This window comes from Neofelis nebulosa, chromosome 17, assembly GCF_028018385.1.
Source record: "Neofelis nebulosa isolate mNeoNeb1 chromosome 17, mNeoNeb1.pri, whole genome shotgun sequence".
Taxonomy (NCBI): Eukaryota; Metazoa; Chordata; class Mammalia; order Carnivora; family Felidae; genus Neofelis; species Neofelis nebulosa.
Window position 1 is genome coordinate 3,211,006 of NC_080798.1, and position 228,417 is coordinate 3,439,422.

The 228,417-nt window shown below is 57.7% G+C and overlaps 19 protein-coding genes, 2 long non-coding RNA genes, 1 other non-coding gene and 1 pseudogene across 59 annotated transcripts in view; 16 read left to right on the forward strand and 7 right to left on the reverse strand.

Moving 5' to 3' along the window:
* Positions 1-2,190: 2,190 nt before the first annotated feature.
* Positions 2,191-4,859, reverse strand: RPL28 (ribosomal protein L28). The gene is made up of 5 exons (XM_058706781.1): positions 4,714-4,859; positions 4,262-4,350; positions 4,043-4,166; positions 2,416-2,534; positions 2,191-2,324 (listed from the first exon to the last, which is right to left on the reverse strand). The coding sequence occupies exons 1-5, from the start codon at positions 4,787-4,789 to the stop codon at positions 2,235-2,237; spliced, it is 498 nt and encodes a 165-aa protein (XP_058562764.1). The 5' UTR covers positions 4,790-4,859; the 3' UTR covers positions 2,191-2,234.
* A 1,501-nt stretch (positions 4,860-6,360) lies between these two features.
* TMEM238 (transmembrane protein 238) lies at positions 6,361-10,312 on the forward strand. The gene is made up of 2 exons (XM_058706780.1): positions 6,361-7,438; positions 10,184-10,312. The coding sequence occupies exon 1, from the start codon at positions 6,898-6,900 to the stop codon at positions 7,429-7,431; it is 534 nt and encodes a 177-aa protein (XP_058562763.1). The 5' UTR covers positions 6,361-6,897; the 3' UTR covers positions 7,432-7,438; positions 10,184-10,312.
* A 772-nt stretch (positions 10,313-11,084) lies between these two features.
* On the reverse strand, positions 11,085-13,252 carry TMEM190 (transmembrane protein 190). The gene is made up of 5 exons (XM_058706782.1): positions 13,126-13,252; positions 12,998-13,033; positions 11,628-11,753; positions 11,456-11,540; positions 11,085-11,369 (listed from the first exon to the last, which is right to left on the reverse strand). Exons 1-5 carry the CDS (start codon positions 13,181-13,183, stop codon positions 11,129-11,131), a joined length of 546 nt encoding a protein of 181 aa, XP_058562765.1. The 5' UTR covers positions 13,184-13,252; the 3' UTR covers positions 11,085-11,128.
* Positions 13,253-13,397: 145 nt separating this feature from the next.
* IL11 (interleukin 11) lies at positions 13,398-21,973 on the forward strand. 2 transcript variants are annotated; one of them, XM_058706779.1, is made up of 6 exons: positions 13,398-13,514; positions 14,762-14,772; positions 19,282-19,454; positions 19,620-19,706; positions 19,837-19,998; positions 20,770-21,973. In XM_058706779.1, exons 1-6 carry the CDS (start codon positions 13,432-13,434, stop codon positions 20,938-20,940), a joined length of 687 nt encoding a protein of 228 aa, XP_058562762.1. In that variant the 5' UTR covers positions 13,398-13,431; the 3' UTR covers positions 20,941-21,973. The 2 variants fall into 2 exon arrangements, with proteins under 2 accessions (XP_058562762.1, XP_058562761.1); XM_058706778.1 differs by lacking the exons at positions 13,398-13,514; positions 14,762-14,772 and adding an exon at positions 17,984-18,132.
* A 1,037-nt stretch (positions 21,974-23,010) lies between these two features.
* GARIN5B (golgi associated RAB2 interactor family member 5B) lies at positions 23,011-29,915 on the forward strand (the record flags this gene model as incomplete). The annotated part of the gene is made up of 11 exons (XM_058708838.1): positions 23,011-23,181; positions 23,402-23,556; positions 23,712-23,970; positions 24,330-24,354; positions 24,516-24,580; positions 24,671-24,774; positions 24,870-24,922; positions 25,007-25,083; positions 25,384-27,281; positions 29,616-29,704; positions 29,797-29,915. Coding segments are annotated over 10 exons (2,835 nt in total), but the record flags the coding sequence as incomplete, so codon positions are not given.
* A 174-nt stretch (positions 29,916-30,089) lies between these two features.
* LOC131500299 (cytochrome c oxidase subunit 6B2) lies at positions 30,090-31,648 on the forward strand. Of its 2 annotated transcripts, none has more exons than XM_058709310.1 (4): positions 30,090-30,270; positions 30,358-30,514; positions 31,274-31,374; positions 31,482-31,648. In XM_058709310.1, exons 2-4 carry the CDS (start codon positions 30,403-30,405, stop codon positions 31,533-31,535), a joined length of 267 nt encoding a protein of 88 aa, XP_058565293.1. In that variant the 5' UTR covers positions 30,090-30,270; positions 30,358-30,402; the 3' UTR covers positions 31,536-31,648. The 2 variants fall into 2 exon arrangements, with proteins under 2 accessions (XP_058565293.1, XP_058565292.1); XM_058709309.1 differs by having other exon boundaries at positions 30,098-30,270; positions 30,385-30,514.
* Positions 31,649-32,271: 623 nt separating this feature from the next.
* LOC131500300 (uncharacterized) lies at positions 32,272-35,833 on the forward strand. Of its 2 annotated transcripts, none has more exons than XR_009256227.1 (3): positions 32,272-32,557; positions 33,364-33,530; positions 33,621-35,833. It is a non-coding gene; the product is annotated as an uncharacterized LOC131500300 (long non-coding RNA). The 2 variants fall into 2 exon arrangements; XR_009256228.1 differs by having other exon boundaries at positions 33,860-35,833.
* KMT5C (lysine methyltransferase 5C) lies at positions 35,786-43,445 on the reverse strand. 2 transcript variants are annotated; one of them, XM_058709298.1, is made up of 9 exons: positions 43,312-43,445; positions 41,500-41,738; positions 41,180-41,345; positions 40,681-40,790; positions 39,687-39,850; positions 39,542-39,561; positions 37,583-37,719; positions 37,158-37,333; positions 35,786-36,987 (listed from the first exon to the last, which is right to left on the reverse strand). In XM_058709298.1, exons 2-9 carry the CDS (start codon positions 41,736-41,738, stop codon positions 36,488-36,490), a joined length of 1,512 nt encoding a protein of 503 aa, XP_058565281.1. In that variant the 5' UTR covers positions 43,312-43,445; the 3' UTR covers positions 35,786-36,487. The 2 variants fall into 2 exon arrangements, with proteins under 2 accessions (XP_058565281.1, XP_058565282.1); XM_058709299.1 differs by lacking the exon at positions 43,312-43,445 and adding an exon at positions 42,829-43,226.
* A 16,778-nt stretch (positions 43,446-60,223) lies between these two features.
* TMEM150B (transmembrane protein 150B) lies at positions 60,224-69,358 on the forward strand. Of its 11 annotated transcripts, XR_009256226.1 has the most exons (9): positions 60,534-61,132; positions 61,385-61,528; positions 61,842-61,901; positions 62,027-62,069; positions 62,250-62,420; positions 64,649-64,832; positions 67,295-67,552; positions 67,658-67,723; positions 68,281-69,358. XR_009256226.1 is itself a non-coding variant. In XM_058709302.1 (8 exons), the coding sequence occupies exons 3-8, from the start codon at positions 61,461-61,463 to the stop codon at positions 67,489-67,491; spliced, it is 723 nt and encodes a 240-aa protein (XP_058565285.1). In that variant the 5' UTR covers positions 60,224-60,448; positions 60,910-61,132; positions 61,385-61,460; the 3' UTR covers positions 67,492-67,897. The 11 variants fall into 11 exon arrangements, 8 of the variants coding, with proteins under 8 accessions (XP_058565285.1, XP_058565284.1, XP_058565283.1 ...); XM_058709302.1 differs by lacking the exon at positions 68,281-69,358 and adding an exon at positions 60,224-60,448 and having other exon boundaries at positions 60,910-61,132; positions 67,295-67,897; XM_058709301.1 differs by lacking the exon at positions 68,281-69,358 and adding an exon at positions 60,224-60,448 and having other exon boundaries at positions 61,001-61,132; positions 67,295-67,897.
* Positions 67,963-86,763, reverse strand: BRSK1 (BR serine/threonine kinase 1). Of its 2 annotated transcripts, XM_058709296.1 has the most exons (19): positions 86,268-86,763; positions 83,883-83,977; positions 83,715-83,800; positions 81,720-81,860; positions 78,310-78,426; positions 78,196-78,229; positions 78,047-78,115; positions 74,542-74,688; positions 74,126-74,157; positions 73,757-73,927; positions 73,140-73,237; positions 72,770-72,929; positions 72,477-72,537; positions 71,655-72,024; positions 71,161-71,209; positions 70,946-71,069; positions 70,186-70,384; positions 68,976-69,065; positions 67,963-68,272 (listed from the first exon to the last, which is right to left on the reverse strand). In XM_058709296.1, the coding sequence occupies exons 1-19, from the start codon at positions 86,401-86,403 to the stop codon at positions 68,115-68,117; spliced, it is 2,337 nt and encodes a 778-aa protein (XP_058565279.1). In that variant the 5' UTR covers positions 86,404-86,763; the 3' UTR covers positions 67,963-68,114. The 2 variants fall into 2 exon arrangements, with proteins under 2 accessions (XP_058565279.1, XP_058565280.1); XM_058709297.1 differs by lacking the exon at positions 86,268-86,763 and having other exon boundaries at positions 83,711-83,800.
* A 3,956-nt stretch (positions 86,764-90,719) lies between these two features.
* On the forward strand, positions 90,720-102,500 carry HSPBP1 (HSPA (Hsp70) binding protein 1). Of its 3 annotated transcripts, none has more exons than XM_058708772.1 (8): positions 90,720-90,928; positions 91,272-91,569; positions 93,289-93,493; positions 95,882-96,106; positions 98,091-98,246; positions 98,356-98,452; positions 98,996-99,107; positions 102,196-102,500. In XM_058708772.1, the coding sequence occupies exons 2-8, from the start codon at positions 91,366-91,368 to the stop codon at positions 102,268-102,270; spliced, it is 1,074 nt and encodes a 357-aa protein (XP_058564755.1). In that variant the 5' UTR covers positions 90,720-90,928; positions 91,272-91,365; the 3' UTR covers positions 102,271-102,500. The 3 variants fall into 3 exon arrangements, with proteins under 3 accessions (XP_058564755.1, XP_058564754.1, XP_058564753.1); XM_058708771.1 differs by having other exon boundaries at positions 90,721-90,928; positions 91,275-91,569; XM_058708770.1 differs by lacking the exon at positions 90,720-90,928 and having other exon boundaries at positions 91,216-91,569.
* On the reverse strand, positions 91,880-92,567 carry LOC131500048 (uncharacterized). Of its 2 annotated transcripts, none has more exons than XR_009256152.1 (2): positions 92,468-92,567; positions 91,880-92,372 (listed from the first exon to the last, which is right to left on the reverse strand). It is a non-coding gene; the product is annotated as an uncharacterized LOC131500048 (long non-coding RNA). The 2 variants fall into 2 exon arrangements; XR_009256151.1 differs by having other exon boundaries at positions 91,880-92,375.
* Positions 94,711-95,354, reverse strand: LOC131500047 (large ribosomal subunit protein uL22-like; annotated as a pseudogene).
* An 11,706-nt stretch (positions 102,501-114,206) lies between the features above and the next one.
* On the forward strand, positions 114,207-126,795 carry PPP6R1 (protein phosphatase 6 regulatory subunit 1). Of its 3 annotated transcripts, none has more exons than XM_058708766.1 (24): positions 114,207-114,364; positions 114,607-114,839; positions 115,112-115,298; positions 115,406-115,543; positions 115,638-115,703; positions 116,999-117,111; positions 117,197-117,310; positions 117,683-117,845; positions 117,930-118,082; positions 118,204-118,338; positions 118,668-118,732; positions 118,824-118,939; positions 119,026-119,111; positions 119,269-119,358; positions 119,443-119,540; positions 121,537-121,594; positions 121,689-121,864; positions 124,475-124,599; positions 124,696-124,843; positions 124,942-125,012; positions 125,115-125,196; positions 125,572-125,682; positions 125,764-125,842; positions 125,946-126,795. In XM_058708766.1, exons 1-23 carry the CDS (start codon positions 114,239-114,241, stop codon positions 125,837-125,839), a joined length of 2,730 nt encoding a protein of 909 aa, XP_058564749.1. In that variant the 5' UTR covers positions 114,207-114,238; the 3' UTR covers positions 125,840-125,842; positions 125,946-126,795. The 3 variants fall into 3 exon arrangements, with proteins under 3 accessions (XP_058564749.1, XP_058564750.1, XP_058564751.1); XM_058708767.1 differs by having other exon boundaries at positions 125,764-125,835; XM_058708768.1 differs by lacking the exon at positions 125,764-125,842.
* Positions 126,796-127,694: 899 nt separating this feature from the next.
* Positions 127,695-129,905, forward strand: TMEM86B (transmembrane protein 86B). 2 transcript variants are annotated; one of them, XM_058708773.1, is made up of 3 exons: positions 127,695-127,990; positions 128,239-128,485; positions 129,031-129,905. In XM_058708773.1, exons 1-3 carry the CDS (start codon positions 127,940-127,942, stop codon positions 129,411-129,413), a joined length of 681 nt encoding a protein of 226 aa, XP_058564756.1. In that variant the 5' UTR covers positions 127,695-127,939; the 3' UTR covers positions 129,414-129,905. The 2 variants fall into 2 exon arrangements, with proteins under 2 accessions (XP_058564756.1, XP_058564757.1); XM_058708774.1 differs by having other exon boundaries at positions 128,242-128,485.
* A 2,546-nt stretch (positions 129,906-132,451) lies between these two features.
* On the forward strand, positions 132,452-132,524 carry TRNAQ-CUG (transfer RNA glutamine (anticodon CUG)). The gene has a single exon. It is a non-coding gene; the product is annotated as a tRNA-Gln (tRNA).
* A 6,182-nt stretch (positions 132,525-138,706) lies between these two features.
* On the forward strand, positions 138,707-157,035 carry PTPRH (protein tyrosine phosphatase receptor type H). 2 transcript variants are annotated; one of them, XM_058706447.1, is made up of 17 exons: positions 138,786-138,936; positions 141,130-141,163; positions 141,381-141,647; positions 144,499-144,753; positions 145,912-146,181; positions 147,116-147,415; positions 147,751-148,017; positions 149,823-149,901; positions 150,031-150,078; positions 152,962-153,052; positions 153,429-153,519; positions 153,803-153,879; positions 153,973-154,107; positions 154,358-154,480; positions 154,697-154,857; positions 156,217-156,352; positions 156,460-157,035. In XM_058706447.1, the coding sequence occupies exons 1-17, from the start codon at positions 138,886-138,888 to the stop codon at positions 156,568-156,570; spliced, it is 2,496 nt and encodes an 831-aa protein (XP_058562430.1). In that variant the 5' UTR covers positions 138,786-138,885; the 3' UTR covers positions 156,571-157,035. The 2 variants fall into 2 exon arrangements, with proteins under 2 accessions (XP_058562429.1, XP_058562430.1); XM_058706446.1 differs by lacking the exon at positions 141,130-141,163 and having other exon boundaries at positions 138,707-138,936.
* A 571-nt stretch (positions 157,036-157,606) lies between these two features.
* SYT5 (synaptotagmin 5) lies at positions 157,607-164,280 on the forward strand. Of its 2 annotated transcripts, none has more exons than XM_058706449.1 (9): positions 157,607-157,770; positions 158,800-158,923; positions 159,480-159,652; positions 161,241-161,360; positions 161,474-161,641; positions 162,011-162,178; positions 162,455-162,569; positions 162,839-162,972; positions 163,678-164,280. In XM_058706449.1, exons 2-9 carry the CDS (start codon positions 158,845-158,847, stop codon positions 163,876-163,878), a joined length of 1,158 nt encoding a protein of 385 aa, XP_058562432.1. In that variant the 5' UTR covers positions 157,607-157,770; positions 158,800-158,844; the 3' UTR covers positions 163,879-164,280. The 2 variants fall into 2 exon arrangements, with proteins under 2 accessions (XP_058562432.1, XP_058562431.1); XM_058706448.1 differs by having other exon boundaries at positions 157,608-157,770; positions 162,452-162,569.
* Positions 164,281-168,710: 4,430 nt separating this feature from the next.
* Positions 168,711-175,314, forward strand: DNAAF3 (dynein axonemal assembly factor 3). Of its 3 annotated transcripts, none has more exons than XM_058708584.1 (12): positions 168,711-168,809; positions 168,922-169,010; positions 169,313-169,497; positions 169,631-169,724; positions 171,471-171,628; positions 171,904-172,086; positions 172,369-172,494; positions 172,601-172,723; positions 172,927-173,056; positions 173,850-173,961; positions 174,125-174,199; positions 174,284-175,314. In XM_058708584.1, the coding sequence occupies exons 2-12, from the start codon at positions 168,926-168,928 to the stop codon at positions 174,804-174,806; spliced, it is 1,794 nt and encodes a 597-aa protein (XP_058564567.1). In that variant the 5' UTR covers positions 168,711-168,809; positions 168,922-168,925; the 3' UTR covers positions 174,807-175,314. The 3 variants fall into 3 exon arrangements, with proteins under 3 accessions (XP_058564567.1, XP_058564568.1, XP_058564569.1); XM_058708585.1 differs by having other exon boundaries at positions 169,313-169,455; XM_058708586.1 differs by lacking the exons at positions 168,711-168,809; positions 169,313-169,497.
* A 364-nt stretch (positions 175,315-175,678) lies between these two features.
* On the forward strand, positions 175,679-179,027 carry TNNI3 (troponin I3, cardiac type). 2 transcript variants are annotated; one of them, XM_058708592.1, is made up of 8 exons: positions 175,679-175,828; positions 176,091-176,103; positions 176,249-176,335; positions 176,741-176,782; positions 177,058-177,189; positions 177,595-177,684; positions 178,236-178,412; positions 178,872-179,027. In XM_058708592.1, the coding sequence occupies exons 1-8, from the start codon at positions 175,818-175,820 to the stop codon at positions 178,953-178,955; spliced, it is 636 nt and encodes a 211-aa protein (XP_058564575.1). In that variant the 5' UTR covers positions 175,679-175,817; the 3' UTR covers positions 178,956-179,027. The 2 variants fall into 2 exon arrangements, with proteins under 2 accessions (XP_058564575.1, XP_058564576.1); XM_058708593.1 differs by having other exon boundaries at positions 175,693-175,828; positions 176,094-176,103.
* A 3,295-nt stretch (positions 179,028-182,322) lies between these two features.
* TNNT1 (troponin T1, slow skeletal type) lies at positions 182,323-193,783 on the forward strand. 3 transcript variants are annotated; one of them, XM_058708587.1, is made up of 13 exons: positions 182,323-182,369; positions 182,477-182,490; positions 182,660-182,684; positions 182,930-182,964; positions 183,695-183,716; positions 185,832-185,892; positions 186,172-186,288; positions 186,495-186,572; positions 188,355-188,468; positions 189,010-189,119; positions 192,153-192,243; positions 192,874-192,914; positions 193,659-193,783. In XM_058708587.1, exons 1-13 carry the CDS (start codon positions 182,338-182,340, stop codon positions 193,702-193,704), a joined length of 786 nt encoding a protein of 261 aa, XP_058564570.1. In that variant the 5' UTR covers positions 182,323-182,337; the 3' UTR covers positions 193,705-193,783. The 3 variants fall into 3 exon arrangements, with proteins under 3 accessions (XP_058564570.1, XP_058564571.1, XP_058564572.1); XM_058708588.1 differs by lacking the exon at positions 182,930-182,964 and having other exon boundaries at positions 182,660-182,689; XM_058708589.1 differs by lacking the exon at positions 182,930-182,964 and having other exon boundaries at positions 182,660-182,689; positions 183,698-183,716.
* Positions 193,784-201,270: 7,487 nt separating this feature from the next.
* On the forward strand, positions 201,271-221,063 carry PPP1R12C (protein phosphatase 1 regulatory subunit 12C). 6 transcript variants are annotated; one of them, XM_058708583.1, is made up of 22 exons: positions 201,271-201,690; positions 205,536-205,666; positions 205,760-205,878; positions 211,115-211,274; positions 214,311-214,455; positions 214,551-214,625; positions 215,873-215,946; positions 216,022-216,149; positions 216,462-216,535; positions 216,792-216,950; positions 217,033-217,100; positions 217,708-217,842; positions 218,088-218,178; positions 218,871-218,945; positions 219,024-219,084; positions 219,245-219,330; positions 219,432-219,472; positions 219,556-219,643; positions 219,804-219,908; positions 220,077-220,127; positions 220,248-220,330; positions 220,420-221,063. In XM_058708583.1, exons 1-21 carry the CDS (start codon positions 201,370-201,372, stop codon positions 220,326-220,328), a joined length of 2,268 nt encoding a protein of 755 aa, XP_058564566.1. In that variant the 5' UTR covers positions 201,271-201,369; the 3' UTR covers positions 220,329-220,330; positions 220,420-221,063. The 6 variants fall into 6 exon arrangements, 3 of the variants coding, with proteins under 3 accessions (XP_058564566.1, XP_058564563.1, XP_058564564.1); XM_058708580.1 differs by having other exon boundaries at positions 201,273-201,690; positions 220,280-220,330; XM_058708581.1 differs by having other exon boundaries at positions 201,273-201,690; positions 219,248-219,330; positions 220,280-220,330.
* Positions 221,064-223,215: 2,152 nt separating this feature from the next.
* Positions 223,216-228,417, reverse strand: part of EPS8L1 (EPS8 like 1) — a 12,266-nt gene continuing 7,064 nt past the window's right edge. For all 5 annotated transcript variants that reach the window (XM_058708576.1, XM_058708575.1, XM_058708579.1 and 2 more), the window contains exons 10-20: positions 228,163-228,251; positions 227,993-228,067; positions 227,741-227,889; positions 227,031-227,172; positions 226,896-226,924; positions 224,944-225,070; positions 224,726-224,839; positions 224,451-224,550; positions 224,097-224,271; positions 223,611-223,743; positions 223,216-223,529 (exon numbers count right to left, since the gene is read on the reverse strand). In XM_058708576.1, the coding sequence (XP_058564559.1) occupies positions 223,443-223,529; positions 223,611-223,743; positions 224,097-224,271; positions 224,451-224,550; positions 224,726-224,839; positions 224,944-225,070; positions 226,896-226,924; positions 227,031-227,172; positions 227,741-227,889; positions 227,993-228,067; positions 228,163-228,251 (1,220 nt within the window). In that variant the 3' untranslated portion in view covers positions 223,216-223,442. The remainder of the gene's footprint in view (positions 223,530-223,610; positions 223,744-224,096; positions 224,272-224,450; positions 224,551-224,725; positions 224,840-224,943; positions 225,071-226,895; positions 226,925-227,030; positions 227,173-227,740; positions 227,890-227,992; positions 228,068-228,162; positions 228,252-228,417) is intronic.

The window sequence follows — 228,417 nt, forward strand, 5'->3', positions numbered from 1 at the left end:
CATGGTTTCCCGTGCAGAGTTATAAACATGGGAAGGCATCTCCGATTATCTGAGTCCATCCAGTCAAAATAATTTATAATAAACATTCATTCATGCAATTATGATTTGTGGGCATGACATGGCAGGTCTCTTCCTAAGCTTTTTGCACACTGTATCTTCTCAACAGCTTTAGGAAGTAGGATCTGTTGATGTAGACATCACAGATGAGGGAACAAGGTCATAGGGAAGTTTAGTTACTTGCCCAAAGTTGCAGGACCAGGGAGTGCAATGCAAGTATCTGTGTGTGTACGTATGTAATGGATGGATATATACATACATATGCATATATATGCATACGTGTACACACACATATCTCAACGTATCTGATATGCCAGTGCTAATGGAAATATAGTATAATTAAGGCCAGCCTCTCAGCTGAGCCCCCGTGTTGAGTGACCCTGTGACAGCAGCCAAGGGTGTGTCCTACCCTCAACTCAATTCTGCAGACGTTTTGAGCTAGTGCTGGAGACGCAGCAGCAAACAAAACCACAATCTCTGCTTTGTGGACCCCTGAAGAATCAGGCACTTGAAATGCTTCTCTCTCAGAGATGGGGAAACTGAGGCATTGAGCCACCAGGTGACCCACCCACAAAGGCACCCCTCGAGGCAGGTGTCCTGCCCTGATGCAGACAGGGGGGGCTCTGCAGGATGCCTTTGGCCGCAGGGCTCTGGAGCAGAGACAGGGAGCAGGGGTGTTCCAGGACATGGTCTCCAGAACAGTAGAGACCAGGGGTCTCCTGTGTGGGATCCTTGACCTGTGGCATACTGGCTGGCACAGGGTGTGTATGCAGGAAACAGGTCAGGGCAACGACAATGTGACCCCTTCCCAACCTGAGCCTAGGACACCTGCTTTGTCGAATGACCACAGCTGTTGGGAGAAACAGCCACTCCCCATGTGTCTGCATATACACACACAGATTTGCACACAAACACATCCCGCTTCTTGCTGTACTTGCTTCTGGAAGACCAAAAACCCACTGCTACTGAGCACTGGTCTTGTGCAGGCCCTCTTCTCGCCAGCCCACTCAGTTCTGACAGGAGGCACAGAGAGGTCCAGTTACTTGCCCAGAGCCACACAGCTAGTGGTTGACATGTTGGTGGGACCCAGGCAACCAGGTACCATGCCTAGCAGCCATCACCAGCTGTTAAACACCAGGAGGCAAGGGGTGGAAGCCACCAGAAACTACTCTAGCTCCTCGGGATGGGAGAGAAGGAGTGGCCCAGTGAAGGGGTTGAGTGTGGTTCCCAGCCCGAACAGGATGCCTAAGGTCACCCGTAGCTGGTGGCTCCTGCCCACTATGGGGGCTGAGCACTCAGGAGCCACCACTGAGCCCAAGACCAGCAACTCTGGCTTCAGACGGGCGAGGCAGAGATGGACACACTCCTGGCCCCCACGGCCAGGGCTCTGCCCATCCCTCCTGGGACCTTTCACTCCCGTGGGCCTGATGCTTAATCCCCACGAGGGCTGGGAGCTGTCCCAGGACCCGCTTCCGTCAGGAACCATCTGGACACCCTCTAGGAAGGGTCCGCTGTCCAGTCTGAGACCACAAAGCCCTAAAGCGTACGTGCTCTCGTGTTCACAGGCCACACATGCACGAGGCACGAACCAGGACATGAACAGGACATGACAGTGGGCTGACCCTTGGCCCCAATCCCCATCCATGAGATTGAGGCTCCACCAGTCTTTCTTGAAGCTGTGTCCTGTGTCAACAGAGTCTGAGACTGTGAGGACTGTAGTCAACTTTACGTGTTCAGCATCCACTTTCTAATCTGCTGCACTGGACAGTCACCTCTGATGTTCAGAGTAAGAATTTGTACCAGGGGCACCGGGGCGGCTCAGGTCAGGATCCCACAGTTCCGGAGTTCGAGCCCCCCCGTCGGGCTGCTTGGGATGCTCTCACCTCTCTCTACCCCTCCCCTGCTTGCTGTCTCACAAATACACATTAAAAAAAAGAAAAAGGAAGACCCTGTACCAACCCCCAGCCTGAGGAGCAGGAATGCTGGCCTGGACATCGCCAGCAAGACCTGGGCCTGGGCTCCACCAGCCCCCTCCCTGGGCCCTCCGGTCCCCGGACGCTGTGACCTGTATGTTATGGTGAAGAACACCCTGCACAAGCAGGCACACATACACACAGGCGCGGAGCCCCAGGCGAGGTGGCTGACATCTTTATTGCTTGGGAGGGGGAAATAGGTGCTCAGGAGCTCTTGGTGGGGCGGGCGCGCCTCCTCTTCACCATCACCGGCTTCTGGCTGCGCAGGATGGCGCTGGCTCTGCGAATGGCGGCCTAGAGCGACAAGGACCGGGCTCAGCCCACCAGCCCTCCCCCAAGGAGGGGTCGGCAGAGGCCCCGCCTCAGTTCTGGCAGCCCCACTCACCATGCGCAGGTCTGGACGGTACTTGTTCTTGCGGATCATGTGCCGGATGCTGCTGAGGGTGGCCCGGGCGTTCTTGTTGATGGTGGTCCGCACGTAGGAGGTGGCAGGTTTTCGCTGGCCTAGAGGGTGGCAGGGGTCAGCCTGAAAGTCATCTGGATCTTTAGTGGACCTCCCAGGCAATGGTGGTGTGGTCTCACGCCGGACACACAGGTGCCAACGCCATCCACCCATGTACTGCCACAGGCCAGGCCCAGCCAAGCACCCTGACGGGTCTTCTCCCGTATCCCTAACAGTCATCAACTCACTTGACAAAGGAATGCAGAAGCACTGGAAGGAGAACTCTCATCCAAGGTCACAGGCACACAGCAGTTAGGTGAACACAGGCTATCTGCCCATGCCCTGCGGGCACAACCCCCATGCTGGCCAGGCAGCCAGTGCTCTGGACACCAAAGCTCTGGTCTCTTCCTGCCCTACCCCAGGGCCCAGGCTACCCCGTCTGGAACAAGGGTGTGAGACAAGCAGTGAGGCTTGGCTGAGTTGCTGGCAAGCCATGAAGGGGCCAGAGAAGGCCAAGGTGAGGAAGAGCCCTGGGCCAAGCACCTGCCCTCCCGCATGCCTGCACAGGCAGAGCCAGGACTCCCGCTACCCACGATCAAAAGAAAGCACCCCCTTTCTTGTGCCACAAAGCTGCAGGCCTAGGTTTAGGCTCTCAAGTAGAACAGTGGGGTCCTGGGTAGACTCCGGGCTCCAAAAAAAAGATTGTAATAAAAGGGGTCACCCAAGAAACCAAGGACGCTGCACCACACCAGTGATTTTAAACACTGACCTTGACCAAGTTGCTGACCTCAGAGCAGAAACATTACCTCCTCATGTCAGTCCAGTTTGACAGCCCGGGGGAGGCCACCCAACGTGAAAAGAAAGTACAGTTTTCAGGGCCCAGAGCACCAGAACAGGGTTCTCGGGAGTACCGGAACCCTACAAGCTCGTTCCAAGCTCTCTCTTGCTCCGGGTGCTGTGCTCCTCAGAAGGGACAGTAATCCCCCTCTAGTGTGGGCGGGAGTCCCATCAAGAGCCAACAGGCCATGGCCACTGCTGTCACCGAACAGCATGCTGGACCGCAAACCCAAAGAGAAAGCAGCCGTACTCAAGAGCCCAGGGAAATCCTCATTCCGATCGCTTAAACCAACCCCCCTCCCACCTCCCCAAGAACAAACAAAGATAGTTGAGCTGGGATACAGACTCAACCTTTACCAGCCTCTGAAGCTTTGTCCCGTGACCTGCTAAAGACACCTGTCCAGGCCCCAGAGCAGTTTATGGGGGTCACATCACTGCTGCTTCCCATGCAGAACTAGCCTGTCACCTCTTACCTGTTGGCCTGTTTTCCCACCTGTGAAATGGGGACATCTACCTCCCCGACATGCTTCAAGGACTTAACCTGAAAACATCACACGACCATGCGATCCTGCAACTTAGCCCTTAGAACCACCTGGTGTGGATGAGATCCTGCTAGCTTAACAGATGCTCACACAGCTTCCCTCCCGATCTGGGGAATCCTCGATTCCACAGCATTACAGCTGTGGCCCGAGAGGGGTCTGCAGCCCGGAGCCAAGCCAGGGCGAATGCTCACCGGATCTCCGCTTCATCACCACCACCACCCCTTTGCCGTCGGCCGCCGGCTCCACGCCCACAGTCTTGCGGTGAATCAGCCCGTTGTAGCGGAAGGAGTTGCGAGCCTTCAGGTTATTGGGCTCCTGGGAAGGAGAACGCATCGGGGTCGCGAGGAGGGAAGGGGCCCCGCGACCGCGAGGGTGCCCCCCTCAGACCCCGGCGTCCCAGCCCCACTCACGGTGCTGTACGTCTGCTTGTTCCTCTTAATCAGGAAGCTGGAGCAGTTCCGCACGACCATCCATTGCAGGTGGGCGGACATGGCGGCAGCTGCGGGAAAAGGGGCAGGGACAGGTATCAAAGGGAGTCCCGGACCGGCGCCTCAGGGGCAGTGTGAGACTGGGAACCAGGGCGAAGAGGGGTCCCCAGGGGCACACAGCGAACTAGCACTTTGCCAGACGGGGCTGGATGACCGGAGGCGGCGGCCCGAACTCGGGAGGCCGAGACTAACTGCGGGGGACGCAGGGGTGAGAACTCGAGAATTCACAGCGATTTCCAGCGGTGGAGTCGGGGGGCGGGGGCGGACAGCCAAGGACACAAGGGGCGCAGCGATTGAGGCCACGCAAAGGCAGAGACCCAGGGCCGCGGAAAAGTGCTGCGACCACGCGGGCCGACGGAGAGCCCAAACCTCACCTCCGCTCCCTACAGCAGCCGGAGACGGAAAGAGGCAAGCAGGGGGCGGGGCGACGCCTTTAATACCAACACGCATTTCCGCTTCCTCCGTGAGCGCGCACCGCTCCCGCCTGTCCCCGCCTCCTTCCGTCCGCCTCCGAGGCGGCTCGGAAATGTTCGGCCTCTTCCGCCAGCTGGTCTCCTGCCGCTCGAAGACCTTCGGAACTCTTCGGGCAGGGACCCGAGGGCGTGTTCTCGGAGGCGGAGCGCCACCGTTCCGGGGGCCCTTCGTGTGTTTTCGGAATTCCACGGCTGGATTTCCCAGTGGGTCCAGTTCAGAGGCCCCAAGTCCCTTTCCTCAGCGGTTTCTCTCCGGGGTTGCTCACCAGCGCTTGGCACAGTATAGGCGCTCAACAAGCATTTGTTTTATGAATGAACGTGCCAATGCGTGAATCACCTAAGGCCAGCTCCAGCGTCTTCGGATCCTTCCGCTCATCGTAACCTCTCGGCTATTCCCGACGAAGGCACGGAGGCCCGCTCGGCCATTTTCGGAAATCTCAGGAAACGCTCTTCCCCCTGGGTGGTGGCCTTCTCTTATTGGCGCTTGCCCTTTCGGGTCTGTTCGGAAACACTCGATTTCCATTCGGCCACATTCGGAATTCAGTAGCTAATCCCGACAGACCTCTCAGTTTGCCCGCCTCAGGTCCTTTTAAAATAAACTCTTAGGGGCGCCTGGGTGGCTCAGTCAGTTGAGCGTCCGACTTCGGCTCAGGTCATGATCTCACACTCCGTGAGTTGGAGCCCCGCGTCGGGCTCTGTGCTGACAGCTCAGAGCCTGGAGCCTGCTTCAGATTCTGTGTCTCCCTCTCTCTGCCCCTCCCTCGTTCATGCTCTTTCTCTGTCTCAACAATAAGTAAACATAAAAAAAATAAACTCTTAAACCGTTTAGAGTCTAGAGTTTAGAATCTCGAGTTTAGAGTCTAGAGATAAGCTAGACGGAATCTCCTCGCAGACTGCCACCCCAGGAGGGCATAGATTCCCTCTAAAGATCGAGTTCCTTGGAGGAAAAGAGATTTGCGTGGGAAAGCTCTTGGTTCCTTTAGGGGGTCCATACCTGTTGGCCCAGCCTCTTCTCCGTGCCTTGTTGCCTTCCGCCCCCGTTCTCCCGTTCTCCCCTCTCCAGTGTGCCCACTGTCACACCCGTTAAACTTTCTGGAGGTTTATTTTTTGCCTGATGTAGATCTGTGGCTTCAGCCTCACCAGCACGGGGCTTGGCGCTTGCTGGTGGTGATGAGGATCTCAGGGGACCCCAGCTCACTAAAAGGAATGGCAATGGCTTAGGTCGACCCCATTATTAATGGCACCCTGATGTGTGATCATTTCTGGGAATTCCTTGAGGGCAGGAGCCTCGTCTGGTCCCTCTCTATGCTTTTGGGCTTCACCCCGAATGAGTCCTGGCAGTCCAGAGGCACTAGGTAAAACCTCCTGAGCAGACGGGAACCAGGGGATCGGCCTGCTGCCCCCATCAGAGCGCCCAGAGTCTGGAAGGCAGCTGTGCTCACCGCTATAACCACCAGCGTTGCACCAGAGCGCCCAGGATCTAATGGTTGGTGTGCACAGGGCTGCAAGAACCATCCACCTCTAGGTTCATTCCCAGGCGCGGGAGAGGCCCCAGGAGACAGGCAATGAGCGAGAGAAAGCTCCGTAGGGCCCATGTTTCTTCCATTAGGGCACCCTGACTGCTGATTCTTTGCCTCCCGGAACTCGTTGGGGTCCAGGGGCCTTGTCTGATTCTTGTATTTGACGCCTCCTCTCCCCCCACCACCTCCACGCCTGGCCCAGCCGTGGGGCGCTGGTGCGCAGGGGGCCCTGGTGACAGGCACTGAGCAGAAACAACCTCGGGGCTCCCATAGCACCCCACGCTGCCTCTTTAGACAACCCTGATCCTTCATGCTCCTTGGGGGTGAATAAGGCCCCTCCCACCTTTATCTGTGAGCCAGGCTGTCCCCCAGCACAGGCCTCTGAGGGCCGGGACGTGCTCAGAAACCGCGGCCAGGGTTCCCCCAAGCCGGGCCGGTCTGCACCCAGCCAGCTCAGGTGACCAGGAGGGCGCCGGGCACACCTGGCGCCGTCCCCTGACCCCGCCCCGGGCCCGGCCGCACCCCGGAACGCTCTCCGGGGGAGCCAGCTTGGCGGAGCAAGGCCATGGCCGCGGCGCCAGCGGTGGGCGCCCCGCAGGGGCCCCCGCCGGGTGTACCGTCCCCGCCGGCCGCCGCGCCAGGGCCTGCGTCCGGCCTGGGCCGCTGCCGGATGGCGCTGCTGCTGGCCGTGGCGCTGGACGTGGCGGGCATGGCGGCGCTGCTGACCGGCGTGTTCGCGCAGCTGCAGGTGCGCGGCCGCGACTTCGGCGACCTGCTCATCTACTCGGGAGCGCTGCTCGTCTTCCTGAGCCTGCTCGGCTGGATCCTCTGGTACACCGGCAACATTGAGATCTCGCGCCAGGAGCTCGAGCGCGACTACGGCCTGCGGCCCTCGGCGCTCGCCCGCCTCGCGCGCAAGCTCTCCCGCCGTTGGTCCGCCCCGGCCTCTTCCTCCGGCCCGCGCGCCGCGCCCGGCTCCCGGGGAGCGCGCCGTGCCGCCCGCGCGCCCCCGCCGCCCGCCGCCAGCTCCCGCCGCGTGCGCCTGCAGCTCGCCACGCTCGAGGCCGGGCCCGGGGCGGCGGGCGCCGGCACCGAGTGAGCCCGAGGTGAGGGGCGGGGCGGCGAGTGGGGCGGCAGGGAGAGTTGGAGAGAGCTGGAGAGACAGGGGAGAGACAGCAAGAGTGACGGGGGAGGCGGGGAGGGGGAGGTGGAGAGACAGGGGGAGAGCTGGAGAGATAGCAAGGGGGGGGGGAGGTGGAGAGACAGGGGGAGAGCTGGAGAGACGGGAGGTGGCGGGGGGGGGGGGGGGGAGTGCTGGAGAGAGATGGTGGGGATAGAAGTGGAAAGAATGGGAAAGATGGGGGGATGGAGATGGAGGGAGACAATAGGGAGGAAACACAGGGGTCAAGGTTGGAAAGGAGAGTAGCAAGGCCTTGAGGGTGGAGGCTCAGACAGCAAGGCATGACAGTGGACTTGGAAGACACAAGGAGACCCTGCCCCCCAGACGAGGCCCAGGGATGTCTGTTACCTCACCCCCACACTTGGAGACCCTGCTCTGCACCCCAGCCCCCAGCGGCACCAGGTCCCATTTAATCCTCTCTGTGCCATCACTCCTAGTATCATCCCCATCCCAGTAGGGGACGTTGAGGCCCAGAAAGGTGCCGCCTCTTGCCCGAGGGCACACAGCTGGGATTCTTCTGAAAAAGAGGGAAAGAGTAAGAACACCGGGAGGAGTGTGAGATGCAGGGAAGGCTCTACTGCTCTTTCCTTCCCTTTTCTCTCTCCTCTACCTTTTATCTCCTTTCCTAAACACACACTCTCCAGCTTTGCTCAAACACCTGCTATGGCTCCCTGTTGCCCTCTGAGAAAATCCTAGCCACTCACTGCATGTGGGCCCCACAAGTTTCAGCCCCGCATCCCCTGCCTTCTTTGCAGTTATGATGGCACCCCTCTGTGCATGGACACCAGGCTCCCTCATGTCAATTGACCTCTGTTCGTGCTTTCCCTTATAGCAGGAGTGCCCTTGCTGTCTGTACTCCACACAGAAAACTTCCCATGTGTTCATTATGGCCCAACTCAATTTTGCTGCCATTCTTTGGGTCTTCATATTGTCTGAGTTACCCCTGTTATCTCTTATATCTGTCTTGTTGTATCTGTGTGCTGGTACTATCTCTCCCGCTGGACAGGCAACATCTTGACTGTAAGGCTTGGGTCTCTAGTGTCTTCATTCTTAGCATGGCCTAGCAAAAAGTAAACTCGGGAAATCAGAGGTTGATAAGTGGGTAGGTGGATGGTTGGATGGGTTGTTGGATGGGTGGATGGATGGATGGGTGGATGGGTGGGTGGATGGATGGGTTGTTGGGTGGATGTGTGCATAGATGAAGGGGTGGATGGATGGATATGGTTAGATTGATGAACTGGTAGATGGGTGAATGGGTGGTTGGATGGATAGTTTGGGCAGATAGGTAGGTAGATAGATGAGAGAATGAATGGTTGGATCGATGAGTGGACGGCTAGGTAGAACAATGAATGCATGAGTGACTGAATCACTTTCTCAAATGGGTTTCCATAAAAGAGTGAAATCCTGATGTCCTAAGACCTTCTTTGTATGTGAGGAATTAACTTTTCTCCTATGTTTTCAGAATGATACTAGTTATATACCCTTCTTTGTGAGAATTCAGAAAATAGTCACTCCAATCATCTGCTGTGTTCTGTAGTTCAGATGAGGAGACTGGTTTAAGAAAAGATGTATGCGAGGCGCCTGGGTGGCTCAGTTGTTTAAGCGTCTGACTCTTGATCTCTGCTCAGGTCTTGATCTCAGGGTTATGAGTTCAAGCCCTGCTCTGGGCTCCATGTTGGGCTTGGAGCCTACTGAAAGAAAGAAAGAAAGAAAGAAAGAAAGAAAGAAAGAAAGAAAGAAAGAAAGAAAGAAAGAAAGAAAGAAAGAAAGAAAGAAAGAAAGAAAGGAGGGAGGGAGGGAGGGAGGGAGGGAGGGAGGGAGGGAGGGAGGGAGGGAGGGAGGGAGGGAGGAAGGAAGGAAGGAAAGAAAGAAAGAAAGAAAAATAGAAGATGTTTGCATAGCTGAAGCATCGGCTAACACAAAATTTGGCATATAATGCAGAAATACTCACCAGTGGTTAAAATGACCCCTGAAAATCCTTTACCTTGCCCCAAAGTCTAATACATCTGGATGGATCTCCGGCTGGAGCCACCTGCCTGCCAGAAACATGGGCCAAGCTGACTGGAGCGAAGGCCCCTGTTAGAAGGAAGACAGGCCTGTTCAAACACAGGACTCCTTAGTGGGCAGGGTGAAGTGTTTCCAGTGCATGAAGGACAGAGAACTTGAACTGTAACACAGGGACCTGAAGATTCTGGCTCTGGGTCACTCCCTTCTCCCTCTGGAGCCAAAATCCGTTGAGTGGACAGACAGAGCCACTACCGTTCTTTGTTATTTATCCCCTCTTGTTGTTTTCTTTCTCTGTCAATCTCCCTTTTTCTCTGTCCCTGTGTCTCTGTCTCTGTCCCTGTCTCCTGTGCCTCTTTGTCTTGGTCTCTGTGCCCATCTTTCCCTCTACACGTCTCTGTCTCTCCTCTCTCACTTTCCTGTCACTCATTCTCTACCTGGCACCACTGGGCTCCGGTGAGTTAAAGGCCCACAGATGCTGCCTTGAAGGGGGGCCTGGAGGGAGATGAAGGAACAAAGGAGAAGGTGTGTGAGCTCCCTGGGGCTAAAGCAGCAAGAAGGGGCTCCCTTCCCCTGCACCCTCAGGCCGCTGGGTGGGGGGCCCAGCAGATGCATGGATACTGAGAGGGGTCCCGAATAGCCACTAACCCTTCCCTTCCTCCTGCAGACGAACCCATGGCCCCACCTGTTGGCACTGGACCAGGATGTGCAGCTGTGCCCAAAATCATTTGGCCACCAGGATGCCTATCAGTCCTCCCCCAATCTCCCCCCCCCCCATAAATGGCTCTGCCTCCTAGCACTGTGTGTCTGTCTGGGAGAGGGACAGCCCTGGGGCCGGGCCACACCCCCAGAGGAGCTGCCCATGCCCTTGGGGACCTTGTAGCCCGCTTCACACCGACCCCCCACAGAGGGCGGTGGGAGAGTGGGGCCAGGATCTTGAGCACAGATGCCCCCTCCCTCAGTCCACACCTCCCTCAGCGCAGGCCCCTCTGGTGGTTTGGGAGGTCCTCCGAGAAGCACACAGAGGGACAAATTAGACTTGCAAAATATTTATTGGGAGGAAGCATGTATGGAGGGTAGTTGGTGACACCTGAGATTGGGGGGAGGGCTGGTCAGGATGAGTCTTCAACTGTCTGCACTTCCTCGAAAATGTCTGTCTGGCCTGTAGAGAGTCTGAGAGTAAAGTTGTCCACTGGAGACAGCCCGGGTCCAGCAGGGGCCCCTCCCATGCTCAGGCATTGATGGGAAGCCAGGCACATGCTTGGGGACAGGATCCCAAGGGTAGGCAGCAGGCAGAGGCCGACAGTCCGTGATGCTCCCGCAGGAGAGCTGAGGACCACATTTTCATGGCGGCAGGATGCCACCCCAGCCTAGTTCGGGCACCCCTCAGCCCTGCGGCCTCAGCCCAGGCCACCCCCTGCTTACCCGCTGCCCCCCCCCAGCCCAGACCTCCCACGATCACGCACACACACGATCACACACACACTCGAACACACACACACGCTCACTCCCTGCCCCAGAGCTCGACCATCTCCTGCTCCCATGATACTTAGAAAAGGCACCACAGGTCCATATGCTAGATCTGTATTGAGGGGTCCCGCCAGGAGTGCCCCTAATCATCATCCTCTCCCCCTTCCGTCTCTTCACCCCCTTCTGTCGTCCCTTCCCCTTCGGTGGCCCCTGATGTGTCCAGGTTCCCCTCCAGGGGAAGGGAGGCCGGCATGCTGCCCGAGGACCCCTTCTTGTAGCTCAGATTCCCCCGGTCCTTGGACAACAGAGACTCGGTCCTCGACGGGTCACATTTGCCCTTTAAGAAGCCTGGAAGGTTCAGCATATCCCGGCGCTTGGCCCACCTGGCGGGGAGGACGGACACTCAGCCTCGACCTTCCACCTGCCCCTCTGGGGATGGGGTGCCACCCGGAGTCCCAGCCCCACTTGCCAGAACAGGCAGACGCTGCAGATCAGGAAGAGGAGGCCCCCACACGTCCAGCCCAGCGCCCACATGTGCTTCCTCCGCATCATTGCTGAACAGAGGAGGCAGCTTTGAGACCGGGGTGGGCGGGGAGGGGTCTCGGCCACAGCCCCAGGGGACCCTGCTGCCAGGTACTCACCGTCTGGGCGCTGGTGGTAGCAGACCCCGTCCCGGTAGCAGCATCGGAGACGCAGACAGAGATTGGGGTTTTCGATGGCCGCCTGGCCCCCACAGCTCTCCCGGTCCCACACATCTCCCTCACAGCCTTGGGACCAACCACACGTGTCAGCTATGCCACAGAGTCCGCCAGGAGCCTCAGAACACCGCAGTCCCAAAGGCAGGCTCCGGGATTGTCTGCCCGGTGCTTACTCTGCGGGACACGGGAGTCCTGCCCCCAGCGCTGCCTCCCTCAGACCCAGGAGTCCTGACCACCAACCCCCCCCAGGCCCTCCTCCCTCAGACCCAGGAGTCCAGACCCTCAGCCCTCCTCCCTCAGAGCCAGGAGTCCAGACCCCGGCCCTCCTCCCCCAGAGCCAGGAGTCCAGACCCCAGCCCTTCCTCCCCCAGAGCCAGGAGTCCAGACCCTCAGCCCTCCTCCCTCAGACCCAGGAGTCCAGACCCTCAGCCCTCCTCCCTCAGAGCCAGGAGTCCAGACCCCGGCCCTCCTCCCCCAGAGCCAGGAGTCCAGACCCCAGCCCTTCCTCCCCCAGAGCCAGGAGTCCAGACCCTCAGCCCTCCTCCCTCAGACCCAGGAGTCCAGACCCTCAGCCCTCCTCCTCAGAGCCAGGAGTCCAGACCCTCAGCCCTCCTCCCTCAGACCCAGGAGTCCAGACCCTCAGCCCTCCTCCCTCAGAGCCAGGAGTCCAGACCCCCAGTCCCTCCTCCCTCAGACCCACCCAGCTCCTCCTCCCTCAGACCCAGGAGTCCTGCCCCCAGTCCCTCCTCCCTCAAACCCACCCAGCTCCTCTTCCCTCAGACCCAGGAGTCCTGCCCCCAGTCCCTCCTCCCTCAAACCCTCCCAGCTCCTCTTCCCTCAGACCCAGGAGTCCTGCCCCCAGTCCCTCCTCCCTCAGACCCACCCAGCTCCTCTTCCCTCAGACCCAGGAGTCCTGCCCCCAGTCCCTCCTCCCTCAGACCCACCCAGCTCCTCTTCCCTCAGACACAGGAGTCCAGACCCCAGCCCCTCCTCCCCCAGAGCCAGGAGTCCAGACCCCAGCCCCTCCTCCCCCAGACCAGGAGTCCAGGCACCCAGCCCTTCCTACCTCAGACCTAGGATCAGGCCCCTGACCCCTCCTCCTTCAGACCCAGGAGTCCTGACCCCCAGCCCCCTCCTCCCTCAGACCCTGGAGTCCAGACCCTAGCCCCCTCCTCCCTCAGACCCAGGAGTCCTGCTCCCAGCCCCTCCTCCCTCAGACTGGGGATCAGTCCCCCAGTCCCTACTCCCTTTAGACCCAGGAGTCTAGTCTGGCTCCCTGTCCTTGGAGGGCCCGGGTTTCATCCACTGCTCACTCCATGGGTAGAAGAATCCCTGGATTCCATTCCCATCTGTGAAGGAAAATGGTTGGTGTTGGGGCTGCGGTATGAAGGCTGAGGAGGCTCCCTGCTCAGCACTCTGACCCTGTCTTTGGCCCCCTCACCTACTGAGCCCTGCATCAGCAGGAAGAGGCTCAAAGCTGGGATCCCAGAGCCCACCATGTCGCCTCCCTAGACCCCTGGGGCCTCTGTGGGGACAGACCTCGAAGGCCATCACCCCAGCAACCAGCTGGGCCCCGCCCACTGCCCACCCAGCTTTCAAGGTTCTAAGTTCCGTTGCCAAGGAGCCCCCTTGACATGGGGAAGAAGGGAGAGGGGGTCACACTGGCCTGGTCACGCCTGCTTGTTAAGAAGCTGCTTCCTTAGCAACCAGGTGGGAAGGGCCGTGGGGTGGGGGTGGGGGCCTGGGCATGAAAATGAGCCTCCGTGGCAGAAAGAGGAGGCGGTGGTGGTGTAAGGCGTCTGCTCCCTGTGAACCAGGGGACTCCACGGGGTAGGGCCTGGGGGACCTTCCTGCCAGGGAATCCCTCCACTTAGTAACCCGATACCTGCCGGGCAGCTCATAGCCTGGGGTCTTCCCCCTAGCAACCAGGGGCAGGGGCCTGAGGCTCCCTGAGCCCCATTGTTAGGGAGGCCCCCCCCACCAACAACGAGATGGGCTAGGAGGACAAGGGGAAAATGGGGGTTGGTCCGGGGGAGGGGGGCAGAGCACTTGCTCAGGAGTCCCCTTGTCCCAAAGGCACTCCGGGCCTCCCCGTGGAGAAAGTATGGGGCATGTGTAGGGGGCCTTAGGGATGTGAGGGCCCTGAGGGTGGCTTCTCCCTAGGCCTCAGTCCACCTACAAATGGGGAAAGGAGTCCATGTGGAGGTCGTCAAGCTTCCCATTTGGTTCCCCTCAGTAAGGAGGAGGAGCCCAACTGGGGAGCTGGGTTGGGACTGCGATCCTTAGTTCTCTCAGGTGAACTTCCAGTCAGATTTGCAGGGCAGTGAGGAGGGGCCTCCTGAGGCCATATAGCTTTGGGGCCTGGATTTCTGAGTCTGAGAGAGGAGGGGCTGGGGGGCAGGACTCCTGGGTCTGAGGGAGGAGGGGCTGGGGAGCAGGACTCCTGAGTCTGAGGGAGGAAGGGCTGGGGGCCTGGGTCTGAAGGAGGAGGGGCTGGGGGCCTGATTCCTGGGTCTGAGGGAGGAGGGGGCTGGGGGCCAGGACTCCTGGGTCTGATGGAGGAGGGGCTGGGAGTCTAGTCTCTGAGGGAGGAGGGGCTGGGGGTCTGGACTCTTGGGTCTGAGGGAGGAGGTGTTGAGGGCCTGATCCTAGGTCTTAGGGAGGAGAGAGGCTGGGGGCCTGGACTCCTGGGTCTGAAAGAGGAGGGGGCTGGGGGTCTGGACTCCAGGGTCTGAGGGAGGAGGGGGCTGGGGGTCTGGACTCCAGGGTCTGAGGGAGGAGGGGGCTGGGGGGCTGGACTCCTGGGTCTGAGGGAGGAGGGGGCTGGGGGCCTGGGCTCCTGGGTCTGAGGGAGGAGGGAGCTGGGAGTCTGGACTCCTGGGTCTGAGGGAGGAGGAGCTGGGAGTCTGGACTCCTGGGTCTGAGTGGGGAGGAGGAGGCCAGGACTCCTCTGAGGGCAACTGTCCAGAAGCCCAGATCCCATTTCTCTGGAAGCCCTGTGAGGCTGACCCCCTGCCCTGGGCATCTCCTGTAAACATCCTGGTGGGAGCTGAGTGGCCCTGGGCTGCCTCCGTCAGAGATGACACAGGTTAGAGGGGGCTCAGCAGGGGGCCGGGGGTGGGGGGTCATAGGGGTTGTGGAGCTGAGGCCAGCAGCTGATGACCATTTCCTGTGTCAACATCATCTGGACCCACTTCGCAATTCCCGGGATTCCTCAGGGATCAAGGAGGGGGTGGGGGGCGGGGCTGCCAGGGCCCTGGACCGCGACTTGGGACTGGGGGGGCCCCCGCCGTCACGGCCCTCACCGCTAATGACAGGTTTGGGCTGCTTCTGCGGCCCGCCTGCCCCGTCACCCCCCAGAGGCCAGACAGGACCCCCCAGGGACAGACAGACGGACACACACAGCCTCGGACCTGCTGACCTCACACCAGCCAGCCCCACCTCCCCCAGGGGGTCGGCACACTCAAGGACCCCCGGCTCCCCGCTAGTATCCCAGTGGTACCTTCCCCCAAGATTGTGACCCCCCACCAGAGCCTCACACACTGGGTCTCCCCTGATCTCCGAGTTTGTTTCTTCCTGTGTCCCTAGATCCCATTGTTTTACATCATTGTCTGTCACTCTGGGGGTTTGTGCTACAGTTTCTGTTCCTGCTTGTCCTGTCATCTTGTCACCTCCCCAAGGCCTGCCTCTCAGTGTCTGCACCCCACCCCTTCCTTCTTACTGTCCTTGTAGTGGAAATAGCTGGAGCACCCCTCACCCTGGGGAAGACCCAGGAGTCTGGAGAGTTCCCCCTGCCCTCGCCCTCCTGTCCTGCGCCCACCACATCTCCCTCAGCCTCCTGCAGCCCGGAAGGATGAAAGATGGGCAAACATGACCCCAGAGCCCTGGGTGATGGCCAAGGCGACACTGGGGGTGGGGCGGGGGGACTGGCCCCAGCCACGCACCACTGACCTGGCCCCAGACTCCTGACCTTTTCCGTAGCGTATTCTCCAAATTATAAAAGGCAACACTTCTTTCTCTACCTGGAAGCCAGGGTTTGGGGCCTGGATACTGGGCATGGGGTCTGAGGGAGGAGGGGCTGGGGACCAGGACTCCTGGGTCTGAGGGAGGAGGAGATGGAGGTCTAGACTCCTGGGTCTGAAGGAGGAGGGGCTGAGGGCCTGGACTCCTGGGTCTGAGGGAGGAGGGGCTGGGGGTCTGGGCTCCTGGGTCTGAGGGAGGAGGGGCTGGGGACCAGGACTCCTGGGTCTGAGGGAGGAGGAGATGGAGGTCTAGACTCCTGGGTCTGAAGGAGGAGGGGCTGGGGACCAGGACTCCTGGGTCTGAGGGAGGAGGGGCTGGGGGAAGGACTCCTGGGTCTGAGGGAGGAGGGGCTGGGGGTCCAGACCCCTGGGCTGAAGAAGGGGGTCTGGTTCCCTGTAGGTGGAAGGGGCTGCCATTTCGAGATCCCTTTTGTTGCTCCCAGACTGGCCCCGGGCCCAGTCCCTATCCCCTCAGGCCAGTCCATCCCCCAGGCTGGTGGCCTGAGTCACCTTGGCTGGCCCCGCCGGTCTGGGGGGGGGGCTACGTCAGTTCTCCCCTCACTGACGCAGCCTTGGGCCCCCCACGCTGACTCAGCCGGAAACAGGCCCCCTGAGGGGCGGAGACCCAGTGGTCAGAGGCCTGGGTCCCTGCGGGAACGGGGGCTGGGAAGGGCCCCTGGGGGGCCCTGGAAGGGGTGGCCATGACAGACCAAGGGAGAGAGAGCTCTTACCTGAGCAATGAGGTCATGTCCCACCATGGGGGGGCTGTGACCTCACCTCCCTGGGGAGGAGAGCCGTCGTCCCCCCCCCTCCCATGGTGGGGGATGGGAGGGGGAGAACTCTAGCCTCCATTCATCCCCAGAGTCCCCCCTGCCAGCTCAGCACAGAGCCTAGAGGGAGTCTGCTGGGGAACCTTTGGAAAGTCTCGTCACTTTGTCTTCCACTGTCGCTTCTGTCCTGGGTGGTGGTGGGGGGCGGGGGGGAATGCTCCTGGGAATGGAGCTCTGGACCTGTTCCCTCAGGGGCTCTGCCCAAGTGCCTGGCCCTCCTCGGGGTACCATGTCCACGCTGCTGTTCCCCCGTCTGTGTGCGTCTCCCCCTCTGGCGCCAATGCCTCTCTGCACCGCGATCTCTATGCAGATGTCCCCCGTGCCCTGTCCCCAGCTCCTCTCCCTGGCTGAGCCACTCTCTCTGCAGTTCTGTCACCCTCCCTGCCTCCTCTGCTCACGCAACATCTCCACCCTTCTTTCTCTGGGTCTCCCCGCATGTGTTAATAAAAATCAAGAAAGAGAATAACAATGGTTCATATTTCCTGAGAGCTGACTGCGTGCTTTGCATGGGTGAAGTCATTCTTACCCCGGCGTTTGGGGGGTAGGATGGGTACTCGGTCACCCCCATTTCACAGGTGAGGAAACTGAGGCACAGAGGGGTACCGCACCTCCTTTCCATCTCTGCTTCTCTCCCCACCTTCACATCCCTACCTGTCTCCTGGGGAAAGGCTCTGCCCCTCTCTGTCCTCAATGTTCAGCACCTCTGTCTCTGAGCGCGTCTGTCCCCCTGCCTCTGTCTCTTGGGGCCTTTCTGCTCTGTCACCTGCTCCTCTGTTTTCTCTGTATCTCTTCTGCAGCCTGCCTCCCCTCTATGACTGCAACTTTGTCCCTCTTCCTCCTGGGGTCTCTCTGCGACTGCAGTTTATCTCCTTAGTGTCTCCGTCTCTCTATCTCTGCCTTTCAGAGGATCTATCTCTGCCCCAATGTCCCCATCTCTCCAAGTGTCTCTGTCTCCTTGCTTGGGTCTCCAAGCTCCGTCCCCTTCTCTTTCTCCGTTCCTCGTCCCACGGGGTCGCTCTGCCTCCCCATCCTGCGTCTTGTGGCCCCATCCCCACCTCTCTGTGTCCCTCGGTGCCAGTCCTGGTCCTGTGGACCCCCGCCCGCTGCCCGCAGCCGGGCCCCAGCCCTCTGCGCCGTGTGTGTCTGCCCCTGCGGCGGCCGGCCGAGGAGGTGGAGGGAGGGGACGCCAATGACCTCACCAGCCCCTCTCCGACCACCCCCCCCCTTTCTCTTTTCAACTTTTCCAACTTTTCCTTCCGTGCCCTCCTCTGAGCAAGGCAGCGTGAGCCCTGCGAGGCAGCCGGCTCCGTCTGAATGGAAAAGGCAGGCAGGGAGGGTGAGTCAGGATGTGTCAGGCCGCCCTCCCCTGCCGCCTGCCCCCCGCCCGCCCGCCCTGGCCCCCTATATAACCCCCCAGGCATCCACACTCCCTCACTGCCACGGCCCTCGCTGCTCACACGCACATGCCTCCCCTCCCCAGGCCGAGGCCCAGCTGACCCCCAGGGCTCCCCCCCGGCAGCGGACAGGGAAGGGTTAAAGGCCCCCAGCTCCCTGCCCCCTGCCCTGGGGAATCCCTGCCCTGTGGGGACATGAACAGTAAGTTGGTTCAAGTTCATGGGGGGGGGGGGGACAGGAAGGGAGGAGGGAGGGACCGCGGGGAGGAGGGTGGGGAGCAGACAGACACAGCGGAATCGGACAGAGAGAGACAGAGGAGAGCGAGGGAGCCGTGGGGAGGCAGAGACGGAGGACAGGAAAGGAGATTCAGAGAAAGCAGCAGGAGGCCGGGAGCAGAGACGGGCAGAGACAGGAGGACGGATTTGAGACGCGGAGACAGGGCAGCGCGAGAGACATGAAGACATACAGACAGAGACAGACAAATGCCGGGAGGTGACCCCCAAGAGCGCGGGACGCTCTGGGAGTCGGCAGACACCCGGGCATCCCGACAGAAAGGCTCCGGGAGGGAAACTGAGGCAGGGAGCCCGAGGAGGTGAGCGCAAGTCCCGAACGCCGACCCCCCCAGGCAGGGGGAGGAGAGAAAGAGAGACAGTGGTGCAGACAGGAACGGGAGAGCCAGACAGATGCGGACCGACGGACAGACAGCGGCCGGGGAGGGCCCGGGGGGCGGGCTGGGGGTGTGATGCGGGAGCGGGGCGGCCCGGGGGGCGCTGATTGGCTGGCGGGCGCGGGGGTGGGCGGGGCGGCTGGGGGATGGGCTGCCGGGGAACCAGCGGGCCGGAGCCCCCGGGGAGCGCGCCGCCGCCGGGTCCCTGTCCGCCTCCCGCGTCCCCGCTGCGCCCGCGTCTCTGCGTCCCTCCGCCCAGGTGTGCCCCGGGGGCATCCCCGGCACCACGGCCCGGCCTTCCGCGGTCCCCCTGGGCAGGGGTCTGGGCCTCCGGGTTCCTGTCCCGGTCTCCTTGCCCCGCTCTCAGTCCGGCTCGGGCTCCCGAGGCCCGGGGAGGGGGCAGGTTCTGGCCTGTGCCTCCCCCCTCACGCCCCGCCCCGGGGCCCAGATTCCGGCGTCCGGGGGCGGACGGGAGACGCCCGGCCCGTCTACCCGCCCCGGGCCGCGTCTGCTCCGACGGGCGGGGCAGCCAGAGCGGGAGAGGGAGAGGGCAGCCCGCCCCGGGCCTGCGACCTGCCCTGGGCGCGCCACCCCGGGACTCGGGACCCCCAGTCCCTCCTCCCCCCCCCCCCCCCGGACCCACCAGTCCGGTCTGAGCTCTCTCTGCCTCCTCCCGCCCCCAGGTGTTTGCTGCCTGGTCCTGGTCGCTCTGAGCCTGTGGCCGGATAGAGCTGCTGCCCCGGGGCCACCGCCGGGCCCCCCACGGGCCTCCCCAGACCCTCGGGCCGAGCTGGACAGCGCCGTCCTCCTGACCCGCTCTCTCCTGGCGGACACTCGACAGCTTGCTGCGCAGCTGGTGGGAGACCCTGCCGGGGGCTGGGCTGGGACAGGGACCCGGAGTGTGGAGGGCTTCTGGGCTCGCACGGAAACAGCGGGAGGGGGGAGTCTGGGGCCTGTCTGCAGGATGGGGGGATCCTTGGAGCTGGGCAGGGTCCCCCTCAAGGCTTCTTTTTCCCCACAGAGAGACAAATTTCCAGCCGACGGAGACCACAACTTGGACTCTCTTCCCACCTTGGCCATGAGTGCAGGGGCGCTGGGAGCCCTACAGGTAAGGGGAGGGCAAGGGGAAGAGGGGGCAAAGGTGAGAGCTGGGCGGTGGCCAGGGTGCAAGGAGCGCTGGGGGCCAGAGCAGGCGTGTGGCAGGTGTTCCGTGATGCCCCCCATGCCCTGCCTCCTAGCTCCCAGGTGTGCTGACGCGGCTGCGGGCGGACCTGTTCTCCTACCTGCGGCACGTCCAGTGGCTGCGGCGGGCGGGCGGCCCTTCCTTGCGGACCCTGGAGCCGGAGCTGGGCGCCCTGCAGGCTCGGCTGGACAGACTGCTGCGCCGGCTGCAGCTCCTGGTACGACCTCGACCTCGCAGCTCCCAGGCCCCATACCTAGACCTGAAACCTGAGACCCTGGGACCCCAGACTCCAGGCCTGCTCGGAGACCCCCAGCCCCCCTCGAGGCCCCAGACCCTGACCCAAAGCCAGCCTGGGGACCCTGACTCTGCAAACTCCAGACCTCAAGAGCCTAGATCCTGAGATCTCGGGTGAGACGACCCCAGATCCTGAGCTCTGAGTCTCTAAGACCTCAGATGCTGGTTGTGAGCCCTTAAGACCCCCAAACCCTGACCGCCAAAACCTGAGACCCAAGAACCTGAGATCAGAAAACTTTAGTTGCCCGTTCCTGGGCCTGACCACAAAGACCCTGGACCTCAAATTCCAGCTCCCAGTTCTGAGACCCCAGCCCTCACCCACGAGTCCCTGAGCTTGGATCCTAGAGACCCCACATGTAAGACACCAGCCCCAAGATCTTGGACCTGACCCCAGACTTGAGCCTACAGCCCCCAGCGTTCACCTAGCATCAGGATCCCAGCCCTGACTCTATAGACTTCACCCCTCAATCCCCTGAGCTTGGCCCTGGAGTTCCAGCTTTGAGACCTCCACCTTTTGGCCCCAGCCTCCACTTTCTGAACCCAACATGTTGAGAACTCCCCACCCAGAAACCCTACCCTGCAGGTTAAAGACCCTCTGGAAACATGCAGCCTGGACTCCCAGGTTCCAAACGCCCCTTCCCGGGACCCCCACTGCACCCCCACCCATTGCTAACCTTCTGTCTTCTCCCAACAGATGTCCCGCCTGGCCTTACCCCAAGCACCCCCAGACCCACCAGCTCCCCCACTGGCCCCCCCAGCCTCCGCCTGGGGAGGCATCAGGGCAGCCCACGCCATTCTTGGGGGGTTGCACCTGACCCTTGACTGGGCCGTGCGGGGCTTGCTGCTGCTGAAGACTCGGTTGTGACCAGCTACACAGAACCGCCAACGTCCTTCGATGCCACATCTTATTTATTTATTTATTTGGGGACTAGGGGCATGGAGGTCAGGAGATACCCCCCTCTTCTTCTCCCCCTAATTAGAGACGGTCCCTCCAGGAGACCTGGGCAGAAGAGGGGGGGGCATCTGTGCCTTATTTATACTTATTTATTTAAGGGCGTGGGTGGGAGGTGGGTGGGCTTGGGGACCAAAGGGTGAGGGAACTGGAGTCCTGGATTCTTGAATCTCTAAGACGTCTGGCCACAGTGTTTCCCTGTTCCCCACGCCTCTGGGCCTAGGCAGGAGCATATATTATTTATTAAACAATTACTTTTTGTGTTGGGGTGGGGAGGGAAGGGAAAGAGGCCTGGGTTTTTGTACAAAATGCGAGAAACTTTTGTACGATACAGAAGGGGAAATTAAATTTGTCATACACATCCACTTAGAGGTGATTTCTCTGAGGGCTGGGGGCTGGGGTCCCTGGAGTAGAGGGAGGCAGGGACCCTTAGTGGGCAGGACAGCAGAGGGGAGATGGTTGGTCCTCCAGGGCAGGGTCTGAGCCTCATCTGGTGCACAGCACTTCATAGACTCTCAATAAATATTTAATAGAAGGTTCCAGAAGGTCATCCAGTGCCCTAAAGTGCTTGTACATGACAAGGCTGCAAGTTCGTGGTCATTCATTATGGCAGTTCACAACAGCAAATTGGAAGCAACCTAGATGTTCAACAGTGAGGGATGGTTTAATAAATGACACCCATCTGTGTGATGGAAAACTATTAGCCATAAAGGGGGGATGATACAGAGGCGGCTTTAAGACATAGAGAAAGCAGGCTACTAACCACTGCATGATTCCCACTTTGCTTCTCTGGATGGATGGATGGATGGATGGATATATAGATTTTTTTAAGAAGTCCTAGAACACAGGGCACCTGGCTGGCTCAGTCAGTAGAGCATGCGACTCTTGATCTCTGGGCCGTGAGTTCAAGTGCCACGTTGGGCATAGAGCTTACTTTACAATAATAATTTAAAAAAAAAATACTCCTAGAAGAAAATACACCAAAATGTTGACCATGGTCCCCTCAGGGTGGAAGGCAGGGTGGGATTATGGGTGCTTTCATTATTTGTGCTTGTCCGAATTACTCAGAGTTTCTACAGTGACCATGTGTTTTGCATGACCCATTAAAAAAAAAAAATACACACTTTTTAGAAGGACGGAATGCCAGCCAACCCCTTCCCCCAAAACAAGACCTCAGAAGGAGTCAGGAATGACTGCTCACTGAGTGTGTGCTCTGGGCCGTGTCTTAAGTGTGGGGTTTTACTTACATGATCCCCTGAATGCTCCATCATGCCCCACTTTCCAGGTGAGAGAAAGTGAGGCTGGCGGGGGAGGGGACATGGTGTTCAAGGTCACACCTTGAAAGGGACCACTGTGTTTCTGCCAGAGGTCCAGCTCCTTCCAAAGCCCATGCCCCTTTGTTTATAACCAATGTTCAGCAATCACTGCCACAGACACAAATCGGTTATATATGGGGAAACTGAGGCTCAGTGGGGGGTATGAGTCTTCCTCAAGGTCCCTGAAAGGGGACAGTGGTGAGTTGGGGCCATGCTCGGGCCTCCCTTCTTAAGTGGGAAACTCTTTGGTTAATTATCCATTTATAATGTCCAAGACAGATCCTGCCGGGGGCCCTGAGTTTTCAGTAGCTTTGGGTCTGCAGTCGTGGCTTCTGATTCACAGACTCTAGCCCTCGAGACTCTAGGCCACATCCCAGGAGGAGAAGGGAGTCCACGCCCACCCCACCCCCCCCCAAGAGAGTTCCCAGAAAGAGTCCTACAAGTGTCTGATGAGGTCACAAAGGCCCCCCCCCCAAGGCTCCTCCCCCAAGCCAGGGCTGACCACCCTCCACCACAGGGCCATGGCCAAGCCCTGGGGAAGCCCCACCCTCTGGGACCCCTGAGCTGTGGCACCTGCCAAGCCTAAAGGGCCAGGGCGGGTGGGCTGGGGGACACTGGGCAGGCCAAGCACCCAGGTGCCGGGTCCCTGACTCTGTGTCTGGGGTGACCCACCTTTTCTGCAGCCGCTGTGAACCGGCTTCAGAACATCAGGCGCATGGAGCCATTCCAGGGACCCTCAAAATGGGTCCCCACGCTAGGCGAGCTGCAGAAGACCCTCCAGAGGGGCGAGTACCTGCCCCTCCGCCCGCTGCCCATGTTCGAGAGTAACTTTGTTCAGGTCCCCAGCTTCCTGCACCCTGGGGGCGGAGAGGGGCAGGAAGGGATTGAGACACCACCCCCCCCCACCCCCGCCCCGGACTGGGGGGTTCGAACCCAGGCAGGCACTGACTAGGCAGCCGCGGGGGTGGGGAGGCTCAGGTGGTAGGGGGCTTGGGCTGGGGGTGCCAGAAGAGCATTGGAGAAAGGAGTGGTCCCAGCCCCTCTCCCTGGCCCCCCAGGTGACCAATCGAGGGGCCCCTGTGTACGTGCACCACAGAACCAACCGTGTGACCATGGGTGTGGCTGCCTCCCAGCCTGGCCTGGTGTTGCCAGACATCCTGCTGATCGCTCAGCCCCCGGAGGCCAGGGAGTGCTCCAGCCTCGTCCTCACCAGGTGCCTCCATTCCGCGCCCCCCCACCCCGCTCCCCAGGCCTGCCCTATCCCCCCTCGACCACATATGTCCCTCTCCCACCTCTCCCCCTCGTCCCCCACCCCCCCTGCCCTGCCCCATCCTCTGCTCCACCACGTCTGTCTCCTGCCTCCCGCAGGATGCTCCCGCTGGACCTGACCCGCCTCTACGTGCATGACCTGTCCTCCTGGCGCCTGAAACTGCGCCTGGTCACGGGCCGCTGCTACCACCTGGAGCTGGATGCGCCCCGCAACGAGGCCGGCTTCCTGTTTGACCGCTGGATCCGGCTCATCAATCTGCTCCAGGAGCCCGCCACTACCTGGCTCCCCAGGACCCCGCATGGGCCCGCCAGGGACCCGGCCAGCGTCAAACCTCCTGCCTCCACCTGGCGCCTCCAGGTGGGCAGTGCCCCCCCACAGACCCTGGGAGCAGCTGTGGTTTTGGATTTCAGAGCCGGGACCAACAGCTGAAATCCAGAATCCCAAGATTTAGGCTGGGGGTCAGGACTCCTGGGTCTGAGGGAGGAGGGGCTGGGGGCCTGGACTCCTGGGTCTGAGGGAGGAGGCCCGCATTCCAGGATCTGAGGGAGGAGATGGCTGGTGGCCTAGACTCCAGGGTTTGCAGGAGCAGAGGGCAGGACCCCTGGGTCCTGGCGTGGGGACGGGTTGGGGTCCTGGAGTCCTGAGCTGGGTAGGTAATGGGGACGTGGAAACCAGGAGGAGGAACCCGTCCTGACCGACCCCCTCCCCGTCCACAGGACCGGCCCCAGTCCGGACGTTCGGGTGAGCAGCCTCCGTGTCCTCAGACCCTTCCCTACTTGTCAGCCTCTCCTGCCCCAGGCGTGGCCACACCTACCAGCCCTTGAGCTCTCCCCCCTCCCCTGCCCGAGCCTCACGTCCTCCCTGTCAGGGACCCTGACTGGAGGTCCTCCCCTCCTCTGCAGTCATGACTGTGGAGCCCAACTTTCCTTACAAGATACTGACACTTCAGAAACAGAGGAAGGCCAGGGTGAGCAGGTTGGGCAGGCCGGGCTGGGGAGGGGCCGGGCTGGGGGCCCCACGCCTCCTGACTGCCCGCCGTCCCTCCTCCCACCGCCAGACCCTCAAGCGCAAATTCAAGTCTCAGGCCGTGGGCGACTCTGTGCCTCTCATCTGGTCACAGCAGGAGCACGCTGAGCCTAGAAGGAAATCTGCAGAAAAGAAGTAGGCTTGGTTGGGGTCTTGCTGCCCGTGGGAGGCCGAAGGGCGAGGACCCCGGTGTGGAGGCCACCAGAGTCACCCCACATTGCCCCCTACAGGTCCCAACGAAACCCCCACCCTGACACATCTCAGACCCACATCCAGGTTACCGGTGAGCACACCTCGCCCTCCCCGTGTGGACCCCCAACGTTCTGGCCCTTCCCCCGAGAGCTCACTCTGCCTTCTTCCCGCCCAGAGAAGCCCAGCATCACCATCCGTACCGTCTTCAGCATCGTCTCCAACACCATCAACCACACACAGTCCTCTTCCAAGGCAGCTATGTCCCGGGGACCCACTCCTGGTCTGAGGGAGGAGGGGCTGGGGGCCTGGGCTCCTGGGTCTGAGGGAGGAGGGGCTGGGGGCCTGGGCCCCTGGGTCTGAGGGAGGAGGGGCTGGGGGCCTGGGCCCCTGGGTCTGAGGGAGGAGGGGCTGGGGGCCTGGGCCCCTGGGTCTGAGGGAGGAGGGGATGGGGGTCAGGACTCCCGGGTCTGAGGGAGGAGGGCCCTGTGTCCTGGGCTCTGGGAGCCTCCCCTGGCCGTGACCATTCTTCCCCTCTTCTCTCTCCACCTACAGTGTTTCTCTTCTGACTCAGACACGGCCACAGTCCTGGGCGGTTTAATTGAGACCCCCATCCGCTGTGCCTCCGCAGACACCCCTAATATTTCCTTGCTGGAATCCTATGATCCCTTCAACACGTACCTGTGGCAGCAGGACATTGAAAACCTGATGGACCCCGATACCAGCACCTTGTCCTCGTCCTCCTTCTCCCCAGCCACCTACCCTCCCTGCTTCTCCCTCCCAGCCGCTTACTCCTCCTCCCACAGGCGCAAGGAAAAGGCCCAGGCTCTGGGATCCGGGCAGAGGCAGCGGCCTCCACCCTCTCAGAAGACCGCAGCTGCCCGCGTCGCCGCTTGGAAGGTTCCATTCCTCCGTGACCAGTCCAAGAGGGTCTCAGCAATGCATGATCCATCCCAGAAGATGTCGACTGCACCCGGCCCACCCCGGGGGGCCCCAGTGGTACCCGCTGTTACCCAGAAGACCCCAACAGTACATGGCCCCCCTTGGAAGGCCCCACCTGTATCCGTTACTTCCCGGAAGGCCGCAGCCAGTCCTGGCCCGGCCCGGAAGGCCCCACCTGTATCGCCTACTTCCCGGAAGGCTGTATCTTCCTCTGTCCCAGGAAGGAAATCCGTGTTCCTACCTGCCCCATCCCAGAAAGCTCTGACCTCACCTACTCAACAGCAGATGACACTGGACACTGCCACTTTGGGCACGTTGCCCACAGGAGGTCCTAGACGGCGTGTGCTCGAGAGAAGCCAGAGTGAGGGGACGCCAGGACCAATGATGTTTGTGGGCACCCAGGAGATGGACCTGATAGAGACAAGGACCCAGAAAACATCCCAGGACCTGCCTTTTACCACCACCAAGAAGGAGTCGGAGGAGGTCGTGCTCACTAAAGCCCTGAAGATCACCCTGGATGGCTTGAAGGGCAGGGGCAAGTTGGAGGACAAGGTCCACAGAAAGAAGGAGGAGATATCCCTGGACAAGCCTGGCTTAACCTCCCAGACGGTGGGGCAACAGCAGAAGTGGCTCAAGACCCAGGAGGTGGTCATCCAGGGACCCCCAGAGGAGCAAAGCAGGCCGTTCTCGGTGGAGGGGCTCACCCTTGCCAAGCTGATGATCATGGCCAACTCCAAGGAACCGCCCCTGAGGCCCGCAACAGTCAATCCGTCCTCCTGGCTCTCGAACCCCCCGATGCCTGACATGTCAACAGTCAGCCCCAGTGAGGTGCCCTTGCTGCAGGGGACACCAGAGGTGGTTGGAGAGCAGTCCCTGTTTGGCACCTGGGTGAAGGAGAGAATGCATCCGTGGGCTGAAGGGAGCATGTATCGCTGGGTAGAGGCACAGCCCCAGGTTCCAAAAGAGGCTTCCGAAGTGCCTGGCCTCCCCAGGCATGAGGCCAGCAGCCTGATGATGGACAATGTCTCCCCAGAGCCCATCAGTCTGCCTGCATCAAAGTGGGAGGAGGTACCCCCGTGGCCCATCTCACTGACCCCCATCTCAGAGATGAAGGCCAGTGTGTTCCAGCAGCCAAAGAGAGCATCTCTTGAGCCTGAGGGGCAGTCAGACCAGCTGGAGGGGAGGTCAGACCAGCTCAAGAAGACTCCAGACCAGCTGGAGGGGATGCCAGACCAGCTCAAGAGGACTCCAGACCAGCTTGAGGGGATATCGGACCAGCTCCAGAGGATGCCAGACCAGTTTGAGGGGATGCCAGACCAGCTTGAGAGGATAGACCAGCTCAAGAGGATGTCAGACCAGCTCCAGGGGATGTCAGACCAGAGTCCCCTGGCCATAACAAAGTTGTCCTCTGATGTTATCTTACCAACGCTCGTAGAAAATGAGAATATGATGGGCATGGCCCCCGAGGTGGAGGACATAGAGGAACCGGGTGCTTACAGTCCTTCAGCCAGGTATTTGGGGTGACAGCTGACAGGTTCTGTCAACTCCATTAGCTGCAAGATAAAAAGAGGATCATTCCCTTTTTTCACTTTTATTCACGGACTCAGTGTATAGAGAGTGTTGACTTGTGCTAGGCATTGTTCTAAGCACTAGAGATATGGCATTGAGCAATTTGGGGAGGATATGCTCCTGTCATCTTGTGTGTAGAGCCCAGGGATGCTGTTCAATGTCCTACAATGCACAGGATGGCCCACCACAGCAGAGAATGATGCAGAGAAAATATCAGTAGTGCTGAAGTTAGGAGTCCTGACAATTAAAAGCTAAGTTAATTATATTGCACGCTATAAGGTGATAGCTCCATGGGAAAAGAGCAGGGGGGTGGAGGGAATTGGGATGAAGATAGGCAGCATCCTGTATTGGACTTGTTGGTCCAGGAGGGCTTCAGTGAGTTGATGTTATTTGTGTAAAGGCCCGAAGGAGGGGAAGAAGGAAGCCATGCACACATCTGGTGAAAGTATGTTCCCTGCAGAAGAAACAGCCACCGCAAAGGCCCTGAGGCATGAGTGTGTGTGTGATACGTTGGACCAAGAGTGAGTTCCAAGGGACCCCAAGAGTAGGAAATGAAGTCAGAAAAAGTCATGCAAGTGGTGGGAATCACGTGGGACCTTGCAGGCCATTTTAAGGCCTTTGGCTTTGATGCTGAGTGAGCTGGGGGATTTGGGGCAGAATGGCTGGGACTGGTGTATATTTGAAAAGGCTCTCTCTGGCCAAAGCATAGAGAAGGTAAGGGGGGCAAGGATGGGATCTGGGAGAATAGGGAGGAGGCAGTTGCAACGACGCAGGCATGAGACAAGAAGGGAGGTGTTGGAAGTGTGAGAAAGAGGCAGGATGGTTGACCCGACAGATTGGCTCATGGATTGGACACGGCCATGTGGTGTCAAGGGCAAACATACGGTCTGGGGTCTGAGACACTGGGGAGGCGGAGAGGCTGTGAATGCAGCAGGTGGCAGGGAGGGGATCAGGATCGCCTAAGATCCCTGGTGAGGAAGTGGGGCAGGTAGCTGGATATATGAATTGGGAGTGACGGGAAATCATCGGCACATGGATAGTTACCACAAGCCAAGAGACTGGAGGAGGTCACCAGCCAGTGAGCGTCAACAAAGAGGGTGCAAAGTGTTTAGAAAAGGGGAAACCAGGGGCGCCTGGGTGGCTCAGTCAGTTAAGCGTCTGACTTTGGCGCAGGTCGTGATCTCATGGTTCGTGAGTTCGAGCCCCGCGTCGGGCTCTGTGCTGATGGCTCAGAGCCTGGGGCCTGCTTCGGATTCTGTGTCTCCCTCTCTCTCTATCCCTCCCCGACTAGAGCTCTGTTTCTCCCTGTCTGTCAAAAATAAATAAATGTAATTTAAAAAAAAAAAAAAAAGAAAAGGGGAAACCATAGTGAGAGTTGGCAGAATGGTGACAGCCTGGGTGTCAGGGGCAGCTGCGTGTAATGCTGCAGTTAGGTAAAGGAATACGGGACTGAGGCAGGAGCCCTGGGCTTACCAGCAAGGATTTTATTATTTGTTGCATGGTGGGAACAAAGACCCGAATGGGGCAGGCCGACGGGAGCACAGAAAGCAGGGGATCACTTGCCGCAACCCTTGAAAACATGATGCTCAGTGAAAGGAACCAGATGCAGAAGGCCTCATCGTGTGTGATTCCATTTGTGGGAAACTTGCAGACCAGGCAAATAAATCCAAGCGGAATGGTGGTTGCTAGGAGCTGAGAGGAATGGGAGGAATGGGGAGGGATGACTTATTGGGAACAGGGGTCTCCTTTTGGGGTGATGAAATGTTCTGGAGCTAAGTGGAGGTGGTGGTTGCACAGCACTGTGGATGTAATTAGTGTCGTCGAACTGTGCACTTTCAAACGGTTGCAACGGTAAATTTTATGTGATGTGTATTTACCCGCTATATACCCACCCATCCACGTACACGTACTTTCCTATGAACGTGCGTATACAAAGAGGGGACGCAGAGAGGAGGGGTCCAGCAGCTTTTTTCCAAGTAGTTTGCTGGAAGGGGAGGAGGGACATGGCAAGAAGTAGCTGGTGTAGGAAGTGAGCACGAGAGTGCTGAAGAGGAGAGAGAGATTAACATTTGCGTGTTGGTGTGAAGGATCCACAGGCGGGCTCCCCCGCAACTAGGCAGGAGGGAGAGAAACTCGGGAGGGACAGCTGGGACAGGAAGACACTGGTGGGGACCCTTATTCCAGCTCACGCTTCATTTTAGCAGGGATTTACTGAGCCCTCACTATGCTCTTCCTGTGACCTCCAAGACCCCCTCTGGCTTTCTCTCTCTCCGCAGCATACAGAGTTCCCAGAGCCTTCAATAGCGGGATTCGGGGGGAGTCAATCTCAATCGCCAAAGTGTCCAAAGGAGCCCAGCGTGACCAGGTAGCCAGAGACCCTGCGGACCCGCCTTAGTCCTGGTACTGAAGTCCGGGGGCTCGGACACCACCCTTACTCTTTCCTCCTCTTCCCCACAGGCCCCCAGGGTGCTGTGCACCTGTACCGTAAGAAGCAGGGTGCTGAAAAGCCCGGGGGGGGGGGGGGACGCTCCCTCTAGGGTAGAGACCAGAGCTATCTATACGTTTATATACTGGGGGGCGGGGGGCGGGGGAGAGCCCGCGGAGCGGCCCAGCTTCGCAGAGATTAAAAGCCTGAGTCTGAGACTCGGCAAAAATCGTGACTGGGTGCCAGTGTGTGCGCGCGGGGTGGCGTCGGGCTGGAGGTGGGAGGCGGCGGGGGTGGGGGAGGTGGTCCACGCAGACCCTGCCTGGCGGCCCAGAGCGTCCCCTGCAGCGCAGCGGCTCCCATTGGCTGGGGTTCCAGGGGCCCCAGCCAATCCTGCCAGGAGTCGTGGTTTTCCTGGGCTGGGACCCCCGACACTCAGAAGCGAGGGGCACCGCCGGATGGAGCCACAAGCACAGCTGACCCAGTGACACGTTGACATCAGTCTGGTGAGGGCAGGGCGGGTGGGATCAGGGACTGGGCTTTGGGGCGGGGGCCAGGAACTGGGTGCGGGTCTGAGCGAGAGGCGCCTTCAGGCCCCACGGAGCCCCCTGCCCCTGCAGTAGCTGCCGCCTCCCTGGATGTTGGATATTGAGTTCCAGAAGTCCCCCAAGGGGAAATGGACAACACCACCCTTCGACCCGCGCTTCCCCAACCAGAACCAGACCCGCAACTGCTACCAGAACTTCCTGGGTGAGACCTTGCGGGCCAGGTTAGGGGGAGGGAGACAGAAGAGGCGGGAAGGGGTCCGCCCCACCTGAAGACAGGGAGAGGGTCCCGGAACGGCCTTGGTGGCGGTGACTGTTGGGGTGGGAGGGGAGGGGGGGGGGGGGAAAACCATGGTCGGAAGGGGCGGGGCCTCGCCGGGGAGTGGGCGGGGCCTATCTGGAGGGGCCTGGGCCGAGGGTGCGATGGGCGGGGCCTGGCCAGGAGAGGGTGGAACCTGCTCTGGAGGGGCGGGTACCAAATCCTGCAGGGGCGGGGCGAGGGAGGAATAGGCGGGGCCTATCCAGCGTGGGCGGGGCTTTGTCTGGAGGGGAGGAGACCCTGTCCTGGAGGGTGGGATTGAGTCTTGGAGGGGAGGGGCGAGAGGGAGATAGGCGGGGCCTATCCGGTGGGGGGCGGGACCGAGTCTTGGAGGGCCGAGGGAAGGGAGGGATAGGAGGGGCCTACCCAGCAGGGGCGGGGCCTGTCCGGGACGGGGCATGACCTGGTCTAGGGGCCAGGACTGGGCCTGGAGGGGGCGGGGCCTGACCTGGAGGGGCGGGACCGAGTCCTGGAGGGGCTGGGCATGGCCTGGAGGGGGTGGGCCGACCGTGGAGAGGCGGGGTCTGACTGGGAGTGGGCGGGCCTGCTCTGGAGGCCTGGGGACCAAGCCCTGGAGGGGCGGGGCCCGGTCTGCTGGGACTGGGACCGAGGCAACCCCGCGGCCCGCTCCGCCCCACCCCTCAGACTACCACCGCTGCGTCAAGAGAATGAACCGCCGTGGGAAAAGCACGCAGCCCTGCGAGTATTACTTCCGCGTGTTCCACTCGCTGTGCCCCAAGAGCTGGGTGAGCAGGGGGCCGAGGGGGCGTCGGCAGCCGGCCGGGCGAGGGTGGAGGGTCCCGCGGAGCTGAACAAGCGCCCGCCGCCTCCCCTCCCGCCCGCCTCTCCCCAGGTGCAGCGCTGGACCGAGCAGATCCAGGGAGGGACCTTCGCAGGCAAAATCTGACGGCCTGAGTGCGGACGCCCCGAAGGATCAGCGCGCTGACACCCTCCACCCCCCACCGTCCTCGAGTCTCCCCGAGACTCTCTAAGCCACACATAAAGCTATGTTGCTGCTGACGTTTCTTGTTATCTGGCGTGGGGGCTGGAGAAGACCTTTGTCTGTGGCCTGCAGCTAACACTACTGGTTCTGATGGAGGAGGGGGCAGGGGAGGATTCTGCTCCGTCGGGCTGCCATGGAGGGAGGGTAGGCAGGTGTCCAGGGCGGCAGCAACCAAGCCCCGTCCGCCCCTGCCCCACTGCCTCCAGCAGCAGCCGCCACCAGCCCGGGGTCCTCTCTGGGTCTCTGGATGACCACGCGCGCCCACCAGAGTGCCCCTGACTGTCCATCCCCACACTTAGTTGCCCTCCGTCTCCTCCCTCAGGAGCCTCTTCCTCTCTGGCCTGAACGCCTCCCCCACCTCCTTTGGGACTTCCATTCCCAAGTTCTGGGGGGGGGGGGAGTCTACTGTGCACACCCTCCCCCCCGCCAGAGCAGCCTCTTCCTTGTTTCCCCAAAGAACAGGGGCGGCTGCCCCCCCCCCCCAGACTTCTCCATTTCCCCAGGATACTCCAAGCTCCTGTCTGAATAGTTTGCTCCTGCCACATCCGGGCACCGGGCCTGCCCAGGCTCAGAGGCGGCAACGCCAAAATCCATCCTCATTCCAAATGCCCCCGAAAGGTCACCTCTCCAACCACCTGCCCCCCCCCCCCTCCCGGAGGCTGAGGCGTGACCCTTAACAGAGCGCAGAGCCCTGGGCTTCTAGCCCGGACCGAGTCCTGGGCACAGGGAGGACTGGATTCCACTGTGTCTCCCTGAAGCTGTAGGACTCCCGCGACAGCCTGGAGCCAGGCTCTCTCAAGTCATGTCAAGAGGCCAGTTTAATCCGGGGCTCGAAGGTCGCTGTTACTGATCAGAACAACTTGTCGGTGACCCTGAACAAGCTTCTTGACCTGCGTGCACCTCAACTTCCCCAGGAAACAGAGATGGTACAGTTCCGTTACCAGGACAGGTGGGATGATGGGAGGGGCTGAGCGGACTCTGGAGGACTGGCTCCACCCAGCCTCCTGGATGACTGTCCCCAGGCACACCCTCCACGCTGGCCTCATCAAGCCACCCAGGGCGCACCCCAGCCGTCTCATCTCCTGGGATGGCTTCTCCCAGATACCCTGCCCTCCCCCCTCCAATCACAGCCTGAGAGGCAGGGGGGCAGGTGAGTGTGCAGGGCGTGCAGGGAGCGCTGCCCCTGTGGCAGGGAAGCCGACGGTGACACACAGGCAAGGCACCTCTCCGAGTCACCAAATAGGGCTGCCGGCTGTCTGACACTCGGTGAGGTCACCTAGGTAGCATCTGAGCACAGAGCCTGCCACCTGTACAGCCCCAGCCAGCCTCTGGACCTCAGCAGGCCACCCCTGCCTGGAGGGCACTTTCTCTCCCTTGCCCGGCAGCCACTCTCAACTCTCCATTTTCTGTCCCCACCATCAGCCCTCCACCACTTTTTTTAAAGTTTATTTTGGTGGGGGCGGGGAGGGAGAGGGAGAGGGAGAGAGGGAGGGAGGGAGGGGGAGAGAGAGAGAGAGAGAGAGTGAGAGAGAGAGAGAGAGAGAACAAGCAGGGGAGGGGCAGAGAGAATCCCAAGCAGGCTCCACGCTGTCAGTGCAGAGCCCGATGCGGGGCTCAAACTCATGAATGGTGACATCATGACCTGAGCTGAAATCAAGTCAGATGCTCAACCAACTGGGCCACCAAGGCACCCCATCCCTCAACCACTTCTGGAGCATTGTTTATACTCCAGGCCACCAACCCTAAGGATGCCGGAGCTGGAGGCGGGGTCCGGCCTCGTGCACTATGGCTGTCTGGGTCAACAGCACAGCACACCCCCAGGCCTTGAACTCTGAACAGCGCCTCCACTGCTCCCTGAAGCCCCAGTGCCAGCAGCAGGGACCTGCGGCAGCTTCCCAGGTCAGAGGAGGTCCCGTTCCCGCCCCTCTCCCCAGCTCGCATCCCTGCTCTCCTCACCACCTCCTTCCCCCTCCCCCTTTCTTCCCCCAGCGCCATCCCCTCCGTCTCAGGCCACCTCTTGCCCTCTTCCCCTGCCTCTGAGCCCCTTGGCCGGCCGGTTCCTTCCTCCCCATCCGTGGACAGGCTCAGGCTTCCAGGCACTTCCCCATCAGAAACGCTCAGCTGCCCTTCACCCTTTGCTCCGGGAACCCAAACTCTCAAGGAACCCGCTCTCCCTCTCCTCCCCATGGAAGCCACCACAACCCAGCTCACTGTCCCTTGGTCCCCAGTGGGCACGGCTCCAGCCTCCTGTCTCTGGAGCCAGCCTCCTTCTCATCCTGAAGATCCTGCAGCCTGATGAACTCTGAAACGCCTCAAGTCCCAGTTGCACAGATTACCAGCCACGTGGCCCCCAATTCCCCAAGCCGTCTGCACCGTGGTCTTTTCATCCAAAGTCTGCTGATAACCACACCTACACTTCGTGGGGCTGCTGGCGAGAACCATGCTGTGAACCACAGGCTAGTTGTTGGGCCCAGGTCTCTCCGGGTGTGTGTGTGGGGTCTCTGCCTGTGTAAGCAATCCGAGGAAGCGTGTTGGTTCATACTGGTGGCTGACACATCGCACGGTGGGAGTGACTAATCGCACTCCAGGATGGCCAACCCATCACAGGGTCCCGGGGCTCCTGGAGACAACCGGCCAAAGCCGTGTGCATGTAAAAGGGTCAGGAAAGGAGTGGGTCCAGGATTGGGGTGCCCAGCCTGGATGGCACTCTCGGCTCTGCTTCCGGCCCAGCCACCAGAGGCGAAGGAGAAGGCAGAGCATGGACCTTGAGCACGTCAGCTGTGATTATTTCCTGCTTCTTTCAGTTCCTTCTTCCCTTCATCTCCCGGCCAACTTCCCTACGCCCTCGTTCAGGCTGCGCGATGGGGTTCGAGCCCCTGCCTTGACCTGCCAACTCTCATTCTTCCCTCCCCGGGGCCTGTGCTGTCCTGTCGTGGTAGGAGCCATCGACTCAGCGGGGTGGGGGTGGGGGGGGGGGGAGTTCGGGGCAGAACCTGGCAGCAAGGTGGTCACTGTCCTCCGCAGGCTGTTTGTGAAGGGGGTGGGGTGGTCTTGGGAGCGCAGCCGTGAAGACGGACGCCAGGCCACACAAGCCGCGCGACTCCCTCCTCATCACCCTGCCGCCCCAGCCCAGCGCTTCTCCGTGGGGGTGGCGCTGGCCCCCAGGGGGACGTCTGGCAGCCTCTGGAGACATTTCTGTCACAACCGAGGGGGTTGCTACTGGCATCGGGTGGGCAGAGGCTGGCGGGGCAACGCCTCATCCTACAACCCAGAATGAGCAGGCTCCGCGTGGGCCTCCGACCACTTGGGTTCCAGATACTCTGAGGAAGCGGACCAAGGCTCCAAGCCCTCTCCCGAGAAGAGTGCACATGCGCACGTGCAGTTACTACACTTTACAACAGGATCTCTGGAAGTGCTCGTAACCCCCCGCCCCGTGGTTGTCTGTCCATCCATCCCGGAGGAGATTCCGGCTCTGCTGTGCTGCTGGTCTAGACGCCACAGTGGGGCACCTGCACTGGAGTCTGCCCTCCGCGCCCTCCTCGCCTTCCTCCTTTCAAACCAACGGGCTCAGTGGGAGTCAGACAGACAGGCGCTCTGTGAAAGAGAGGGATTCGAGGTAAACACGTCCCGCTCTGCCCTGCCCACCCCCCACCCCCGGCGGCCTCTCCCTGCCCCTCTCGCCCTCCCTTCAGCCCCTGGCCGCTTCTGCCCCTCGTGTGAGGCCTCAGCTCTAGAACAGCGCCAGCCCTCGGAAGCAGGACGCGCTCACCGGTGGGTAGCTGTCCCCACGTCTCAGGCACAGTGGCAGGGAGGAGGTGACCACGAAGGCGATGTGGTGTTCCCTAAGGCCCCAGATCTGGAGCATCATCGCCCTGGTCCCACAGAGCCGGGCCTACCGAGAAGACACGGACGAGGCTATGGGGGCAGCTGGGCCCCACCTGACCGTGGCCAAGTCACCCTACTTGCAGGACCTGTTACCTCATCTGAAGGAGAGGGGAGTCCGCGCACTCTTCACCAGCACCCTTCCAGCGGGGATGGGGTTCTCGCCTCTGTCTTCCGCCATCCTCGGGGCCATCCTATCGACCCTTCGCCCCTCCAAAGCTCCACAAACATCCCCTCGACACATAAACCAAAATGAAAAGCTACAAAGGACGCTGCTTATAACAAGGTTTTAATAAAATAAAAAGTTCAAGTGCTTTCAATCCCCCAACATACCCCGTTCTGGTGTGGGGGAGGGGAGGGACCCCCACACCCCAGTAGCACCAGGGACAGCACCATGAGAAAGATGAGGTCGCGTCCGGCCTCCCTGAGACCCACGGGGTGGTGAGGACGTGTCCCAGACATCCCCCCACCTTGCCCCCCCACCTCAGACAGTCGCAGAGCTGAGCCCAAACCCACTCCCCTCCGCAGGGCAGTCTCTAGGGGGGGGCCGCCCCCAGGTCAGTTCCACTGCCTCCTGAGGCCTGGGCTTCCGGGGAGACACCAAGGGGCGGCCCCCACCCCTTATGGCTTTGCTCCCTGGGCAGGAGGGGGGTAGGGAAGGGAACGGCTCCTGTAGTCCTGAGGTTGGAGTTGGGGATGGGGGTGGGGCAGCAGCGGCCAGGGCACCCAATGGGGCGGGGGCGGCTCAGGGGTCAGCAGTCACAAAGGGTCAGGGGTCAGATCCCTGGGTGTCTCCAAACCGACCCAGCCCCCAGCCCGGTAAGAACTGTGCTGGGGTCCAGGGCCAGCTCCCTCCCAGAGGTCCAAGAGCTCCTTCTAGAGGTCAGTGAGTCCCGGAGAACATGGGGCCGCGGGGGAGGGGGGACTAGGCAGGATCCCTTCCTCTCCTGGCCCGGGGCCTCCCCTCTGGCCCATCATGGCCCGTCACCGTTGACATCCAGGTCAATGGAGCCATGGCTGACCACCAGCCGCAGGCGCTTGGGTGGGGAGAAGGGGGCAAAGGCGAGGGCCTGCTTGGGGATGGGGGTGGGGCCTGGGGTCCCGGCAGGGGCAGGGGTGGGGGCAGCAGGTGGGGGCCGGGCCACCCGGCTCAGGTCCACGCGCACCACGTAAGGCAGCCCATAGCGCCGGGCCCAGTGCCAGTCCTGCTGAGGGGCCCAGTGGGCGCGGGGGGCCGGGCCCAGGGCCACCAGGGCCTCCGCCTGCAGGCAGCATCGGGGGCCACAGCCTCCCCACTGGTGCAAGGAGACTCGGGCAGCACGGAGAAGGGGGGGAGCTGGGGCCCTCCGGGGCTGGGGGCGTCGGCGTCTCCGGGGGCGCACCCGGGGCTGGGGCTGAGGCAGCCACTGGAGCCAGAGGGGCGAGGCGTCAGGGCGGGCGCCGCAGGGCAGGGGGCGTAGGGGCTGGCAGGCAGCTGTGGAGGGGGGAGGGGAGAGAAAGGGGTGGATGTGAGCAGGGTGACTGGCACGGGGCGGGGGGGGGGGGGGATATGGGGTGAGGGGAGGGAGGGCGATGGAGGGACACGGTGGTTGGTGGTCGGGATGGACACAGACTGGCAGGGCAGGGTCCCCACCCCGAGCTTACCACAGAACGGGTCCCGGAGCAGTGGGGACAGGTGGGCACAGGCCCTGGGGCCCAGCCGGCCACCACCCTCCAGGCCCTGCTGCAGCCTCCGCTTGGTCTCCCGGAGCTCGTACTTGTCCAGCAGCCGCGGGGGCGCAGGTTCCCTGGGCCGCAGTCGGAAGGCCCCTTCGCCTCTCCTGTGAGCAGGCGGAAGGAGAGGACAGAAGCGGGTCCTGAGGAGGCTCTTCAGGGGCACTGCAGTGTGCTCCTGCGGGGCCTCCCCACCTCCCTCTGTGTCCTGCCACCTCACCCCTCCTGGTCCCTTCCCACCTCACCCCTCCTGGGTCCCTCCCCCCTCCCCCTTGGTGGGGGCCCTCCCACCTCACCTCTCTCGGGTGCCCTCCCCACCTCACCCCTCCTGGGTCCCTCCCCACCTCACCCCTCACCTCTCACAGGTATAGCATTCACAGTGCTCATTCTTTTCACCAAAGAAGCCTTCGCCATAGAAGCAGGTTACCTCGTCCCCCGGCTCAATGTCCCGGAGTACCTTCACACAGGCTGCGTTCCCATCTGCGGGCACAAACTGGGGGCTGGGCTGCTCAGTGACAGGTCCTGGGGCTGCCTGGCTCCACCCCACCCAGGACGAATGTGATCCCAGGACGGGCAGGGGCCAGGAGCCAGGAGCCCCCAGGAGCTTCCAGGGCCTGCCCTCTGAACACGCTCCCCAACTTCCTGCCCGCATGCTGGCCTCCGCCCTCCCCGCAGGATGATGATCTAACCTGACCCTGGCAGTGTTGGCAGACAGCACCGCCTGCTCCCTCCTGCACCCTTCCTCCACCCCTCCCACAGGCCTCCACCCACTCCCCACTCCCTGGCAGCCTGCACCTTGGCAGCGAGGTCCCAGCTCTGCCGGTCTCGCTGTCTCCCCCCACCCCAGGTGCCTGTCTGCCCTGCGGCCCCAGCCCGGGATCACTGCCCCCTGAGGCCACTCTTGCCTGTGCCTGTTCCTGCCTCGTGCTCCCCCTCTGGGAGGAGTGGACTCCCATCTCTCCCCCCACTCTAGCCTGACACACACCTGGGGGTGGCTCCGGCCACCTGCCCACTTCATCCCAGGCCAACTGGCCGGAGCCTCCATGCACAGGGCCTCACGTCCTTGCCCTCTGTATCCCCCCGACTCCATCTGGAGCCAACCTCTCACTCACTGACACACCGGGTCACACGCCAGCCTCTGGCCCCTCCCTGTCCTGACAAGCCTCCAGCTCTTGAGCTGCCAGGGCCATCTAAAAACCAAACCCCATTATTCACCCAGTGGGAGCACCCGTGGGGCAGACCTGAGCTCCTTTGTGGCACGCGAGGCCAGAGTCACCATGGCGACCATGCCTCCTGGCCCTCCACTAAGATGTGCCTGTCTGGGATGGCCTAGCACGCCTCAGTTTCTCCTCAACACCTTGGAAAGTCCTATTCCTCCTCAAGCGCCTGGCTCTGAACATCTGTGCGGCCTCCTGGTTCTGCACCGCTAGGTAAAAGACCGGTGCCTGGTGCCCGGGCCCTGAGGTGGCTGGCACCCACCTCACCACAGAGCCTCTGTCATGAAGCCTTGCCCCGTTTTCTGTCCTACCCAGCACATTTTCCACCGTCAAATCCATGTAATGGGTCTACAGAGTCACAGAACACAAGAACCACAGGACCCTCGCCACCATCCCCGGAGACACATTCTCACCGTCTGCCACCCGAGAAGAGTAACTCAGGCTGGGGGCTGGGGGAGCCAGGACTCAAACCCAGTTCTAACTCCAGAGCCCTGGTCGCACCTTGGGGCTCCGACAGACAGCGCAATGAGGCCCACACCCAGCAGGATGCACACCCAAGGCCTTACGAGACTCCTCTGCTTTCGGGCAGTCTGTGCTCCACCACAGAGAACACGCAGTGGCTCTCCCTGCAAAGCTGCTTCTCCATCCCGCTCCCTCTGCCTGGAAGTCCTGCCTCCCAGAGTCTCATCCTCTGGGGCTCGCTCTGGCCTTACCCCAGGCTTCTAGGGCTCAGCTCCCCTGTGTCCTGCTATGACAGGTGCACAGCTGTGGGCGGTGGGCTCCAGGCGCGGGGGCACCTTCTGTCTCCCTGTCCACCACACTCCCCCCTCCAAGTGAACTCAGGTTAGAGAGGGAAGAAGGCTGCCAGCAGGTGGCAACCTGAGATCCAGGGAGACTCGCCAGGGCCCCTTCCTCCCTGATCCCTGATTCCTGATCCCCGCAGATGCACACAAGGTTCCGGCCAGGGGCAGGAGGCAGCTGTACCAGGTGGGGAGACTCCGGGCAGTTTCTGGCTAGTCACTGACCCAAATGCCCCTCCCCGGGGCCCCCTTATTTCCCCCCAAGCCCACTCCTCAGTGGGGGTTCCCCAAGTCTCACCTTGCAGTTGGGTTTGCAGTCTGGAACATTGAGGGGAGGGCGGGGGAGAGAAGAAGAGACTCAAGTGAGCAGGGAGGTGAGTGGGCACCACCAGCCCTGGCCCCGCCCTGTCCCGGGCCGGCCCTGGCCCCGGCCGCGGCCCCACCGTGGTTTATGAAGGCGGCGGGGCCCAGCCACAGCTGTGCGCTGCGCTTGCGGGTGGAGTACATGATGCTGAAGTCGTTCTCGCCGGCCCTCAGCAGCCCCTCGTCAGCCTCCCGCAGCTCCGCGATGCAGCCCACCAGCAGTTCCAGCTTCTCGTTCTTCTTCCTGCAGAAAGGCCAGGCCAGGCCAGGCCGCTGTCTGAGCAGCGCCTCCCCAAGCCCCAGCTGGGCCACCAGGGGGCCTCCTGCCTGTGCCACCGTGGTCCGCCTCCCAGATTTCTCAAGTCCACCCTCCCCCCGCACCGCCTCCACACCTGCCTGGAGGGTCTCCTGGCTCCGGGTCCTTGGAATGGGATGGCCCCGTCCCACGTGGACCCAGGCGTCACTCAGGCTCTCCTCTCGTGACCAACTCCCCTTGGGCCCTGCACAGTAGTCCTTCTGCCTGGACTCCCGTGAACTCACCACAAGCTGCCACCCCCCACCCCCACACTTCACCAGACCCTCCAGTGGGTCTGTGCTTAGGCCTGCTTCCCAAGAACACTCAAAGTTCCCTGGTGGCTCCCAAAGCACCAAGCAACTGTGATCAGCACCTGCGGGTTTACTCGGCTACCGCCTGCCTTCTCTCTGCACTGAGATCAGTGGGCAGGGTCCATCTTGCTCACTGGCCTGTCCCTTACCCGGCGGCGCTGGCTACGCAGCAGGGACCCCATCGGCACGAGGGCTGCCACAGTCCTGCGCACAAGGGCAGTGATTTCCTAGCAGCCCCCGGAAGCCTGGGGTCGCATGGGGGTTCTTACCCCCATCGGCTCTGCTGTGGGGGAAGAATGTCTCTGGGACTAGGCCTGGCCTCCTTCGTCTCAGCAGGAAACTGTCTCTTCCCACCCCTGAACAAAGACATCTTCCTGGCCTCAACGCCAGAGGTATCCCCCCTGATCTCCAGGGGTCTCCTCTCCCAGCAGCCTCTGGAGCCCGTAGCTGTGAGTTTGGCCCTCTTACCAAGCTCTGGTAGACACAATCTTGGCTCCATTTGTCTCCATAGAATAGCGTGTACAGGGCAGGATGGTAAAGCCGCTTTCAGGCAGGAAGGCTCGGAGGTAGCGATAGATCTGGGGGAGGTGACGGGGTGGGCGGGGTGAGGAGGTGGGGCAGCCTCGTCCTCAGCCCTCTCTCTCCTGGGTTCTAGTCCTGCTCTGCCACTGACCCGCTGTGTGGCCTTGGGGAACTCACTTCCCCTCTCGGGACCTCAGTTTCTTCATCTGTCAAATGAAGAGGTTGTACTCCATCTCAGAGGGCCCCCCAACTCTCCTAGGATTCTCTGAGCCTCGTCTCAGATGGCCCCAACAGCTAGGAAGTTAGGGAGTCTGGTGAGGGGGTGGGCTTTGCAGAGGGACTGGGGTTCCAGAGGTCTGCCTGCCACAGCGAAGGATCCAGGACAGGCCGAGGTGACAGGGAGGACGTGTGGGCTGAGGGTGGGGGAAGGGAGGGGTGCCCTCACGTGGGTCTTGAGGGCAGCCTCCTGCCGCGGGCCCCGGCTCTGGAAGTAGTGGGCCATCCAGCCTCCCAGCGTCAGGGCCCGGTACGCAGCCTCCAGGTCCCGCTGCTTCAGGAAGGCCTCCAGCGCTGAGCGCAGGTGGTGCTGTCGCCGCAGGGGGGGCACGGGGCTGGGGGAGAGGGCATGCCTGGGTCCCAGGGCCTTGGCCTAATCCATCCGGGCCTTCCCGGGCCCTGCCCCCACCCCCACTTGGGGCTGCAGGGGCCGTGGAGGCAGGGGAGGGGTCCCGGAGCCCTGGGGCCACCCTGTCCCAGGCCGCTCACCTGACGTTCATCTTATGGGTGCGGAAGCCGAGGTAGGGGTCCAGGACAAGGCTGGTGGCAAGGTCGTCATTCTCACACAGCTCTCTGGCTGTCACTCTGTCAGGTCCCATGGTGCCCCGCGGACCATGCTGCCTCTGGCCAAGAGTCGGGGACACAATGCAGGGGCAGGGGCGGCGCCCCGGGAAAGGCCGTTTGTGAGCTGCGCAGGATTTGGCAAGCGTTTCGGTCTCCAGTCTCATCTACAAATCGGGGAGGAAAGCAGTGCTGACTTCACAGGGCTCTGGGTGCAGACAGAATGCAACAAGTACGTGTGACAGTGGAGAAGCCCCCAAAGAAATATCAGTCACTGTCAGTCGGTATCACGCTCTGGAGCAGACACAAATCCCCCAGCCACACACGACCACCCTCTGTGCACACCCACACACTCACGCGCAGATCTCCTCATGCCCCCATACACCACACACACACACACACACACACACACACGCACACACGCACATGCACGCATGTCCCTACTGGCCCGGGGAAGGCTGATTAATTGGCAGTCAGGGATAACCCTAAAGGCTTAGCCCTGAGGAGGCGGGAGTCAGGGGGAACCCATCCCCACCTCCAGCCCTCACCAAGGAAAAATCCAAGACTTCCCACCCCACTGGGACAGACAGTTCCTCCACCCACCCTCACTCTTCCTGGCTTCAGCCTCCACCTCCCTCCCACCCCCCACCCCCATCCCCACTCCCCCAGCAGCCTTTGGGAATCATCAGGAAGCTCTCGGTGAAGCCCCAGGCAGCCTGGAGGGGGGTGAGGGGAGGGAGAGCGGAGGAAGGATCCCAGCACCTGCTCCCTCTCCAAGGATTCCGGGGGAGGGGGGGCTCCAAGGACAAAGCAGGGAAGGGGGGAGAGGAAAGGAATGACACGGAGAGGCAGAACAGGTCCATAAAAAGGGGAGAAAGAAGGGAATCAGCAAAAGGAAAGAAAACAAGACCCCTAACCCGGCCTACGGATGGCCTGCTGGGCATCCGCACCACAGTGTGTCAGGGAGAGTCCATGGGGGACCGCAAGGAAGGGGGAGCTGAAGGGAGATCAGCAGCTAGAGCTGCGGGAAAGGGGGTCTAGAAAAGACAGGAAGGCTGGGGATACATAAAGAGGGGGCGCTGCGAGAGGGCGCTGGGACAGGGCGGAAGCTGCAGGGAGGTATGTGGGTAAAGACAAAACGCAGATTGCACGGAGGGGAGCTGGGGCAAAGAAGGGCCGGGGGTGCCTGCTGGAGACACGGGGCGGCGGGAAGGCCTGGGGATCCAGGGATGACCCCAGGAAAGCCAGGGTGGAGACCTAGAGTCGAGGGCAGGTCCCGAGAAGGTGAAGGGGGGCCGCAGGGTCCAGAACGGGGCTTGGAGAAGCAGAGAAGGGGCAGGTAGGCATTCAGGGAGCAGCGAGCCTGGGTCCAGGGAGGGACCTGGGTAGGCAGTGAGGGGTCCAGAAGCAGGGGCTGAGGTCCGCGGTGGTGGTCCTGGGACAGGGGCCTGGGCACGCAGTGAGATCCAGGGAGGGGAGTGCAGAGCCCGCGGGCTACCCCAGGGGTCCGGTTAGGCCCGGGAGTGCAGGGAGGGGCCTGGGTGAGCAAGCACAGGGAAGGGGCTGGGCGCCGAGAGCAGCCGGGGGCCCGCCAAAGGGCCAGGAGACGTGGGCGCCTGGACATGAGGAGGGGCCGGGCAGGGCGGGGGACGGTCGGGGCTGGGGGCGACCGGGAGCCAAGGCGGCGCGGGGTGGGGGCCGAGAGGGGGCTCAGAGGTCGGGCCCCGCGCCACCCCTCACCCGCTTCTCCTCCTCCTCCTCCTCCTGAGGCACCCGCGCCGCCGCCGCCACCACCTCCCACTGCCTGCTCCGGCTCTCGTCAGACACGGTCGCCGCGCCTCCCGTCTGCCCCGCTGGGTCCGCCCCGCCACGGCCAGGGGGAGCTCCCATTGGCCGAAGCCACCGCCACTCCTGAGGGGCTGTGGCGCTCGCGCCGCTCCCATTGGCGGAGCCCAACTCGGCCCCTCCCCGCCTGCCCCCACCCTCGGCGCCCCCACGAAACCCTGCTCCGCCCGCGCCGCTGCCAAGCGCCGCCAACTGCAGCTAATGGCTCCCGTAGCTGTCCTTCCGCCGCTGCCATGGAGACCGGCCCCGCCCACGGCCCGGAGTCGGCGTCCCCATTGGCCGAAAGCGTCGTGGCTCCCGGCAAAACTCGGGTTTAGGTCAGGTTATTCAGGTCCAAGTGGGGAGGGGGCGGGCTCTGCCCGTGCATAGCCCGCGTGTGACTGGCTGGCCTTGGAATAACTCGTCCTTCAATAGGCGAAGGCGCCCGCCCATCACGGTAGAGTCGAGCCTGGCCTATTCTTTCTCCCGCGAACCCTTCGGGAACAGCGGGAAGAAAGCTGGGGCGGGCGCGCGGGTTCTTCCGTCGACCCCGCCCGGCCTGCGGTTGCCGAGGCAACAAAACTTTATTGACAGCCCGGCCGGGCTACAAAGGGCGCCTCTCTGTCCCTCCCTGCGGGACAACCTTCCTGGCCCCGAATACCCCGTCTAGTTCCGTGAGCACCCACGACGGCTCTGTGGGGGTGAACGGGTCGGAAAGGAGGAGCCTGACAAGTAGGGGCTTTGGAGAAGTCTCCCATGAGGCAACCCCCTCCCCCAGTTGGGATCACCCCCCTGGCTCCAATCCTGGAGGCATACATAATTAGCAATTTATCGTAATTACGCCCAGAATAACAAGCTCCGCACTTGGAGCAGGCGGGCTTTGTTCTTTTTGCTCACTGCTGTGTATCTTGTGCGCTTAGAACAATGCCTGGCACGGAGTAGGTGCTTCAGTAGGTACTGAACGAATGAATGCAGGCATGACCGGCCAGTGAGGATGACGCTGACGGTTTCCGCGTCGCTATGTGATGTCGGGGAGGTGGCCTGCCCTCTCTGTTTATGCCCCAGCCCTGAGGCACCCCCCCCCCCAACACAGGCACACCCCTACCCCTAAGGATGGCCCAAGTTTCAGAGGAGAGAAACAGCAGGCACGCAGAAAGGACTCTAAAAACTCAGCTCTCCGGAAAAGACCTATCAGTATGTTTGAATCTTAGAAGTACAGCTCTTCTTTTCGCGGGTGTCCACCCCAGAGAAACGCTGGCAAATGTGAACGAAAAGATAAGCTCCCAACAGTTGCGCTGGGGGGAGGGGGTACTGGAAACGGCTTACATGTCCATCCCATGAAGAATGGATAACTGGATCGTGGCATTTTCATTCAGGAGAACGCCATGCAGCAGTGGAAGGGAATGAGCGCTCTGTAGCTCAGCCTGACAACCCCAACCCCTTCTGCTAGTTGCAGAAGTCTGTAGAGTCGAATGCAGGAGGTTTAAAAACCCATAAAACAGGGACTGTGTGTGGAGACGTGTTTTAAATGTATATAAATGTGCACGGGCATGAGAAAAGGAGGGGAAAGCCCTATTGGTGACCCCTGCAGGTGGGGCCGATGGACTGCAATCAGGAAAGCTACAGGGGACATTGATATTTGCACTTTTTTTCTTTTTTAAAGCCCAGAGGTGAAACCATGAGTGCACTCTATCACTATCTGTTCTTCTTCTGTGTGTGAAAAACATTTCATAATACAAATAAAAATTTGACTCGCCAATTCCATTCCAGGGTTTTAGTCTAAGGAAATAACTGACAAGCATTACGATATTTATATACAAATATGTTTGTTTCGCCTCGGTGTTGTTTAAAACGCAGAAAGAGGGGCGCCTGGGTGGCTCAGTCGGTTAAGCGTCCGACTTTGGCTCAGGTCACGATCTCAAGGTGCGTGAGTTCGAGCCCCGCATCGGGCTCTGTGCTGACAGCTCAGAGCCTGGAGCCTGCTTCCCAGTCTGTGTCTCCCCTCTCTCTCTCTCTGCTCCTCCCCTTCTCCTGCTCTGTCTCTCTCTGTCTCAAAAATAAATAAAAAACATTAAAAAAAATTTTTTTAATTAAAAAAAATTAAACGCAGAAAGATACGAAAAGCCTTACTGTTTAACAATAGAAGATTGGACCACTTACAGGATATCTGCCAGTGGAATAAGCAACAGTTACTGGGCTGTTGGCACATGCTGGTAACTTTGTAAATAGCCCTGCCAGGGAGGGGCTGTTACTACCCCCATTTTACAGATGAGCAAACTGAGGCTTATAGAGGGGATTTAACTGGCCATCAGACACCAGGGCTTTATTTCTCAACCTCTGGGCTACATTGCCCAGATAGGATCCAGCCGGTTCTCAATGTTTACAATGAATGAATGAAGCACAGATACATGCTACTACATAGACGGACCCTGAAAACAGGCTAGGGGGCGCCTGGGTGGCTTAGTTGGTTAAGCGTCTGAGTTCGAGCCCCACATCTGGCTCTGCGCTGTCTGCTTGGGATTCTCTCCCTCTCTCTGTGCCCCTCCCCTGCTCGTGCTCTCTCTCTCTCTCTCAAAGTAAATAAATAAACTTAAAAAAAAGAAAAAGAAAAAAGAAAACTCACTAGGTAAAAGGAGCCAGACACAAAAATTCACATATGGAAGAATTCCATTTCTAGGAAATATCCAGAAGAGGTAAATCCATAGACACAGAAAGCAGATTCATAATGACTTCCAGGGGCTGGGGGGGGGGGGAATGGGGGAGGGACTAATAATAGCGGTGGGTCTTCCTTTTTGAATGAAGAGGTTCTGGATCCAGAGAATGGTGCTCGTTGCAGAACACCGTGCGTGTACAGAAAGCCATTGACTTGCACACTTCAAAATGGTGGAAATGGTAAATTGGATGTTAAGTGTATTTTACTACCGAAAGAGAGACAGAAACAGAGAAAGAGACAGAGAGAGACAGAGAGAGGGAGAGAAATAATCATCTAGGGAATATTGTAAAAACGTACATTCGAAGTCTCAGCCTCCGGAAGGCCCGGTTGAGTATTTAGTCAAGGTGCCCAAATGCCCGCTGCCCAAAATGTGGCCTATGTACCAGCGTCATCAAGCAAGACCACGTGGGTGCTTGGTGGGAATGAAGAATCTCAGGCCATGGGTGGCTCAGTCGGTTGAGCGTCCGACTTCGGCTCAGGTCACGATCTCGCGGTATGTGAGTTCGAGCCCCGCGTCCGGCTTTGTGCTGACTGCTCAGAGCCTGGAGCCTGTTTCAGATTCTGTGTCTCCCTCTCTCTCTGACCCTCCCCCGTTCGTGCTCTGTCTCTCTCTGTCTCAAAAATAAATAAACGTTAAAAAAAATTAAAAAAAAAAAAGAATCTCAGGCCACATCCCAGAACTCCTAAAGCAGAACCACCCAGACCAGTGACTGGAATGCTCTGGAATGTTTGAGAAGCATGCTTTAGAACACACCTTTGCAGGGGCACCTGGGTGGCTCAGTTGGTTAAACATCTGACTCTTGATTTTGGCTCAGGTCATGATCTCAGAGTGGTGAGTTCGAGCCCCGCATTGGGCTCCGTGCTGACAGTGCAGAGCCTGCTTGGGATTCTGTCTCTCCCTCCCTCTCTCTCTCTCTCCCTCTGCCCTCTCCCATGCTAGCATGCTATCTCTCTCTCTAAAAAACAAAAACAAAAACAGGAAAAAGCAGTAAATTCAGGAAGATCATATTTTGAGGGGCTAGGGATATCTATTTATATGTATATATAAAATAAGTGATTGGGGTGAGAATGTGGAGAAAAGGCAACCCTTGTGCCCGTTGATGGGAATGTAAGTTGGTGCAGCCACTATTGAAAAGAATATGGTGGTTCCTTAAGAAATTAAAAATAGAAGGGCGCCTGGGTGGCTCAGTCGGTTGAATGTCCGACTTCAGCTCAGGTCATGATCTCGAAGTTCGTGGTTTGGGAGGCCTGCATCCGTCCGGCTCTGTGCTGACAGCTCAGAGCCTGGAGCCTGCTTCACATTCTGTGTCTCCCCTCTCTCTGCCTCTCTCCTGCTTGCGCTCTGTCTCTCTGTTCCTCAAAAAAATGAATAAACATTAAAAAATTAAAAACAAATTAGAAATAGAATTACCACGTTGTCCCTCAATCCCACTTCTGGATACATATCCAAAGACAATGGTCACTGTTGCAAAGAGATATCTGCACTCCCATGTTTACTGCAGCATTATTCACCACGGCCAAGACGTGGAAACCACCTAAGTGTCCGTCAAGGGATCAACGACAAAAGAAAACGTAGGGCATATATATATAATGGAATATTATTCAGCTGTGAGGAAGGAGGAAATCCTAACACGGATGACACTGGAAGGCATTATCCTGAATAAGATAACATAGGCACGGAAAAACAAATACTGCACGATCTCATATGTATGTGGAATCTAAAAAAAGTCGGACTCCTAGAAGCAGAGAGTGGAAGGGTGGTCACCGGAGGCAGTGGTGGGGGGAGAGGGTGGAGAAAAGGGGAGAGGTTGGACAAAGTGTACATGAGCTAAATAGGTGACTCAAGTTCACAATACCATAGTGTGTAATTGAAGCTTGCGAAGACAGTAGGTCATAGATCATTAGCCTTCTCACCACACGCACAAAGGGTAACTGTGAGGTGACAGACGTGTTAATTAGCTTGATTGTAGGGATCACTTCACAGTGTGTTCATATGTCAAATAATCATATCGTACACCTTGACTGTATACACTTTTTGTTTGTTAATCATACTTCAATAAAGCTGGAGAAACATAAATGATGGGGGGGGAAGCTGTCTCTCAGTTTTCAAGTATTACTTGTGTAAGAACAAAATGTATAAAATGATAGAATAAATATGAGTATTATATACTGTATGTTACTTCATGAATACCTCTATCAACATATATACATATGTATATGTATATGCACACACACATCTATATCTATCTAATATCATCATCATCCTCCTCCTCAAAATTCTGCAATGAATTCACACCTTGGCAGTCAGCCTCCAAGGTGACCCCCGGGGACCCAATCTCCCCCACTGGAATTCACAGCCTTGAGCTCCTGCTTCCACAGTGAACAGGTCTGAGCTGGTGTAATGGAAAGGGTATTGTGTAAAAATGATGATGTGTCCAAGGCTAGGTCGTCACAGACATTCTGGCTTCCATCCCCGCTATCTCTGAGATTGCTCCTTGGGGAGAACCCAGAGAGGTTATCAAGGCCACCTTGTGGAGAAGACAATGTGGCAAGGAACTGAAGCCTTGTGTCAATAGCCAGGGAAGAACTGAGGCTTCCTGCCAACAGTTTGACAGTCATGTGAGTGAGCCGGCCTGGAAACAATCCTCCTATCTCCAGACGGTGCCCTGTCTACGTCTTGATTACAACCTGAAGAGCCAACCAGCTGAGCTGCTCCTGGATTCTGGACCCACAGAAACTGTGAGATGACAAATCCTTATCGATGTTTTATGCCACTATAGTATATTGATACACACCTAGATTTAAATCCAACATTTAAAAAAAAATTTTTTTTTTACATTTATTTATTTTTGAGAGACAGAGGGAGACAGAGCATGAGCAGGGGAGGGGCAGAGAGAGAGGGAAAGAGGGAGACACAGAATCCGAAGCAGGCTGCAGGCTCTGAGCTGTCAGCACAGAGCCCGATGCGGGGCTGGAACCCACAAACCATGAGATCGTGACCGGAGCTGAAGTTGGATGCTCAACTGACTGAGCCACCCAGGCGCTGCTAAAATCCAACAGTCTCACAATGGCCCCCCATTATTCCTCTCATCTTCATTATCAACTATTCTCTGAATCGCTCACTCTGTTATAATCCCATTGGCCTCCTTGATGGAAGCAAGGCCTTTCCTTGCTGTCCTGTCTGCTAGGAGATCCACCCCCGACAACTGTCTGCAGGGCTCACTCTCTCGCCTGCTTCAGGTGTTTGCTCAAATGTCACCTCCTCAAGGTCACCGTCCCTAATGGTTCTGGCTGGAAGAGCCCAACTACCCCAGTCATTCCCTGACTCTGCTCTATTGCTTTATAGCCCCAGGACCAGCTATATAATAATTTTTGGGTCCCAGAGCAAAATGAAAACGCAGACCCCTTGTTCAAAAATTGCTAAGCGTTTCAGGACAGTCACAATGAAGCACTCAACCCACGTGAGGCCCTGAGCCACTATACAACTCACACGCCTACAAAACGAGCATTGCCTAGCACGTAGTCCTGCCTGACATTATACATCTCTTTGTTTATTTGTTCGTTGTCTTTCTTCCCAACTAGAACATGAGCTCTAGGAGGGCAGGGAACCTTGTTTTGTTCACAGCTGAGTTTTCAATGTCAAGGGCATTGCCTGGCACATCACTGGCATTCGATACAGATTTAATGATTAAGCAAATAAAAACAATGAAAGAAGCCTGTCCCTGAAGGAGAGAGAGTACCTCAGAAGAGGACCCATGGAATGGGAGAACGTTTTTCCAAATCATATATCTGATAAAAGGTTTGTAACCTAGAATATATATAGAATATTTGGCACGCCTGTCTGGCTCAGTTGGTGCAGCATATGACTCTTAATCTCCGGGTCGCGAGTTCAAGCTCCACGTTGGGCGTGGAGCCTACTGAAAAAAAAAAAAAAAAAAAGAAAGAAAGAAAAAGAAAAAAATAATACTTAGAACTCAGGGTGCCTGGCTGGCTCAGTCAGTGAAGCATGCAACTCTTGATCTTGGGGTTGTGAGTTCGAGCCCCGTGTGGGTGTAGCGATTACTTACAAGCAAAAACTTAAAAAAAAAAAAGAAGGAAACAAGAAAAACTTGTACATGGCTGTTTATTACAGCATTATCCATAATAGCCAAAAGGTGGAACTAACTAGATAATATCTAGAACCAACTTGATAATATCTATCAACTCATAAATGAAGAAACAAAATGTGAAAGGAAATTCTGACACACTTTACAACATGGATGAACCTTGAAAACAGTTTCCTAAATGAAATAAGCCAGACACACACACACAAACAAATATTGTATCATTCCACTAATATGAGGTATCTGAAATAGTCAAAGCTGTAGAAACAGGAAATAGAATTTTGGCTGCCAGGGGCTAAGGGAGGGGAAGTGGGGAGTTACTGGTTAATGGGTATAAAGTTTCTGTTTGAGACGACGAAAAAGTCCTGAAGACAGATGGTTGTGATGGTTGCACAACACTGTGAATGTACTTAATACCCCTGAATTGCACACTTAAAATTGTAAAAGGGCAAAATTCATGTTATGTATATTTAACCACAATAAAAAATCTAGAAAAAATCCATGTTTAATGGTGAAACATCGAAAGCTCTTTATTTGAAGTCGAGAACAAGACAGGGATGTCCCCTTATCACTGCATTCTGTGCTGTTCTGAGTAAGGCAAGTAAAAGAAAAAAAAAAGTGTAAGAATTGAAGAGAAAGAAATAAAACTGCCATTAATCACAGATATGATTATGTATCTAGAAGATCCAAAGCTTCCAAAAGAAGCTCCTGATAAAATGTCAGAATTAATGATGGAATCTAGAAAGGTTGCTGGATACAAAACCAATATACAAATATCAACTGTACATTTTTTTACCTGTGGGTTGGAGGTGCCCAAGACCACCCAAAGTTTGGAAATTCACTAGGACTCATGGAGCTCAGCACAGAGTTGTATTCATGGCTAAACTTTATTACAACAATGTAGGATCATGAGGGGGAAAAGTCACAGGCTGAGACTGGAGGAAATCACATGCAGGTTTCCTCATTCTCTCTTCCTCTCATGAGGATCGTACAGAACTCACTCTTTCCCCAAACAAAAGCGCAGCACAATGTGCATGCTGTTTTTGCCCAAGGAAGCCCATCAGAGACTCAGCACCCAAGGTTTTATTAACGACTGATCATGTAGGCACCTTCTGCCTAGCACATACCAAAATTCCAGACTCCCAGAAAGAAAGCGGGAATTCAGCATTAACCACATGGTTTGCACAATCCAGGCACAGTGAGCCACTCAGAATATTTCAGCAACCAAGTCCCCAGACACCAGCCCAAGGCAAACTTGCAAGCAGGATAACTGATTTGGATGGATCTGCTTTGTTAACCATTTTCTGTACAACTAACAAAGTTTTAAAATAAAAATTTAAGTAAATATGACTCACAATATTTATAAATATCCAGCAAGGGGAAATAAATCTAACAAAATATGTGCAAAACCTCTTCCAGAAAACCTGTAAAACCTTATTTAGAGACCTGAAAGAAAATCTAAAACAGGGAGATATATACCATGTTCATGGACTGGGAATGAGTAGGATGGAAGATTTAAGGAGAATGAAGAATGTTTGGGTGGGGCACCTGGGTGGCTCAGTCAGTTGAGTGTCTAACTCTTGATTCCAACTCAGGTCATGGTCTCACGGATCATGAGATCAAGCCTCACGTTGGGCTCTGCACTGACAGCAAGGAGCCTGGCTGGGATTCTCCTCTCCCTCTCTTTCTACTTCTGTCCACCCTTAAAATAAATAAATAGGGGCACCTGGGTGGCTCAGGCAGTTGAGCGTCCAACTTCGGCTCAGGTCATGATCACACGGTCTCTGGGTTTGAGCCCCGTATTGGGTTCTGCGCTGACAGCTCAGAGCCTGGAGCCTGCTTTGGATTCTGTGTCTCCCACTCTCTCTGCCCCTCCCCCACTTATGCTCTGTCTCTGTTCTCCGTCTCTCTCTCTCTCAAAAATAAGTAAACATTGGGGCGCCTGGGTGGCTCAGTTGGTTAAGCGATCGACTTTGGCTCAGGTCATGATCTTGCAGTTTGTGAGTTCCAGCCCCGTGTTGGGCTCTGTGCTGACAGCTCAGAGCCTGGAGCCTAATTCAGATTCTACGTCTCCCCATCTCTCTACCCCTCCCCTGCTCACACTCTGTGTCTCTCTGTCTCTCAATAATAAATAAACATTAAAAAAATTTTTTTAAATAAGGAAACATTTAAAACATTAAATAAATAAGTAAACTAAAGAAAAATGTTTGGGTGTTTTGGTCATTCTTTTTCCACCTTCCTTTCCTCTCCCGATGTGGAGGTGGTGGCGGTGGGAACAAAGAGGTGGGCAGAAGTGACAGTCAACTCAACAGATCTGCATATTTGCTCAATAGCACCGATCTCAACCATGTCAGTGATTGTAACTATCTCCTTATAGCTTTGTTTCCTACAGAGATAAAAACCTCTGGATGAATGGATGCATGGGTGGGTGGATGGATGGGGAGAGAGAGAGAGAGGGAGAGAGACCGAGAGAGAGAGGTGTGTGTGCACGCAGGGGGTTGAATCGATGATGTGGTAAAACAGTGACGCCCCCAAAGACATCTGCAGTTCCCAGAACGCGGGTATTACTTCTTATGGTAAGAGATAGGGCTAAGGTAAGGGTTTTGAAAGGAGGACCTCATCCTGGATTATCCTAGGTTTGTGGGAATATTTTACAGCAGCCACAGAAAGCTACTATAGACAGCTGATTAAGTGGATTGGATCAGTGGGAAAGTGGGTGGTTAAACTGATGGATGGATTGTAGAATAAATGGGAAGAGGGAATTGAGAGAATGGCTCAAAGAATGAAAGAACATATAGTTGGGGGGTTATGCCTGGGTGGCTCAGTCGGTTAAGCGTCTGACTGTTGGTTGCGGCTCAGGTCATGATCTCACAGTTCATGGGTTTGAAGCTTGGGCTCACAGAACCTCGGGCTCTGTGGTGATGGTGTGGAGCCTGCTTGGGGTTCTCTCTCCCTCTCTCTCTGCCCCTCCCCCTCCCCCCTCAACATAAATAAATACACTTTGAAAAGAAAAAAAAAAGAACACAGAGCCGGATGAATGGAGAGCTGAATGGATGGATGGAGCTTGGAGAGCTGGAAGAATATCTAAACAGATGTATTTGGACAGATAGGCAGGTGGGTGGGTGGGAGGGTGAATACCTAGTTGGATAAATGCATAAAGGCAAGAACGTATGCACAGATGAACAGACGGGGCAGGTGGAAGTTTGGATGGGTATCTGAGGAGGGAGCCTGGCATGTGGGAAAGAACAACATTTTAGAGTCAGACAGACCTATGGTCTGGCCCCAGCTCCTTCAGTCTGTTGCTCAGCGACATCGGGTAAGTGTGGTAGCCGAGGTGGCTCTCCCTAGAAGAAAGATCTTGGTCAACTGTGAAGAGTGCCTTGGGAGGACAGCCCCCAGCTGCCCTAAGTCACTATTTTGTTTGGATCCAGGTCGTGTTCTCTTCTGGCAGCCCCCACCCACGACTAATCATCAGGGGTGGGGTTGGGATGGGGGGAAGGAGGGTACTAGGGCCTGGCCACTCCCACCCAATGCAGGCTCCTCTAGTGTGATCTTTTTCTTTTTTAATTGAGCTAAAATTCACACACCACGACATTCACCGCTTCAACCATCGTTGTAAAGAGTATAATTCAGTGGCATTTAGTACACACTGTTTTGCAACCGTGTCTTCTCTATGCGGTTTCACATGTTTATCGCCCCAAAAAGAAGTGATTAAGCAATCACTCCCCATTTGCCCCTCCCTCCAGCCCCTGGTAACCACCAACCTACTTTCTGTTTCTAGGGATCTGGGAGGAGAAATCCTTGCCCCTCCCCTCCCCTGTTGGCTGGCTGAGATTTCTCAGAGCTGAACGGCCTGAAGCTCTTTCTACCCTCACCTTCCTTCCCCCTCATCTTCCACAGGGGGCCTACCAACTTCCCAGCTCTGTTCCCTGCCCCCTTTATCTTTTGCTGGCATTGTCCCCAATAAATCCCTTGTATTGCCAGCACCATCACAACACTTGCTTCTCGAAGGACCCATCATTCAGCAAGATGTTCTGAGCTCCAGGCATCTATGAATGTGAAGCAGTGAACTGTGAAGCAGTCCAGCTTCTCAGAAATCCTGAACGTGGGGCGCCTGGGTGGCTCAGTTGGTTGAGCGTCCGACCTCGGCTCAGGTCATGATCTCATCGTTTGTGAGTTCGAGCCCCATGTCGGGCTCTGTGCTGACAGCTCGGAGCCTGGAGCCTGCTTCAGATTCTGTGTCTCCCTCTCTCTCTGCCCCTCCCCTGCTCACGCTCTGTCTCTGTCTCTCTCAAAAATAAATAAACATTAAAAAAAATTAAAAAATAAAAAAGAAATACTGAACGCAACTCGGAGGACCCGACAACATTAACGCCTAATTGTAGACAGCACTGTGGCAGAAGGGGACTCTCACAGACTCACTCCTGAACCCTCACAAGCATGTGACCAGGGCACCATTATGATCCTTGCTTTGACAGATGAGGTCTCTTGCTCTGGCAGCTTCCCCAGTCTAGGAAAAAACAATCCTCAGCACCAACTAGAAGCAGTTTCCTAAACTCGAAAGTGCAATGTCATTCTCACCCAGAGGAAGGCCACGTGCAGCCTTTTCCCCTCAGCCAAGCCTGGTTAGCACTCATTTCCGGAAGGATCCAGAATAGTCCAGGACCCCCAGCCTGCAAGTGGACAGTGGGAGGGGCCTATTTGCAAGTTGAACGTAGCCCACCGGACTTGAGGTGCCCCACTCCTGTCCACTCAGCAGATGTCCTGAAGATGTCACACAGCCACCATGGGGACACCAGTAAGCCCGGCTTCTGTGCCAGTCCAGAGAGGTGCAGAGAGGTGGGTACTGGGGCCCAGAGTGGGGAAAAGTGTTGACTTGGGTCACCTGGAGGTTAGCATCTTGGAGAGACGAGTGGGAATCAGGCACAGGCAGGGCTGGGGCATGGAGTGGGGACAGAGAGTTACCAGCAGAGTGGACACCAGGTAGCATTTGGTCCTCCCTCCCCTGTGCTCCTTCAGCAAAGCGTCCACTAGGGCGCACGTCACCTGCACACAGGGAGCCCCTTGAGGGCAGGGGCTGGATCGGATTCATTCCTGAGAGCCCAGGGACTTCAGGGGAATGTTCACTGAGTAAATGAGAGAGTGAACAAAGGATTCAGGAGGAAGATACTGAGTCAGTGGTTGGAACAGCCACCACTCCCCCCAGAGGAGGGGACCAGCAGGAGAGGCACTTGGGGCCTGGGGCAGGGTGGGACCTTGTTAGTTTCATGCCTCCAGTTTTTCTCTGCTTGTGCACTGCGGTCTCTCTAGTGTCCGGAACAGCGGCTGGCACACAGTGGGTCCTCGATCAATATTTGCTCAATGGCAAACACACACACACACACACACACACACACACACACACAAAACCAGCAACCACCAACCGCCCCCCCCCCCAGGAACTCTGATCCCCCTCCTGCCATGGGCAGCTATGCTACACCCCCAGGAGAAGCAGCCCCGCACCCAGCAGTAACCAGAGCAAAGGCTGACCACGCCTCTTTTTTCCTCTCTGATCCGCACACAAACTCTCAGATAAAGGCAATGCTGACCTCAGCTGCCTCTTAGAAACACAAACCTGTCAGATGCTGTTCTGAGCACCTTAAGCGGCCTGACACGCAGATCCAGCCCCCCAGGACTCTGAAGTCAGCACTCTCATGATCCCCATTTCACAGATGAGGAGGCCAAGGTGCGGAGAGACAGGCCATTTGCCCAGGTCAAGTCGACAGCAAGAAGCAGAGGCAGGGATACAAACTCAGTGGTAAACAAACATTTAACCTAATACGTTTTAAAAAAAATTTTTTTTCAACGTTTTTTATTTATTTTTGGGACAGAGAGAGACAGAGCATGAACGGGGAAGGGGCAGAGAGAGAGGGAGACACAGAATCGGAAACAGGCTCCAGGCTCCGAGCCATCAGCCCAGAGCCTGACGCGGGGCTCGAACTCACGGACTGCGAGATCGTGACCTGGTTGAAGTCGGACGCTCAACCGACTGCGCCACCCAGGCGCCCCTAACCTAATACGTTTTAAAGACCTGGTTGGCTTTATCAGGTGGCTGATGAATGGAGCAGCGTCCCATCTAGCAAGTAGAGGGGAGCTCCGGCTCCGGGAAAGGAAAGGTTTTTTGTTTTGTTTTTGTTTTTTTTTTAATTTTTTTTTTTAACGTTTATTTATTCTTGAGACAGAGAGAGACAGAGCATGAATGGGGGAGGGTCAGAGAGAGGGAGACACAGAATCTGAAACAGGCTCCAGGCTCCGAGCTGTCAGCACAGAGCCCGACGCGGGGCTCGAACTCACGGACCGCGAGATCGTGACCCGAGCCGAAGTCAGCTGCTTAACCGACTGAGCCACCCAGGCGCCCCACGGAAAGGTTTTTAAAGGTAGCTAGAGAGTGGAAACAAAAATTATTGGGGCGCCTGGGTGGCGCAGTCGGTTAAGCGTCCGACTTCAGCCAGGTCACGATCTCGCGGTCCGTGAGTTCGAGCCCCGCGTCGGGCTCTGGGCTGACGGCTCGGAGCCTGGAGCCTGTTTCCGATTCTGTGTCTCCCTCTCTCTCTGCCCCTCCCCCGTTCATGCTCTGTCTCTCTCTGTCCCAAAAATAAATAAAAAACGTTGAAAAAAGATTAAAAAAAAATTATTAACAAAGAATGCATCATTTTAGGCAAGGTTGTCCTCCTAAGGGGGATCAAAGAGTCTATCAGTAAATTTCCTAGGGCTAACCAGGAAATTCCAGGTTGACTAGTTAAATGTTACCGCCTGGGGTGGGGGGGGGTGGGCAGGGAGGCTAAGCCTGCACCTGGGTTGGGTATTGAGCCTTGGTTTGTTGACTTCGGCCCTTTACATAAGTGACTCCATTTTGGGCCTGCGTTTTTGTTTGTTTGTTTGTTTGTTTGATGTTTTAATGTTTATTTATTTTTAAGAGAGAGAGAGAGCGAGCATGAGCGGGGAAGGGGCAGAGAGGGAGACACAGAATCGGAACCAGGCTCTGCGCTGTCAGCCCACGGCCCGACGCAGGGCTCGAACCCAAGAACCACGAGATCATGACCTGAGCCGAAGTCGGACGCTCAACCGACTGAGCCACCCAGGCGCCCTTAACATGTCTACATCTTAATCTCCAGGACACGTGACTACGGTACCTTACACGCAAAAAGGACTTTGCGCACGTGATTCAGTTAAGGGCTTTGAGGTGAGATTATCCTGGATTATGTGGATGAGCCCAATGCAGTCATGGGGTCGTCAGAGTCGGAGAAGGGGACGTGATGACAGAGCAGATGTTGGAACGAGGCGCTCTGCAGATGGAGAAAGGGGCCACAAGCCAAGGGGTGTAGCTGCCTATGGAGGCTGGAAAAGGCAGGAAAATGGACTCTCCCCTGGAGCCTCCAGAGGAACCAGCTGCACTGATGTCTTCTGACCTCCAGACCTGTGAGCTACCAAATTTGTGTTGTCCTGAGCCCCTAAATTTGTGGCGCTTTGTGACAGCAGACATTGGAAGCTCATACAGGCAGTCAGCTCTTAAGGGGGCAGAGATGGGATTCGAACTCAAGTCTGGCCGAGTTGAACGCTCCGGGCTGTCTCTTGGAAGTGCGAAGCTTGGAATTATTCCAGATTTTTCCCCCCTGAGGGTCACGGGGCAGTGCCTGGCACTCAGGTGTGTCAATGGTTTTTATTATTACACCTCCTTCCTGTCTGCACGGTGTCCGTTCCTTCATTTGCTCTGCTCAAGAACCTTCCATGGCTCCCCATTACCCTCAGGATAATGTCCAGGCCCTTTATGGCAATGGAGAACTTTGGGGCCTGGCTCATGTCTCCTAGTGGGTCTACACTGTACAACCCAGCAGACAAAGGCACTCGACCCTCATGGGCTAGGTCTCAGGGGCCACCTGGACTCTACTGAGAAAGCCTTCCTGAAGCTTGAAAACTTGCACACAGCCTCCTTCTACGTATAGCTTGTGAGAATCTCCTGACCTTCCTTCACAGCCAGAACACTCTGGACACCATTTCTAGTCAGCACCCCCTCCTCCAGGGGCCACCGTACCCTGTGTTACCTTCATTATCGTACCTGTATCCTCCTTTTCGGGTCCCAGTGTGCCTGCCCTCCAGCCGGAAAAGCCACTGTGGCCAGGGGCGCACTCTCCATGGGTTGATGGCTTCTGGCCTCAAGGAATGTTCTGTCTGTCTCATCTGTGCTCTGGAGGAAGCCGACAGCCTGAAGTTCCAGCGGCTGGGGTCCTGGAAACACAACAGTACCAGCAAGAAAAGGTGGGTCTCAGACTCTTAAGTCCACAAAGACGCAGGGTCAGTGGAATACTATTTGGCCACAGAAAGGGATGCGGCGTTGACGTGTGCTACAACGTGGACAAAACTCAAAAAACACAGGAAATGTCCAGAATTGACAAATCCATAGGGACAGAAAGCCATTTGGTTGTGGCCAGGGGCTGAGGACAGGAGGTGATGGCGAGGGCCTACGCTTGATGCGTGGAGAGTTTTCTTCCGGGATGGTGAAAAAGTTCTGGAACTAGATAGAAGGGGGGGTTGCACAACCTTGGGAATGTACCAAACGTGACTGAATGGTTCACTGTAAGATGGTTAATTTTATGTTTTGTGAATTTTGCCTCAAATTGAACAAAAAGAGGTGGGGTGCTGAGGGAGAAGAGAGCTGGAACTTCTGGGTCTGAGGGAGGAGGGGTCGGGGATCTGGAGTCCTGGGTCTGAGGGAGGAGGGGCTGGGGCCTGGGCTCCTGGGTCTGAGGGAGGAGGGGGCTGGAGGCCTGGACTCCTGGGTCTGAGGGAGGAGGGGCTGGGGGCAGGACTCCTAGGTCTGAGGGAGGAGGGCCTGGGGGCCTGATCCTAGGTCTGAGGGAGGAGGGGCTGGGGGCCTGATCCTAGGTCTGAGGGAGGAGGGGCTGGGGGCAGGACTCCTGGGTCTGAGGGATAAAGGGCTGGGGGCCTAGATTCCTGGGTCTGAGGGAGGAGGGGCTGGGGGCCTGGACTCCTGGGTCTGAGGGAGGAGGGGCTGGGGGCCTGGACTCCTGGGTCTGAGGGAGGAAGGGCCGGCTTTCTGGATTCCTGGGTCTGAGGGAGGAGGGGCTGGGGGGCCTGGACTCCTGGTCTGAGGAAGGAGGAGGCTGAGAGTCTAGACTCCTGGTCTGAGGGAGGAGGGGCACGGGGTCTGGACTCCTGGGTCTGAGGGAGGAGTGGCCGGGGGTCTGGATTTCTGGGTCTGAGGGAGGAGGGGCCGGGGGTCTGGACTCCTGGGTCTGAGGGAGGAGGGGCTGGGCGCCTGGACTCCTGGGTCTGAGGGAGGAAGGGTATGGGGGCCAGGACTCCAGGGTCTGAGGGAGGAGGGGCTGGGGTTCAGGATTCTGGGTCTGAGGGAGGAGGGGCCGGGGGTCTGGACTCCTGGGTCTGAGGGAGGAGGGGCTGGGGGCCTGGACTCCTGGGTCTGAGGGAGGAGGGGCTGGGGCATGCACTCCTGGGTCTGAGGGAGGAGGTCTTAGAGGACCATGACTTCTGGGTCTGAGGAAGGAGGGGGCTAAGGGCCTGGACCCCTGGGTCTGGGGCAGGGGCTGGGGGCCAGGACTCCTGGGTCTGAGGGAGGAGGGGCTGGGGGCAGGACTCCTGGGTCTGAGGGAGGAGGGGCTGGGGTTCTGGATTCCTGGGTCTGAGGGAGGAGGGGCTGAGAGTCTAGACTCCTGGTCTGAGGGAGGAGGGGCTGAGGGGTCTGGACTCCTGGGTCTGAGGGAAGAGGGGCTGAGGGGTCTGGACTCCTGGGTCTGAGGGAGGAGGAGGGTGGGGGTCTGGACTCCTGGGTCTAAGGGAGGAGGGCCTGGAGACCTAGATTCCTGGGTCCACAGGAAGCAGGAGGAGGCCGGGCCCAAAGGTCTGATCACCAAGAAGGAAGGAAACCAGAAATCTGAGGGTTGCCATGTGGGAGACACAACAGAATGGTCTGGGCAGAGGAAGCAATTGCTTTCGGGGAAGGCTCATCGGATGAGATGTCAACACCAAGGTCTCCCTTCCCACCCACCCTGAGCCTGCCCACCGGGGAATTCCAGCAGCTGTCCAGAGGAAGGGAGAGGGGAAGGCAAGTGAGGGCGAGGAGGCCAGGTCAGCAAGGCCCTACATCCAGCAGCATAAGGACAGAAACTACTCCCAGCACAGAGTCTGACCCGTGGGCCTGGATTCTGAAGTCCTAGAGGAGGTAAGACCTAAAGGTGGGACCCCAGAGGCTAGAAACAAGTGCATGTGTTCTGAATCTTTTTTTTTTTTTTAATGTTTATTTTTTGAAAGAGAACACGGGCAGGGGAGGGGCAGAGGGAGAGAGAGAGAAAGAGACAGACAGAGGACCTGAAGTGGCCTCTGAGCTGTGGGCACAGAGCCCGATGTGGGGCTCGAACTCACAAACTGTGAGCTCATGACCTGAGCTGAAGTCCGACTCTTAACCGACTGAGCCGCCCAAGTGCCCCTACAAGTGCATGTATTCTAGAAGGGACTGGGGGCCTGCACGACTGGGTCTTTGAGGGAGGAAGGGTGGGGAGCGCTGCAGGCTCAGATTGTGGGTCCTGGGAAGGACAAGGGCTGGGCTCTTGGACGGTGAACTGCTGAAAGCTGGAGGAAGGAAGTTGGGGGCCTCTCGAAGCTAACTAAGGTGGTGCCTGCTAGGTTCTGCGTGGGGAAGTGGCAGTTTGGGGGTGAGGTCCCGGAGAAAGTGGTGGTGAGACCGTCAGACTCCTGACCTGACACTGTCCTGCAGCCTCCCAGGCTGGACTTTGGCTCTGCCACAGCACCACCCAGCTCCACGCCCATCCCCTGCTCCCTTTTCAACCTCTCCCACAGCCCCCAGGCCCAGGACTCGGGAGTGCCAGAGGGAGGAGGTTCAGGACAGGTGAGCGTTCGGGGGAAGCCATGAGGCCAGGCCGGTGGAGGGCTGGCTGGGAGAGGTTGGGAAGCTGGGCTGGGGGAGGCCAGCCTGGAAAAACTGGGAGGTCCGGATGGAAAGACAGTTGTTAAAAGAGGGAAAACGCCTCAGGCTGAGAGCTGGCCTCAGCAGCCCGGACCCTCACCGACTGTTTCTGCCTGGGAGCCAATGGGGGCCTCAGAGCCAGGAGGCCACCTTCTGATGCATCTGGACCCTTAGGGCAGGTTCCTCACCGGAGAAAGAGAAAGAGAAAGAGAGAGGTTCGTGGCTCTCTACTTGCCCTGCAGAGCCCGGCATGTGGGGCTACCTGTCCCTGCTGCCTGCTTTCCTGGCCGTCTGGGCTATCACTGGAGTCTGGACTGTGTGAGTGTTAGAGGCAGGATGACCCCTGGGTCTGTGGGAGGAGGGGGCTGAGGGGTCTGGACTCCTGGGTCTGAGGGAGGAGGGGGCTGGACTCCTGGTCTGAAGGAGGAGGGGCGGGGGGCGGGGGGGGGCATCTGGACTCCTGGGTCTGAGGGAGGAGGGGCTGGGAGCAGGATCCCAGGGGTGTGAGGGAGGAGGGCGCTGGGGTCTGGACTCCTGGGTGCGAGGGGAGGGAGCTAGAAGTCCCTGTTTCTGTGGGTAACAGAAAGAAAAGGTGTCGTTAAAACCACCTTGATGTGTCCCTGTACTTCAGTTTTGCCCTTGCAGTGGCCAACAGGGCTGTGAACCTCACCGAGGGTTTCCCCTATATCAGGTACTTATGGCGCTGGCGGGGTGGGGGTGGGGGGCTCCGCGGGAGAAGAGGAGGGGGCCCGCGTCCCAGGAGCCCCAGGATGATCCTTCATTTTCCCCAGCCTCTGTGGATCTTACCCCCCTCAGAGCTGCATCTTCAGCCAGCTGCTCAACATGGGAGCTGCTATGGGTAAATATTCTAGCCCTTTCTGTTCGGGCGAGCTCCTCCCAGCCAAGGGGGGGGCGGCAGGCCCCAGCCCCAGCTTCAACCCAGTAGTCCAAGCCCACACGCGCTCCCCCAGATATGGGGGTTAGCCCCCCCCCCCCCCCCCCCCCTAGATAGCCGGTCTCTCCGCACCCCCTGCCCTAGGAGTCCGGGTCCGGGGCTCCCGCCCACTTCCCTCTCCTCCCAGCTGCCTGGATCTGCATTATCCGTTACCACCAGCTCCGGGACTTGGGGGTCGGAAAGTGGCTTAACCTGCTGATCCTGTGGACTGGACTCCTGTGTGCCCTGGGCACCTCCGTGGTGGGCAATTTCCAGGTGAGCCCGGCAGGAGGTTCTGACAGTCCAAGTCTGGGACTACAGCTCCCAGCATCCCCCGGGGCCGCTGGCTTCTCGTTGCGGGGGCTCGTCCGCGCATGGCCTTCTGGGACTTGTATTTCTCTTGTGGCCATCGGGTCGGGGTGGAGGGAGGGGTGAGCTCCTCGGCTCTCAGAATAGAGCTCCGCGTGGGAGGCTCTTGGCTTCGTTATTTCACTGAACTCTAGAAGGCTGGGGTAATTGATTGCCATCCCCTGCCCCTGTCCCCTTTTAATGATATAATTACTCGGAGCCACTCATTCTTAGGGTTGCCACAGAGTTGGAGTGTTGGCTCGATGCGGGGCGCTAGGCTTTTATGGTGTGTGTCTTCATCCATCTCCACAAGAGCCCTACGTACACCTTTTTTTGGTCAAATCCAACAGAGTTGGTTTTTGTTGTTGTTGTTGTTTTAATCAGCTGGTCCCTGGAGGTCGGAAATGAACCAGGGGCGCCTGGGTGGCTCCGTTGGTTAAGCCTCTGACTTCAGCTCAGGTCATGATCTCCGGGTTCACAAGTTGGAGCTCCTGCCCTGGGGCTCTGTGCTGACAGCTCAGAGTCTGGAGCCTGCTTCTGTTTCTGTGTCTCTCTCTTTCTCTGCCCCTCCCCCACTCGTTCTCTCTCTCTCTCTCTCTCTCTCTCTCAAAAATAAAAACATTAAAGAAAAGAAAAGAAATGAACCCAGATTCAGACTCTAGAACCCGCATTCTTCACTGTGAAGTTCAGCAGATAATTGTAGAACAAATAAATGGACAATGGGTTGGAGAAAGCCTATTGATTTGTTTTACATTGTTATTTAATTTTACTGGTTTTTAAAAAAAATTTTTTTTAATGTTTATTTATTTTTGAGACAGAGAGAGACAGAGCATGAACGGGGGAGGGGCAGAGAGAGAGGTAGACACAGAATCGGAAGCAGGCTCCAGGCTCTGAGCCATCAGCCCAGAGCCCGACGCGGGGCTCGAACTCACGGACCATGAGATCGTGACCTGAGCTGAAGTCGGACGCTTAACCGACTGAGCCACCCAGGTGCCCCTAATTTAACTGTTTTGTCTTGGATTCCAAACCTCTCCAACCTAAAGAAACCACACGGTGTTCAGATAAGAGGTTGCCTCCTTGGGCTTCTTAATAAAAATTCCCAATCACCTCTGCATAGCATTCATTCACTCATTCATTTATTCCTGGGTTCCTCAACTTTAACTTTTTAAAAATACTATATTGCTCTCCTAAGAAGTCTTTTTTAAAGCTTATTTATTTTGAGGGAGGGTGACAGCAAGTGGGGAGGGGCAGAGAGAGGGAGAGAGAGACAGAATCCCAGGCAGGCTTCCTCACTGTCAGTGCAGAGCCTGACCTGGGGCTTGAACTCACAAACCATGAGATCATGGCCGGAGCCTGAAGTCAGACGTGGGGCTTGAACTCACGAACCATGAGATCGTGGCCGGAGCCTGAAGTCATATGTGGGGCTTGAACTCATGAACCAGGAGCACATGACCTGAGCTGAAGTCAGACATTTAACTGACTGAGCCACCCAGGCGCACCTCGCCTAAGGGACCTTTTAAAGACATTTCCCCTTGGCTAATGCTTTCTCTTATTAAGTCTTTAGTATTTAGAATATATTAAATAACATACCATATATCTGCAAGCCACAAACCACTGTAATAGTTGAGAATTTTTCATTCTCCAGAAGCAAATTGTTACCCCCCCGAGTGGCCATATTAGGCTCCCTGACCCTGGTTAAAAATGAAAGATATGCTTCACTAATATTTACTGAGTGTCTGCGATGTGTCAGGCACTGTTTTAGGGACCAAGGCCACAGCAGTGGGCAACAAATTTAAGTGCCTGTCCTCCTCTAGCTGACAATGGCCAACACTCTTTCTTTTATCCTTTTCTTTCATGTTTATTTATATTTGAGAGACAGAGAGAGAGAGAGAGAGAGAGAGCAGGGGAGGAGCAGAGAGAGGGAGACACAGAATCCCAAGCAGGCTCCAGGCTCTGAGCTGTCAGCACAGAGCCCGACGTGGGGCTCGAACTCGTGAACTGTGAGATCATGACCTGAGCGGAAGTCGGATGCTTGGCTGACGGAGCCGCCCAGGTGCCTGGGTGTGGCAGTTTTCCCTCACAGCCTACTGGGTGGATCGAGGACCCCTCCCCTCACGTATGTAGCTTCCTCTCCCCTCTTGTCCCTTTTCTCCCAGCAAAAGAACCAGCTGCCCACGCACCTGACAGGGGCCTTCTTTGCCTTCTTCGTGGGCAACCTGTACTTCTGGATGCAGCATTTACTCTTCTGGTGGATGAAGAGCCTGCCCCAGCCTGGGCCTCCCTGGATCGGGCCACTCCGCCTGGGCCTCTGCAGCCTTTGCACCATCCTCATGGTGACCAGTATCCTTACTGGGGTCGGTGGCAGGGCTGGGGGTTTGTCCGTTGGGCTGGGTGTGCAACGTGTGGTGCACAGTGCCCTGTCCTGTCTGGGCCTCCGTCTCCTCGGGATTTTTTTTTGTTTTGTTTTTGTTTTTTTAATGTTTGTTTATTTTTGAGAGAGAGAAAGGGAGACAGAGCACAAGCAGGGGAGGGGCAGGGAGGAGGGGGTTAACAGGGTCCGAAGCAGGCTCCGTGCTAACAGCACGGAGTGAGCAGGGATCTGTTTGGGGAGCCTGCCCTGTGCCGTGCATCATGTTGGCTAAGACTGGAAACTGAGGTTCAGAGAGGGGGAGTGTCTTGGCCAAGACCGGTCATGAAGTTCAGTGGCAGAGCTCCAGCAGGCTCTCAAGAGCAGCCCGGGTCTCTTCCCAGCTCCACATCCGGTGATGTCATATTAGCAGCTCCAACTGGCCTTGGTGGGAGTATTTGCCACACAGAAATTGGCCAATGCTGTAAATCGTGGCCGGTTGTTAACCATTTACCAACATACCTGGCACCCGGTGAAGACTCTACCCAGCCCCGTGCTGAGTCACCTGAGCCCAGATGCCTTCCGCCAGCACGGCTGCCTCTGGGTGACTCAGGTGACTCTGGGCACTTCAGTCCCCATATATTAAGATGGACTTGTTTTGATCATAGTAACGGTGGTTATTGATAGGCAAACTGCTCTGAGAGAGGGGAGGCTGCAAATTCACCCTTAGGGACTGATCTCCTTGGGGAGGGTGGAATGGAGGCCAGAAGACTGCTGACGTTCGTTCGTTCCTTCGTTGGAAGAGGCTGGAGGGAAACCAGCTGACATCCTGTGTGGTCTGACTTAGGGACAATTGGGCTGCTAATCAGTTTGGCTGCAGGGTCCTTTTTCTTTTTTTTTTTTTTTTTTTAATTTTTTTTTTTCAACGTTTTTTATTTATTTTTGGGACAGAGAGAGACAGAGCATGAATGGGGGAGGGGCAGAGAGAGAGGGAGACACAGAATCGGAAACAGGCTCCAGGCTCCGAGCCATCGGCCCAGAGCCTGACGCGGGGCTCGAACTCACGGACCGCGAGATCGTGACCTGGCTGAAGTCGGACGCTTAACCGACTGCGCCACCCAGGCGCCCCTGCAGGGTCCTTTTTCTGTGGGGCTGGGAGATGGACCATAAAGATGGCCAGCGAGGTGTGATAAGGGCTGGGTGTCTGCAAGGATAGGTCCGAGAACTGACAGATTCTGAACTGGTCTTGCAGAAGGAGCTACTTTGGGCAACACTGCAGGTGCATGTAGAGGGTGGAGAGAGACCAGCTCACGGATGAGGCTGCTGGCGGGGGGAGATGAGGATCTCCAGTGCTACTGTGAGGCTTGAAAGGCTTGGGTTTCTGCCCAGGGGCAATAGGGAGCCATGGGGAGCTGATGAGCAGGGGAGAAACAAGGCCAGTTCTGGGGGTAACCACCCTGTGTTCTGGTGCTCCCACCTCTCCTTTGCTCTAAGATTCATGGGGTCAGGGGTGATGTCAGCCTTGTTCAGGGTCTAAAAATCCTTCAGTGAACGGAATAATGTCTAAACCGATCTAGGGGCAGTGAGAGAGTGCTAGCTTATGTGAGAAGCAAGAAAGTTGTTGCAGGGAGTTGGGTGAGGGGGTGTCCCAGAAAGCGAGACGCCTCTCTGCTAGGCTGAGCTCGGAGTGTGCTTGGGCTGGCAGAAGAAGGTTTTCAGGGGGCGCCTGGCTGGCTCAGTCAGTGGAGCATGTGCCTCTTGCTCTTAGGGTTGTGAGTTCGAGCCCCACACTGGGTATAGAGTTTACTTGGGAGGAAAGAAGGGAAGAAGGGAGGGAGGGAGGGAGGGAAGAAGAAAAAAAGGTTTTTAGGAGCAGGGGACTAAGAAGCTGGAGACAGGACAGGACAGCCCAGGACAGAGGTGGGCAAGACCAACAGCACAAGCCTTGGGGTGACCAGCTGGCCATGAGGAGGGGGAGGGGAGGGGCAGGGGCGAGGGTGATTCCCCAGGGTCCGCTAGGCATGTGAGTGGGTGGCAGGGCTGTCACCAGGTGGGGACACCAGGAAGAGGAAGAAGATATTTCAGGGGGTGACTGGGAGGGGCCCTAGGGCTGTGGGTGGTTGGGGAAGAAAGTCGCCAACGTAGCCTGATGCTGGCACCCGGGGTTGGGGGGATCTTTAGCAAACGCTGCCTATTTGAAGGGAGAAGCAACTGGGAGCTGCTTGTCTGGCTGGGCAGGTGGGGAGATGGTGAGGGTGGAGCCTTAATGGCGTCAGCAAAGGCCAAGGATAAGAGAAACTTTGTTCTGCAATGTCGGAAATGCGACAGGAGCGGGAGGAATCTACGGGCCACAGCCCGAGATAGACACAGAGGTCGGCGGGCATTCACTGCGAGTCTGTCGCGGGAGGGTGCGGGGTCCTCTCTGCTCGGCGTGGCCCTTGACCCCAGCGTGAAGTGGTCATCCTCCACTCCTGGCTGCTGCGCTCGGCCTCCGCCGCCTGCGAGTGGGCCGTGGCCATGCTGCTGTTCACGCTCTTTGGCCTGTTTGCTGTGGACTTCTCCGGCCTGGACGGCTGCACCCTGACTCTCCGGCCGGGCTCCAGCCTCAGCTCCCCACCCGCCTCCCCACTCTCCCTGCAGATCCCCCTGTGAACGGCAGTCCGCTCGGTGTGGTCTGACCCCGGTGCTGCGATCGATCGCGGCCACCCGGGAAGTGAGAGGCCAAGGCCAGCCAGCCATCCCTGCTCAAGGCTATTTATTATTATTATTATTAATTTTTTTTTTTTTTTTTTTTTTTTTTTGCCGCCGGCGGAATCAGAGACACGGACGCAGGCAGGGTCACGCGAAACCAGAATTCCTTCCGGAGAGCAAATCCGTACAGAAGGTTGTTGAGGGAAGGGGAGAACCGGGGAAGGGGGGGCCCGGGAAGGAGGAGTTGGGGAACACAGGGACAGATGGCCCTCTCCGTCCGGATCTGCTAAGCCACCCCAACCAGCCCCCGTCCCTCCCCCACCCCGCCCCGCAGAGAGATTGATCAATAAATAAAATAATAAATTAATCAATAAATAAAATAGAAACAGCTCCCCCCCCTCAGTCCCCCCTAGAACCACCCCCCATTGGGCACGGCCCCCTGAGCCCCATCCCTGCGGGGCAAGGCCGGGTTTGTTGTATCTCTCCCCTCCCTACATACTCCTTGGGCCCTATTTACAGATTCACAGTTGGGGGGCAGGGAAGGGGGGTGGAGGGGGCTCCCCTCCTTCCCCGGCCCCCTGGGGTCAGGGCAGAGGAGTCCCGTTGGTGGCCAGGAGCTTCTTGTCCTTAGCGGGGCCTCGGCGGGGAGAGCCGCTCAGCTCTGGGTCTGGGCGGCCAGGTGGGGGCTGCAGGCTTCTGGGTGAGGTACCAGCAGGCCGAGTCTGGGCCCCGTTCTTCTCGTCTGTGAAGGAGGAAGCAGTCTGGCCTCAGTACCCTCACGGCTGCCAACCCCCAAGGAACATGCTCCGGCAGCCGCACGGGGCTGGAAGCCTGGGGAGACGGTTGCCGGGAGGACACATCTGCAGCCGGACCTGGCGATCTCAGGAAGGCAGGTCACACATCCTGGGCCCCTCCAAGCTGTGTGACTGTGGGAACTGGGCCAAATGAGTCCCGGTGAGAGCCGGCGGCCCACCCTCAGGAGGCGTCCTCACAGACTCTGGCTAGGACGCTATTCGCTAAGGGACAGCCTGTCGCAGCAGCAGCAGCAGCTCAGATTTGGGGATGACAGCCAGAGGTCCCCTTTCCTTCCTCCCAACCCTGGTTGTTAGGGAGGACGCTCCTTGGCAATAGGGCCCGGGGGAGCCTACATGGGCCATTTGGGGGTCTGAACAAACCCGGATGGTAGATTCCCCTTCTCCAGAACACACTTCCAGAACTTCTGTCAGCAGAAAGTTCCACTACGCCCGACAATGAGACTACTCATCCTCTTGGGGACCCCTGGAGGTGCCCTCCCTAGCAACGAGGCCTTCTCGGTCAGGATGGCCAGGTTCCCTGGATGGAGCTCGCACAAACCGGAGCCCTGGGGGGCACTCGTTCAGCAGGGGGTCTCCCCTCCAGCCCACAGGATCAAAGAGGGAGACATTGCAGCCCCCACCCCCCCACACCTGCCAGGGCCTGCACGGAGGGCTGGTCGTGAGTACTCAGCAGCTGTGCCTGGATGGTCTCCACAACTCGCTTGAACCGACGGCTGGGACCTGGAAGGGGTATGGAGACAGACTGACTTGGGGACCGACCGGGACAAGGAAGGCCCTCCCACCCTGTGAAACCCAGCAAAGGACTCCTCTCGGTCTCAACTTCCCCGCCCTGTGTTGGGCATAAAACTAAACTTCGGTCTGCAAAGGGGACTAAGAAAGGTCTGAGTTGAAATAATGATGGGTGCCGTTTTCCACTTAAATAGGTCCTGTTCCTTGTTAGTTTCAAGGTGAGGTCATGTAGAGCCAGAAATGCAAGAAAAGAAACGGGAAGTAAAATAAAATCTTAAAATCGAGGAAGTCCTGCGTATTAGTCTTTAAGGGAAAGGAAAAACAACGCGCCGTCATTCATTTCGGTGATGACACCGCAGTGCTCTGGGGAAGCCTGGTTTAGAAACCCCGAGAGCAAGCTCATCTCCCAGCTGTGACACACTAAGACAGCTCACAAGGCTGGGAAACAGGAGCAGCCCTGGTCATTCAAACTCTTGGTTAGCAGGACTCAGGAACCAAGCTGAACCGGAAGCAAGGCACCTCTGTGGTTTTCGTCTCCTGCGCCAACTCCTGATTAGTGATGGTGGCCTGAAGTTTCTCAGGCTGCACCTGAGCTCAGCGGGAAGAAGTGCAGTGGTCGATTGCTGAGGTCTGCTCTAGGTGCAGCAGTGACATTTGACAACGGGCGGGCCATGTCTTTGCCCTTCTGCTGTACTGTCTTAAGGAAGTAGGAAGGGGGCTCTGAACTTCAAGGTCAAGGGCTCGGTTGAGCCCAGCTCTGTCATAGTCTGTAGTGTGACTCTGTCAAGTCTGTTTACCTCTAGAGGACTCAGTTTTCTCCTCTGTAAGATGGGTGATTACTAACACCACAAAGGCTGCTGGGAAGCTTCAATGAAATAGTGCAAGGAAAGTATTTGGAACATCATAAATATCCACTAAATGTCAACGAGGAAAGGGGGAAGGAGAGGAGGTAGGGGTCGGAACGAGCAGGGGGCTCACACAGTCAGTCAGCACTAGCTGAGCCCCACCTCCTCCTCCTCGCTCTTGCTGCCCTTGTGGGCCACTATCCTATCTCAGCTGTCTTGAGGATCCCAACACCAGGCTGGAGGCAGTGTAGCTGAGGGAAACTTACCGGAGATGAGAGTAAAGGTGACAGAGTAGATGCCACCACCACCGCTGCCATCCCTTCGTGGGGAAGGCTCCGGGCCCTCTGAGGAGCTGATGTCTACCTGGAATCGGACGGGCTTCTGGAAGACGGATGGGCCGCCACTGGCCTTGTACTCGGCCCTGAAGCTGGTCTGTGACAGCACACTGTGACTCAGGCTGGGGATCTGAGGCAGGAGGGGGACAAAAAGAGGGGGTGATTCCAGTGACCTGATTCCAGGGAATGGAGAGCCAACCCTACAACTACTTCTGCCCAAGGAACTACAAGTTCCATCAGCCACTGGGGCAAAGAATAACAGAAAAGCCATTGGGAGCCCCCACTGCCTGCTGGGACTTGTAGTTTTCTTGTCCAACTATAGGCAGGGCATAAGGGGAATAGCTGAGCAACTGGATCCCCACATAACAGGACCCTCATATCTAGGTGTCAGCCCCAGGCTCCAGAACCACATGACACAAACATTTCCTCCACAAGCACTGCCACATCTATCTCAAAACCTTTAAGTCCCACTAGCTCCTAGAGCAAAGCACCCCGGGAACACAGTAAACCCCTCCCACCTCCCTGCCCCTACAGTGACCAAACCCAACTCTGAATGCAAAGCTACAGAGCCCATGAGCCTTAGGAGGAAGCCAGGCTAGAGCTGGGGTGGGGCGGGGGGGGGATCTCCCAAGGGCTTCTGGGATTTGGAGTCCTATGCTGCCCAGGACACACGAAGACCCAGGGCCCTCACCGACAGGAAGGCGTGAACAATGTCCGCTTTGATGCTGCTGAGAGGTTTGTCCTTTAGCACAAGGAATATTTGTTCTTCTTTGTCCAAGGAGATGAAATTCCCAAACCAGGAGCGTTTTGCCAACCTGAGTGAAAGGGGATGGTTGGAGGCGGGTCAGGAGGGGGCTAAGGGATTAAATCCCTCCCTCCTTCCTCTCCCTTCCCCGTCAGACTCACTCTGGAGAAGACTCTGGAGTCAAACTGGACATCTCCTCAGCAGTGGGGACTGGGGGATAGGGAGGGGAGAGTATGGTCAGCACTTGTCCGTCATCCTGGTGTCCAGCACGCAGGCTAGCAATCACCTCCAACCAGAGGTTCCAGACCCCAGCGCCCGCGCACTCACCTCCCAGTAGGTAAACCCCAAATGGCATGCTGACTGATGGTCCTTCCAGGGATGCTGTCCCACCCGTTAGACCACGCCCCCCGAGGGTGGAACTTGCTTGCCATGAGCCAATGGGAAGATGAGCCAGAGCAAGGAAGGGGCGTGTCCTTCAGGGAGGCCCCTCCTCCAGAGATGGATGCCACACCCCCTCTTCCCAACACCTGAATCTTTCCTCCCAAACCCATCTTCTCTTCTCCTAGGACGTGAGAATCCAGGCCCCTACCTCTCTCCTCATATTAGGACTCAGGAATCCGTGCCCCCAGCCCCTGCACCCCCAGGGACCCCGTACCCTGCATCTTGCGCCGGTGAAAGCGAGGGGAGCCCAGGAAGCTGTTGCGGATGGAGTTGAGACGACTCCTCCAGGCGGCTCCCCCGACACCACCACCGGGGCTTGGGGGTGGCGTTGTTCCCGGCGTCCCGGTGGGGCTGGCCCGGGGTGTGTGCAGGGGCGAATGCAAGGGGGTTCCCCCAGAGGAGCGCGGGGAGCCTGGGGGGCCAGGCAGGGGTGTGGAGCGGGCACTCGGGGGCGGGGGCTGCTCCCCGGCGCCCCCACCCCTGGGGCCTCGAGAAGGCAGCGTCTGCGTTTTGGAAGTCGGGGAGCCCCCACCCCGAGCCTCATCTCCAGCCCCGGGCTCAGGCGAGAAGGAAAAGACAGGACTCTGCGAAAGAGTGGAGATGGGTGAGATGGCAGACTACAACTCCCAGGAGGCTCTTGGAGCCTCAGTCTCACATGCTCACAGAGGTGGACACCGATGCACGCTGGAACTTGTAGTCCATTATTTCCGTCTCCCAAACCACATTGTTAAGGGGACAGGGACTTTTTCTATCATGCTCACTGCTCTAAGACCCAGCACAGTGACTGGTCACGGTAGGGACTCACTTAGCTTTTGTTAAATGAATAAATGAACCTCTGACACACTAAAAACCCAATCCTATTGGAGGTGAAATGCCCAATGTACTAAAATAAAATACTTAATGCAGCCTTAGGTTTTGGTCCTTTTAGGGACAAAAAGGCAATGCCCCAAGACTTCATGGGAATTGTAGTTCTGCCAATCTTTGCTCCAGTGTTTTCGCCCCCTTATCCCTTGAGTAATCGGGGACCTGGCCTTACCCTTGGGCTGCTCAGAGGGCTGGAGGACAGACCGGTGGAGGCTCCACTGACACTACGAGACCTGTTTCCAGGAGACATTTTTTTTTTTTTTAAATCAGTTGTGTGGGTTTCATAAGGCTCAGATGTCCTCTCCCTTCCACACTCCTTTCAGATGAGGACATGAGGCCCAGAGAGGGGAGATGATTTGTCCCAACGACACAGCACGGTCGAGGGGCAGCTGGGCTAGAACCCTGAACTCCCACCACCCCTCACCCGCCACGACTGTGATCCGCTGGAGGGGCGGGGGCTCCCACCTCTGACTGTGCTGGGCCATCTCCAGGGCCCGCCGGGTAGGCACTGGGGAGCCACCGCCCCCAGCATCCGTGATGCTCAGTACTTCCATGGACTTCCGCTCTGGCCGCCGCTTCCCGTGACGGCTCAACATAGGGGAATCCACACGTTTCCGAGGTGGGTCTGAGGGCGGAGAGAGTTTCAACCTGATCAAAAGACATGTTCGCCCAGCTGCACAAGGCACTCATGCAGATGGGGAAACGGAGGCCCAGAGTGGAGAGTTGTGACAAGGTCACAGGGCAAGTCAGGGGGTCTAAACCCAGAAGCTAAGGGCTTGCAGCCCCTTCCTCCCACCGGAATCCGGGGTCTGGATTCCCAGCCCTGCCTGCTCACCAACATCATTCCTGGGAGGCAGGTCCTGATCTTCACAGCTGGGATAGCGCTCCTTCCGATCCAAAAGCAGATAATAGATCATCTTTTCTTGGTTCTCCCTGGCACGCAAGGGGCGTGAGGGGGTAGGAGGAGAATTGGGATCAGAGGTCGGGTCTCCAAGGTCTCACCCCCTCCCCACAGCTGGGGCTCGGTACACCCAACATCTCTGCCCATGCTTCCATCTTCCTAGGTAGCAGCACGGTTAGTTCCTCTGTGTCGGTGTACATCCTACCCTCACCTTAGTCAGCAATGATAACCGTAGTAGTAACAATAATAATATCGAAGCACTTACTATTTGCAAGCACTACCCACGTGAGGCACTAAGTCTGCGTCAGCACCTGTTGATACTTTTCAGCATCTTTTTTTCCGCTGGCCCTACCGCCCCCTCCTGGTTCCTCGGGGAATAGCTCCACGTGGGACCTTTAAGCCCTGCCCTGTCTAGCGGCCCTGACGCCCGCCCCAGGGAGTCTGCGCGGGTGCGAGGCACAGCTGCGCTCCCTGCTGGCCGTCCGGGGCGCTGCAGCAGCTCGCCGGAGGTGGGCAGGTGGCGCGGGTGTTCGAGGGCGAGGGGGCCTTACTCCTCGCTGCGCAGTTCGCGGTGCAGCCGCTCGCGGTCCCTGAAGCAGCCCAGCGAAGCCATGCTCTCCAGGACGTCGGGGTCCAGCTCTCCGTTTGATGGCAGGCTCCGCATGGCCACCCGGCGGCCTGGGGCTGGCTCCAGACAGGGGTCCGGCTCGTGTTTCCCGCCCCTGGGAGACGGAGAAACGTTACAGGGGGCCGGGCATCCGTGATCGAGCCCACTCCACCCTCTCCTGGGAACCCAGAAATCCGAGTCTCCGGCCCCTCCTCCTTGAGGAACCTTGGCATCCCACCCCCTAGCTGGTGCTTGACATTTGCCCTCCTCCCCACGTCCTCCCGGAACCAGGCACCCAGTTCCCCATACTCACAGGTACCAGGGATGTTTCTGAATTTGCTCCAGCTGTGAAGAGGGTGGGTCGTAGAAAAGCACCAGTGAGGTCGAAAGTTGATGACGTGGCATTGGGGGTCCCTGACGATGCCCCCTCCTCTCCACCGGGGTCAGGATGACTTTGGTCTCCCCTAGTGGCAACTGAGTGCCTTGACCCACAACTACTGCCTGGGGCATGCATCCTTCCCGCGGTGGGGGACCTTCCCAGCTTGGAGCGGCAGGTTGGGCAGACCCTGGCTCATTCCACGACCCAACCCAACCCAACCCCCCCCCCCCCCCCCCCCCCCCCCCCCCCCGGGCCAAGCTGACAGGCAGGTCCTGGAAAGCCATCTTTATGGGCCCCCTAGGGATTCTGTCCTCATGACCCACCATCCCCCCCCTGCCCCCTCAACTCACACTCAGCCTTTTCTCAGGCTCCACTTCGATCATCCCTCTCAGGAGGCTCTGGCAGTCTGGAGGAATGAAGTGGGGCATGTGGAAGACGCCCCTTTTCACCTTCTCCAGCAGCTGGCGGAGATTGTCGTCATCAAAGGGCAGAGCCCCCTGAGTGAGAAATGACAGGACCCCTTACGGAGCTTACCATGTACCAGGTAAGAGCCTAAGTGCTCCACACACGGACATATTTAGTCCTTACCACAGGCCTCGGGAAGTAGGAAACTGTTAGTACCCCACTTTACAGGTGGGGAGGCTGAGGCACGGAGTGGTCCAGCAACTCGCCTGGGGCCTCTGAGCTGGTAATGGACAGTCAGGCTCCAGTGCTTAAGAGGCTGGGGTTGCATCTTAAGAACAGGTTTCTCCCCAGACCAGTTTCAGATGCGGTCACACTCATTCATTCACTCAACAAAAGGTGAGCATCCATTATGGGTCAGGGATCTAGTAACTGACAAAATGAGCCCTCGCTCTCTGGGACCGTGAGATGCCGGCGAGTGGACGCGCATTAGCTGCGATGTCATTCGTGATGGATTCAGCACCTGATGGTGCCCCTGCTGCCGCCTGGGTTCCGATCTGGCCACTAGGGCTGGAGCAGGACAAAACCAGATTCCTGTCCTCACGGAGCTTTGTGTAGACGGTAATTAACAGGCAACGGTTGTTGAATGCGTGGTGGGCGAGGCAAACAACACATGGACGGGAACGTGGGTGATGAGGACACAGAACAAGCAGGCAGCACGGGACGTGAGCTGGGTGTAGCCAGGGAGTCGAGGAAGGAGTCGTGGGGGAGGTGACGCTGGACCGAGACTCACAGGGGGTGACAGTGCTGTCCCTGGTGTCAGAGGCCTCTGGACAGAGAATGCCGGGTGTTGGGGTTGGGGAGACTGGGAGAGGGTGCCCCTGAATGCTGGTCTAGGGCCAGGAAGCCTGGATGTGACTCTGCTTGTCGGTCTTGTTCGATGTGTTTCTTGTTTGCCTGGTACCTGGACCCTCAACTTCCCAGCATCCAGAACAGTGAGAAGTGCATGTTTGTTGTTTAAGCTGCACGGTCTACTTTTGTTAGAGCAGCCCAAGCGAAGACAGACCTCTTGTTATATATATATATACACACACACACACACACACACACACATATATATGTATATATATATATGTCTATATTAATATATATTTATATAAAATATATATATATAAATACATGTGTATAATATATAAATATATAAGGGTGCCTGGGCGGCTCAGTCAGCTGCATATCCAACTTCGGCTCAGGTCATGATCTCACGGGTTTGTGGGTCCAAGCCCCACATCAGGCTTTGTGTGTGTGTGTGTGTGTATATATATATATATATATATATATATATATATATATGGCGTATAGATAGAACTCATGGGCAACAGCATTATAACTCACACTTGAATGAAGCGTATCTAACGCATACATTTTCCTTGATGAGGGACAAAACAGCCTTCTTGCCTTTAGGAACGCAAGATAGCACTTCAACACTACCCTGAGGACCATTTAAAATCCCCAAGAAAAGGGCACCTGGCTGGCTCAGTCAGAGGAGTATGTGGCCCTTGATCTTGGGTTGTGGGTTCGAGTCCCACACTGGGTGTGGAGATTATTTAAAAAAAAAAAATAACATAGGGGCGCCTGAGTGGCTTGGTCATCTCACTCTTGATTTTGGCTCAGGTCGTGATCTCACGGTTCGTGAGTTCAAGCCCTGAGTTGGGCTCTGCGCTGACAGCACAGAGCCTGCTTGGGATTCTCTCTGTCTCTCTCTCAAAATAAACAAACTTAAAAAAATAATAATATAAAATAAAATCACCAATAAAAAGCACAAAAAAGCAAATATATTGCACTCAATAAACCACAAAAAGCACAGTTGCTTACGAGATGAGCTGAAATAAGGAAATAAATAAATACATAAAAAGCAGAGGGTGGGTTGCCTCGCGTGTGGTGGGGACTCCAATTTTTCTCTGCTCTGTGCACATCTGAGAATGACCTCAAAAGCACCCAGAGTGTTGATTTTGAGGTCATGGGTAAACTGCGGTGAGTGGGCAACTTTGCAATACAGAATCCGTAAGTCATGAATCATCTGTAATAATAATAGTAATGAAGTATGAGTATCAGTAACTATCGAACACCGCCTAGAACGCTGAGCATACGACACGCTATCGAAACCCTTGCAATTCCAGGTACCCTAACCGTCGCCACTGGGCGGGTGAGGAAAGGGGCCTGGAGAGGGACGGTGATTTGCTTGCTCAAGGTGACGGAGCGGGGGTTTGAACTCAGCTGGATGGGCTCCCGCACTGCCAGCTGCAGAGGGGCTGGGGCCTGTAGTGTTGGAGCCTGCCTCTCGGGCGCCTCTCCAGCTTCCCCGGGGGGCCCTGGGCCCCGGAGCGCCCACTCGGCCTCGTTCCCCTCAGTGTCACGGAGCCTCCCTGGTCACATAGGCTAGTGCTTATGACACCAAACGCTGATCCCAGACCTGCCACTTCTCAGCAGTGTGGGCCGGTCACTTCTCTCCGGGGCTGTTGGGAGAGGTCCGGAGGATAATGTGCCTGTAACAGCGCCTCGCATGGAGTGCACCACTAATTCGTCCACACCACACGTGTTCCTGAGGGCCGACCGTGTGCCAACTCAGGTCCCACTCGCGAGCCCACGAAATAAGACACACAAAGACAAAAGCCCTGACTTCTGGGAGCTGATGATCTAGAAGGGAAGGGAGACGCCCCCTCAAGGAACCGAACGACTAAATGCACGATGGCAACCGAGAGTCGCCGGGAAGCCCAGAGCCTACCCTGAGGGATCCGACCTCGTGGGGCGTGGGGGACAGGGGAGGCTTCCTGGAGAAGTGGCAGTTGAATTGAAGCAAAAAGAAAGTCTAAGGGGGCGCCTGGGTGGCTCGGTCGGTTAAGCAGCCAACTTCGGCTCAGGTCATGATCAAGAGGTTCGTGAGTTCGAGTCCCGTGTTGAACACCGGATTGGAGGTGTGGAGCCTACTTGGGATTCTCTCTCTCCCTCTCTCTCCTCTCTCTCTCTCAAAATAAATAAACAGCACCACCACAAAAGTCTAGGTGTAACCTAGCTGAGCAACAGGACTGGTAGGGATGGGAGAGTGTTCTGGGCAGAGAAGCGCAGGTGTGGAGGCGAGGCGGGAAGAGCCAGGCTGACTGTACGAGTTACTGTCATATTGCAGTGCCCTAGCACAGCCACCGTCCCGAGCCGTCCAAGGGCTCCCGGCTGCCCTGTCCTTTTCTGGGACACCTGGATTAGCTCACCATTGTGTGACTGAATGGTTAGCTCTGGGCACAGAGGGGGGTGCTCCAGGATCTTGGTCTGTTGGCTAATACCTCCCACCTTCCTGATCTCAGTGAAATAGTTGGTACCCCTGAGGGGAGGACGGAACTTGAATGTTCTGGGCTCTAGGTTGTCCTAGAAATGGGGCAGGAGAGGTGAGGGGCACCTTACCACAAGCAGGGCAAAGAGAATGACTCCACAGCTCCACATGTCCGCTCGGCGGCCGTCATACTTCTCCCCCTGCAAAGGAGGACCAGCTGTGACATCGTCTCTCCACCACGTTCCTTCCACTCCTCCCGCCTCTCCACCCGCTCACTCACCTTAATCACCTCCGGACACGCATAGTGGGGGGACCTGAGGGAGAGAGGCAGTGTGAGCCTCTGGCCGGCTTCTCACCCCCTCCCTGGGACTACAGGGGCCAGGCCCCCACTCACCCACAGCTGGTCTCCAGGAGGCTGTCCCCCACCTGCAGGGACGCCATGCCAAAGTCCGCAATGCGGATGTTGTTTTTCTCATCCAAAAGCAGGTTCTCGGGCTTCAGGTCTCTGTGGCTGAGACAGGCAGGCAGGTGGCGCTCAGATCTCTGCCCTCCTCCTGGGGGCCGAGGCCCAGTTCGCTATCTCTCAGAGGGGGAGACTTCTGCAAAGTCTTATGGACAATTTCAAACACGCTCCAAAGTAGTGAGAAGATACAAGGAAGCCCCATGCACCTGCCCGCTGCCCTCCCCCCCCATTATCAGGGCAAATCTTCTCTCGCCTATACCCCTACGTACTGTTTCCTTCCTCCGCTGGATTTTTTTTTTAAGTTTATTTTGTTTATTTTTGAGGGGGGGGAGGGGGAGGGGCAGAGAGAGAGGGAGAGAGAGAGAATCCCAAGCTGTCAGTGCACAGCCCGATGCAGGGCTCAGTCCCACGAACTGTGAGATCATGACCTGAGCCGACATTAAGAGTCGGACGCTCGTCCAGCTGAGCCACCCAGGCGCCCCTTCACTGGAGACGCCAGACAGCATATCATTTTATCCGCAAATGCTTGACTATGTATGAAGTGAGATATTTTGAGGTAAGAAGAGTTAACGTTGAGCTATTGAAATACTTCCGTGCTGAATAATAAAAACATTGCCACCCCAAGCCAGTCACTGGTCCCTCGTGAGACACCTGCCCTCTCCCCTGGAGCAAAATCCTTCAAGTTTTAAGAGCTAATGTCTGGGAGGAGATGGGGCCCGAGGACTCTAGAGTTTCGGTCAGAAGCGGTCAGCTCAGTAACTGGGTCATACTTGTTCAGTATGTTGACTATTGCCCCCTAGAGGCCAGTGTTTTTAATGTCAGGGTTTCGACAGGGTCCGGTCGATAGGGAGGTGTTGACAATTTAAACAGGCTGCCTTTTCATTTCCAAGCTCTACCCCCAACTCTGAGCCCCTCCACCCTGATACCCACCCCAACGCCAATCCCCACCCCAGAGAGGGAGGTGTGCAAACAAAAGAGGCTGAAAGACAACGGAAGGCATCCATTTGCACCTCAATGAATCATTAAAATGTTGCATATTTAATATCCTGTTTTGAAAGCAGAAGAGAGGACAGGACGATCTTTTCACATGGACATTCACAAGCCAAAGCACGAACCTCAACCCTTACTTCAAGTCATAGACAAAAATTAATTTGACATGGATCCCAGGACTAAATGCAAGAGCTATAACTATATAACTTCTCGAAGAAAATGTAGGAGGAAGCCTTAGGGACCTTGAGCTGGGCAAAGATTTATAGATAGGACAGAACAAGCATAAACTGTAAAAAAAAAAAAAATGACAAAATTGGATTTACCAGAATTTAAAGCTTTTGCTTTTCACAAGACATTGCTATAAAAACGCAAAAGAGGGGAACCTGGCTGACTCAGTCGGAAGAGCGAGCACGTGGCTCTTGATCTCAGGGTCATGAGTTCGAGCCCCAAGCTGGGTGCAGAGATTACTTCGTTAAATAAAAAAAAAAACCTTAAAAATATATTAATAATGCAAAATCATGTCACAGACTGAGAAAATAATACTCAAAAAATATACAGTTGATAACAGATTTGTCCTTAGGGGTGTCTCAGCTCAGGTCACGATCTCATGGTTGGTAAGATCAAGGCTCGAGTCGGGCTCTGTGCTGACAGTGTGGAGCCTACTTGGGATATTCTCTTTCTCTCTTTCTCTTTCTCTCTCTCTCTCTCTCTCTCTCTCCCCTCTCTGCCCCTCCCCCTCTCATACTCACGCACCTTCTCTCTCAAAATAAATGCATAAATAAACGTTTACAAAAAAAGATCTGTCCTTAGAATAAATAATTCTTAAGAGTTATTCCTAGAGCTACCTCTCGTTCCTAGAATAACGGAGTCTTACAACTCAATAATCAAAAGATAACTCAAAAGAAATGGGCAAAGGGTCTGAACAGACATTTTTCCCAAGGAACATAAACAAATGGCCAATAAGCACATGAACAGATGTGCTACATCATTAGTCATGAGGGAACTGCAAATCAAAACCACAATGAGATACCACTCCATATCCACTAGCATACGGCTATAACCAAAAAGTCAAACAGTAATGGGCCGCCTGGGTGACTCAGTCGGTTAAGCATCCAGCTCTGGGTTTCAGCTCAGGTCACAGTCTCATGGTTCGGTCTCACGGTTTGTGGGATCGAGCCCTGGGTCGGGGTCTGCACTGACAGTGTGGAGCCTGCTTGCGATTCTCTCCTCTCTTCCTCTCTCTCTCTCTCCCCCTCTCTGCCCCTCCGCTGCTTGTGCTCTCTCTCTCTCTCTCAAAATAAATAAGCTTAAAAAAAAAAGTCAAATAGTAGCAAATGTTGGCAAGGAGGTACAGAGACTGGAACCATCATGGACTGCTGGTGGGGCGGAGGGTGTGTTAAAGGGCGCAGCCGCTTTGGAAAATCATCTGGTACTTCCTCAAAAGGCCAAGCAGAGTTCCCATATGACCAGACAGTTCAACCCCCGGGTATGGACCTGAGAACCGAAAACACGGGTACACACAAAACTAGCACGTGAATATTCACATGTCCCTATTACTTATAATGGCCAAAAAGGAGAAACAGGGGCGCCTGGGTGGCTCAGTCGGTTTAGTGTCCGACTTCGGCTCAGATCATGATCTCATGGTTTGTGGGTTCGAGTCCTGCGTCGGGCTCTGTGCTGACAGCTCAGAGCCTGGCGCCTACTTCCTTTTCTGTGTCTCCCCCTCTCTCTCTGCCCCTCCCCTGCTCATGCCCTGTCTCTCTCTCTCTCGAAAATAATCAACATTTAAAAATGGAGAAACAACTAAAGTGTCCATCAACTGTCAAATGGATAAACAAGATAAGGCATATCCACGTGATGGAATATTTATCAGCCACAAAAAGGAACGAAGTACTGACATGCTACAACATGGACGAACCCCGAAAACATTTTGCTCCGTGAAAGAAACCAGACACAGAGGGCCACATGCAGTATGAGTCCGTCTGTACGATATGTCCAGAATGCGCCAATCCGTGGAGACACAAAGCAGACTGGTGGTTGTCAGAGGCTGCGGGCAGGGGCGGTGGATGGGTGACGGCTTAATGGGTACGAGGTGATGATGTTGGGGGTGATGAAAATGTTCCAAAATTACATAGCAGCAACGCACAGCACTGACTATACTACAAACCACCGAATGTGTACTTTAAAGGGGCGAATTTTATGATACGTGAGTTATAGCTCAGTTTTTTTTAAAGGGATAAAGATTTATGTCGGGGCCGCACCACACTGGCTTCCCCTCAGCTGCCATGTGCTTCCAGGGCCTGCCTCGTGGGCAGTGCTCCTCCCGGCCTCCCCTCACGCTGCCCCCTCACCAGATGGAGTAGCTATGGCAGAAGTCCAGCGCCGATACTATCTGGCGGAAGAACTTCCGGGCCTCCTTGGGTGTCAGTCTCCCCTTCTTTACCAGGTAGTCAAACAGCTCACCTCCAGAGACGTGCTCTAGAACCAGGTACCTGGGGGACGTGGAGGGGGCAGAGGGCTGGAAGGGGCATGTGGAGGGCCAAAGAGCCTGGTCTTCCTCTTTCAAAAGCCCTTGGACCCCAGCACAAGACCTCAATCCCACTGGCCCCTGACAGCAGAGAACCCCAATTCCCATGAGTCCCTGGGAGGGGAGAGACTCCAATTCCCATGAGTCTCCGGGAGGGGGTGGGACTCCAATTCCCATAAGTCCCCGGGAGGGGGGGGAGAGATTCCAATTCCCATGAGTTCTTGGGAGGGGGAGAGACTCCAATTCCCATGAGTCCCTGGGAGGAGGAGACTCCAATTCCCATGAGTCCCCGGGGGGAGGAGGAGACTCCAGTTTCAATGAGCCCCTGGGCAAAAGAGACTCCAATACCCCTCAGCCTTTGGGAATCCAAAACTCAATTCCAGAATCCTATGCCAACTTTAGAAGTATAGTACTTTGACTCCTAGTTATTTCAGGAGATAAGGCAACCCTGTTAGCACCTGGAGGACAGAAACACCCCAATTCTCCCAAGACCCTGGGAAATAGACACCTCCCTCCCTCACTCCCATTAGCTTCTGGAAAGCCAAGTCTCTCATTCTTATAAGCCTCTGGGATGAAGAAACTCGAATTCTCAATAATGCCTGGCAATAAATGATTGTAGTGTGCACCAATCTAAGTCAAAGTCTGTGAGGTAAAAGACTACAACTCCCATAAGCTCTAAAGGGGTTTAAAACTCCCAACTCCCATAAGCCTCTGAGACATAGACTCCTAATTCCCATCAGCAACTGGATCCTTAAGACTCCAAATCCCATCAGGCTCCAGGAGGTTAAAACTCTGATTCCCATCAACCACTGGAAACAAAGGCTCAATTTCTTGGAAGGCTGATAATCCTCTGTGAAGCCCAAACTCCCATGGGCCCCCCCCCTCCCTACCTAGGTGGTGGGGTGGGAGTGACATCTCCACCAGCTGGTGACAAAGCACCTCCCTGCTGCCACACCTGGGGAAGCCTGAAGATTACAATTCCCATGAGCACGTGGGGCCCAGCAGCATACTGCCTGGGGAAACCAGCCCCAGCATCTGATGGGTATTGGAGACAGTTCACCCTGAGGACTGCATGGTGGGGGCGGGGGTCTGTCCCCTCTCCCGCTGCCCAGCCCAGCTGTCCCTTGGGTCACCAGAGTCCAGACAAAGGCCTATTGTCTGTACCCTGGACAGCTGGACTCCACTCCCATGTTCCTGGGGGGTAATCAACTTTGAGATACAGACTAGGAAATCGTAAGACAGCCGTTGTTGGGGTGTCCATCGTAGCACCCAGAGTTATGTGCGGGGAAGGGGGGGTTCCAATGCTCCAGAGTGGGGGTTTAGGAAGAGGCAGGATTCACTGAGCCTTAGGCTTTGTTAAGCCCTGTTGCCTCAGCAGATGGAACTGGGGTGGGGAGCTGCTCTTAACAAGGTGGATCTCCTTGAGGACATCCAGGTTATCTAGTAGAGAGTGTTCCCTGTAGTGCAGGGTGGGGGGGTACAGGGGCTGGGGAAGAAGGGGCAGGATGGGCCTCTGTCCCCCCACTCAGGATGGCTCACGCTTAACTGTCCTGTTGCTGAGGCACATTTGGTCCTTAGCGTCAGGCCAGGTCAGGCCAGTCAGCCTGGGAACAGGAGGATTATGTGCGAGCATGCGTGTGTGTGTGTGTGTGTGTGTGTGTTCTGTGCAGTAGGGAAGGGACTGACTGGGCCTTCAGAGGCCCAGCCAGGAGAGCTTAAGTTTCCACAGGCCTCTTCAGGCCTTCTTTCCAGAAAGGTCCCACCCTAGGAACTTGGAGTGGGGGGTGCATAGGGGGGCTGGGTGTCTATAAATACCTACAAATATTTCTTGTTCTCGTAGACATCATGCAGCTTGAGGACGTGTGGGTGTTCAATGAGCTTCAGGATGGCGATCTCCCTCTCCACCTGGGGGACGGCAGGGTGGTCAGCATGGCCTCCCTCCCTCCCCTCAGCCCCAAAGGGACGCCCTCCCTCAGCACACACACACCTTCATCAGCACCGACTCGGACAGCTTCTCTCGGTTCACGATCTTGATGGCAACCTTCTGGCCCGTGATGCAGTGGACCCCGAGTTTAACCAGCCCTGGGGAAGTAGGATTGAAAATGTGGAGTGTGTTCAGAGAGCACTCTCACCGCTTCTGGCTCCTCAGTCCTCCTTGCCACCCCCTTTCCTCCTCCTTTTCCTGCTGGCTGCAGTGGCCTGAATCACCCTGACCTGAGTCCCTGAGGGCTCTGACAGCTGTCATTCCCACAAAACGCACTCTTCTTCATGCTGCCCATAGACATTGACATTCTGTTCTGTCCATTCTTCTTCTTGTTTTTTTTCCCCCTTAAGTCATCTCTACACCCAACGTGGGGCTCGAACTCACAACCCCGAGACCAAGAGTCGCATGCCCCACTGACTGAGCCAGCCAGGTGCCCCTGTTTTGTCCCCTTTGGTTGTCCACCACCTCCACAGCTGACCCCGGTTCTCACCCCATTCTCTGTCCTTCTGATGTGCCCCCTGAAGTCTGTCTCTCCACAGAATCTCTCCTCACTGTGTCTCCATAGCTTTGTCTCCCCTGCTGCCTCCTTCAACCTCTCTCTCCCTCTAAACCCATCTTTTCCTTGAATTCTCTGCCCTTCAATCATCTGGAGACTCCAGGTCTCCCAGGGAATATATTTTCACGTTTGCCCCCTTCCCAGACCATTCTCCTCCACCTCCTTCCAAACCTGACCTTTTCTTAATCCTCTTTTTGGGTCTGCTTCTAATAGCAGCTGTAGCTGGGAGCATACAAGAGTATGCCCACTCCCCAGGGGTAAGCCCCAAAGCCACAGACCCTGGAGTCTGGGTCCCCAGCCCCTCCTCCCTCAGACCCACCCAGCCCCTCCTCCCTCAGACCCAGGAGTCCAGACCCCCAGCCTCTCCTCCCTCAGACCCACCCAGCTCCTCCTCCCTCAGACCCAGGAGTCCTGCCCCAGCCCCCTCCTACCTCAGATCCAGGAGTCCAGACCCCTAGCCCCTCCTCCCTCAGACCCAGGAGTCCAGAGCCCCAGTCCCTCCTCCCTCAGACCCAGGAGTCCTGGCCGCCAGCCCCCTCCTCCCTCAGACCCAGCAGTCCAGACCCCCAGCTCCCTCCTCCCTCAGACCAGGAGTCCTGGCCCCCAGCCCCCTCCTCCCTCAGACCCAGCAGTCCAGACCCCCAGTCCCTCCTCCCTCAGACCCAGGAGTCCAGGCCCCCAGCCTCTCCTCCCTCAGACCCACCCAGCTCCTCCTCCCTCAGACCCAGGAGTCCTGCCTCAGCCCCCTCCTCCCTCAGACCCAGGAGTCCAGACCCCCAGCCCTCCTCCCTCAGACCCAGGAGTCCTGCCCCCAGCCCCTCCTCCCTCAAACCCTCCCAGCTCCTCTTCCCTCGGACCCAGGAGTCCTGCCCCCAGCCCCTCCTCCCTCAAACCCACCCAGCTCCTCTTCCCTCGGACCCAGGAGTCCTGCCCCTAGCCCCTCCTCCCTCAGACCCAGGAGTCCAGGCCCCCAGCCCCTCCTCCCTCAGACCCAGCAGTCTAAGACCATGTCCCCTTCCTCTCCCATAACTCAGGAATTCAGGTCAGTGACACCTTCACACTCTTACCACTAGGCTCTTGGGGTCTGAGCCTCTACTTCCCTCATGCCCCGGCCCTCAGCTTCACAGAGACCCTGGGCCCACCAATGCCTGGGACACAGGTGTGCAGCTCCTGCCTCACAACCCCCTACCCTCCACCTGGCAAGAAAGAGGCTACAGCTGGGGCCAGTGTTTAGCAACAGCAAAGGATGCCCTCCCCCCCCCCCCCCGCCCCCCCATTCCACAACCACTCCTGGGAGCCATGCTCTTGGATCCACCTTTCTACCTCTCCATCCTGTTGCCCACACTGAGCCGGCATGCCAGAGAAGGGGGAGAAGGCTGCAGGCCCCATCACCCTAGCCTCACTGCTGGTCACCCAGACAGCCTGCCAGGAGAGCGTGAGGCCCTCCGGATCCAGAGCGGTGCAGAGGGAAGCGGCTGTCCAGGGCGCACCCCCATCCCGCGGCCGGACTGCAGCAAGGACCTCGGCTCCCGTTGCTGGCTGGTCCGCTGCTGCAGGCCGGCCTCCCTTCCCCACCTGGAGCCCCTCCAACCTCTGCCCACCATGAGGTGGGAGCCTTAGGGCCCCGCACCTCACCGCCCCCCCCCCCCCCCCGAGTCCAAGCCCCCAGCCCCCTCCATCCTGGGGACCCAGCAGACTGGAGCCCAAGTGCCCTCTCTGTGAGGGACCCTCACAGAGGGCGATCAGCCCCTGCCCTTTGAATACCCAGGAGTCCCGCCCTCTGCCCCCCAGCTGTTCTGCCCCCGCCCTAGGTGTCCCCTCCCCTGGCTCACCTGTCTGTCCTTTGCCCAGCGTCTTCTCCAGCCGATAGGGGCCCACATATTGGGCGTGCTGGGGTGGGTGTGGGTGTGGGTGCGGGAGGTGGTAGGCGGGGGAGCCCCCGCCCCCCTCCTTGGCCCCGGACGACATGGTGCCCTTGGTCCCGGCCCGACCGGCCCCCCGGCCGCCCCCCCGGCGGCAGGTCGCCCCGTCCCTCCGGTGGGGGCCGGCGACAGCTCCGTCCCGGCCCCCCCGGCTGCTCCCCACCTCTCCGGGGGTCCCCAGGGGGCTGGGCTGGGCCCCCCCAATCGGCGGGCCGCGGAGCTGGGGGAGGGGGGGCTGGCCCGGGGGGGTCAGGCCCCGGGAGTCAGCATGGCCCGGGGGGGGCTGAGCGGCCCCCCCCTCCCCAGCCCGTCCCTGGCCGGCCCCCCCCTTCCTGCGCCTCCCCCCGCCGGGGGGGTCTGAGGTGCGGGCCGGCGGATGCTGCAGGCCGAGGTCCCCCCCGCCCCCCCACGCGCCCTCTCTCCTCCGCCTCCTCCTCCTCTCCGCCTCCCCCCGCCACCTCGTCCTTTCTCTCCGGCACGCTGACATCACCATCCGGGGACTCCGGGCCCTTCCCCAAAGTTAACCCTTTCGGAGGGGGGAGGGGGAGCGGGGGCAGGGGGCGGGCCTGGGAGCCGGAGGGACGGAGAGGAGGGATGCAGGGATGCAGGAGGGGAGAGGGTGGAGGCCAGGCGAGGGAGAGACGTGCGGAGCAAAGAGACCGGGGCCGAGACGGGGCTACACAAAAGGAGATGAAGTCGGGCACAGAGGCAGACGGCGAGAGAGATGCGGACCAGCAGACCGGCTGGCGCGAGGCAGGGACAGGGGCAGAGCCGGGGGAGTCCGACGCGGAGAGGCAGAGACTGGGGGAAAAGAGGGAGAGAGTCGGCCGGGGAGACGGAGACAGATGTGCAGAAACGCAGATGTGATGGAGAAGGGGAGAGGGGATGAGGGGGAGAGACAGCGACACAGAACCAGGGAGAGGCACAGGTGAGGGGAAGAGACAGGGAGGTGAGGGGGAGAAATAGGGAGGAACAGAGAGACAGAGACAGAGGGAGGGGAGGATGTAGAGGCAAGGCCCAGGGAGAAGAAGGGCAGCCAGAAAGATGAAGGGTCAGAGCGCAGGAGGGAAGTGGGAGAGACAGGTGGACGGGGATGAGGCGGCAGGTAAAAGAACAGACAGGTGGAGGGACAGAGACCGAGACGAAGAAAGACTGGGCTATGGAGAGGGACAAAGAAGGAGAGAGCTGGAAACCGGAAAAGAACCGTGGGGTCCCTACAGGGGGGAGGGCTACGTGCTGGGGAAGACGGGGGGCACAGAAAGAGGGAGACAAGCAGAGAGAGGGAAAGAATTTGGGGGTTGCCGAACCAGGCCCCCAAGCCTGCCCACCCAGGCCTCCTTCTCCCTCTAGTATCAGGGCCCCATATCCACCCACAGCCCAGGTGCACCTTCTCAGATTTTCTTGGTTCCATTCCCCCTTTTAGGATCCTCAGTACTCCACAAAGAAACTTCCAGAACCCCCTCAGGTCCCTGTGTATGTTTTGAGACCCCTGAATATTCTTTGTGCCCACCATAGGGTCCCCTCAGTCTTCATGTGGGCCTCCATACAATTCTACATGCCCACTATAGGACATCCACGGATCTGTGCTCAGGTAGATCTCCACATAATCCAGGACTCCTGTATCAGGTACCCAAAGGTGTTAGACACCCGTTTAGTCCCCAAGTCCCCTATAAAGTGGACCCAAAAGCTTCTAGTCTCCTAGACAACTGCCTTCATTCTGTAAACCTTTAACACCAAATCTGAATGCTGGCCCTGTCCACATGGTGAGGGGACACCAGGGAACCACACCAACAAAGATCTTTGCCCCGTGGAGCTTCCACGGCAGTGGACACAGCAGGTGATAAACAAGATAAGCGAAGTGTATGTTTTGACAGTCAAGTCTCTGGAGACAAGTGCCGAGGAGCAGATGAGGGATGCAGGAAGTGTTTGTTGGGTGGAGTAGGATTTTTTAAGCGGTGCCAAGAAAGACTTCTCCAGTGAGGGAACACTGAAGGAAAATGAAGGTCAGAGCTGTGTGGACAAAGTAACTTCCACGCAGGGGACAGCAAGTGCAAAGGCCCTACGGTGCATGGTGGGAACCTCGAAGGGTCAGTGTGGCTGGAGGAGCAAGAGAGGGGGAGAGACAGAAAATGAGGTGAGGAGGCAGATCATATAGGACCCTATTAGAAGCAGGGTGACCATATGCCTGGTATTCTGTAATTATCGTCATCACCATCATTATTTGGTATTCTGTAATTATTTTTTTTTTAAGATTTTTTTTTTCAACGTTTTTTATTTATTTTTGGGACAGAGAGAGACAGAGCATGAACGGGGGAGGGGCAGAGAGAGAGGGAGACACAGAATCGAAACAGGCTCCAGGCTCCGAGCCGTCAGCCCAGAGCCTGACGCGGGGCTCGAACTCACAGACCGCGAGATCGCGACCTGGCTGAAGTCGGACGCTTAACCGACTGCGCCACCCAGGCGCCCCGGTATTCTGTAATTATTAATGAGGTCTGTTTGCACTCTGAAGTCTCGCTATGCATTGAAAATTGTATGATCACCCTACTCATAAGGTCATCATAAGGACTATGGCTTTTGTAGGGTACCTGGGGAGTTTTCCTGTAGGCCAGCATTATATTATACGTATATTAACATACACAGCGTTATGTATAATTACACGTTGTATTTACATAGGTTGTATGGTACCATGCATAATAACGTATTGTAAATAATATAAATCAACTTGTACATGGGTATATCTAAGGATGGTAGGCTGAATAACAGCCCCCAGAGGTGCCCACATCCTAATTTCCCAGAACCTGGGCCTATGTCACCTTATGTAGCAAAAGAGACTTTGCAGATGTGACTGAGTTGAAGATCTGGAGATGGGCAGATGATCCTGGTTATCTGGGTGGGCCCTGTAGGTGATCGCAAGGATCCTTATGAAAGGGTGGCAGGGGACGGTCAGAGTCGGAGGAGATGGGACCAAGACAGCAGAAGCCAATGTGATGTAGCCACAATCCAAGGAATGTGGGTGGTCTCTGGAAGACAGAAAAGGCAGGCAGCAGATTTTCTCCTAGACCTTCGAGAAGGAACACAGTCCTGCTGCTACCTTGATTCTAACTGAGTAAGAACCATTTTGGACTTCAGACCACCAGAACTGTAAGATAATAAATCTGTGTTGTGTTAAGCCACCAAATTTTTCGTAATTTATTTTTTAAATGTTTATTTGTTTATTTTTTTGAGAGAGAGAAAGAGCGTGAGTGGGGGAGGGGCAGAAAGAAAGGGAGAGAGAGAATCCCAAGCAGACTCCATCACTGTCGGCGCAGAGCCCTATGCAGGGCTTGACGCAGGGACCCCCGAAGGGCTCCATCACACGAATTGAAGAGTCCATGCTTAACCGACTGAGGCACCCAGGCGCTTCTTTCATAATTTGTTAAAGGCAGCAATAGAAAGACATACAATAGCGTACAGGGCGTGAGGGTAGGGGTAGGAGCCCAGACCCCGATAGCTATTTTGCTCAGTGCTACAGACACCGCCCGCGGGTGTCCAGGGCTTTTACGTTGTCTCTCCAATTCTGTCCCAAATACAACCTCGCACACTCCTGGCGCAGCAGGATGTGCAATCCGTGTGCGACTGTGGCCGCCACCTGAGCTGAGTACAACCTTCTCCTAGCGGGCAGGGCGGGGCCCCTAATGGAAGACTAGAACCAGGGGTTAAGCCCAGCTCGAGGCAAATAGCTCTACAGACCAGGCGTATCCCCAGACCCGGGCCCCACACATGGCGCACAGAACTGGCAAGCCTCCCGAACCACCTAGTCCGAGCATTTTGCTTTGGCTGCGGCCTTCAGGAATCCCCCGGTCCTGTGCACCCGGCAGGACCCAGGGAAGATTCCAAGAGGCAGAGGCTGGGTGATAATAGGTGTCCGCAGGCGCTGCAGCGGGAACGAGGGAGCCCCCTTTGACGACTGGGGAAACTGAGGCCAGGAGCGGGGTGGAATGGGCCAAAGGCTGCTTACATCAAATATTAGGGGTGAGAACCTAGGGCTCCAGTAAAAGATGCAGCAGGTGTCCAGGTGCAGGGGAAAAGGCCCTAGGCTGAGGGACCTGCCCAACCTGCAAGTAGGGGGTGGGGCCTAACGGGGAGAGGCCAGCTCACCGGCACGCGGCGGGGCTCAGGGGAGGGGTGGAGTCAAGCTGGGAGAGGCCGAAAGCCCCAGAACAGGGGCGGAGCGTGAGGTGGCAGGGCGGGGCGAGAACCTTGGTGTGGGCGGAGCTACACTGTGGGCGGGGCGAAGCCACGGCAGGGGTGGAGCTTGCAAGGAGGACTAGGGGACGCGGATCCTAAGGGGCGAGATCTGGGTCGGGGCGGAGCTTAGGCTGAGAATGAAGCGGGGGGCGGGGCCGGCCGCCTTATCCGGCCAGGTGGGCAGGGCTTAAGAGCCGGGAAAGCCTCCTGGATCAAGGTTGGGAGGGTGCGCCGGGAACTTCCGGGCGAGTTTGGCGCATTTCCGGTCAAGATGGCGGCGCCCAGCAGAGTCAGGTGCGGGCGACTCTGTCTTTAGTAGCGGCGGCGACTCACAGCCCGGGGAGGTGAGTCTTGGGTTAGGGAGGTCCGTCTCGCTCTGGCTCCTCTCTTTGGAGAGGAAGGAGAGGGGATTTGTTGCTAAGGCGTCCAAAGGGGGGGCTTGTTGCCAAGGAGGCAGGGCAGTGGGGTTGCTAAGAGACGGGAACGCACTTAGGGGCGATGGGGGAGGGGGTTGCTAGTTGGAGTGGGTGGGGCCTGTTGTGAGGGAGGAAGGAGGGGCGTGTGACTTTGGGGAAGGGTCCTGTGGGTCTGCCGGAAGGAAATAGGGCTGTGGCTATGGTGGGTGCGGGCAGAGTGGTTTGGGGTCATGAGCGGGCGCCCAGCTCCCCTAAAACGCCGCCTTCTCAGCAGATCCCCAGGAGTCGACCCGACGGGACGCCAGAGCTACCTCAGCGGTGACCACCCGCTCTCCCAGACACATTCTTCCCTTCACAAACAGCTCATGGCGGACCAAGGCTCTGGGGGCAGCCGCCTCCCCCTGGCGCTGCCCCCGGCCTCCCAGGGTTGCTCCTCGGGGGGCGGTGGCTCCTCGGCGGGGAACTCGAGCCATCCTCCGCCCCCGCGAAACCTCCAAGGCCTTCTGCAGATGGCTATCACGGCGGGCTCTCAGGAACCAGAGCCCCCTCCAGAGCCCATGAGTGAAGAGGTAAAGGGTGGGGATCCCGGAAGTGGGGAGAGGGGGTAGGTGTGACAGAAATCTCTCGGGAAGTGCGTCCTGGACAGGGGCGGGAGTCCAGGTGTGAGGGCATAGCGGGCTGTGTGTGTGCCAGGTGGGGTTACAGTAGACTGAAGGTCAGATCTCAGAAGTGCCTGCGAGGGCAGATCCCTGGATCCCAGCATCCCGTCGAGGTGCAGAGTTGCACAGTAGCTTTGTGGTGAGAAGGGAAAGGGAGCCGGGCAGACCTGGTTTCGGCAGTATCCAGCTGTGTGACCTTGGGTATGGCACTTCACCTCTCTGAGCAGCAGGTTCTTTATTTGCAAGTTGATGATGACGCTAAGAATAACAGCACTTCATAGGGTATTTCTGAGGTTCCCGTTTAAGTAGGGGTCCACACAGCGCTGGGCAGTGTTCCTGAAGACAGCAGGCTGTTCTCATCAAGAGTGCAGGCTCTGGGGACAGGCACTTAGGTTTGGCGTTAGGCTTTGTGGGTGGCCGACACTGTGACCTTGGGCAAGACACAGCCTTTCTGGGCCTCGGTTTTCTCATCTGTGAAGTGGGGATAGCGATACTCACCTGGGAGGGTTGTCTTGGAGATTAGTTAGCAATGCTGGTTATATGTGATGTTTAGTGGCCGATGGTGATTATAGTATACAAAATATTGTGCTAATCCAGTGATGTCATTGAACGTTTAGGACAATGAGGTAGGAATAGGCACAGAAGGATTAACATCTTGCCCAAATTCATCCAGGACTTGTGACTACAGAGCCCGCATATGAGCACTAACAGACCTGCTGGGGGAAAAAAAAAAAAAAAAAACAAGAAATCAGTGGCCAGCTCTCAGCTGTCATCTTACTTGACCTAACAGGCAACATTTGATTCCTACCCATCTCCTTGATCTCTTTCTCCATTTGTTTTCTAGAACAACACTGTCCTGGTTTTATCCTTACTCACTGGCTCTCCTTCCCTCTCCTCTGCTGGTTCTTCCTCATTCTCCAGCCTCTGAATGAATGCGTACCCCAGGGCTCTCCTCTTACCTACCTGTGCTCACTTCCTTTGTGAGCTCATGTTGTGTTGAGACTTCCCCCTGACCACTCTCAAATTTATATCTCTAGACCGGTGGTTCTGATATTATCTCTCTGCGGACGTTTGACAACCAGCAGAGACATGTTTAGTTGTTCAACTCGGGGCAGGGGGTGGGCTGCTGGCATCTAGTAGGTAGAGACCAGGGCAGCTGCTTGCCGCTCAACATCGTCCAGTGTACCCACCCCCAACAGAACCATCCCGCTCAGAGTGTCAGTAGAGCCAGGTTGAGAAAGCCAGGTCTAGGCTGGACCTCCTCTCTGAGCTCCAGCATTTCGCCTTGGGTGTGTAATGGATCTCTCAAGCTGAACACGTCGAAAAATGAGCTCTGATCTCCACTCCTCATGTTCCATACCCGCTTCCCCTCCCGTTTTCCCCATCTCCTTCTAGTTGCTCAGGACAGAGACCTAGGAGTGCCTTCTTTCCCACCCCGTTGCCACTCTCTCCGTAAATCTCGTGTCTAGAAAGTTGTGAATAGAAAAGACGCTCAACGGAAACCTGTTGATTGAAGGAGCAGTCAGCTCCCGCATGTTGGCCGTTATTAGCAACAACTGTTGGGCGTGAACGAATTACTGACAGAGGGTTGCTTCTTTCCCCACCCTCCTGCCCGGTCTCGCGCCCCAGAGGCGTCAGTGGCTGCAGGAGGCCATGTCCGCCGCCTTCCGGGGCCAGCGGGAGGAGGTGGAACAGATGAAGAACTGCCTCCGAGTGCTGTCCCAGCCTACACCCTCCTTGGCTGGGGAGGCCGAACTGGCCGCTGACCAGCAGGAGCGTGAGGGGGCCCTGGAGCTGCTGGCTGACCTGTGTGAGAACATGGACAATGCTGCAGGTACGCCCCGGGCTGCCCCCCCCCCCCCCCCAGGGTCCTGCCCCTTCTCCCTGGTCTCCCCTCTGTCTCTTCCCTCCTCTGCAGCCCCAGGTCCCTCTGTGTCTCAGCCCCTGTCCTTCCTTTCGGGGATCACACTGTCAGCCTCTCCCCCAGCCTCCCGGCCTCCAGCCTCTCCCTCTCTAGTCTGGTCCCAGATGTGACTGCCCTGCCTCTTCCTGCCTGGTCCCCTTGTCATCAGGAGGGGACCTTCTCTCACCCCACCAGCCCGGCGGCACGTCTGCCTCCCCGATATCCTCCCAAACTGGTCATTTCTCCCTGGTCTCTTGCGTGTGCACTGTCACTCCCCAGAACATGAGTGAGGAGGTGGTTCGGGGCAGGACGGTCAGAGAGGGTCTCCCCGAGGGGTGCCGTTTGGCCAGAGACCTGAAGCGGTGGAGTGAGTTATGAGATTAGCTCTGGAAAAAGCTAATGGGGTATGGCCAGTGCAAAGGCCCTGAGGTGGGAACGTACCTGGGACGTGCAGGAACAGCAGTAGGGCCAACAGGCCAGAATGGAGTGAGGGAAGGGCGGGAGGTGGGAGGGGGCGCTGGGTGTGGAGGGCCTTGCAGGCCAGAGTCGGTGCTGGGGTTTTGTTCTAAATGCCGAGGAGCTGGTAGAAGGAGGACATTCTACTTTCAGTCGCAGGGGCATAATATAGTCATTGAGGGTGTGGATTTGTCTTTTCTGGCCGTTTCACGTCAATGGAATCATAGAATATGTGGCCTCCGAGTGGACGTTTTCAAGGGTTTTCCATGTGGGAGCCTGTAACTGGAACTTTATTCCTCTCTGGAACAACCTGTTGTGTGGATAGGTCACGGGTTTGCTTTTCCATTCATCAGTTAATGGACATTGGGGTCATTTCCCCCATTGCTTATTGAGAATACTGCCCTCGTGAACATTGGTGCAAGTGTCTGTTTGAGTCTGTGCTTTCCGTGGTTTTGGGTCTTTATGTAGGAGTGGTCATATGACAACGCTGCGTTTAACTTCTCGAGGAACCACCAAGCTCGCCGATACCACTTTATTTACAAGAACAGGTGCTGGGCCGTAGTTTGCCAAGCTCTGGTCTAGTATGAGGTTCTCCCACAGGGAGATTGGGGGTCAGTACCGGAATTGGGTGGGCTGCAGCCTGGGACCCTAAGCCCCCAAATGCTGACATTTTTTTTTTTTTCTGTTTTTACTTTTATTTGCATATATTTCATGCAGAATTTACTCCCGGGCCATAAGTTTTTGTTTCTTCACTTTCTTCTGGGATATCTTTTTCTTCTGTGCAACCTCCTCTTCTGGTTTAGGAACAATCTGCTCTTTTTCAGTAAGGATCATCTCAATGTGGCAGGGAGAGCTCATGCATGGGCTAATCCGACCATGAGCCCTGTAAGTTCTACGCCGCATTTTGGGGGCTTTGTTCACCTGGATGTGCTCAACAACCAGAGAATCTACATCTAAACCCTTACGTTCAGCATTGCTCTCTGCATTTGTAAGCACGTGCAGTAAAAATTCGGCACTCTTTTTGGGCCACCGACCCTGTGTCCAGCCCCACTGTTTGGCCTGGGCACACCTACCAACTCCACCATTGTAGCGTTGGAATGGCACACATTGCTTCTGCAAAGTGACATCTTTCAGATACTTGGTGGCCTTTCGGATATGCATACCGATACTTGGTGGCCTTTCGGATATGCATTCTTGATGGCCTGGGCAGTTTCCCGTGTGTTCTTAGAGTGAACACGAAGATTTGAACCTCTTGATTTGCATGATTTTGTCGGGTTTTCCGGGTCAAGTGAATAGCGAACCATTTTCAGAGATCACCTCAGGCCGCTTACGGGAAGAGAAACGCTGACATTTTTGAGACCTCAGAGGGATGCCTGGTTGGGTGCCTGGAGAAAGCCCGCACTTGAGGCAGGCTCCCCTGGGAGGCAGCCTCACCCTCCAGCCTCACCTGGCGTATTAACTTGTGAGGGTGGCAGTAACAAAGCACCACAGAATGGGAGGCTTGAACAGACTTGTGTCGCCTCACACCTCTGGAGACTGGAAGTCTGAGATCCAGGTGTGGGCAGGGTCAGTTTCTCCTGGGCTCGGGTCTCCTTGGTTTGCAGGTGGCTGCCTTCTCCCCGTGTCCACACGTGATCTTCCCTGCGTGCATGTCTGTGTCCTGATCTCTTATAAGGACACCGATCGTACCAGATTAGCACCCACCCTGATGACCTCACTCTACCTGGGTGATTTCTTAAAAGGCCCTGTTTCCCCATACGTTACATCCTTAGACACTCGGGGCTTCAGCATACGAATGTTGGGGGGGAGGGCACAGCTCGGCCCCTAGCACCCGAACTCTCGTCTCCCCTCTCTCTGGCACAGACTTCTGCCAGCTGTCAGGCATGCACCTGCTGGTGGGCCGGTACCTGGAGGCAGGGCCCGCGGGGCTGCGGTGGCGGGCGGCACAGCTCATCGGCACCTGCAGCCAGAACGTGGCGGCCATCCAGGAGCAGGTGCTAGGCCTGGGCGCCCTGCGCAAATTGCTGCGGCTTCTCGACCGGGACTCCTCTGACTTGGTGCGCGTGAAAGCCCTGTTCGCCATCTCCTGTGAGTGTCGGGGGTGCTGCGGGGAGGCACACAGATCCTGCTGGGATCTGCCTGGGGGCAGGTGGAGGGGGACCTGAATGTTCAGTTATGCCCATTACCCGTTGAGACTCCGTGCTGGGTGCCAGGACTGGGTGGTGAGCTTGCCAACCCCCTGTCACTCAGAGAGCCAGACCCTAGTGCCACGGGAATGCTGCTCAACACGTCAGAGTCGTCAGTCTCTGTTGCCCTTCTTTGTCGTGAGGAGGGGGCCGTCCTTGCCTGAGAGGGTGGCCTCCACCCATTAGAGATACCAGTGGCTCTCACTCACGCTCTCTCCTGGGGAACAGGTGCCTGGATGGGGCTGATGCCGACACCTGTGGGGCACTCTCTGTGCCAGGCCCCATGCCAAGCCTGGGCGAGCATTAGCTTGCTTAGCCCGCACACACACCGTCGGAGGTAGGGAGACTGAATCCGCGTCAAGGACAGACCAGGTCAGGTAGCCTAAGTGACAACCCGGGCGCCCTGCAAGGACGTGCAGGTGCGTGGTGGGAGCCCAGGCAGTGCTCTCCACCATGCGCTGGGCCCCTGTCTATGTGTGCGCCATGCTGGGGGCCCCCATTTGACGGTTTCTTTCTGTCTTTTTTTTTTTTTTTTTTGAATAAGCTTCGTTGGGATGAAATTCACAGGCTATACAATTCATCCTTTTGTTTATTTTTAAAACAGTTTTAATGTTTATTTATTTTTGAGAGACAGAAAGAGCGAGGGAGGCAGAGGATGAGAAGCAGGCTCTGAGCTGTCAAGCGCAGAGGCTGACTTGGGGCTCGAACCTGTGAACTGTGAGATCATGACCTGAGCCGAAGTCAGATGCTTAACTGACCGAGCCACCCAGAAACCCCATCATCCCTTTGAAGTGTACAGTTTAGTGTATTCTCAAGGCTGTGCAACCGTCACCGCTGTCGAACTCCAGAACATTTCCATCGCTCCCAAGAGAAGCCCCACGCCTGTTAGCGGCCCCTCCATGCCCCCTTTCCTCCGGCCCCTGGCAGCCACCCACAGCCTGCTTACTGCACACATAGATTTGCCTGCCCCGGACATGTGGCTCTCCGAACCCCACAGTTTAGGGATTTTTTTAAGTTGTAGAAACCCCCGCACAAACTTAAAAAGCACAAGCAGGGGGAGGGGCAGAAAGAGAGAGAGAATCCCAAGCAGCCTCCACACTGTCAGCGCAGAGCCCAACTTGGGGCTAAAACTGATGAATTGTGAGATCATGACCTGAGCCGTAATCAGGAGTCAGACACTTAACCGACTGAGCCACCCAGGCGCCTCGAGGGATTTTCATGGAGGCTTTCTCATGTAGGCGTGATGGATCATTGATTTCACTTCCAGTCCCTTTCTCCTTTCTGGAGGATGGGAGGTGGGGCTGGAAGTTCCAACTTTCTAATCATGGGTTGGTCTTTCTGGTAAGTAAACCCCATCCAGTAGTCCACCCAGAGTCACCTCATTAGAACAAAAGATGCTCCTATCACCCAGAAACTTCCAAGGGTTTTGAGACGTTGGTGTCAGGAAAGGGGGCAGAGACCAAGTATGTATTTAGTATGTCACAGTGGTCCCGGGAGAAGAACAGGGAGGCTAGGAAGGAAGGGATTGCGGCAAGGGTGCGGGAAAGAGTCCTGGAGGAGGTGGCATCTGGAAAGTCACCTGCAAAACTGGGGAGACAGATGGACAGGCAGACCTTGGGTGGCTTGGCCACAGAGGGTGGACAGAGAGACTCAGTTCCCCAGAGGTCCCGAGAGCCAGAGCGGGATGGGGAAGAGGTAGGTCAGTGCTGTCTTCTAATAGCTTGCGTTAATCATGTCTCAGTAAAAAAAAATGCCTAAAAAAAGTATAATGCTTATGAAGCGTGGGTCCCTAGAAGTTGATGTTGATGGTGGTGACGGTGGTGAGGATTCTGGTGATGGTGGTGACCGTGACCTCGAGGTTCCTCCCCCCGCTTGTCTCCCCCCAGGCCTGGTCCGGGAGCAGGAGGCTGGGCTTCTGCAGTTCCTGCGCCTGGACGGCTTCTCCGTGTTGATGCGGGCCATGCAGCAGCAGGTGCAGAAGCTCAAGGTCAAGTCGGCGTTCCTGCTGCAGAACCTGCTGGTGGGCCACCCCGAACACAAAGGTGGGGCAGCAGGGCGGGGGCCCCAGGGACGGTCCCAAAGGGAGGGCGGGCGGTGTGTGGGGGGGAAGGGTGTGGACTGCCCCTCTGACCCCCAAGACCCTTCCCCCAGGGACCCTGTGCTCCATGGGGATGGTCCAGCAGCTGGTGGCCCTGATCCGGACAGAACACAGCCCCTTCCATGAGCATGTGCTTGGAGCCCTGTGCAGGTATGCTGGGGCCTCCGAGAGGGCGAGGCCTGTGCCAGGCACCACCCCTCCCCCCCACACCTCCCAGGCTGGCACCACTGGGCTCCCGCCCACCAGCCTCTTCCCTGATGGGATTCGGGAGCTTGGGCCTTTCCCACAGAGGGGGCAGGCATCATTGTGCTGGCCCTCCCTGAGCAGTAGTTTCCTCACTTGTAGGGCTGACACGGCAGCCTGGGAGGAGGGGCAGAGGCTTACCCTGCTCCCCCCACACACGGTACTGGCAGATTAGTGTCTGCACGAGAGGACACGGGGAGCAGCCCGTCATGCAGGTGGCGGCTCCCGTGTGCCGAGCGGGCTCCAGGCCAGGCTCTGTGCCAGGTGCCTTATTTTGTACCGGTCTCATCGTAGTCCCTGGGGTGGCGTGGGGACGGCGTGAGATCTGCATCCAGATGGGGAAACTGAGGCCCAGCGTGGGGAACTGTCTTGCCCGGGCTCCTGTGGGAGCAGCGTGGGGGCGGGCCTGTGTAGAGCGGGGTCCCAAGGATTGCTCTCCTGTCCCCGCAGCCTGGTGACAGACTTCCCCCAGGGCGTGCGGGAATGCCGGGAGCCCGAGCTGGGCCTGGAGGAGCTGCTCCGCCACCGCATCCAGCTGCTACAGCAGCACGAGGAGTACCAGGTACGGCCCGCGGGCGTGGCTGTGGCACCTGCTGCGTCCTTCCTGTGTCTCTCGCCGCGTGCCTCGTGCTCTGAGCTAGCGCTGCTGCACGGGCGAATGGGAGCCCGGGGTGCCGTAAGGGGTTAGTTAGCAGTCACTTGTTTATAGCCAAGTCGTATAGTTATTTACATCCTGTCAGAGTTTTAACAATTAATATTTATTAGATTGCTAAATAACAAGTCTGATAAGTAGCAGCCAATGAGATAATTGAATAAGAAACGAGATAAGTAACTCGTGTATTTAATTAGGTAATAAGTAACAAGTGATAACTCAGATAATTAATCAGGAACAAATAAGTGATAAAGAGCAACTAATTAAATATTCGTACAGTTGTTTAATTATTTAAGTGATTTAGCTGATAATTAAACGTGTCACACTCCAGGGACAACTGTTCGACTGAGTCCGTTCCTCTGTGACACTGTCGAGAGTTCACAGAGGTGCTGGGAGTGAGGAGCAGGGATGACCAGGAGAGGCACAGTGTCCACTCCTAGGGGCTTGCCCCGACCTCATCACAGGGATGCGTGGAAACATGTGCCCACAGATCGTGGGGTCCACGGAGCCCCAACCCGGCCTGGGCTCATTTCCAGCTGGGGAGTGCTTTAGTTGTTGCATTCGATCCCTGAGCCGCCTGCGTGGCAGGTGATACCACGGCCTACTGGTGAGGACCCTCCTGGTGAGACAGGTCACCTGTGAACTGACCAGCACTCCTTTTGCCTTTTTTTGTTGTTGTTCCAAAAAAAAAAAAGTCTGTTAGCTCTATTTGGTTTTAATTTTTCTTTTAACATTTATTTTTGAGAGGAGACAGAGCACAAGCAGGGGAGGGGCAGAGGGAGAGAGGGAGACACAGACTCAGAAGCCGGCTCCAGGCTCTGACCTGTCAGCACAGAGTCCGATGAGGGTCTCGAACTCACGAGCCGTGAGGTCATGACCTGAGCTGAAGTCGGATGCTCAACCGACTGACCCACCCAAGCGCCCCGCTTAACAGTTCTATTGAGGTATAAGTGTCATGTAATAAACTCCACTTATTTGAAGTGTGCAACGTGAGAAGCTTAGACATATGGATACACCTGTGGAAACCTTCATTCTTCCTTGCCTCCCTTTGTCGGGGGCAGCTCAGCCATGTGCCAGGCCCTGATCTGGGCGCTGGGGGTTTGGGGAGGAGCAAAAGGGTACAGCCTTCGCTCTCACGGGGGCTCAGGGGTGATAAACATGCAGACACGCAGAAATAAATACTTAGAAGTACATGTATACCTTGTGTGTGCGTGTATATGTGCATGCATAATACATGCAGTGTTTGTATAGTGTAATTTAACACGGATAGTATGACATCAGGAGGTTACAAGTACATTGACGGAAAAAACGTGAGGGGGCAGAGAAGACGGGGCAGTGATGCGTTAGATCTGGTGCCATATCAGTTTCCTACGGCTGCTCTAACAGTACCACAGACTGGGTGGCTTAACGCAGGGAGGTATGCTCTCGCAGTTCTGGGGACTAGAAGTCTGAAGGCAAGGTGTCGGCAGGGCCGTGCTCCCTCTGAAGGTTCTAGGGGAATAATCCTTCCGCTTCCAGCTGCTAGTAGTTGCTGGCAATCTTTGGCTTGTGGATGTGCCGGTCCGGTTTCTGCCTCCATTTTCACATGGGCCTTCTCCTGTGTCTGTGTGTCTGTCTTGGAAATCTTTCCAGATACTCAGAGGTCTGCTTTAATTTCAGCATAATTGAGTGACACAGTTGGCATGATATCCCGTAAGGTGATTCTGTCATGACTTAGTCCTCTTTTGTAGGTAAATTTAAGAGTTAAATTTCATGAATGCTTTCTTGCAAAAAGGTCCTGTAGTCATGTGGTTCAAAAGTGAAGCTGCATAGGAGGGTGAGCAGTGAAAAGTCTCCCCGCTGCCCTTGTCTTTAACCACCCAGTGCCTCCCCCAGTTCTGTGTGTGCCCTTCCTCAGATGGTCTATGCACACAAGCCAATGTGCGTGTAAATTCTCCTCTTCCTGTGCCCCTTTTGTGCACAACCAACCTGTCCTGACCACTCTTCTGTTCCCTGCCTCATTCCCTTTCATAACGTCTCAGGGAGGGGTGCAGGAGGAGTGTGTCATGTGTTGGCGGCCCTGGCTTTTTCCTGTTTCCTTTGAGAGCTGCAAGGTAGGTCGCTTCTTCCGCACCATGACCCCTGTTAACGGACATGCTGGTTGTTGCTACCACTCTGCTAAAGGAATAACCTTTTTACCTGTTACTTAATATGCATGAATATGGCTATAGGACAATTTCCAGAGAGGGAATAGCGGCCAGGTTAAGGTAGGTTAAAGTGAAGGTACAGAGTTAGGGGCCGTTTTGTTAGCTATTGCCAAATTGCTCTCTATAAGGATGGAACCAGTTGATGAGGACGCCCAAGGGTCCCTTAAGCCATTTGGTCTTTTTCTAAGCCGATTGGGGAAAAGTAGTATTCCAGACTGGTTTACATTTGCGTTTCTGCAGTGAGTAACGTCAGACAGCTTTCCTTTCTCGTGAACTGCTCATTCGTATCCTGTGCCCATTCGTCTACAGGGTGGTGGTTTTTATGATCGATTTATTTTAAAGCTCTTGAAGTATTAAATATGTTAGCCTTTTCAGACGAGTTGCAAATATTTTTCACCCCAAACTGTTGTTTTTCTTTCATTTTTGTTTCTGGCATCTTTTTGCCAAGCAGAACCCTTTCAGGTTCATACAGTCCAGTCTTTCAGTGGTGTTTATACCTGTGGAAGGGGTTTTAGTTTTAAGTGGTGATTAGTAGGGGTCGGTCGTACCTGGGAGTTAGGGCACAAGGAGCTGAGGGGAGGACTCACCAGTGGGGTTTGATGGAGGCTGCGCGGCCCCTGGTTCTAGGTCAGTAGTCCGGGCACAGGGGAGAATGATGGATCCCGCTGGCATGGATCTCCGCTGAGATCTGAGGACCCTGGGAGGCTTCTGGGTCAGGCAGTGCGGAGGGCAGAGACCCCGAAGCAGGAGTGGGCCTCTGCACTCAGGACTCCGCCTCTTGTCCCCCCACCCCCACCCCCACCCCCATCCAGGAGGAGCTGGAGTTCTGTGAAAAGCTGCTACAGACCTGTTTCTCCAGCCCGACGGATGACAGCATGGATCGGTGAAACCTGGTGGCTTATCGCCTGTCTCCGTGGAGCCCCAGGCCTCCTGCCTCCCAAGAGAGAGCAGGGCCTTACTGGTGCATGGCCAGGGTGTGCCAGCCGGTCTCTGCTCAGCCCCCTGCAGGGGCACCGCGGAAGGCTCTGGCTCCCTGGATCTCACCTCTTGTGCTCTCACGCCCTTCCTCCTTGTGTCCATACTGTTCTAATAAAGGTGTTTCTCTTCCTCCAGCTCATTCACTGCAGCCTTTGTCACCTCCCCTAGAGGATAGTTGGGGGGTGGGGCACGATCTTACGGGACCGAGGGAGCCACGGAGGAGGAGAGGGAAGCGGGAGGAACCTGGAAAGAAAAGTGCTGCTCCCTAAAATCCAGAGCCATCGTCTCTCATCTTCTCAGGCCCTCTTGAGAGGGAGTGTGGTGGACACCCGCCCTCCCTTTTGACCATCCAGCGTCGCCAATTTCTCCATCAGAAGAATCCCCCACGTTTGATGTCCAAAGGGCCTGCCCGGAGGCGGGAACCATGTTACTTCCCAGCATCCCGTGCAAAGGCATGTCACGTGACGTCAGCCCCACCAATTAGAGCCCACCGCGCGGCCTCTGGGCGCGGGAGATGGGGGGAAAGCGGGAGCAGGTGCACCGCGGCCAGCCCGAAGCTCTCTACTTGCCCAGGGCTTGGGCATGGGCCTTGCTCCCGGCTGCAAAGCACTGAGAGATCCCCAGTCTTATCAAATATTGGGGCCGGAGACAGGTCTCACCCCCTTTCATAAATTCCTTGTCAGCTCAACCAAGTCTGGTCGTGTGTAACCAAGGCTCGTGACCAGTGCCATTTTTCAGAAGAGGAATGTGAGCCCAGGGTGTTGATGCGTGGGCAAATTCACACAGCTAGGTTTCAGACCCGGGCTGGCTTCAAAGCTGTGCTCCTCCTGTACTCTGGTCTCCTAGCTCCATTTCGTACACGCTAATTCCTCTCGTGTGGCATTTACTCGTACTCTTGGGATTTGGGATGGGCCAATTAATTCACCCTTCTTCCCAAGTTCAGGATAAATTGAAAGGTAGCTACAGAATCCAAGAATTGGAGCTCAAGTATCACGTTTATTACCATTATGGCCAATCAGAGAAAGTAGCTTTAGTCTTGCTGCTACTCCCCCCAGCGTGAGACATGCTTGCCTGTCTGGTCACAGGCAGCACTGGACGAGCAGAGGCCTCCCCTTGGGTGCCGCAGGCCGCACTGGGCAAGCTGGCTCTAAGAGAGGGAGGGCTGGCGTGAGCCACGATGCCCATCCAATCTGGCAAATTGTTCCTCAGCCCCTAAAGGGGTTGGAGAGGCCAGAGGAGACACACTAAGCAATAGAAGTACCTCCGTGTGGAAATGTGAACAATGGGGAATGAGCGTTGTCACCAGACACTTTAAGCGCCTTCCAATTTTTTACGCATAACAGCATCGCCAACCTGTGAGTCCTGATAGGGGGGAGACGCAGATTTTGGTCTTTAAAGCTGCTGCAGCTTCCCAGGTTCTTCCAGACTGACCATGTCAACTTCTCAGGTTTCTTTTGCTGGTTGAAAAGGACTACCCCTCGTCTCTCAGTTCCTGAGCTTATGTGTTAAAATAACATGGCAACTGTGCAAACATGGAACAAAGCAAGCAAAATGCTGAGTAAAAGACAAAAGAATGTGACTGAAGAAAAGATGACTGAGGAACAGAAGGAAATGCATCACAACTGCTTCAAGCTGAGTTACAATAGGAACCTGGGTCCATTTTAAAACACCCCCCCCCCCCAAAACAAAAACAAATCCCCAGGCACCTGGGTGGCTCAGACTTTGGCTCAGATCGTGATCTCACAGCTGGTTCATTCAAGCCCCATGTCAGGCTCTGTGCTGACAGCTCAGAACCTGGAGCCCGGATCAGATTCTGTCTCCCCCACCTCTCTGCCCATCCTCCATTCTTTCGCTCTCTCAAAAATAAATGTTTCAAAAAATTGAAGAAACAACAAAAAACAAATCCCCAATGATGAAAAGGTTAAGATTGGCAAAACTAAGGAAACAAATAGAGGACTATGGTGGATTGTTCAGGAAATATTTACTCCCTCCCATTCCACCTCCATAAGAGAAGTACACTTCCCCACTCTGTTGGTGTGTGGAATTTATGTGCCTGCTCCCCATAACTTTGGGCTTGATTGTGTGACTTGCTTTGACTAATGGATGGTGGCAGATATGAGGCAACCTGAGACTTGAAATGTGCTAACAGATGGGCTTGACCTGGGCTGCTTCTCCCTTTCCTTGTGAGATGGTGCCCTGGGTAGCCCATGGTGCCAGAATACGAGAGACATGGGAAACAGAACCAACTTTGCCAAGCTTCACATTGGCCAGCTCCAAGCTGTGAAAATGATAGATGCATGCTGCTGAGGTTGTGATTGTTACACAGCAGCAGATAACTGATACAAGGGCCAAAAATTAGCTCATGCAGCAAATCCACTGGAAATAGCAAGGACCAGAAGAAGAGACATATGATAATAAGCAAATACAGGTGGAAATGAGAAAGATTAAAGCAAGTACAGAGGAGCTAACAAATGTGAAAGGCAAATGCATAACTGGCATCCTTGAAATGGGGAACAAACAACAAGAACAGGAAAATGTACTAAACATACGATTCAATGTGTCTGAAATAAAAAAAAGTAAATCTGCAGGTTAAAAAAATGAAAGGAATCCGTACACGCACGCACTCGTCTGATCCTTACAGTGGGCCTGTAACATGAGCAAGGGCCTGTAACAAATTGGGGAAACAGAGGCAACAGTAAAGACAAGGCCTGGGCAAAAACCTAAGGCGAGACCTAAGTCAGCTTTACGCACAGAAAAGGCGTCGAGAACCGCGCGAGGCAGACGCGCGCGGGGCCCTGGTTGGAGAGAAAACCGGGTGCGGATTACCCAGGACTTGGACCCTGGAGCGAAAGCAGGAAATAATTGGAGGAGACGGAATGGATTTCCACAAGGAGCGAGTGGGAAGAGAAATCCTGGAGCAGGATTTGCTCTGGACTTTGGAACGGAGTCGTAGACAAACGCTATCCGCGTGCGGTGGCGCCTGCGCGTTGGGTTGTCTGGGTTTATTCAGGGAGAGACCGTTGGCCCAAACCAACGCAAGCGCATCCGCAGCCATGTTCTGGCAGGGCCGGAGGGGCGTGGTTGTGCCCCGCGCGCAAACGCACTGCCCGGGCCCGGGCGCGCGGCCTTCGCGCACCCGGACGGCGGCGGGTGGGCGGGGCTTCCTGCGTGCCCCTGCGCTAGGGGATTGTGGGATAGTGGCGGACGGAGCCGGGCGTCGGAGGCCCCGAGCCGACTGCAGAGTCCGAAGACGCGGTCTGTTTGAGGAAGGGGGCGCCGAAGGAAGTGGGCCTCGGCTTCCGTCGGCCGCTGCTCAGCCCTGCGGCCTGTTCGGACTGTGGAGGACAACGTCTTCCCTGACCGGCCTTTGCTTTCCCGCGCGCCGCCGGGCCGGGCCAGCCGGGACCACTTCCCCGCTGAGGGCCTTTGCCGGCCTCGCGGCCGCACCGACCTCTCCGCGGCCCCGGTCGCCGGCGAGCCCCGGACGCCCGCCTCCGTCCGCTGCCGGCCGGCGCTGACCCCCGGACTCTGGAGCTCGGCGCGCGGGGAGCCCCCTAGGCCCGAAGGCGCTAGCGCGAGCCCCCGCCGCCCCCCGCCCCCTCATACCGGGCCCCTGAGGCGGGGCCGGAGCCGCCGGCGGCGGGGCGGGGGGGGCGCCCCGATGAGCCCCGAGTGCGAGGAACCGCCGCCCCCCCGCGCAGGTGAGCGGGCCCCCGGGTTCCCGGAGGGTCTCTCAGCCCCCCAGGTCTCGGACACCCCCCCCCCCCCCCGGCCAAGTTCCCTAGTCTCTCCTCTCGGCCTCCCGCCGGCCAGCTCACCTCCTCGATCTCCCTCCGATTCCCCACTCGCTTCCAACTTCCCCTCCTCGGACTCAGCCCCACTCTCCTGGGACATCTCCATCTTTTCCTCCTCAGCCCCTTTCCCTGGAACACCCCCTTCCTGTCCTTAGACTCCCCGCCTCTGACCCTGCCCCGGGCTCAGGCCCACTAGACCAGCAAGGCTCTCCCTGCTCCCTGCCCGGCTTAGCGTGTGAGGAGGGCTCTGGAAGCAGCCTGCGGAGCCAGCCAGGCCTGCTGAAGGCAGGCGGCAGAGGCAGGGACCAGCCCCAGGCCCTGCCCTGGGGAGACAAAGGCCCTGCCGGACAGTCACAATTAGGGGTGTTGTGATGGAGGTGGCTCAGGGCCTGCAGGCCGCAGAGGAGGGGCTCGGGAGCCAGGCTCGGTGGCTGTGGCGTTCTCTGTCTGGGAGGAACGAGTAGGGGGTTGACAGATGGAGAGTGGGAAGAAGGGCCTTCCGGGTGGAGGGAGCAGCACGTGCAAGCCTGTGAAGGTGGGAACCGGGGAGTGGTCTGCAGAAGTGTCGGGAGCGGGCGGGTGGAGGGCCTTGGTGCCGCTCCCTGTCCAGCCCCTCGAATGTGATCTCCTGGTTAGGGTCTTTCTTGCTCGCTCTTTTACACACCTGAGCCTGGGCTGAGGCCACAGACGTTACCGTTCACTCCGGCCCCAGAGGCAAGATGTTTCTGGAAAGGAAGATGTGTTAGGTGTGGTACGGGGTTCGGAGTGGTAAAGAAACTTCAGTGGTGTGTAAAATGGTGCTGATGTCAGTGTTCTTCTCACTCGGCGGCTCTGGAGATTCAGTGGGGATTCAGTGGGCCATTTCGGGAAGCCTGGACCCTCACGCAAGGCACAGGAAGTGCTCCAGGATCAGTAGCTTTTAGGAGTATTATTACTAGGTTTGGGATTACGTGTTGCAGTGGCTCTCAACTTGGGGCGCTTGTGTCCTCCAGGGGACATTTGGCAATGGCAGGAGGTGCCGATTGTTATGAGGAAGGTACTACTGGTGGGTGGAGGCCAGGGATGCTGCTGGACGTTGTACAGTGCACGGGACAGCCCCTGCGACAGAGTATTTTCCAGCCCCAGATATCAGCAGTGCTGCGGTGCAGAAACCCTGCTCTCTAGCTTGGGTGTTGTGTACAGTTTTGCCTTATCTGCCCTGTTGGTACTCGTGGGTGGCTGTGTGTTCTGAGTTGTGTATTTTGATTTATTTTAGTATTTTCAGTGATTTTTGTTGGTTCATCTACAGTTTCTCTGCATCAGAGGAGAGCCCTCTGGTTCCCGCCTACCCCGATCACCAGCACTTTTTCAGGGTCTACGGGAAGTGACTTCAACAGGTCACGCTCCCCCTCTGGACTTGAGGTGTTTTTTTAATAAGTATTTCTAGCTGTGGGCCTGGCCTTATGCTAAGTCCCAGTAAGTTGGCGTCTTGCAGAGGGAGGCAGGTGACTGAACAGGCAGATCCTGTCACAGAGCGCTCGGATGCTGTCACAGGGTGACCACGGAAGCTGTGGAAGTGTGGAGCAGGCCCCTAACGAAGTCAGGGGAGGCTTCTTGGAGGAAGTGGTGTCTGTGCTGAAGCCTGAAGGACCCAGGAGGAGCTAGTCAGGCCCAAAGAGCTAGAGGGAAGGCAGAGGGAGCAGCCAGCCAGGGCAGAGGCAAGGGTGCCCACGAGCAGCCAGGTGTGGCGGGAGTGTTGAGCACCATGCGGGTTGCAGCAAGAGATGAGGTGAGAGAGGCCAGGGAGCTTTGGTGAAAACGAGAGGCCTTCCGGGCGCCCCTGGCTCACCAGCTCTCTAGGGCAGGCTCAGCACGTGGGGGGTGGGGACACGCCCTCCTTTCCAGGCCAAGCATGGTTTTCTCTTTGAACACCCGCTTTATAGATCTTCCCGTGGGAGGTGTGATCTTATGGTAACCGTGAGGTGTCTCCCGAGGGAGGAGATGGAGTCCAAGGCCACAGGGATTATATTTGGAGAGGCAGGATTGGAACCCAGGCTGTTCTGACTTTGGATCTCCCTGGAACACTGACTCTGCTCCTCTTCGTGTTCCAAGGGCTATTTCAAAATCTGATAGCCGTTTTCCTTGTTTCCTTTGAACCCATAACTGATCCAAGTGACAGTCCTGAATGTGAGCTTTCAGGTCCCTCCTTAGTCGTTGGCCAGGGGTCTGCAATCTTCTAATTCCTAATTATTCCATCTCCCGGGGTTGGACCCAAGTGGCCACCTCCCCTGGGAGAATGTGATCTGGGGTGTCCCCCTAACTGGGGACCCCTCCCAGGCTTTCCCAAGCCATGGACAAGTCCCAGCTTATTGTCCTCTGTGGCTGTGGCCAGGTCCCTCCTTCCCTGGCTTCAGTGGCCCCTTGTCCCAAATGGGCATCCTGCTGCCTACCTTGCTAGGTCTGTGCTGGGTTCTGCATCCTACTCAGAGGTCGTGGTGTCGCCGTTACTGTTGTCCTATCCTCGGAATCGAAGTCCCCTACCCCCTTTCCAGACTTGGCAGAGAGCTGACAGTTGGGGAGACTTGAGGGAGGTGGTCTCATAGCCCTTGGACCTGCTGAGCGCTCAAGGGGCTGAGGCCGGCCTTTCAGTCATGGGTTCTCTCCCCTGCTAGAGCTCGTGTCTCATCTCAGCAGCCTGTGGCCCTGTGATGGCTGAGGGCGGCGGTGCCTGCAGGCCAGAGACGGCCTCTGCCAGCGCTAGACCCTCCCCTGAGCCCCTGGGCCACTCAGGTGGCCACCCCAGATGCGCTTGCTTGCAGGGGCTTCATGGCCAGGGCAGGCGAGGAAGGGGTGGAAGGTAGAGGATCGGGCCCCGGGCTCCCTGGCACCGACAGAGATGGTGGAGGCAGATCGGCGGTGCAGTGGGGCCGTCGCTCTGGGCCCTGCAGTCAGGCCCTGTCTGAGGAGCCTGGGCAGGGCAGGGGCGGGCGGGGTGGGCAGGCTCCTGGGAGGGCAGCTGCTGTCACAGGCCTAAGAACAACACAGCAGAGCAAGAGACCCGCGGCGATGGTGCCAAGCTGGCAGAGAGAGAGAGGTGGTTTTCTTTTTTAATGGCTTCCTTTCTCATTTACAGTTTCCCCTTCTTCCGTTTGCAGCCAGTCATGGTTTTCAAACGGTTGCTAAAAACCAGTGGTAGTCACTTCCGTTTTCTTGAAGTTTGCTAAGAGTTGCATAGGGTGGGGGTGGTGGGGTGCGAGGCGCCTGCCAGAGTATTTGAATGACCTGGGTCGCTCAGGCAGGTGTGCGGAGAGTCTATCTCTGGGTTTTCTGGTTTTGAAGCTATCACCCCTGGGTTACTGTCCAGCTCCTTCCGTCCCGCTGGGAGTGTCTGGGCTTCGGCGGGGTCAGGGATCTACAGGAAGGGGCCACCAGCTGCCAAGCACTGCCATGTCAGGACCACCTGCCTGAGCTGGCCGTTCTCACAGGACTCTTCCTGAGGGCTGTGAATGCATTTCACAGATGAGGAGATGAGGCTCCAGGATACCAGGTGCCTGGCCCAGGCTTACCCCATTAGAGTGAGAATGGAACCCCTCCCCCCCCTCCGGCCCATCCGATTCCCAGGGCTTCCAGCAAGTTCTGTTAAGTGGGAAGATGGGGTTGGCCATCAGGACTTGAGGTTGGAGTGAATTGAGAGTGTGTGTGTGTGTGTGTGTGTGTGTGTGTGTGTCCGTCCGTCCCTGTTGTCCTGTTCTCCTGTATCTCCATCTCTGTTCTGTGTGGAGCTTGAGACGTGATGCTTGTAGGCACCAGCCGCCATTCACTTGCGTGTGATCCTTGCAGCCTCTCTGATTTTTGGAGGAACGACCTTAGGTTCTGAGAGTTTAAGGGGCCACCTGGGTTCTGAGGCCCCTGGAGTTCATTCCCCATACTACCCGGCACCTTCCTGTCTTACGGTGGGCAGGCCCTCCCCTGCCCACCCCTCCCCACCTCTCCCCCCTCCCCCCGCCCGCCCCTCCCCACCTTACACCAGCTCTCTGGAAAGCAGCTTGGGGAAGGAAACCCTAGCTGCTGTCCACAATCAACCCGTGGGAGAGGTTGGGGATGATGCCCTGATCCTGTGCCCTCTAACTAGGTGCTTTGGAAGTGGGTGGGCCTCAGCTTTGACAATTTCCGCCAGTAGACAGGATAGGGGGGCTGTCTGAGTCTTGGTGGCCACGGCCCTGTCCCTGTGGGCCCCTGTTCCCATGTCTGTCAAATGGGAATATTCACTCTCTTGTCTTGATGTGGAGCCCAGGTGCCCATGCTGGTGTGTAGGTTTTCAGGGGATGTTGTCTGGGCCCCATCCCTGCCCTGCCCCTCAGCTGTGGGGGGTCCCACTTAGCTCAGGGATGTTGGGGTTGTGGAAGGGGGAACCTGTGCTTGCTTTCTGTGCTTCAGCTTCTCTGGCTGCTGGCGTCTGGTTAGCTCTGGGTGACTTGGACACAGAGTGAGGCCTGGCCCCGGCCCTGTCACCACAGGCTTGAGCAACTTTGGTTTTGTTTTTGGTAGTGGTTTTCGTTGAGATACAATTTATACGTCATGTGGTTCATTTATTTAAAGTGCACAAGTCAGTGGTTTCTAGTATATTCAGAGTTGTGCAGACATCACCGTAGTAGGTTTTTTTCATTGAGGTGTAACGGACAAAATTGTGTACATTCAATTTCAGAACTTTTGGGGTTTTTTTTTAGATATGCTTTTCCCAAAAGGAAATCTCATATCCATTAGTAGGCTCTCCCACCCCCACGCCCAGTCTCCCCCAGCTCCTGAAAGCCACTAATCTGCTTTCTGTCTATGGGTTTGCTTCTTGTGGACGTTTCACGTTAAGTGGCGTCCTACAACACGCAGTCCTTGGTGACTGGCTTCATTCCCTGGGCTTAGGGGGTCTTTTGAACTCTCTGGTCTCCCCCTCACGTGAGTCTCCAGTGGAGAAGGAGGTGGTGTGCTTGCCACATTGAGCTCCTTGCCTCTCACAGCCTGGTTGGTGGCTGCCCTTCAAGGGGGTCCTGGCCCCAGGTTTGCCCAGGTCAGTGCCTTGGGGCTGGTGAGTCACCTGTGCCAGCCCTTAGTTTTCTGGCCTGTAGCACAAGGCCTGTCACAGACTTGTTACCCAAAGAGAGAGGACGTCCATGAAGCGTAGAAGGGTTTCTTGAGAAGGTCTAGGATCTCAGCAAATGGAGGGAATTGCCTGCATGCAAAGGAGAGTCGCTGAGTACTTTAGAGTGTGGGGGGTGATGTTCAATGTTTTCCCCGTCACACAGCCCGGGGGTGCACACTCAGCACCAGCTCAGCCCCCCTCCCCTCCCCACCCCCACCTGTGACTGTGGTTTAACGGGGGGGGGGGGGGGGCGGGGGGAGGACATGGGAGGAGCGATGCCCTGGCAGATATGTCACCTGCTGCCTCAGAGGGGGCAGGGGCCTTATGCACGTGGGGGGTTGCAGACGGGGGTATCTTTCTGCTGCTATTTTGAACATAATCGAATCGCATACCAGGTGCTGTGCAGGGTGCTGCCCCTGGGCGCTCACAGCAGCCTAACGAGGAAGGCTCTGCCTGTGCTGCCCGTCATCTGGTCAGGGCACAGGGCACGTGCACCGTGTGACAGCACACTGTCGTGCAGACCGGGGTGCACATTCCAGAGCTGGTGGATGGAGGGGGTGCCAAAGCACTGCTTCCACCCTCTCGGGGCGTAGACGCTTGGCAGGAGACCCCAAGGATGAGAAGGAGCCGGTTACTGGGACATCCCAGGCCGGCGAGGCAGCAAGAGCAGAGTTGCTAAGAAGATCCCAGGCCAAGTGTGCTCTGCACACAGAAAAGCCGGTGTGTCCAGTGCAGGTGAGGAACGCGGTGTGAGGGCGGCTGGAGGAGCCAGCTCACACAAGCCTGCAGCCGGGGCAAAATTTGGACGTATCTGAGAGCGGAGGGAAGCTCTCAGGCTCCTGAGCAGACAGGACGTGGTCAGGTTCCATCTTAGCAAGACGGTCCTGGATGCCTGTGGAACAGAATGGAGAGAGGTGACGGGGCCTGGTCGGGGGGAGGGTTCTGCAGGTTAGAGAAGCGCCCCCAGTGGCTGAGTGATGGGCAGGTGTGCAGGCTGTGCCTCCCTGAATTCAGAGGTATCTCCTGAGTAAGCGCTCGACTTGGAGCTGAGTGTCCCGCCCAGCCCCCGAGGACCGGGAAGGGGCTGGCCGGCAGAGTCTGGGTGAGCTGGCCCTGCCCAAACCTGGGCCTGAGCCTGCCCGTTCCTCTGCAAGTGAACAGGACAAGGCCCCCCGCCCGGAGACTTTACCTTCCGGGAGCTTGGGTGGACAGTCACCTTTGTGCACCTCAGCATCCTCGCCTGTAAAATGGGGCCATCCATACCTTCTTGGGGGGCAGTCATGAGAGTAGGGGGAGATAAAGGCCAGACGGTCCTGAAAGCTGTCAGTACACAGCTGATGTGGGACATCAGTCTGGCATGTTAGGGAAGGCCCCCCCCCCCCCCCCCCCCCCCCGCCCATTCCTGTGATGCCGGGAGGCCTAGATGTCCAGCATGGTGCTGGGGCAGTGATGTCCTGCAGGGACCTCTTCAGGAGGGCCAGCCGCAGGCTGGGGGAGGCACACCCCTAAATGGCAGCTGCAGGATGCCCTGTGAGGAGCCAGGCTGTAGCTTCCTTGGGGAGGCGCCGTGTAGGTGTGAGAGAGCCGGTGTGTGCCAGTGCTGTGGGAGTGGAGGTCCAAGGGGAGGCTGGGCTTGGCCCGAGCGGGCTGGGAGGCTGGCAGGGGCCCCTGGGGTCTCAAATGGCGAGACCCAGGGAGCCCTTTCGGGCTTCTGGCCGCGAGCGAACACCAGGCACTCAAGTTTGTGTTTTAGAAAAGTGGCCAGCGTGGAGTGGAGGGTGGAGGGCTAACGGGAGAGTCCCTGTGTGCTGTGGGACGGGACCTCTGGGCCTGTGGGAGGGCCCCCCGCCACCCTGGCAGGGACCTGGTGCCTGCTGCCGTCTCGTATGGTGGTGTCTACTCCACTCCACCTGCCGCCGTCCTGAGCCAGGGCCGAGGAATCGCCAGGGCCCCAGATCTGGGATCATTGCAAATTTAGAGCCACTTGTTCCTGGGCATGGCGGGAGGGCACGGCGGGTGGGGAGGATGCTTGGAGGTGAGTAGTCTCCCGCAGAGGCTGGGAGGGAGGGCTGGGTGCGGGGGGGGGGGGGGGGGGCGGTGTCTCGAAGGGACCAAAGCCATGCGTGTGCCACTCTGCCCTGGCTTTGAGTCCTGGCTGCTTCCCGAGGGAGTCAGAGCCACTTTGTGCTCTGGGCCTGGGCTCCATTCCATGGTGGGTGGTGTGGGGCAGAGAAGGTGAGGGAGGGCCTCACAGTCCATCCTCGGTGGCCTCTGCTTTAGGTGGTCTTCACAGGCAGGTGACAAATGTGAGCTCTGGTCAGCACCTGTGTGGTGCTGGGGAGCCCCCAACTTTCCTGGGCATGAGTTGCCTGTCTTGCAGTGGGGTGGCGACGTGTCCTCAGAGGGGGGCCACGGGTGCTCTGCGTGGGGGACTAGTGGCCTGGGAGCTTGGTGGCAAGTGCAGGGCAGGCCTAGCAGGAGGTCTGGACTGGGAGCCATAGGCCTTTGTAGAGGCCTGGTTGAGTCCACGTGCATAGTGGGCTCAGACCCCCAGGCACCCAGGGAGTGCTCCCAGTGAAGTGCTCCTGGTGGTGCCTAACTACCTGTGCTGGGGTGGGTCGGGGGTGGGACGCAGCCTTGTCCTCCTCCCCACTGAGTCAGTTACCCTGTCCTGGTTCCTTTGGGCCCCAGTCAGCGGCTCTTCTGGGAGGGCCCCCTCCCCCGCTTTTCCTCTTCCTTGTCCTAGGCCCTGGGGGGGGGGGGGGTTGGGTGTGTTTGTGTGTGTGTATGTAGAATCCAGGCAACAGCCACAGCCTGGAGACATCTCAGACTTCCCTCTGCCGCCGCCCCACGCCCTGCACGTGGCCTGGTGATTTGCTGGGCTGGCCAGCAGCCCCATGCTGGCGACCATGGGGCATTTGAATTTGTTCAAATACAGATTGAAGCGAGTCTGATGCCAGAGGCTCCAGGATGAGCACTGCTCCCACCCGTACTCTCAGGGTCCCTGCCCAGATTTGGGACCGTGGACACAGGCCCTGGACGGGGACAGGATCGCAGGGGCTCTGCACAGCCTCAGGGCTCTTCTTTGCAGGCCACGTGTGTGCACCCCCAGCCCCTCTCCTCCCCCCCCCCCCCCACCTCCGCCCCCAGACTTCACCCGCGACTGGGGGCGGAGGGCTGGTCAGGGCTATTGGCCTCAGGTGTGCACTACCCTCTGGACTAGAGGGTGCCCCTGTCAGGCTGCCATGGTCATCCAGCAATAGGTGGCTGAGGTGGAGGGAGTGGGGCGTGGCGGGGCAGAGCGGCAGAGGCGGGTGTGTGACAGGCCCCGCCCCCAGGGCGCCATGTTTTGGAAGTTTGACCTGCACACGAGCTCACACCTCGACGCGCTGCTGGAGCGGGAGGACCTAAGCCTGCCCGAGCTCCTGGATGAAGAGGACGTGCTGCAGGAGTGCAAGGTCGTCAACCGCAAGCTGCTGGACTTCTTGCTGCAGCCGCCGCACCTGCAGGCCATGGTGGCCTGGGTCACCCAGGAGCCACCCGCCAGCGGGGAGGAGCGGCTACGCTACAAGTGAGCCCCACCCCGTCCGTCCCGGCCACTGCCCTACTTGGGCCCCGTGCAGGCGGGGGTCCGGGAAGCAGGGGTGAAGGCGGATGTCAGAGGTCACCTGGGGGTGGGCCTGGGAGAAGGGCGGTGGGGGTCGGGTCCAAGCTCAGGTTGACTGTAGCCTTGGGGGCAGTGGGGAGCCACGAGTGGGTTCTGACAGGAGGGCATGGGAAGGCAAGGATAGCCCCGCCAGCTTCCCTGACATTTGCCACCCTTTTTGGACGTGAACCCCCCAGGTACCCGAGCGTGGCCTGCGAGATCCTGACCTCAGACGTGCCCCAGATCAACGACGCGCTGGGTGCCGACGAGTCCCTCCTGAACCGGCTCTACGGCTTCCTGCAGAGCAGCGGCAGCCTCAACCCACTGCTCGCCAGCTTCTTCAGCAAGGTCATGGGCATCCTTATCAACCGCAAGACAGACCAGGTACCGCCGCACCAGGGCCAGGGCGGCGGGCAGGCGGGCAGGTGCGCGGGCCCTGCTGGGTCGGGCCGAGTGACGAGCCTGACGAGCGCTGCCCCTCTGGCCCCCAGCTCGTGTCCTTCCTGCGGAAGAAGGACGACTTCGTGGACCTGCTGCTGCAGCACATCGGCACCTCGGCCATCATGGACCTCCTGCTGCGTCTCCTCACCTGTGTGGAGCGGCCGCAGCTGAGGCAGGACGTGGTCAACGTGAGTGTGGGGGCGGGGCCTGCTGGGAGGGGGTGGGGCCTGCCGGAGGTGGGCGGGGCCGGTGAGCCGAGCGCCCCTCCTTCTCACCCCCCAGTGGCTCAATGAGGAGAAGATCGTGCAGCGGCTCATTGATCAGATCCACCCGTCAAAGGATGACAATGTGAGTGTCCCCTACTCGCCTGCTGTTCGTACCTGTGGCCCGGCCTCTTCCCTCAGATCTGCTCTTCACACCGGCTTTGCCCCCTCCCCTCCCTTCCTAAGAGGTGAACTGGTGAAGAAGGGAAGCTTTAGAACCTGGTGTGTGCATGCCCTTGAGGCTCTCGCTGAGAGTAAGAGAGGGGCCAGACCCACACGGACGGGGTCTGGTGAACCAGGACCTTGCCCAGCATTTGATGGGTCGCAGCCTGGCGAGGGGCCTCGGGCTCTAGGCCCCCTCACTGCCAGCCTCGCCCCCCACCCCCAGCCCCTCCCCTGCTGACTGTGACCTGGCAGATAGACCCTACTTGTGCTTCAGAGAATCTGTACAGAGGTTCCGCATCCTCACTGCAGCTCACGGGGCCTCGCCATATCTTCCGGAGCTGCTGGCTTACAGAGCCGAGGCCCACGGGCTTGGGGAGTTAGCCCTGGACATCTAGCCAGTATCCGTCCCTGTAGGGTGAGGGCTGTGCAGGCCTTGTGGCACAGGGGCTCTGAAGAGTGAGCGGCCCGTGGCCCGGGTGGGTCTGGGGTCTGCACAGGTGGGCCCTGGCAGCTGCTCAGTAGGTTATGCTCAAGAGTTGTGTTCATGTTTCTCTCTTGGCTTTTCTTTGTAACAGCTTTGTTGAGATATAGGTTACGTGCCATGTGGATCACCTATTTAGAACACAATTCAGTGGTCTCTAGTGTGTTTACAAAATTGTGTGATTGTTGCCACGTTGTTTTAGAATACTTTTTCATTACCCCAGAAAGGAAATGCTGTGCCCATTAGCTGTCACTCCATTGCCTTGCGGTCCTCCAGCCCCTAGCAGCCACCAGTCTGCTTTCTGTCTCTGGGTTTGCTTTTCCTGGACTCACTGTACGAATGGAATCACGAAATACATGGTTTTCATGACTGGCCTCTTTGCTCACCTGTGTTGTGGCATGTCAGTGCTCCGTCCCTTCCTGAGGCTGAGGAATGTTCTGGCATGCAGACACCTCACCGGTATTTATCCACTCACCAACGCTGGACATCTATCTGGTCGTTCCCTCCTTTGGCTATAGCAGATGGGGTGTCACCTTCTCCAGGAAGCTTTCCTGGGTTTCCCGCTTCTTCGTCGTCTGTCCTGTCCCAGCATTTGGTGTCTTCATTTTTTTCCCTCGGCATTTGTTTCCCCATGTCTGTGTTTCCCCATGTCTGTGTTCCTACAGGCCAGCTGGTCAGCTCACGAGGGCCCAGCAGCTGGGCTGGTGTCCTCAGCTCTCTGTTTGCCTCCCCAGCAACATTCCAATGCGTCCCAGTCCCTGTGCGACATCATCCGCCTGAGCCGGGAGCAGATGATCCAGGTCCAGGACAGCCCAGAGCCTGATCAGCTGTTGGCCACCCTGGAGAAGTGGGTTTGCGGGGCAGTTCCCAGGCCCAGGGAGGGAAACTGTCCAGAGCCCTGCACCCTGACCCCGCCCTGTCCCCTGCCCCAGGCAGGAGACGATCGAGCAGCTCCTAAGCAACATGCTGGAGGGAGAGCAGAGCCAGTCTGTCATCGTGAGCGGGATCCAGGTGCTGCTGACCCTGCTGGAGCCCAGAAGGCCAAGGTGAGGGGGGCCAGCCCCCCAGGTGGCTGAGCCATCCCTCAGAGCCCTGCCTTCGCATCTAGAGGCGAAAGTCATGGGGACATGGCCTCTACAAGGGCTGGCCCCTTCTTGGTGGTCACTTAGGGTCCCGGGAAGAGAGTCCTCTGCTCATATCTGAGGCCAAATAAACCGCCTGTTGCTTGGAGGTAGCTGTCTGAATCCAGGGCCCTTCAGGTGGTTGCCTGAGACAGTGGGGCCTGTCCTGCACAGTCCCTGAGCACCCGCCCCTGGTCCTTGCCCTACCCTTCCCAGGGAAGCAGTTTTTCACTCCCAGAAGTGCCACACCTGTGCATATCCATGCACACAGGTCCTCTGTCCTGTCCCCTACCACAGGTCTGAGTCTGTGACCGTGAACAACTTCTTTAGCAGTGTGGACGGGCAGCTGGAGCTCCTGGCCCAGGCGACCCTGGACAGCACCACGTCCAGTGTAGGTGCCCTGCACGCCCTGCGCCCACGCCTTGGCCGTTTCCACCAGCTCCTGCTTGAGCCCCCCGAGGTGGGCTGGGATGCCGGGGAGGGAGGGTGGCAGGGAGGGTGGCCCCACATCCCGGGCAGCGCTAAGCCACCCCTCTGCCTGTAGCTGGAGCCGCTGCGTACTACGTGGGGCAGCCTGGCCCCACCGCTGGGCAACACCCGGCTGCACGTGGTCAAGCTGCTGGCCAGTGCCCTGAGCGCCAACGATGCAGCCCTGACCCAGGAGCTCCTGGCACTGGATGTGCCCAACACCATGCTGGTGCGGAGGGTAGGGGGGTGGGGGGCTGAGGGGGTCAGGACTGGGCGGGGGCCCCTGGGCAGGGCTAGGGGCACAGGGCAGGTGGGGGGCCTCGGCGCCAGCCTGTGCTTCCCCCACCCAGGACCTCTTCTTCCACTACGTGTTCAACAACTTCCTGCATGCCCAAGTGGAGTCGTGTGTGAGTGCCATGCTCAGTGCTGGGCCTCCTTCCGACAGTGGCCTCGAGACACCTGCTCCAAACCCTGTCGTGAAACATGTGAGCTGGGCTCCCAGGTCCCCTTCTGTCCCCTCAGGTGGGCTCTGCCCCAGGTCTGCCTGCTGGGCGCCTGTGCATGCTGGGGGTGGGGCTCGGCCTTGTCTTAGGTCTGTCTTCGAGAAATGGGGGGTGATGTGCAGGTAGGTGCAGGGTGTGGCGCCCTCAGGGCAGCGGGTGTCCTGGGAGACAGAGGGATGGCCTCCCTGGATCTAGCCCAGGGCCTCAGGGAGGAGCTGTCCAGCAGCACCTCCGTGGGGGTGGGGCTGGAGGGACACAGGGGAGGAGGGGCGGAGTCTGGCCCCGCCCCCACACCCACCCTGCCGTCCCAGCTGCTGCAGCAGTGCCGCCTGGTAGAGCGCATCCTGACCTCCTGGGAGGAGAACGACCTCGTGCAGTGAGCATCCCCCGGGCCCCCTGCCCCCAGGGGAGGGCGGGGCAGGGGCAGGTGTGGCCAGTGTCCAGCTTCGGCCTCTGATCTTGTCCAGGTCTGCAGGGGGCCCTCGCAAGGGCTACATGGGCCACTTGACGAGACTGGCCAACGCCCTGGTGCAGAACGCGGAGAAGGGGCCCAACGCTGAGCAGCTGGGGCAGCTGCTGAAGGGTGAGGGCCTGGGCACACCCCAGCTCTGGAGGGCAGGGGAGGACGCCGTGGGGCCCCTCACGACCTGTCCCCTTCCCTCGGAGCAGACCTGCCCAGTGAGCAGCAGGAGCAGTGGGAGGCCTTCGTGTCCGGACCCCTGGCAGAAACTAACAGGAAGAACACAGTGGACCTGGTGAGGCTGATTCTCCTCTCCATCGGGGTTCTCCCCTGCGCACACCCCTCCGGTCCTCGCCCCTACTCGCCCATACCTCCCCCGCCCTGGTCCTCACCCCTATCCGCCCACACCCTGCCCACCTTGGTCCTCACTCCTGCCTGCTCACCCGTCCCAGGTGAGCACCCACCACCTGCACTCCTCCAGCGACGATGAGGACGACCGGCTCAAGGAATTCAGCTTCCCGGAGGAGGCGGTGCTGCAGCAGGTGGGCTGCGGGGCGGGGAAGGGGGCTACCCTGCTCCTCCGGGCCGCACCCAGCCCCTGACCACCGCCCGCCCCTCCTCCGCAGGCCTTCATGGACTTCCAGATGCAGCGCATGACCTCTGCCTTCATCGACCACTTTGGCTTCAACGACGAGGAGTTTGGGGAGCAGGAAGAGAGTGTGAAGTAAGTGTGCCCTCCCTGACAGGGTGGGGGCACGGGGCCGTGGGTCGGAAAGTGAGCACTCACCTGCCCTGTGGCTCCTCCTGCCATCTTTCCCATCTTCCCTGGTGTGGGTGGGGACAGGCCTTGTGCCGAGCTGGGCCTGAGCTGGGCCGTGTGGAGCTCCTGGGATGGGTCCTCGAAGCCGGAGTGGCCCCCACATCCCCTCGCCTGCACAGGCCCCAGGCTGACGGGAGAAATTTTTTCAGTGATTAGTTGTGCTTCTTTGTAATGGTGTAATAATGGTGGTGTAATAATATTTTAACTTGGTGTTGCCGTCACCAACTTTCTTCTTTATTTTCCGAGCTTTCCAGCGCAGGTATTTGTTGCTTTTATAGTCAAGAGAAGAAAATTAGGATTTTCTAACATCACGTAAATTGCATGAGCAATCTAGTGGCAGCAGTTGGAAGGTAGCAGAGGACCAGTGGCTGAGTGTCGCTTGTGGGGGCTGGGGGGCCACGATGTCCCTGGGTCGGGGGCAGCTGAGCTGAGGTCCCTGTCTGCGTTTGCTTCATCGCTAGCAGTGTGTTGGGTGCTTCTTGGGTGGTGTCCTATCATGTGCCCACCATCCTCCTCTGCTTAGGGCTCAGGAGCCCCGTTAGAGCTGGGGAGACTGAGGTGCGTGTTGGCCAGTGTGGGAGCAGGATCACTGCTGCGTGATGGGCACTGGCTGGCGACTGGGCTGCCTCACCTATGTGGACGTGAGCTCTGTGTCCGCTACAACCCTGCCCAGCTCAGAGCCTGGTACATGGATGGCCTGGCGGTTCTGGCTGTGTTTCCGAGCCCTGGACCCTAGAGAAGACCCTGCCCTGGTGGAGGACAGTGTGGGGACTACCAGCTGTCCTCTTGATGGAAACTGTTGCCTCCACCGTCACATCATTTCCAGTGGGGCTACAGACTCTTAAAAAACCTTGGAAGCCGTGAAGTGTTGTAGAATGGAAGGTAGATGAATATTTTTAGGATGTTGGAGCTGAAGACGTTGCCTGGCAGGGCTCAGGCTGCCAGAGTGGACTGCTCAACCGGGACCAGCTCTGCGTGTCTGGGTGGAGAGGTCGCGAGGACACCGCGTGGGCGTGTCTGCTCGGTGTCAGGAGCTGGGACAGCGCTCCGATCACTGACCTCCATTTGTCCACAGATCTTCGTGGCAGTGTTTCTTGGGGGGAGGGGGGCACGTGGTAACGTGGGAAGTATCCGTAACGCGGGGGACAGACAGATGTCCGACGCCGCCAGAGAAGTGAGTGAAGGACACGAGGCGGAGACTGGCGGGGGGAGACTAAGTGACGCTCCCAGCAGCACTTTGTGTCGGCATCGAAAGCGCGTGCGCTCACTTCCCTGGAGCTGGAAGTGTTTCGTGGGGCTTTCAGAAAGGGAGTTGAGCAGAGGGAGCTGGGTGTCGGCCCGGGGAGAGGGGTGAGAGGCCGAGAGGCGTGAGAGGCGGGCGGGATGGGGCGGGTCCCAGCCCCAGACTCGCCCCGCTCCAGCTGGGGCTGGACGTGCGGGCCGTGTGTGCTGTGGCCCGGCGCTGGGAACCTCCGGCTCTCACTCGTCGGAGACAGGAGGGATGACGACAGCCCCCACTTGTGGCCCGTGGCCACGGTCTCACTCGGTTTTGTTTCTTTGGTCTCTGCTTAAATTGCACGCGGCTGCTCCAGCTACCAGAGGCCCAGGGCAGCACGGGGACAGAGTAGGGAACAGACAGAGTAGGTGCCGTTCGTCAGAGTCGGCACACGGTTGCGTCTCCATTTCTGACCGTGCCGCGTTGGGTCCAGTCACCGTGGGCACTAGCCTGTCTCCCCGGGGAAGCGTGGGCCTGCGTAAGGAGCTCACCTCGACGGTAATCTTTACGCCTTAACGGGCGTCCCTGTGTGAGGGCTGAGGCAGGAGATGGAGGCGTTCTGTGCTCCACCTCGAGATGCCCTGACGCGGCCACTGCCTCACTGCTGTGGCACTTCCCTCCTAGCGCGCCATTCGACAAGACTGCCAACATCACCTTCTCCCTCAACGCCGACGACGAGAACGTGAGTACCCCCTGTCCCTGGCCGTGCGGGGGTGGGGGTGGGGGGTCCTGCAGACAGTGCCGCCCACCCCAGCCTCCTGCCCTGCACCCCGCAGCCCAATGCCAGCCTGCTGGAGATCTGCTACAAGGACCGAATCCAGCAGTTTGATGACGAGGAGGACGAGGACGAGGAGGAGGGCCAGGGCTCCGGGGAATCTGATGAGGAGGATGGTGCCTGGCAGGGCCGCCAGCTGGCCAGGGGAGCCCGTCTGGGCCAGCCCCCGGGTGTGCGGTGAGTCCTCTCCGCCTCCTGCAGCCGGGAGCCCAGCACGCGGGGCGGTCGGGCCCCCGAGATGTGGTTTTCGCCCGCTAGTGTGGATGAGAAGCGTGAGAACGTGGTGTGTGTATTAGGTGGGGCACTTCGGTTTTGAATGCCAGAAACCCAGCTAAGCTGAGGTCGGCTACAGAGGGAATAGGGCAGTGGCTCGTGTGTGGCCGGAGAGAGGTGGGTCCTTGAGGAATGGCCTGGTGCAGGCGAATCTGTCTCTCCGCTCTGTTCTCCCCGTGTTCGCTCTCGTTCGGGTGTCCCCACAGAGCCACCGACGTGGCATTGGTATGCCTTCGCTCCAGTACAGGAGAGGCGGTGATGGTGTCTCCCGTACAGGCTGTGACCAGCTCTCTGCACACCCCAGATTCGTGCCTTGTGAACAGGTGCTCAGGGCCTTTGTCCCTGTGGTTTGTGGCTTGAGGATTACACTGTGTAGTTTTAACTTTTTCGTGCACAGCCCCACAGACACCCCTTTGCCAGCACCCGGATGAGGGAGTGGAGCCATCCCCTTGCCACTGTGCCCCCTGAAGGTGGCGCTGTCCTGACTTCCTGCCTGATAGATTTTGCCTCCTCCTCCTACTTGTGAGGTCTTCACACACACACACACACATCCCCCCTCCCCACCATGGCTGTGGTTGTGTTTCACTTCCCATCTGCTGGGTGTGCTGTTGTGTTACTGGCCCGGCTGGTGTGTACTTGTGTGTGTCCTTGAACACCCCAGTCACGACTCACCCCATGTTCTCTTCCAAGAGTCTCACAGTTAGGTTTTTGATCCCGTGGTGAGCTGTGTGTGTATGGTGTGAAGTGGGGGTCCAGCTTCCTCTCCTCTCTGTGTGAATGTCTTCCCAGCACCTCTTGTCGAAGAGACTGCCCTGTCCCCACTGAATGGACCCCGTGCCCTTGTCACACATCATTTGACTGTATGTGTGGGTTTATTACTGGCCTCTTTGGTCCATTGGTCCTTATGCCAAGACCTCCTTGTCTTTAATTTTTTTTGTTTTCATTAAAAAAATTTTTTTTAATGCTTGTTTATTTTTGAGAGAGAGAGTCAGAGTGTGAGGAGGGGAGGGGCAGAGAGAGAGGGAGACACAGAATCCCAAGCAGGCTCCAGGCTCTGAGGTGTCAGCACAGAGCCGGATGCAGGGCTTGAACCTACGAACTGTGAGATCATGACCTGAGCTGAAGTTGGACGCTTAACTGACTGAGCCACCCAGGCACCACCCCCTAATTTCTTTTGTTATTTTAGTGAGAGAAAGAGAGAACATATGAGCAGAGGAGAGGGATAGAGAGGAACAGAGAATCTTAAGCAGGCTTTATGCTCATCTCAGAGCCTGATGTGGGGCTCAGTCCCATGATGGTGAGATCATGTGACCTGAGCTGAAATCAAGAGTCAGACCCTCAACTGACTGAGCCACCCAGGCGCCCCATCCCTGTTTTGATTACTGTCGTGTTGTATTTTTGAAATCAAGAAGCATGAGGACTGCAGGTTTGTGGTTGTATTTCAAGACTGTGTGGCCTATTCAGGGTCCCTTGGGATTCGGTGTGAATTTTAGCATCAGCTTGTTAATTTCAGCAACTGCAGCCAGCCAGGGTTGAGAGGGCCCGTCTGGAACCTGTAGGTCAGCTCAGGTCGTGCCCTGCGAGCCCCATCCCATCCTCCAGTCCATGAACACGGAACGTCTCTTTTCTGTTTGGGTCTTTTGTAGGGTATAAGTTTCATGCTTCCTGTGTTAAATTTATCCCTACATATGTTACATAAGTGGAATTTTGAGATTGTCACAAGTGTACAGAAATAGAGTGGATTTTTGTACGTTGACGTTGTGTTCTGCGGCACTCTCTCTAACAGTCTTAGCGGATTCCTTGGGGTCGTCTGAACACAGTCACGTCATCTGCAGTTAGAGCTTTACTCCTCCTCTTCTGATCCGGATGCCTCTTAATTCGTTGTTTTGCCTCCTTGGCCTCCAGTATGGTCCTGAGCAGAAGTGGAGCGCAGCCCCGGTCTTGCTCCTGGCCTTGGGGAGCATCTGGGCTTCCTCCACCTTGTGTGATGGCCCTTGTGGGTTTAGGAGATGCGCTGCCGCCCCGCCCCCCCCCCCCCCCCCCCCGACTCTGGAAGCTCCCTTCTGCTCTCTCTTGGCTGAACGTCTGCGTTTACTCTCAGCTGCGTGCAGATGGGTCCCTTTCCAGTCGGTAACCATTCACACCATGGTGCATTCGGCATCTTAGGAGCCATGTCATTTCTTAACCATTCCCCAGTTGGCGATACATAGGCTAGTCGGGCTGTCCCCCGGGCCGGGGTCGTGTGTCAGTCGATACTTAGAGCACAGTTTTGGAGCAGCTGCCCCGAGTGTGTGGTTGGAGGGAGAGTGTCAGGTCAGGGGTGGGGGCGGGGAGGCTGTTCGCGTTAAGGATGGGCTTTGGCATCTGTTCACCCCATGGGCCCCGGAAGGCCCTGACCTGCCTGTGCTGTGGCTTCCCTGCCGCCCCCACTCGTCCATCCCTTCTGTCGTCCCCGGGTAGTGAGGACACCTGGCTATGTCTCAGCATAGCCGCTGACCAGTGGTTTCCGGGCAGGAGTGGAGGCAGCACAGACAGCGAGGATGAGGACGATGAGGAGGACGGGGATGACGGTGACAGCCGAGCAGCCGGTGGGAGGACCAGGCCCCCCTGTCACCCCGGCCCTGGCCCCCAGCCTCCAGGTGGGTGAACACAACACACAGGGTGGGGCATGCCGGGGCGCACGTGGGGTGTCCGCCTGCCGTGCTCACCCCTCCCTCCTCCCTCCCCCTGCCCAGGCCCCAGCTGGCCAGCCACCTTTGACCCAGTGCCTACAGACACCCCGACCGGCTCCCGAGACTCTGGGGAGAAGGAGCCGAGCTCTGGTCTCCTTGCCCCACAGGGGCCCCTCGGCGCTCCCCGGGACCTCTCCGCCCTGCAGCTCAGGTAAGGCCGCAGCGGCTACCCAGTCCCTGGGCCCCTGGGCTGGAGCGCTGACTCCAGCTGGCCCTTGAGCTGCTCCCCCCACCTTGCCCTCCCCCCAGGTCTCAGGACCCCGCGTCCCCCTCAGCACCTCAGGAAGCCACAGACGGCAGCACAGTAGCGGAGCCCTCGGGTGAGCGTCACCTGCCCAGCCCCACCGCCCACCCCGTTGTCCCCTGGCCTTGCTCATGCCCGGCCTCGCTGAGCTCAGGTCTCCTGGCCTCTCTCCGCACAGCCCCCTGCCAGGCCTTGGTCAGCTTCGGGGACCTCCAGGCCACCCTCAGAGGGACACGCTCCACTCCCAGCTCCTTGAACAGGTGAGTGGCTCGGGAGACAGGTGGAGCCTGGCCCCTAGGTTGGTCCTGCCCTGGAGTTGCTCCGAATGGCCCTCAGAGGACCCCCCCAGGTCTGCACTGCTGCCTCGGGGCCTTGTGGCGACTGAGGGTCCGCTGCTGTGCCTGCGCCCACGTGTGGATGCCACAGGGGACCCTGGAGCCCAGGGCCGCAGGGCTGGGAAGGCTCCCAGAAGCGGGCAGGCGGTGTGCAGAGCTATCTGGATCTCCTCCTGCCTGGTGGCTCCCAGGGGTCTCTGATGGGAGGGTCCACCCTGGGCTGTGCACCTCTTAGGGGTGGGAGGGTCCACAGGGTATTGGTGATGGGAGCCCCACTGATGATCCGCCCTCTACACACAGTGCAACCAGAGACCCTGCTACCTCCGTCCCAGCCCCCGCGGCCTGCCAGCACCCCCAGACCACAGAGGGGGAGAAGAGCCCAGAGCCCTCAGGGCTCCCCCAAAGCCAGAGGTGAGTGTGGTGCGGCCTCCCAGGGCAGCCGGGGTCATGTGGGGGAGGCACTGACCTTCCTACATCTGTCTCCTCTGACAGTGCCCAGGCCCTTACACCACCTCCGATGTCCAGCGGCTCTGCCCCAGGAGGGCCAGCATCCCTGGGCTCCCAGTGAGTGGTGAGGGCTGGCTGGGGAGCAGCTGGGCTGGGGCTGGGCAGGCGGGGGGCTGCAGGGGTGGGGGCAGCGGGCTGCTCACCTGGGTCTCCCTCTTGGTTCCCAGGTAACTGCCTGGTCCTGGTGGTGGCGGCTGAATTCTCCGTACTCCACGTGGACCCGGCCCAAGTGGGGGCAGGGCGGGTCCCACGATGGCCCTGTTGCCCCATCACCCCCTCCCCCCCCATCTACCCCCACGTTCTCTCCTCTGGACTCCCAGGAGCCTGGTGCCAGGGAGACAGGCCCCTACCCACCCCCATTTGCACTGAGAAAAGAAATTATGGAGTTTTGTCTCCTAGAATAAAGATACAGAGTCGAGTAGAGAGAAAGGAGAGAGAGAGAGAGACCTATATTATATATTATATAGAGAGAGTGGGTGGGTGGAGAGCCAGGAGGAGGCCAGGCGGGCGGGACAGCGGGTTGGACCTTCATCCCATCCCGAGGACATTGCCCCACCACCACCACGCCCCCAGCCTCCGGTGCAGATGCCCACACCCACACTCGGCTCAGGTCCGCCTCGGGGGAGGGCCCGAGTGGGGGCCGTGCCTTTGCCCAGACCCTTGCCCTGGACCCTGCACTTTGACCCGGGCTGGGGGCTAGAGGACCCCTGCCTGGCCCTGCTGCCTCTGTAGGAGCTGGCGGTCCCCATCCGAGGGGGTCTCTTCGGGGACATTCCTGTGGGGCCCTGATGGCACTCACTGAGACTTCCGCACCTCCCATGGACCCCGGGGCGGGGGGTCGGCAGGGGTCTGGCTGGGGTCCCCTTCCCATGCCCGAGAGTCTGGGGTCCAGCCCAGCTGCCAAGTGACCTTGTCCCAGCTCCCCCTCCCCAGGCTGGCGTGAGTGTGCGTGTGTTCGTGCCCAGCTTCTATTTCATATTGCAAATATAAATAAATAAATACAGTTTAAGATTCCCACTGAGACCTTGAGTTCTGGGACTCGGGGAGGGGCAGCCCGAGCTGTCCTTGCACTGTGGCCTCATGACCCCAGGTGTGGCCCGTGGAGTGCAGTTAGGCTCCTGGACCTCCTTGCTCTGCAGAGGGTGGGGTCACTCGGGCTCAGCGAAGGAGGAATGCCTGGGGCAGAGGGGCAGAGCCCTGCCCAGCCCTGTCTGGGACCCGGTCCCCACAAGGTCCCCTGACCTGGGGTCTCTGTGTGTCCCAGCTCCTGGCTCCACACACAGGTGGCAGGTCTGTCCCTGGCCTTGGCACCGGTGGGCGGGGGGAGCGACACGGCTGGGTGACCTTGCAGAAGCCCCTGAGCCTCAGCTCCTGCAGTGGAGCAGAGGGCGTCCGAGGTGGCCAGCCAAGCAAGATAGGTGGGCACCTAGTAGTTGATGCTTCTGAACTAGAAGTGACATCTGTTCCGATGACTCTTCCAAAGCCGCAGACCAGCTCAGCAGTGATGACCTTACCCAACCCGACACTGGCGTTCGCTCCTTCAGGAGGGTGCAAGGAGGCTGGCGTGGGGGCCGTCCAGGGCACGGGGAGGGCTTCGGGGTCCTGAGCGGGAGCCGAGGACCGCGTGTGGCAGGGAGGCCAGAGTACAGGGGGGACCCCCAGGCAGTCTTTTGGGGGACGCTGGGTGGGCAGGTGCAGAGGGAGTTTCCATCCAAGGTGGTCCTGCCTCCCGAGACGGGGTGATGGGGCTCCGCTCCCCTGCTGAGGCGCAGGGAGTCCTGGCCATAGGGGAGGGTGTTGGAATCCTGCCCTGTGCTTCCTGACTGGTTGGGCATGGGGAGGATGTGAGGGGCACTTAACGGCCACACTCGGGCCGGGGGTGGGGAGGAGGCAGGTAGGGGGGTGCGCAGAAGGCAGGTCCAGCAGGTGAGGACAGGGTGCTGTGGGGGAGGAGGGACCCCTGGGTCCTGACCGGCACCTTATCGGTGGTGCCAGGTGGGGCCATCCCCAGGGCGGGGGAAGCATCTCCCTGAGCCCTGTTATCAGTCCCAGAGTCCACAGGACGCTCCTCGGGTTAACGTGTAACCACACGCTGTCCCCTCCACCCCCAAAGCCGCCTGTGCCCACATACGCACCTGTCTGGGGGGGGTCATAGGCCGACATGGACGCCTGGGAAGAGGGTCTGTCCCAAAAGCCTTGCTTCTCAGTCCAAGTGAGAGATGGCGGGTGTGGGAGGGGGTCTGGCCTGGGCACCAGGGGACCTGAGCAGTGTGGAGGAACTGGGGGGTCCTGGCCCTATCGGGGAGGCTGGGATCTGTGAGATGGGACGTCCCGGTCCCTGAGCAGCCCCCACAACAGTGTGGCTGGGTTCGGGGCGGGGAGGGGGAGGGGCAGAGTGGAAAGCCCCCACACCCGAGCCCCAGCCCGGGTTGGGCTCAGTGACTCCCTTGTCCCCCAAAGCAGCTGCACCTGTGCAGGGGGCTGAGCCCGTTCCTCCTCACCTGTGCCATCTACTTCCTCCTCTGGATCCCTGAAGACCAGCCGTCCTGGATCAGCGCCCTTGTCAAGTGCCTGCCCGTCCTGTGCCTGGTGGTGTTCCTGCGGGCGGCGCGCTCGGACCGGGGCTACAGGGCGCTCCTGCAGGGGGCCCTCCTGTGCTCTGCCGTGGGGGACGCCTGCCTCATCTGGCCTGAGGCCTTCCTCTATGGTGAGCCCACGAGCACAGGCCCCTGCCCTCGCGGAGCTCTCGTTCCCCTGAGGGGGCCGGGCAGCGTTCCCTGAGGAGGTGTGCGTGGTGTGGAGGGAAACAAAGGGGCTGCACGTGTTGCAGCCTTAGCTGGTCCAGGATGGCCTCACCAAGAAGGTAACGTCTTGAAGAGGGTGCAGGAGCCATCTGAGGAAGGATGGGCCAGAGGGACCAGCAAGTGCAAAGGCCCTGGGGTGGGAAGCTGCTGGCGAGTCAAAACGGGTGGGTGGGCAGGCGGGGCCGAGTGGGGAGCAGAGCAAGGTGGGGAGTCAGCGGCCAGTTCTAAGTGGAGTGAGGATGGAATGCAGCGTGTTTTAAGGTCACTCTGGTGCTCAGGGAGAAGGGAGGCCTGCACCGGGGAGGCGGGTACCGTAACCCCAGCAGACGGGTGCTGGGGCCAGGGTGGATGCTGGCACCTGGGGCGGGCCTTCCCTCAGGCTCTGCACTTCAAGGTGGCCACGTGGGGAAGCGGGCCCACCAGGCACCACCCCCCCTGTCTCCTCCAGGCGTGACGGCCTTCACCGTGGCTCACCTGCTCTACCTCTGGGCCCTCGGCCTCACTCCCCTGCGGCCAGGCCTCCTGCTGCCCATCGTCCCGGCCTTCCTCCTGTACAACGGCCTCGTGCTGCCGCACCTCCCCCCTGGCATGGTCCCCATGTTGGTGACCTACTCCCTGGTCCTGGCATCCATGCTGTGGCGCGGCCTGGCCAGGGGCGGGAGCGCCCGCTGGGGGGCCCTGCTCTTCACACTCTCGGATTTGGTGCTGGCCTGGGACGCTTTCGTGCAGTCCCTGGCCCACGCCCGCCTGGTGGTCATGACCACCTACTACGCCGCCCAGCTCCTCATTGCCCTGTCCGCCTTCCAGAGCCCCAGGCTCAAGTCCCGCTGACCACGGCTCGCACCAGCAGGTATCGGCCCCCTCCCCTCCCGCGAGGCCCTGGGCCTCCAGACTGACTGGTCTGGCCAGAGAAACCCCTGGGGGACAGCAGCCAGGCTCCTGGACTCCTGTCTGCAGGGGCCGGTCCACCCAGAGACACTTGAGAATCCCCGGTACCACCAAGTTCCTGCCGCCTTCCCTCTGGCCTGATTCTGGATGCCAGACCCCTCAACCACACCCGCGTTGGGGCAACCCGCCTGCCTGCCACCTGCCTCCCACGTCCACCTGCCCCCTTCCCTCTGGCCCTAGTTTGCGTCCAGAAGTAAAGTGCCCGCTGGGATGGAGCCATCTCTAGTATTTGGGGAGGGGCCCCGGGGGAGGGCTGCCCACAATGACAACAAACGGTCCTTTCTCTTTTTCTTTCGTTAACAAACATACCATATTAACCGTTTTTGAATGTACGATTCAGTGACATTAAATACATTCACAGTGTTGTGCACTGAATCTTTCTTTTTAATTATCATTCTTGGGGTAAAAACTCTCACCGTGAGGTGGAGCCCGCGTGACACATTTTTAGGTGTCCGATGTAGTAACGCTAACCTCACGCGGGCCCGGTGCCTGGGCTTATGAGACGTGGAATCCCCCCAGTGCGCCAGGGTCAAAGTACGTCCGCCCCTCGGGGAGTTCCAGACCCAGGTGACACCTGGGGGAGGGGCCTCACAAGGTCAAAGAAGGAGACCCCAGGGAGTGACCTCCAACGCCAGCACTCCCTCCAGTGGGGTTGAGCAGGCCCCTTTGGTCAGGGTTTGGGGTGAATACCGAGAAGAGTCATGATCACGTGTGCTGAGCACCACGAAGTTGTCCGTGCTCAGAAAACACGCCTGCATGTGTGACATCAATGAAGGGTGTGCTCTCCGTTGTGCATTGAGGGACTCTTACAGCAGTGGGGAGACTTCTACATCCACGCTGTGCTTTGGGGGACCCCCAGAGCCCCTCCCTATTTTAAGTTTTTATTTATTTTTTTTAATGTTTATTTATTTTTGAGACAGACAGAGACAGAGCATGAATGGGGGAGGGTCAGAGAGAGAGGGGAACACAGAATCCAAAGCAGCAGGCTCCAGGCTCTGAGCTGTCAGCACAGAGCCTGACGTGGAGCTCGAACTCACAGACCGTGAGATTGTGACCTGAACCGAAGTCAGACGCTCAACTGACTGAGCCACCCAGGCGCCCCTTAAGTTTCTATTTAAATTCCAGTTAGTTACCTACAGTGCGGTATTGGTTTCCAGTGTGCGATATAGTCGTTCCACACTCCCACACAGCACCTGGTGCTCCTCACAGGTGCACGCGTTAATCCCCGTCACCTGTTTGCCCCATCCCCCCACCCCTGGTGACCACCAGTGTGTTCTCTTAATGTAGTTAGGAGTCTGCTTCTTCATTTGTCTTTTTTTCCCCCCTTTGCTCGTCTCTTAAAAGTCCTCATATGAGTGAAATCCTATGGTTTTTGTCTTTCTCTGACGTATTTTGCTAAGCATCATACCCTCCGGTTCCATCCACGTAGTTGCAAATGGCAAGACTTCATTCTTTGATCGCCGAGTAATAATTCATTGTATATAGACACCACATCTTCTTTATCCATTCATCCATCGATGGACATTGGGGCTCTTTCCATACTTTGGCTATTGTCGATAGTGCTGCTATAAACATGGAGGGGGGCACGTGTCCCTTCGAAACAGCATTTTTGTGTTCCCTGGGCCCAGCCCTATTTTTCCAATTTGCTCCACCTTCAGGGCAGGGTCCCCACTCACCCCCTGCCAGATAAGTCACGCATGCTGGGGGGCAACCCGGTCAGGGGCGAGTGATCTGGGGGCTGTGACTGGCCCTTCCCAACCTCCCTTAAGCCCCTGCCTCAGGCCTACTTGCGGGTCACGGTCACGCTGCCCAGGTCCTGGGTGCTCTGTCAGCCATCAGAGCACGGAGGTAAAGTGAAGACCCCCTCTCTGCCCCCCCATTACAGCGCCCCCAGAACAATCTCCCACCCCCGTGGAAAGTGCTGAGGAGGGAAATTTCCCGCCTCCATTTGTCTAAAGAGTATCTTCGGGGCGCCTGGGTGGCGCAGTCGGTTAAGCGTCCGACTTCAGCCAGGTCACGATCTCGCGGTCCGTGAGTTCGAGCCCCACGTCAGGCTCTGGGCTGATGGCTCGGAGCCTGGAGCCTGTTTCCGATTCTGTGTCTCCCTCTCTCTCTGCCCCTCCCCCGTTCATGCTCTGTCTCTCTCTGTCCCAAAAATAAATAAAAAACGTTGAAAAAAACAAATTAAAAAAAAAAAAAGTATCTTCAAAAATGTTTTAAATGTTTATTTTGAGAGAGAGAGCATGAGCAGGGGCGAGGCAGAGAGAGAGAGAGAGAGAGAGAGAGAGAATGAATCCCAAGCAGACTCCGTGCTGTCAGGACAGAGTCCAACTCAGGGCTCGAACTCACAAACTGCGTGAGATCATCACCTGACCTGAGATCAAGAGTTGGGCTTCCGGGGCGCCCGGGTGGCTCAGTCGGTTAAGTGTCCAACTGCAGTTCAGGTCATGATCTCGTGGTTGGTGAGCTCGAGCCCCGCATCAGGCTCTGTGCTGACAGCTCAGAGCCTAGAGCCTGCTTCAGATTCATGTCTCCCTCTCTCTCTGCCCCTCCCCAACTATCGTTCTCTCTTGCAAAAATAAATGTTTAGAAAAGAAAAAAAAAAGGCTCCCAAAGGACCAAGCCACCCAGACACCCCTTCAATTTTTTTTTTTTTTTATTGAAATGTGCCTACAGACAACATTGTGTCTGTGCAACAGTGTGTATGTCCATGCGTCCGTGCGGTGGGGACAAGTAGGTCTGGTTTCCTAACAACTGTGAACTTTTATGATACAGTACCATTGACTGTCATCACTGTGCTGTGACCATGTCCTGTTTGAAGTCGTTTCTATTCAATTCCAGCAAAAAATGTGGTCATGGCTTTATTGAGATGCCCTTCATATACCATCCAACTGCCCATTTAGAGTGTGCAGGTTGTGGGCGCCTGGCTGGCTCAGTTGGTAGAGTGTGCGACTCTGGATCTTGGGGTCATGAGTTCAAGCCTCACGTTGGGCGTTGGAAAAAAAGAAAAACAAAGTGTGCACGTGAATGGTTCATGGTACATTCACAGAGTTGTGCAACCATCACCACGATCCATTTGGGAGCTTTCATCACCCCAAAAAGAGACCCGTGCCTTCCAGCAGTCACCTCCCCGATCACTTACCCCCTCCGGCCCAAGGCAACCACCAGCATAATTCATCTTTAAATGTGTTACCGATCCTTTGGGATTTGGGTCCTTTCCAGGGTTCCACAATGACAAGTAATTAGGATTCTACGCAATTCCAGTGTGAGGGTTCCCCCACACACCAAGCAAAAGTCCCTGACACCCACTGGAGTCCCACAGTTCAAGTCCATTCTGATGCTGGCTACCTGGAGACAGTCACAGCCCAGAGTCGAGGGCCAGGCCCCACGAGAAAGCCCCGCCCCCCCCCCCCCCCCCCCCCGGAGGCCGATTCGGATCCAGGCGGTCCACTTGGGCTTCTGACCATCTGCTATATAGATCAGAGGTTCCTGAGACCCCCTCCCTGGGTTTGATTAGCGTGCTCAATAGAGCAGCTCCCAGAACTCAGGAAAGCATTTCACTTACCAGATCACAGATTTGGGGCCAAAGGGATATGGCTCATGGGAGAGATGCCAGGTACGCGGAAAGGACGTGGGGGTTCCGTGCCTTCTCTCCACACTTCCAGGTGTTCGCCGACCTGGCAGGCTGCTTTTTATTTTTTAGAAATTACTTTTTTCCCCATGTTTTATTTATTTATTTTGAGAGAGAGAGAGTCCCAAGTTGTTAGCACAGAGCCCAACTCAGGGCTGGAAATCATAAACCGTGAGATCATCACCCTGAGCCGAAATCAAGAGTCGGACGCTTAAGCAACTGAGCCACCCAGGCCCCCCAGTTTCCTGCTTGCGATATTGAATTATGTGTGTGTAAGATGTTACCACTGGGGAAAGTGGGACAAAGTTCACACAGGACCTTTTGTACTATTTTTTGCAACTTCCTGGGAGTCTCTAATAATTTCAAAATAAAATGTTTAAAAAACAATTTAGAACTTTGTTCATCAACAAAACACCCCACCAAAGATATTTTTCTTCCTTCTTCTTCTTCCTGTCCCTCTTCCTTCCCTCTTGAGACATTTCAGTCCTGAAGTCATTTGGCGGGACTGAGCAGTGCAGGCGTCCCCGGTGGTGGTTCATCGTGAGGGTCAGAGTTCAGGCAGGGTGAGGAGGGCGTTCGCACGGCGGGCAGCTTCCTGTGCAGAGTCAGAAAGATTGAGCAGGGCACATGGGTCTTCGCAGGGGTGAGGAGGTGGTGGCAGAAAGGGGAACAGATCACGTACAGGAGGCTTGCTCATGTTAAGTATACAGAAGCTAGACCTACGCTGTCAGAGAAATGTGTTGATAATAACAGAGAGAAAAAGTGAATGAGCCACACGTGAAAAGATGCTTCATATCACTGGTCGCTAAGGAAATGCAAATCAAGACCACCTCACACCCGTTAGGATGGCAACCACCAAAGAAGAAACTCAGAAGTGTTGGTGAGCATGGGAGATACCCCAGGCACCGTGGGTGCGAATGTAGAATGCTTCAGCCACCGTGGGAGACAGCATGGCGGTTCCTAAAATAATTGAACGTAGAGTTACCATACGATCGAGCAATCCCGCTTCTGGATCTATGCCCGAAAAAATTGAAAGCGGGGTCTCGAAGGGATATTTGCACACCCAGGTTCAAAGCGGTGTTGTTCACAATATCTGAGAGGCGAGAGCCGCCCACGTGTCCGTCAGCGCGTGAATGAATAAGCAAAATGTGGACTATTCTGTGTACGTCCATGTGGTTGGTGGTGAGTTGTCCCCAAACCTCACTGATGACCCCTCACCCCTCCACACACACTCTTGACAGAAGAGCTTGGACTACCACGCCCTTGAGCCCCCTGGGGGTTCCTTCCGGACGACTCAGGGGAGGTCCTTGCAGAACTGATGGGAACTGTGCTTTCTGGGATTTGTGGATGAGCTTGGGGTGGATGAAGGAGCAGGGGACTGTCTGATGCCTTCTCCTAACAGGCCTATCTTCCCCTTTGCAGGCTCCATCCCAGTCAGAAGCCTAAGGGTGGAGGCTCAGACTCCAGCTCCATCACCCCGAGAAGGGAGGTCTCTGAGGGTCCAGGCCCTCAGATATACTTCTATGGGATCCACTTGTCTAAGGAGAGCATCCCAGGTGGTGCTCACAGCACCTCAGAGACCCTGGCTTGTTGTGGATGCACTTGAACCCCAAATTTGCATGAATTCTTCGTGTGAACAGGACAGAGTGAGCAGCTCCAGGGAGACCCTCTGCACGTCTACAGGTGACAAATGACCCTCCCTAGGGATGACGCTACCAAAGAGTAAAAGTAAGGTCGTTGCATTTGTTGCCTGGGGCTGGCATAAGAAAGTGCCACCAACGGAGAGCTTGAAGCAACAGTTCTGGAAGCTGGAATTCTGAAATCGAGGTGTTGGTCACACTCTGTTTGGAGCCTCAAGAATCTTTTCTTGCCTCTTCTAGCTGGTGACCTTCGGCTTTCCTTGGTCTGAAGACACATCACGCCGATCTCCGCCTCCAGCCTCCCAGGGTATATTCTTGCTGTTTGTGTCCAAATTTCTCTCTCCTTCTAAGGACACCAGTCATTGCATTTAGGGCTCATCGTAATCCGTGCAAACTCATCTTACCTTGGTTACGTCTGCAAAAACCCTACTTCCAAATAAGGTCCCATTCACAGGCACCAGGGGTTAGGATGTGGACATGTCTTTTTGAGGGACACAACACAATTCGACTCACAACAGTCACCGAGTTGAGGATTAGCAAAGACCACTTCCAGCTTTGAGGCAACAGTAGGAGGTAGTTAGTAAAGACAGTGCTCTAGCAGAGTACTGTGGGAGCCGACACTCCCATGACCTTGTTGAGACACGTAGGCAGTGTGTCCACAGGTGAGATGTGGTCATCTGGCTCTGACAAGGAGAACAGGAAATGATGTCCGTGGGGCCTCCTGACTCACAGATCAGGGGCGGAGGGCCCCAGACTGACATCCCATCCTAGGCTTCTAGCTTCTGGGCCCTCGTTCTAGAGAACAACGTCCTCAGCACCCAAGTCTGTCCCGGTGTGGTGCAGGTACTCAGGGATTTGGAAATGCTGACCATGTCCCATCTCTTAGTGCCCAATCCAGTGACAGACCGGGGGACACAGGACCACACCATGAGCTCTGTCATCCTGATGTGGACAGCTCCTCTGGGCCCTGACCATCCACCCTACACCTACGGGGTCCAGTGCTGTGAGCCAGGTTTCGCCAGTGAGATCCTGAACATCTCAGGGACATGGGTCATGGTGGGGGGACTGGAAAGGAGGGCCTGGTACGCCTTCACCATCCAGGAGAGAAGGAGTGGAGTCTGTGGTGATACCCAAGTCTTTGACCTGCCCACAGGTGAGACACACAACTGTTCGGGATTTGGCCCTTCTGGGCTGGTAGGAAGGGGCTGCTCTGGGCCTCTTTTCGAGGATCTGGACAGTTCATTTGAGCTCAAGGGATGGAGCCCTGTTGCTAGGGGGTGTCCCTCCTTAGCAACAGGGTTGGGCAATCACCACACATTCCCAATCTACCTCTGAGAGAGCTTTAGAAGACAAGACATACCCTAAAGTATCCACGTCCAAGTTTCTGGTCTTCAGACTCAGCCAGCTCCGGACTTTGGCCTCACCCCAAAGACTCCATTCACCCTCCACCTACTGGGTCCCCTGGGCTAGGAGGATGTGACAGGTGGGAGACCCAACATCATGGACGCTCCACTGGAGGAAGGGGGCCTGGGAGGCTGAGACACGTACCCCTTCACCGAGTAAGGATACCTACAGGTGCTCTGGGGCAGAGAGCAGGTGAGGGAGATGTTTCCAGGAACCGCACCCCCACTTGCCTGCTCCCAACACGGTCACGAATTTGCACAAGGGAACTGTGGTGAAAGGTCCCCACAGTCCCCCACTCTCCGCTCTACATGTACTGGGTCCAGTGAAACCCTGGAGGACATCTCCAGGGACAGCAAGATCCCCAGGGACATCACGTCAGCCACACAGGCAGGACCAGTGACAGTTGGTATGAGGTGCAGACCCTGGAACCCGGGACTCTGTACACTTTCAGCATGTGGGCAGACAGGAACAAGTGGCCGGTTATGCACAGAGCCTCCTTGCATCCACAGGTGAGATGGGCCCCCTTCTACCTGGTGGGAGCTGAGGTGGGGTCCGGGGGCAATGGGAAGAGTGGACTCCAAATCCCATCAGGCCATGGGGTCATGCTTTGCTAAGCTGCAGTGATACAGAGAGCCCAAGGGCTCATGGGAGTGGTAGTCCGAAGGGATCTGTTGCGTGTCCATTGGGGGAGGCCAGAAAATGAGAGCTGAAGAGGTATTTTGGTTTTGGGAAGAAGAAGATTGGCTAGACCCCCCAGGACAGATCTGCCTGTGGGAGGAGCCTGTCCATGTGGGATCTCTGGCCAGCTCAGTCCTACCGGGCCATGGTCATGACCGTCTGGGATGGAATAAGGGCCCCGTCTGCCTCTGACCTGCCACAGGGAGAATGCAGGTGAGCAGAGCCCCATGGAGACAGGTACCTGGAATGAATGGGTAGCTGAACCCCACTGTCAAGATCATTGTCTTTAGAAATAGGGTAGGTGCAAATGCCCTGGGTACCCTGGGGACACCTTGGACAGAAGACTCATCCTGAAAGAAACAGGCTGATGAAATGCCTGGGGCATTGAGCCCCCTCTTCCTCCTCTGGGGCAGGGATGGTGTCGAAGCACCGAGATGCTCTCAGAGCCAGCAGTAAAGTGGTAACTGCCTCTCCCTGCTTGCCACTTTATCCCATGTGCTTGACAAACGGGGATTCATGTTACAGAAAGTGGTAAAAACGGCCAACGCGTTACTATGTGTGCACATGATGGGGTCGCTGCCTGCATCCAAGATGGCCCCAGGGGTCCATGCTTCCGGCTTCCACATTCTTGTGCGGTCCGCTCCCACATGAAAGGGGCTGACCGGCATCCTGAGGAGGATGTGCTGAAAATGATGGTGTGTGCCTTCTGAGGCAAGGTCATCAAGGATAGTGTGACTTCTGTGTTGTTCTTGCTCTCGGGTCCTTCGCTCTGGAGGAGGCTGGTAAGGTCACACAGGTGGTTGGTAGTAGGAATGAACAGAATCAGTAAGTCAACAAAAATGCCCTGAAAAGCTCTTCTGGACTCTGGAGGTCTTAGGGATGACCCAAAAATCGGGGCGCCTGGGTGGCTCAGTTGGTTAAGCATCCAACTCCATCTTGGCTCAGGTCACAATCTCACGGTTTGTGGGTTCAGGCCCTGTGTCGGGCTCTGCACTGACAGTGTGGAGCCTCCTTGGGATTTTCGTCTCTGCCCCTCCCCTGCTCACTTGCACTCCCTCAAAATAAATAAACGAACAACCATTACAAATAAATAAATGTGGCTATGATTTATCAAGCATTTTAAAAGGGCCGGCCATCATTCTAAGATTTTATATGTACGCAGTCATTTCTTACCCACAGTATATCGATAAGCAGTTGTATTCATGTTTTTACAGCTGGGGAATCTGAGTCACTGCGAGTCTAAGCCACTTGGTCAAGGTCAAACGGGGCGGGCGAGGCAAATAAGCAAATACTAACAGTTTGGCCTGTGACGGAAATAGCACAGGGTCCTGACCCCGTCCAACCCAGTGTGGTCCATCTCTGACTGCATCCCCAGGGAAGGGGAGGAGGGAGATGGTTGGAGGACAGGAGGAGGGTGCACCTGGCTGGTTGGGGGGGAGGGCGGGGGGCCCATATGCCATGTCATATGCGATAGGCAGGCAGGAGTGATAATGAACAGGGCTCACACCGTGAGGGCCGCTGTGCTGTGGAGGCAGGGAGAGGTGACGGGGCCTGAGTCAATGCAGAGAGCCCACCACAGGACAGGGCTTTGGACCCAGCCTCCTCTGCCCCTTGACAGATGGAGCTGGAGCTGTCTCTTTCCCAGGCCTGTCTCCGGCCTGACCATTCGGGACCTGCTCTGTGCATTCATGGAGGCCGCAGCGGCGCTGGCGGGGAAGCGGGCCCTGACCCAGGCGATTTGGGTGGGGCAGTGTGAGGGGATGCGGGAGGGGAGACCCCACGGCCGGAGAGGCGGGGCCAGAGCGCAGGAGTGCGCAGAGGTGAGGACCAGGGCTGAGGGGTGGGGCGGGGCCCGGAGCCTCCACTTCCTCCTCCTCCCTTCCCACCCTGGCCCATGGCTTCACCACCATGAGACTCAGAAAGGGGAAATTCTCGCGTTTAAAGTCCAGCAGGTGGAAGGTCAGGTCTGGGACACCTGGGTCCCTCGGCAGTGTCTGGAGACATGATGGGGACCGGAGGGAGCCTCGGGGCCTGGGGGAGCCTGGTGCTGTTGGTGAGTGCTCCCAGACGGGGGTGGGGAGCTGGGGTCCTGAGGGAGTAGGAGCTTCCCAGAGAAGGAAGCAGGCTTCCGGCTTGTCAGTGAGCCTCACACCTGGGCTCTTAGATACTGCCGTCCACTGTGAGAGTGAACTGTGCTTTCTGGCAAGACTCAGGCGTGCCTTCAAAGACCCAGGAGTCCAGGCCCCAGACCCTCCTCCCTCAGACCCAGGGGTCCCAGCCCCAGCCCCTCCTCCCTCAGACCCAGGAGTCCCGGCCTCAGGCCTCCTCCCTCAGACCTAGGAGTCCTGCTCCCAGCCCCCTCCTCCCTCAGATCCTGGAGTTCTGCCCCCAGCCCCCTCCTCCCTCAGATCCTGGAGTTCTGCCCCCAGCCCCTCCTCCCTCAGACCCAGGAGTCCTGGCCCCCAGCCCCTCCTCCCTCAGACCCAGAGGTCCAGGCTCCCAGTGACCTCCTCCCTCAGACCCAGGAGTCCAGACTCCAGACCATCCTCCCTCAGACCTAGGAGTCCTGCTCCTAGCCCCCTCCTCCCTCAGATCCTGGAGTTCTGCCCCCAGCCCCTCCTCCCTCAGACCCAGGAGTCCCGGCCTCAGGCCTCCTCCCTCAGACCTAGGAGTCCTGCTCCCAGCCCCCTCCTCCCTCAGATCCTGGAGTTCTGCCCCCAGCCCCCTCCTCCCTCAGATCCTGGAGTTCTGCCCCCAGCCCCTCCTCCCTCAGACCCAGAGGTCCAGGCTCCCAGTGCCCTTCTCCCTCAGACCCAGGAGTCCAGACTCCAGACCATCCTCCCTCAGACCCAGGAATCAGGCCCCCCACCCCCTCCTCCCTCAGACCCTGGGGTCCAGGCTCCCAGTGCCCTCCTCCCTCAGACCCAGGAGTCCAGACTCCAGCCCCTCCTCCCTCAGACCCAGGAGTGCAGGCTCCTGGCCCCCTCCTCCCTCAGACCCAGGAGTCCTTGTCCCCAGCCCCTCCTCCCTCAGACCCAGGGGTCCCAGCCCCAGGCCCTCCTCCCTCAGACCCAGGAGTCCAGGCCCCAGGCCTCCTCCCTCAGACCCAGGAATCCAGACCCCAGCCTCTCCTCCCTCAGACCCAGGAGTCCCGGCCCCAGGCCCTCCTCCCTCAGACCCAGGAGTCCAGGCCCCAGGCCTCCTCCCTCAGACCCAGGAGTCCAGACCCCAGCCTCTCCTCCCTCAGACCCAGGAGTCCCGGCCCCAGGCCCTCCTCCCTCAGACCCAGGAGTCCGGCCCCAGGCCTCCTCCCTCAGACCCAGGAGTCCTGCCCCCAGCCCACTCCTCCCTCAGATCCTGGAGTTCTGCCCCCAGCCCCCTCCTCCCTCAGACCCAGAGGTCCAGGCTCCCAGTGCCCTCCTCCCTCAGACCCAGGAGTCCAGACTCCAGCCCCTCCTCTCTCAGACCCAGGAGTCCAGACTCCAGCCCCTCCTCCCTCAGACCCTGGAGTCCAGACCCCCAGCCCCCTCCTCTCTCAGATCCAGGTGTCCTGGCCCCAGCCCCCTCCTCCCTCAGACCCAGGAGTCTTGACCCCAGTCCCTCCTCCCTCAGACCCAGAGTCTGGGCCCCCAGCCCCCTCCTCCCTCAGACCTAGGAGTCCTAACCCCAGTCCCTCCTCCCTCAGACCCAGAGTCTGGGCCCCCAGCCCCCTCCTCCCTCAGACCCAGAGTCTGGGCCCCCAGCCCCCTCCTCCCTCAGACCCAGGAGTCCTGGCCCCCAGCCCCCTCCTCCCTCAGACCAGGTGTCTGGCTCCTGGTCCCCAACCTCAGTATCTTCCCCCATTATCACTTTGCTGATTAACTTCCTGCCCCTCGTCTTCCGGAGCCATATTTTTCTGAATGTGTAACCATTATCCTCTGGCCTTATCAGTGGAGCCAACCCTAACTCCTGGGTCCCTGGAGCCCCGCCCCTGCCACACTCCCGGCTGCAGCACACACACACCAAGAAAAGACAGATGGATGTTGCAGTGACCTTTGTTAGAGCAGAGCCTTCGGGGGGGGGGGGGAGACAGCTGGCTGTGTCCCTCCTCTCCCTCAGGCCCCAGTGACTTGGGTTAGGGCAGAGGACAGGAGGGTGGCTGGCCAGATTCCTCCTCCCCCCTCCCCCCTGCCACCAGCCCTACAGTCTCCCCTGGGTCAAGGGAGACGAGGCTCAGAGTCTGACTCTCCCCTCTGTGTTCTCCCAGGGCCTGTGCAGCTGGACAGGGGCCAGGGCGGCTGGTGAGTGACCCCTGCTGAGTCTACCGCCCACACGGAGAGGTTGCACCCAAACCCGTGTGAGCTCTGGTGTGGGGAGGTGGTCTCACGGAGGGCACGGTGATCCATGGCCGGCACTCAAGGAAACGGTCCTTTCTGGACTCAGGCAAGCGCTGGGCGTCGTGGAAGGCCCAGTACTGACCTCCTGTGCTCACACCGGGCCCTCCTTCCTGATCCTCAGCCCCCAGCCCCGGCAAGAACCTGACTGCAGAGGCCCGGACCCCCAGCTCCATCACCCTGCAGTGGCAGACGCCCCGTGGCCTGGACCGGAGGCACCACACCCCCTGGGGCCTGTGGACCGGACGGGATGGCGGAACTGAGGCCGCACGCACGACCGACACCAGTTTCACGGTGGACCGACTTGGGCCCAGGTCTCTGCATGAGTCTTCCGTGTGGGTGCAGCAGGATGAGACCAACAGCTCCAAGCAGACTCTGCAAACCAGCACAGGTGAGAGGCAGTCATGGCCATGTTCTTGACTTCTGCTTTTCCCAAAAGGTGGCCGGCAGCGACAAGGACATGGCAGGTTCTGTTGCCCAAGAGAAATTGAACGGAAGCAAATGTGTAAATTTAAGTTTTCGATCAACCACTTTAATGTTTGTTTGTTTGTTTATTGAAAGAGAGAGAGAGAGAGACAGAGCATGAGCAAGAGAGGGGCAGAGAGAGAGGGAGACACAGAATCCGAAGCAGCTCCAGGCTCTGAGCTGTCAGCACAGAGCCCAAAGCCAGGCTCCCACTCACGAACCGAACCGCGAGATCACGACCTGAGCGGAAGCCGGACGCTTAACCGACCGAGCCACCCAGGTGCCCCAATGTCAACCACTTTAAAAATAAGTAAAAAGATGGGTGCCTGGCTGGCTCAGATCAAGAGCATGTGACTCTTGATCTCCAGGTTGTGGGTTTGAGCCCCACATGAGGTGTAGAGATTACTTAAAAAGACAAAGAAATTTGAAAATAGTAAAATGAAACGTGAAATCAATTATAAAGTGAGAATTTATTTCGCTCAATAGATCCAAAATATTATCATTTTTTAAAGTTTATTTAATTATTTTGAGAGAGAGAGAGAGCACATGTGCGAGCAAGTGGGGGAGGGGCAGAGAGAGAGAAAGAGAATCCCAAGAAGCCTCCCCACTGTCAGTACAGAGGTCAACATGAGGCTCGAGCCCACGAACCATGAGATCATGACCTGAGCCAAAATCAAGAGTCAGATGCTTAACTGACTGAGTCACCCAGGCTTATCCATTTTCAAAAGCAGCCTCCACGAGCAACCTGGGGCTCGAACCCACACCCCTGAGATCAAGAGTCGCGTGCTCTACTGACTGAGTCAGCCACATGCCCCCAAATATTATCATTTTGAAATGTAATCGACATATATAAGAACCAGAAGATAGTTTACATTTTTTAAATGTTTATTTCTTGGGAGAGAGAGAGAGAGAGAGAGAGAGACAGAACAAGTTGAGGAGGGGCAGAGAGAGAGGGAGATACAGAATCGGAAGCAGGCTCCAGGCTCTGAGCTGTCAGCACACAGTCCGATGCAGGGCTTGAACTCAAGAACTGTGAGATCATGACCTGAGCCGAAGTCGGACGCTCAACCGACTGAGCCCCCCGGGCGCCCCAAGATATTTTCTTAACTTCATACCCGCTCCTCAAAGCACAGTGTGTATTTTGCACCGATAGCACATTGTTGGAGCAGGAGCAGGTGCACTGCAAGGGCTCAGCGGTCACACAGAGCTTAGGACCCCTCCCGACACCGCACAGTCCCAGCTTTCAGCCCCCCAGCCCTGTGAGAAACCTGAGGGGGGAGACTTGGACCAACAGCTCTATCACCCTGCACCGGGAGGTCCCCAAGGACCCAGAGCCTCAGAGATGCTCCTGCTGACTGGGTCCAGTGGCATGGAGACAGTGACAAAAGTGAGACCCAAAACAGGACCATCACCAGTTACAAAGTGGGGAGTGGGGCAGGACTTCAGTCACTGTCCTCATGTGAACTTTCTGTTTGGGCAGAGAAGAACAAAGTTCCTGGCTCCAGGAAGACCCTCGAAGGTTCCTCAGGTCCCGCCCCCTGTTTCGTTCCCTTTTGTTCTGCTTGAGGAGGGTGGTAGGAGATGGTTGAGAACCCATAGGATTGCCGACAAATCTGGCCTCCCTGTGTGCACCATGGAACGTGGACGCCCTGACCCTCTGACTCTTCTCCTGGTTCTCAACCATGTCTGGTCTTTTTTTTTTTTTTTTTTTTTTTTTTTTATAAATTTTTTTTTTTTTCAACATTTTTTATTTATTTTTGGGACAGAGAGAGACAGAGCATGAACGGGGGAGGGGCAGAGAGAGAGGGAGACACAGAATCGGAAACAGGCTCCAGGCTCCGAGCCATCAGCCCAGAGCCCGACGCGGGGCTCGAACTCACGGACCGCGAGATCGTGACCTGGCTGAAGTCGGACGCTTAACCGACTGCGCCACCCAGGCGCCCCACCATGTCTGGTCTTGACGATGCAAACTCCGATTGTCAGCTCCATCATCCTGACGTGGACAGTTTCCTCGCTCTAGAGCCGCTCTGGCCTAGAGCCCCTCCCCCGGTCACCCCCGTGGGGCTATTTAATTTTTTTTTTTAATGTTTATTTATTTTTGAGACAGAGAGAGACAGAGCATGAACAGGGGAGGGGCAGAGAGAGAGGGAGACACAGAATCTAAAACAGGCTCCAGGCTCCGAGCCGTCAGCACAGAGCCCGACGCGGGGCTCGAACTCACGGACCGCGAGATCGTGACCTGAGCTGAAGTTGGCCGCTCAACGGACTGAGCCACCCAGGCGCCCCCCGTGGGGCTATTTAAAATTCAGTTCACTAAAATGGAAAATCCAGTTTCATGTTTTATGTGCTCAAGAGCTCAGATGAGGGGGTCCCAGTCCCCCTCCGTATCCCCCTGCGATAGCGTCTCTTATACTGGGCCTTGGGAGAGCATTTCCATCTTTGCAGCAGTTCTGTTGGAAACTGCTGGTCTAGACCCTTGCTACTCAAACTCTGGTCCATGGGTGGGCACTGCCGGCGTGTGCCGAGAACCGGCTGAAGATGCAGAGTCTGGGTCTCATCTCAGACCCACTGAACGAGAACCCGAATCTTAACGAGATCCCCAGTGTTATGTACGCACACTGAAGTTGGACAACTGCTGGTCTAGACCACACGCCTTACCTCTCCTGGGACCAGTAGTCGAGGCAGGACTGGAGACTTTGAGGGCTAACAATGTCCACTGACTGTACCCCTGATCTAGCTCCCTTGCTGACACCGGACCCCTTTCCCTAATTTTTCAGACCCCTATCCCGTCAGGAACTTGAAGGTAGAGGCTCAGACCACCAGCTCCGTCACCCTGACCTGGGAGGAGCCAGATGACCCTGACTTTCAGAACTACGTCTACTGGATCCAGTGGACTGGGAGTGAGACGCAGAACACAACCACCACCAGCTTCGTGGTGGGCGGACTGCAACCCGGGTCCTTGTATGGATTTGCCGTGTGGGCAGAGAAAAATGGAGTCGTCAGCTCCGCGACAGTTTGCAACGCCACCACAGGTGAGTGCCACCTGCTGCAGTTCTCTCTCTCTCCCCTTTAAAACACGTTTATTTAGGGGCACCTGGGTGGCTCAGTCCGTTGAGCGGCCGACTTCGCTCAGGTCGTGATCTCGCGGTCCGTGAGTTCGAGCCCTGCGTCGGGCTCTGTGCTGACAGCTCAGAGCCTGGAGCCTGTTTCAGATTCTGTGTCTCCCTCTCTCTGCCCCTCCCCCGTTCATGCTCTGTCTCTCTCTGTCTCAAAAATAAATAAACGTTACAAAAAAAATTTTTTTTAAATAAAAATAAATAAAAAAAACGTTTATTTATTTTTGAGCATCTGTTTGGGTCACGTTGACCAGGAGTTGAAGAAAGAACATCACAGGTTCTGAGCTGGGATCAGTCAGGGTCTGGGACCCTCTAGAATACAGACATTAAGACTAGGGGGTGTCTCTCCTTAGCCACCAGGACTGTGTAGGGAGCACAGGCACGTTGCCTCAACTGTGGGGACATTAAGTACCATGGAATGTGGACACTCTGACCCTCCGACTCTTCTTCTCCTGGTTCCCAACTGTATCACGGTCTTGAGAATGGAAGCTCAGGCCACCAACTCCATCAGTCAGATTGGAAGGTGCCCCCTGGGCCCTGGCCTTTGGGACTACACTTATTGGGTCCAGTGAACTGGAGAGGGAGACAGAATTGAGACCCAACACTTATCCAAAACTTCAGTTTCACGGTAGAGGGACCCGAAACTGGGACCTTGTATAAATTCTCTCTGTGTGGGCAGAAAAGAATGAATTCTGTGCTGGTTCCAGACAAGAACCCCAGTAAGCCCCCCGATGACAAACATCAATGCCCACTCTCTCTTTTGGTGAGAGCTGAAGAACCAGCAAAGAGAGCACCACCTTTGGGTTCTGGGATGCAGCCACCGTCTTTACAGTCTTGCCGAGCCGTGCCCAAATCCTGAGTCCACAGGAGAGAGGTGGCCTTTTCTGGGGACGGGCCTGTCTGGGAGTCTGCGGCTGAGCATAAGACTGCAGGTGTCCCGTCCCTACCCCCCAGGTTCCATGTCTAGAAATGCTCTTTAACAAGGCTGGCTGCCCCAGGAGGAGGTCCGTCCGTGTGTTTTGGATTCTCGTGGACCAGGGAGAGGATATTCTGACCCTCTGTTCCTTCTGCCAGTCCCCAACGCAGTGATGAGCCTCAGTGTGCAGAAGCAGACCAACAGCTCCATCACCTTGAGCTGGACAGCTCCCCAGGACCCAGATCATCCTCTCTACACCTACGGGGTCTCATGGGTCAAGGAGAGCACCAGCGCCATTAGCATCCGGAACACCACAGATACCGGGATCATACTAACAGAACTGGAAGCTGGGAGCTTGTACATCGTCACCGTCTGGGCAGAGAGGAATGAGGTCAGCAGTGACAACCAGACACTCACTGGAGCCACTGGTGAGACTCGCGCTAGTTCTAGACAGAGCCAGTACTATTGGAATGGGAGAGAGAGAGGGTTGGGGAGACTTGGTGACCCCATCTAGCCTCACAGAACCTTGAGCTTGTAAGTCTGCCTTCTAGGAAGAGTCCGTCCTCTGCAGCCAGAACTTTCTAATTGCGAGGTCTGTCTTTGGGGATGAAGAGAGCCCCTGACCATCCAGCACCACCCCTCAGGAACCAACAAAGCCAGAAGACAGAAGGGCACAGCTCATCCCAGTATACTAGCTGAACCCCAAGCAACCCAGCTCTCAGCCTATATGTGAAGGGTTCCAAGTGTGACAGGAGCCAAAATTACCCCCAGGAACTAGGTTCACTGTGTATGCATGAAGCCTGGAACTGTTTAGTCTTCGGCTATTTGGGCTAAGAAGACTAAAGACAACAGCTCCGTCAAGAAAGAAGGGCCCGGGGGCGCCTGGGTGGCTCAGTCGGTTAAGCGTCCGACTTCAGCTCAGGTCACGATCTCGCGGTCCGTGAGTTCAAGCCCCGCGTCGGGCTCTGGCCTCATGGCTCAGAGCCTGGAGCCTGCTTCTGATTCTGTGTCTCCCTCTCTCTCTGCCCCTGCCCCGTTCATGCTCTGTCTCAAAAATAAATGAAACGTTAAAAAAAAAAAATTTAAAAAAAAAAAAGAAAGAAAGAAGGGCCCGGAAGTAAGGAAGGACACTGCCTCGGTCTGCTCACCTGAAAAAGGTGATGCGTAGGACCCAGGGCGATAGACTCAGGACAGAGAGGGCCCCGGTGATCCTGGTCCCCACCTGGCCTCTTTTCTGCGGTTCACTCTTCTTAGCAAGTGGACTCGTCTGGTGACTGAGGGGTCAGGGGAGGTGGGCAGGCTCAGACGGGAGGGTCCTTGAGGATACACCCGCCCCCTTGACCTCCTGTCCTCCCTCCTCAGCTCCCAACACAGTCATGGATCTACACAAGGAAAACCAGACGAACAACTCAATCATCCTGCGGTGGAAGGTCCCCACAGACCCTCACTCTCAGCTCTACACGTACTGGGTCCAGTGGACCCCTGGGGGACATCCCCAGGGACAGCAAGACCCCCAGGGACATCAGACCAACCACACAGGCAGGACCAATGACAGTTGGTATGAGGTGCAGACCCTGGAACCCGGGACTCTGTACACCTTCAGGGTGTGGGCAGACAGGAACAACGTGACCAGTTATGCGCAGAGCCTCCTTGCATCCACAGGTGACATGGGCCCCCTTCTACCTGGTGGGAGCTGAGGTGGGGTCCGGGGGCAATGGGAAGAGTGGACTCCAAATCCCATCAGGCCATGGGGTCATGCCTTGCTAAGCTGCAGTGATACAGAGAGCCCAAGTGCTCATGGGAGTGGTAGTCCAAAGGGATCTGTTGCGTGTCCATTGGGGGAGGACAGAAAATGAGAGCTGAAGAGAGGTGTTTTGGTTTTGGGAGGGAAAGGATGTGCTAGTTCTCAGAGAATTGGCACCAGCGGTGGGAAGTGGGGGTAGATGGAAAGGTACCCTGTATGGCTCCTACTGACTCCTCCTGTCCCCTCCACCTAGCCCCGAGCCCAGTCACCATCACCTCCTGCATCAGCACCTCTGGGGGCCACGGGGTCATCTTGACCTGGTCCTGCCCCGTGGGAGGCTACGAGGCCTTTGAGTTGCAGGTGGGTGGACAGCGGGACTGCCAGAATGGATCGTCCTGTGGGAGGGGCGTGTCTGTGTGGGATCTCCAGCCAGCTCAGTCTTACCCAGCCACCGTCACCACCATCTGGGATGGAATGAGGGCCCCGTCTGCCCCTGTGACCTGCCACACGGAGAATGCAGGTGAGCAGATCCTCACGGGGACAGAGCTATGGTGAAAGGCTCTCTAGATCCCATCGGGCTCTGTTGTGAAGGAGCCTTACCTACACAAGGGGTCCTTTGTGTTTCCCTGTTTGCTTTCTTTGCAGCTTTCTTCAAAACTGCTCTCTTGAGATATAATTCACATACCATACAATTCACCCACTGACAGTGTACAGCTAATGGCTTCACTACACCCACAGGACTTGGCCAACCCATCACTCTTACACTATTTTCATTACTCACTAAAGAAAAATCACCTCCTTACACCATCAGCCCCTAATTCCCTCACTTCCCCACCAGCCTGGCCTCGGTAATCTCAAATTTATCTTCTGTCTCTGTAGATTTGCTTGTTTTGGACGTCTCCTAAAAATATCATCATCCTTCTGTGATGTATATCATCAGTCTTTGGTGGCAAGCTTCTCTCACCTGCTGTACCGTTTCTAAGGTCCATCAATGTTGTAGCACGTATCGGTGCTTCATTGCTTTTTATTGTTAAATAATATTCCACCGTACGCAGAGACCACATTTCGTTTATCCGTTCGTCTGTGGATGGGTCCATTGGGTGGTCTCCACTCTTTGGCTATTACGAGTAATGGTGCTATGGACATTCATGTACCCATTCCTGTGCAGAAAGGAACTTTCTTTCTCTTGGGTATATCTCCAGGAGTGGAGTTGTGGGATCAAGTACTTAACTCTGTGTTTATCTTCTGGAGAAGTGCCAAACTTTTTTTCCCCAACACGACTGCACCATTTTCCACTCATCGGTGGCGTATTTGGGAGAGGTTTGGGCCTCATACTTAGTAAAACTCTGATCATATACCTTTGATGGTGGCCATAAGCTTCACTGGGCCCCATCTGTCACCTTCTATGAATCAGGACCTCTTATAAGATTGCGTCTCTGAGATGGCAGGTTGGAGCGATGATGAGTAGATGCCCAACTGGGCTTCTCTGGTTCCTGCTGCCTAGGAACGTCTCTTGCTTAGCAGCAAAGAGGGTCTCTGGAAGGGAGAGGAAAGATGCCCGTGTCCAATTCATGGGGACCAGGTCCATTAGGGGAATGGGCTGTGTGAGACCCTTCTAGAGCCTGTTGACAGGTCCTCGTAACCAGGGCTGTTGGGAAGCTGCATCCTGGGGCCACGACAGCTGATGGAGGCAGGCTGTGGGCTGGAGTCTGCTCCAAGACCAGGTGTCTAAGGACAGACCCTGAGGGATCTGTGCCCATTAGAGCCTGGGGCCAAGACCGTGGGCACCACCACTGCAGGGGTGCCCTTCTGCTAGCAAACAGAACCTCTGAGAACACGAACCTCTGTTCTGGCGGGAGGCATCAATGCCGTCAATGTGGTTTCTCAATCTTGACCCTACTGACATTTGGGGATGGATCGTTCTTTGCTGTGGGGGCCGTCCTGTACATTGTAGGATGTTGAGCAGTGCCCCTGACCCCCGCCTGCTGGATGCCAGTGCGACACCACTCCCATGGTGCCAACCCAGAATGTCCCCAGACATCGGTGACAGAATCGCCCACGCCGAGAATCATTAATCTGGGCCAAGGAGGGGAAGAGGCACTCTGGCAGCCAGGTTACCTGAGCAAATGATACCTTTGGACCAGGCTCCTCGGGAAAGTTGGGTGGGAGGTGGGGCTCTATCCAGAGGCTTTCTCCTCCCCTTTCTCTGCCCTCGCATCTGCCCTGTCAGCCCTCTGGTCACAGTCTGGGTGAGGACAGAGGTAGGAGAGACAGGTTGCCGGTGGAAGAGGCCAACTCCAACGGTCCCCGTACTTCCTAACCCAGGGGTCGTCGCTGGAGCCATTGTCGGTGTGGTCCTGTTTCTCATCCTGGTGGGCCTGCTGATTTTCTTCCTGAAGAAGAGGTGGGACTCGTCACAGGGCTGACTGACCATCTTCGGGTGGGGACGGGGTGGCAGGGAGAGGGTGAGGATCCCTGTTCCGGCCTGACCCCCCCCCCCCCCAAGCCTTCTGTTCCAATGTCTCTTTCCCAGGCACAAGAAGAGCCAGAGGAAACCGGCACCCAAGGTTCTGGGCTCCAGGTAAGCAGAAAGTGTTAGAGAAGTATCTGGAAGAAGCAGTGTCAGGTCAAATCGAGGGGTGCTTGCTGGTCACCGGATAGGTCACCGGGGGGGCTCAGCGCACCCCGACACGCAATGCTCTCTGCCCCAAGGATCGCAAGCCTTTCATCACCCCCCTCCAGCCTGGGCCAGGGGCCCTGGAGCCAACTCCAGCTCTGGGATTATGTTCATCCAACAAAAGATTCACTCAGCACGTGTATCATGTGTCAGGCACTGTTCTAGGCACAGAGGACACCGTGAGAGAAACAAAGATTCCTGCCTTCGTGAAGCTTACATTCGAGCACAAAAAATCATTAATAAACAACATAATAGAGGTTGTGATACAGGAGGCAGTAGAGCAAGAAGCGGCGATAGAAAAGGTAGAAGCCTATTTTGTTTTATTATTTTTTCCTTTTGGTTTTGAGAGAGAGTGCAGGCGGGGGAGGGGCAGAGAGAGCGAGAGAGTGAGAGTGAGAGAGAGAATCTTAAGCAGGTTTCATGCCCAGCACAGAGCCCAACGTGGGGTTCCGTCTCCCAACCGTGAGATCGTGACCTGAGCTGAAAGCAAGAGTTGGACACTTAACCTCCTGAGCCACCCAGGCGCCCCAGAAAAGGTAGAAGAATATTTAAGATAGGGTGTTAAAATTAGAGAAAATTGGAGAAAATTGTCCAGGTAAAGCCATACCAAAAAGATGACTAAGAGGAAGTATTTGTGCACAGACTCATGTGCACATCTTGGGAAATGGCATTCCAGGAAGAGGGACCAGCAGGTGCAAAGGCCCTGGGGCAGGAGCATGCTGGGAGCCTTTAGAGAATGTTGGGTATCTTGGCGACTGAGCAGAGTGGCACCAGAGTGTCACGTAGGGGAAGCGGGTCCAGGAAGAAGACAGGAGCAGAACTAAATGCTGCTGAGCCATCCCTCCAAGGATGGACTGAGAGGAGACCCTTAGAATTGGAGATAAGGAGGAGCACCTGGGTGCCTCAGTCGGTTGAGCGTCCGTCCGACTTGGGCTCAGGTCATGATCTCCCAGTTCGAGGGTTCGAGCCCCGCGTCGGACTCTGTGCTGACAGCTCGGAGCCTGGAGCCTGCTTCCGATTCTGTGTCTCCCTCTCACTCTGCTCCTCCCCCACTCACGCTCTGTCTCTCTCTCTCAAAAATAAATAAACATCAAAAAAATTAAAAAAAAAAGAATTGGAGATAAGGAGGCAGATAGGATAGGGGGACTTTGGGGAAAGGGGTCACTCCCCTGTGGAGTGGTGCTGCAGACACCAGGCATTGGTGATGTGGAGAAAAGAAGCAGAGAAAACTGGTGTGTGTGAGCAGTTTAAACGTGCACGGGCTGTGTTAACAGGCTTTGTTGTTGCTTAGGTGTGATAAAGGCAACAGATCCCAAGAGGGGAGTCCTCAGTAAGTCACACAGGCTCAGTCGGGAGGCAAGGGAGGTGGGGACAATGGTGGGCAAGAGCCTTAGTTATGGTTTCCATGGGAAGGAATGGGTAGCTCGAGGCCAGTGCAATGATTTGGGCGAGCTCTGGGGTGTAAGGGCTGCCTCTGGTTGTCAGGCACCCGGCCCTGAGGGCTGAGGGCAGGTGCATAGTGGCTCAGCGTGTGAGAGCCACATGCACGAGGTGGTGGGTGTGTGGGCTTGACCACTGCTCAAGAAGGGGGCCGGACTGGCCTCTAGCCCCCGGCCTCCGAACTGGGTCAAGACCGTGTTTATAAAGCTGTCTTACAAGAGGACGAGCGAGAAGGAGCTGGAGCTGCGTGAGGTCAAAGAATTAAAAAAAAAAAAAAATTTTAATGTTTATTTATTTTTGAGAGAGAGACAGCCAGCAGGGGAGGGGCAGAGAGAGAGGGAGACACAGAATCGGAAGCAGGCTCCAGGCTCTGAGCCGTCAGCCCAGAGCCCGACGCGGGGCTCAAACTCACGAGCTCACGCTGAAATGACGGAGCTACCCAGGCACCCCCACATTCCCACTGTTGTGCAGCTGTCCCCACCGTCTGTCTCCAGAACTTTTTCATCTTGCAAAACCCAAACTCTGTCCCCATTGAACAGGATCCCCCCTCCGCCTCCATCAGCCCCTGGTGCCCCGCCCGGTCTACTCTCTGTCTCTGTGGATTTGACTCCTCTAGGGACCTCACAGAAGTGGATTCACACAGTATTGGTCCTTCTGTAACTGGCTTATCTGAGCTAGCATAACGTTCCCCAGGTTCACCCATGATGTGGCCTGTGTCCCAATGTCCTGCCTTTTTTTTTTTTTTAATGTTTATTTATTTATTTTGAAAGAGACACACAGAGAGAGTGAGCAGGGCAGGGGCAGAGAGAGAGGGGTGAGAGAGAGAATCCCAAGCAGGCTCTGTACTGTCAGCGGGGCTCGATCTCCTGAACTGGGAGATCATGACCTGAGTCGAAATCAAGTCTGACGAAGTTAAGTCTGATGCTTAACTGACTGAGCTACCCAAGTGCCCCATATTTGAAAAAAATTTAAAACACTGAATTGATAGATCCTGAGAACAGATATTGGTTGCCCGAGGCAGAGGGTGGAGGGTAGTTGAGTTGGGAGAAGGGGGTCAAAAGAAATAAAGAGCGACCCCCCCCCCAAAAAAAAGGCCCAGGGGTGTCTGGGTGGCTCAGTGACTTCAGCTCAGGTCATGATCTCACGGTTTGTGAGTTCCAGCCCCACGGCGGACTCTGCTGACAGCTCAGAGCCTGCTTGGGCTTCTGTCTCTCTCTCTCTGCCCCTCCCCCGCTTGCTCTCTGCCTGTCAAAATAGATAAAAATAAACTTAAAAAAAAAAAAAGCCCTTTCTTTTATCCCAAGATCACATGGCCAAGGGAAGTTAAACTCTGCCCTTTTCCCACAGCCTCCTGGAGAACATCCCGGCACAAGACTTTGCTGCCCACGTGAGGAAGAACGAGAGGGATGCCAATGGCGGCTTCGCAATGGAGTACCAGGTGTGGTGACAAGCGAGGGGCTGAGCTGAGCCCCACGTGCCCACCCCAGACCTTGCCACACCTTTCTTTGCTTATGCAAAAAAATTCAGGCACAATTATGTTTTCGCCTGTGACACCGTTACGGGCCCTCGGGTCAGCCCTAAAGAAACACGTTGGTTTCCCCGTGTGGTGTCTTCTGTCGCCTATCTCTCTGGTCCCCACTGTCTCCCAAGCCTCCCCAATGCCCTGCGGGGTGATGGTACACGTTTCTGTGGGTGCTACAGAATTCCGGGGCGCAGGGGTGAGTGGGGCGGTGCTGAACGGGGTTGTCCTCCGGGGAAGATGGAGAGACTCCAGTGTCCATGCTCGCCCCCTCTCTCTCTGCCTCTGCCCGCAGCGATTGGCTCTGGAGGGCACCAAACAGTCACAAATGGTGGCCTCAGCTCTCGAAAACAGTGCCAAGAACCGTTACCGAAATGTGCTACCCTGTGAGTCTTAAGGCCTCTGCTGACTTTACCCCTGGCCGTGACTTTGTCAATACCCCATCCCTGGCCCCTTCCCTTACTCCCTATGGGACACAAAGCTCTTACCCCCTGTGAGGGGGGCACCCGGCCCATTCCTCCCTGCTGAGGTCAATCCACCCTTCTTAGGGCTCCCAGAGCCTGTGTGCCCTCAGCGTGACCTCTGTCCCTGGGTCTCAGTCTTGTCTCCATACCTTCCTGGGTCTCCCACGCCTGTCTCTGCTTCACTAATGCTGGCCTCTTCCTCTAGACGACTGGTCCCGGGTGTCCCTGAAGCCCCACCAGGAGGAACCAGGCTCCGACTACATCAACGCCAGCTTCATACCTGTAAGGTTGTGGCTGCGAACCGGGAGGGCGTTGAGCAAAGCTGAGCAGAGAAGGACTGGAGGGGGTTGTGACTTGCCTGTTACCTCCCATCAGGGTCTCTGGGGCCCCCGCGAGTTCATTGCAGCCCAGGGCCCCCTGCCCCAGACGGTGGCTGACTTCTGGCGCCTGGTGTGGGAGCAGCAGAGCCGCACCCTGGTCATGCTGACCAACTGTGTGGAGTCCGGCCGGGTGAGGGATCCGCAAGGTCTAGGTGTTGAGCCTTGACCTCCCATGTGACCCCAACCTCCTCCAGTACCCTCAGCCCATCCATTGGTCCATATAACCCAGTGGCCTTGAGAAGGAGGGGTCCTCCTGGCTGGAGGGATGAATCTACACCTGGCTGCCTGTAGGTCTTGCGTCATCACCAGGCACTGAGTACAAGAGCCCCGGTGTAGATGGGCATCAGGACAGGTTCTCTGACCTCTCAGTCGTCCCCCAGGTGAAGTGTGAGTACTACTGGCCTCTAGACACCCAGCCATGCACATATGGGCACCTACAAGTAGCCCTGGAGGGTGAGAAGGTGCTGGAGAACTGGACAGTACGAGACCTGAGGGTCCGGCACGTAAGTCTGCTCCACCCTGCCAGCCCCACCCCGACCCTCGCTCCCTCCCCCAGAACTATCTGGGCAGTCGACTCCTCAGAACCCCTCCTGAAGCCTAGACTTCCGTCACTGTCTCAAGGGACCACAGTGTGCCCAGGGATGCCCCCCACCAGTCAGAAACCAGCCCACCCTGGGGTGCTGAGCGCTCCCTCCCCAGCCTCCCCTCCCTCTCTCTAGATCCAAGAGCAGAAGACACTACGTGTACGTCAGTTCCACTACATGACCTGGCCAGACCACGGCGTCCCCCACTCCCCAGACCCCTTGCTGGCCTTCCGGAAGATGGTCCGGCAGTGGCTGGACCAGACCGTGGAGGGAGGCCCCCCCATTGTGCACTGCAGGTGAGGACCCACTGGCTCTAAGAGAACGGCCCCTGCCGGTTTCAGGAACCAGAACCTTCTACAGGAGATGGAAGAGAGGAGGAGGGGAATCCGTTGCTGGAGAGAAGGGAGGAAGGGGTGAGGGGCAGGAGAGAGAAACAGTCAAAGGTTTTGAGAAACATTTGAAACACCTCCAGTGCACGCCGGGAACCTCATCCTGCCCATCACTCTCCTGTCGTCGATACTGAAGACTGTAGAGGAGGTTATGGGGGGGGGGGGGGACGAAAAGGGGCTTGCTCCAGAGTGGCCGACAGCCTCTGAAATGGAATCTCTGGTTACAGTGACAGTCGCATTCAGGGAGCACGTACCGCCAGTGACGTGATGGAAACTCCACAGTCACAGTCTTGCTGGTCCTCAGGGCAACCTCATGACCAGAAGGGTTTCCTCCCCATTCCAGCGCTGGGGAAACCCAGTCAGAAGGCGTACGTCTTGGGTTCAGGGCGTAAGGGGTCAAGCTGATGCCTGTGGTGGCACCCTTACATTCTCTGCTGAACCGTGTCCTAACACCCGCCCTGTCCCAGGATAGCACCCCCTGGAGGTGTCCCCAGCAGAGGGTCATCCCCTCCCCCAAGCACAGAAGGGACTCCTGCGTAATGGTTAAGATGATTGATTTGAACCGGAAAAAGGATCGAAGCACTGGTTCATTTCACCATGTGGAAGAACCTTGATAACACGGTGCTGAGTGAAATGAGACAGACATGACAGGTCACATGTAGTAGGATCCCGTTTATGGGAGATGTCCAGAATGGGTAAGCCCACAGAGCCAGAGTGATGGTCACCAGGGGCTGGGGAGAATGGAGAGTGGGGAGTGACTGCTTAGCGGGTACAGGGTCTCCTTCTGGGGGGACGAAAGTGTCTGGGAACTAATTAGATGTGGTGGTCACACAACATCGCGAATATACTAAATGGCACTGAACTGTTTACTTTAAAATGGGTTTATGTTTAAAAAATATTTTTGAATGGTCAGCTTGGGAGTTCCTTTTTCTTGTGTGTGAACTCCAGAGTGACCTGGGACAGACAAGCGACCTCACTGTGCTCAGCCTCCATTTCTCCATCTGTAAAATGGGCGTGCTGTTAGCTCCTACTTCTCAGGCTTGGGAAAAGTGACAAGGGCGCGTAGGGCATTGGAGGCAGGGCCGGGCAGACAGAAGGAGCTCCAGGCAGAGTCACACACAGTGGCTTTTACCACTTACACGTATCCCCCCAGAATGCTATCTTGCTGAATAATATACTCTGATCCCGGATGCTCCAAAAATAGATCCCTCCAATCAGCCAAGACTCCCCCTTCCTGTGACCTGACCCCTTCTTGTTCCTGCCTAGTGCTGGCGTGGGCCGCACAGGCACCTTCATTGCCCTGGATGTCCTGCTGCGGCAGCTGGAGCATGAGCGTTTTGTGGGAGCCTTCAGCTACGTGCGGAAGATGAGGGAGAGCAGGCCTCTCATGCTACAGACTGAGGTGATGGGGTTCCCAAGGGCACAGGGGGGTGGGGGTGGGGCCTGGGGGGAAAGCAGGCCCAGGCTCAGAAGGGCACCCCTCACCCCCTACCCCGTGCTCCTCCCCAGGCCCAGTACGTGTTCCTGCACCAGTGCATCCTGCGGGGTCTCCAGCAGTCACCCCTAGCCCCAGCAGAGAAAGGGGCTTCGTACGAGAACCCGCTGTATGAGCATGTCTAAGCCACAAGAGACTTGAGACCCCAGTGGAGACTCAGACTCTGGATCTCCACTTGAGCTCAGATTCCTGGAGCCCTGGGAGAGCAGAGGGCTGGGGTCCCAGACACCTGAGTCTTGCCGGAGGAGGGGAGGCCTGGGTGTCTAAACTGTTTCCCTGGAGGACAGAGGGCAGGTGGGAGTGGGTATCCTGGATTCCTGGTCCCTTGGAGGAGGAGGGAAGGGAGCTAGGCTTTCCTAGTTCTTCGAGAGAGGAGGAGGCTGGAGGCCTAGGCTGCTGGATTCTGGGGAAGGAAGAAATTCGCGTCTGGAACTCTAGCTACCCCTGGTGCAAAGGCAGACAGGATCCATCCCATTTTTTATTCCAGAAACCAAATCTGTCTTCTAGGATCTGAGATTTCCCTGCATCCCACTGCGTGTACATATCTTTTTCTTCTATCCCATAATTTATTAAATCACTATTCTCCCCCAGGGATGCTTGCTATAGTGGATTTCTGGGTCTGGAAATAATATTGGGGTGGGAGTGGGGCTGGATTCCTGATGTTTAAGCACTGAGGTAAATGTCCTAGGGAAGAAGCGAGACCCATAATTTTGCACCCGAAAAAAAATGTGTTTGGATGGTTGAGTCTCTTAGAGAGGGCTGGAGGTCCACACTGTGTTCCAGCGTCTGTCCGGTTCCTGAAGCCAGGAGCATAGGGGCTTGCTTCCTGGGCCTGGTGCTAGGAGATCCTAGAGGGTGGGGTGATGTCTGGGGCGGATTCACTAGAGACTTTCACGCTGAGTCTTGCGTCTGGATACCTGACTACTTGGGTACTTGGGTCTCCCGAGACAGTCTCTGGGGTCCTAGGACAGGGTATCCTGGTGGGGGTGGGGGTGGACAGAGGGGGCCTAGATGCCAGACAGTTGGACAAGAAAGCAGAAAATCCACTGGGACCAGGGTGAATATCCCTGGGCACCCTGGTGGCTCCTGGCTGGGGGCGGGACAAGGGGAGGGACGGGCTCTCCATCTATCCGAGACCTAATACGCACGCGCGTGCGCACACACACACACACACACACACACACACAGCTCTGCCGCGCCCCCGCCCCACCGGGCTCAGTGATCAGCACCCAGGACAGCGCCACCCGCCCGCGTGCGGGGGCGGGGTCCGGGCGGGGCCAGCGCCTGGGCGTCTCCCGGGAGGGTCCGGTCCAGCCGCTGAGCAGGTAGGAGCCTCTGGAACCCCCTCCTTAAGGCCCCTGTTCATCCTCATCCCTAGAAAGACAGGGCATGTGGCGTGGGGGGACACTAGGGAGGGCCCGACAGGAGTGGGAGGGCTGGAGGCTGAAACGGGGAGACTGCGATTTAGAGACAGGTGTGGAAACAAAGAGCAGAGGGGAGGGAGGAGCAGGCAGGGGGGAGGGTGGGAGACCCCGGGACACAGACCAGACCACAGGCCGAGGGCAAGAGAGACGCAGATAGGGGGGCAGCGAGGGGCCGGTGGGGGAATGGGCAGAAATCGGGAGTGGAGGGAGAGGTGTGGAGGCAGAGACGGTCATGAGGACAGGTGTGAAGACAGCTCGGGATGCGCGGGAGAGACAGACAGGCCGAGACGATGTGCGCCCCCAGCCCACCCCACCCCCGGCGGTGGCAGCAGGTAGCCCCGGCAGGAGCGAGAGAGGCTCGCAGGGCCAGATGTGGAGCGAGGAGCCAGCCGTGGGCGCGGGGAGCGACGGCCGAGGCTGCCCTCTCCCCAAGCTCGCTCCGCCTGGGGTCCGGGGCTGGGGTCCTGACCGCGCGAAGAGCGAGCTGGCCGCGCCTGGATTCCGCATCTGTACGTCAGCCCCGCCTGTTGTCTCGGCAACAGCTCGTTGCCAGGGGCAACCAGCATTGCTCCCGCCCCGCCCGAGCCGAGCCACCCGGTGCTCGGGACAACCCAGGTCTCCGGTTCCCACGCCCGCCTTCGCCCACTTCCGGTTCACGCCGGTGGAGTCTGGCACCGAAGGGGTAGAAGTCGGCGGGATTCCTCGGGGGCCTTGGAGGGCGGGGGCATCCCTTTGGGATGGAACTAGGTCCTCGAGCCCACGCCAGCGCCCGCCCTCCATCGCTGAGAGGGCTGACACTACAACCCCCAGCATGCCTCGCGGCTGCTGGCCGATTCCTATGCCGCTGGTCGCCCAGGGTGCCGATGGGAGTTGGAGTTCTTCGTTGTTTGGAAGCGTCAATGAATGCACGGGGTGGGCGTGGGGGGCTAGGGCTCTTGGGTGCCTCCACAGAAAGGACCGTGAGACCCCGCCGCCATGTTCCCGGAGCCCCCAACCCCAGGGCCTCCAGCGCCCGACACGCCTCCGGACTCGAGTCGCATCGGCCAGGGCCCTGGTGAGCGAGACTCGGGGCCAGAGTGGAGGGAAAGCCCGGCTAGGATTCTCAGGGGCGGGATTCGGACGGGTGTCCTCGGTTGGCGGACTGGAAAATCCGGGTGGTATTGTAGTTGGAATTCTGGACTTCGAGTGAAACGGAAGAGGGACAGGTTTGCAAGAAAATCGAGAACCAGATCAGAAAGTGTGGAATGGAATGGGATCTTGGATTGTGGATTGGAAGGCCCACCTCTCCCTTCTTTCAAAGATAGGGAAACTGAAGCCAGGGAGGGGCATGGCTTCTAAATGCGTCAGTGGGTCAAGCAGAAATTAGAAAGGGGGTGGAAGAGAAGGTGCAGTTAACAGGCAAGAAAATCTGGACGGTGTCAGCCTAGAATAAGGGCATCAAATCGCTTTATAGGTGAGATCAGTTGGAAGGAAAACACGGGAATAAAATGGAATGGAAATGGCTGGAGGGAAAACCTGGCCAGGATTAAGGCTTGTACATGTAACCCGGACTGAATCAGCCAGCTTGCTTCCTAGGGCCTCACTGAGTGTTGTCTCCATGCCCTCTGCAGTGCCCCCCTGGGCCCTGGCCACCATCGTTCTGGTCTCAGCCCTGCTGGTCTTCAGCTGCTGTTTCTGCCTCTACCGGAAGCGTTGTCGCAGGCGGTCGGGCAAGAAGATTCAGGCCCAAGCCCAGGTCCACCTTCAGGAAGTGAAGGAGCTGGGACGGAGTTACATAGACAAGGTGTGGCCTGGCCCAGCCCCTCAGCCCTGCCTCTCCCTGCACCCCCAGCCTCAGTCCGTGCTCTCCCCCCTCCTATGCCCATCTTATTCACTCATGTCCCCTGTGTGTTTAGCCCTAACCGGGATGCTGGGGACCTGGAGATGGGCCAGGGCCGGTCACTGTTCATGAGAACCAGTCTGATGGGGAAGTCAGACACTCACACAGACATTGACAATTCAGGGTGTTATGTGCCATATCAGGGGCAGCACAGAGCATACCGGAGTGCAGAAAAACCACCTGATAACCCAGAGAGTCCAAGGAAGCTTCCCAGTAGAGGCATCTTCTGCGCTGAGACCCAAGGAACACACAGAGTTAGCCAAGAACAGAGAAGGAACAGCATGTGCTGAGGCCTGGAATCCAGATTCTGAGGCATATTTGAGGCATCATTTTTCACTCTGTGCTGGAGCATAGAGTGTAAATATACTGCACTCCAGAGTGAGTGTCTGAAGAGCTCAGTAGTATCCATGTCACAAGGGCAATTGGGAGCCATGGAAGATTTGTGAGCAGGCGAGGAACAGGGTCACGTGGGTGTTGGAATGACTCCTCCGGAACCCACGTGGAGGACACAGTTGAGGCAAGGAGGCCAGGGAGGAGGCTGGTGTGGCTGTCTCGAGAGAATGAAAGAAACATGAGTTGAAAGAGGCCCTTGGAGCGAAAATGAAAGGTAACAGGTGTGAGGGTCTGAGCATTAGGCCTCTGAGTGCAGAGTGAAATGATGCACACTTGGGAGCCAGGCTGTCCTAGGTTTCCAACCGAGAGGAACCATTCCCCAGCTCTGTGACCTAGGGAAATTCACTGTCCTTCTGTGAGCCTCAAGTTTGTGGTCTGTAACTCGTGTTTCCCCTCCTCCCTTGTCAACAAATGGCTGTTATCTGTTATAATTATCACCTACGAAGCATGACCTTTAGAGTCCTGGGAGCCAGCCTCCACCCCTCTGTCCCTATCCCTTAAGCCAATGATGCCCAAAGACCATCTACATCAGAATCACCTCAGGTACTTGTGGAAACACAAGTTCTGGATCTTGCACCGGACCTGCTGAATCAGAACCTCTGAAGTGGGATTTCTCAGGAGAGTTCTGATTCACACTGAATTTTGAAAATTGATGGCTTAGGTTAAGAAGTCTTGTTCCAGTTCGGAATGGCCAGGACAGGCTAAATATACTATTTCTCCTCCATGTTTTTCTGTGGCAACATCACTAGTCAACACGTCAAGTTGGACAGCAACCCCAGTATTCCTTTAGTGTGTGAAGTAGAACCTTCTGCGTCCTTCTTGTAGGCAGTGAGGCACTAGGAGTGCTTGTTCTTCTAGTCTAGGCACGACGCACTGCACGTGTCCCCATGTCTGTTCTGCCCCATAAGCAGACATCATGAATCACGCCTTTACTGTTCCCTGCCTCTGCCAGACATCACTAATCAAACACCGATTCCGCTTGCCCTGCAAGTGCTCAGGTGTAGCCTGAGGGTTCTGTGAGTCTCCCTTGGCTTCTGGGCGTGGAGGATCCCACTGTCAGGGGGAAGGGTTCACCTGCCCTTGCCCCTGGCTCCCTAAGGTGCAGCCGGAAGTGGAGGAGCTGGAGCCAGCACCGTCTGGGCCAGGGTCGCAGGTGGCAGAGAAGCACGAGCTAGGACGACTGCAGTACTCACTCGATTACGATTTCCAGAGTGGACAGGTGGGTGTGGGGGAGGGGCATGGCGTGGAGGGGAGGGTCCGAGGCTGCTAGCCCCTTCTCAGAGGAGGCGCCAAAAAGGAGGCTAAGACTAGAGCCTCCTCGTCACTTTTCAGCTGCTGGTGGGCATCCTGCAAGCCGAGGGCCTGGCAGCCTTGGACCTGGGCGGCTCCTCCGACCCCTATGTGCGTGTCTACCTGCTGCCAGACAAGCGGCGGCGGCATGAGACCAAGGTGCATCGGCAGACGCTCAACCCACACTTTGGGGAGAACTTTGCGTTCAAGGTGAGCTCCTGGCCTCCGTGCCCCCGGCTTGGTAACCTGCGCCCCCCCCCCCCCGCACCCCCGTACCTGGAATCCTGGGGACCGAACGCTTCAAGCTCTTCCTGTTGGCAGCCACCAGCTCTGGAGACTGTGACACTGGACCCTGGGTTGCCCTTGTGGGGCACTGCTGACCCCTGGGCTGTGCCTTGGGTCCTTGGGCTGTCCCATTTGGGTTCCACAGACTTCCCCACACCGGTCCCCTTGACCCCTTGCTGCCCGCCCCCCCCCCCCCCCGCCGTGTTCTTCCTGGACGTGCTGCGCCCCACTTCCTGTCTGTCTGACTTCCTACTCTCCACCCTGTGCTCTTTTCTCTGTGGCCCCCTCACCTAGGTCCCCTACGTGGAGCTGGGGGGCAGGGTACTGGTCATGGCGGTGTACGACTTCGACCGCTTCTCCCGCAACGATGCCATTGGGGAGGTGCGGGTCCCCATGAGTTCCGTCGACTTGGGGCGGCCGGTGCTGGCCTGGCGAGAGCTGCAGGCAGCTCCTCGGGAGGAGGTGAGCAGGCGTGGCCACGCCCCCACGGCTGGGCCCGCCCACTGCGAGCCCGGGCCAATCAGATCACAGCCTTCTTGGCTCTTCGGGGCTCTAGCCCTTGCACCTGCCGCAAAGGGCTAGACCCGGGGGCTCTCCTGGTACAACCTCTCCACTCCTTGGGTTGTGCCTCTGTGGTCTTAACTCCACTCTAAGGGGAGGGGGAGGGAAGAAAGGTCCGAGAGGGGACGGATGGGAAGCAGGGGCTCCGGCGATGGGTCCTCCTCTGTCTTTTAGCAGGAGAAACTAGGTGACATCTGCTTCTCCCTCCGCTATGTCCCTACGGCCGGGAAACTCACCGTCATCGTCCTGGAGGCTAAGAACCTGAAGAAGATGGACGTAGGGGGGCTCTCCGGTGTGTGGGAAGCAAGGAAATGATCTCGGTGGTGGCGCGGAGGCTCAGTAGCACAGGATCTGGCTGTTTTCTGGGTCCTGAGGGTCCCTTGGGGGAGGGGGAGGCCCAGACTGCCATGGAGGATATAGATTTGCTTTGGTCAGAGAGAGAGAGAGAGAGAGAGGCGTGAGGGGTGCGCAGAGGGTGTGCTGTTCCGAAGACTCTCATGCCCCCTTAACACGATCCCCTGGACTTGACAGTGGGGCCGTAAGACTCCTTTCTCTCCCCAGATCCATATGTCAAGGTCCACCTGCTTCAAGGCGGCAAAAAGGTGCGGAAGAAGAAAACGACCATCAAGAAGAACACTCTGAACCCCTATTACAATGAGGCCTTCAGTTTCGAGGTGCCCTGTGACCAGGTGCAGGTGAGCTCAGGCTGCCCAAAGCCTCTGTCAAAACAGCCCTTCCCCCAGGGTCCCGGGCCATTAGAAACCCCTATTGCTAGGGGAAGGGAGACTCCTTAGCAACTTCCAGGTCCTGGGGGCCTGAGGTTGTGTTTCCAGTCTCAGTTTCCTCCTGTGAGCGTCAGGGCGCCCCAACCCCAAGCAAGACCAGGATGCCCCGCCCCCAAGGAGGACCAGGATGCCCCACCCCCAAGCAAGCCGAGGATGCCCCGCCCCCAAGTAAGTCCAGGATGCCCCGCCCCCAAGCAAGACCAGGATGCCCCGCCCCCTCAGGAGTAATGGGTACTAAGAAAAAGAGATATCCCCACAGCACTCTTTAGCTGGACCCAGGCCTGGCCACTGCACGCATTTAAGAGCCCTCCAGGTCTGTCCCCCTTAGGAGGCTGTTGCCTGAGGAGGTACTTAGGATTTATGTCCTTTGAAAGCTGATTCCAGAGGAAGAAAGCATCCAGACCATCACTCGAACAGAGGCTGTCCACCCCCTCACCTCCCACCACATCCCCCGTCTGAGTCCCCTGAGAGGTCTTAGCCCAGGGCGCTAACAAGTCCCCCTGGAACTCTGGTTGCTGGGGAGAGGGTCTCCTGAGCCATGGTACCCCAGGTCCGCCCCGCCAAGCCTCCTTCCTGAACTCTCCTCTCTCTTCCCCTTGCCCTTCCTGTGTGCAGAAGGTCCAGGTGGAGCTGACCGTGCTGGACTATGACAAGCTGGGCAAGAACGAGGCCATCGGGAGGGTAGCGGTAGGGGCGGCGGCAGGGGGAGCCGGCCTGCGGCACTGGGCAGACATGCTGGCCAGCCCCCGGCGGCCCATTGCCCAGTGGCACTCCCTGCGGCCCCCCGACCGAGCGAGGCCGCTGCCTGCACCCTGATCCCCAACTCCAGCCCCTTGCCAAGCCCGGACTCGGCCCGTGACCTCAGACTCCTGGCCAAAGCCAGGCCCGGGTCTGCCTCTAAGCCTTCTCTGACCAATCGCCACCCCCACTCCGCCCAACCTGACACGGTCCTGCCGTCCCATCCCCCATCATACCAGTCGTGGTAATTGCCAACTCTCCCACCAAGCACATACCCAGAAGCCCCAGGGACCCCTGGGGGAGGGGAGCCATCTGGTCTCCCCCACCCCCAGGGTCCCACGCTCTGCTTTGACAATCAGTGACCCAGCCTACTACCCCCTTTGCTCCCAAGTGCCCCTCTTCCTGCACAGGATCACCCGCTCCTGTCCCTAGTCGGATTCCTGCACTGCTCCAGGACCAAATAAATACTCAGCAACTTTGGTGGCTTGACCTAATGCTCACCGATGGGGGCTGGGCAGGGGCAGGGCTGGCAAGAGGGTGGGATCGCACAAGGGCAAGGATAGGGCTGCCCATCCTGGAAACACACTGAGGGAAACGGGCCCACCCACCCACCATCCACCACTTACTCACCCCTCCAAGCCTCAATTTCCTCACCTGAAAAAATTGTGGTAATGACAACACCTACTTTATGCTCATTGTGAGGAGTCCATGAATCACTTACTTGCTCATGAATTTAATCCGCTCCCTCACCCATGACTTAGATAGATTTCCATGCCCATATTTCCCTCCCTTCCTTTCCTTCTTCCGTTGTTTATCCATTCTATTTTGCATGATGTCTTCAGTGTGGCAGCTTCTGTTGGACGCTGGGAACCCCGAGTTGATGCAAATCCAGACTTTACCTCCAAACGACTTACTCTCATCAAGGAAACAAAGTAGAGACGCAGAGTCTGGGAATGAAGTTCCCAGCGACGGGCAGAAAGGACAGAGTTACACAGGGAAAGCCAATGCCTCCAACTACACCCCTGTCTTCCTTCAACAAAGTCTGCCTCCTGATCTGTGTCTAGGAAAGATGATTGTTACATTGGCTTCTCCTTCCTCTTATCCTGAACAGGATTTCAGGTGGTAGACAGAGGTCCATGCAATTTGGTAAGAAAGCGCTCTCTCGGGGCGCCTGGGTGGCGCAGTCGGTTAAGCGTCCGACTTCAGCCAGGTCACGATCTCGCGGTCCGTGAGTTCGAGCCCCGCGTCAGGCTCTGGGCTGATGGCTCGGAGCCTGGAGCCTGTTTCCAATTCTGTGTCTCCCTCTCTCTCTGCCCCTCCCCCGTTCATGCTCTGTCTCTCTCTCTGTCCCAAAAATAAATAAAAAACGTTGAGAAAAAAAAAAAAAAAAAGAAAGCGCTCTCTCTCTCTCTCTCTCTCTCTCTCTCTTTTTAATGTTTATTTATGTTTGAGAGAGGCAGAGACAGAGTTCGAGCAGTTGGGGGGGGGGCAGACGGAGAGGGAGACACAGAATCCAAAGCAGGCTCCAGGCTCTGAGCAGTCAGCACAGAGGCCGACGTGGGGCTCGAACCCACGAACCCCAAGATCATGACCTGAGCCAAAGTTGGATGTTCAACCAACTGAGCCACCCAGGTGTCCTGGTAAGAAAGCTCTCTGACCAGCAGGTTAAGTGGAGAATGAGGCAAAAGATTCCCCCATATACTAGAAAAAAAAAAAAGGCAGAGTACTAACTTGCACTGAGCTTCCTGATAGCCAATGGGAAAAGGGAAATCTGATCAGTTACACAGGTTGTGATGTCCATGCGATTTAACAAATTTCTCCTTTTTTCTTTTTTTAAATGTTTTTATTTATTTTTGAGAGAGAGAGAGAACACGAGTGGGGGAGAGGCAGAGAGAGAGGGAGACACAGAATCTGAAGGAGGCTCCAGGCTCTGAGCTGTCAGTACAGAGCCCGACATGGGGCTCGAACTCACAAGCTGTGAGATCATGAACTGAGCCAAAGTCAGATGCCTAACTGAGCCACCCAGATGCCCCGTTAAGCGATTTAACAAATTTCTTTTTAAAATGCAATAATTTTCGTATGTGTGAGTGAGTTAGGGGACATCTTAATGAAAACAGCATTATGCATTACTATTATCACTATTACTGCTACTGCCGGTAACAATAATCCTCACAGCCATCACGTGAAATGGACGTGATTATTATTCCCAGTTGACAAATAAGGAAACTGGGCTTCAGAGAAGTAGCATGACCTCTGAGGATCATACAGCCAGAAAGTCTGTCTCTAAGTCCTGGGATCGAATCTGCTCTGAGTTAGAGTCCCTGGTTCCGCGTCTCAACAAGAAAGGCGACAAATGAGAAGAACAAAATCATTACAAATGGTGATCCGTGTGGGCAGTAAGCTAGTGAGGGCCGAGATGATTTAGAAAGGGCAGTCAGTGGGGCGCCTGGGTGGCTCAGTCGGTTGGGCGTCCGACTTCAGCTCAGGTCACGATCTCGCGGTTCGCAAGTTCGAGCCCCGCATCGGGCTCTGGGCTGATGGCTCAGAGCCTGGAGCCTGCTTCCGATTCTGTGTCTCCCTCTCTCTCTGCCCCTCCCCGGTTCATGCTGTGTTTTTCTCTGTCTCAAAAATAAATACACGTTAAAAAAAATTAAAAAAAAAAAAAAGAAAGGGCAGTCAGGGCAGCTTTCCTGAAGAGGTAATGTTTGGGCTGTGTTGTGAATGACAAGAAGGAATGAGGCTCGCAAAGATGAGGGGGGACGTATAATGGAATACTATTCAGTCATAAGAAGGAGTTTTTATGCTGATTCATGCTACAGCTTAATGCACCTTAAGAGCGTGATTGTAAGTGAAAGAAGTCAGACACAAAAGGCCACTTAGTGTATGATTCCATCTGTGTAAAATATCCAGAAGAGGCAAATCCAAAGGGGGGGGGGGGGGAGTAGATTCGTGGTTTGCAGGGACTAGGGAGAGGGAGAAATGGGGAGAGACTGGTTAATGAGCACAGGGTGATGAGAAAGTTCTGGAGCTGGCTAGTGGTGATGGTTGCACAGTATTGTGAATATCCTAAGTGTCATTCAACTTTATGTTGGGTGTACTTTACCACAATAAAATAAAGATGAAGGGGAAGAGACTCCCAGGCAGAAGGAACCCTAAGTTGCAAAGGCCCTGGGGCAAGAGCAGGTTTGGTATGTTCTCAAAAGAGCCAGGAGGCCAGTGAGTCCCGCAGGGACTGCTGAGACCCAGCTTCACTCCCTAGTGCCCAGAACTGTCCTTGGATGGCAGGTGGACCCCCTTCAATCCCTGACACCACAGCCAGCTGCCTGTTACCATTCCTAATTTACAGAGCAGAAAACTGAGGCACAGAAAGGGTGACTGACTTACCTCAGGTCGTGGAGCTGGAGAGCCAGGCTCCTTGGGTGTTGCACACCGTGCTGGGTGCTGGGGCTGGTCTGGAGACCTGCCTCACTCAAGTCCTGCCCTTGTGGAACTCAAAGGCAGGTTAAGTCACCTGGTCGAGGCCTCTCAGCCAGCAGGTGATGGCAAGATGTAAAGCCAGGCATGTCTGACACCCAAAGCCATATTCTCCAGCATCCTACCATTGGGTTCCCTGAATATAAAGTACTGGGAGTCACAGGGTATAGACTGCTGTGGCCATTCTGCTGGGAAGGGAAGGCAAGAGAGAACTCAGAGAAAGATCCCCCGCTGGAGTTGGACATTTTGGGGGTCGGGGAGGAGGGAATTGGTGTAGCAGAGGGAAATACGCAAAGGATTCAGACGTGGAGGCCAGAGAAGACTTGGTGTGCCTCCCATGGTGTGCTGTTACCAATTTTATGAAGCCCTGCTGTGTAGTCTGCCTATTTTCATGGTGTAAATACTCCCACCACGGCTGATTTCAAGCCACCGATGTGAAGTCACTGAATACGAAGCCAAGAAGAGAGGCCTATTAGCATGCCATCATGCAGTAATATAGTATTTCCCAGGGTCAAGATGAAGGTTCCCAAATCTAAGACGAAGCCGACAAAACAAAACCATCAGCAATCAAGATAAATAGCATTTTAATACAATATTTTTGAAAGATTAAAATTAATCCAAAAAAAAGAAATCCACGATGGATAAAATATAAAATTCTTATTTGTTTTTAGAAAGTTTTTAATGTGTATTTATTTTTGAGAGAGAGAGAGAGAGCATGAGCCAGGGAGGGGAGAGAGAGAAGGGGACAGAGGATCTAAAGTAGTCTCTGTGCCAATAGCCAGATGTGGGGCTTGAATTCACAAACGGTGATATCACGACCTGAGCTGAAGTCAGATGCTTAACCCACTGATCCACCCAGGGGCCTCTGTATTACCTTTATTGTAATGTAATGCATTTAATTGGAATTTAATTTTAGTAATTAGTAATGACTGTATGTAACGCATATCCTGAAACTTGAACAACCAGGGGCCAGCACTAGCTAGACCAAGCACTTTGCTGTTTCCCGCCTGTTGAGAAGCCCTGGATGGTAGAACCACGAGGAGAAAGGGACAGGGGACACAGAGGTCTAGGCCGCCTCACTTTAATTCGAATTAATCAAGATTCTATTCCTGTTCTGTGTCAATTTGAATCTGCCTACACCTCCCCCATCCCAGATGTGTGGATCGCCCCAGGCCCCGCCCCAGCCTCTCCTGGCCCCGCCCCAGCCTCTCCTGGCCCCGCCCCAGCCTCTCCTGCCCCGCCCCAGTCTCTCTTGGCCCCGCCCCTTCTCCTCCAGCGCCGTCGTCATGACAACCGCGTCCCTACGCCTTCCGCTCCCGCAAGCGCTCCCATTGGCCAAAAGTTCGCAGCGTGCTCGTCCCGCTCACTCTCATTGGTCAGTTGATCGCGCCGGTGCCAACCCGCGTACTCTCATTGGGTGATTGGTCGAAAAGGAAGGGGGCGAGAGGTAGTAGTGTGTAGTGGGTGCAGAACTGCAGCAGCGCAGCACCGAGCAGGGAGGGAGGGGGCGACCCGGAGTCTTTGAAAGGATAGAGGTGAGGGGATGTCACATGGAGGAGAGGGACGAGAAATGAGGGGCGGTGACAGGGGAATGGGTGGGTGAGGCAGAGACGATGTTTGGGGACTCCCAGGATGTCTGTCCTGCAGGGCAATGACCACACCGGCAGGCTCTGGCACAGGCTTCGGCTCCGTGTCCTGGTGGGGCTTGTCCCCAGCGCTGGACCTGCAGGCTGAGAGTGAGTCCCTTCCCCCGCCCCCCCCCCCCCGCCCAAGGACCACATCTGACCCGGCGGTTGCCTTCCCAGCCCGGCAGGCGGCGCGCAAACGTTCTCTGAGTCTCCAACGGCGGCGCCGCCCTTCACTGGGCGTCCCAAATGGCCTTTGCGGACTACGATTCCCAGAATGCTTAGAGGCACAGCTCCCTCGGGAACCTAGGCCAGGCGTGCGAGTCCTGCTGGGAGTTGTAGTCCATCGTTCTGGGGCGGCTGCAGGGGGAGGCTCTCCAGGCCTCCAACCCGAGCCTGTGTCATCTTACTAGGTCCTCCTGTGGACCCAGATTTGCGGGAGGATACAGAGCACACGACGCCCGAGCTAGATGTACTGCTGGTGGGATCCGTGGATGGGCGGCACCTGCTTCGGACTCTGGCCCGTGCAGCTCTCTGGCCTCGCAGGAGGTTACATGTGAGCCGGGATTGTGGGGTGGGTGGCGAGAGGAGAATGAAGGTGAGTGCCCAGACTCCTGTGTTTGAAGGAAGCCAGTGTACAGGATGTCTGGGTCCTGTGGAGGGACGAGGATTGTGGCTCCCGCTCCTGGGTATCCTAGGAGCCGGGGAATCATTTCTCCCTGTCTTTCCAGTTCTATGTGCTTGAGAATAATCTGGAAGCTGTGGCCCGACACATGCTGATCTTCAGCCTAGCCTTGGAGGAACCTGAGAAGATGGGGCTGCAAGGTCAGTTACAAGGACCCAGACATTCTGGCCCCCAGTGGCTCTTCCCCACCCCGCAGGGATTCTGGCATTTCAATGGTGCAATTACACCTTTGGGTCACAGTTGCCTGTTCCATTACTCGCTCATTCATTTGATAGTCTCAGAGCCTCAGCTTTACCCACCTGTACAATGGGGCTAAATATACCACCTCCTAGAGCCATTGAAAGAATTCCGGGAGAAAATCTGCATAAACTCTCTGTATGGTGCATGACACAGGATAACCATTGAAACCTCCTACCACAGGAGAAGTCCAAAAGAGATCAAAGGACTTCTTAAGAGGTAGTGAATCTCCCAGATGTGGGGAAGGTTTGGCTGAGCTCAGCCAGAGCCTCCCATGGGCCTGAGTCTTCTCAGTTAGAGACATGAATCCCAGAGAGTCTGCCTGGAGGAGGCAGCCTTGGAAGTGAGATTGAAGGGGGGAGGAGGATTTGGGTGGGGAGGCAGAAAGGATAATTTCTCAGTAACAACGACTTCGATTTAGTGCCTAGAGCAAAGTCTGGACTGAGACAATCTGTTCAAATCCCAGCTCCAGGGGCACCTGGGTGGCTCAGTCGGTTAAGTGTCCAACTTCAGCTCAGATCATGATCTCACAGTCCGTGGGTTCAAGCCCCGCATCTGGCTCTGTGCTGACACCTCAGAGCCTGGAGCCTGCTTTGGATTCTGTGTCTCCCTCTCTCTCTGCCCCTCCCCTGCTCACACTCTGTCTCTCCCTCTAAAAAATAAACATAGAAAAAAATTATTTAAAAAAAAAATCCCAGCTCTGTTTCCTGAGTGGCCTGGGGCTAGTCTCTGCCCATTTCTGGGCCTCAGTTTCTACACTGATGCAATGAGGATCCTAGAAATTCTTTCCCCATAGAATTCTTGTGAGGATTAAAAAAAAAATGTATATCTCCTGGCTTGTCATATATGACTTTGTTGTCATACTTATGGATGGTACTTGTCACTAACAGCCCAGAGCCTTCAGAATACAGTGCACACATTTCACAATGCACCTTGTAGAAGATTCTGAAGCTAGAACTAATCTAATCTAACTTAAGGTATATAGTTCTCTATTATAAGATTCTTAAACAATTCATATATTGATACAGATGCATTGATACGGATGTATATGTGTGTCCAACTAAAGGCATACCGTTCTCTTTTATAAGATTCCTCACTAGGGGCGCCTGGGTGGTTGAGTCGGTTAAGCCTCTGACTCTTGATTTTGGCTCAGGTCATGACCTCCTGGTCGTGAGATGGAACCCTTGTGTCGGGCTCTGTGGCGGCTGTGAATCCTGCTTAAGATTCTCTCTTCCTCTGCCCCTCCCACACTCACTCTCTCAAAAATAAACAAACAAAAACCTTAAAAGAAAAAGATTCCTACTAAAATGGAACAATTTGACGCTATGGTATTTTAACATGCATAAGTCTCCATTTCCATCTCTCTATGTAACCTTTTCTTCTTTAAGGGGAGGAATATTTAAACATGAAATTCAGGACTGGGCTCACCTGGAGGGCGGGGAAGACTAGGAGACCCAGATTAGGTCTAAGTAATTCTTCCCGTTTGAGGGATGGATCGGGGGGGGGGGGGGGTCTGCCAGTGTCCCTTAGGCATGTGTGACTATAAAATAATGAGATTGCCCTACAGAAGGTATGCGTCACCCACACGGGTCTCATTTCTGGGTTCACTCCTCTGCTGTCCCCGCTAATCCAGCCCCACCTTTCCCCAGAGAGGAGCGAGACCTTCCTGGAGGTGTGGGGGAACGCGTTGCTGCGCCCCCAGGTGGCCGCCTTCGTGCGCGCGCAGGCCGACCGCCTGGCGCGCCTGGTCCCGGAGCCCCACCGCCTGGCGGAGCAGCTGCCCTGGCTCAGCCTGAGCGCCCTCAAGGTGGCGTCACCGCCCAGGATCCGGACGGCCACGGGAACAATGCACTTGGGCGATCCAAAAGGGTTTTTGTAAATGGAAGTCGAACCCCAGCTCCCCGGCGCCCACTGTGGGATGTGCGCTAGGGGGGGGGTACTCTCAGAAATTCGGTTTCTTCGTCTGAGAAATGGGAGACTCATTCCCACGCCCCGGGATGGCAGGGAGGGTAAAGCGGGAGGAAGCGCTCTCGCTGCAGCCGCCTCTCCATCGCTCTCTCCCCACGCGTGCTGGCCGTGTAGTTCCGCGAGCGCGACGCGCTGGAGGCTGTGTTCCGCTTCTGGGCCGGCGGGGAGAAGGGTCCTGAGGTCTTCCCCATGAGCCGCCTCTGGGACTCCAGGCTGCGTCACTACCTGGGCTCCCGTTACGACGCCCGGCGCGGTGTCAGCGACTGGGATTTGCACATGAAGCTGCACGACCGCGGGGTGAGGGGCCTGGGAGGAGGGGCTGGGGGCCTGGACTTCTGGGTCTGAGGGAGGAGGGGCTGATTCCCGGGTCCGGGGGAGGAAGGGCTGGGGGCCTGATTCCTGGGTCTGAGGGAGGAGGCGCTGAGGGGCCGGACTCCTGGGTCCGAGGGAGGAGGGACTGGCAGTCTGGTCTCTGAGGGAGGAGGGTCTGGGGGCCTGGACTCCTGGGTCCGAGGGAGGACGCTGGGGAGCCATATGCCAGATTTACTTAGGCTTCTGTTCATTCCTCTCCCTACCCAGGCCCGAGTCATCCACACTCGCGAGTTCCGGCGTTGGAGGGACACAGGCGTCGCCTTTGAACTCAGAGACTCCAGCGCCTACCACGTGCCCAACCGGACCCTTGCGTCTGGCCGCCTCCTGAGCTATGTGAGTGTCTACCTCCCTGCCCTGGCCGATCCTTCTTTTCGGGGACATAGGAACCGGGGTCTTGGACGTTGACCCTACCTGCCTCTTCGCTCCTTGCTTTCTCAAGCACGGGGAGCGTGTCGCTACTCGCGGGTACTGGGGGGACATTGCCACGGGACCATTCATGGCCTTTGGCATCGAAGCGGACGATGAGAGCCTCCTGCGGACCAGCAACGGACAGCCAGTCAAGGTGGGCGCCTGGAGGTGCTGGGTTCTGGGAGAGGGTTTTCGAGGCCCCGCCCCCCCCCCCCCCCCTACTTTCTCAGCCCAGTCTGGAAATCCAAACTAACCCACATCCCATCCGTCACCGCATGCTCGCGCTGGGCGTTGGGGGAGGGGTGCTGTACTCTAGGCCCTGCCGGGTCACCCTGGCCGCGCCCCTTCTCTCCCCAGACCGCGAGTGAGATCACCCAGCACAACGTGACGGAGCTGTTCCGAGAGGTGGCCGCCTGGAGGCGCCCGACAGCCAACCACGGAACCCCTGAGCAGGTGCACGGCGAGGGCCCTGGAAGCCCGGAGCGCGGTAAGCGTGCCAGTCAGCTCACCCTCTTGAAATGCGAGTTGGGTGACACAGTGGGCACATCATCCTCCGGGGAGGAGTGGGACCCGGACCCCCATCCTGGGCTTCGGGTTCCAGGGATTTCGAGTCCAGAGTGTGTACTGATATGGCCTCCAATGCCTGGACAAATGGTCTCTTGTACCTGTGGTTGTCGATTTTTCTCTCTTCTCTTTGTATTTCTCTCCCTTTCCTAAATCCTAACACCATTATTGTCATTCAGATAGAATTATTTTCTTTAAATATAATTTATTGTCGATTTGACTTCCATACAATACCCAGTGCTCATCCCAACAAGTGCCCTCCTCAATGCCCATCACCCACTTTCCCCTCTCCCCCTCCCCCCATCAACCCTCAGTTTGTTCTCTGCATTTAAGAGTCTCTTATGGTTTGCCCATTCTGATAGAATTCTAATCCTACCTGCAGAAGACTAAGAGACGAGAACATTCTAACAAGGTGCTGTGTCCCAGCTCACTTTTGGAGAAACCCCGCCCCCCCCCCCCCACACCTCAATTCCGGTCTGCCTCCTTGGAACCATCCCCCAACCTGGTTCTTCCTGGATGTCCTGTGGCACCAGAAAAGGCCACCCACTCTTGCCCTCTTTTGAGTCTCAGTTGCCTAGTCTGTAAGATGGGTCTCTCTACCTGCCGGGCTGACTTTCCCAGAATTTTCCAGGAACCCACTTGTGAGGAAGGGCTTCAAGACAAGCAAAGAGTGTTATCTCCAAGCTTTGTTGTCTAACTCTGTGAGTCTTCCTCAGCTGCCCCTTCCCCGGAATTCACCGTTCACTTCCTGCCTCTCGGCTCTGCCCAAACCCTTCACCACAAGAGCTGCTACGAGGGACGGTTCCAGCTTCTCTACGTGGCCTGTGGGTAAGAGGGAGGTTCCCGGACTTCTCTCCCCCAACATCTCCTCCCTTAGGCCCAGGAATCTTGGCCCCCAGACCGTCCTCAATCAGTGGGCAGATCCCCCAGCCCCACTCTTCCCTCGGGACCTGCAAGTCTGAGCCTCAGTCCTCCCCTTTTCTCTGCCCAGGATGGTGCATCTTCTCAGCCCTGACCTCGGGGCTTGCGTGGCTCCCGGAGGACACCTGATCGTGGAATTAGCCCGGTGAGCCGACAGAGGACAGGGCAGGGAACGTCCAGGCTGACGGCCGTCAGCCAGGACCCCTAACACACCACTTCCTGGTTGCAGGTACCTGGTAGACCTGCGGCAAGAGCAGCTGCAGGGGTTTTCCGCCCGGGTCGGGGAGCTAGCTCAGGCGGCTGGATTCACCCCGCAGAACCAGGACAGGCCCTCTGAGACCTTCGCACGCTTCTACAAGTCCGGGGACTCTGCTTGCCTCCGCAGCCACGCCGCTGTGCAATCCACGACTCCGCCCCCTGGCGCCCTGGTCCCGCCCTCTGTACAATCCGCGACTCCGCCCCCTGGCGCCCTGGCCCCGCCCTCTGTACAATCCACGACTCCGCCCCCTGTACAATCCGCGACTCCGCCCCCTGACGCCCTGGTCCCGCCCCTTGAGGCAAGGAACCCGCCCCCGGAGGGCCTGACCCAGCCTTCGGAAGGCAAGACCCCACCCTCTGAGCGCCTCAAACTACCCTCAGAGTCTCGGGCTTCACTCTCAGAGGTTCAGGCTCCGCCCACAGGGAGTCAGACCCCAAAACCAGAGAGTCTGCCCCGACTGCCAGATACCCAGCCCCCCATCTCTGACCTCTAGTCAGGTCCCGGAAGTAGAGCCCGCCTGTAGAATACTCAGTTACACTCTCAACATTCTCAATCAGCTTCAGAGGTGTTGCTAGAATTTCAGATTACATTCCTGGGATGCTATAGTCTGTTCTTAGAATTCTAGATGGTTCTCTCAGAGTTCTCCATTTCATTCCTGAGCCTCTACACACAGCCTGGCGATCTGGCCCTGAGGCTCAGGCCCTCTGTGTGGTCCCCTTGTCGCCAGAGGTCCTGTTTTAACTGGGGTTTGGGGTGGTCTGCTCTCCAGGGCTAGTCAGCACCCACATGGTCCAAGTAAAGAGAGTGGGGTCCTCTTCTCCGTGTGCCCGTGTAGCTTTCCTGTCCTCAGTCTTGTCTCAGGGCTGGGGGAGGGGAGGGCCTAGGGTGGTCAAGAGAGGAGACCTAGTTCCAAGTAAACTAGAAGTGGGTTTCTCTGTGCTGTTGCCTGCGAGAGTCTGGGCCACACCTGGATCCTGAAATAAATCAAAATTTATTGAGTGGCCAAGAGGTTTGGGGCAGTGAAACTGACCATAGCTCTCATGGAGACTGCACTTTAGCGTGGAGGTGGAGCCCAGACTCCTGGGTCTGAGGAAGGAAGGGGCAGGGGGCTTGGACTCCTGGGTCTGAGGGAGGAGGGGCTGGGGGCCTGGACTCCTGGGTCTGAGGGAGGAGGGGACTGGGGGCCTGGACTCCTAGGTCAGAAGGAGGAGGGGGCTGGATCCCCAGGCCGCCAAGGTGGAAGGGTGATCCAGCTGGAGCATGGCCCACCCCACCCCTCACGCGCCCCAGTTATCTCGCATCCTGGGCAGGGGGAGGAGGCGGCAGCAGTATATTTAGTCTCGGTGTTCGCCCTTTATCTCAGTGTCCTCCGGGAAGCTTGGGCAGGCCGGAGGAGACCAAAGTCCCGGGGGCCTTCAAGGTCACCCCGGACGCCCCCTTACTGACCCTCCAAGCGCCTCTTGCCCCTTCTCTGCCTCCTGCAAGCCCTGGCCTGAGTCTCAGCATGGCGGACAAGTGAGTGCAGCCTGGTAACCCGGAATCCCAAGGTCCGAGGCGGCGAGAGGTGGGGCGATCTCCCGGGGTCCTGAGAGGTTGAGACCTGCGAGGCTGGGCACACGGCCTGAGAGGGGAGGTGGAGACAGGACTCCCGGGTGTCTGCACGACGGAAGTTTGGGAATCAGACCTTCTAGGACCTGAGGACGGGGGGAACTGTTGGGCTGGCAGGACAGGACACAGGCCCATGTTAACCCCTCGCTCCCGGTCTCTCTTCCTCCAGCAGCGACGATGCGGTGAGAGCAGACGCGGGCGGGAGGCGCCCGGCAAGGGAGGGCGCAGCAGGGCGGGACCTGGGGCGGGAGGCTGCAGCCCCAGGAGACCTTGTGCAGGGGGGCTGGGGAATCCGGCGGTGACGCGGCTCCGTTCCCCCAACCGCAGGCGGGCTGCCCGCCTCCCGCGCCGGCCCCGGTCCGACGCCGGTCCTCCGCTAACTACCGTGCGTACGCCACGGAGCCGCACGCCAAGGTGAGCGCCGAGCTCTACGAGTCTGGGCTCAGAGTCCTAGGAAGCTGTCTGAACCTGGGGGAGGAGGGGCGGGGCTCCGGTAGTGGGCGGAGCCAAGGCGGATGGGGCACCTCGGGGGCGGAGTTTTGCCGAGGGCCTGGCTCGGATTGGTGAAAGCTGCGTGTGGGCGGAGTTCCGTTGCCCATGGGAACTGCGATTGCTTAGGGAGTGGGGGGCGGTGCCTAATCAGTCAGAAGTCCGGATTGGTGGAGGGGACTAAGGGGCGTGGCCTCCGGTAGATTCAGGGCAGGCGTTGGAGGCGGGCCAAATATGGGCGGGGCTTGAGGGAGCGGCCGTGAGGCCCCTCTCACCGCCCGTCTTCGCCTCCCCGCCTTGATTGCTCCTTGCTCCGTCTCGCCCCGGCAGAAAAAGTCCAAGATTTCCGCCTCGAGGAAACTGCAGCTGAAGGTGAGGATAGGCCTGGAGAGGGCGCCTCGGTGTCCTCGCGGGGGGCGGGCAGGGCTGGAGAGTCGTGCTTGTATGGGTGGGTGTGGCCGTGTGGTGGGTAGCCCCACGAGGGGCGGGGCCTTGGAATGATGGACAGGCCCCGGAGGGGCGTGTTTCCAGAAGACCGTCCTAGCTGGGGACTGGAGGGTCGACTTGGCCGGCGCGGCTCTCCTGGTACCGCACGGCCCTCATGCGCTGCCCCGGACGGGCTGCGGTCCCCGGCCTCCCCTCCGCAGACCCTGATGCTGCAGATCGCGAAGCAGGAGCTTGAGCGGGAGGCGGAGGAGCGGCGCGGAGAGAAGGGGCGCGCTTTGAGCACGCGGTGCCAGCCTCTGGAGTTGGCCGGGCTGGGCTTCGCGGAGCTGCAGGTACTCCTCGGGGACTCCGGCCCGGCCCGGGATCCGAGGTTCCTAGTGTCCCGTCCTGCATCCTTGGGACGACTCACAGGTCTAGTCACTATCCCCCACTTCTGCTCGGGACCTTGGGGTCCAGTCTCCCAATCCTTCCTCTCAGGAGTTCAGAAATACGGCCCGCAGCTGCCTACAAGTCCCAAAAGCCAGAGGTTGATTTCTCCAGCCCCGATTCCGTCAGATTCTCGGGACCCCTGGCTCCTAGCACCCTTTGTTCCAACCGCTCCAGAGTCGGCTTCAAACTACTCCTGCAGGATCAGATGTCCAGGCCCCCAGCCCCTCCTCCCTCAGATGCAGGAATCGGGACACCACCCCCCCCCCCCCACCACCAGCACCACCACATACACCACATTCCTTGACCAGGACTTGTGCCGACAACTCCACGCCCGCGTGGACAAAGTGGATGAAGAGAGATACGACGTGGAGGCAAAAGTCACCAAGAACATCACGGAGGTGGGAGGCATTGGGCAGTCTCCTTCCTTCCAGGGTAGGGTGTGGTGCCTGGGGCTGTGGTCTCAGCCTGATCTCTTGCAGCTGCTTGTGGTGGCAGACACCGAGAGACCCGGGTCAGCTCTGTGGGCCTGGCAGACAGGAGCAGAAGAATGAGTATAAAGCGGTTAGGGAAGGCTGTTCCAGGCAGAGGGAACAGCATGCAGCAGCCAGGAGGTGGGAAAACAGAAGACGTGTTCTCGGAAATGTGTCGCCGGAGCACGGAGGGTTGATGAGCGAGCTCACGCATGGCACAGGGAATTTTGTGGGATGCGTGCACCTGGGCCAGGAAGTGTCAGTGTTTTTCAGAGATGAGGCTGGGCAGATCCGGGAGGGCTGACAGTTCCTGGATGAGGAGCTTGGATGTTTTCCTGAAGGCGGTGGGAGCTGAGCGAGGGAGAGCCTGGATGAGGCCTGGAGGGAGATAGGAGGGAGGTGTAGGGTGCAAGAGTGGGGCTGGGGGAGGGGGGGACCGGAGGAGAGCAAGTCTCCACTCCCCTTATGGCTGCTCCCAGATAGCAGATCTGACCCAGAAGATCTTTGACCTTCGGGGCAAGTTTAAGCGGCCCACCCTGCGGAGGGTGAGGATCTCTGCGGATGCCATGATGCAGGCACTGCTGGGCACTAGGGCTAAGGAGTCCTTAGACCTGCGGGCCCACCTCAAGCAGGTGAAGAAGGAGGACACAGAGAAGGTGAGTGCGGCTAGGGCCAGGAAACAGGGTGCTCAGAGGAGAGGGTGTGGGGGGAACACTCCTGGGGCCTAAGCTCAGGACAGATGGTACTTGGGTTATGGGGAGAAGAATCTGGCCAGGGAGCCTCAACAGGCATTGTGGAGAAAGGAAGTAGCAAGGAGTCAAAATGCGCCTGAGGTCTACAACAGGAAGTCCCCACTAGAGAGGAATAGAGAGAAGAATAGAGCACGCGGAGACAAGAAGGGAAGCCGCAGGGTATAATAGGAAGTAACAAGCAAGCAAGGAGGCCAGAAGTGCCTGAGGGAGACAGGAATGGGGGGGGGGTGGTGGCTTGAAGGGACTGCCTGAGGGGACAAGGAGTGTTCCAGAACCAGATCCCGGGCTGGACATCCCAAGGGGAGGCTGGAGGGTGGGCGGAGGATACTTGAGAGCCCCTCACCTCTGAACCCACTCCTCCAGGAAAACCGGGAGGTGGGAGACTGGCGGAAAAACATCGACGCGCTGAGTGGCATGGAGGGCCGCAAGAAAAAGTTTGAGGGCTGAGCTGGCTGCCCCGCCGCCCTGGCCCTGAAGGCAGAAGGCGTCCCTGAGGAATAAAGCTTCTCTCTGAGCTAAGAGTGGCTGCACGTCTGCTACCGGGGCGGGGGCTTTGGTGTGAGGGAGACGGAGAAGCCACACCACACAGCAGGAGCAGGGCCAGCGGCCTTGCGGGCACTCGCAGCTCCTCTGGGAGTGAGACTGGGGGTGCACGGAGATGCCCCGACCAAGGCCCAGAGAGAGACACGCACAGAGACACAGAGAGACTGAGTCACAGGCCCAGAGAGAGACAGAGACCCAAAAAGAGGGAGACAAGACAGCCATTCCTAGAAAGATCTGCAAAGAAAGGGGAAATGGAGAGGCAGATGTACACAACGAAACACAGAGGCCATGGAAAGAGACAAAAAGAAGGGTCCAAGTAGGGGGAAGGGCAGAGACACAGACCCCCCGGGAAGAGCTAGAAAGACACAGACACGGATCCAGAGCCAGACAGAGACAGAAACGGGGTCACAGACAGACACCAACAGACAGATACCGAGAGATGCAGATTGGCTGAGACACCCGCAGAAATGTGGAGACAAAAATGCATGGGGAGACGTGCAGAGTGAAAACCACAGAGACGCAGAGAGCTCCAGGGAGAGCCTGGAACAGACCCAAAGAGACCCTCCCCCCCCCCCCCCCCCCCCCCCGAGAAAGTCACAGAAATAGAAACAGAGATGGCAGACAGTGAGAGACAGAGACACCGGGAGGCAGGAGGGGTGAGGAATCCCGCCCTCGGGGCTGGCTCCCCTAGAGTTCAAGGTCATGGCTTGGCAGGGAAAGGAGGGGGGGGGGGGGAGGAATACCAAAACAGATCGGTGTCAGTTGGAGGTGGGGGAGTGTGAGGTGGGGCGGGCCTGACACCACACCCTCTGCCCTCCCCCCACCCACACCTGCTTCCCCGCTTTAGCGCCTGTTGTCACCGGGGTGGAATCCTGGTGGCTGACAAAGGGGTGGGGGTGGGGAGGGGGAGACAGAGATGGACAGAGACAGAGGGAAAGACAGACCCACAGGCGGAGAGTCACAGGGACAAAGGAGAGGCAGACAGTGTCAGAGAGGTGGAGGCCCAGAGACAGAAACCACAAGGGAGAAAGCGCCCCACGGTCCCCCTTTTGTCAATAACTATTCTCCAAGGACCTACTGTGTGCTGAGCCCAGGGACTCCAAAGCAGAGAATGCAGCGTGCTGTACGGGAGGTGGGGAGCCCAGAGGTCGGGGTCACCTGACCCAGCCTGGGATCAGGGCGGTGCTGATAGGGTGGAGGGGTCCCCAAGCAGCCGGGAGGAGCCAGGATCCTAAATGTGGAGCCCGAGTGGGGGCAGGGCCGCCCCAGAGCTGGGACTCCCGGTTGGAGAAAGGAATTCCTCCCCCTCCCTGTCCCCTGGGAGGCGGGGCTGAGCCTCAGCTATAAACCCAGGGGTGCTTCAGCTCGGTCAGCCAGGCTCTGCCCCGCCGTTCTCCGCTCCTGCTGACCCAACCTTAGGTAACGGTCCTGCTGTCTCCAGGGACTTTGTACTTGGAGGAGGGGACGGGAGGGAAACGGGAGGGGTGTGGAGAGGAGCCACGGAGGTGGAGGGGGCACCAAATAAAGGCTTGAGAATTTGGAAAGCTCAGCCCTTATGGGGACCTAGGATGGAGGTATTAGGATTTGGGAATTACAGAGTCTGGGGGTGCCGAGATTGGGGCGTCCCAGAGGAGCACACCTTCAGACCTGGGAGGTCTGAGTCTGAGGGGATCTCAGAAATTGGGGGGTATCTGGGCTTGGATATTAGACAATCTGAATGTCAGGACTGGGGGCCTCAGACTCTAGGGATTCAGGAATTGGGGGGTCTCAGGATGCTGAGGCTTCAGAACTTAGGTGTTAAGACCTCAGGCGTCAGGATCTGAGGAAGTCTGAGCCCACAGTCTGGGGTCTCAAGTATTGGGGTCTCGGAATCTGGAGACACGAGGACTCGTGTGTCCCCAGAAACCAGGGACGTCGTAAATTGGGGTCTCAGGATCTGCGGGTATCAGGATTTAGGGATGCTCTTAACCTGGGTACTGTGGAGCCTGGAGGACCTCAAAGTTGGGGTGGTGTCCCTGTAGGGGTCAGGATGAGGTCTGTGGACGGGGCTGCTCTTGTCCCGTCCTGCCTCCTCCTAGGCTGTGGGTGGTGGGGAAAGGAGGGGACAGGTGGGAAGGTAACCAGCCAGAGGGGAGGGGTGGGAGGGAGCGGGTGTGACTAAGTCTCCCAGGAGCCTCCCCCCTTGAATCCCTTCTTAGGAAATGTCCTCTATTTCACCATCTACGACATCCCCCCGAAATAGCCTTTGGAGGTGGGACAGCTATTGTCTTGAGGCCACAGTCCCTTCCCAAATACCTTCTCCTAATCCCAGCTCAGATCGGGTTCCCATGGACATGTCATAAGACAAAAGAGGACAGCTGTGGTGGTGGAGGGGCAGGAGTGGTGGCTTTGGGGCTGTGCCCGACCACACCGCCCAAAGCCCTTTCCCCGTCAGGGCCCCCAGCCCCTCCTTCCTCAGACCCAGGAGTCCTGGCCCCCAGCTTCTCCTCCCTCAGACCCAAGAGTCCAGGCCCCCTGCCGCCCCCCTGCCCCTCTTCCCTCAGACCTAAGAGCCCAGCTACACCCAGCCCCTCCTCCCTCAGACGCAGGCCCCCAGTCCCCTCCTCCCTCAGACCCAATAGTCCAGGCCCCCAGCCCCACCTCCTTCAGACCCAGGAGTCCAGGCCCCCAGTCAGGAGTCCTGCCCCCCAGCCCCTCTTCCCTCAGACCTAGGAGTCCTGACTCCCAGGATCTCTTCCCTCAGACCTGGAAGTCCTCCTCCTCCCTCCTCCCTCAGACCCCCCAAGGCCCCTCCTCCCTCAGACCTAGGAGTCCCGACCCCCAGGACCTCCTCCCTCAGACCAGGCCCCAGGCCCCAAGCTCCTCCTCCCTCAGACCCAGGAGTCCAGATCCCAGCCTTTCCTCCCTAAGACCCAGGAGTCCAGGCCCCAGCCCCTCCTCCCTCAGACCTAGGAGTCCTGACCCCCAGTCCCTCCTCCCTCAGACCAGGCCCCAGGCCCCAAACCCCTCCTCCCTCAGATCCAGGAGTTCAGATCCCAGCCTTTCCTCCCTAAGAACCAGGAGTCCAGGCCCCCAGCCCCTCCTCCCTCAGACCCAGGAGTCCTGAACCCCAGCCCCTCCTCCCTCAGAACTAGGAGTCCTGACCTCCCAGGACCTCCTCCCTCAGAACCGAAAGTCCAGGCCCCCAGCCCCCTCCTCCCTCAGACCCAGGAGTCCAGGCCCCCAGCTCCTCCTCCATCGGGACCCCAGCTCACTGCCGCGTTTTCTGGTCCTCAGGTCACACAGGATGTCTGACACCGAGGAGCAGGAATATGAGGAGTGAGTGGCAGGCGGGAGGGCTGGGGGTGTGGAGATGTGGGAACATTCTCCCACCTGCAAGACTTCTAACCGTCCCTCTCGCTCTTTCCTCCCACCCCTGCCATCAGGGAGCAGCCCGAAGGTGAGTGGGGAGTGGGCCGGCCTTGGTGGCCTGGGGACACGCAGGCGGGAGGCGAGAGGACAGGCGGGGTCGCCCACTGCCCCCACGCCCACCCTCCGGGGTTCCGGCGCCTTGCGCGGGCCCCGAGGGCTCCTAACCCTGATTTCTCTGCCCCCACCCCTACCTGCAGAGGAGGCTGCGGAGGAGGAGGAGGAGGAAGGTGAGGCCTGGACTCGGCGGGGCTGCAGCCTCGAGGGCTGCCCCGCGGGGCCGGGTGGGGAGGGGGCGCTGGGCAGGGCAGAGGCTGGCGGGGACGGGGCTCCCGACCGCCCGGCTTCAGGTCCTTTAACAGCCTCTCCCCTCTCTTTCCTCTCTGCCCCCCACTCCCCCGGCGTGGCCGCTCCCCCTCGCTCCCCCATCCTCGCTTCTCCCCTCTCCCCCTCCCCCCTGCCTCCTCCCCAGCCGCCGAGGAGCCGGAGCCGGTGGCAGAGCGAGGTAACCGCGGCTGCTTCGCTTGCCGAGACCGATATCCTCGGGCCCTGACCCCCGCGAGGAACCCCTGCGCCCCCCCTGTAACCCGCCCAGGCCCGGTCCTTTAAGCCCCGGAGAGCTCGCGCGCCCTCTGGTGTCCACGAAGGGAAATGGCCTCGCTGAGGCTTTAACCCTTTCCCTTCCTTCTTAAAGGGACCGACACCCAAGCCTTCTTCCCCAACCTGGAGGAATACTTGTAGAAGGGTTGGATGTTTGCGGACAGGCACCCTCCCCCTCCCGCCCATCTTCGCCCCCACCCCGTTATTTTTTTCCTCCATATACATTCAAAGGTTGGGGCCCGAGTTGCAGAAGGGGCTATTATACTGGGAGCCCGGGATTCCTGTGTCCCCAAGGGGGAGGGCTGGGGACACCCTGCAGTGCTAGGTCTTAATGCGGGGGAGGGGGTGCGGGGGAGGGAGCTGAGCTCTGGGCAGGTGATAGGAGGAAGATCTGGGGGTTTGGACCCCTGTGGGGGGGATCCCCACACCAGTTCTGAATGTATATCTGATGCGTGTGACCCTCTTCCTCCTTTACGGCCACCCTGATTTCCTTCCCCCCTCTTGTCCCCCACTCATGCCTCTCCCCTAGAGCTGCTCCTGGGGGCCATAGCTTGGAGGGGGGTGTTCCCTCTCTGGGCATGTCAGGCCCACCCCTATGAACTCTTGTTAATTATCTCTTTGTGTTTTCCCATTAGAAGAGGAGCGGCCCAAACCAAGGTGAGATCCTAGGAGGGTGGAGGTGGGGGGGGGGCGTCCCAATCTTATCCTCCTTAATGTGTGCCCCACCAGAGATAGGGTGGGGGGGGGGGGAAAGCAGGAAAGGAGCTGGGGCAATTGAAATGGGAAAGGACAGGGCTTCCTTCTTTCAGCACACGTTCCAGAGACCTTCCCGTGGTGTTGGGCAAGTCAGACCCTGTCTGCTCTGTTGGGGAAACAGACCCCGTGACAGTGATGGTAGCACAGAAGAGGGCCCTATGTTTGCCCTGGGTAGTCAGGGAAGGCTTCCCAGGGGAGGTGACGCCTCAGTCCTGAGGGATGAAGAGTTCACTAGCTGAATGAGGCTGGAGGGGTATTGTAGGTGAGAAAGCCTGCAGGGTGTGGCGGCTGGATCTAGGCCAGGCTTTCAGGGAACCAATACAGACACAGCTCATTCTGATGATGAGGTTCCAAACTAGGCAGATCTGTGGAGGCCATGAAAGCTCATGGGGGCAGAGGGTCCTGGAGGAAGTGACATCGGGGCCCAAGCTTGGAGACTCAAGGAGGCAGCAACGCAAGCATAAGAAATAACTTAGATGCAGAGTTCTCTGGGTTGGTTTGGGCAGTGACACCAATTCCATTGTGGCTGGAGTGTGGAGGGCAAGAAGGGGCTGGGCCCTGAAGGCCGGGGGCCCTGGGGAGTCCTGGAAGGGTTTTGAGCAGAGGAGACAGACCTGAGTGAGAGAGTAAGGGGGAGCAAGAGATCATAGGTGTGCTTCAGGAGGAGGGAAGGCCTCAGAGGAAGGGCATTGCAGGCAGAGGGAACAGCATATGAAAGGCCCAGGGGTACAAAGGCACATGGCATAGCCAGGGAACCATGAAATGTGTCTGTGAGGGAGGAGAGAAGTTGCTGGAGGAGTTGACTGGGGCCGGATGGAGAAGGGCTTTGAATGCTGAGTTGCTCGGACTTTGTCTTAAGGATGAGATCTGGGTGTTAGAAATGCCCCTCTAAAGTCATGAAAGACGAGGAACCGAAGGTGGACAGCTGGAGACTGGGAGGCCAGGAGGAGGCTGGCAGGAAGGTTCTGGTGAGAGGGACTGAGGCCTGAGCTGGGGCAGGGGGCAAGGGGTGGAAAGGAGGGAACAGACTGGGGAGATTGCCAGGCAAAGGGGTCAGGACTTGCCATTGGGGCGAAGGGAGGGAGGAGGAAAGGACCACGGTCTGGGGTCTTGGGGAAGTCGATGAGTTCAGCAAGGGCGTGACATGTGAGAAAGCGGGAAATGTTCAAGAGGCTCCTGTTAACCTGAGTCTGGGACTTAGAAGTGAGTCCAGGCTGGAGACGGAGTCGGTGAATCCCCCATAATGAATGATAATCAAAGCCACGGGAGTGAGGGACACGGGTCATGAGAGTGTCCTATGGATGAATAAAAGGTCAAAGCTCTCAGAAGAGCTCCCTTCAGAGGAGCGGGAAGAAATCAGGTGAACGTGCTGTCTTAAAAACCAGCGGAGAGGGGCGACTGGGTGGCTCAGTCGGTTAAGCGCCCGACTTCAGCTCAGGTCATGATAGAACACTCGGTGAGTTCGAGCCCCGCGTCGGGCTCTGTGCTGACAGCCTGGAGCCTGCTTCGGATTCTGTATCCCCCTCCCTCTCTGCCCCTCCCCTGCTCATGCTCTGTCTCTCTGTCTCAAAAATAAATAAAAACATAAGAAAAAAAAAATAAAACAGAGGAGAGAATTCCGATTAAAGCCGGATGAAGGGCTGACCACGCTCCGCCCCCAATGCACCGCCCTGTACGAATACAACGCAAGCCGCGTCTGTAACTATATATTTTTTACAAGCCGCGTTTTAAAAAGTAGCACAAAACGGGTAAAATTCATCTTAACAGCATTTTTTTAATTCAACCCATTATATCTGAAATTTCATTATTTGAACATGTAATCGGTAGGAAACATTATTAGTGAACTATTTTACATGCGTTTGCTGGAGGCAAGTTTTGGAAATTTCACTGGTAAGCCCACGGAATCTGGATTCTGAGGAGCCAGCCACCTGCCTGGTGCTCCGAACCGCGCGTGGCTGCCACCTGCTGGTCGGCGCAGCCCGGGAGCCCCAGTTTTCCCCCCTTTCCGCCCGACAGGCCTGTGGTCCCTCCTCTGATTCCCCCGAAGATCCCAGAAGGGGAACGTGTGGACTTCGATGTAAGTACCTGGACATCCGGTCCCCCGGGCGCTTTTGTGCAAATTAGGAAGAGGCGCTGGGTCCCGCTCCCTTTGGGAGGCCGCCTAATGAACCGAGTGGGCCTCTAGTGCCACCTGCTGGAAACATCGCGAAAGCGCCCCTGGTTCTCTAGACTGTCCAAGCCCGTCCCGGCCGGCAGGGGGCCCCGCCCCCGACGTCGCTCAAAGGTGCCCGCAGGCGGGTGCCTCCTCCCCTGTCCTGCCCGGGAATGACGGGGGCCCGCACCCTCCGTGCTGTAGGACATCCACCGGAAGCGCATGGAGAAGGATCTGCTGGAGCTGCAGACGCTCATTGACGTGCATTTTGAGCAGCGGAAGAAGGAGGAAGAGGAGCTCATAGCGCTGAAAGAGCGCATTGTGAGTGGGGCGACTGGGGTGCGGCGAACGCCTCCCTCCCCCGGGGCCTTCCTTGGGGTCCAGGGCAGGCCCGAGGCCGAATCTTTGGGCGCTTGCCTAAGTCGGTGGTCGCACGCAAACTAGCTCATCTCTGCTCTTGACCTCCTTTGCAGGGGGGGGGGGGAGGGGGGGGTTCCTACACCCCCTCATTTTTCTCTCTCCTCCAGGAGCGGCGCCGGGCAGAGAGAGCAGAACAACAGCGCTTCAGAACCGAGAAGGAGCGCGAGCGTCAGGCTAAGCTGGCGGTGGGTGCCTCCCCTTCCCTGGGAGACCAAATGTACTTCTTCAGCTGGTTGCTCCATTTCCCAGTCATGATATTGTCTGCGGTCCTGAGAGAGCCCTTGTGCTGTGTTATTCAAGGATCTGTCGGTTGGAAGGGACAGAAACCCCAGCCCAAACTGGGTTCAGCAGAAAGAGAATTTTATTGGCTCACATAACTAAACAAGTGTAGAGTGTGACTTGCTTCAGGTATGGCTGGATCAAGGAACTTAAGCAAAATGTCCCAGCTCATCTCTTCCCATCCCCCGGGCTCACCTTTCTATGGACATTGCGGGTGGTGAGCTCATCCTGGGTTTGCCTGGGACTTTCCTGGTCGGCGCCCTGAAAATCCTGTATCCCACCAGACCGAGGCGAACGGAGTTGTTGGTCACCCTGCTGGACACCCCGTTCTCAGGCAGGGGTGACAAATGGCCACCAGCTACTTGGGCTCAAACTCTTTTGTCTGTCTTCTGCATGATGCTGGGGTGCGTTCAGACTGGTCACCTGTCCATCTTGGAGCAAATTGCTGGCTAGTTGTAGGCCACTGGTTAGAATATTCCCGTTGGTGTAGGGTCTTGGAGGCACGACCTGACTTGGAATCAAGGAGTGGCCCGCCTTGAACCACTTTCCAAGATTGGTAGTAGACTGACATGGTCGGCAAGATACTGGTCTCCCAAAGATGTTCATGTCCCAATTCCCAGAGTCTGTGAATATGGTACCTGGCATGGCAAAAGGGACTTTGCAGGTGCGATCGAGTTAAGGACGTTGAGGTGGGAGATGATTCTGGATTATCCAGATCGGCCTCGTGTTATCACAAAGGTCCTTACAACAGGGAGACCGTAGGGTCAGAGTCAGAGATACTTGAAGATAGTGTCCTGCTAGCTTTGCAGAGGGAGGAAGGGGCCAGGAGCCAAGGGTTGCATGCGGTGCCTAGAAGCAAGGGCAAGGGAGTGGATTCTCCCCGGGAGCCCCCAGCAGGAACCGGCCCTCTTCACTCCTTGGTTTTAGCCCACAAGACCCATTTCAGACTTCTGACCCGCAGAGCTGTTAAGGTGATAAGCTTTTGCTGGTTTAAGCCCCTCAGTTTGCCAATTACAGCAGCAGGAGGAAACTGATTCAGGTGGGGCCTGCAAAAACCCATCGTGCCCACCTCACCAGCACTTCCAGGGGGCAGAGGGGTTGGTCTGCAAGCCACCGTTTCTGGGGCATGCGGTGCAGACTTTGAAACGTGGGGATGCCGTCACTAGACGTTGCAGAACCCCTTCCTCAGGCTCGAGGCCATTCAGCCCCTTCTAGTGCCCCAAGCCCCCCACCCCGTCACCAGTTACCCTCCTTCATCCTCTGAGACATTCTTGTCTCCTGAGAATAAGGGAGATGAAGGCCCAGAGAGGGTGAGTATCTGCACTGAGGCCACACAGCAACCTCACCATCGGCCTTCAGGCTACAGGAATGTAGAAAACAAGCAGGCACATCCCTTGCATTTTAATTCTTGCTTGAGGGATATTAAGGACCAGAGAGGAAAGGGACTCGCAGGTGATCACAGAGCCACAGGTGGTCACAGAGCCCAGGTGGTCACAGAGCCAGGCCTGGAAGGGCCAGGAGCAGAATGCCTGCATTTTTGCCTTTCCTGACCTTGACTTTGTCCCATGCCTTGGGTCTGGTTGATTGCTGCTTCCATCAGCTCACACCTGAGCCCCCCCTCCCCCACCGGAATCTCAGACCCCTCCCCCCAGAGGGTGGCCTTGGGGTTAACCCCTTTCTTCCCTTAGGAGGAGAAAATGCGGAAGGAGGAAGAAGAGGCCAAGAAGCGGGCTGAGGATGATGCCAAAAAGAAGAAGGTTCTATCCAACATGGGAGCCCATTTTGGGGGTTACCTGGTCAAGGTGAGTTCAGTCCCCTGGGACCTAAGGTCTACATTCCCAGGGAGGAGGGGCTGGGGGCCTAGACTTCTGGTTCCTGATAGGGGAGGTCTGAGGGAGGAGGAGGAGGCTAGGGGCCCAGATTTTTGGGTCTGAGGGATGTGGGGGCTGTGGGCCTGGACTCCTGGGTCTGAGGGAGGAGGGGCTGGGGGCCTGAGGCCTGGTCTGAGGGAGGAGGGGCTGGGGATCTGGGTCCTGGGTCTGAAAGAGGAGGGGCTGGGGGCCTGGACTCCTGGGTCTGAGGGAGGAGGGGCTGGGGGCCTGGGCTCCTGGGTCTGAGGGAGGAGGGGCTGGGGGCCTGGGCTCCTGGGTCTGAGGGAGGAGGGGGGTGGAGGTCTGGACTTCTGGGTCTGAGGGAGGAGGGGCTAGGGGCCGGGACTCCTGGGTCTGAGGGAAGAGGGGCCAGGGGCCCGGATTCCTGGGTGTAGGGACAGGTGGCGAGGAGCTCAGCCCCCTGTGTTCTGATCAGTCCCACAGTTGAGTACCTCCCCTTCTGTCCCCTCAGGCAGAACAAAAGCGTGGTAAGCGCCAGACAGGCCGAGAGATGAAACTACGCATCCTGTCTGAGCGTAAAAAGCCTCTGAACATCGACCACATGGGAGAAGACCAACTCCGGTAGGTGTCCTGGGGGCCTCAGCGTGGGACGGGCTTGTTGTAAGACAGGGAGATAAGGGGACCAGCTCTGGGAGGGCAGAAGCCCGGGGTCTGAGCCCTCATGCTGTGTGACTTTCGGGCAAGGGTCTCCCCCTCTCTGGGCCCCTTGCTGTCTTCCCTGTGATACATGTCACTGGTATAGGACCCACTTTTTGTGGGTACTGTGACCTGTGGAGCCTGGGAGGTAATAAGGCCAGACGAGATAACTCCCCCAAATTTAGGAGATTATGTTGACTCATTGATGTCCTGTGGAAACTTAGGAAGGCCCCGTCTTTTCTCTGAATCGAAGCCAGATGTGCGGGTGAGAACTTTCCAGCCACGTCTCTGCCCCACCGGACTCTCCCTCCCCCTTCACCTCCCGTTCACGACAGCCCACACCTCATGATAAGCCGTCAGTGGGAAGGCTGCGGAGGACTTTTCCTCCGGGGGCGTCATTTGTGCTTTGACGTACTCTGGCCTGGAACGTGGCTCATGTAGCCAGGAACCCCCACTACCCCGGAGGCTGCACAGTGATGGGGTCTGGAACTCAGCCTCCTACGGCAGCGCTCAGCGCTCAGTGCCTGCTCCGCTGCTCACTGCTGAGTGATCTTAGGCACGTGAGGTAATTTCTCTGAGCCTCACTTTCCTTACTGGTAAAAATGAGGATAGGAGGACACAGCCTGCCTGGTCCGCCTGGGAAAGGTCGGTGAGGCGACGATAGTGAAGGGGATGGCTGCAGGGCTCATGACCCTGTGAGGTAGATCCTATCATTATCCTCACGTTAAAGATGAGGGACCTGAGGCACAGAGAGGTTAAGTAAGCTTTCCAGGGCTGCACAGCGTGCAAGCGTGAGAGCTGGGATTTGAACCCTGGGCTCACTGTGGTATAAAATGGGGTGATGGGGGGCGCCTGGGTGGCTCAGTCGGTTGAGTGTCCGACTTCGGCTCAGGTCACGATCTCGCGGTCCGTGGGTTCGAGCCCCGCGTCGGGCTCTGGGCTGATGGCTCGGAGCCTGGAGCCTGCTTCCGATTCTGTGTCTCCCTCTCTCTCTGACCCTCCCCCGTTCATGCTCTGTCTCTCTCTGTCTCAAAAATAAATAAACTTAAAAAAATTTTTTTTTAAATGGGGTGATGGTCGCTGGTTAACAGCTGGGTCTCCGGGGGCAGAGACTCCAGATTATAGCATTTGCCCATTTCTGCGATGTAACTACTCTCACCATGCCGATTTCAGACTACCAGCGTGAGGACACGGCTCGCGGGGTCAGCTCTGGGAGGCGTTTGAATGGCTCCAGCCCGCAGCTCACCATGTGCCCTGCCTTCTGAGCACGTTATCACAGGGCATAAAATAACACGTAGCTGGTGTTCATTTTTCCCTCTTGTCCTCTTCTTCCCCTGTCCACCAGCACACAGCCACTCGTCATTGGGGTCCGCTAATATTTTTTTTTTTTTTTTTCAACGTTTATTTATTTTTGGGACAGAGAGAGACAGAGCATGAACGGGGGAGGGACAGAGAGAGAGGGAGACACAGAATCGGAAACAGGGTCCAGGCTCCGAGCCATCAGCCCAGAGCCCGACGCGGGGCTCGAACTCACGGACCGTGAGATCGTGACCTGGCTGAAGTCGGACGCTTAACCGACTGCGCCACCCAGGCGCCCCTGGGGTCCGCTAATATTGAGGCCCTGTTATCTCCACTGTATTCATCAGATAAAGGTCTTCAGGGTGTATACAATTTTTTTAGATAAAAACATGCCCCAGAGCAGAGGGTGGTAGCTAGCGAGAGAAAACCAGGAAGGCTAGTAATAATCAAATGAATAGTGACACTAGCTTTATTGCAGATTTTTGTCAGTTAAGAATATGCTTGGCCTCAGGGCCTGGGTGGCTCAGTCAGTTGTTGTTCAATTGTTGTTTTTTTTAATGTTTATTTATGTTTAAGAGACGGAGACAGAGAGAGACAGAGAGAGACAGAGCACGAGCAGGGGAGGGGCAGGGAGGGAGACACATGATCCGAAGCAGGCTCCAGGCTCTGAGCTGTCAGCACAGTCCCTGAAGTATTCAACTCTTGATTTCAGCTCAGGTCATGAACTCACAGTTCATGGGTTTGAGCCCCACCTCAGGCTCTGGGCTCACAGCGCAGAGTCTGCTTGGGATCCTCTCTCTCCCTCTCTCTGCCTCCCCCCCCCCCCCATGCGTGCGCTCTCTCTCTCAAAGTAAATAAATAAACTTAAAAAAAAAAAAAAAGGGTAAGTTTGGCCTCTAGTAAAGAGATCTGTCCATAGCAGCCTAAAATACAGAGGCTGATTTTGTCACAGAGAAGCAATCTGACACTAGGGTAGTCCATAGCTGGTATGGGACCTCTACAAAATCACTGGAGACCCAGTCTCCTGTTTTTCTGCTCTGCCACATTTAGCCCCATATTTCCATTCTCAAAATCACCTCATAGTCCAATGTGGCTGCTGGAGCTCCAGCCAACACATCCAAGCAGCAGGAAGAAGTCGCAAGGAAGGAGCCACAAAAGGCTTGCTCGGAAGCCATGCCTAATGACTGCCTTCACCCCACTGGTCACCCCCACCCTCACGCACAGGGAGATTTGGGAGAGTAGCTTTTTAACTGGACCTGTTGCCAAAGGTTGTGTCTAAGGAAGAAAGGGAGAAGAGATATAGAGCAGGCAGCCACAGGTTTTTGTGTACATTTTATGGAGAGGGAAATAGGATCCTAGGGAATCACTCTTGCCAGAAGATAGCAGAGAGGGGATTTGAACCGGGGCTTCCTGACTCCAGAGCCCGAGTTCCTGACCATGACATTATTCTCCCTTACGGAAATGACTTTTGGATGTGGAGACAGGGGGCAGAGACTTAAAAACCCCTTTCTTCTGTTCACTTTGAATATCTTGGCCACACCTCTTAACAAAATGGTACCAATAATGCCCAACTCAGAGGAGACTGGCCGTGTGGCTTTGGACCGTTGTCTCTGGGCTGTGGGCTGGCCCGGTGCGTGACAGCCCTTCTGCCCGTGCCAGGGAGAAGGCCCAGGAGCTGTCGGACTGGATCCACCAGCTGGAGTCCGAGAAGTTTGACCTTATGGCGAAGCTGAAGCAGCAGAAGTATGAGGTGAGACCCGTGTCCCACGGAGGGCAGCGCAGGGCAGGGGTGGGCATGCGTGCGTGCGTGTCCCACGCAGGGCAGGGGTGTGTGTGTGTGTGTGTGTGTGTGTGTGTGTGTCTGGCGCAGGGCAGTGGCGGGTGGGCGTGTCTGGTGCAGGGCAGGGGCGTGTGTGCGTGCATGCATGCGTGTCCCGCGCAGGGCAGGGCCGTGCGTGCGTGTCTGGCGCATGGCAGGGGCGGTCTGGTGTAGGGCAGGGGCGTGTATGCATGCATGGGTGCCTGTTCTGCGCAGGGCAGGGGCGTGCGTGCGTGCATGCATGCGTGTCTGGCGCAGGGCAGGGGCGGGTGGGCATGTCTGGTGCAGGGCAGGGGTGGGCAGGCGTACATGCGTGTCTGGCGTGTCCCGCGCAGGGCAGGGGCGTGCGTGCGTGCATGCATGCGTGTCTGGAGCAGGGCAGGGGCGGGTGGGCGTGTTTGTTGCAGGGCAGGGGCGTGCAAGCGTGCATGGGTGCCTGTCCCATGCAGGGCAGGGGCGTGCGTGCGTGCGTGCGTGCGTGCGTGTCTGGCGCGGAGCAGGGGTGGGCGGGTGTGGTGGGCGGGCGTGCCCCCGCCCCATCATCCCCCTCTCCCCTTGCAGATCAATGTGCTGTACAACCGCATCAGCCACGCCCAGAAGTTGTAAGTGTGCCTGGGCCGCTGAGCCCCACGCCCCTGCTCCGACCCTGGGGTTCCTCTTTCCTTCCCTGTGGCTCCCCTCCAGTCCCTCGACCCCCTCTTGGCATCTGTCCCTTTCTCTCTGTGTGTCCTTCTCCGGGTTGTCAAGTGGGGCAGGCGATCTTGCCCCCAGGGAGGGTGGACGATGGCTGGAGCGCACCGGGCTGTCGCAGGGGCAGGGGTCGGTGCTCCCGGCCCATGGTGGGGGGAGGCCGGGGAAGCCGGTCAAAACCTGCCGTGCCCAGGGTGGCCCGCCCCGAGTGCCCGTAACCGCTGTAACGGCCGTGACTATTTCCGCGTCCCTAGCCTCCTTTTCTCCGGCTCTCGGTTCCTCTCTCCATGCCTCCCAACGGCTGCGTCCTTCCTGCCAGCCTTGACCCATCTTGCGTGCTACCCACGCTCACTCACCCGTCCCTCCCTTCCCCCAGCCCGTCCTGCTAAACATTTATCAGCTTCCGCAGGGACACCCTGAGCGCACCCACGCACATCAATTCCCTCAGGTCGGGGGGAGCCGGCCTTAGGCCATCAAGCCCACCGCCCCAGTCCGCGACGGGAGAACGCATTTGCCTGCCCCTTCCTCTGGGCAGGGAGAGCCGGACTTTTTTTTTTTGGGGGGGGGGGCGGGGACTTCCTGAATTGGGGGCAGGGCCCAGCTCAGACGCTGGGGGAGCCCGTCCTGCCTGACACCCCCTCTCTCTTCTCCTACAGCCGGAAGGGGGCAGGGAAGGGCCGCGTTGGAGGCCGCTGGAAGTGAGGCCCTGGGGCTGGAGCCAGAGCCCTGGGAGGACCTGTCCCGTCTCTGCGGTTTGAAATAAATGCTCCGCTTACAGACACTTACTGAGTTCTATCATTATTACCCCGCAGCCAGCCTGTCCGGTCCCCTTGACTTAAAACACTCCATAGGGTGATGTGTCAAGGTGGAGCCTCCCCCCTGCTGGTGGGAATGTCACACATTGTGTGGGAACCACTCTGGCAGGTCCTGGAGAGGCTAAACACAGTTAACGGATGACACAGTCATTCTACTCCCAGGGGTCTGCTGGAGGGAACTGAAAACATATGTTCGTACACACACACACACGCACGCGCGCGCACACACACACACACACACTGCACAAATGTCGGCAGCAACATTACAACAGCCAGAAGGTGGAGACACACGCAAATGTCCAGCAACCGAGGAATGCATGCTAAGGCGTCTTATTCAGCCATAAACCGGGAGGAGGTCCTGACACCGGCTGCAGTGTGGACCAGTCTCAGAAACGGGACGCTGGATGAAGGAAGCCAGACACCAGAGGCCACAGGTTGTGTGATTTCATTTGTATGACTTGTGCAGAGGGCAAATCCACGGAGGCAGGAAGTAGATGAGTGGGTTACAGGGGCTGGGGGAGGGGAGTCGTGATTCTCCGGGGGCGGGGAGGGAGGGGGAGGGGGAGGGGGATGGAAATGCCTTAGTGTTGATGGTATCACACACCAGCTTGTGAATATAAAAAGCCCCTGAGCTATACAGTTAAAAAATTTTTTTTTATTTATTTCTATTTTTTTATTTTTATGATTTTTAAAAATATTTATTTATTTTTGAAAGCATGAGCAGGGGAGAGGCAGAAAGAGAGAGACAGAGGATCCAAAGCAGGCTCTGTGCCGCCTGCAGAGAGCCCGAGGTGGGGCTTGAACCCACAACCCTGAGGTCAAGGGTCACACCCTCCACTGACAGAGCCAGCCAGGCACTTCCTGAACTGTACACTTTATTATTTTTTTAATTTTCTTTTTTTTTTAACATTTATTTATTGCTGAGAGACAGAACATGAGCAGGGGAGGGGCAGAGAGAGAGGGAGACACAGAATCCGAAGCAGGCCCCAGGCTCCGAGCTGTCAGCACGGAGCCCGACGTGGGGCTTGAACCCATGAACTGCGACATCACGACCTGAGCTGAAATTGGTCACTTAACCAACTGAGCCACCCAGACACCCCTATTTTTATGTTTTTTTAAAGTTTTTTTTTAAGTTTCCTTATTTTCCTTATTATATTTACTTTATTCATTGTGTTTACTTAAGTTTCCTTATTTTGAGAGAGAGTGAACAGGGCAGGGGCAGAGAGACAGAGAGAAAGAATCCCAAGCAGGCTCCACACTGTCAGCGCAGAGCCCAACACGGGGCTCGAACTCACAAACCATAAGATCATGACCTGAGCTGAAATCAAGAGTCGGACGCTTAACTGATCTATATCTGAATTTTAAAATGCAAAACCAACCCAAACAAAACAATTTTCAAGTTGCTCACTGGAGAGGGATCCGCTCGTAGTGACAAAGCAGTGCCCACCTTTGTGACCTTTAGGATGGGCACACATTCCTGAGCACATAGGGGCCTGGGTTCTGGGCCCCGAATCCCAAATATCAGTGGCTCAGGGAAGATGGCTGATCCCGCACACATAGCTGATATGTCCCCACAAAATCCGTGAGTTGAAGCCCTAATCCCCAGTGTGATGGTTTGTGGAAGGTGGGGTCTTTGAGAGGTAACCAAGTTTCCATGAGGTCATGAGGGTGGAGGTCCAGTCATGGGATTAGTGTCCTTGTGAGTACTCGAAGAGACCAGAGCACTGTCTCTGCACCATCTGAGGACACAGCACGGAGGTGACAGGCTGTCACCAGAACTTGACCGCACAGTCACCCTGACCCAGACTTCCAGCCTCCAGAACGGTGAGAAGTGAATGGTTTCTGTTTAAGCCCCCCCGGGGCCTATGGCTTCTCGTCCTGGGGGCTTGAGTCGACGGGGACCTTGTGATGTTTCCCCCAGTTCTGGTTCCAGACAGCCGCGGAGGGCAAAGCAGGAGACAGACACGTCCCCGCCCATTCTTTCCTCCTGGCAGAACTTAGCTCTGTTGCCGTCTGTAGCTGTTTGCTTGTCCTCACTGGACTGTTAAGCCCAACTTAAAATCAGCAGTTCCAGGGGTGCCTGAGGGGCTCCGTCGGTTAAGCATCTGACTCTTGGTTTCGGCTCAGGTCATGACCTCAAGGTTCATGAGCTCGAGCCCTGCATCAGGCTCCCCGCTGTCAGTGCAGAGCCTGCTTGGGATTCTCTCTCCCTCTCTCTCTGGCCCTCCTCCACTTGTACTCTCTCTCTCAAAATAAATAAATAAACTTAAAAAAAAATCAGCAGTTCTAGGGGCGCCTGGGTGGTTCAGTTGGTTAAGCGCTGACTTCAACTCAGGTCACGATCTCACACTTTGTGAGTTCGAGCCCCGCATCAGGCTCTGTGCTGACAGCTCAGAGCCTGGAGCCTGCTTCAGATTCTGTGTCTCCCTCTCTCTTCCCCTCCCCCACTTGCACTCTGTCTCCCTCCCTCCCTCTCTCTCTCTTTGAAAAATAAATAAACACTACCAATTTTTTTTGAATCGGCAGTTCTATTACGATGTGAAAGAAGGGGAAAACGAATAATACGGGACATCTAAGTCTCTACCCTCCCCCACATGGCGCATTAGTGAAACCACTTTCTCTATCCACACAGCACGCAGCTTGCAATCAGCGGACTCGAGGGCCTCTTGGAAGCTGCCTGCCTGTATCCGTTTGCTTGTACAGAATAACCACCTCACATCTGACTGGCGCTCCTTGGAAACCTTTCATTGAGCTTATGAGGTTGGCAGTTTGTGCTGGGCTCAGCTGGGCAGTTCTTCTGGGCATGGCTGATCTTGTCTGGGCTTTTTTTTTTTTTTAATTTTTTAAGTTTATTTCTTTATATTGAGATTGAGACAGAGTGTGAGCAGGGGAGGGTCAGAGAGAGAGAGAGGGACAGAGACAATTCCAAGCAGGCTCCCCACTATCAGCACAGAGCCTGACAGGCTCGAACTCACAAACCGTGAGATCATGACATGAGTCAAAAGCAAGAGCTGGACGCTTAACCAACTGGGCCACGGAGGCACGCCTCTTGTCTGGGATTTTTGCTTGTGCATCCACGGTCTTCTGCTGGCTCAGTTGGAATGGTTGGCTTAGGGTGGCCCCGTTTGGGGTGGCTGGGACCTCTCTCCATGTGGTCTCTTATGGAGGTCTCTCTTTTTTAAAATAATTGTCTTTCTATATACTTTTTTTTAATGTTTATTTTTTTTTTAATTTTTTTTTCAACGTTTTTTATTTTATTTTTGGGACAGAGAGAGACAGAACATGAACGGGGGAGGGGCAGAGAGAGAGGGAGACACAGAATCGGAAACGGGCTCCAGGCTCCGAGCCATCAGCCCAGAGCCCGACGCGGGGCTCGAACTCACGGACCGCGAGATCGTGACCTGGCTGAAGTCGGACGCTTAACCGACTGCGCCACGCAGGCGCCCCTTAATGTTTATTTTTGAGACACACACACACACACACACACACAGAATCCAAAGCAGGCTCCAGGCTCTGAGCTGTCAGCACAGAGCCTGACATGGAGCTCGAACCCACGAACCATGAGATCATGACCTAAGCTGGTCGGATACTTAACCGACTGAGCCACCCAGGCGCCCCTGGAGGTCTCTAAGGAGGGACATATGTGGTTTTCTTTCATGCGTTTCAGCCTAATCTCATGCTCCCAGAATTTTGTTTATTTCATGGTCATCCTGTGAATGCCTCTTCACATTTCTGCACTTGACTCAGATCCCTTCCCATCATAATGCCAGCACTACGCCAACAATGTCATTTAGGAGTTATGTTTGGCTGCTGGTAAGGGAGACACAAAATAACACTGGTTCTGGTGAATTGGGGGTTTGCTTTCCTCACACACGGCCTAAGGGAAGGAGGTAGGCAGTCCTGGGCAGGAAAGGCAGGTCCAAAGTGCCATCAAGAATTGAGACTCCTGGGGCGCCTGAGTGGCTCAGTCGGTTAAGCGGCGGACTTCGGCTCAGGTCACGATCTCACGGTCCGTGAGTTCGAGCCCCGCGTCGGGCTCTGGGCTGATGGCTCGGAGCCTGGAGCCTGTTTCCGATTCTGTGTCTCCCTCTCTCTCTGCCCCTCCCCCGTTCATGCTCTGTCTCTCTCTGTCCCAAAAATAAATAAAAAACGTTGAAAAAAAAAAAAAAAAGAATTGAGACTCCTTCTGCTTTTCTGCTCTGCTTCCGTCCACGAGGTCACACTGTGGTCACAGCATGATTTCTGGAGCTCTAGTTGTTACATCCGCTTCCAGGAAGGGAAGACAGCAGAAAGCTGAGGGCCAGAAAGGTGCACCCCTCAGCCAACCGAGACCCTTTCTAGAGCCTTTCTGGAAGCCCCACCCAGCAATGTTCAATCCCATCTTATTGGCCTCTCCTAATTGCAAAGAAGGTTAGGTCTCTGGCTCGCCCTTTAGCTAGCTGGGTGTTTTGCTACTTCAAATAAAACCAGTGTTCTGTTTTTTTTTTTTTTTTTAATGTTTATTTATTTTTGAGAAAGAGACAGCCAATGCGTGAGCAAGGGAGGGGCAGAGAGAGAGAGAGAGGGAGACAGAATCCGAATCAGGCTCCAGGCTCTGAGCTCTCAGCACAGAGCCCAATGTGGGGCTTGAACCCACGAACCGTGAGATCATGACCTGAGCCAAAGTCGGACGCTTAACTGAGCCACCCAGGCGCCCCAACCAGTGCTCTATTTTTGAGGAGGAGACAGAGTTATGGGCAGGCAATTAGCTGTCTCTGACATGCTCCACTCCTCTGACTACCCAACCCACATATACAGATCCTGGACATGGAACACACTGACCCACTCCCCAAGGACAAAAGCCCAGGGTCTTGGTGGTCAGATCGGGCTCTTGGGGTCAGACCAGCCCCTTCAGTCAGGCTTGGGTGTGCCTCCCACTGGTTTGACATCCTGTAAACCGCATACACAGTTCCTCTCTCCCTAACAAATCCACAATGGGGAAGGCGCAGGGAATTGTAATAATAACAATTCAGACAAACATTCCCATGAGGAAAAGAGGAGAAAGAGAATCAAGCACATGGAAGTCATTGGGTAGGAAAAGAGATCATATGTTACCAGATCTGGAAAACATGGTTCTACACATTGGGGCAAAATCCCTCCTCTGTACTCATTTTGGCCCCCAACACTCCCTGCAAGGGAAGGGCTTCTCCCTGTGCCCACATCTGAGGATGATATTTGGGAGAATACCATTCTTGGCATGGTTAACAAATACAAAGCCTCCTTCCTGTTGGTGTGAGTTTGAGGGCCCAGGAGATGTGCTGATAGTCACAAGAAGGTCAGCTACGCAGTATCTTTCACAGCACATTTCTCCCTTAAATTTAAAAGTTTCCTCTGTGCAAATAACTCTGCTAAGGACTGTTTTAAAATATCATAAATTCTTAGTCCTGTTTTCACACTGGACAACAGAGTAAACCTGATACTTTAGTTTATTCCTTTATCTGGACCATCTTTATGACGCAGACCAGCATCTGTTTTTTCTGCCATTGCAGGGAACATCTTCTTCTTATCTTGCTGATGTTATTTTCACCAGCAGGGAGGGGGGCCTGTACTTCTAAGGTTAAGCATTTCAATTCCAGTGTTAGCCTTGAGAGCCAACAGCAGGCCTGGGAAGTGAAAAAACCTTCACCACCGAAAAGCAAAGGGAAGAAGAGAACTTCAACGAGTGCCTATGAAGGTAGAAGTCTGTACACAGCCAACGTCTGATACCTACCAGATATCACATGTACACACTCAACAACCCCAGGAGGCAGAGATTAGCCCCAGACCCCGCAACTGGGAAGTGGGCAGAGACAAGTATCAAACCCATGATTGCCTAGATCAGAGCTGGAATTCTTCACCATTGCAGCAGAAGAGAATTTTAAAATAGAGGCAGGAGCCTAAATACAACAGACAGTGTAAAGATTGCTAATTGAGCTGATGGTGGGAACACGTCTCACACCTCGTTGTGTGGGTTGAGCAGATACCCCAGAGAAACAATCGCAGTCACAAAACTTTACAGGCAGATTTATATGAACACTTACAGACATAATACGAGTCCTTATAAACAGCATGCACCTTGGCACACACAGGATCGCAAAAACACAAGGCTATAATGTGTCACAGTTGTGCACAGGCACTGAAACACACACATACACACCCACACGTAACAACTGTAGGGCTGATTTACTGCTTGTCTTTTAAGCCCCCTGCAGAAGGAGGATGGGTGTGTACAACTGTGGGAAGCGTGCGAGTTCAGGGACTACACATCCCAAGAACCACCGGGACACCTATTCCCTTTATTTCTACCGCCAGCGTTCCGCAGACCTCATGGGATTTGTAGTTTATATCTTCCTACAGGGCCGAGGACTTTGGAGTGGGTGGGTAACTCCAACATCCCTCGGGAAAAAAATCTATCCAGATTTCAGCACCTTTCTGTACGATTTGTACGGGTCTTTCTTCCGATCTCGAAGTGCCTGCATCTTTCCCATCCAGGATTTAGGTACAGGACACTTAAGGTGAAGATTATTTCTTGCTTTTAAAGTGCTACGTGGAACGCCTCACCCAGGACTACAAATCCCAGCATGACATGCGAGGATGTAGAGCCTGGACTACATTTCCCACCGTGCGAGCGCGAGAAGGACGGGCGTCCTTGTGGACCCCGCCCCTTGGAGGCTCCTTTCCCGGATGTAACCCAGGGGTTACTATAAGGGACTTTGGGCTTCTCTTCCCCTTGATCCTGGTGATTTGCGATGTTTGGGGCTCTACCTAGGACCCACCGTGTCACTAGAGGCGTGGCCCTGAGGACTACACCTCCCGGCGTGCTCTAGGGCTGTGGACCGAAGGCCACAGATTTTATATCCCTGCATGACCTGGGCGGTCACCCAGGGAGGCAGAATTGTCCCGCGGGAGTTCTGGGTTGCGGGGCGTGCTGGTCGGGAATTAATGAGTTAATGGTAATTCATTCATGCAGAAACTATCTCCGGTCGCGTTCTATTAGGCTCCATTCTGGGCGCTAGGCGTAATGACTGCGGACAGAAGACAAACGTCCTTGTCTTCCTATTTCTAGTTGAAGCAAGCAGACCAAAGAGCCCACAAAGAATTAGCTGGGAAAATGAGCGTTATATCTTTTCCGACTCCCGGGCCCCGTGCCACTGGTCCCTGCGTTTCCCAGCACACCCCGGGGCGCGCCTCCAGCCCGGAGACCCCGCTTCCCGGCGCTCCCGGGACCCTCCCCTACATCAGCTGCCCGGGAGCTGCGGACTTCCCAGCGTGCCTCGGGGCTGAGCGAGGCCCGAAGGTTGCCATTAGCAACTTCGGCTCACGGACTCCATTTCCCAGCGCGCCCCGGGGCGGCGTGTGACGTCGACGCGCCGGGCGGGGGCAGGCAGATCCTCGGGCGGCTCTGGGCCAGCGGCAGTTCCCGGCGGCCCCCGGCGGGCGGGCGGCGGTGGCGGCGGTGGCGGCGGTGGCGTCGGCGGCTCGGGGCTAGGCGCTCGGCGGTCGCTCGCTCGCTTACCGGCGGGCGGGCGGCGCGATGTCGGGCGAGGACGGCCCGGGGGCGGGCCCCGGGGCAGCGGCGGCCGCGGCCCGCGAGCGGCGGCGGGAGCAGCTGCGGCAGTGGGGGGCGCGGGCGGGCGCCGAGCCGGGCCCCGGGGAGCGGCGCGCCCGCACCGTGCGCTTCGAGCGCGCCGCCGAGTTCCTGGCGGCCTGCGCGGGCGGCGACCTGGACGAGGCGCGCCTGATGTTGCGCGCCGCGGACCCCGGCCCCGGCGCCGAGCTCGACCCCGCCGCCCCGCCGCCCGCCCGCGCGGTGCTCGATTCCACCAACGCCGACGGCATCAGCGCCCTGCACCAGGTCAGCGCCCCCGGCCCCTCCCCGGACCTGGTCCGCCCAGGGTCCGAGCCTCCTCCAGCGTCCTCCGGGCCTTGAGTCACTCACGGTCGTCAGTCTCGGTGCGCGCCGTCCTGTGCTGCTGCCCTCTCCGACCCCCTGGCCCTTGCCACCCACCTGCAACTCCCTGTTTCCAGTCTTGAGCCTCTTCAACCGGCCCTGGTCTCTGCCGCCCTGCGCCGCCCTCAGTCTGGACCCGAGCCACTGCTGACGGCCTCGGTCTGGTCCATGCCACTGGTCCCGGTCGTTGTCACTTCGCGCTGCCTTCTCCCGACCCTGAGCACCCTTCAGTAGTCTCTGTGTCTCCTCTCCTGTGCCATCTAATGCTGCCACCTTTCCCGAGGCTGTGCACTTCTTCTAGCAATACTTCTACGTCCTCCAGCCCACTGTTTCCCCTTTCCAGGCAGGTGTCGCTTTCGCTGAGCAGCAAGCATCGTCCTGTGCAGGCACGCGCCTGCGCCTGTGGGGCTTCCTCCCCTGGCCCCTGGCCCGGACTACCTGTTTGGCTAGGGGCATATCTTCCGTGCTGCTGCTTTCCGATTAGTCCTTCTCGCCCTTAGGCAGTACCGTCTGTTGCTGTATAAGGATGCTCTTTCTTGGCTCAGGTTTTTCTAGGCTTTGTACCGCCTCGTTTCCTTGTCTGGGGCACCTCCTGCTGTCTCCACCCGCAGACCGTCTTCATTCTCTTTCTGGAGGCTGTGCCTCCTCTTTTCTCCACCGTAGGCCTTGTGTCAGGGACGTTTCTCCTTCTCCAGGCACCTTCTCTGCCTCCCGCCCCTTCCCTTGGCTGTGCCTGTAACCTTGCCCTTTTCCTGGGGGGCCTCAACGCACCTGCTTCTCTGTCCTTGGTCATCTTGCTCTCTCTGCCCGGATGCCTTCTCCTGGGCATCTGGCAGCTTCTCTCCTAGAGACTGTGTGATCTGTTTGGCTCTGGGTATGTCAGCTTCCCAAGGGTACTACAGCCCTGCTGGTCTCCGTCCATAACCTGGCCCCCATGCCTTTCCAGGACTCCCTGATTGTCTCCTCCAGTGTTTGTGTGTCCCAGAACCAGGACCATCTTATGCCGCAGGACCCTCTTTGGTTCTGGATGCATTTATCTATCCTCCCACAGTGGGACCACCAGGGATAGGACTGGCCACAGAAGAGCCACCACCCTCTGTCTCATCCCTGAGACCATCTCCCTCCTTGTCTCTTGATACTGGTCCAGTCTTCAGCCCTCTCCTCCCGCCAGAACCCATAGAGTTTGGTCATTGATGGAACCAGAAAAGACCCTGTGGAAAGCTTGACTGGGGAGGCAGGGGTGTTTGAAGAGGCCCACTTCTCAGGTCTCCCAGGAAGAGGAGAGGAGCAGTTCAGGAAAATCAGTATGGTCCTGGGTTCAAATCGCAGTTCCTTAGCACTGTTGCCTCAAGTTAGCGTCCTTTCTCTCTGTGCCTCAGTTTTCTCATCTGTACAACAGGGCTAGTAGTCAGTCCCTCCGTGGCAGGGCTCCGATGAAGGAGGGAGGTCAGATGTGTGGAAAACCCTTCAGGACGCAGCACAGGCATTCAGCTGGAGGGCTGCTGCCTGGTCTAACTGCTACCTGTCCTCTTTTTCTCTTCCCTGACCCCCAGGCCTGTCCCCTACAGAGTCCCTGGTGCTAGCGAGGATGCTTTCTACCACCCAGAGGAGGGGCCTGCTTCCCTGAGCCTTGTAAGGTGTCAGAGTACGGGGCAAGCCCAGGGGAGAGGGGCCTCAGGCTTCTGTTTCCCTTCCTCTGCCACCGTCCAGGCCTGGGCTCTCCTGGACTTTTCCTCAGGGGCTCTTGGCCCTGCTCTCCAGGCTGAGCCCCCTTCTTTGTCATCCCCCTAGGCCTTGCCTATCAGGCTGCCTTTTCAGGTGAAATCCCTTTCCCACTCAGGCAAGCCCTTGGTAAACCCACTTTCCGGGGCTTTGCAGGAAGCCTGAAGGATTAGGGCTTTGGAGGTTCAGAGAGGGGAAGTTCCTGCCTCAGGTCACATGGCCAGCAGGCGGGCGACCTGGGGTTTGGGTCAGGTCTGTTGTGGGGTGACCAATGCAGGGTGGTTTGCTCTAGACTGGCCTGGTTTTAGCAGTGAAAGTCCCAGGTCTCAGGCAGCCCCCGTCCCAAACAAACTGGGACAGTGGGTCACCTTGTCTGGGTGCGTCCTGGGGCTGTGGTTTCCTTTCTGAGTCCTCCCTGGAGTGGGTCCCCAGGCGACAGCCCCCTGCCCTTGTGTGTGCCCAGGAGTTCTCACACCCCGGCACCTACCTCAGGTGGGCTTGTTAGCCCCATGATAAAGCTGGTATATTCCCCCCACTCGTCAAAATTGCCTTGTGAATTAGCAGCTGGGTCTGGGGTCTGGCATAGGAGGGACTAGGAGCCACAGTTCTTAGATCTGAATAGGGAGGGTGGAAGCGGGGACTAAGTCTGGGTGGAGGGAGCGGCTTGGACTCCTGGTGGGGGGGGTTGCTGTTGTCTGGATTCCTGGATCCCTGGTGCCCAGGCCTCGGGCATCTTTCACATGGATTCCTGTGCCCGGCCAGGTCCTTGAAAGGGAAAGGCCCATCTCCCTCCTTGACCCCCCCCATCACCATGACAACCGGGTGGAAATAAACCAAGCCCAGTTCATCCCGTTCCCAGGGCACGTGTGCCCTCCCCCCCCACCCCCCTTCAGCCTGAGTTTCCATGACTTCATGCTCTTGGCCCTCACCACCTCCCCCCTTCTCCAGATGGACGGGTTTTGGAGAGGTGAGGGAGTTGGGGAGTTAATTTAGCCCAGGGACCCAGGAAGCCAGGCCCACCCCTTGCCTGGACCCTGCTCAGGTCCCAGCGCCCACCGGGGTTTTCATGTGCCCTGGGCTAAATCCCTTCTCTGTCCCCTTGCTGTCCCTATTCAGGCAAGGGCTGCTGTCTCCTTGAGATGGATTTCTTCCTCTGCAGTACAGAGCCTTGACAGCAGGAGGATTAGGGAAGGTCTTCCCAGGTGGAGATCCCTTGGCACAGTACCCCGTGCACAGCTTTGGGCCCCAGGGGCCAGGCCAGTCCCCTCAGGGTGGGAGTCAGGGCCATGGTCAGCATCCTGGGGAGCATCTGCTTGGCCTGAGGGAGGAGGGGGCTGGGGATCTGGTTCCTGGGCCTGAGGGAGGAGGGGCTGGGAGCCTGGATCCCTGGGTCTGAGGGAGGAGGGGGCTGGGGATCTGGTTCCTGGGCCTGAGGGAGGAGGGGCTGGGAGCCTGGATCCCTGGGTCTGAGGGAGGAGGGGGCTGGGGGCCTGGACTCCCGGTCTGAGGGAGGAGGGGGCTGGGGTCAATACTGCAGGGTCTGAGGGAGGAGGGGGCTGGGGGCCTGGCTTCTAGGGTCTAAGGGAAGAGGGCAGGGGGCTCAGAACTCCATGGTCTGAGGGAGGAGGTCTTCGTCACTGGAAGCCTTGTCCTGTTGGTGATGACTGGGGTACATGGTATCTAACATCCAGGACTTCCCACGCTGGAGAAAAGCCCCCTCCCTTTATCCAATTCGTACTTACAAGGATCTGGGTGTCCTGTTCTCATGGGCTTCCACTGAGCTCCAGATGCCCAGCTGACCTAACCTTTGGGAAGCCAAGAGGTCTTAAATAGCTGGGTAGCTGAATGGGCCTCCAGGAGCAGGGCTGGTGCCTTCTGGGGTCTGTCCCAGGGTCATCTGGTTTTTTCCCTTGAATGTCTGACTCCGTGCCCGGGGTCTGTCTCACGGCCCCTCGGGAGTCCTGCCTTGCTGGGCGTGCGGTGCCTGGGTGAGGTGAGGGCTGACAGCCGTGTCCCCTGCGCCCCAGGCCTGCATTGATGAGAACCTGGAGGTGGTGCGCTTCCTGGTGGAGCAGGGTGCCACGGTGAACCAGGCGGACAACGAGGGCTGGACGCCCCTGCATGTGGCCGCCTCCTGTGGTTACCTGGACATCGCCAGGTGAGGTGGCGGGGAGGGTAAGTGGGATCGCATGGGGACCGGAGCTCAGACCCCGCAGCCCTGACCTCCCCACCCCTCCACCACCACCCCCAGGTACCTCCTGAGCCACGGGGCTGACATTGCCGCCGTCAACAGCGATGGGGACTTGCCCCTGGACTTGGCCGAGTCGGACGCCATGGAGGGGCTGCTGAAGGCGGAGATTGCCTACCGAGGTGGGCGCCTGGGTGCTTCCTGCGGGCACGGGGAACAGACTGCTGGGGCTCGGAGGCCAGCCCTGCTTTTCCTAGGGTTCTCTGACCCTGTCTGCTTCGGGTTCCTTACCTGTGAGGTGGGCATGTGGGTCCCCGTCCTCGGATTGCTTGGAACATTGAATGATCGTGTAAAGTACGTGTGCCACCGCTGGGCACGGATAAGAGCCCAACCTGACGTTGACCCAGATTGTCATTTTACCCCAGGAGTGAGTGAGGAAATGAGGTGTTGGGGGGCTTGTCCAGGGGTCTCTCAGGTGAGATTGTCCTCTCAGAAGTGTTCCCTGAGGGGGACTGTTCTCCCCGTGTGCACAGTCACTGAACCGCAGGGTCCTTAACATGGGGCCCAGGACCCCCTGAAACTCTGTGTGTGGCCATGTTCATATTTCTAGGGAGAACGTATATTGCTTCTAGCAAGTTCTCAGAGGGGCTCATGTCCAAACGTACTCCCCAAAGCAGCCGCCTAGAACCAGCTGATGCGTGGGGTGTGCGAGGAAGGCTGTGGCCTGAGTGACCTGGAGGGCACGGGCCGTGGGGTGCTGGTCCGGGTTCAGCGAGGGAGCCGTCGAAAAGGTGTGGGCACAGGGCCTGGGGGTCTGGAGGCCCCGTGGCTGGTCCAGCGAGGCTGCTGAAGAGCAGGCCCTGGGGTGTGGAAGGTGACGCCCGGATCCCCGGGCTTGGCTTGGGCAGGCTGACTGCTGGTAAGGTCAGAGAGCCGCGTGCAGGTGGACGTCTGGGGTCACGGCAAACGTGGGGGGCGGGCACTAAGGCAGAGCTGAGCTGCTTCTCTCCTCTCTGACTTCTCACCCTGAAAAACTTCAGACGTGGACAAAGGTTGGGACAGCCTTAGGGGGCGGCCACGTGACCCTCCCTGAGCTTGGCCGGTGGTTTTAGCAGCTTTGTGGAGATGTGATTCGTAGCCCGTTCGGTTCTCTTCAAAAGCGTGCGGTCCGCTGGTTTCTTAGCGTTTCACAGTGTTGTGCCTGCTTCACCACATGGACTCAGAGGGCTTCGGTCACACCAAAGAAACCGGGAGCCCTCAACCGGCACCCCACTCCCACTCAGCCCTGAGACACCATTCATCCGCTTCCCGTCCCTACACATTTTGGAACGTTTTGTATAAATGGGGTCATACGGTATAGATTGGTTAGTTTTTAACGTTTTGGCCCATCTGCATTTGCCCTGCCTCCCCCCTCCCCCCACTATACATAAATAGCACTCTTCCCCCACCCCTTCCCTTCCTTTTCTTTCTCCCTCCCCAGCTGCCTCCCTCTCTGTTCCCAGCCATCTCAAGAACACGAAGCAGACACTGTAACCCTGGCCCTGACGTGGGAGCCTGTGTCTCCTAGAACAAGGACACAGGATGTCACGTTGTTACTCCTCTGTGGGCATCGGGACCTTGGCCTTGGTGCCGCACTGTTACCTGTGGCGCATTGCAGCCTCCCCTCTGCGCCTCCTGTGGTCCTGCCCTGCCCCTGGTCTCCCCTTGCCCTCCTCACCCTGCCTTCTGTACACAGCGCGTCCCCCGGCCTGGACCCGCCTGCCGCTTCTCCAGGAGAGTCAGGTCTGCATTCGTGGCAGGAACTTCTCAGTGCGTTGTTCGGGAGACAGGTGCAGTCTGTCTGCCTGCCCTGTTGCTGTTAGCCTTGAACTTCGCGGAGGGGCACTGGCCAGGTGGCTCTACCGTGGAGTCCGCCTCCCTTCGTGATTAAAAAGTCGTCTGTCGGGTGAGGCTTGGCGGGCCGCTTCTGTGGGAACCCGTTGCCGCCGGGCTCAGGGCCCAGCCCAAGAGGCGGTTTGTGCAGCATGTTTGAAGCGGCCGTTTCTCACAGTAGCACAGAGGTGGAAGCAGCCCGAGTGTCCACCAGCCGAGAAATGGATGAACAGCGTGTGGCATGTGCTACGATGGAATGCTATTATTCAGCCTTAAAAAGGCAAGAGGTTCGGACACGTGCTACAGTGTGAGTGAACCCTGAGGACAGTGCGCTCAGTGAGAGAGTCTGGCACAAAGTGTACAAACGCTGTGTGATTCTGACTCTATGAGGAACGGGACTAAAATGGTCAAGTCCGTAGAAGCAGAAGGTAGAGTGGTGGGCGCAGGGGCTGGGGAGGGGGAAGCGGGGCGATGCTGTTTGATGGGGACGGGGTTTCAGTTGTGCAAGATGAAGAGTGTTGTGGAGACAGATGGTGGAGGCCGCATGGCAACGTGAATATACTTAATGCCACAGAACTGCAGTTAAACGGGGTTAAGATGGTAAATTTGATGTGTATTTTTACCACAGTTTAAAACGAAAAGGCAATTAATGGGTCATGTAACTGAAGTCCAGGAATTGCACTGACTTCAGGCATGGTTTGATCCAGGGGCGCCAACTCGAAAATATCACTGTCCTGAACTCTGCATTGAGTTCATTCTTTTCTTTCTTTCTTTTTTTTTATTTGTATTTATTTTTGAGAGACAGAGTGTGAGTGGGGGAGGAGCAGAGAGGGAGACAGAATCCAAAGCAGGCGTCAGAGTCTCAGATGTCAGTACAGAGCCCTACGTGGGGTTCGAACCCCTTGAGCTATGAGGTCATGACCTGAGCCCCCCAGGTGCCCCTGCCCGGACTTCATTCTCAGGCAGATTCTCTCAACCGGGTATGAAGCGCCGCTGCTAACAGTGCTGGCTGATTCTTCGGCTGATCTAGGACTAGATTTCCTCAGCCACCTGAGCGCCACCCTCCGCCTGAGCCAGCCCTAGCTGGGGCGAGAAGGATGGGTGGTGAGGCCAGGCGATGTGGCCACCCATCCGCGCTGTAGAGCTGCCCCCAGCCCAGCTGCAGGACGGGCCGCAGGGACACAGAACTGGGCGGGAAGGGGGCATCTAGCCGTTCTGCTGCTAGGCCACCGGACGGGACGGAGGCACTCCCGCCCTCGGACAGGAATCTTCATGGGGGCGGGGGCGGTTGTTGGCAGCGGGAGAGGCTGGGGCCTCCAGCAGAGGAGGTTGGGTAAATCACTAATCTGTAAATGGGCTGGCAGCTTCTGTGAAGGACGAGACTTTGTGGGAGGTGCTGTCACGCTGCAGCCGGCCCAGGTGGGGGGGGGGGGGGCCCTGCGACCGCCCTCCCCAGCACAGCCAGGGGGCCCTGTGTCCGTGGTGGGCGTGGCCGCGTTCCAATAAAGCTTTATTCACAAACACAGGGGGCCTTCCGGAACAGGCAAAGCTTAATGACAGGAAGTAGACTGATGGTTGCCAGGGGCTGGGGAGGGAGGTACAGGGAATGCCTGCTTAATGGGTATGAGGTATTGTGTTTTACCATCAGTAGAACAAAAGGCAAAAACCAGACAGGTTTGCCAACCCTGATCGAGAGCTCCATCAACAAACGCAGATCTCAGCAAAAAGCAGAGTGCAGAAGGATGTGTGTGACCATGCCAGAGGACACTAGCGGTGGTTGGAAAAAGGTCAGCAAACCCCACCCTTCGCTGCCTAAGGAAGGCACACGCATCTGTAGTAGGATTGAAGGTGATTCCCTTTAAGGAAGTTGTGTGCGGCGGTGGGGGGAGGGTGTCCCTGAGTCCCCAGCACTGTCCCGGCCTCTCCGCCCAAGCTGGGCCCACCAGGTGGGCTCCGACCAGCCAAACATTCCTTGGACAGCTGCCAGACGACAGCCAGAGGTGATCCCGTTGGAGTTTAGTCGCGCGTTCCCCGGGTGCCAGCAGGTGGCGCAGACGCGCAGCCGGTTCCGGGCGGCTTGCCCTCTGGGACCCCCGGGGCCAGCTTAGGGCAGACATTCCCGTGTGTGTAGTGAGGGTGCGACAGGACGCAGCGTCACGAAAGCAAGATGAGATTGGTGGGGGGCACACGGGGGGTTTTTGCGGCCTCTGTCCTGTTTTAAGTTTTTAAGCCCAAGTGGTGGCGCCACGGGGGTCCTTTGCCCGTGCTGCCCAGCGGAAAGCCAGTGTAAGCCACAGGGTAATGGAAAATTTTTAAGTGGGTGCACTTAAAAGAGTAAAAAGAAGCAGGTGAAATTAACTTAGTAACGTATTTTACTTAACTGAGTGTGCCCAAGACATCATGTCAACGTTAATCACCATAAAGAAAACCATTCATGGGTTGCTGTGCGCTTTTGTATTTTAAGTTTATTAATTTTGAGGGAGAGAGAGTGCACTCACGTGGGGGAGGGGCAGAGAGAGAGGGGGAGAGAGAATCCAGGCAGGCTCCACTCTGTCAGCACAGAGCCCCAGCTGGGGCTCGGATTCACGAACCGTGAGATCATGACCTGAGCTGACATCAAGAGTTGGGTGTTCAGCCGACTGAGCCACCCAGGCACCCTGTGCTGCACACTTTTTCCCGCCCAAACATCGAAATCCAGCGTGTATTTGTGTTCATGACACGTTTCGGTTTGGAGCAGCTACAGTTCAGGTGCTCAGTAGCTGCATGTGGCCGACAGCTGTGGGGCAGGACGGCTCAGCTCCAAGCCAGCGCTTTGGTGTGAGAAATCTCACAGTTGGAACAGCAATAGACCCCAGTAAACTTTCCAGGAGAGAGATCGAACATTGGCTGGAAGAGACCCTTTCTGACTCCTGTCTCAGTAGGGGGCAGGCAACATACAGATTCTCGGTGATGGTCACCAGATACTAATACAGCCTCAGCAAGGCTGCCTGTTCTGATCCAAAATCCACTTACATACACGTGAAGTCCTAACTTGCCCTTTGCATCCCAAATGCAGAACAGCTTTGCAGGAAACTGAAAGATGTACAGAAACTGACCGACGAGGCCGCGTGCTTGGCTCTCTTCTGAGTGCTCTAGGTGACGGCACAGCTGTGAACAGGGATCCGCATCTGGCTAGGAAAGAGGCTGTTGCCCCAGTAATGCGGCCCCTTGGTCTGGTGGCCCTTTGCCTGGTTTATCCTACTCAGGGTGACAGAAAGGGTTCCGACAGAGTGTGGGAAGACGTGGGCTCAGGATTTTACTGGTGGTGCTAGGGAGGGTCTGATGTAATCAGGTGCTGGGTTTATACTTAAGAGTAACGATAAAGGTGATACTTAGGTTGAAATGGGAGAAGGGCCTGCGATCCCCGTTCTCCCAGCAGTGCCTCGGAGGCCCCGTTGGGAAGTCCGGGTCCCCTGAGTCCCGGAGGAGCATGTGGAACGAGGGGGACCCCGTGCCTCCTGGGGCTCCGGGTGTGAGTCCTACCACTGCCCCTTCTCGTCTTCCCAGGTGTGGACGTGGAGGCGGCCAAACGGGCCGAGGAGGAACTGCTTCTTCGTGACACGAGATGCTGGCTGAACGGGGGCGCGATGCCCGAGGCCCGGCACCCCCGCACGGGGGCCTCTGCCCTGCACGTGGCAGCCGCTAAGGGCTACATTGAAGTGATGAGGTGAGCGGGGCTGGTGTCCCCACTCTTCCCTGCTCTTTGTGCTGGGCTGATCTGTTCCTTCTCGCTGTCTTCCACCTTCCTGTGGGTTTTTTAATTTATGTATGTGGACAGAGTATTTGTCTCTAAATGCAGCCTTTGCCGTGTCCACGAGTCCCGATGTGTAGGCTTTTCGTTGTCCGTAAGTTTAAACATTGTCCGGCTTGTAATCTATCTTCTTTGGCCTCTGGATTATTTAGAAGGATGTCCTTAATTTCAGATGCGTGGGATTTTTCCAGTCATTGTTTCAATGCCCATTTCCTGCCTTGATGGCACTGTGGTCAGAGAATCCATATGCTTCCATCGGATTTTCGGAATTCTCTGAGGTTTGCTTTATACCCCGGTATGTGTCAGCTGGAAAAGAACCATGCTGTGAAGTACAGCATTCCATGTAGGTGATCAGATCACCTTTGTAGTCACGCTATTTCCGCCTCCTATGTTCTTAGTGGGTTTTTTTTCCTCTCTGCCTACTCTGTCAGTTACTGCGAGAGACATACTTTTTTTTTGTTTTTGTTGTTAAGATTTTATGTGTAAGTAATTTCTACACCCAACGCAAGGCTTGAATTTGCAACCCTGAGATCAAGAGTCACACGCTCCACTGAGTGGGCCAGCCGGGTGCCCCTGAAATTTCCTACAATGCTTGTGGATTTTGCCTGTTTATCCTTGTAGTGCCCGTGGTGTTTATTTCTGTATTTGAAGGCCAGGTTATCTAGCGCATATGTATTTTAAATCGCTACAGCATGTGTTCCCTTGCTGCCGTCCATGTTTGGCTGCCTCACCCTCTTATGTTGGGGTGGTTGGTTCCCATTCTCATCCTCAGATTCTCTCCTCCCTGAGTCCTCTCTCTTTGTGATTTATCCTTTATTTTCAGTCTGGAAATGGAGTAGAGATGAATCCCTCAGCTCTGCTCACCTCTGTGTTGGGTTTTTAGGCGGGTTTTCCAGTGAGGTGCTAGAGATGGCCCCTCGTGGCTCCAGGTTCATGACCTAGTTGCTTGCCTGCTGTGAAAGTAGAATGCCTCGTCCCCCATTCTCGTAGCAAAAGTCCTGGCCTGATGCTCACTGGGCCGCCTCGGGCACCTGCCCATCCCAGAGCTAATCCCAGTGGCAGGGGGCCTGGGATGTAAATGGTCAGGCCCAGTCATGTGCCCGGCCCTGTCCCCTTCTGCCCGTGGCTTCCCCCTCTGAGTCTCAGGTGGCTGCTTCGCCTCCTGCCGTTGCATCTGCATCCCACACGGCCCGGAGGAGGAGAGGACAAAAGGAGCAAATGTTGATTCCCCTTACTTTTACTTGATTATTTTTTAAAGTTTATTATTTTGAGAGAGAGGGAGAAAGAGAGAATCCCAAGCAGGCTCTGCACTGTTGAACTCACGGACTGTGAGGTCCTGACCTGGGCTGAAATCAAGAGGCAGACGCTTAACTGACTGAGCCACCCAGGCGCCCCTGTTGACTCCTTTTAAAAGAACAACCTCGAAGTGACCCGCACGCTGAACACTGATGTCCCATTTGCCAGACCACCTGGCGTTTCCTTGGCGTTTCCACCATCCCAGTTACTTGCCTGCCCGGGGCTCCCGCCAGGGAGCCCGGGAGATCCCTCGTGAGCCAGGTGACAGCGTGTGCAGCTGAGAGTTGGGCATGGTTACTAAGTGGGGGGAGAGTCGGGGTCTGGGGGCGGCTCACTGTCTGGCACAGGAACGAAGTGCTTTGGCCGCGGGAAGGCTCAGCGACTCCCATTTTATCACTGCCCTCAGGACGGCTGCGTTTGTAGGAGGATGTAACCAATGTTCCCCTCATCACCGACGAAGGGCAGGGTAGAGGCCCAGAGAGGTGGCGCTCGGCACTTACTTACCGAGCACCTGCCGAAAGCCAGGCCGTCTTTTAGGTCCGGGGCGGCTGGCACACGAGACATGTCTGGGCCCACGTGCAGCCCCCAGCCTAGCCGGGGAGGCAGACAAGTGACCAGGGCAGCAGACCACGTGACGTGGGCCTGAGTGCACACTGGTGACCGGGGAGGGGTGTGCCCATTCGTTGTAAGGTGCTGAGCAGTATCCCTGGGCTCTCGCCTGGAGGCCAGGAGCGCCCCGCCCCCCCCTCCCCCCAACTCAGGACGACCAAACATGTGCGGACATGGCCAGGTGCCCCCTGGGGTCAGCGTGGTCCCTAGTTGAGAACCGTGGGCCTAGAAAGGCATAAAGAGGGCGGTGGGAGGAGTGGGAGGGGGGCTGCATGAGCTCCGGCCTGGGGACCCCTGGGGACCGTGTGCAGGCGCCCAGGTGGCAGCAGCGAGTGAGCTCTGGCGAGTGAGCGACAAGGTCAGCAGGGCCCCACAGAGGCCCTTCTATTTGAAAAGTCTCATGAACTCTGTCCACCTCCCACCTCGTATTCGCTTGTTCCCATGGGCACGGAACCCGATGCCAGTCCTGCACAGGCAGGCTGTGTGCCGCCAGCTGCGCGTGCGGGACCCGCCTGGGCTTCTAACCCTGCCTGCCCCCCAGATCCTGTGCTCGTCCTCCAAGCCGGGGCTCCTCGGCCTCACTACTAGCGGGGTTTTGGACCACATCAGTCTTTGCCGTGGGGCCATCCTCTGGGCCGTAGGGTGTTAGGAACATCCCTGGCACCCACCCCTCAGCTGTGGCCTCCCGGACCGTCTCCAGACACTGCCAGATGTCGCCTGGCGGGCAGCATCGCCTTGGCTGAGGGCCGCCTCCCTGAGCTGGCGGGTTCCTAGAACGTCACTGCCCCAGGGCTGCCCCTTCTGGGGCCTCAGCCCTTTCACAGGCTCGGGGGCTGTGTGTCCCACACCCAGGGGTGACAGTCAAGAGAGTTGCTCGGTACAAGGGGCAGGGTTCCTGAAGCCACCCACTGGGCCGGGGGAGGGGCTCCACGAAGAGGCCCTCGCCACCTGCCTGTCCCGGCCGGGCCCCAGCACGGCCGGCCGACGACGGCAGCCTTGGGCAGAACCCGCATCTCGGTCCTTGACTCCGAGCCTCCCCGCACCCAGGCTGCTCCTTCAGGCCGGCTACGACCCAGAGCTCCGGGACGGGGACGGCTGGACCCCCCTGCACGCTGCGGCCCACTGGGGCGTGGAGGACGCCTGCCGCCTGCTGGCCGAGCACGGTGGGGGCATGGACTCGCTGACCCACGCGGTGAGGGCCGGGCTGCTCGAGGGCCGGTGGGGCTGAGGGGCGGGAGGCCCCCTCCCCTCCATCATCCTCTGCCCCTTCTCTTCCTCCGCCACCAGGGCCAACGTCCCTGCGACCTGGCTGACGAGGAGGTGCTGAGTCTGTTGGAGGAACTGGCCCGGAAGCAGGAGGATGTGAGTCTCGGGGGCTCCCTCCCTCCCATCGGCTCCCTGCTTCTCCAGTGCCCCCTGGCAGGGGACCTGCTCCTGCCCAGCTGGCGACAGTCAGAGTCAGGAAGAGGAGTCAGGAGGAAGCTGGGCCTCATCAGCCCCGGAATGCCGCCCAGCCAGCACCGGGCCAGGCCTTGTTGCTGGAAAAAGGCAGAGTGAAGGGCTGGACGGCATGGGCTCTGGGCTCTGAATCCCGGCTCTGGCATGCGTTTGCTCTGTGAGCTCGGGCTGGTCACTTAACCTCTCTGGGCCTCAGTTTCCTCACCTGTAATGTGGGGATAACGGCGTGTGCACCTTTATGAGGAGTCACGTGGAGTATCTGTTATGCTATGGGGAGTTACTGCACGAGAACGTTTGGAACCCTGCTTGGCGGACTGTAAACCGACTGGGAACAAGAAGCATCTCCTGAGGCCTCCTGGGGGCCGGGCACTCTGCCTGGAGCTTCCAGTGAGTGGGGGGGGGGGGGGGGGGGGAGGGGAGATGGACACAGATCCCTCTGTTTAAAGGTCGGTCGTGGTGACGTTGAGAGGAAAGGTCATGGTTCTGGCTTGGCGGACAGCTTCTCAGACCCAGGGCATGCGCTCGGGTTTGAGGGCACAGCACGTGCAAAGGCTAGGGGGTGGGAAAATGGGTGGGGCCTGGAGGGGAGTGTGAGGCAGGGAGGCTTTGGGCGGGGGGGGGGGGGGGCCCACCTGAAGGGCCTTGAACGCTGGGCTGAGGAGCAGTGTGAGGGTGAGGGTAGTGGGGCTGCCGTGGGTTTCGTGGAGGGTGAGGCAGGGTCAGCCCTCGGCGAGGAGGGAGCACAGGTATGGGTGCGCTCTCAGCCTGCGGCGGGGGAAGGGGGCCCTACCGCTCAGGAGGGGCGGGAATGACGGGCTCGCCTGGTGGAGGAACCTCTGTGCCAAGGCTGGGCGGGCCGCCCTAGGGAGGTGGCAGGGATGACAGTGTCCCCGGTGAGCGGGGCACCCTGGGAGGGGAGGACACCGGAGCGGGGAGGCCGGGAGGCAGCCGTGAGGAGGACCCAGACGCCACACAGCCATGTGCAGGGGCCCGCAGATCCCCCGTGTCCGCTGGGAGTGGGCCTCCCCGTAGGCGGCGCCTCCTCCACCCAGACCTGCACAGCCGTCCGTGCCGGCCCTGGACATGGGGGCCGCGGGCCGCGTGGGGCCCTCCCAGCAGCCTCCTTCGTCCCCTCCTTTGTCCCCTTGCAGCTGCGGAACCAAAAGGAAGCTTCTCAGAGCAGAAGCCAGGAGCCCCAGGTGCCTTCCAGCGGCAAACACCGAAGGTAGTGGACAGGTGCCTGGGTGGGCAGGTGGAGGGTCCCAGGGACTGGAACCCCATGCCCTCCCCTTCCCACCAGGAGCTCCGTGTGTCGTCTGAGCAGCCGAGAGAAGATTTCTCTCCAAGATCTGTCCAAGGAACGCCGGCCTGGGGGGGCAGGGGGACCCCCCATACATGACGAGGATGAGGGAGAAGAAGGCCCCACAGGTGCGGGACAGGGTCTGGGTTTCTGGATCTATGAAGGAGGGGCGGGGGGGTCTGGACTCCTGGGTCTAAGGGAGGTAGGGGCTGGGGGGCAGGACTCCTGGGTCTGAGGGAGGAAGGGGCTGGAGTTCAGGATCCTGGGTCTGAGGGAGGAGGCGCTGAGGGCCAGGACTCCTGGGTCTGAAGGAGGAGGGGGCTAGGGGCCTGATTCCTGGGACTGATGGAAGAGGGGGCTGGGAGTCTGGACTCCTGGGTCTGAGGGAGGAGGGGCTGGTTCTGAGAGGCACCTGGCGTCTCCGTTTTCCCGCACCATAGAGCCACCCTCCACAGAATCCAGAACTCTCAACGGAGTGTCTTCTCCACCACCCGCTAGCCCTCAGAGCCCCATGGTGAGTTTGGATGCTCTAGAGGTCATACTGTTTGGGGAGGGAGGGGAGAGATGTCATGAATCTGTAGACCTCTTTTCAGGGTATGTAAGGTGAAGATAACAGTTTGCAGAATCTTCCAGAACAACTGATTGCTTTTTTTCTGGCTGCATCTGCCCAGGGGGCTGATGGGAATAGTGGTTTGTTGTGGTCCTTCTGGGGGCAACACTGGAAGTGGCCGAGAAGGATCCTTTCTCCCTGAGACCGTTCTCTTCTCCAGCCCCCAGAAGAGGCCCCCTTCTCCAGGCGCTTTGGCCTCCAGAAGACGGGAAGCTCTGGTGCCCTGGGTCCCACAGACAGGCGGGGGGCCGAGGGCACCCCTGGGGCTGGGTTGCAGCGCTCAGCCTCGTCCTCTCGGCTGGAAGGGACCTCCCCGCAGGTGAGTGGGGTGAGGGGCGGGGGCCGGGGCCAGGCCCGCCTCGGTGAAGAGAATGTCCTCCTCTGGTCTTCTCTTCCCACAGGCTGAGGAGCCCCGCCTCGCCAGAGTTACGCCCACCCCCTCCCGTAAGGTGCCGGAGCCCTGTGCCCTGTGAGTGCCAGCCAGGAGCCTGGGCCTTTCCGGGTGGGAGGCAGGTCGGGTCCCAACCTTGTGAGCTTGATCCCGAGCAAGTGCTTTTGCCCTCTGGGGTCTCTGCCCCGACCGCTCTTTGCCTCAGTTTTCCTCGTGGTGCGTCAAATAAAAGCTCACAGCTAAGCTTCCACGGTCGCGGTGGCCTCCTGTTGCCTCTGTCCCCACCTCCCACCCTGTCCCTTTTGACACAGTCACACTGCTGCCCCAGGGCCTTTGCTCTGCACCACCCCCACCCCGGCTTGCTTCCTCCCTTCCCCGGGTCTGTGTATGAGTGTCACCTTGTCTGTGAGGCCCGCTCGGACCTCGTGCCCATGCTGCCGCAGTGTCCAGACACGCACACCCTCCCACCTGCTGTCAGGCTCGCGCTTTCCTCCCAAGCACTTTAGCCTTCTGGCCCGTTCTGTGATGGGCTCCTCTCGCGCTTGTTGGTTCTGCGTCTCTGCCGCACACATTTGACTCACTTGGGGCAGAGATCATTCTTTTTGTTGCTCAGTGTGGCATATCCAGCACCTGCCACGTAACTTGAGCTTGAGTAACGATATTTGCTGAATGAATGACTTCGCAGGTCTGAGATCTCCAGGCGTCCTCCCTCGGATGACCCCACTCCTCCCTCCAGAATTCCGGGGCCCGAATCCCCAGTGAAGCCAAATGTCCCTGCGGCCCCCACGGCGCCCCCAGCCGACTCCCGGGACCGGCGGAGGTAAAGAGGCTGGTGGGGGGAAGGCGGGGGTGGGGGGAAGGAAGCCTCTTTCTCTCCAGCAGGGAGACATTGCGTTGCCCAGGAGGCCCCAGGGCCTCGGGCAGCGCTCCCAAGGGGGAGGTTGTCCCAGGGTCTGCTGGGAGTTGATGTTCTCTGGCAGAACTTCCCTTCCCTGAACAGTGTTAGCCGTGGGACGGGAACAGGACCCAAAGGAACCCTTACTGAGGTTGGGACCGTTCACTCAGGTCCTACCAGATGCCTGTGCGGGATGAGGAGTCTGAATCTCAGCGGAAGGCTCGCTCTCGGCTCATGCGTCAGTCTCGGAGATCCACACAGGTGTGGGGGTGGGCGGGGGGGGGCTGGGCTCCTCCGGGTCTGAGGGAGGGGGGCTGGGGGACTGGGCTCCTCCAGGTCTGAGGGAGGAGGGGCTGGGGGCAGGACATCTGGGTCTGAGGGAGGAGGTCCTGGGGGCCAGAACTCCTGAGTCTGAGGGAGGAAGGGCTGGGGGGCAGGACTCCTGGGTCTGAGGGAGGAGGGGGCTGGGGGACTGGGCTCCTCCAGGTCTGAGGGAGGAGGGGCTGGGAACAGGACTTCTGGGTCTGAGGGAGGAGGGGGCTGGAGGCCTGGACTCCTGGGTCTGAGGGAAGAGGGGCTGGAGGCCTGGACTCCTGGGTCTGAGGGAGGAGGGGCTGGGGGCCAGAACTCCTGGGTCTGAGGGAGGAGGGGCTGGGGGCCAGAGAACTCCTGGGTCTGAGGGAGGAGGGGCTGGGGGGCAGGACTCCTGGGTCTGAGGGAGGAGGGGGCTGGGGAACTGGGCTCCTCCAGGTCTGAGGGAGGAGGGGCTGGGGGCAGGACTTCTGGGTCTGAGGGAGGAGGGGGCTGGGGGTCTGGACTCCTGGGTCTGAGGGAGGAGGGCCTGGGGGCCAGAACTCCTGGGTCTGAGGGAGGAAGGGCTGGGGGCCTACACTTGCATCCTGGGTGGCCTGGGCCCTGACCTCTGGGACCCGTGACCACTCTCCCTCTCCCAGGGTGTGACTCTCACTGACCTGAAGGAAGCAGAGAAGGCAGCAGGGAAGACCCCAGAGCCAGAGAAATCGTGCCTGGTGAGAGGGGTCAGGTGACCAGGTGGTGGGTGTTCCAAGATGCCCTTGCCCTCTGACCTCCCTGCCCTTCTCGGACAGGACCCCTCTCGGAGGCCCCGAGTCCCGGGGGTGGAGAACTCTGATGGCCCTGCCTTGAGAGGTGAGGTCTGGTTTCTGGGAGGTTGACCTCCTGCCCCCTGGCCTCCCCATCTCTCCCGCTGCAGTCTGTTTTCCCGAGGGGTCCGGGCCTAGGGACCCTGACACCGCAGAGGGGGGCTGCTCCCCAGGTTTCTGGGCTGATTCCTGCCCCTCCCCCCCAGCAGAGGCGCCTGACGGGCAGGGTCAGGGACCACAGGCCGCCAGGGAGCACCGCAAAGTCGGCAAAGAGTGGAGGGGGCCTGCGGAGGTGAGGGGCGGGGCGAGCTGGGCTACGGGTGGGCCTTGGAGGCAGGGTGGTGCGCCAGACTCCCTTCCCGGCATCAGGCTGAACCCCACCTCCGCCCGCAGGGGGAGGAGGCGGAGCCGGCCGACCGCAGCCCAGAGTCCAGGTACAGGGTGGGCAGGGAAGGGTCTGGGCTCCTCTGTAGGGCCACAGGGAGCCTCTCTGACGCCCTGCCTGCCTCCACCCCAGCACTTCCGAGGGCGGCCCTTCACCTCGCAGTCAGCGGCAGCGTGACTCCCAGCCAGAATCAGACGAGCCCGATGGAGGCTTCAGGAAGGTTTGCAACACCACCCACCCTCGATCTGCCCCCGTGGTCAGCCTTTATCCACCCGCCCTGCAGCTCTCTATCTGTGGTTCTGCTTGTGTATCCCTGCTCTCCACCCTTCCCCACGTGGGCCGGCAGGACTGACCCGCGCTCCCTGTCCGGTTCCCCCCAGCTGTACGCAGAGCTGCGCAGCGAGAACGAGCGGCTTCGCGAGGCCCTGACCGAGACCACGCTCCGCCTGGCACAGCTCAAGGTGGAGTTGGAGCGCGCCACGCAGGTGAGATGCCCCGACCTGGGAGCCGGGTCGCAGTGGCCCGGATGGGCCTGCTCCGGGCGGGGGTGCCGGCTAGGAGGCTGGACCGCCGCCCCCTTCCCAGGCTGGGGTCCCAGTCCTGGTCTTTGTGGCTTGGCCACTTCTCTGAGCCTTGGGCTCTCTTGTCCCCAGAGGCAGGAGCGCTTTGCAGAGAGGCCCGCCCTCCTGGAGCTGGAGAGATTCGTGAGTAGGGGCAGCTGGGGTGGGGCCGTGTGGGTGTCCCGTGTGGGTCTGAAGAGGGGCCTCTGCCCTCTCCCCACCCTTCTCAGCCCTACTTGACCCCTAGCCCTCCCCCGCCCCCAGGCCCTGGGCCTCACCCCTCCTGTTTATGCCAGGAGCGCAGGGCCCTGGAGAGGAAGGCGGCCGAGCTGGAGGAGGAGCTGAAGGTGAGCCTAAGGGGGCGCCGTGGACGGGTTCTAGGCAGACCCCGGGTGACCCGGGGCCACCCAGCTGACCTCCCTATCCCATCCCCCAGGCCCTGTCCGACCTCCGGGCTGACAACCAGAGGCTCAAGGATGAGAACGCAGCCCTGATCCGCGTCATCAGCAAACTTTCTAAGTGACTCTGGCGGAGGACCTTTCCCCGTACCCATATTTATACAGCTGCTTCTGCCACACGCACCCCTTCCCCTGTGTGAGCACGAGTGACAGGGCTCCCAGGGGCTCTCTGAGAAGCCATAGCCTCCCTTCGGGGCCTCCGGACTGGGAGGGGAGCAGAATCCCCAGGAGCCGAGGGGGGGGGGGGGCACCCGAGGCCAGGATGGAGGTCAGAGGCCGAGCCAGGTAGGGGGACGTGGTTGAGGGGGGCCCGGGACCGGAGGTGGGACCACGGAGGAACCGCGGACCAGGAAGTGCCAGGACCGGAGTGGCCACCCGGAGGTCCCCCCTCACGTGTGATGCCACCCCAGTCACCCCTCCCGCTCCTGAACAGGGATCCGAGAATGTGCCAAGAGTCCCGCCAGCCTGGGCCAGGGGGGCCTCTGTATAGGGCCCGTGTGCAATAGGGAGGGATCTCTATTTTTTGCTGCCCCCGCCCCGCCCACTGTCAGGGGCAGGGGGAGAAGATATTTTCGAGACAAAGCACAGGCACCACAAATAAAAGTCGTGAAGTTGCCACTCAGCGACTGTGTCCCCGGCTCGAGGTGGGGCACCACTTCTGTGTTCCTCCCTTGTCAGTGGCCAGACCACAGGATCATGAGCGATGGGTCGGTGAGTGCTCACTGGCTGGGAAGGGGTTCCGGGAGGGGCCGGCTGGGGCAGTGGCCCCACACCAGGGCTGACCTGGTCACGAGGGAGCCTGGGAGCTTGGGTCTTACCAGCCGTGTCTTTGAAACAAATTTGAATTGCCGACATTTAAAATTGGGGGTAATTCATGAGAAGGAAAACCTACGGTTTTGACTTTTCTGGAGAAATAGAAATGTGATAGTATGAACTTTTCAGCCCTGCATGGTAACAGGTGGCCAGTGCTGAGTAGGAGGATGGGGCATTGTCATTCTTTCCGGGCCCTGTCCTACCTGTTGGTGATACAGTAGTGAATGAAATGGGAAAGACCAGGTACAGTTGAGGAGGTGAGGCACGAGGCAGGCAACAATGGAAGTATCCCAGGCGGTGGTGCTATGGAGAAGCAGGGGAAGGGCATAGGGAGGCAGGGGTGTGTGCACAGGGGAACATCCACGGGTGTCTTCTGTGCAGGCCCCATCGAAAAGCTGGCACAGGAAGATACCTGAAGGCGTCAAGGAGTGAGCCATGTAGGCATTTAAAGGAAGAGTTTTCTGGATGAAGAGGGCAGCAGGTACAAAGTCTGTGGGGTGCAGGTGTGGTTAGAGATAGTAGGGCCTGAGGTTGGAACCGTAACGGCCAGCCCTGGGAAGGACTTGAACGGAGGTGGGACCTAGGTCTTAACGGGTCCCTTTGGCAGCTGCGTTGACAACAGTCTGGGGGAGGGCAGTGAGGGACAGAAGGAGGGAGACCAGCTTATGGGGTGCTGCCGTAAGTGCTGGAAGGGAGGGTGGCTAGAGCTGGTGAGCCACAGTGGGACTGTGGGAGTGGCGGAGGCGACGGCAGCCTGCACGTCCTGACAGGTTGGCTGGTGTTGGGATAGGGCTCAGGCCTGCCTTGCTCCTGACAAGGGGTTGTGTGGCCCTGGCTGGCAGGCTGTGGGTGCTGTGGGAATGTGGGGCACGCAGGTTGGGGATGCCACTTGTGTCCCCGGTTTCTGTCAGAAACCAGGGCTGGGAGGGGCGGCAGGAGGTTAGAGGACATTTACACACCCACTGGGGCCGAGGGGGTCAGGGTGGGAAGCACATAGAAGCCTGGAGGCAGGCAGAGGGGAGCTGGGAGTGTGACCAGCCCCAGGCCCGCAGCTGCCGAGCTGGAGCCTGGATCTGGGGGAGGCAGGAGAGGTGTGAGGCATGAGGCCGGCAAAGTGGGGCCAGGGTCGGAGCTCCTGCCTGCCCCCACCGTGTCTGGTCTCATCTGATTTTGGAAGGCAGAGTGTGGCTGAGGAAGACCCTCAGCTCCAGGGGTAGAGGTGGGCATTCTGGGGCCACAGGAGGAGGAAAGGGACTTGTTCCTAAAGCTCGGGGGACAACCAGCCTTGCTCGCTGTCTGGACATGAGGAAGTTACTGCCGGTCAGAGGGAACAAGGGGACAGCCTCCTTTGAGGATGTCCTCTCCCAGGAGAAGGGTGACCAGGAGGCCTGTGGCATATTCAGGAGGCAGCCACTTTGTGGCTGGGTCCCTGGCACTTAGTGGGGGACAAAGTGACATGGATGCCGGGGATGGGGTAGGCTTCCCTGAAGTGGGTATTGGAGCTGGGCCAGGAAAGCTGTTCACCAAGCGGAAGATCCCTTCCAGCCCGCAGAAAGCAAGCGCAGGACCCCGGTGTTGGAAGGAGTTTGGGGGCATTTGGAGGAGGGCATGGGGGGATGAGAGTGGGTAGGGATCAAACCTCAGGTGCTCGGCTCTAGGGCTAAGAGGGCCGTGGGGAGTCAGGAAAGGAGTTGGAGCAAGGGAAGCCTGGGATATCGGCCGTTTAGAAGGTCCCTCTGGAGTGAACTAGAGGACAGACTGGTGGCTGAGAGGTGAGGAGAAAGCATGTCGGGTGGGGACGTGGGGGGGGGGGGTGGGAAGGGAGGAGAGGGATTCAGAGAAGGAAACCAGAAAAGGTGGGGACCTGCAGATTTCCTTGTCCTCCTGAGGCTGTAGCGGGGGTGAGAGAGGCTCTTGGACCCCTCGTGGCCCGGTAGAGAAGGAACAGCAGTTTGAAAATGTCTGCTACAAGGAGGCTGTTTATAGACTGGGCAGCATATCCCAATGCGCGGGGACCCCGAGTATGGCCCTTCCCTCCCACTCACGGCCAGTCCGCTCACTCAGGAGGCTCCACCGGAACAGGTCTGGGGCCTTCGGGAGGGGTCTGCTTCCATGGGTGGCAGCAGTCTGCAGAGTCCGTTCTGCCACGGGGCTTCCTCGAAACACTGAGCAGAGGAGCCGGGAAGGGTCAGATAATCTCAGTTTCCGTGTCGCCTTCCACCTTCTTCTTTTGCTTCTCCATCACCGCCTCCAACTCTGACACTTTCTCTTTGTCCTGGAGGGCGGGGTGGAAATCAGACACCTGGTCTCCGAGTCCTGGGTGCCCTCCCGGGTCGGCCCGGGAGCGTCCGCTCACCTCCAGCAGCGCACGCTGCACGGTGACCTGGCTGTACACGCGCGCCCCTTCCTCGGGGCTCACGGCTCGCAGCTCCTCCTTCTGCAGTGAGAAAAGCTGCGCGCCGGTCAGCACGCCCAGCGCGTCCACGGTCCTGGGCGAGAGGAGGGGGCGCGGTTAGGCCCGCCAGCCAATCACAGCGCCAAGCCCTTCAGCCCCGCCAATCACGTCACTTCTGTCACGCCCTTTGTCCAATCGGAACAGCATTCTTGCTCTGAGCCGAACGCTCCCGCCCCCCAATCGTAGTGTGCTGTGGGAGGGGGCGGGGCGCGTGTGCCCAGCTTTCCCGCGGAGGCAGGCGCGCCCGGAGACCCCAATCCAAGCCCGCAGTAACGTGCCAGTCACACTGCCGTTCACTGCCACCAGAGCGACCCTAGCTTTAGGCCACTCCCAAGGCTCCCCCTCTTGCGACCACGCCTCTGGCTCCCCGGCCGACCCGTCACTCACCCAGCGCTAAATCCCTTGGCCTGCAGCCAGGCGCGGACCTCCGAGGCGTCCGAGTGCGAGCTGAGCTGCGGCTCCGCGACGCGGGGACCCGGGGCTGCGCGGCTGGGGCCTGAGCGGCCCTGGGCCAAGCGCGCCTGCAGCTCTTCGTTGACACACAGCATCTGGGAGAATTTCTCTGCAGGCGGGGAAACGGGGAGAGACGGCCGACTCAGGACGAAGGGTCCTGGGGCCAGAAGGGAGACCTCCAGCGTCCTCACGATGGGCTCGGGGTCCATTTGGTCTTTCCGAACCTTGGTTCCCCTGACTGGAAAGCGAGGACAAGGACGGCTCCCCGAAGGTGCCTGCACCACTCACCCTTCTCTAGGGGGTCCAAGTTGAGGCTATCACAGCTGTCCCAGGTGGGGCGAGAGGAGGCAGGAGCTGGGGCCCGTGGGGGAGGAGGAGTGCTATTCTCCTGGAGAGGGAGCCGGCGGAGCACTTGGATCAGAGAGGACCTAGTCCCAGCTTCTCCGCCTTTTGGAGGTAAATTTCTGCATCCCCCCGCCCCCACCCCCCACCCCCACCTCCAGCTACTTCCTCTGTCAGTGCCCTTGACACCTGATCTTCCCCAGGAATCTGCCCAGACTCACCAGGCTGCGGCTTGCCCGAGGCCCTGGGTGGGGTGTCAGGATATTATACGGTACATATCCCTCCTGCCCTCGCTGGTCCCGAACCTTCCACCACTTACGCTGGTCATCCAGGACCTGAGGGGGGTAGGAGAGGATGGTTCACAGCCTGTGTCTGCAGCTACAGCTGGGCCCCCTGCCGTCCCTTGGCCCTCCCCCCCCTCCACCCCCACCCCTCTAACCTCCAACACATCCCGCTGCTGGACAGAGAGCTCACTGCTGTTGCGGGCCTGGAAGTCATAGTTACATAGGACCCACTTTCCCTCAGGCTCCAGCTGGGGCTCAGCCTCTGGCTCAGGGTCTTGGTGACTGTGGAGAACAACACAGGTTGGGGATAAGGAGGCAGCCAGTCTCCCTGCTCTGGGCAGTAGGGAGTTGGTGTGAGCTGGGGTTAGAGCCAAGCAGAGGTCAACGCAGGAGGCCAGGTTAATACTGTTAACAGAGATTTGAAATCGGAGTAACAACTTGAATGCAGTTCACCCCTTATGTGCCCGGCCACTGTGCTGCCGCACAAACTACGGGCAGTGACGTCACCTCCCTTTTACAGATGAGAACATCTAAGGCTCAGGGGGAGAAAATCACTTGCCCCAGATCACACAGCTAGAGCCAGCTGTTTACTAAGTACCTATATGTAATGGGCTCATGCTTCGGGTAGCCCATAGTTAGGATACAAACAGGGGTTATATAGCACTGACTAGGTGCCAGACTCTGCTCAGTCTCTTACATAGATTGGCTAATCTGATTTTTAACACAACCCTTGGTGTAACCGTGAATTTGGAACCCCTCTCCCCCACCGCAGACCCTGTCATCAGCTATTTTACAGGTGAGGAAGTCGGAGAACAGGGACACGAGGTGGCACGATGAGGTAAAGGTCACAGAGCAAGAAAGAGGTGTTGCCACCCTGGCCCCGCAGTCCATGCCCTGAGTAATTCTGGTCTCCTGGGCACGCAGCTGGATATGAACCTGAGCTCTACCAGGGCCTTGAGCTCTTAACTGCTAGCCTGTATAACCTCATAGACTTCTCTGTCTTCCAGGAAAGGATTATTCTTCTTGTTCTCCCTGCAAAGAAGGGAGGCTCAGAGAAGGGAAGTTGAAAGCTGGGGGTGTCAAGCCCAAGAGTCAGAAGCAGGGGGGAGTTCTGCAAGACCAGGCAGCTGGGGTGGCAGGCAGCAAGATTTGGGCTCCGATGCCCCAGGAAGAAGGACCTCAGCCCGGATCAGGCCTACCTGTGCAAAGGAGAGGGGGGGTCTTCAGGGCCGCGGCACCCCCTGTGTGGGGCTGGCAGCTCCCAGCACGCTGTCCCTGCTGAGACCCTCTGCCGGGGCCCTCACCCAGACCCCCCTTCTGCTCCTGCAGCTTTGCCTTCTTCTTATCCCATGAAGCTTCCTCACATCTGCCCCCGACTTGCATGAGGACCCTGGAGTCCTGGGTCATCTATGCCCCTTATTCCCCAGGACCCTAGAGTCTGTGCCCCCATTGCTTTTTGGAATCATGAACTCAGCACCCCCCCCCCCTCGATATTTCCTCCCCCAGAGACTCAGGAGTCCAGGTCTCAAACTTCAATTTCCCCAACTTTTTAACCCTTAAAGGCTCTCAGTATAACACTCCCAGCAGGAAATGAGACAAGGGCTTTAGAGCCTTGGGAGAGTGAGGGTCCAGCCTCCGTCTTCACCTCTTGCAGGGGCCCGGAAATACTACCACTTCCCAACTTTCCCAGAAACGTGCCCCATGACCCTTGAAGGCCCAGGGCTTGGCTGGGTCTCCAAGGCCCCAAGCACCAAAGTCGGGCTCTTCTGCCAACCCCAAAGGCCAATTCCCCAGTCTCTGCCTCCAACACCTGGGGCTCTATCCTCTTAGGGACCCAGACAGGGAGCTCCCCAGGCCCTGGGAAGTTACTGCCTTCTCACAGCCTCTCAGACTTTACCCACTCCCAACCCCCTCCTCCCTCCGGCCCTGGGATCTGCGCCCCCTCCCTCCCAGCCCGGGCCCCTCTCCCTCCTCACCACCTCACCCACCTGTGATGAGCCGGGAAGACAGAAGGAAAGACGGAAAAAAGGAACGGAGTCAGCGCCAGGAGCCCCCAGGGCGCACCCCTTCTCGACCCCACCTGTCCCACCTTGGGGGCGGCACTCACCCATTGACAGCGACCTGGGGGGCACTTTGCTGCGGGGGAGAGGAGAGCAGTAGCTCAGGTAGGGCCAGACTGCCCGGTCCCGGCCCCGCTGTGTCACCTGGGCAGGGGAGGCGGGCGTGGGTGTCCGGTGCTCACCTGCCGGCGCCGCCGCTCATGCTGCTGCTGTTTCTCAACTGGGTCCCCCCAGGCGCGGCCCTGCGGGTCAGTGGCCGAGGGCTCCCAGCCGCTGGAGAACTCAGGGCTGTATGGGGATCCTTCCTCTGGGGGCAGCTCCAGCCTGTGGCCGAGGGGCTCGGGGCTCAGGGCTCCTGGGGTGGCCTCCAGCCCTATTAACCTCAGTAAGGTTTCCCCCTCCTGTCGTCTCGGCTCTATCCTACCTGGCCCCCTTTTGCCCAGCCCCGCCCCCGCCCCAAGCCGCACCCCCGGCATCGAAGTCCCGCCCCTGCACCTAAGCCCTGCCCAAGCCCCGCCCCCGGCATCAACTGTATCCACACAGATGGATTCCACTCTAACGCTGCGCCCAGCCTCTGAATCTTCCTTCTGATTCTAAGCACATCCCGCCTCTTTTCCCCCAAGTCTCCTCCGGCTCTGCTCTTACCCCCTTCCCCAACCTACAGGCTAGTCCTTCCCGAAGCCGTAGCCCTCTGGTACAGCCCACCCCACTCCTCCTAAACCCGGCCTTTTGGTCAGTCTTAGGCCTCTCCTTCACAGGAGTTTCTGGCCTTTCCTCCAGCCGGGTCCCGGCATAGGTCCTGGGTTCATTCAATTGCTTTGGTCAACCTCTAGCTAAGCCCAGCAACTACCCTTCCCTGCCGGCCCCGCCCCTCCGTCACGGCGCCCCTCACCCCGGGCGGGTCCACGCGTCCCCCAGAGAGGTCCAGAGCGCATTTTCCCGTGGGGTGAGGTTGTCCCGCAGCAGCGCCACCGCCTCGGACGTCAGGTGCGGCCGCCGCACTCCACTTGCGAACTGGGGGCCTCCCGATGTGTCCACAATCTGCCGGGGGTGCAGGAGTGGGCACGCCATCACCTCCCCCCCTCCGGAAGTGGAACCCCGATTCCTCCTGCCGCAGGGGGTACCTAAGGATGGGGTGCCTCACCAACTGCAGGGGTCCGAACAGGAAGTGCAGCAGCTCGGGGGACGAGGGGTTGGCGATGTTGCCACGCAGCCGGGCCTGAGGGACGGGGTAGGTGCCGGGTTCAGAGCTCGGACGCGGCAGGCTCGCCGTGCCCCTGACCCCCCGCTGGCCCAGGCTGGACCCGTTCTCACCAGCAGGCTGAAAGCGTACTTGATTTTCTGAAGCACGTCCGTGTACTCGGCCTCGGAGGGCGGCTTGGCCCGCAGCGTCAGGAGACCCTCTGCAGGTGGGGGAGGCAGGGGCCCAGTGGGATCCCCGGTGATGGGGCATCAAACCTGGGCGGGGGGTAGGGACAGGGGGCAGGAACAGGGGCAGGGGGAGGCCGTAGGGAAAGGGAAGGTATTTCGGATGGACTGGATGCTCCGTATCCCACTGGGGGGTGGGGA

What these genes read in the sequence shown, in the direction of transcription:
- RPL28 (XM_058706781.1), bottom strand. Translation starts at nt 4,789, where the DNA reads ATGCGTGTTGGTATTAAAGGCGTCGCCCCGCCCCCTGCTTGCCTCTTT. An exon ending in GGCTGCTGTAGGGAGCGGAG is followed by an intron (nt 4,351 to 4,713) that starts GTGAGGTTTGGG and finishes CTTTTCCCGCAG; the next exon opens with CTGCCGCCATGTCCGCCCAC. An exon ending in ACAAGCAGACGTACAGCACC is followed by an intron (nt 4,167 to 4,261) that starts GTGAGTGGGGCT and finishes TCTCCTTCCCAG; the next exon opens with GAGCCCAATAACCTGAAGGC.
- TMEM238 (XM_058706780.1), top strand. Translation starts at nt 6,898, where the DNA reads ATGGCCGCGGCGCCAGCGGTGGGCGCCCCGCAGGGGCCCCCGCCGGGT.
- TMEM190 (XM_058706782.1), bottom strand. Translation starts at nt 13,183, where the DNA reads ATGGTGGGCTCTGGGATCCCAGCTTTGAGCCTCTTCCTGCTGATGCAG. An exon ending in GCTGATGCAGGGCTCAGTAG is followed by an intron (nt 13,034 to 13,125) that starts GTGAGGGGGCCA and finishes TTTCCTTCACAG; the next exon opens with ATGGGAATGGAATCCAGGGA. An exon ending in TGCAGCGTCTGCCTGTTCTG is followed by an intron (nt 11,370 to 11,455) that starts GCAAGTGGGGCT and finishes CCTCCCCGCCAG; the next exon opens with GTGGGCCAAGCGCCGGGATA.
- IL11 (XM_058706779.1), top strand. Translation starts at nt 13,432, where the DNA reads ATGAAAATGAGCCTCCGTGGCAGAAAGAGGAGGCGGTGGTGGTGTAAG. An exon ending in GACAGCTTGCTGCGCAGCTG is followed by an intron (nt 19,455 to 19,619) that starts GTGGGAGACCCT and finishes TTTTCCCCACAG; the next exon opens with AGAGACAAATTTCCAGCCGA. An exon ending in GGGCGCTGGGAGCCCTACAG is followed by an intron (nt 19,707 to 19,836) that starts GTAAGGGGAGGG and finishes CCTGCCTCCTAG; the next exon opens with CTCCCAGGTGTGCTGACGCG.
- LOC131500299 (XM_058709310.1), top strand. Translation starts at nt 30,403, where the DNA reads ATGTTGGATATTGAGTTCCAGAAGTCCCCCAAGGGGAAATGGACAACA. An exon ending in CTGCTACCAGAACTTCCTGG is followed by an intron (nt 30,515 to 31,273) that starts GTGAGACCTTGC and finishes CCCACCCCTCAG; the next exon opens with ACTACCACCGCTGCGTCAAG. An exon ending in CGCTGTGCCCCAAGAGCTGG is followed by an intron (nt 31,375 to 31,481) that starts GTGAGCAGGGGG and finishes GCCTCTCCCCAG; the next exon opens with GTGCAGCGCTGGACCGAGCA.
- KMT5C (XM_058709298.1), bottom strand. Translation starts at nt 41,738, where the DNA reads ATGAGACTGGAGACCGAAACGCTTGCCAAATCCTGCGCAGCTCACAAA. An exon ending in CGCCGCCTTCATAAACCACG is followed by an intron (nt 39,562 to 39,686) that starts GTGGGGCCGCGG and finishes TCAATGTTCCAG; the next exon opens with ACTGCAAACCCAACTGCAAG. An exon ending in GCTCCGGGACCCGTTCTGTG is followed by an intron (nt 36,988 to 37,157) that starts GTAAGCTCGGGG and finishes CCCCCTCCACAG; the next exon opens with CTGCCTGCCAGCCCCTACGC.
- TMEM150B (XM_058709302.1), top strand. Translation starts at nt 61,461, where the DNA reads ATGTGGGGCTACCTGTCCCTGCTGCCTGCTTTCCTGGCCGTCTGGGCT. An exon ending in CCGTGGTGGGCAATTTCCAG is followed by an intron (nt 62,421 to 64,648) that starts GTGAGCCCGGCA and finishes CTTTTCTCCCAG; the next exon opens with CAAAAGAACCAGCTGCCCAC. An exon ending in CACCATCCTCATGGTGACCA is followed by an intron (nt 64,833 to 67,294) that starts GTATCCTTACTG and finishes CCCAGCGTGAAG; the next exon opens with TGGTCATCCTCCACTCCTGG.
- BRSK1 (XM_058709296.1), bottom strand. Translation starts at nt 86,403, where the DNA reads ATGTCGTCCGGGGCCAAGGAGGGGGGCGGGGGCTCCCCCGCCTACCAC. An exon ending in TCACCGGCGCAAGATGCAGG is followed by an intron (nt 71,210 to 71,654) that starts GTACGGGGTCCC and finishes CCTATCCCCCAG; the next exon opens with TCCCCACTGCTGAGGAGATG. An exon ending in CACCTTTACTCTCATCTCCG is followed by an intron (nt 69,066 to 70,185) that starts GTAAGTTTCCCT and finishes TACCCCTTCCAG; the next exon opens with GTCCCAGCCGTCGGTTCAAG.
- HSPBP1 (XM_058708770.1), top strand. Translation starts at nt 91,231, where the DNA reads ATGAGCGGGCGCCCAGCTCCCCTAAAACGCCGCCTTCTCAGCAGATCC. An exon ending in CAGAGCCCATGAGTGAAGAG is followed by an intron (nt 91,570 to 93,288) that starts GTAAAGGGTGGG and finishes CTCGCGCCCCAG; the next exon opens with AGGCGTCAGTGGCTGCAGGA. An exon ending in GTGCTTGGAGCCCTGTGCAG is followed by an intron (nt 98,453 to 98,995) that starts GTATGCTGGGGC and finishes CTGTCCCCGCAG; the next exon opens with CCTGGTGACAGACTTCCCCC.
- PPP6R1 (XM_058708766.1), top strand. Translation starts at nt 114,239, where the DNA reads ATGAGCACTGCTCCCACCCGTACTCTCAGGGTCCCTGCCCAGATTTGG. An exon ending in TCAACCGCAAGACAGACCAG is followed by an intron (nt 115,299 to 115,405) that starts GTACCGCCGCAC and finishes TCTGGCCCCCAG; the next exon opens with CTCGTGTCCTTCCTGCGGAA. An exon ending in CTGTTGGCCACCCTGGAGAA is followed by an intron (nt 117,112 to 117,196) that starts GTGGGTTTGCGG and finishes CCCCTGCCCCAG; the next exon opens with GCAGGAGACGATCGAGCAGC.
- TMEM86B (XM_058708773.1), top strand. Translation starts at nt 127,940, where the DNA reads ATGGACGCCTGGGAAGAGGGTCTGTCCCAAAAGCCTTGCTTCTCAGTC. An exon ending in AGCCTTGCTTCTCAGTCCAA is followed by an intron (nt 127,991 to 128,238) that starts GTGAGAGATGGC and finishes TGTCCCCCAAAG; the next exon opens with CAGCTGCACCTGTGCAGGGG. An exon ending in GCCTGAGGCCTTCCTCTATG is followed by an intron (nt 128,486 to 129,030) that starts GTGAGCCCACGA and finishes TGTCTCCTCCAG; the next exon opens with GCGTGACGGCCTTCACCGTG.
- PTPRH (XM_058706446.1), top strand. Translation starts at nt 138,792, where the DNA reads ATGAGACTCAGAAAGGGGAAATTCTCGCGTTTAAAGTCCAGCAGGTGG. An exon ending in CCCAAGGTTCTGGGCTCCAG is followed by an intron (nt 150,079 to 152,961) that starts GTAAGCAGAAAG and finishes CTTTTCCCACAG; the next exon opens with CCTCCTGGAGAACATCCCGG. An exon ending in TCAACGCCAGCTTCATACCT is followed by an intron (nt 153,880 to 153,972) that starts GTAAGGTTGTGG and finishes ACCTCCCATCAG; the next exon opens with GGTCTCTGGGGCCCCCGCGA.
- SYT5 (XM_058706448.1), top strand. Translation starts at nt 158,845, where the DNA reads ATGTTCCCGGAGCCCCCAACCCCAGGGCCTCCAGCGCCCGACACGCCT. An exon ending in TCGCATCGGCCAGGGCCCTG is followed by an intron (nt 158,924 to 159,479) that starts GTGAGCGAGACT and finishes TGCCCTCTGCAG; the next exon opens with TGCCCCCCTGGGCCCTGGCC. An exon ending in GGACGTAGGGGGGCTCTCCG is followed by an intron (nt 162,570 to 162,838) that starts GTGTGTGGGAAG and finishes TTCTCTCCCCAG; the next exon opens with ATCCATATGTCAAGGTCCAC.
- DNAAF3 (XM_058708584.1), top strand. Translation starts at nt 168,926, where the DNA reads ATGACCACACCGGCAGGCTCTGGCACAGGCTTCGGCTCCGTGTCCTGG. An exon ending in GTGGCGAGAGGAGAATGAAG is followed by an intron (nt 169,498 to 169,630) that starts GTGAGTGCCCAG and finishes CTGTCTTTCCAG; the next exon opens with TTCTATGTGCTTGAGAATAA. An exon ending in GCAACGGACAGCCAGTCAAG is followed by an intron (nt 172,724 to 172,926) that starts GTGGGCGCCTGG and finishes TTCTCTCCCCAG; the next exon opens with ACCGCGAGTGAGATCACCCA.
- TNNI3 (XM_058708592.1), top strand. An exon ending in CGAGGAAACTGCAGCTGAAG is followed by an intron (nt 176,783 to 177,057) that starts GTGAGGATAGGC and finishes TCCCCTCCGCAG; the next exon opens with ACCCTGATGCTGCAGATCGC. An exon ending in TGGGCTTCGCGGAGCTGCAG is followed by an intron (nt 177,190 to 177,594) that starts GTACTCCTCGGG and finishes TTCCTTGACCAG; the next exon opens with GACTTGTGCCGACAACTCCA.
- TNNT1 (XM_058708587.1), top strand. Translation starts at nt 182,338, where the DNA reads ATGTCTGACACCGAGGAGCAGGAATATGAGGA. An exon ending in GGAGCCGGTGGCAGAGCGAG is followed by an intron (nt 182,965 to 183,694) that starts GTAACCGCGGCT and finishes TTTTCCCATTAG; the next exon opens with AAGAGGAGCGGCCCAAACCA. An exon ending in GAGGAGCGGCCCAAACCAAG is followed by an intron (nt 183,717 to 185,831) that starts GTGAGATCCTAG and finishes TCCGCCCGACAG; the next exon opens with GCCTGTGGTCCCTCCTCTGA.
- PPP1R12C (XM_058708580.1), top strand. Translation starts at nt 201,370, where the DNA reads ATGTCGGGCGAGGACGGCCCGGGGGCGGGCCCCGGGGCAGCGGCGGCC. An exon ending in CTAGCCCTCAGAGCCCCATG is followed by an intron (nt 216,536 to 216,791) that starts GTGAGTTTGGAT and finishes TCTCTTCTCCAG; the next exon opens with CCCCCAGAAGAGGCCCCCTT. An exon ending in AGTTGGAGCGCGCCACGCAG is followed by an intron (nt 219,909 to 220,076) that starts GTGAGATGCCCC and finishes TCTTGTCCCCAG; the next exon opens with AGGCAGGAGCGCTTTGCAGA.